Genomic DNA, 225,979 nt, shown 5'->3' with positions numbered 1-225,979 from the left:
TATCTTTTTTTTACGCCTTTTTTAGAGCTCTTCATAACTCCTAATTTATTTTATATATATATGAAATTTAGTACAATTACCTATTACCTACAACCCTCTAACTCCGCTTTTCTCGACTTCACCGATAGAACTTCTGAACATGTCTACTCAGGCATCATACCTAATTCAAACACAAAATTTTGCGTGGTTAATTTTACGACCAAACAAGATCAACCTAATAGTATAAATCAAGTACAAACAGGAAGCTTGCAAATATAATAAATAAAAAAGTTTTCTTGATTTTGAATTAGGTACGTCCCGAGTTAACCCAGCAATTGGCATCCATAAGTCGTCTTTGTCGAGAACGACACATTATTCAATATTAAACTTGTTTCTCATTTCAATATCTGTTTTGGTAACTTCATATTATCTAAATTAGAATAAATAATTTACCGTTATATTACCCGGTTACGGGTTCGATTCACACTTGCGGAAATGAAATATTTACTATTTTAATTTCCTTATTCTCCTAACGAGGCCAAGCGTAGCGTTGAGCTCCGCCATTTAACACGCAATTCCTCTAGAATTCGGCGGAGAATGGGGAACAGGAGTGTTCTAATGGGAACGGAATGTCTTAACAATAAGGTCAACACTTTGTGCGGGATACAGCGTGAAGCAAAAAAATGTGTTTATTAGAAAACCATTTACAAAATTGTAATTTTAATATATTTACATATAAGTTTAAGTCCACAACAATAATGGTAAATACTCTTAAACTACGGTACCAAAAAATACAAAATAATTTCAAAAACAGGATAAGGCATAACGACATATTTACCTTCGCCTTTCCGGTGTTTAAAAACACTATCAATTGTAAACATCGAAACGTCAGTGTCAAAGTAACGCTGGTTCGAGGCACCCGCGTTTACTTTTAATATTCAAAAAAATGAAATTGCCGGTCCGCAAATGCTATCATGCGGCAAAAATAGCTTTCTTTCTAATATTTGTGGTGACTGTATTAAGTTTATTTGAGCATTGGCGTGGTGGTAGACGTTCTACGAGCGCTCAAAGTTTAGATCCTGAAGAGGAATATGAAAGGGAAATTTTAGAGGATGAAGCTCGAATAATTCCTGGTTTGGGGGAAGGTGGTGCTGCAGCTCATCTATTTGGTGAAGCAAAACGCTTGGGTGAAGAATCGGAAAAGAAACTCGCCATAAATGTGTACTTGAGTGACCGCATCGCGTATAATAGAACTTTAAAAGGTAACTAGGAATTAATTAAAGAACAGTTAGTTATACTGCCGGTCTACTTATTTAATGAGTTTTTTGTTTATTGCACGCTTATTGATAAACTTCATTAAGTGGTAATTAAAAATATTAATGAAATCTTTACTGCATTGCATATAGTTACAGAGATTATGCCTTTATAAAACACTAGCAGACTCAGGCGGCTTCGCCCTCTTCAATCATACGAATATTTATTAAATATATTTATGAAATTAGTTTCAGTTTAGAGGATGAATTATAATAAACCACGAAAAACATGTTCAATGGAATATTTTTAAGAATCAGAATTTCTAATTTTATAAAAATTTTCCATACAAACTTTCAATCTCTATTTCGACCCTTAAGGGTTAAAATTTTTTCATAATCACTTCTTAGTGGATGTCCAGATTACGAAAAAAAAAACATCTGTCCAAATTTCATGTTTCTATCATCAGCGGTTACTGGGCTGGGACTGGGCTTGCCTCAGTCAGTAAAATGTCCTTTTATATATATAGATTATATAAATTTCTCCATACACTAATATGTATTATAGAATTTATAAAATGTTTGTTGAATCAGGTAGACTTTTGGTTATCAAAAATTAACTCGTAGTGTAAGCAAAAACATAAAAAAACTAGTTATACTATTTTTATTAACATTTATTTCTTTACATAGAGTAACTTGCGATGCAGAACTGCCATCAGGCTCAATAAATTTTAATCTTATAAGGTAAAAATTAACTCATCTTTCTTTTTTTATACTGTAGATCACAGAAACCCAGCATGTCAAAGAGTAGTTTATGATGCAGAACTGCCGTCAGCCTCTGTAATTCTAATCTTTCACAATGAACCATACTCAGTTGTTGTGCGAACTATCTGGAGTGTCCTGAACAGTGCTCGAAGAGACCAGCCATGGTATAAGAAAGCTAATTTTGTTAATAGAGAAACAGGCAAAACTATGAGACTCGGTAAGTCAATAGAATCTCTTTTTTTGTTTAGAAATGTGTGTATCGCTTTTTTAACATTTTTGAGTTTTTGTAATATTTAAAGTGTTAGTTTCAGAAAAACACTTATTTCGAAAATATATAAAAAGATTAATTTTCAACACTAAATGTATTTCTTTAAGGTTACCGCGGCCAAGACCCAAACTCCCAGTTTGTATATCTGAAGGAAATAATTCTAGTGGATGATAATTCTACTCTACCAGAATTAAAAGAAAAACTAAGTCACTATATTCGTACTAGATTGCCACCAGATCTTATTAAAATATTGAGATTACCTGACCGGTGAGTAAATTAATTATATGATACTATTTATTGATGTTGTTGTGCCGCAGTTTGATAGTGTCTTATTGTATGCAAGACAGTTGTGGGCTTAACTTCCAATTGGAAAACAAACTAGTTTCGTTTCCACCCTCTGGTAATGCAAATGCAATGTTGGGGTCTACCTATTCAACACATAACATATCTCAAATTCGGCCAGTGAGTAGAGATTGCCTATTTTATATTAGTATTTCTATAGAATTTTTTTATGTTGTGGGATTTGCATTGAACCTGCATTTTTTCTTGTTACTTTGCATAATATACTCATAAATATGTAATGGAAATTTTATGTACATTTATTGAATTTTTGTCATCTCTAAGATTTTTAGGTTAATAACAACAGAAAGGCTTATCAAAAATCTGAAAAATATATTCTAGAGGCTTGAGTGTGTCTGTAAATGCTACAGTTGTGGGTTTAATTCTCACGAGAGTTAATTATTTAATATTTAAATTTTCTTGCTCTGGTACTACGACAAAGCGCAGTGTAGAGTTCTGCTACTCAACACGCAGTGTCTCGAAAATTCAGTGGTGCGTGGGGGATATCATCATCTGATACAGTGCGAAATTATAAAAAAAATATACAAACATCCTAGGATAGGCATAACCCAAGCTCGTCACGCTGGTAGTAAGTCAGCTATTGGTGACGTCATCATCTTCCTAGACTCCCACTGCGAAACAAACAGAGACTGGCTCAGACCTCTGTTACAGCATATAAAGGATAATAGAAAAGCAGTTTTAACACCCATTATTGATTTATTGCAACAAGACACTTTTGAATATCAAGCGGGAAATATAATGGAATTTGAGGTGATTTTTAATTTGGGGGGTTTTAGCAACTTTTATATGTAGATTTTATGTTTTAGTAGATATTTTGTATTAGACGTTCCTTCGTTGTATTCGTTTGTATTATTTTTATGTTATTTTGCCTTAAGTTTTATGTGTTTTAGTTTTCGTTAATCTAAATACTTAATTTCGTCTTAGTTGCCTATTTGTTTCTTTACTTTTATTTTTATATTCTTTGTGAATTATTTTTAGAAAGGTACTTGGCATGGCATAGCCATAATCATTGTTTCTATTATCTTACTTAACCAAACTTAATCTTCTAAAAACATGAAATAACATAAGATTGTATTAAAAACAGTGTAGGACTAACGCGAGCACGACTCGCCGGAGCGAGATACTCGACGGGTGACGTATTAGTCTTCCTAGATGCACATTGTGAAGCTCAACAAGACTGGTTAAGGCCACTTTTACAGCAAATAAAGGATGTTAACCATACAATCGTAGTCCCCATAATAGATGTCATCGAAGCTTCAAATTTCTACTACAGCGTCCAAGATCCGGTCACGTTTCAGGTGTAGATCGGCTGTGTGATATTTCGCGCTTATTTTCTTTTTAATGTTATTTTTTTCGATTGTAAATAATATGTATAGTTGTGAACCTAATACACAACCTTGAGGAACACCCTGTTGTATAAGTTAGTAAATACAAAATATTGTAATATTTATTTGAAGATTTTAATAATGCAACAATTGTAAATATTACTTTACAATCGATAAATCAACGTTTTTCAAGAATTTCGATGTATACACTAGATTTTTTCTATCAATTACATCTCCACATTGCAGTCACGTGTTGTCGCTTTGTTATTGGTTTTGCACTTTTTACTTTTTATTGCCCACGATTGTTTGTGGCAATTTTACTATTGTATTTTTTCTTTTTTAGGACGTGACTTGTCTTCCGTTTTTATTTGCACAAGTGGTTTTTCTTTATTTTTACACTGTATTATCACTATTAAGTATATGTGCTTTCAATATGAATATAAGTAACCTTTCGTTACACTGCACGTTGGAAATAATTATACTATAAAAAATATTTATACAGTTACGCATAGGGAGATAGCAATTTCTAAATTACTTAATTCAACCTTCTTAATTTAAACTTCAAATAAAAAAATAAGATATTCTAACATAATATACAATCTTCACAATAGGTTTATAGGCTATCCCCGGCCCAAGGGGTGGTTCAGGGGCTCTGAACCGTGTGCTCTTACGGTAAAGACTTAAGACGGAACTGATTGTAAGATAAGACAAATATACATACAGTACAGTAGACGAGTCGTGGCCGCCATAAAGATAGCTGCACAGATTTGATTTTAGGATTTTCTTTTTTTTATTATCTTCTTTCCGATTGAACAATGCCCAAAATTTTAGAAATACTAACTTCAAGGCGTCCACGAAACATCAACCGTACTGTACTTTATCGAAATTATCTTTTTAAAAGGCAAGGTTTAATGCGCGCACGTATAACCGGTGCTCGCGCAGCTCGCGGCGACGCGCTTATATTCCTCGACGCGCATTGCGAGACCGGCGATGATTGGTTGAGACCTCTACTTCAGAGGTTAAGACACAAAAGAGACTCAGTTCTAACGCCTTTGATAGACGTGGTCGATCAGACCACCTTCCAGCTGGACGCTGCCGAGCAATTTCAGGTTATTTGAGGATTTATGGGTCTTTTGGATCTGTTTAGGTTAGGTGAATGCTTTATTAATATTCTAATGTTGAAGGCTTTGGGTTAGTACTGGATAGGAGGAATATTTTTTTGTAAATGAAAGTATGGACAGAAATCAAATACGTTTATATATGTATTGTATTTATAGTGCATGATACTTTATCGTTACTGATTTTTGGTTGTAAATAAATAAAAAGATTTTTGCTTGAGCAATATAATTTATTATAATTATGGAAAATTAAATATAATTGCAGTTTCTCTAATCTCTCTAAAGTTTCAATTCCGTATCATCTATAATATTTAAATGGAGTTTGTTGTGCTCTAATATATTTTCAATAGCGCGTTATATTATTAAAATCTATTAGATGATGGGTCCATTACTTTAAATTAATATTGAGAAATGTGGCTACATTTCTCTCGAAAACAAAAAGGAAACAGAAAAATCACATTTCACCTTATCGCTTTGTTATAAAATTGTCGTTTAATTCTAAACCGCTCAGAAGTAACGATCGTGGGAAGGCTCTCAGGCGTGACAGTGTTGACACACATACATACATATAATACAAAAATATATAAACATTACTCATCTACCGTGAAATTATTGATATTTTACTTGTAATTGTCATTTATTTACTAAAGAAACGGCTTTTTTTATTTAATTTTTTTTTAGTTTAAAATAATAAGAATTTAGGAAAAAAGGGATTATCCAACTTTACGCGGTGATTGTAGGTTTCATTCGAGTGTTAATAGTTTAAGTAAAATTTTGTAAAATAAAATTATTACTATAGGAACAAAAAGCACGACTGCTTAAGTATAAACTGATGAAATAAACACGGAAAAACAATTATTCCAATATCTACGAGTATTACCTATATATAAAATTCTACTGTGCGTTTAATATTTTATCGATCATAGTTTTGCAATTGCTTTCGACTGTAAAATAACTACATTCACTTATGTATACAAATAAGCTGCACTAAATACTCGACTAAAATATTTTTTATAGATCTTTCCGTACCTGGTCAAAAACCATCCACCAGTTGGTGTTGTAGGTACACACCGAAGAAATAGACATACATACATACGCTCGAATAGCTTTACCTTCTTCGATAGTCGACACAGTCGAATATTAAAAGTAAAGTGGTACCTATATTTACTAAGAGACAAATTTTGCGTTATTATGTCTCAAATAACAATGTTACCATTATTATTTATATTGTACCTTATTTCAAAATTCTTTCCACTTTTCAAAGTTATGCAAGCACTCACATTTTCTCTATTCTCTACAACTTCTTTTTCTCTACGCTGTAAAAGTAACGTTTATTAACATGATATTTCTAACGCTTTGTAGTTCTTATTTCTAGTAATAATTTTTGTATTGATTGTAGTTAGAATTTTAGCATGCCTTAACATTTTTTGTATATATTAACAAATAATATGAAGTTTTCTTGATTATTCAAATTCAAGGCGGCATAATTACGGTGATGAAATTATTTTAATTTCCCCTCCCTTAGGTGGGCACAGAGTTCCGCCACTTACATTTTTTTGTCATTGGAGCTTGGGAATATCTTGACACTAGGTTCCCATTGCCTCACCAGCTATGCAGAGATGTGCGCACCTTATTTAATTGATCATAGCGCACATGTTTGAAAAAAAATGGATTTAAGTGAACATTTCATTTTTACATAGAAAGAATGTTAATATTAATAAACTTAAACTTAACTTAACTTACTTAAACTGAAACTTACAGGTAGGCGGTTTTACTTTCATGGGACACTTTACTTGGATAGATGTACCTGAAAGAGAGAAAAAGAGACGAGGATCTGATATATCACCAACTTGGTATGTTTCGTTACGTATACATTCTAGTACAAAATATGACTTTGACATCTAAACAGCTAAATATTGCCAGACAGACATCCTTACATTTTTTCACGGTTAAATTGAATATAAGAATTTAGTTTAAAAAGATCATATAATAATAAGCTTTCTATCTATACAATTAGTTTTCTTGCAATAAAATATATAACTTAAAAAAAAAACTACTATTCCAACCAAAAAAATAATACTCTTATATTCTCGTCCAAATGTCCGACAGGTCGCCCACAATGGCAGGTGGTCTGTTCGCCATCAGCCGCGCGTACTACTGGGAGCTGGGCGCTTACGACGAGCAGATGGCGGGCTGGGGGGGAGAGAACTTGGAAATGTCCTTCCGGATATGGCAGTGTGAGATTTTAAATTAATAAGGATTTTTAAAATAAACAAAAAGTCTTAATCTTTAAACATTCATTGTATATTAAACTATTCAGTGGTATTTTCTATGGTAATATTTTTGTAATAATTGAGGATTCTAATATTGCATCCCATATTTTTGGTAAAGGTGGAGGCACATTAGAGACGATCCCGTGCTCCCGCGTGGGTCACGTGTTCCGCAGCTTCCATCCTTACGGATTACCAGCTCATACTGACACTCATGGTAAGTTTATGGATATAGAATTGATTGCGGTTCAAGATAAACTGGGTATAAATATATTCGGTGTTATATTAAAATCAGTGACAAATGCAATGGGAACGAGAATCAGAAACAAACTTGTAGTCTTGCAGCGAGCCTGGTTATCGCATTCAAAAAGTAATTAAAACTTTTATGATTTTGCTTATATTTATTAGATTCTGCTATATGTTTCAAATTTAAAGGCTTAATTTGAGATGTCGTTTTGATTGTGATGGTAGTGGATACTACCTATAATATGATATGCCTTAGTTTCTATGGTTTTACGCAATTAGCGTAAATAGTGAGTGAATAAAAAATTCTCATTGTCTCTGCATTCTCTGTCAAATGTGGAGATTGAAATATACATCATTCATTCTTGTATTATAAAAAAACGGCTTTCGTAAAATAAAAAAAAACATTATTTAAATAAATAAATTGTACATACATTTTAATTTAATTAATTGTATATTTCAGGTATTAACACAGCCCGTATGGCAGAGGTTTGGATGGATGACTATGCGGAGTTGTTCTACCTACATCGACCAGACCTTAGGGTTAGAAATATATTATTTTAAATATATATTTGTCTTCTTTTCTCATAATGCCTCTCTAATTTGTGAAGGTTGGTAGTAAAGTTTGTATATTTTGTCTCATCGTTGGCTAGGTGAAGTACAATTCAGGTTCTTTTGTTGACATTTCTCAGTAATGAATTTTCTACCGCCGTTTTGCTTCATTTCATCAACTTTTTCTCTCTTTTTCATTGTATTTAGCTTGTCTAAACACATGTCCCAAATAAGTAACTTTTCGCGGCTGTTTAAGAAAAATTGACTTTTTATCAATCTGGCGTAGTACTGAACTTCGTCGTTCGAAATCTTAATAATATTTTGGAACTTTTAGTACATATAAATAAACTTTCTCGGTTGAAGCTTATTACGACTTGTTTTCTTAAAGAGTCGAGACATTGTATTACATTGAGAAAGCGCAATTTTTTTTTTCAGAAAAATCCAAAAATCGGTGACGTGACACATAGAAAGATACTAAGAGAAAAGCTAAAATGCAAAAGTTTTCAATGGTACCTCGATAATATATATAAAGAAAAATTCGTGCCCGTCAGAGATGTTTACGGATTTGGCAGGTTAGTCAAGATTTTTTTACAATTAACAATAAAATTTACATATACTATTATTAATTTTAAGTTTTAAAATTAAGTGATTTTAACTTTACTATTTCACACTTTTTGAATGTTTGTTGTCCTCGTCGTGTGCAGGTTCTCCAACCCGGCGACCGGCCTCTGCCTGGACACGCTGCAGCGCGAGGGTGAGGCGGCGCCGCTAGGCGCGTACCCGTGCCACGCCCGCCTCGAGCCCACGCAGCACCTCGCACTCTCCCTGCGTGGCGAACTGCGCGACGAGGAGCGCTGCGCCACCGTGCAGTACGCCAGGTGAGTGAGGGACACAGAAGGAAGATATATGTAAATTTTATACTTTTCAATTATAAAGCGAAATATAGTCCCAACTTTCAGTATATTACTTGTGTCACATAAACAAATCCATTTTTATACTAACAAAACATAATAAACTTAGAATAGTCAATAGAGGTGTCACATAAGTATTTTAACCATGAAATGACATGATCAATTTGTTTCCAGAAACGCAGGAGAAGTGGGAGACGATGAGAATAGAAGAGTCCTCATGGTGACATGTCACGGAAAACAACGAGGACAGGTGAACTTTAAAACATTTATGAATAAATTTGTTTGAGTGTTTATTTTAATAAATAACCTTAGCACACTTTTAAGAATGTGAATCTAATGTTTATAGGTTTTTTCCAGAAGTGTAAAATTTTATAAATCATATTTAAGTATGGCCAAAAAAATTGTAAACAAAGTAAAATATAATATGGTTCTTATCATTTTTTGACAGTTTCTCACTTTTTATCACATAGCAGAGTAGTCATAGAGAAGGTAATGTTAAAACACTTAGTTCTTCACTTTTTATCTGAATTCAGTGTTGGGTACTGGAACTCAACGTGCTTTGTTTTACCTAAGAAAATAAAAACAATAAATTTAGGCAAGCGGGGATGGAATCCACAACTGTCGCATTTACAGTTACAAACTGTCCCATTCCGCCGTCGTGCGATAATAATAATCAAATATCCTAATACCCAAATAGGACCGGAGTATTCTATGTCATCATTTAATTATTGTAGTGCATTAATAAAGTTCTATGTCCTATATAGAAATGGCGCTACCTTCCCACTCAACACCTACAGCACGTAGAGTCCCACCTCTGCCTAGTGACCGCGCTCGTCGCGGGCGAAGACGTAACCATGGCCGAGTGTCGGAACACTCCGCGGCAAGTGTGGCTCATTGATTATAGCGAGAGGAACGGGTTTAGACTTACTGGTAAGTTTTTTTGCTGATATTATTACCGTTATTACTGTTTTTACCATTAGCCAATAGAAGCTTTGTGTTCATTCGACTATGAAAAAGTTCATGCAAATGTCTATTTGCATTTGAATTACATTGATTAATATTATGCCCTTATTTCCGTGATTACCATAATTAATAATTAACTAATATTAATGATTGTATTTTCCAGATGATGCAGAACCGAGCGAGCAAGAATTAAAACTACGAAAATTAAGAGGACAACGGTGAGACATTTATTAATTTTATTAGTTACTTTAGGGAATATCTAAATTTTAAATAAATGTAACTACTAGAACTAGTAGTACCTGCGGTTTCGCTCGTGTGATGATCCTAGAAAATAATCATTTTTTAATATTATTTTTACGCATAACAGAGTAGGCAGAGGGAACCTAGTGTAAAATACTTCGTTTCCCACACACTGTCGAACTAAGCTGAGAGGCGAACTTTAATCTTTAATCTCTTCCTATCTCTTTCCAGTCGTATATCCCGCTCACTCCTCTCATACAACGAACTTAACGACACTCGTCGACATTCATCAAAACACAAACACAAGAGAAGCAAAAAACATAAAAAGATTAAAAAAAACAAATTCGTGTTAAAACTGTTAAGAAACATCACAAAAAGCGAGGAACATTTAGAAATGGATGTTTATTGTAAACATAAAAAGTTGTATCCTAATAACACATTTGTAAGAGATCTGGTCACTATTCTCAATGAGAAGAATATTAAGGTAATTGTTTTTATTTTTTTTATATATATTTTTAAAAAACTATATAAAAACTCAAACAATTCTTAAAGTTCCTGAGATTAGAGTGTTCAACCAAACAAACTCTTCAGCCGCATTTTTCACAAAAATCACAAAAAAATATATTGGAACTAATAATAATTTCAAATATTTATTGACTATATCTGAATTACAGGTAATAAACAACGGTAGAGTGTTTGAACATAATAAAGTGGTAGATTTGATCAAACGCGAACACCCATCCACCGTGACGCCCGCCGCCAGCACTGCTGAGCCTGATATTGAGGTAATTTTGAAAATTTTTAATTAATTTGTTAATTTTTTACTCGGTTCTACTGTACTGGTATATATATATATTTTAAAGAATACTTATAATATTTTAATTGTTTTTTTCTAGGTATTTAATATTTTTTATATATTATTATACTTTTAATTATCTTAACTTGGTTAAAGAATATAGAGTCGTAGCGAAAGCTATTGATTTTTTAAATTTAATAGACTCAAACAATTGAATAGAATAAAATATTATTTTTCCCAAAGTAAAAGTCCGAATAAAAATAATACACATACATATTAATTATATAAAAGTTTTAATTAAGACCAAATTTAACATCTATAATTATGTAATTATATTTTTTTTACTTTGATAATTGACGTTTAATATTTTTTTCTACCAAGCCAAAATCACCCAAGAAACACAAACACAAGAAACACAAAACACAACCAATAAATATTGTCAACGAGGTCGAAGACACCAATCTGGCTGACAACGAGGCCGACGTTGATGACAATAACAAAATGGCCGACAAAATTACCGAAGATGACAACATGGCCGACATTGACAAAATGGCCGACCCAACCACATTGATTGACACGCAAAATGTGGTCGAACCTAAGAAGATTATTATTGAAGATTTTGTGGAAATTACTACTAAAGCGTCGAAAGAGGTATGACAAAATTATTTTTGCATAAAATCGCTCTGGTGTCGTAGCAAAGAGCGGCGTCGAGTTCCGCCACTCAACACGCAATGCTTTCAGAAATCGGCGGAAGTGGGGAACGAAGTGTAAGACACACAAGGTTCTCTCTGCCTACACTGCTCTGTGCAGGATACAGCGTGAAGCTGAAAAAAAATAAGTTAGGGAGTTAAATAAAGTTAAAGTTAAATCTACACTTTTTAGCAATAGTATTAATTATACATGTAGATATGTAGTCAATTGGATACTATGTTTAATATATTGGAGGAAATATATAAATAGTAAGTAGTCATGTAATAGACCACAGGTTCAATTCCCGCTATATTAAAGTTTTTTGTATTATAATTTTAACACTATTTTTAATGATATTTTCAGCGTCTATTAAAGAAGAAACGTAAACGTGTCCGCGACCGTCATCGCGTACATACACCAGCTACTACTACTACTACAATGTAAGACAAGTAACTTTGTATATTTATATTAAGTTTTACGCCGTATCCTGCATATAGCAAGGTAGGCAGGAGGGCAGGGGGAATCTGGGAAACTAATATTAAAACACTCCGTTCTTCACGCACTGGCAATTGTAGTGTTGAAAAAAAATCTTGTACAAGCGAAAAAATGTAATAATTTTAATTATTGCAACTAGGTTCTAATTGGAAAAATCTTTTATATTGTCCATTTGTCGAGGAAGGCTATCGTTCACATTTTATGCTACCATTCCATTTAACCAAACAGAGGAAGCCAAAGGCAGAGCTAGTGATTTTTAATAATAATATATATTTTAATTTTTTTCAGTCAAGACACTCAATATATTGATAATTCAATAGAAGAATCGCCAATGTTAGCGAGCGCGGAGAAAAAAGAAAGCGGAGAAACATGGCCTACGGGTAAGTTACTTGTTATACAGTAGAAAACCGATTAGCCGAATTTATAATAAATAAATAAATAGTTGGTAATAAGCATTTGAATTGAGGATATCCCGATATTAGATTGTATGAAGAATAGAGTTTTGTGTGCAACAAAAAAAAACTGAATTTATACATTTATTAAGAAATGGTGTAAATATTTTTTTAAACCAATACTACAACGTACGACGTTGAGTTATGTTCTAATATACGCGCAATATCTAGTATAGTGTCTGAAAGCGGAAAGCGGAGTGTTTTATCACAAGATTGTCTTTGTGAACCCTGGTTTTTTTATGGGAGACAGCATAAAGCTGCTTTTTGACTAATTTGTAATATTTTATATTTAAAAAAAACCGCTGTATGTTGGCATTTGACAAGCTTGCAATGGTTTCGATCCCCATGGGGAATTATCAAGTGCACATCAAGTGCAATGCGCGAGGCGTAATCTGAGCCTTGCATTTGTGTGAGTCATTACCAAAAGTAGAGCCAGAAAAAAAACTTTAAAAATGAACTATATTTTTGGTTATATTTTTCCAATAAAATATTATCCTCTACATGAGTGGTTTGTTTTGTTTTATTCCATTATTGTTCCGTCATATATAACATCAAGAAAACGTGGTAACTAATATTTTTCTTTCACTTTTAATAAATCAAACACCAGAATAAAATAATCTAATGTGAAAATTATTAAAACTTTAGAGTTGCTTTTTTTTGAGTGTACACTCACGTATGTGCAAAACTCATCTTACGTCTCGCAGACGGGATACCTATATACTAGTGTACTGTGTTATTTATTTATTTATTTCTACTATATGTAACTAATTTTTTTTTATTTCATAGTGAGTTCTCTCTCTCGTCGCAACAATTCGGTGAAACAGCGTCATCACAACACTATAGATACTTCCGAAGAGGTCGGTTATTCGTACTTTTAAATATTTTTTTCTATTATTGTATTATAAATATGTCGCGGTGGATCCCCAGGCGAAAGAATAAATTATTTTTGTTACACTGGTCTAGAATACTTTGTGACATCGAGTATTGAATTCAGATAAAAATTGAAGAACAGAATGTTTTGACACTAGAACAAAAGGTCAATTTGACAAATTATCAATTTGATTTTTTTGCATATTATGTTAATTTCCTTAATGTTTATTTATTACAATTCAAATTTGTTTTGTTTTAGCTTCATCCTGTATCCTGCAACGATATACATAATAAATTGCTAATTAATTTATACATAAATAATGTCGGTTTTCCTTTTTCCAGGTAAACGATGCAACATCTAAGCCCCCGGTTAAAGTGGTGATGAGGAGTAACTTGACCTTTAATTTTGGTGATGATTTCTTTAAATTGAAGAAAACGGCCAGTGATGTTGCGTAAGTTCATATTAATATATTATTTTATGTCCGAAGAAGCATTTTTTAATGCATTTTTAGTAACTGAGTTGGAATGCTCGTAGTCAAATACATTTTTCGCCACTAATACAGCTAATGTCACCACTCGGCCAAAATGTAACAATGATGTTTTATGAATTTTTAGTAACTGAGGTGAATTGTTCTTAGTATCTTATAAAATGTAAAGAAATTATATTTTTAAATAAACATATATGAAATTTCTTTTTTTAGAAAACGTATAAAAATTAAACTTAGCGGGATTTGAACTTGCGTCTCTTGGAAACCGTTCACTCCGACCCCGAGCCATAAGACATATTAACAACTATAGTTCTTGAGCCGGTTTCCAAGAGGCGCGGGTTTAAATTCCGCAGCATTAAAATTCTTCTACGTTTTCCTAAAAAGAAAAGCTTTTTAGAAAAGATATAAAAAAAACTTTCCCAAGTGTGGAGTTGACACTTTGTAAATGTTAAAAATAAAATAATATTGTTGTTTCAGTAATCTAATAGAACTAATAATACCAGCTAACATATCACACACAATAACTAACGCGCACACCGACGACACCGACAGACACGCGCACACATACACACAGCGGGAAAGAGACAAGAAAGAGAGAAAGAGACAGAAGACAAACAAAAGTTATTCCATAAATCACAGTAACTTACTGAGTGAGAGCGAGACGCAGGATGTGAAACACGTGAAGGTGGAGAGAGACAGCAACAGTGGTAGTGTGACAGAGCGGGACGATAATGACGACTCGTCGGGGACGTCGGAGATTGACGAAAGCGAATAGAAATATAATAGAATTGTCATATTTTAATTAAGAAAATTGTGCTTAATGTTAAATTGTATATTGTAATGTATATTTTTTATAATATTGAAAGAATTAAATTGTTATTATGTTTTATACTTTATTAACTTGAAATCGAACGTAACAATATTTTTGTGACAAGGAAAAATTTTATATTTTTGTAATGGCAATTTAAATAAAGTGTTTTAAAAATTACAATATAATTAATATAATTAACACCTGTACAGAATAAATAAAATTCTGTGTGTACAGAATAGAAAAAAATCATCAAAGTAAAATGTTGGTGTAGTGATATTTTATGTTATTTTTTTATTGTAATGTAAGGAAATAGAATGAAATAGAATATTTTGTAATGTTTACGTAATATTGAAAAAAAAAGAATTACGAAGAATCTCATCATGGAAACTTCGTGGATTCAAATCTCATAAAGCATAATGCCTGTATATATAAATACAAAAAGTACATAATTCACAATATTAGAATAAAAGTGACATACTTTACTGAAAAATCTGCAAATTGTTGATTATATAAAATAAAATATTATAAAATAATTTCTTTAATAAATATTATGTTTAGCCATTGTTTTTCTTGCGAGTGCAGAGTATTTTTACATTATCTGAAAGGAGTAAAGAAATCAACTAATTGTAATTTATTTTTTTATATATTAAATATAGTTTTTAGGGTATAATAATAATAATAGTTACTAATTTTAAGTTATATTGAAATAATGCCGTCCTTTTCTCTTTGCATTTAGTATCAATATTATTATTAATTTACTTTGTTTAAGTAGTTACATAAGAAGTCGTCGTGGCTTAATGGCACAGCGTGTGACTGTAACCGCGACGTTTATGGATTCGATTCTCACTTAAATGTTATTTCCTCGCTCTGGTAACTAAACAAGGGCAGAATTAAGTTCTACCACTCAACACGCAATGTCCCAGAATCATCCAGAATTAGGTGAAAAATTAGGAGCGAAAGTGTCTTAATGGGAAAAGAGTGCACTAACACTAGATTCCCAGGTTTCTGCCTACCCTGTGTTTAATATGTATATAAATAAAGAAACACTCTTTCAAACATATCATACTTATTTGTAAATTGTTAAAATATGTAATTTATCATTTAAGATTCTATTTTTGTACCACTAATGTTTTTAAAACGCCCCTTAGAGACGATAATTACATTTTAATTGGCATTAAATGAATATAAATGTGTGTTCTTTCGACATGTATATGGTTTTAATGCTAATTAATTATAATTTGTCTGCGGAGTAGTTTTTATATTATTGCTAAGATAAAACTGGGTACTGGGTACTGGTACAGTAAACATAATTATTAAATTAAATGGGACCCGACTGTTGTGGGTACATATTCTAGATATTATAATTTGTTAATAAAAGACTTGGCACCTTCTGCCTTTGTACTAATTTTATATAATAGGTATAGTTTAACATTTCAGTTGCAATAAAATATCTGAGACTGATTGGTTTTCTTTTATTTATTGCTTTCTTTTGTTGGAAAACCTAGCACAGATTATATCTTTTATACAATGAGAGTTTATTATTTTTATTTTTAAGTAACTTGAAAAAATTAACTGGAAGTAACAATATCTTGAGAATTGAATAGATTTCTATAATTTATAAAAATTCTAGGCATTTAAATAATAAAAAAAAGAATATTAAAATCATTAGGAGTTTTGGGTCATTGTCAAAATTAAGTTTTTTTTTTTAAATAATTAAAATAATATTAATTATATATATATAACCAGGCAAAACGCGAGAACAAGAATGCTACGAGCCTTTACGAGTTCCGCCATTCTCTCAGATTAAGACAGAAAGAAGACATTCTCCAGGTTAATACAAAATAAAACTAACAAGTGAGGAATAAAACAACAATTTCAATTTCATATTTTATAACAACATATAAAAAGTTTTAAATCCATATCCACCACCACTTTTAAATATATTATATATTTTTATTTACGTACTAGACATGAAAAATATTTATTTTTTAGCAAAAATAAATCACTTCAATCAGTCTTGACATTCTTTGGATTTATTAACCTTGGTTTTTAGTTAAATAAGAAAACGTGGTTAACAATGACTACTGAACGATTCGTGGGTACAATTCTTTACATCAGTAGTTGTAGCACATTTATCAGTCTAAATATAAATATTATAGAAACAAAAATTTTTCCTTCACAAGAAATTATATAATATATAAATTTTATATAAAAAATAAGTAACAGTTATGCTAAATATCATTTAATACAAAGCTGTTAAACTTCTCTTCGTTAATTTCTTAGACACTCTTTTGAAGTTCATACAAAAAACAAACAATCAAATCCTGTGCATTTTCAGTATTTGAATTTATTAATTATGTAAGTAAGAGAAGTATCTCTCTTACTTACATAATTAATAAATTCAAATACTGAAAATTGGATGAGTATACGTAATATAATACTAAATTTATCACAACAAATTGAAAAAAAAAACGAATAACCATTAATCGTTAAATGTAATATCCTCTTTTATAGCTCTTTTTTTTAATATTATAATCTAAAAAAAGAGCAACCTCTGGTTTTGCTATTTCCTACTGCTTCTGCATCTCTTCTTATGTATGAAAACCAGCTATTATTTTATCAACCTTTTAATTTACCTCCAATTTAAACAATAATAGCAAATTCAAATACGTATTCAATATAAACTGTGACATATATGTATAAGTACAGTTATTTCTTTCTTGTTAATGACAATTTTGGAACAAAAAATTAAATCAATTGAGAAAACATAGTTTAGTAACATTAAATTTTTAATCGAAGAGACAAACAAAATCAAAACTACCTAAAAAATAAAAAAGAACAAGCTTTGTAAACATTATTTAACTATTTATGGTAAAATTGACTTCTATCTTTCTCTAACAGCCTACCTCTGCCCCTTCCTATCTCCCTGTGCCTCTGCATCTCCCCTTGGCTATGAGAGCCAGCTATTATTCTATCTACAAATACATAATTTTGTAAGTTATCCACATCTCTTGTGGGCAGATCTTCACAACTCAGGTGAGAGTAGGAGAGTGAGTTTTTGAGTTTCTGTTTGAAAAAAGAGCAATTAAATTAAAATATAAATTAGATATGAATATATTCAAAATAGATATACTTTTAATAAGCCTATGGCAATTATATATCAGAAATAGAAACACATAACATTTTCAATATAATAATTATAAACGTATTTAGTTCGAATAGACAAAAAAATGTATTGTCTTTTGTTAGGGAAATATCTTACTGCTGCGCCACATGCTAATCTACATATATTCCACTACACTGCTCTACACTATTCTACACTACTCTCACCTCTCTCTCGGCGCTCTCTCTGCGCAACCTCCACAACACGCGCTCGTGTAGTGTCGCGGCACTCGCTAGTTGCTGTGACGAGAGACGTGAGAGACACGTGAATGTCACATCTGATGTTGATACACCTGGTGTAAGTGTCACTTTGTCCGTTAGATGTCAGTATACTATAACAGTATAGTACGGTGGCCCAGTCATGGCCGCCCCAAAATTATGTTTTGTGAATTATTGTAAAAGTAAGAAATTTGCGCAGCCACGAGTCAACGACCGTACTGTAACTGATGATTAAAAGTTAAGTTAGGATTAATGCTCGGAGATTTTCAGTGGTTTAGCAGATATTTACCCTCCACTCCATACTTTCCGCTTAATTCTGGGGGTATTGCGCGTTTCTCAACGCCGGAACACTCAGGCGGAACTCAACGCCGCGCTTTTACCCCGATAGCAGAGTGAAGAAATTAAAATATGAAATATTTCAATTCCTCGAGTTGGAATCGATCACACATCCCGTCGCGTTTACGGACACGCGCCTGGTCTCGGCTTTCGTCGTCTGGAATATAATGTTAGTAGTGTCCAGTGCACATATAATTTAACAATTTATAACAATTTTCTCCAATAATCTTGTTTTTTTCAAAAAAGAACACAAATTATAAAATATCTGCTGAAGCATTGAAAACAATCAATGGGTCAATTGAATTACAACCTGTATATGTACACTGTACATGTATGTTTACACACAAATTCACACATCACAGACACACATCTAAAATACACTTTATAAACTTTATATAAGAAATACTGCTGTAGCAAAGTTGTAAATGCGGTGCTATAAAATCTACAATATACATTTAATATTTATACAATATGTAAGCATAAACAACTCACACGGTGGTAAACTCAGCTCAAACTCAGAGGAGTGCGGCGCGGCGTCGGCCCCTCTAAAGAACTCGCCTATACTGTCCACTGAACAGTCACACCACTCATCGTCCTACATTTATTATTTTAATAAAAATAATTTAATGAAAGAAATATAAATGAAAAAATAAAAAAAAATTAAATAAGCTTTACGCTGTATCCCGCACGCAGCCAGTAAGGCAGAGGGAACCTAGTGTTACACTCCGTTCCCCACTTTTCGCCGAATTCCGGAGGCATTGCATTTTGAGTGGCGGAACTCAACGACCCCGTTGCCTCTGGTGTCGAGCGAAGACATGGAAATATACATTTAAATAAACATTTCATTTCCTCAAGTGGGGATTGAACGCACAACCAGCATGATTTTGTAGTACAATTTGTGCCCCCGCGCCACAACTGGCCTCAAAATAAATATATAGAAAAAATTTCTAACTAATATTTTTGAGGGGAACGGAACGTAACACTAGGTTCCCTCTGTCTACCCAGCTGCGTGCGGGATACAGTGTGAAGCTAAAAAACTAAATCTAATACAAGTTTATTACTAATTCTCACAAAACATAATATTAACAATATAGTTCCAACTTACCATAGACATAGTCCAGGGAGCGTTATCTAATAGCCCAGGGAGAAAGTTGTTGAAGCTGGGCTGGCTATTCACAATGTCTGTATCTTATCAAAAAGGCCCGTTATTTGTTATAATAAATGATATTACCAAATACGTGTGTAAATACTTTGCTTTGCATAACAGCTAGCTATTATCTTGAAGTTTAGAAGAGCCGGAGTAAACAATTTTTATTTTTTGCAAACCACTTATTAAAAGATTTCTTTCCCCATACATAGCAGTATAGGCAGAGGGAACTTAGGAAACTTGTGACATGACACTCCATTCCGATTAAAACACTTTGGTTCTTCAATTTCCGCCGAATTCTGAAGGCATTGGCGTGAGCCGAAATTTTACGTCGAGCTTTGTCTCGTTATTAGAGCGAGGAAATAAAAATATTAAATATTTTATTTCCTCGAGTGGGAATCGAACCAAAAACCTTTGAGTCGCACACTTGTGCCCTGGACCTACGAATGGCCTCTTTGAAACAAATTGAGGATTGTCTTAAATATATGTACCTGTATGTGTGTATTTGTACCTAAATGTTATCTATTAACGTGTTTTTTTTATAAGTGCCTTTAAAATTATATTTTTGGCGTCGCTTATAAATTTTAAAGATATATCGATATGATATATATGTCAGTTACCGATAACATTATTTTCATTAAATATTCTACAATAAAATAGTCATTATTACCTTGATTCCAGTCATTGTTAGCAACACAATCACCTCTCATTAGACCGTCATAGTTCCGCCATTCCACAGCTTGTTCCGACAAGGATTTGAAGTCTGTACTTTCATCGTTATTTTCTTCACTCTCCCTTATACTGGCCGCCATTTGCAATCGCAATAATCTATGTTGTGTCCAATTTTCTTTTGGTTTTTCTATAGAGTCTACGCTTTTTTCATATTTCTGATCAATTTTTTCATATTTTTGGTTTTTCTCTGATTCCGGCCATATGTTAACTGGTTCTAAATTTTGAAGTGATAGTTTTTTTTGATTTGTTGATTGGTTTATAAGTTGTTTATTTCTAATCTTGTCTGAAAACATTATAATTACTATAATTATTTTAATTTCAAACTTTGACCTACATACAGCATGGTAAGCAAAGAGTATGTAGTATCAAGGCATAGTATATTCTGATCCTATATTTGGTTACCTCAAAATTTATGAGACAATCAAGAAATGTTACCTGCGCTAAAACTAAGGTTGTGGGTTTGATACCCACTCAATGGGCAAATGAAAATAAGTAAATCTTATTTAAGACTCATAAATTATTTTAATATATCCAGTAACACATATGCCGTCAACACAAATTCAATGTTGTATAATTAATCAAATCAGTTTACTGTTTTAAGTTACAAGAGAACAAAAATTCAAAGTCAAGTCAGGTAACAAATAATTGATTTATTATTACAAAATAAATATTTAAAAAAATGTACACAAAGAAAACATTTTTTAACATATAATAACTTGTCTTTAATTAATATTAGTACATAAATTATATACCTTATTATATATATCTTAAGGCCACTATGGAATGGACTTTAAATGCCACAGTTGCAGATATGATTATGACTAGGGATAATTAATTATATACTATTAAGTTCCCTCTGCTTCCCCTGATAATTCAGGATATAATGTGCAGTAATATATATAATATATTTCTTACCTTCATTGTCTATAAAAGCAATATTGAGAGGGTTCGACTGTTCTTTATCTTGTTTGTCAATATCATAGGTAATGTTAAGAGTTGATCTAAACATCAATGTGTAAAAGAATTAGAAAATATTATTTATAATATTTTTAGTATAAATCTGGTGATATAACTGTTATGAAGGCATAAAAAAAGTAAAAAAAATATCATAAATTAGATTCAGAATGTGATTATGTTAAAATATATATTTATTAATAGGAGCTTAAATGAATTTGAGATAAAATAAGTATGTATTTGTAATGTTTTCATTCATTATATTAAAATATGTAATACCTTAAGATAATGTACAAATATTCAAATTATAGTTATCTTACACTAGTAACATAAATAAATTAAATCAGCTTCACGCTGTATCCCCACAAACCAGGATAGACAGAGGGAACCTAGTGTTAAGACACTTCATTTCCCACTTTCCGCCGAATTCTGGAGGCATTGCGTCTTGAGTGAATTCAACGCCGCGCTTTGCTACGACACCAGAGCGAAGAAATCGAAATATAAATTTAAATAAATATTTCATCTCCTCTCGTAGGAATCGAACCCACAACCAGTCGCATTTACAGTCACACTTTGTGCCATGATATGTATTATAGCATACTAATATTATAACACAAATATAACCATTTAAATAAATATACTTAGAATACTGTTTAAATAAATAAGAGATGCATATGCAAAAAACCAAACTTACTCTTCAACTTCTTTTTTTTCAATAGAACACTTCTGAGATTTTTTCTTTTCTTTTCGAGATGTAGTTAGTATCCAATTTTTTTGTTTTTTATAAAATTCAAGACGATATATTGCTACTAATTCTGGTTTTAAAGCCATTTTTGCTATGCAAGGAATATTAAACAGTGTTTTTATGTATCATTGCAGAATTCAATCTCAAACGAAAATTTATTTTTGCCGGCATACGCAAATTTTTTATTTTGACATTTTAAAATGTTTTAAAGCAATTTTAAAATTTGAAGGTAGGGACTTGAAAAACCTTAATTTATTTATATATATATTCTTAATAAATTATAATTTACATGTATTTGTATTTATTATTACCATTATTAAAAATATTTTTTTATTAACAGAGATAAATAAAGATTTAATTTAAATGTTATGTGAGTGAAGTAGCATTAGCAAAACGCAATATTGAAGTGTTGTCAGTTGTCAAGTCAATTGATTGACAGTTCAATTTTTTATTTGAGTAGTGGCGAACGCAGTCGACATGTCGTCCGTAGTAGCGTTAAATTTATTATTATGCACAGTGCTATGCGTTCTAGTGAGTTCCAATTCACAGACAGTTCACAGACGTTTCGAATACAAATATTCCTTTAAGCCTCCGTATTTAGCACAAAAAGATGGTTCTGTACCTTTCTGGGAGTATGGAGGAAGTAAGTCATGTTTTCTTTATAAATATCAGCAATACTTCATTATATATGGTGTCTGATGTAAGTAATAACTATGCTTTGTACATCCTACCATTATCATTAAAGATTTTGTGTTATAAAAATGAATATTAAAGTAAAAAAGATTGTTGTTACGGTATTTAGTGTGACATCGACACGTCAGTCATATTTGTCAGGTGCGAGCGAGTTAGAACTATCAGGGGTGTTAATGAGAGAAAGAGATGAGTGTTTGTCAAATTCTCGTTTTTTAGTTCCACGACGGCACTCGTGGTTATTTTAATACACTAGTATTTTAAATAAATACCCGCTTCTTGAATTAAATTATATTCCCTTTCAAGAAATCGATACTGATATATTTTTTTAATAGCATATTGGTTGTATATTCTTATTGGACATGGAATTTTTTCATAAAAAGGAAAAACAAGTGTTGTTAAAATTACTTAAAGAAATAAAATTTCCAGAACCACTATTCCCTTATGAAATATATATTTGGAAAAGCCTTAACATGTTAAGGCTCCTAATTATGAAGTATTCATTTAATTTTCCAACATTTATAATGTAGTATACTGAATTCAATATATAGAATTTATAATTTTGATAATGAATTTCCTTGTTATTTGTTCAAACATGTTCATGTTTAAATAAATTTGTTCAAATAAGTTAGTTATATATATTTAATTATTTCTATATGTATATTATAATAAAAATTAAGGTATCCTAATTTCTTATTGATAACTTACCAAATGAGTATTCTGACAAATATCCTTGGTATGTGTAGAATATAAAGAAGCTAAAAGTCAGAAAAACTTTTTAAAGATAAAAGAAAAAATATTTCAAAGTATGTTTTGACTACAAGGTCATCCTGGCAAGGACATAATGTCCATGGTATTAGAATTTATTATTTTATTCTTACTTTAAACAAGATAGATTGCAAGAATGGCTTAAAATAGATAAATAATTGCAGTTACAAGCAGGTGTACAAGAACATTAAAATTCTTTTAATTTCTTTGTTAAAAGTTGAAAGTAAAAAAAAACCTCCTCTCATACTGCAAGTTACTTATATTTGTAATATAAGATGAAATTAATAAGTATTTTTTAAATTGTCAAAGTGATCAAACTATCTATATACACAGGTGCAAATAAGTCTCATTTTTTATGTGGTTTTTTTTGCGATTTTTTTCTTGTAGGTCAATAATAGGCTTATTTATTTATTTACACAAGTTTGTACTGTCTAAGCTGGTTGTAAAGCCTCTCCAGTTCTTACATTCATGCCTATTTTGTCCTATTATGCACCAGTCAGACTTTTTTCAGATCCAACTGTCCAATTTGTCCAGATTTTCCCTGTAGGCATGGGGCAGCTACCAGAGATCCACAGCATGGGATATTTGTTTATTCACAAATTTGCATTCAACTGAAATTCTTTTAGTGAAGTAAATTTGAATTATATCCTAGACTAATTCAAAAACTAATTGTCTGCAAAATACATGCTTAACAAACTCTGGCAAAAACTGGGATTAATTCTAGGAGGAAGAATAGGACATGTGAAAAGAAAATGTTTTCCTTTTAGCAGATATATTTCATAGACTTTTTTTGTTCAAAAATCACCAAAGTTTCCATGTTCAAATTATGAAAACATCCTTTGTAGTATTATGAATTATAACAAAATTAAAATATCTGCTACATACAAAAGGCAAACTATTTACAGAAAATTGTATTAATAATACAATTATTTTAATTAACTTGTTTGAAATGCATCAAAATGTAATTAAAGTCGGACACATTTTACTACTGATTGAACAAATTAGTTACACAGTATGCAGAATTTTTGATTTATATAATATGAATCTTATTAGGTTTTAATTAAAGTCCATTATTGTCTAAAAAATATGAATAGTGTTTATTATGCCATCTTAGCATTTCCAGTTTATAAAACATAAAAAGAAATGTTTTATTTAATAATTTTAAATTCAATTTTGTAATTTTTTTTAAAGAATTGCAGTGAATGGTTTTTATTGGTGTCATTAGTTTTCAAATAAGATGTTAAAGTTATCAGAGAAAACTTAAATGTAAAGTGTATCCTTTCTTGTGTTTTTAGGGTTCCATATCTCAAAAGATAAAAATGGAACAGTGCTAGTTGAAAACCATTTACATTGTATGGAAAACACACAAAGGAATATTTGTAGTTTATTTCATATAAAATGAATGCATATGCCTGCAAACTTAAGTGTGTTCACTTTTATAAGTTGTGTTTTACATTGATATACAATCCTGAAATTGGTACGGAAGCGTCGGAGGGTGACTCTGACTCATCTTGGTTTTTCATTTCTCAAATATGAAGTTCCTATTTATTGTAATTCTTTTAAAATTGTTTTCTTATTCGAAAAACAGGTTATGTATGTAAATAGTACAAGAGTGGGATGGAAAATTTTACTATATCTATAAATGGTGGGATTACTTCAATGCTAAGCTATATACTAGGTATAATCTATTTAATAATTATTTATCAGGTTTTTTTTGCAAACCAAACAAATAAAAAATAGGCAATTCATTATCTTTTTATGATAATTTACTTATTCCCCAGATATATAGAGTCAAATATGTTCAAGTGATGATTACACCATACTACTTCTAGTGCACTAGGTTAGGTCATTACAGATATGTCCACTGTACATTGTGTCGAATTGCAAGACATGTGTGTTGTTTCTCTATCTTGCCAGGCCATAAATATGTAATATGTTTATTTGTCTTTACATATATTTCTTACATTTCTTGAATATCTTTATTTTTAATAATCTGTAGAAAATTATATTATCAGAAATAGATATATATATATATATATATATATATAAAAAAAGGTAAAAATATCTAATCTTTATTTATTGTGTCATTAAGTAATCTTTATTACTTTAATCAAAGGGATAACACGTTTAGATATATCTTCTACAAAATATAAGATTGATAAATGTTAAACGACTATCATCCTGTTCATTAACCATTATTCAAACGATTATTATATAACACTTAGTCAGCAAGGCCTGGTGTCAGATCCTGTCATCAGGAGACTGCATTTTAGTTGATATTCTAAGGAAATATTTAAATCTCATCTGTCTTAGGGGAGAGAATCGAACGTAAAGTTATCGTCGATACAGACAAAGAATTCAAAAGCACCAAATTATTACCAGTTCGTTTCGTTTCGTTCGGACATTACCTGGTTTTTTGTAAATGTAGGGTAGTAGGCGTAGGGATCTAGTGTAAGACACTTCGTCTTCCACTTTCCGCCGATTCCTCGAGGCATTGCGCGTTGAGTGGAGGAATTTCATGCCGCGCTTGAATTGTTACTAGTGCGAAGAAATGAACATATTTTCCCATTGCGCCATTAAAGTGGTAAATGCCATTGTTGTTGTAATACCTTTCATGATAGATGTAGATTCTATTAAATGTTATATTTAAATTCTATTATAAAATAAATTCTATTAATGTTATATTTAAATTCCATTCTATTAAATGTTATATTTAATAGAATCTAACGTATTAAGTAATAACGCTATCAGAATACTACATGCTATTTAATGAAACTACCTGTTGAATCTAATCTAGTGAAAACATTTAAATGTACCATATCGGCGCTAATATTTTCAATACAACAAAGATAAGCTTCTGATTATTTGGAGTTTATGGTCTTGGAGTTTGGATCTTTCTCCACACGTGACATTGACGAAGTGAAAGTTGCTCAACTGGTATGCTCGGAACGCCTTAATCAAAGAACCATACCATACCTTACCAATACTTTCCTTGTCATTGAAATAAAATGGACGGCTCGGCGATCTTCTTCGCTATCTGGATATTCATTCTCTGGATAGTCCCATCTCGTTCCATAATAAATTTTGAAAAAAAAATCCTCTTTTTATTCCTTTGCTACACTTAAAGGATCTGCAAGCCAGCGTTCTACGCCGCGTAGTAGGCTAGGCTGTGCGTTGTCGGACAATTAGTAACGAAATAATTTTTATTGAAAAGAATATTTGTTGTTCACAGATGCGATAGCGTCAGGCGAGAGTGTAAGACTTGCTCCATCACTCAGAAGCCAAAAGGGTGCTATATGGACAAAGACACCCATCAACTTTGACTGGTGGGAGGTGGACATCATGTTTAAGGTCACGGGACGGGGGAGGATTGGGGCTGATGGTTTGGTGAGTTTTGGGATATCTTTCTTTTTTCCTACTTAAAGTTATAAAAGTTTAATTGGGTTACATTTCAATAACTTTGATTTTATTTTTAAAAACTGTCCAAACCAAAACCTTTATTAAGTGTTATTCCAAAAGATACATAATAAATACTAAAATTCAAATTATAAGTAAAATTTATAATATAAAATAAAATAAATAGATTTGTTTTACCAACATTTTAATTGTCTGAATTTTAGGCTTTCTGGTACACCTCCCAACGTGGAGATTACACAGGCGAAGTGTTCGGCTCCTCTGACAGGTGGAACGGTCTCGGTGTGATCTTTGACTCCTTTGACAATGACAATAAGCACAATAATCCATATATCATGGCCGTGCTCAATGATGGCACCAGGAACTTTGATCATAAGAGGTTGGTATTGATTTATTTGTATGGATAGTGTTTCGCTATCTTTAACGAAATATATATTTTTTATTTTAATAAGGAAATTATTATTGGACAAATATTTCGTACAATTGAAACTTTTATTTTGATCGAAATGTTCGAATATAGGAGATTGAATTTAAAGTATTATTTTCTTCTACATCTAGCGATGGTTCCACCCAACTCCTCTCAGGGTGTCTTCGAGACTTCAGGAACAAGCCATTCCCGACACGAGCTCGCGTGGAATACTACCTTAATACATTGACAGTTTATTTCCATAATGGTAAGTAACTACTGAGTAATAGAGAAGAGAAAATTTCATAATTATTAAATTATTCAGTTGGGTTGTCATGGGTATGACTCCCATAATGAAAGACTAGACTGTATAATTTTAAACTGATGATAAGTGAACAGAAAGTCTCTTGAAAACTGAAACTGCTTACAAAGTATTAAAAAACAGATATTTTTGGTGTGACTCAAAAGTACTTACCTACATAATAAATAGAAAAAATGTATTGATTTTCATATCTTAATATCAGCCAATCTACCAGGATCAAAAAATAAGCAAGAACTTAGAAATTATCGCCGTATAGGGCAGAACACAATACTATTATTACAATACTATCCAAACATAAAACTCACTCTTTCCTGCAACCTCCGAACAGGTTTAACAAACAACGAAGCGGACTACGAACTCTGTTTCCGAGCTGAGAACGTCGTTCTGCCTCGTGGTGGTCACTTTGGACTGTCAGCCGCTACCGGAGGACTTGCCGATGACCACGATGTCATACATCTGTTGACGTCGTCACTTCATAGTACTCAACAGACTGGTAAGCAGAATGTTTTTAATAGAATGTCTAAAATACTTATACTATATCTATTTTTAGCTTCGCGCCGTATCCCTCACATAGCAACAGAACCTAATGTCAAGCCACTCCGTTCCGTGAACTGTCAACCGTACTGTAAAAACACTTCGATTTTTCATATCTTTATTTATAACCTTCAGGTGGTCAACAACAAATAAGCAGCGATGAACAACAAAAATTATCACAAGAATATCAGGAGTATCAGAAAAAGTTGGAACAGCAAAAGGAGGAGTACAGAAAAGAACATCCTGATGAAGTGAGTATTAGAATTATTTATATCACTTCACAACTTCACGGTCTACGGTTCATCCGTATTATAGCAGAGCAGGCAGAAGGAACCTAGTGTTAAGTTCACGCCTCGCCCAATTTTCGAGATATTACTGCATTGTTGAGTCTCTTGGTACCAGAGCAAGGAATTGCAAATTATTAATTCTCGTAATAAGAAATTAATACAAATGACTGCTATGTTGTATAAATTACATTTAAACTATTTATATAGAAAATATCCAAATTTGCTTTAAATCTTAAAGGAATTAAATAATATATTATATATTAGCGGTTTACCCGCGGCTTCGCCCGCGTGTACTAGACTATTATTATTTTTATATTTAACCTGTATCCATTTTTTAACTAATTGCCATCTCTTTCTTTCATCAGGTGCGAGACAAGGAAGGTGAATTCGACGATTGGTTCGAATCAGACGGCCAGAGGGAGCTGAGGCAGATCTTCCAAGGGCTCGGTCAAATACAGGATGTTATGAGAGATTTGCATAAGAAAGTTGATGAGGTAAGTTTAATTTTTTCTATTTGTTGAGGAATTGAGTAATAAATGTAGCAGTGAATGGTGTGTGAGATGGGTGTGCAAAATTTAATTTTGCACACCCATCCGAAATTCGACTCGGGTAAGTGTTGCTTAACGTAATTAATGTGTGTGTGTGTGTGTGTGATATTTAATCTGTAAAGTTGTAAGAGAAATATGCTCTCACATATAATGAATTATGTTTAGAAAAGAGGCTTTAATAGCATTTTTTTTCTTTTATTGGATAGTTTTGAGAGTTCTTCTCAAAATGAAGGAAAATATTTTTCTATCTGAACTAATGTTAAAGTATACATACACTTGATATTTTACTATGTGAACATATTGTTAACGTATTTTTGGAAGCATACATATTTAAACGTAGTAAAATTCGAAACCTCGCTCCTTAGAAACCGTCCAAGCACTGTTTATCTTTAACAACAAAAACACTTTTTAAACATCACGCTGTACTCCGCACGCAGTTAAGAAACTACGTTACTATTAAGACACTTCATTTCCACTTTACGACGAATTTATGTTATGATAGACTTATTCTAACGGAAGAGATCTCATTATAGCAATGATAATAATCATAAAATTTTTCCAGGTGGTAGGCAAACAAATGAACTCACTGTCAATGCTTACCGCGGTCTACAGCCACACCCAGGGACAGCCCTTACAGCAAGTACAGCCGGGACAAGTACCGCAGGTAGGTAGTTCAAATACGTTTGGTTATTTTTTTATATTTGATAGGAACGAACTCAATAGACAGAACACCGACATGTCTATTCTCTTTTTAAAAAACATTTAAAAAAAAATAATGTAACGGGATTTGAGGTCGCATCTCTTGGAAATTGTACAAATATATTTTTCTTTTCTAAAAGTTTGGAATAACGCTAGAGCGTTAATAGATTAAGATTGGTAAAAACGTATATATATTTACAGATGCCTACTCTCCCTGTGACAAGGCAAGACTGGGATGTGCTGGTGTCTAATAATCAAATCATGATTAATACTATAGCGGAGTTGAAGTGAGTTTTTCTATTTTTATTTGTTTCATGTAAATAGGGTAGGGTTAAGATATCCTGTTTTTTTTTGTTTGAGTTCCGCCCCTCGATGAGCAATGCCTCAAGAATTATGCGAAAAGTTGAAAACGGAGTGTCTTAACACTAGATTCCTCGACTTCCTCTATCTATACATAGTACATGTCCCAAGTGTCCTCGTCTTCCTCTATCTATATATAGTACATGTCCCAAGTGACTCCGTTTCGCCACTTTCATACTTATTCATTGATATATTTATTACACGTATTAATATATTGTATTTTTTTTATATCCAGAGCATTCGTAATAGAAGTATCCAGAAAGTCGGATTCCTTATTGGCCGGTGGCGGCGGCGGTGGTGGCGTTCAACCCCAAGTCATTAACGAAATGAGAGACGGCCTACATCAAGTCAAGCAGTCGATTGCTAATGTTGCACAAAGGTATGTTTTTATATTTATATATTTATATATATATATATATATATATATATATATATATATATATATATATACTGGAGGACTCTTTCAAGCGTAAAATTCGCGTTGCCATTGCAACGTGTATATCCATACTTATATTATAAATTCGAAAGTAACTCTGTCTGTCTGTCTGCCTGTCTGTCTGTCTGTCTTTTACGCAATCAGGGCCAAACCGCTAATTTAATTGTGATAAAATACTCATATAGAGATACATGAGGGTCTCGGGATGAACATAGGATACTTTTTTTTCTCATATTTGTAAAATTTTCGATATATATCAATATATTAAAATACTTATTAATTTGACATGCAATTAATTCCGCCATGTTAATAACAACCGTCGTTGCTAAGCAACGATTTGCAAAGTTTGTTGTTAGAAAACGTCACCCGAAATGAGCTTGCTTAATGCATCTCTCTATTGAAAACTGAAAATAATTTCATAAATATTCGTATAGTCCAAGCGGGCGTAGCCGCGTTCGGGTCCACTAGTCACTTTATATAAAAATCTTCACAATTTTTGTAATTTTCGTTCGGATAGTCGTTTCGTTTCGACTCGGATCGGAGTGTCTTAACACTAGATTCCTTTCTTTACATACCCTGTTGTGTGAGGGATGCAGCGTGAAGCTGATTTTTTATTATATTTTCATTTGCAGGTTGCCGTCATCGCCTCCTGTAATGGCGCAACCACTGTGTCCCACGGTATCATGTGTATCTACCACTATGTTACTGATGGTGGTGGCGGCGCAGCTGGTGGTAATGTTCCTGTATGGGCTGTACAAGTGAGTGTACAGGATATTTGGTTATTACTTATTAGTATGGAGCGTGTTAGTAGGTGAATATATGTAGCTATCATCCCCTCCAGCAGTAGCACAACCACTCTGTCAAACAGTTTAATTACTGTAAAGTATCATGCGAATCTGTTCAGCAGTTTTTGCGTGAAAGTGAAAAACTTTCACATTTTTAATATTTATAAGTTACTTATCTATTGATTTTTTTTTAGGGAGAGAAAAGAAGCGCAAGCAAAGAAGTTCTTCTAAACGTGTGTCTGTTCCGAAACATCTAAATACTTACGTACAACATTATTTTGTAAGATTTTATTAGATTTGTTTGTATGACGTGTAATTTCTAATAATTGAAGAGGTTTATGTATGAAGCAAACATTTTTAAAGATTTTAAACGCTTATTGCTGTTTTTCTTTTAAAATAATGATTTAAGTTTTGTTTTAAAAATACTGTATTTTCTTTAAAAAAGTCGCTATATTGTTTTTTAATTAGCATAAAAAAATCAGTTTGGACTAGTAATTCCTAAGATGAGAGCTTTTGATCTAACTCTTTATCTTATATTATTCACTTTACGCGGTTTAACACTGTTTTTGAAATGTTTGTGTGAAACTTTGCACTATTTTACAATGATATGATATGTCATCTTTATCGATTTGTATCTTCAATTATTACATGTTATACTTTAAAAAAAACATATTTTTATTATTTTGTGACATTTTTAGACAGTTAAGCATTTTTTTTTCATTATATGTGTACATATAATATTGTTAGATTAATTGAAATGATTTATTTTTTTATAATATATTAGATTTTTTTATGACCTTTGTGTAAATGACGCCATTTGGAGTGCTTGTTAAATATATTTATGTCTCGAATGTCGGTTGCTATCTTTTTTATTTAAATTTAATAATTAATTTATATTGTATAAAAAAATGTGTATTTTTTTATCTTTGTTAGGTTGTGACTGTTTGGCATTTATATTATAATATTGATTTTTTTATGTGTCTGTTAGTTATTTTATTTGTGACAATATATTGAGATTTTTTTCTTAGTTATATAATATTTAAATTTGTGCCAATTTTTTTAAAGAATTTATTGCAATTTCCCTTTTACCTTAACATAAAATACATATTGGTTGCTTTATATTTTTTTTACTTACAATGCTATGTTTAACACAGAAACTTTATGAAAGACTTAAAGAGATTATTTTGTATACTTGTATGACTGTGTACATAAAACCGTCACAGTCCAACCAGTCTGACTAGAAAAATTAAATGTATTTTTATTATGCATACAGCAGGGTAGACAGAGGGAACTTAATGTAAAAACACTCTGCTCTCCGTTTCTCAAGAATATTTATTCCTTGCCTATAAATTCATGAAGCCTTTTAATTTTTTGTTGTTGAGTTTCACCACTCAATGCGTAATACCTCACACATTAGGTGCACTCTGTCTACCCTGCTACATAACGGAATACAAAGCTAAAAAAATATTCTAGTATTTAGACCAGTTTCCCCTTTCCTTTCGAGTTTGTATATATATAAAAATATTATATGCTTATATGCAAATAAATAATAATTCCTGGTGTCTGTACGTAAGTGCTAGATGTATCACTATTTTTTACTAGAATGTGTGGGAGTATGTTATTTCTGTGTACATATTTTAATATATTTCTGTCTTTTAGTAAAAAAAAATTATGTGTCACTTTTGTGGTGTTCTTTTTATTTTTTTTATTCTCCCCTTTTTGGAAATAAAATTTTTTTTTGGAAAGTTTTATTTAAATTAGCTACGCTCTTTTCCTTGATAATAATTAACACATAAATTATTATTATATAGGCTTAAAATGTAAATATATAAAATATATAAAAAAATAGTTTTCAAATTGACTTGAGAAACCATGTTTCATATACTGTCTGTATGTGTACAACCAGATATTATAAAAAAACAGCATTTTATATTCACAAAGTATGCATTTATTTTATTTAAAAAAATGTAGATAATAAATCCAAAATTAAGATAAACATGATATATCTGCCTAACATTTTGAGCACTGCTTTGAAGTATCCGAAAATAAATTCTAAATCTGCTTTGACAAAACAATTGTATGTGTGAAAATATACATACATATCTATACTAATAAATGTAAATAAAAATAATGTCATTTCATAAAAATCGAATCAACTGTCCTGTCATGATTTACCAACGTACAATATGCCCTCGTGGCTGCCCTGTATTTAGCTATTAGTTGTCTACGAAGATTGGTTTTAGGAATTTTTAACAGTATTGATTGTTTTCTTTCAGAAAGCTTAACTTAAGGGCGACCACAACTCCTCGACCGTACTGTACTACTGTACCATTAACAACTTTATACTATTTTCTTCTCAAAAGGATAATATGGATGATCCAACCATTTATATTGAGGAATGGTTCTATAGCCGGTGTTGAAGGTTTTCAGCTTTGCCTTCTCGAGGTTAGTCAGTTCGAATCCAAACACGTCTAGGTTTTGTTCGATGCGAGATTTTGTAAGCGATTTTGGTAGTGGCACCACACCTAGTTGTATCTGTAATGTTAATTAATAAAATAGGTATTTTATAGTACTTTTTTGTTAGAAATTGTAAAATAAAAACATAAAATTTTAGCAAATACCTACTGTTTAATCGAGAGATCATTTGAGATTTGGGTAAAATAATTATTACACGAAATTTTAGAAGTATTGTATGCGTTTGACTGAAGGTGGTCTTATTCCAAATTAATTTAACTTATCTATCTATACTAATATAATAAAGCGGAAGAGTTTGTTTGTTTGTTTGTTTGTTTGTTTGTTTGTTTGTTTGAACGCTAAGATCTCTGGATCTACTGGATCGATTTACTACTTTGTTTTGGTTTTGTATGAAAGCTGCATTCTTCAGAAGTGCTATAGGCTATATAACATTACATTACACATATATACTAATACATTAAAATACTTTCTAATTTGACATGCAATTTATTCTGCCATGTTAATAACAACCGTCGTCGCTACGCGACCGCTTGCGTTACCGCGTCATTTTGATATTCATCCTTATGAAAATAAATATAATAGTCACTTTTAGCATTTTATCTAGATTGAAATTATATTTCTATAGAAATTATATTCTTATATTTCAAGCAGGCGTAGCCGCGTCCGGGTCCGCTAGTAATTTCATAAAAACTGAATACAATATGATTATTTTAAAATTGGTGATCACCTCGCTTCGCATCCGCTCGTATACATTAAATTAGAAACTGCCCATCTGTGGCGAAACTTAACGCCGCGCTTTATATGTGTGTGTGCTATACGGTAAATACTGACCCTTCAGACTTAATTTTCAAACCGTTTCAGAATGTTTAAATAATGAAAATCAGAATAGAAAGTTTTATTACTTTGAATATTGAGGGTATAAGAGGATCATGAGAAATAAACAAACAATGATGTGTACCTACAGTAATTTATTAATAAACTAAACTAACTTGTTATTAGTGTTTTTTAATAGTAACCTTATACCTGTTTGGTTAAAATCCTAGAACTATTTCACTTCATTTTATTATTTTATTTAAATATGAATTAATAGCTACCCATTGCCTTAAAAATTCGCAATCGAACCAACTCATAGTTGGCCTACTAAATACTATTTTTTTCATGATTATAATTATTATAATATTTATAGATTAAGGCTAACAAAAATACGTTTTTTATTAGATCACATTACATTTTTTTGTTTTAAGCTCAACTTTACTATAACATTCATTTTGAAATTCCGTTTAGTACTTCTATAATTGTGCTAAGGGAAGTAATCTTTATTAATTATACTAGGTACTAGAGCCAAACGAAGACCTGAAGAATCCAGACCTTCGATATATTATAAAAGCTGAAAGTTTCTATGCATATACTATACACTCAACACCGATGAGCACTCAGGGAAAATGAATTTTGGATGGTGGTTGCTTTGGCAGCTATTAAGTAAATAAGCTACATAGAATAGTGCTTGCGTTAAATTATAAAGCTCATTTTTTTGTACTTTCTTCAGAATAATATAAGAAATAACGTTATCTATTGCCAAACACTTAGAAAGATTTTATAGTAGTTAATATTTATGATGTAAATATAATAATCATCTGTTCCCTATTTTAACTTTGCTATATTATATTCATAGGAGCTTCTGACAAGGAGTTAAAATCCTATTAAGTTCTGGGTAATTGATAATGCTATTTGTTATATTATTCCCAAGAAAACATAAATAAATTCAGCTATAAATTTAGCGAGTTAGGTTCTATTTTATAAATTACTGCCAAACTCAAACCACCACCATTCAAATTTCATATTCCTAATAGTACTTCCCGGTCTAGTGTTGAGTAAATATCAACTTTCTAGTTTTATAACATAATGGAGGGCTGACTGGTTTATTAAATATACAAAATTAATATCAATTTGAAACTTTCCCAAAGGGATAATAAGGATGATCGGTGAATCCCCCCATTATAAATATCCTGTATCCTTTATCGAAGTTCTTTAGTATTTCTTTCTCGTTTTCCGTCAATTCGAAGTCAAATATGTCGACGTTTTGTTCTATACGCTTCTTAGTAACTGATTTTGGTAGCGGAACTACTCCTAACTCCACCTGAAATGTATTAAAAAAGTAATAATACTTAGAAATTATATAGACGATACTTGTATATAGGAGAAGAAAATAAGGGAAAAAATAATTCAAATAAGCGAATGGAAGCGAATTTGTCAGTCACTTTCAGAAATGCTACCTACTACTAAAAATATCCCTTGGTTATATGAAATAATGTTTATTGTTTTTAAATATTAAATACATATATTTTTTATGTTCACGTTGGGTCCAGCAGATAGCAGGGTAGTGGGAACCCCATTGTCCGCTTTCCGTCGAATTTTTAATGCATTGTGTCAGCGGAATTCTACGCCGCGCTTACCAGAGCGAGGAAATGAAAATAAATTTCGCTCAATGGGCATCGAACCACAACCGTAGCGTTTATGCTAAATAATAATATTTTATAAAGTTATTTTAACAAATATTTACCAAGCAATTAAGCAAATAAAAGATTATAGTGGAATAGAAATAACACAGAATGAGAACAAAACAACATACATAGATAGTATTTATATTAAATTATATTTACTTACTTTAATATTTAAATGGATCTTACTTGACTGACTCGCCTTACCTAACAGTCGATTCGGGTTATAACAATCAGAGTAATAAACCAAATACACAACAAGATTAAAAGCTTAATTCGTATTGAATATTCTTTTATATGTATGGAACATATAAACTTTGCTATGTTTGGAAATATATAAAATTTTGGACATGTATATTACATACCATAGACATAGAGTTATGACAAATACAAAAATTTGTGACTTACAACTTTTATTATTGTCACCTTAAACCCACAAGATAAATTGGCCCTACTTTATTAACTTAAGTAAAAAAATATTTCGCGATTTATTTTCTGCTCTAAGAGACGAGAATAGCGGTCGATTCGCCTCAATACCAACGTAATGTAAAAAAATAGGCAATGAGTGGTGAACGGAGTGCCTTAATACAAGGTTTTTGCTGCCCTCATGGGAGTAGGAGGGGCGGGGGGCGGAGCTGGGTGTGCCGTGCCCATCCCAGGATAATCTGGTGCTCATTCTTTGAAATTTTACTTACAACAAAATTTGCCAAGAATTAAAAAGACAACATTTACACGAACATATCTGTTCAAAGTCCAGGCTCCAAGAGAACATCTAAAGGAAAGGAAAAAGGAAAATGTGAGGTCTTTCGGACCTCACATAATACTTACCAAATATTTCAAAGCGATCTGCGGCACAGTTTTATTATATTTATTAGCTATTTCCACCAGGTTTGCGTCATCTATCCTTGGTAGGGGAGCGTCAGGCGTGGCCTTGTTGTAGAATAACGAGCCAAAGGGAGTGTAACCTTGCACCACGATATTTTGTGATTTGCAGAAAGCGAGGAGATCTGGCTGTTGCAGGTTCAGATTTATCTGGAGAGAATTTAGTTTTACGTTTATATTGCTATTTATCTGGCATTTTATTATTGCACGGAGGTAGGTGGTGGAAAAATGTATAACTATTCTTTTTCTACCAGAAAGGAAAGAAAATATTTTTTCCTCTAAATCAGTAGGTATCGAATCCTTTTCCGTCGCACTTGTAGTCAGATGCTGTTGACAGAGAGCAGTGGTCGGTTGCGCCGAGTAACAAAGCTGCAAACTCAGATAAACAACGGAAAGTCTCGACACTAGGTTCTGTCTGTACCTACTGTTACCGAGTAATGAAATATAAAGTGTTGGGTACTCCACTATTTTTAGGTATTCAATATTCACTGTATGATTTACAAATAGCTGGCCATCTCAACTTATTATTTTTTTTAAAATATATTTTCATTTTGGGGGACTATAAGATTTTAGGATGATAGTAAAAAAAGGGACGAAAGGGCATTGTTTCTTTTTGTTCACATAATTCTACTCTCTGTTTCTCAACTCACCTCAACTTGTAAAGCAGCAGGTTTCTCCAAACCATGGTCCAAGATCCTCTGTATCTGTCCCTGATTAAAATTGGACAATCCTATAGACTTGGTGAGCCCAAGCTTTTTGGCCTCCATCATGCCTCGCCATGTGTCTAAATGATCTGTTGTGTCGTATGTGCCGTTAAGCTGTAAAAAAAGTTTATTTAATATTTTTTTCTGTCTGTATTATTCATTTTTGGATAATTAAAAAACATACACAGATTACAAAGAATTCTGTCTCTCTGCCTGTCTGTCAAGAACATTTTTGTCGAGATCGCATAGAAGTACCAAATTGAAATTAATGTCAAATATCCAGATCAGTATAGTCTATTATAGCATAGAATTTTTTAATAATAATTTTTAATTATTTTTTTTTAAATTAAGCTTTTTTTTATTTTACTTACGAATTGTCCACAAGGCCAGTGTATAAGATACAAGTCGACGTAATCGAGCTGCAGATTTTTAAGGGATTCTCGTAAAGCAGGCACTACAGCGTCGCGGGCGTGGTGGTCGTTCCAAAGCTTTGGGGGAAAGTATTTAAATATTAGAAATACTGACACTACTACTCTGTCTTAATTCATAATACTGACAAAACCTTTTGTCAACAAATTTGAAAAAATCCCACAAATATATCACATTTTCCATAAATACCTTAGTAGTTATAAAAATATCTTCTCTCTTAACTTCACTGCCCTTCAGTCCCCTCCCGACCTGATCTTCCACTTTGTATATCCAGGCGGTGTCTATGTGCCTGTACCCGGCGTTTAACGCCCATTTCACTGCTTGTTCCACTTCGTCTGATTTCGGTGGTACTCGACCCTGGTGTAGGTATAAGCAACAGGCTTGAAACTTACTTTTTTGATCAGTTGATGAAAATCTATAGGTATCTACTATAGTGTATATACTATACTAGTAACAGAGTTTGTTAGTTGCAAACTCTAATTTCAGGAACAATAGGCTCGAATTAAAAAAAAACTTTTTTATAAGAAGGCATATCTAACGGCGTCATGACGTCAATTGTTTTGACGTAACTCACCGTACCTATCGCTCACTTCAGACTAATTGACGACGCTATTTCGATTTCACTACGGGAGCGTAGCCTTAGGTAAAAGTTAGTATTCTATTCTACATATCTATAAATCACCTAAATATGTGTATGCTATTGCCTACTTCAGGGCAAAATTGGATAATTCTATTTGTGGTGTGTTCATTTTTGTCAGGATACCTAAGGCTTGTGTAATATAAAAAAATATGTGATATTATTTTTGAATTGTCCTTAGGGGGTGTGTCCATATTTAGGCAAAGCCATCTATATTTAGGAACCATATAACGAAGCAAGTGACGCCCTGGGTAAAAGCTAGTATTTTACAAATTGTATATACACTACGTTTGTCTGTCATCAGACTGCATCTGATAAGCCGTGATAGTAAGATAGACACATTTAAGAACAACAAATATTTATATTTTTCGCTGAATTCTCGAGGCATTGCATCGGCGGCGGTCCCACGTCGCGCTTTACCTCGCTACCAGAGCGAGGATATAGAAATATTAAATATTTCATTCCTCCTGAGTGAGAATCGAACTGATAACCATCGAATTTACAATCGTAAAGAGTACGGCTGTGTGTGAGTCCCTGTGCCATTATGACCTCATGCATACACATTATATACATACAAAAGTACTATTCATTCCAAGCCATGTCCCGAGAGCGATAGCCGGCATTTCATTCCCATCGTTCAGCTTTATCTTCGGCACTTGTATTGAGGCATTCTGAAATTAAAATATAGAGATATCATAATATCCTTAAATATGTGGTCTGGTCAAAAGAACCAAATTAATTTGGGTAAAGAATAAATAAGAAATTTCATTTCCCCCCTGTGGTAGATAGAGCGTTTAGCAGAATACCAGATATTCAACACGCATTGCCTCGAAAATTAGGCGTTGCGTTCCTCTGGCTTCTTCTGCCTATCCTGTTATACGGATAAAAGCACAATTTTAACCAGCAAATAAACCCAGCACCGCGTGGGCCTACTACAATGAACTCATAAGAGTAAATTGCATACTTGTTTTTCCACTAATAAATGGACAAAGAGAGTCATAAAGCTAGAGCAGAAAGAGTTAAAACAAATATATATGTATGTATATACAAAGTGGTTGTGGGTTCGACACCTATTTAATAGAGAGGCATTTTTATTTCACCGCCTGATATCTAGTAAAAACCTATTTTATTTTACCCACTCACAAACCAGAGGATCGCTAAGTCATCCAATTTAATATAGGTAAATTTAAAATAACTGAAAAATGGAGAACGGAATTTTTTTGTAGTGATTTTCTCTCTCCATTTAGGTAAAATTGTAAATACTTACAGTAAAAAAGACAAGGAATGTCACAAAAGTTAATAACTTCGTATATATCGACATGGTGCGCGCGCGCAGCTCTAACGAATACTGGGTGGTATATGACAGACAGATTGAGTATTGACCTCGGTTATAAACTTGTTTAAAAGCTTTGTATGGAAATGTGGATTTATACTTTATATACACGTTCAACGTAAGTAGAATTAAAGTTTTATTTTTTGTTTCACGCTGTATCCCGCAGGATAGGTAGGAACTAGTTTTAAGACATTTCGTTCCCCGTTTTCTGCCTACAAACTTTGACTGTAAACGGGACTGGTGGTTGGTTCGATCCCGATCGATCGAATCGAAATGAAATATTTCCATTTCTTCGCTCTGGTGTAGAGGCAAACCGCGGCGTCGAGTCGTGCCACTCAATACGCAATGCCTCCAGAATTCGACGGAAAGTGGGGAACGGAGTGCCCTAACACTGGGTTCAGAGGGGTGGTGTCCTTTTGGATTTTTACTACTGATAAGTGACTTTTTTAAAAAAATTTCGACTATTTACAATTTTCCGTAAATCAATACTAACGCTTTAGACCCATAAAATTTTCTTAGTGAATTTTTTTAACTTCACGCCCTTTTCTACATATAAAAGAGTAGGTAGTGCTAAGTTACTCCGTCCACTAGCTTACTAGCGAAGTCGATACACTCACCATGATGACTTAGTTGTTATGATAAAAAAAATACAGACGAATTGATAACCTCCTTTTCTTACAGAAGTCGGTTAAAAAAAAACATTTGATCGAAGCGGACGGACAAATATATAACGTAATTTATGTGTTAATTAAGTATTATTTATTACACGTATTTACAAATAAAAACACACGAGTCATTAGTTCTAATGATTATATTGTGCTAAACGATTCTCATTTTGCTAAGTAACTATAAACATTTGTGGAATTATTGATAATAAAAAAAAGGCAATTAAAAAAAATTGATACCAAAACACTTTGGTATGTACGAGTATGTACATATTATATCATTCTAGAAATGCTTGGAAACGAATATATCAAAAATTACTAGACTGATATTGATGAACCTTGGACTGTTTCTTGAGTTACAATATACTATATTTAAATTAGAAAAGAAAGAATAATTTCAATATGACTTTTATTTTCTTAGAAATTTGAGGACAAACACACAAACATACATACGCTTACGTCATTCTCAAATATTATCTAATTCCAACAACATCAGGAACATGTCAGCCACATACAAGTAAATGATAGCCTCCTTTTTTCCTCTTAAAATAATATACTTCAAGTATAGCATGGAATTTTAATAGTTTCGTTAGATTAACAGAATATATTGACACTAAGTCTTCACTGCCATTTGCGGGATAAAGCGTGAAATTTTTGTAAATACCACCAATCATATCGTGGAACTGAAATAAAATAAGAAGTTGGTGGGATGCGTGAAAACAAACAATGTATAGATCTCTGCAGTTATCTGCCAACATTTTTTATCAGAGAAATGACCCACGAGTCAGATAAAAACAATAAAATTGTTATATAATATGAACGCGACTATTAAAACTAGCTCATGCTACAGGTTTTTGGTGACTTACACACTACAAATTAACTTAGGTTCGATTCCCGGTGAGAACATATTTTCATTTAATTTCATACCGTTTCTGAGTCATAGCTTTTTGTTATACCAGTCATACACGAGACCATACATTTCTATATATTTTTCTTCAATTTCAGGATGTATCTCACATATACCAGGATAGCCAGATTGAACCAAGTGTTAAGACACTGCGTTCTCTACTCCCGCCCAATTTTCAAGACACTGGGTGTTAAGTGGATGTACACTTCCACTGACAGAGTTTATGTGTAACAGCAAACATAAATAAAACATACATACTAATAACTCTTTCTCCTTCTTTTTTAAAGTCGGTTAAAAATTGCGAAAACATCGATAGACTGTTACAATCACAAAAAATCTTTATAAACAAGAAATCGATAAAGATTAATGACTTATTATGATTTAGAGTGTTGCCAGTAAAACCAAAAAAAGGTTAGTTTCTAGTCTTAAATTAACAAGCAGATGACTTTTTAATGTGAAAATATTTTTAAATGTACATACTTTTAAATTTATATATTTGAGGAGGGTAGGCAGTGGGTAGCTAGTGACAAGACACTACATTCTCCACGTTTCGAGATGTGTTCAGTGGTGGACTTAACGCGACATCTTGAAAAACAAAAATAATGCGGATCTAATTCATTATGTTTTTTTTAAATATTTTCTTTCTTTATTTATTTCGTTCTTTTAAATGGACTTAAGTAATAAATGAGTAGCGTCCTAAACAGTCCTCTATAAAATTACATCATCATCGAAGAATATTTATTATATATTAATATAAAACAAAAAATACAGATACAAAATATATGAACAAAAACATCGAATAAATAACTTTTCAATAACAAAAAATAAATGGATGAGATTAAAATGCACATTCATTTCAGTTAATAGATGTTATAAAATAATCTTTACTTAATGGCATGTCTATTATCAAATGAACATAAAAAAACCAGTCAAGTCGCGAATGGTTCCGAAGTTTTTACAACAGCCAAGTGCGAGTCGGATTCGCTGACCGGGTTCCATATCATGCACGGTATAAATATTTGTTTGAAATTTTTGAGTAGCTACAATCACTAGCGGCGTTAGGGTAGGGCGAGGCTGGGCGACCGCCCGGGGGCGTAGATGCCCGTTTAGGGCGCTTTGCTTTGCGCAAAGATGTCTCCTCGGTGCAGTGAGTTAGGGTATTCGCTGCCCGGTGCGGCTTAGGGGACTTGATGCCCTTTAAAATGGCCTAAGATCTAAAAAAAAAAACGAAGTCATCATCGTCTTTGATATCTAAAAAAACGAAGTCATCGTCGTCTTTGATATCTAAAAAAAAAAACAAAGTGATTTTAACAACTTTGAAAATAAAATTGCAGAAAGAAACTGAAATTGCAGAAGACTTTGAATGCCTAATAAAAGAGTTCGCAGATAGAAAGGCTAGAAAGAAGTGAAATTTTATTACTTTTTGTCATTACTTTTTTTTTAAATAGATGGTTATTTCGTTGTACCCATTCCCTTTTTTGTATATTATTGAAATGTAGTTAGGGGGCGCCGAAAAAATTTCGCCCAGGGCGCCGGTAGTGCTAAAACCGGCACTGGCTACAATACATACATTATAATACAATTGGTCGACTATTGCTCGTAAATTTCTAAAGCCAACTTATGTGTGATAGTTTTTTTAATATCTAAAAAAAAAATCTGCTTCACGCTTTATCCAGCTCACAGTCGGCTGTCGGGGCGCTGCGGCACAAGGGTGTGACTGTAACGCGACGGTCGTGGGATCGATCCCCACTCGAGGAAGGAACGAGGAGGAAGGAAGAAGAAGAGAAGAGAAGAAGAAGAAGGAAGAGGAACAAAATTTAGCACATACGCTTAATAGATCACTATACTCAAAGATTGTCCAATTCCAACTATATAAAGCTGATTCTTTTTTGACATCGATTAAAAATCTATATAAAGAAAATACCTACATTAAAGATAATATAAATTTAATAATGTATAAAATCTGAGTAACGAAGCTATAAAAAAAAAAAACAAGAAAAGAATACGAACTAGTTAGACGTTGATTGTTGAATTGAGTGTAGTATATTTTTTCCCGATTGCTAATTTATTGAATCTTTTTTCAGTCCCATAAGATTAAAAAAAATAGAAGATTTTAAAAAGTTAAGCTGCTTTTTAAATTTTAAGAATGTAAAAAATCTATACTTGGATCGCATGCTGTGGGCAATGGGCACTCGCACGGTAATTCCATGAGATCCTAAGTGTTGGCTATTAGCTTATACTGCAGGGTAAGCAGAGATCTTTACATATATGTAGTAAGATAAAATCAAGAACAATTATCCTTCAAAAGGCCGACCTATTTCCGCCTAATTTTTTAGACTATATATTAAGTAATGAAGCTCACCGCCGCGTCTAGTTTTGTTACGAAAATCGGAAAATTAAAATAATTTAAATATAAATCAATCTCTTAGTTGCGAATCGAAACTGCACCACGATGGCCTCCTTAATTATACGAAAGTAATATAAATATATTTTTTAAATTTTAAAAAAGACAGCAAAACAAGTAACGCCACTTTGTTAGGGTTCTGTACCTTTTAAGGAAAAAACAAAATCTTATAAGATCACTTTGTTGGTGTCTGTCTGTTTAGCGCGTTTATCTCACGAACGTTCGGAGATTATCGATTTGAAATTGAAACCATATAGGTACTCAGACTTGAAAAAAAAACGTATATCTACATTTGCTTAAAAAAAGATACGGCCATTTATATCGCAAAAAAAGGAAACTCCGACCCACTATAAAAGGCAGCCTAGCATTTACAGGTAGTAAGTACTAGTTCAGGAAAAAATCAGAAAACTCCACATACATTTGTGGTTAAGTCCTAAAAAATAAAAGCTTTAAAAGAGGGCAAAATTTGTTATTAAAGCCGCTATTCAAGTGACATATCAGATAACAGCTTTGGCTTTAGAATTTCAGAAAAAAACACGAGGTAACCTAAGGTATGGAACCCTCGGTGGGCGATACCGACTCGCGTTTGTCTAGTTTTTTATTCTAACCCTACCAATTTTTTAACGTATTACCAAATTGTAATATTAAAATTTTATCAGAGACATTCAGTCAGTCGCGTTGTATAGACTTGACAGCATCTCTCATTTTAATTAAAGTCAATTAATATTTAATTCCAATCAAAATTAAATATATTTAGTAATATGTGGAAATTATTATTGTTTATTTATATATCTATAAGTGCTGTAATTTGCTATGTAAGTAATAATTAAATATTATGATATATTATCCAAAGGTCCTACGTTCAAGGTCCAATTAGAGGGGATTTTCATAGGGAATGGGATTTAGTTAGTGTGCTCGTGTTGAGACACTCTTTTCTCCACGCACGACCAAATTTTTCAGAAATTACGTGCTGAGTAGTGGAACTCAACGCCGCGCTTGATGATGTTATGAGGGAGAGAAAATTCAAAATTATTTATTCTCCCTGCATGGAGAGTGAACCCACAACCGCGTTTGTATTCAGATACTGTTCTACTGCATAACTTTTTTTATAATTGATATTCTTGAAAAAGAAAGTTGTTTTATTATTACTTTACCTCTTTTAAGATATTATTAAAAAAATATTTTTGGCATTAATATATTATGCATATTGGAAAGCGATTTTCATGGCGTAGCGCCACTATAAAGTAGGTATATGAGACGTTTGTAGATTCGATTCTAGCTCGGAAAATTATTTGTTTTCGTTTCCTCGCTCTGGTAATTGGGTTTTTAAACGCGGAATTGGGTTTCACCAATCTACAAGCAAAATTACGAAAATTGGGTGGGAAGTGGGGAACACGCTGTGAACACTAGGTTCGTAGTACCCTAGTATATGCGGACTTGAAGCTATAAAAAAGTAATAGCAATTAAGTTCACATAATTATTGACTTTACTTGTCTAAGGTTAAAAGCAGCTAAAACATCATAAGATATATAATTTCTCAACGATAATACTGCAAGTAAATGCAATAATTAATGTTAAGTATATTTATAATTACTTCAAACCTAATTTACGATTACATACATATATCAGAGAAGTTTAAGACTAGTGTTAAAACACTCCGTTTCGCCACTGTCCAATTTCCAATTAAACTCAACGCCACATTTGCCTTACTGGGCTCTAGAATTAACCAAGATTTTCCCCTGCTTCTTTTACTCTTTCCCATTCCCCCGAGTGATGATCGAACCCGCTACCATCTCGGTGACAGTGATACGCTGTTCCATTTCAATATTATTATATAATAACCTTACTTTGTTTGAAGCCTAAACTAAAATTAACTAAAGACTAACATTGAGATGTTATCTTTCAATCTCAATTTGATCCACAGACCCAGAACAAACAATTCAATGTAGGTTATTTAATCTACTTTTTTAAATTGTTGCTTGTTATCTTAGAGATGGCCTTATAGTGCTGACTCGGGTAGGATCGAAGTTATTATTTAAATTATTTTTTTAGCTTCACGCTATATCCTGCAGAGGAAATCTGGGAACCGAGTGTTAAGATACTCTGTTCCCATGAAGGCACTTCCGTTCCTCGTTTTCCGCGTGTTAATTGAGCGGTGCGTAGGGAACGCAATGTCTTTACACTTGACTCCGTCTGCCTATCGTGCTATATGTGGAATACAGCGTAAAACTATATTCATTTCTCCGCTCTGGTAATAATCACCATTCGAAGGAAGTTTCATTTTCAAAATATTTCCATTTCGATAGACAAGTTCATGCAGAGACCGTAGCGTTTGGCGTCCATTTTCTCTGGAAAATGGGGTAGCCGTTAGGGATACAGCATGAAGTTAAGTGAAGTTTGATAGACAATTTGATAACAAAGTAAGAACTAGTAGTCAAACAGATACATTTTCAAAAATAGATAATAAATTAAATTATCAAATGTGGCAGATAATATATATTTTGACATATTTCTATGCCTACAAATTTTTATTTGTTTTCTAGCATGTTCCAGAAAGAAAAAAAAAAGTTACAGTACCCTCAGTGGAGCTCCTGGACGGCAACTCCATGCCGCGACTGGGTTTTGGAACTTGGTTAGGATTGAAAAATCTAAGACCGGTTAGTATTATTTAAAAAAAAAACAGCTTTAAGCACCAGACAACTTTTGAGACATTGTGCGTTAAATGTGGAGAAGCCACGAGAGCCGTTTTGTTTACCAGAGTGGGGAAAAACAAATAAATTCCCTCGAGTGGGCCTCAAAGTCACAATTGTCAGTGCAGTACCACGGCCTCGTCACGGAAGAGATCCCTTGATTCTTTATTAAATGCCAATACTATAGCCAAAACCTGGTACAGAAACCTATTTATCAATTCTAATTTTCAGGGCGCTGATATAGCTCCTGAGCTCATACAACCAACGAGTGACTCGATACAGAAGGCAGTAGAAGCAGCAATAGATGTTGGTTTCAGAAACTTCGACACAGCCTCCATTTACTTAATCGAGGATCAGGTAACATTTCTTTTTTTTTTAAGGACTAAAGATATTGGGGAGATAATTTGGGGCTGTCGTGGTCCAGCGGCGTTGTGGATTCGATTTCCACTCGTGGAAATAACTATATGCATTTTGTCGCTCTGGCAACAAGACAAGCGGGGTGTTAACAACATAAATAAGTTGTATCAAGGGCGTAAGAATTTCGACATAGCTTGATGAGAGCATATGGCTATAGTTGTCAGAGCGCTTGGACGGCTACGCTCTACGTTTAAATTTTTATACGTTATCTAAATAAGTAATTAAACAAAATTAGCATATTTATTTTTTTCATTTTATCATTTACCATTAAATAAAAAAATACGACATTCCAGGTGGGACGAGCAATAAGTAATAAGATAGCTGAGGGTGTTGTGAAGAGAAAAGATCTGTTTATCACTACTAAGGTATTTAGTGTTCTTCATTTTCCATTACAATATATTTTTTTGTAAAGTAGGTACATCGTCAATGGAATATTAAGTAGTTTATTCCTATCGATATCTGTATATAATTACAATAAAAAGTAACTGATCGCTGATGCACCTACAATTATATGTTATATTTATTAATTAAAACAACCATTTTTTTTTATTTTTTGTACGTTTACCCGTTTGTCTGTGCGTTTGAGCACTCTAAGAATCTCAGAAATTCAGTTTAATGCAGTTTTCTCTACTGCATATGAATAAACGTCCTCTAACATTAAATGTTAGTTTTATTTCAATTGGTTAATAAATAAAAATATTATATCAATTTAGCACCGCGAGAGGGTCGATAGTTTAAAATATATATTTTTTTACTTTCAGTTATGGAGCGACAAGCACGCGACAGATGACGTAGTTCCGGCGCTACGAGAATCCCTAGCGAAACTCAACTTGGACTATATTGATCTTTATCTCGTACATTGGCCTTTCTCGTTATCTGTAAATATTTATTAATGTTTATTCTTTTAAAATAATCATTTTATTATGTTCTTTAGCGTGCAGCAGCGTGAAGCTGTAGCGCACATAAAGCAGGATAGACAGAACAATGAGACGTTAGTACTATTAAGACACTTCGTTTCCCATGCACCGCCGAAGTTTTGAGAACTTGTATGTTGAAGTGGCTTGGTAAGAACTGTTACCAGAGCGAGGAATTGAAAAAATAAAATATTTCGAATCGGAATAGGACTTACAACGTGGCTTTTACAGTCGGCCGCTCATGTTCCTGCACCACGACTACAAATAAGTTATTAAAAAAACAAAATAAGAAAAATGAGGAAAAAAATAATCATGATTTACATTTATTTCAGTCAAATTTCAGTTTAACAAACATAGACTATTTGGACACTTGGAAAGGAATGGTAGAGGCGAAGAGACTTGGACTGGCGAAGTCGATCGGAGTGGCCAATTTCAACCAGCCACAGTTGGACCGTCTCATACGACACAATGAAGTCAAACCTTCCGTTTTACAAGTTGAGGTAATTTTTTTGTTGTCTTAAAAAAAGGAAGTATTTTTTAGGGTTCCGTAGCTCAAAAGTGAAACACTTTTTCTGTCTGTCCGTCGGTCATCTGTAAATCGCGTAGAAGTATCAAGCTAAAATTAATATAAAATATTCAAGTCTACAGTCCCTTAGAGCACAGATAAAATTTAAATTAAGTTTTATGTCCATTTTTTGAAAATAGCCAACTCATATTTTTACTCATTTAGCATTTATTAAAGTAATTTTCAATATTTTTCACTAGGTAAACCTGAACATACAGCAAGATTGTCTCCGTGAATACGCTAAAAAACATGGTATCGTAATAATGGGATACAGTCCCTTTGGATCTCTCTTTCCTTCCAAGGCAACATCTCTTTCACCACCGCCCAGGATTGACTCCCCGGAGTTAGTTTCGATGGCCAAGAAATATGGGAAGACTGTACCACAGATTAACCTTAGATATTTGGTATGTACTGAAAAAATACTTAGTTTTTTACTGTTTCGTTTACCATATTGCAGGGTAGAGGGAACCTACGAAATAATAATCTGTCTTTGTCGCATGGTAGGCGGTTTGTTTTATTACACTCCACTTTCTTCCGAATTCTGGAAGCAATGCAAGATATGATAGTAATTTAAATATTTAGAACGCACGGAAGCGCGTACCAAGTTTAGTAAATTAGAAGAATACTGAATTTCAATTTGTAACTTTTGTAATAGATAATTATGTAACTCGGATTTAAAAAACAACTTCGTAATATAACGCCATCTAGTAGGGAATAGCTAAAGAAATTTCTCATATTCTGTTCTTGGCATACAAGTCTAGCCAGAAACGTGCTTTACTTCATCCAGTAATGTAAAGCGCGCCAGCGCGAGCGTCTCATTGCAAACGAGACGATTATGGGTTCGATTCTACTGGGGGGAATGAATTATTTTCGAATACCTCACTCTTAAATAATAAATTTGAATGGCTGAAACTAAAAAAATATATTATATTTATTATCGACAAAAAATAAAAAAGCTTCCTTCCGTCTAATTCCGGAGGCATCGCGTGTTGAGCGGCGAAACTCAACACCGTGAATTATTATTATGAACAAAATATAATATTTACTCTAATTTCAGTACGAACTAGGCGTAGTGCCGATACCTAAATCTGAAGGAAGAAAACATATAGAAGAAAATTTCGACATCCTCGACTTCCACCTGGAGGAGGCAGACAAGGAGTTCCTTAAAGACTACGACAAGAACTACAAGACACTCGATATCGGATTATGGAAGGTGTCCCCCAATTATCCGTTTTAGTTGTAAAATAAGGAAAGAATTATATTGCATGCTGTAAAAAGAAATTGTTTATTTTTGTATGGAAACGAAGTGGGTGAACACCAGTTCCTAGGTTCCGTTTGCCTACAGTACTTAAGAAAACATAGAAATAACCTATTATTAAAGGACAAGTAAAAAAAAACTAAAAAAAACAGCTAAGACTTTTTTGTGAATTACGATTATGCCCAAGCTGCTGCAAAAAATATAATTATTTTAAAATACAAGCATCAATAAATAGACTAAATTAGAATTATCTTTCATTATCATTCCGTCAAGAGACCGTCGTAACGAAGTGGCACAAGCGTGAGTCTGTAAACGCGACGGTTGTGGGTTCACTTCCCACTCGAGATAATGAATTATTATTTATTAATATTTTGGTATCTTTGTTCTGGTAACTAGGTAAACTGCGGCGTTTCTTATTCTACTTTCTCGTAAATTTGGCGGCAAGTGGGGAATGGAAAGCCTTAATTCTAAGTTCCCTCTGCCTATTCTGCTACATGCGGAATACAATATTAAGCTGAAAAAAAAAGAAAAAAAATCCTTACATATCTTCCTTTTTTCAACATGATAATTATCAACTTAGTGAATACGCATACTGTCTTAACTACATATTAAACTAATAGACCTCAAAATTTCAGCTTTGCTAAAATTACGTTGGTGTGGGGGCCCTGGGATCATGGGTTAATAATGTAAACAACGTGATATTTACATAGCTTACAATCAAATTCTTGCGATTCTTACAAGTGAAGGCACATCTGACCCTGACAAAAGTGAATGGGCAAATCTTAAGGATGTTTATCTTATGTAATATATGAGATGACAGACCGACGTAACGAATAATATACTCGTATAATAGACAACTGTATAATATGTCGGTCTGCCTTACATAAACAGGCAAGGTCACTATCTGGACATGGAAGATACATAAATATATTATTCCAATTTTTTGTTTGTTTGTCTGTGTGATTTTGCACACTAATCTCAGAAACGGGTTAACCGATTTAAATCCTTGCACTAAACGTACTGGTAAATTTACTTTACTATTTATGTACCGTATGTTTTATTTCAAACGGATCTTAAATAGAAAGTTATTGAAATTTGCACAGACGAAGTCACAGCCATTACTAGTATATAACATGTCTACTATTCATTAATTTAGTCGATAAGCTTAAAGCTTTTTTATTCTTCAAAATCTCCGTCAAGAATATTATGACCATTAATAATATGAGGCAGTGGCTGACTGCAATATAATTATTTTCACTTTGTCGCTCTGATATACAAAGCACAGCGTTAAGTTCCGCCGATTAACACGAAATATGATCTGTCTTTACTTTCTACACAATTTATCAGACATTGCGTGTTGAATGACGAAACTCAACGCAACGTAATGTCTAGTTACCAGAGCAAAGAAGTAAATAATATATTTTTACCTCCAATGGAAACCAAGCCATGAACGACAACAACAATAGACTCTAAGGTTACTAAATTAACCTCGAGATAGGTAATACGTGTTTGAGACTAATAAAATATTCACAGTAACATATAATTATGTTGTTTTTTTTTTTTATTAAAACAAGAAAAACCTTATTAAGCATCGTTCCTAGCTATCAGTCGCTGGTTGTAGAGCAAAGAGAGAACAACCTGTATACAGATATACAGACAGAATAATGTGGAAAATATTATTTTTAATTGCTTGTATAAGTGCAGGGATATGCTATGTAAGTAAATTTTCTCCATTACTTTAAAAAATTGTTTTTTTGAAACTTTTACTTAGCTTGCCGTGTTACTGCTTGTGTTGCACAACTCACATAATATGGGTATCAAATGAAAGGGCTTGGATTGTAAATATCATACATAAAAAAACTCACGCGCTTTCCCTCCACACCAGAACAGAAAAATTGAAATATAAATCTAAATAAATATTTCACTTCCTCGAGTGGGGATCGAACCCTACACAATGAAAAACAACTGGAATACTTGTTTTTAGAAAGATTTTTTATTTAATCTTTCATTTTAAATATTATTAGATATTTCTTAAAAAACGAGATGATATTTAATAGTTTTTTCGTTCATGTGTATTTTTTTTTTTATATTTACGTTCTTTTTCACATATAGCAAGTTGGGGGAATCAAGTATTTACACTTACTGTAATTTTTTGAGATAATTTTAGCTTTAGTAGCTGTATACCGGAATTTGTTAGCCAGAGTGAAAAATAAAAAAAATATATTTGATAATTCCATCGTGGTACAGTGAAAGTATTTACTAGATCACAACATGTTCGTAGGATCCATTTTGCACTCGAGATTTACTTATATTAAAAAAAATCTAATTTCAGTTACTTAAGAGTGGGTGATATGAAGTTTCACTAACCAAATAGTACATAAATATAAATAACAATTTTGAACACACTTTAGAACAAAAAATATTCCAAAAGGCAGCTTTGCCTTTTCGTTCGCATGGCAGACGTATGACATTTCCTACTTTCAAAACATTGCTGAAGTGTGTGTTGTCTACCAGACCAGAACAAGGAAAATAAAAAAATGTCTCCCGAGCGGGGTCGAAGCTTCGCGTTTACAATGAGATTCTTCCCGATTGACTTGTTTCTTTGATTATATTTTAAATTATTTTTCTTTCTCTCCTCTGGTTGACAGAGCTCGACGTGCAGTTCACCACTCAACACGTAATGTCGCGATTATTGGATGAAAATGTAAAGTGTCTTAACGCTAGGTTCTCAGCCTATGCTGCTATATACTAGAAAAAGCGTGCTGCTGAATAAATAATGGGGAATCGGACATCGGAAATACAATTTTAGATTGTACCATGGTCATACCTTAATTTATACAATAAATATTGTTTTTTTTGCGCATATGATGAATTTACTATGGCAGTCGCCGGTTAAAATCGTGTAATAATTTTATACCTGCCTGAGTTTTTGTTGAGTGTACCAAATGACGTATACAAGGAAAAGGTTATACAAAGTTATAATACTAAGTCTATTTTGAATAAATATTAATTAAGAAATGTTTCTAATTTTGAAGATGATTTTTATTTTTTATTACACGTTTTTAAGTAGCAATTACAGACAGTATCAAGACGCACTCTAGCGTTTCTAGCCGAGATAAAAAGATGGAAACGTGCAACGGGTGTTTTACATGAACCATTTTAAGCTATTTTCATAACTCATAAGCCAATTTGTATAGATACATATGTACATGAAACTAGCAGATTCAGGCGGCTTCACCCGCTTGAATCATACGAATATTTATCAAATATATTTAAGAAATTATTTTCAGTTTAGGGAGTAAATTCTAATTAACCGTGAAATAGTTGTTCAATGAAATATTTTTAAAAGACTGAATTTAAAATTCCATAAAAATCGGTGCTAATTTAACGATACCATTCCATACGAACTTTCAACCACATCATTAGTTCAGATGTGTGGATATCTTATGTGCTGGTGTCATATCACAAATGTTGATGTGAAATCACATGAGTGGATTAGTGCATGGCGAACGGAGTTTCCTCTGCTTCATGCAGGATACAGCATAAAAAAAAAAATTCTACATTTTATGGTGTGTCTTTTTAGAATGTTCCTGGTAGTAACGGCGACAAATCTAAAGCCCCTCTAGTGAAGCTCAACGATGATAACTACATGCCAAATCTGGCATTCGGAACTTGGTTGGGTTCCGAGAAACAGGTGCCGGTAGGTACTTTATTAATTTCTCAATATTTTTTTTTACTTTTTAAAAATAGTGTACACGATGTAACAGCACTCAAATCCTAACATTTTAATGTTGTGAATAATATTAAGTAATATATTGCAAAATTTGTACACAAAAATAGAATTTAGGTTATATCTATCAATAGATAGATGGCAATAGCCATTAAAATATTTTACTTTGTATTTTGTAAAAAAGAAAATTTTAACATTTTAAATGAAACCAAGTTGTCATGAAACTATTTAAACTATGAATAAAATCATAGAAAAAATATGTAAATTTTTTTAAGGGTGATGAAAAGTTACCACGACTAACGCTTGTCACCAGTGATTCGATAGAAAAAGCTGTTGAGGCCGCCATAGATGTGGGGTTCAGACACATTGATACTGCATCAATATATTTTATTGAAGATCAGGTAAGACTTCAAGTGGTTGCGGGTTCATTTTCCATCTGGTTTAATGTGCATCGAAGGAATGATTTATGTAAATTATATCAATTTTATTTATTATTTCATTTAATTAAGGAACGAAAGAGACTGAATGGAAACGGAGTGTCTTGGAAAGTTGTAAAAACAAAAAAATACAATAACATAATAAATTAATAATTAATTATTTCAATTAACATTTTTTATTCAGCCTTAAACCTTAGATTTACTAAAGAATAGTGGGTAGTGGTTAAATAAATCTCTCATTTCAGGTAGGACGAGCGATACAAAAGAAAATAGGTGAAGGTGTTGTGAAGAGAGAAGACCTATTTATTACTACTAAGGTAAATAAATATTTTTAACGTACAAATATTCTAGGTACATCATTTCATATTCGTGCTGTATGGCGATAATCAACGTTCCGCTTGGTCTCGACTGTGTATTCAAAGTAAAAGTCAAAGTCAAAATATCTTTATTCCATAAATATGCTTAACATTTACTTGGACATGTCAAAAAAGTAAAAAAAAAATAAAAACAATATAACCAAAAAAATGTGCAATTTTGACTTGAAAAAAACCCGTTCAAATAGTTGAGCTCATGAGAAGATCCAGGCAAAGAAACTCATGGCCACTCTTTGGTATGGATTTCATTTTCATTTCATTCGTGGATTATTGAACCCTCAACCATCGTTTACAGCCAGACACTGTCACAGAACCACTACCGCCTCATATACTTATTTAAGGCCATAATAAATATTGTTAGTCTATAAAAAAAAACTATATTATCTTTTCTAGCTGTGGAATGACAGGCACGAGCCTCAAGACGTGGTGCCTGCGCTACGTGAGTCGCTCACTAAGCTCAACTTAGACTATGTCGACCTTTATCTCATACATTGGCCCATTTCAATGTTTGTAAGTATTTATTTTATTTTTATAATTTTTTTGCTCTAAGAATCTATTATTTTATCAAGATATAACTTTTTAGATATTTGGAAACTTAAAAGAGTATCTGAGGCTATTTAGACAAAAGGTTGTAGATTCTATCGCTACCGAGGCAAATGTTTATATTTAAATTATTTTATTTTTTTCATACTTTACCGCAGAGTAAAACTCAAGAGTTTTATCACTAAGCACGTAACATTAACGTGCATGTTAAATTCAGGCACAGAGTACCTTGTCACTACATTCTCTCTGTACCCTATTATGCAAGATATAACGTAAGGTTGTACAACAAAAATAATATCATTGTGTATTGTGTGTGATTTATTCAAAACAAATTTTATTACAAATTCACTGGACGTACACTTTTGTCAAAAATCCTTAATAATTTATTGACTTTCAGTCGAACTTGAGTTTATCTGACATTGATTATCTGGAGACATGGAAAGGAATGATTGAGGCACAGAAACTTGGACTGACAAAGTCTATTGGAGTGGCCAATTTCAACCAACCACAGTTGGACCGTCTCATACGACACAGTAAAGTAAAACCTGCTGTGTTACAAGTCGAGGTATGTCTTTTTGAGGATTAGGGGATGGCTGCCCTTTTAAAATACCTCCGAGGGCGATTAGCTTTGGGAAGTGATCGCATAGTTACCTGGCCCTAATAGGCGCACGTAGGTCCCCGCGCTCTACTCTAAGCAGGCTGTCGAAAGTGACACACCACGTTTAAGGATAATATCATTCTAACAATAATGGATGCAATAATTTTTAAATAGTTAATTGATCGATTTTAAAAAGTTTTGAATAGTTAAGCCAATTATAGCTTTTATTAAGTTAGTTAGCGAGACTCACGGTATTCGATATTGAGATTATTTTTTTGACTTATTATACATTTGATTACCTTTTTTAAGACAGTCCTTAGTTTTTAATTTATAGGAAAATTTTCATCTATTCATATTTACTAAGTAAATAAAAGGAACCTTGTGAACAAGCTCCTTTCTGTTGTTCATATCATGGGCTCTCACAATAAAATTTAAATCACCCGACATTAACCAATTTTGTGGTCTTCTATATCCAGGTTAACTTAAACATCCAGCAGGACTGTCTTCGAGAGTATGCCAAAAAACAAGGAATTGTAATTATGGGCTACACTCCTTTTGGATCTCTGTTCCCTTCAAAAGCCACTTCTCTGTCCCCACCACCCAGAGTTACTGATGCTGAACTGGTTGCAATGGCCAAGAAGTATGGGAAGACTGTACCTCAGCTTAATCTTAGATACTTGGTGAATAATATATTATTAATATTACGAGGTGTAAAACATTTAAAAAAACGTACTCAGGATTTATCATTCAATACAGTTTCAGTTTGTATGTATTTAAATAGAATTATTTGTTACTATGAATAGAGAACGTCGTTACTATAATTGTCTTAGGTGTTGTTTCATTGGGCACATAGTAGCATATTGTAACATATTGTTAAAACACTCCGTTCCTCACTTTTACATTTTACATTGGACGTTCATTAGCGGTACTTAACGACGTGCATTGTCTACCAGAATGGCAAACTCCTGAGAATCAATTCATCATGTGTACAATCGACGCCTCATATGACTTCACCTCCACGGCCTCCATATTTACAACTATTTACATTTGGTTAAATTCTTACCCAAAAAATATGTTCTATATCGTTTACTATCCAAGCGGGCCGCGTAGGGTCCCCAATTACTTTTAAAGTATGTTTTTTTCTTATAGTATGAACTTGGTGTCGTCCCCATACCAAAAGCAGAGGATAAATGGCACATAGAGCATAACTTCGACATTTTTGATTTTCAATTGAAAGAAGAAGACAAGCAGTTCCTGAAAGACTTCGACAGAAATTATAGAACCCTTAACATTGCATTTTGGAAAACGTCGCCATATTATCCTTATTGAAAATATTACGCATTGATACATTAAATAACTTTTATTTTAAGAAATTGTGTATATTTTTTCCTTTTTACCGTTTAAGACGCTACGTCTAGCATTCGTGCGGAAGACAGAGAACGAAGTGCCCTATTTCTCTGCCTTACGGTAAAAAAAAATACAATAATATATTTACTATCCCTTTGTTATCATCTATTCGGGTATCGCGGGGCTGCGTGTTAAGCTTATAGACTGAACGTATAATTTTCTGTTTAACTAGTTCCGCTATTTCATACAAGATGGCGATGTACAATACTTTAAAGGAAAATATATCTTGCTTCTTTTATCTAAAAAGAGCCTAAATAAGAGAATAAAACTCAAAAATGTTCTTATTACGCATAAATCAGTCTCGAAAATATTTCTATTTACCAGAGCAAGAAAATTGAATTCCCGAAGAATCGACTGCAAAACTAGCATCGCATTTACAGATGACGTTACGCCACGAAGGCGACGTTTTTTCTATTTTGAACCTATTTTATTTACAAAATAATAAAATATGCATAAGTAAATGATATGCAATCTCGTAGATTATTTGGCAAAGTGGGCTAGTATTTGGTTTATAATTATATTCTGAGAAAGGATGATCTGTTTATCTGTTTTTTCCTGAGGGGTAGTCAGAAAGGCCTTGTTCACACTTCTTTCTCTACTTTCCTCCGACTCCGAGACATTACGTGTTGATTGGTAGACTCAACATCCCGCTCTGTCGTATGAAAATCATCAAGCCATCACGTTAACAGTCAGATGCTGTATTAAATACCCACGATGAATTCAACCACCTTCAAATGTTGATCATACAACCCGTCGTTACACAATAAACGATTAAATTATAAATTGCGGGCTAACATATAACAAAAGGTTAATGTTTTAATTTGGATAAATTAAAGAAGGGGAGAGGACCAATCACCTGACGGTCTCGAATCTAACCTTTGTCTCCACTGCTATGGGAATACGAAATTTATATAAAAAAATTGATAATACAATGGTTGAAGGTGGTTACCAAATGTGAACTTATTACTTTAAATGCCATAACTCATTCAGAGAAATATTAATGTTTATACTATAGATATGGGAAATAGTTAAATTTCGTCATTTAGTATATAAATAATCAAATTGTTTAATTGTTAACATTCATCGACAACAAACGACATTCTAAGACTGTGAACATAAAACAAATTAAAACTCTTTCTAAAGTCAGTCTAAAAGAGGGGACCAACTGACAATTCCCATCTAAAATGCCAAAAACAATTTTCCTTGCAACAATTCATCTCTTCTCTACACAACTTACAAATGAAAATAGATATTTTAAAGGCAGACGACACTTTCTTATATACCAAGTATGTACTGAAGCTTCCATCTTAATATACTAAAATATATACACAAATCTCGACCTTATTATATATAGTTAAGGCAGAAAATCGCTAGAAAATACCTTGTAAGATCCTGGCGCCACCCAGACAAGACTTCGCCTCGAAAAACATTAGTCAATACAAATTTTCTTTTCTTCACTGTACGAAACGAAACCTTATTTATACTTTAATAAAGTAAAAATTCATATAAAATCAACTAAAAGCCACCCAAAACGCAATGAATAAAAGTCAATATTGTGTACAAAATGGCAAAATACATTTAGAAACCATGAAAATAAGATTAAATTCGTTTTAGCAAAATTTTCTACGTTATGTCATTTTGACGTCGCGCGCGGGAAAATTCGGCGCCCGTCGGACCGGCGCCATGTTGTCGCGGATAGAGGGAAAGGCATCACTTTATTCAGCCAGCTTCCGCATTCAGCCTATTATAGCTAATTTAGTGTTATCACCAAACTTTTACTGTGATACGGGGGCATTCCGCAAATGTGTTTATTGTGCAAAGCGGCTCAAATAAATTGTAACTGCAATTTATATTTTTTTCCTTATAAACATGTTATTTTTATAAATAAGGTTTAGTTGAGATATATTGAAATTATCCTTTTATACATTATTAAATTTCGATTGACACACTCCGTAGAAAGCGTAAAAAAAGAAAATTAAAAATGTATACTTATTGTTTTAAAATCTTTATCTCCATTTAAAGATTATTTATCATTTCATAGTTATTAAAATCTAAAAAGGAATTTTACAAAAGAGACTGTCATTTTGCAGCTGTACATTTTTGAATTTTTGAAATTCGTAAACACGACAGTTCTGGGATTAATTCTCACTCGGGGAATGAATTGTTCCCATAAATTAATCTTTTTCCTTTTTTTGCTCTGGCAACAAGACTAAGCAGTTGAGTTCATTTAAAAATGTCTCGATAATTGAACGGAAAGTTGGGAAGGGAGTGTTTTAACACTAGGTTCTATAGGGAGCGTAATATAAAGAGTTAAGATACTCCCTTCCATTCTTCTTCCCCGCCATATACGGGATACAGCGTGAAGGTAAAAAAATAAACGGAATTTAAAATCCCTAAAAAGTTTTTATATTACAGGCAACATGCTCAACAAAATTCTTTTTATTTAATAATTTCTATCAAGAAACGTCACACAAAATTACTGTTGTGGTGCACAGATTTTGATCATGAGAAAAAAATTAATAAGTAATTCCCCGTTTTCTGTAGTCTCCGGGACAAATGTTCTGGATACAAATTCTTAGTGCTGTTCTTGTTTTAAATGAAATTATGGCTTACGATGATTTTGAAGAGCTGGAGGATTTTGATGATGACGACGTCGATTATTATTATACGTACTATGATTATGGTAGGTAAATGTATAAAAATTTAAAACTTAGCGGGAATCACGTCTTTGTGGCGTTCATAAATACCGTTTTTGGAGCTTACTTACGTTGTTAGCATCTCTGTGGCTTTGTTTTACCGAGAAACACGGTTCTCGGTTCAAGTTCAATTCGATAAGGATTATTCTTACGTTTAAACTTTACTCTTAAGCTAATGTGTGATCGTTGGTCCTTGATCCTTGATCTTTGATATTTGATATTTGATCCTTAATACAACAATATCATAAATATAATACTTAATACTATCTGACGTACAGACTTATCTAGCCTTGGCGTTCATCGTCTGGGCTTCAGGCTTAAAGTCTTGGCGTCCAATATCTGAGCTTCAGGCGTAAGGCTTTGTCATTCTATTATCGAACTTCGGGAAAATTGTCCTGGCGTTCGTCGAACGTAGGTCTGTACCTAACATGGTTTTGGCGTTAAAATGGAATCGCGGACGAATAATAAGCAACTATCAGGTTTCACGAGCGTTGATTTTATGGTCGCACGAGGCCGTGCGAATTTTAGAATAGCCGTGTCGGTATTTCATGTAAATTACCTATAGATTCCTTACGCCAAAAGACTAACCCTTAATCCGTGATTTGTGATCCTTAAAATTTATCCGTGATCCTGCCTTAACGTCGCTACTGATAAGAACCTCCTATCTTGTATTAGCGTATCCAGAAAAATCTGTGTATTTGTTACTTATGTTTTATTAAATTCTAATATAAATTATAGGACAAACAACCACAAACGGTAAAATAGGTGAAGCGGAAGGAAATAAAGCGAGAAGATTTCAAGAAAAGATGGTCACTAGAGCCTTAAGTCTGTCCGAAATTAAAGAAGTTAAAGGTATATTATATTTGTCGCACAGGCGTGGGGCTATAAAACGACAGATTGCGGGTTCGATTTCCACTCGAATAAATGAATAAATTTATATTTTCATTTCAACAGCGTGAAGCTAAAAAGTATAAGCATTCACTTATGAATATTTTTTTGTAAAATATTCTGAGGGTTTTTGTAATTGTGTACTCGTATATGTGTATGAACTATGCATGCTTATGAGTGTATTTTTAATTATTATTGAAAATATATTCTAAAAATGTTAATAAAATTTATTTTAAAGTTCAGCAGTTAAGATAACTTTTTAATATATCATTAACAACTTTAATAGGAGCCATAAAAGAATTGTTTTCTCGTATGGGAGCTGAACATCCGTTTACGCCATATACAATCTTAAAAGATGACAACTTTAATATGCCGACATATGATGCCAGAGTTTTTGAAGTATCTTTCCTGAATCAATCACGTTTCACAAAACTCTTACCAGATCTAAACAAATATACAATAAAATCACGAACAAAAAATAAAAAACTTAAAAAAAGTATAAGAACAATACCTAAAAATAAAAGAAGGAGATCAAAATATGACGCACATATAAATGATGAAGAACAAAATGAAGAAGAAGAGGAACCTTCATATCGTAGAGAGATGACATCTACTACTTACACGAGACCAAATCCTACCACACTACCTAATACAAAATCCGAATACAAACTATTATCAAAGGCTACCTTACAGTTTTTTGAGCCTGAAACGTCTCCCGAAATAACCACAATCGAAACAACTACAGAAATTTCGCAACCACCTACAATATCGACATTGCCCGCAGTAATTACAGAAACAACTACTAAAATACCTGACACTGTAACTGTATCTGAAGATTTTGAAATTGATTTGTCCACACTAAAAGGAAATGCGAGAATAGGGAGTTCAACGGAAACAATTATGCTTTATGGCTTAGATGCTACTGAAACAACAATAGAAACAGCAGCACTTACTGCGCAAAAATCTAACAAGTCCGCTGAATTAGATATTCCTAGGCTTTTACAAATTATAGCGGGTCTAGCTGGTGAGTTCGAAACGAATTTAACGAGGAAACTGAATGAGACTCTGCGTAATATGTCAATACCGACCTGCACCACCCCGACCACTATGCCACCGGTAACGTCAGAGTACGATGCTAATTACACAGGTGCTACTATTGCTAAGGTAATTTAAAATTTTCATTAAGATGAAAACGAACAATATGAGCAATCTCATTTTATCGTTTTTGTATTTTTTTATGAATTGAATTAACGAACCCGTAATATTTAAGGTTTTGATTTTAATTTTAAAAATGTGTGTCTAAAGAAACATAAAGATTTACAACATAATATTACAAATATGATATATTAGGATCTTGATAAAAAACATGTCACAATTTTATAGAATTTTATTTATTTTAACGTCTCCTGCGTGGCGATTTAAGCGTATGAGTGTGTTCCTTACGCAACGCCCAAAATTCGAAGCAACAATGTCTCAACACACGTGTGTTGAAGGAGGAACTCCACGTCGCGCTTTGTCTCCCACAGCGGAGGACTGGAAATATTATAAATATTCCCTCGAATGTTGATTGAACCCACAAATATTTGTCGTTGGGAATACAAAAATAGTCAAATAATTTATTGTAATAATTTTTGTGTTGATATTTGAATAGTAGGTTTAATGGTCGTGTCTACCACACCGTCATGTTTACAGTCTAATCACTTTACAAAATGTGACATTGGAATAGTGTGCAGTGAAGCATGTAACTTCCTATTTTGAACAAAATTATTTGCCTTTGACTTTGGTTCTCTCTGCCTGCCTGCCTACCCTGATACGATACTGATACGTGGAACTTCAAAGCGTGGAAAGCTGTAAATTCATTTTCTCAGTGTTTTGTCTGCGGCCTCGAAGTGACCGGTATTCCAGCTCACGCTCAGTGTGCCGACGCGTTTGCGGGCGACTTCCTTCCGCTGGTGCCTGTCGACCCCACTGCTAAGGCCAAGATCTCCACGTATAGGAAATATTGTAAATATTCTAACATGTATGTATTTATTTATTTGTTCCGCCACTCAACACGCACTCACACACAACACTCAATGTAGTCATGGGACACATCTTGGTTTATGAGGATACAAATACAAGATATGGTACCCCCGTCATATAGGTACATGTGGTATCGATAGGAGATGGGGAAATGGGGTGCAGTGGTGTTCTGTAGATATGTCAGAGTAAGTTTTTTACACTTTTAATATAACATATATATCTATATGTTTTCTCAGTGTTTCTATGATTGCATATTTGTTTTAAAAATGTAATATTTCTTAAGAAAACTTTTTTAAAATAGAGGCTTCTAATTTTTTTATGGTATACAATATATTTTATATCAAGCCCTATCATTTGATACCACTGAATACCATGATAGGTGGGTTGTGATTTCTTAGTAGAAAACCCACCACTAAATGATTTCCTGCGGTTTATCCCTCATTCTTCAATGGTAGTAATTTGTTGTGTTTTTGATCGTTGTGCGTACATTGAAACTGTTAACGTGATTTAATATATCCTATAACTATACCTTTATTCAACCAAACAATATTTTCATATTTATAATATTAAAGTACAGAATATTGAGTCACTAAGCTCTCTGTCTCTCTTTCATCTAGACCTGGTTACGAATACAACATAAGTCACCCCCGTCACATATACGGTCGATGGACCGGGGGGTGTGCAGTCAGGTGGATAGACTTAAGCGGTATATACACGCAGAGGACTTGTCGCAACAAACTTCATCCGTCGACAGGGAAGCATTATGCTAGTAAACGTATGGCGAAACTAGAGAAAGCATTGATGGTATGTTCTTCTTATGTAACCTGAGATAATATAGGGTTCAAATACACCAGTCACATGTATCTGCCACAACGTAACACAACGCTGCGATGTATCCCAACATACCAGGGGAACAACGATAATTTAAATAATGTATTTACGTTGCTCGGAATGGTGATCGAACCTACAACCATTTTTCAATCGGTTCAGTCTGATTCTTACTGTCATTTTCTTGCTTATATAAGGTCATTAATCTTATGTTATGTTTTTGTTACGTATCTCATAAATCCGTAAAAGACAGCAACTTCTTTTATTTAAATAACAAAGTGTAGTGGTGAGTTCCGCCACTGAATACATAAAACAACTTTTCAAGATATCTTCACCAAAATGTCCTACCACTATTTTACCCTCATGACTATCCTGTTATATGCGGTATACAGCGTGAAACAAAGAAAATCATAAATTTATTTATCCTTTTCAGAACGTACAAAATGGCTGTATAATAAGTCCAATGGCCACTCTCGTCCCGTTATCCCGCGCCATATCCCTCTACGCGCGATTCCATGCATGCGTCTGTACCGGTAGTTGGTGTAACACTGCCTTTAGAAATACAGTAATACCATATGCAAATATGATTATAATATTTTTAGTTTCGTTGGGAGTTACTTAGGTTTTTGGAAATTGAAGAAAAATATGTAATATTTAAAAAAAAAATACGAAAATACACAAACAAACACACAGATTTTTTTTTCACTTCAGTTTGATACTAAGGTACAGTTTTACGATTAATTTACGATTATTAATAAATGTCTAACTTTGTTATATGATTTTCTTAGTGACTCCCTCTATCAATTTCAGTCAAAAATACTTTTGCTTAATTAATGTACAGACAAAATACTTTTACTGTTTTATTATATATAAAATAAGATAAGATTACATTTTTTTATAAAGCTTTGTTTTTCATTTATTATTATTTTCAAATCAAACTTTTTTTTTCAAATCTTACAAGTCATTTTCACCCATTTCATGATTGAGATGAAATTTTGCATAGATACTCGTATGTAAGGCAGATGACAATACAATATTCTGGTGGAGGTGAGTTGTTCTCATGATGGATACGTGACGTGGTCACAAGAACACTGTGAAGGCAACGTAATCCTATCGAGTTTGGTATTGTTTGTTTTCTCTTGACCAGCACTGAGAATACATTGTAACCAAGATTTGTTGATATGCATGTATTTCTACTATAAAATAAATTCCAAAAATAGGCTAAAAAGTAAAAATAAATAATATTTTCATTCTTTCCCTCTGGCACCAAGACCAAAGCCTGGCGTTGACTTCCGCCACTCAACACGCAATTCCTCGAAACATCCGACGGAAAGTGGGAAACCTACCCCGCTGTATACGGGATACAGCGTGAAGCTGATTTTTTTTTGCTTAAAATTTGATAGTATGTTTGAGTATCCATACTATTGCATATCACAACAGACCCTGACTTTTAATTTATTCTATGACCAAATTAAATCGTGTCAGTATCAGGTAGGTATGTGTGTTAGTGTTTGTGATATCTTAAAAGCTCAATTTGAGCCACTTCCCAGTTTACGACTGAGCTGAAATATAAATTACAATCAGTTCTTATGATAAGGAAGTAACGTGTAATCTGTTCTGTTCTGTTCTGTTCTGTTCTTTCTAATATGGCGTCCCGAGCGTGGCAGTTGAGCATAAAATCACTTCGCCAGAACGTGTAATCAATATTGTTGTTAATCCAAAATGGCCGCCAAAACAACATGGACGATTACAAATTTGTACAATCCACCTGATATGGGTATCAAATGAAAGGGCTTGATTTGTAACCTAAAAAGCAAATATTAAATAAATAAAAATAAAAAATATTTAATATTTGCTTAATTTAAATTTAATATTTACGATTCTCACCCCCTTGAGTTTTACTCTACACGAAATATGTAAATGTGTAAATTTGGACGGTTTTGACGTTTTGGTGGATTAAATGTTGTTATTGAAAGACTCCGTTCCCTTCCTCCCGCCTTACCCCGCCCGCCACACTGTCTTTTTACCAAAGAGAGGAAATGAAAATGTAACATAATCCATTTGCCCAAGTGGAAATCAAACTCACAACCTTTGTGATTATAGCCATACGTTACGCCACTGCGTCACGACAGCCTCAAAAACACATAAATTTTATAAAACAAACGTAACTTACTAGTGCTAAAATAATGCTTCACAAACACTTAAAACTTACTCAAAGTAATTGAACCCATAACTATTTCTACAGTTCTCCCAAGTACGTACTATATCACGCATTCATTTATCAAACAAAGTTGCAGTTTGCAAGTTTGCAGCTGTACCTGTACAGCAGGTAAATTCGTAAACACGAACGTTCTGGATTTAAATCTCACTCGGGAAATGAATTGTCCCCGTAAATTCATCGTTTTCCTTTTATTGCTCTGGCAACAAGACAAGCAGTTGGGTTCATTTCGCAATGTCTCGATAATTGGGAGGAAAGATGGGACGGGAGTGTTTTAACACTAGGGAACCTTGCGTTAAGAGTTAAGAGTTAAGAGTTAAGAGTTAAGAGTTAAGAGTTAAACACTCCCTTCCCATTCTTCCCGCATGCGGGATACAGAGTGAAGCTAAAAAAATTTTGTAGATTTTAAAATCCACAAAAAGTTTTTATATTACAGGCTTAACAATTTTTTTTTATTTAATAATATCTTTCAAGAAACGTCACACAAAGTTACTGTTGTGGTGCACAAATTTTGGTCATGTGAAATAAATTTATAAGTAATTCCCCCTTTTCTGTGGTTTCCGGGACAAATGTTCTGGATACAAATTCTTAGTGCTGTTCTCGTTTTAAGTGAAATTGTGGCTTACGATGATTTTGAAGAGCTGGAGGATTTGGATGATGACGACGTCGATTATTATACGTACCATGATTATGGTAGGTAAATGTATAAAAATTTGAAACTTAGCCATCATTTTTAAGCTAATCTATGATCGTTGGCCCTTGATCCTTGACCTTTGATATTTTGTCGAATGTTTTATTAAATTATTACATAAAATATAGGACAAACAACCACAAACGGTAAAATAGATGAACCGGAAGAAAACAAAACAAGAAGATTTCAAGAGAAGATGATCACTAGAGCCTTAAGCCTGTCCGAAATTAAAGAAGTTAAAGGTATATTATATTTGTCGCATAGACGTGGGGCTGTTAAACAACAGATTGTAGGTTCGATTCCCAATCGAATAAATGAAATATTTTCATTTCAACAGCGTGAAGCTAAAAAAGTATAAGAAATTTAAATATGAATTATATTTTATAATATGTTCTATGAGGGTTTTTGTAATTATGTACTCGTATATGTGTATGAACTAAGCATGCTTATGAGTGTATTTTTAATTATTATTGACATATTTATAATATTCGCTATATACATATAGAAGTCGAAAATATAGTAATTCATAATAAATCACAAGATTCTAAAAACTTTAACAATAAAATTAACTTCAAAAGTTCAACTGTTTAGATAATTTTTTAATATCTCATTAACAACTTTAATAGGCGCCATAAAAGAATTGTTTTCTCGTATGGGAGCTGAACATCCGTTTACGCCATATACAACCTTAAAAGATGACAACTTTAATATGCCAACATATGATACCAATATTTTTGAATTATCTCTCTTGAATCAATCACGTTTTACAAAAATGTTACCAGATCTAAACAAATATAAAATAAAATCACGAACAAAAAATAAAAAACTTAAGAAAAGTGTAAGCACAATACCTAAAAATAAAAGAAGGAGATCAAAATATGATGCACATATAAATGATGAAGAACAAAATGAAGAAGAAGAGCAACCTTTATATCGTAGACAGATAAAATCTACTACTAACACGACACCATATCCAGATACACTACCTAATACAAAATCGGAAGACAATCTATTAACAAATGCTACAGGTAGCGTTAAAGGAGTTGAGCCTGAAACATCCGAAGGACCTAAAATTGAAACAACTACAGAAATTTCGCAACCACCTACAATATCAACATTAACCGCAGAAATTACAGAAACAACTACTAAAATACCTGACACTATAACTGTATCTGAAGATTTTGAAATTGATTTGTCCACACTAACAGGAAGTGAGGAAATAGTGGATACAACGAATACAATTATGATGCATGATTTCCATACTACTGAAACAGCAATAGACACCACTGTACAAGAGACAGCAGCATTTACTGCGCAAAAATCAACAAAAAACAAGTCCGCTGAATTAGATATTCCTAGGCTTTTAGAAATTATAGCGGGTCTAGCTGGTGAGTTCGAAACTAATTTAACGATGAAACTGCATGAGACTCTGCTTAATATGTCAATACCGACGTGCACCACCCCGACCACTATGCCACCGGTAACATCAGAGTACGATGCTAATTACACAGGTGCTACTGTTGCTAAGGTAATTTAAAAACAATTATCTTTTTATCTTAAACATTTTATTGTTTTTGTAATTTATATATTTACGAATTTGATTTCCACTTTTAAAATGTTCGTAAACTGAAGAAGCATGAAGAATTTTATAAATATAATATATTAATATTAGGATCTTGATAACTGTAACTTCATTTTCTCAGTGTTTCGTCTGCGGCCTCGAAGTGACCGGTATTCCGTTTCACGCCCAGTGTGCCGACGCGTTTGCGGGCGACTTCCTTCCGCTGGTGCCTGTCGACCCCACTGCTAAGGCCAAGATCTCCACGTATAGGAAATATTGTAAATATTCTAACATGTATGTATTTATTTATTTGTTCCGCCACTCAATACAACTCACACACAACACTCAATGAAATCATGGGGCACATCTTGGTTTATGAGGATACAAATACAAGATAAGGTATCCCCGTCATATAGGTATACATGGTATCGACAAGAGATGGTGAAATGGGGGTGCAGTGGTGTTCTGTAGATATGTCAGAGTGGATTTTTTACACTTTTATTATAACATATATATCTATATGTTTTCTCAGTGTCTCTATGATTGCAAAATGTAATATTTCTTAAGAAAACTTTTTTAAAATAGAGGCTTCTAGTTTTTTCATGGTATACAATATATTTTATAAATCAAGCCCTATCATTTGATACCACTGAATACCATGTTAGGTGGGTTGTGATTTCTTAATAAAAAACCCATCATTAAATTATTTCCTGCGGTTTATCCCGCATTCTTCAATGGTGGTAATTTGTTGTGTTTCTGCTCGTTGTGCGTACATTGAAACTATTAACGTGATTTAATATATCCTATAACTATACCTTTATTCAACCAAACAACATCTTCACATTTATAATATTAAAATAAAGAATATTGAGTCACTAAGCTCTCTGTCTCTCTTTCGTCTAGACCTGGTTACGAATACAACATAAGTCACCCCCGTCACATATACGGTCGATGGACCGGGGGGTGTGCAGTCAGGTGGATAGACTTAAGCGGTATATACACGCAGAGGACTTGTCGCAACAAACTTCATCCGTCGACAGGGAAACATTATGCTAGTAAACGTATGGCGAAACTAGAGAAAGCATTGATGGTATGTTTTTCTTATGTAACCTGAGATAATATAGGGTTCAAATACACCAGTCACATGTATCTGCCACAACGTAACACAACGCTGCGATGTATCTCAACATTCCATGGAAACAACAATAATTTAAATATGTATTTACGGAACTCGGCACAGTGAACGAACCTACAACAGCCAGATCACATTTTTCAGTCGGTTCTGTCTCATTCATATTGTCATTTTCTTGCTTATATAATGACCACATGTTATGTTTTTGTTACTTATCTCATATATCCATAAAAGAACAGCAACTTCTTTTTTTAAATAACAAAGTGTAGTGGTGAGATCCGCTACTCAACACATAAAAGTTGGACGGTGTGTGCACCGTTCAACTTTTCAAGATATCTTCACAAAATGTCCTATCACTAGTTTACCCTCATGACTATCCTGTTACATGCGGTATACAGCGTGAAGCAAAGACAACCATAAATTTATTTATCCTTTTCAGAACGTACAAAATGGCTGTATAACAAGCCCGATGGCGACTCTCGTCCCGTTATCCCGTGCTATATCCCTTTACGCGCGATTTCATGCATGCGTCTGTACCGGTAGCTGGTGTAACACTGCCTTTAGAAATATAGTAATGCCATATGCAAATATAATTATAATATTTTTAGTTTCGTTGGGAGTTACTTAGGTTTTTGGAAATAGAAAAATATGTTATATATTTTTTTAAAAATATACGAAGATACACAGACAAACACACAAAGAATTCTTTTTTTCTTTTCAATTCATTTTGATACTAAGTTAGAGTCACAGTTTACGGTAAATTTACGATTTTTTTTAAAAAAATGTCTTACTTTGTTTTATTGTTTTCATAGTGATTGTAAATTTTTGTACGAAAAGGGGGAAGTGTTAATTATAATAATGTTTTTTTTGGTTTATTCTGTATTAAATTTTCAGGATAGCTTTGTTTTTTATTTGTTTTTATTTAACGTATCCTCTTCATGTCATGTTCGTATGTAATGTTTTTTTTTTCAAATTTTCAGATCATTCAATTTTTCAATCAAGTCATTTTCACCCACTTTTAAGAAATCTGATTGAGTTGAAATTTTGCATAGATATGTAATTCAGATGACAATACAATATTCTGGGGAAGGAGTTAAAACTTATTTATGGTGTTAGCATGTTAGCTTCTTAACGCTTGTCAGCTGGAACAAGCGTATAAGAATTTCAACGTAGCTTGATGAGAACGTATGGCTTAGTGGTCAAAACGCCTGAACGGTATCCAGGAGACGAAGGTTCGAGCCCCGCTACGTGAAATTTCTATACGTTTTCTAAATAAGTACCTATATATGAAAGTATTTGTGAAATTTTAAAAGTTCAATTTGAGCCACTTCCCAGTTTACGATTGAGCTGAAATTTAGTTTAAATTCAGATCTTATCATGTAATCAATATTGTTGTTAATCCAAAATGGCCGCCAAAACAACATGGCGGATTTCAAATTTGTATAATCTACCAATATGGATAACAAATGAAAGGGCTTGATTTGTAAACTAAAAGGCAAATATTGATTAAAAAACTAATCTTTTAAAGGTTTTTAAGTACCTAGTATTGAGTTTTGCTCTACACGAAATATGTAAAAAATTTGGACGTCTTTAACGTTTTGATGGATTAATGCACAAAAATGTATTTTTTTGATTTCACATTACAAATCTTCATATTGGTTTTACTCTAATTTGTTATCCTTATATGTATAAATTGCAAATAAATAAACTTCGTCTAGAATCATTATTTTAGAATCAGTATTTGTGAAACTGCAAAAAAAATCTGTTGCGTATGAATATGTCAAATGTCATATGTGTGACCACGCGGTCGTAGGCGTTAAATTTAATATAGTATAAAATAAAGCTTTTTTTAGTTTCACACTGTGTCCTGCTTACCTATAGCAGAGTGTCCTGCAAAAAAACCATTTATCGTATCGCCAGTCTTTCAGAACACTCCCCTTTCAGCCGCGCCCAGTATCAGCATATTGGGCCTTAATGTTTCGAGTGACTGCCAGTATCGCGATCATCTGGAAAGCAAGGCTAAGTTGGCCTCGAAGAAACTGGGGGTCATCAATAGAGCGAGACGGTACTTTACGCCAAAACACCGATTGGCCCTATATAGGGCCCAGGTTCGGCCTCATATGGAGCACTGTTCTCATCTCTGGGCTGGTGCACCCCAGTATCAGTTTGACCCATTTGATCGCATACAACGTAGAGCCGTTCGAATCATTAAGGACCCAATGAGCTGTGAATGGCTTGACACTTTGGGTCTGCGTAGAAACGTCTCCTCGCTGTGCGTTCTCTATCGCATTTTTCATGGTGAGTGTTCTGAAGAACTGTTCGACCTGTTACCTGCCGCCGAATTTTCCCACCGCACAGTACGTCACAAACTTAAATACCATCCACACCACCTGGATACGTGGCACTCCACTACTGTGCAGTTTCGTAGAAATTTCCTTCCACGCGCCACCTAACTGTGGAATGGCCTACCCGCGGCAGTGTTTCCAGGTCGGTATGATATACCGACCTGGAAACCTGACCTGTACCTTCAAAAAGCGCGTCTCTCTCCACCTCAAAGGCCGGCAACGCACCTGTAGCTCCTCCGGTGCTGCACGGGGTCGTGGGCGGCGGTGATCATCATCAGGTGACCTGAACGCTCGTTTGCCTTGTCCTTTTTTCCATAAAAAAAAAAGAGTAAGAAGAGCAAACCCAGTGTTGAAAGACTCCGTTCTCTTCCCGCCGAATTTTCGACACATTGCGTGTTTGGTGATAAAACTCAACGCCGCACTGTCTTACCAGAGAGAGGAAATGAAAATGTAAAATATTATATTGTCCAAGTGGAAATCAAATTCACAACCGTCGTGATTTTAGCCATAGATTAGGCTACTGCGCCACAAAAATTACAAAAATTTAATAAAAAAAAGTCTACTAGTGCTAAAATTTACTTCACAAACACTTAAAAATTACTCGAAGTAAATTGAACCCATAACTATCTCTACAGCAATAGCAATATCTCTATATAAGCAAATATCTCTCAAGCACTAAGTCACGCAATCATTTATCAAACAAAATTGCAAGTCATAGTAATATAAAAGAAAAAACCTACATTAAGGATATAGCTTCTTATAATTTAATATTCTCTAGGAAAGCCCCCTGAAATTTCAGTAAAGTACGTATCTACCCACCTGTTGAAGAACGCGGCTATTGGTCCGACCAGCCACTCCCACAAGCTACCCCTACCCTTAAAATGAAAATAGGAATATACTTGTAGGTAGGTAGGTACATATAGAAGATTGAGATAGTATCTAAAATATTATGAAATGAAAATAGTTTTGTAGATATACATATGTATGTATGTATGTATGAGGCTGGGTTCGTCTACCTTGTTATGTTATGTACATCTAGATTTAGCAGTATTTTATATGAATTAAGGTGAAAATTCTATATACCTGCTTACGATAATTGTGAATTCGAATCCCATTTGAGAATATTTAAATGTTTATAATACTTAAACTTAGCGGATCTCTACTATTACACATATTAGAGTGATTTAAAATACAACACGAATTCGGCGGAGGGTGGGGAATGGAACTGTCTTAATGGAAACAAGAGTGTCTTAACACTAGGGTCCCAGGTTCCCTCTGCCTACCCTGTCAAGGCAAAGCTCAGCGGTGAGTTCCGCCACACAACTCGCAATGCCTTCAGAATTCGCAAAAATTCTTAACACTAGGTTTGTCTGTGCGAAATACAAAAACTGCAATGAAGCCAAAAAGCTAAAAAAAGTTATCCAAAAGGAGCTCACTTGATATCAGAGCGAAAATATGAAAATATTTAATTCTTCTGTTTGAATATTACTTTATTTTAATAACTTTCGAAACTTAAAGCTTTCTTGCCATTTGCGTCTCATTTTACACAAGACTATTGTCAATTAGTAAATGAATCCAAATATATAATAAATTATCTAAACCACCCCTCTGGGGGCAATTCCTTGTATAGACTGCTATACTGACCAACAGACGGACAGAACCAATTATACTTTATGGTCATTGAGTAATCTGATACTTTTTATGGTTTTGTTAATTAGTATGTTTATAAAGAAAGTTAAGAAAAATTACGATTCTACAAACATTGAAATTTTGTAAAAATATATTCTATTAATTAAAAGGCCGAGCACAGCGGCACAGTATATAATTGTAAGTGCGACGGTTGTTAGTTCGATTCCCAATCGTATGAATAAATTCCGTCGATTAATTTCAACCAGTAGTTCCCGAGATTAGTGCGTTCAACCAAACAAATTCTTTAGTTTATAAAACATTAATATAGATATAGTTTCGTCTAACAGACGCAAAAGTAATAAAACAGCTAACATTAAGATGCAATACTTAGATAAGATTTCGGTCCAGAACTACATCCCATTTCCAGAGATCGTATAAAGATATCTTAGTTCTCTATTGAATGTGATAACAGTAAAATTGAATGGCTGTTTGGTTTTGTGATTTCTAGTTGTAATAGTATACTATAATATAGAAGTTTTTGTTAGCTTAATCCAGCGTGAAATAGTGTGAAAAAGTATTCTAGTGTTAAGTCACTCCGTTCTCCATGCACCGCCCCAATATTTTTTTTTTGCATTCATTGCTTTAAGTGGCAAAACTCAGTATTATAAAAACGAGGAATTGAAAATAAATCATTGATCGTGGATCGATTTTAATTACGAAAATAACTCTAGAATTATATAATGAAAATTATCAAAAATACGCCTTTAAATAAGATTTTTGTACCGTGCACTTTTTTTCCCAAACGACTTTAATTAAATGTTAAACAATCTTATACATAGAAGTTAATATCAACCCTATATAATCCATAGTACAAAAAGTCCCCATAACAAAAAAATAAAAAAAAAATATATTATGAAAACTTAAAAGTTAGAAAAGATTTATTTCAATACGACGCATTGCGTCTACTCTCTAATAGTAAAGTTTTTACGACGCACTCAGCCGTGTCGAGGGTAGGGAGTTCTAATCAATATTTATTCGCAAATTCATTTGATTATAAACATCTGGACTAATGGCGGCGTAATTTGGTTAAAGTTAAACGTATTTAGTTAAATGTGTTAAATGTTTTGGCGATGACAAGTGTCTTGTTAAATGGGATATGATAATTGTGCTTTCAAAATTAAATTTAAGCTATATTCGTAGTAGTGTTAAGATATTTCATTCTCGGCTTTCGGATAAATTCGAGACAATGCGTGCTGAGAAGCGGAGCTCAGCACCGCGCTTGGTCTACCAAAGTGCAAAATTAAACTTATTCATACATTCTAAAAAAAATCGAACCCACAACCGTCGCATTTAAACTTGGATGCTGTCCCAATGCGCTACAATGACAAGGTGTATAAATTTCAAATTATTATTCAAATATATTTCGAATAAAATTTAAATAAGAATTAATTAAAATTAAAAAGAAAATTGTCGTAGTAAATAGGTACACTCTTTTTAATTCTATATTTTTTCAGTTTATTCTGTCTTTTGTGGAATACAACGTTATAGAACAGCCAAAATATAGAATAATATTTAAAAAATAAAGGGTTAAAGCGTATACAAAAGCAATATATTTCATCCTCTCAGCATCCAGTCGATTATGTAGATGTGTTCAATGACGCGCGAACTAATGAGGGAGGCTGATTTACGGATGGAGCTTCCAAATAAATCTGTTGCTTATTTAGTATTGAAATTAATGTTTATTTTTTTTTTTATATTTTATTCATATATTAGATACCAACAGCGGTCCGTGTGTTTATATGGAAGAAACATACTCGTATGACAACAAACGGTTAAGGTAATATATAGTCTTCCGCGATTAAAATAAACTATCGAACATAAAAACAATTTTTCAATTCTAAAATTTAAATTCAAAATATTCTTTATTCAAATAGATTATTATAAGCACTTTTGCAGTTCTAGGTTATAGTTCTTCTAAGTTATAGTCCCCGAGATTGGCGACAATGTGCGTTTAAGCAAACAAACTCTTTAGCTTTATAATATTAGTGTAGTATTTTGAAATATAATCACTATTGTTATATATGGATTGCCTCTCATCACCATCAAAGTGACAAATATATTAATGCTTCTTTGCAATCGGAACCTACCTATGTTTAAAAAAGGGTAGGGAAGTACTAAGAAAGGATTTACCGAAATTTCTATGGGATCCGGAAAAAATAGCTTTATTTTTATTTTTTTTAATAATACAGTTAAATAAATTTAAAATGGCACATTTGAGGCCGTCATATACGGGATACAGCGTGAAACGAAGAAAATATATAACATTTATTGTGACGTATCATTTTCCCTGGTGTATATATGTATGTATATAACAATTTACGTAATACATAAATAAGGGGGAAGTAAATCAATGGGCGGAAGTAACAAAAGTGCAACATAAAAAAACACATCTCAGAGCAGATCGCAGCTTCCGGCGGCGCTGTTCCGGTGATGCGTGGAGAAAAGTTGTGATGTGACAACACTTCATTTGGATAGAGATACAAAAAAAGATTAAGAAAAGCTTTACACTTTTTCTTAGTATTTCACTTAGTGTTAACTTCGTTCTCGACTTTTCGCCAAATTTTCGAGACAATTAAGAAGCGGACCACAACGCCGCGGTTCATCTATCAGAGGAAATGAAAATGAATTAAATATTAATCACATATCACGTGGATATTTTTCATATCATTGAAATTATAAGAAAATACGTATCATATCTGATAGAACGTATTGCTTATTGACCAAAAGAATAACAAGAAGCACAACAAGTATAAACCAAGAACAAGAAGATACAACCAAAGTTTACAATGAGACACTATCAAGAATCACATAAAGATTTTTTATTTTGCAATATTTTTAATTGTTAATTCCACATTTTTCGTAAAGAAATACGTTCAATTAAAACTCCTTCAGGTTCAAATCCTGAAATTTTCGAATATACAACTTAATACTAACTTTTATACAAGTTTATTAGCTAGTTTTTATGTTAGTCCGAGTATAGTCACCCTACCTAAACATCAATTTGTCTTCGCCACGAGTGATCGTGCGATATCTCGTAAACTTTTATAGTATAATACGTATATATAAATATTAAATGTCTGTCTGCTTATTGCTGACTGTGGAAGTGGAAGTGCAAGTCACGGCCCATTGTTAGTTTGATTGATTCGTTCTTTTGCAACTACCAAAGAAAATATTTGTAATAAAATGTAGACTAAATTATTTTGTATCAGTATATAGCGTGGTATTGTGTTTAACTGTAAAAACGACGGCTGCGGGTTCGATTACCACTCGTGGAAATGAATCATTTTCATGCTCTGGTAAGATTACAAAGGCAAACGATTAGAGTTCAGCCACTCAAAAAGCCATATTTAATACTTTTATTTCTCCGCTCTGGTAATGTGCTATGCCTCCAAATCGGCTTAAAGTGGAGAACAGAATTGTGTTAATGGGAACAAAGCGACTTAACAGTAGGTTCCCAGGTTCCTTCTGTCTCTCCTGCTATATGCGGGATATATTTATAATTAATAACAAACACCATGCTTAGTCAACCTTATACTAAAAAAAATAACAATACCATCTTATTTTTCAACATCTATTAATCATTTTATAAAGAAATTAACCACAGAGGAGAAATAAAGAGATGAGTTAATTCGCGACCCCCCGCGACTCGCGACTTACAGTCGTTAATGTTACAAACATTAACGATAGGGGAGGACTCGTAATGGACAGTCGTGTTAATGTGTAAAGATTGTATACTGTTTTTGGTTTTTTTTAATTATTTGTTTTAAGCTTAATCTTTCTGTCAAATTTTCAAGATTTTAAATGTTGAATGTTGCATCGATTATATTTTTACCAGAGCGAAAAAATGATAATAATTCATTCCACCTGGTGGATATTGAATCCACAACTACTCCATTTATAATTAGACGTTGTTTTCTACTGTACCATGCGAGCATCAATAAATGTTTACATATTTAAAAGAAAACTCCTCACTTTAAATACTTAGACACTTTAAAATTTCAACATACAAGAAAACTGGTCCAGTGTAAGTCTTTGGAGTCTTTCATGACTGTAGGACAATGAAAAGTGAACAAACTTAAGTTTTCGGGCGTAGGCACTCATTTGTTGGGTGAAATTAACTAAATATATTAATAATTTCAGTTTGATATCTCCACACGATCTTGAAAAAAAAACTGTCAAAAAGATGGACAAACGGATTACAAAAAGATCTTACAATAAGTCTTCTGTTTTTTCTTTCCTAAAAAATCGAATCTAACACTCTACCATCAACGAGAACATCAAAATTACACCGCAAAACGATTCAAAGCTACAATTTTTACATATTTACAAGGCGGCGACGATCCGCGTCTCGCTAACAACGCCATTCTAATTAATTTTATGACGCTACAATACAAAAGAAACCCTAATTGTATAATTGCTTAATCTCTTGTCCCTGTTATGTTGAAAACAAGTGTTTTATTCCCTACGCATTTGTATTTTGATGGTTATTGCTAGTAACTTCGTGACGTCATTATTTTTCTTTATTAAAAGTACAAAGAAATTGCTTGTTTAAAATTGTTGGAGCGATTTTTTTAAACAACTTACGTATTTTATTTACATTCCTTCAATTCTGCCGTAGTTAGTGTTATTTCCTCACTTAGGAGACAAAACACATTTAGAAATGTATGACATTTTGAACGCCGCGTTTATATGTAAGTTAATACAAGAGTTTGTTAAGAAAAACCTTTTACAAAACCTTTCGAAAAGACTGTTTAAAAAACATATATATAGAGGCTTTTGTCGCGCAACGGTCCCGTGAAACCTAATGAATTATTTAATAATTTCATTTCCTAGATCTGCTAACAAGACCATATGCGGCGTTGAGTTCCACATTTCAACAAACAATATCTCGAAAATTCAATGAAACGTGGAATGTCTTTACTCTACTCTCTGCCTACCCAGCTATATGCTGGATACAGATTGAATTTCCGTGAATCTGAAAAAAAATACGTAAGGGTAGCTAGCTCTATGTACAAATTAAGTTATCCTTAGAAGTCAAATCTACCATCATAAAAGACAATATATCACTTCGAAGCACTTTATATAAGACATCCCCTAACATACATAAATATCAAAGTTTTCCTCAGCAGATAGTTATCTAATATCCTCCCTTTTCCCTCCTCCCTCTTCCTTCCACCATCGCCCCGTGTCGAGTCGAGTCGAGCGTTGTGAATCGATTTTATAGATATAATTAAATTATTACGATCATCTTATATCGATATTTTATTTAAAATTGATGTGTTTTTTATTTATGTTTTCGTTCAGCTGTGTCTGATACTAATCTATTCTGGTTCAAAAATCTATGCTAATATCATAAAGCCGAAAAGTTTAGTCGGACGTTGACATTTATCAAAGAAAATCTCGAAGATGATGATGAAATGCTCGCTCTAGCAACAGGACAAGGCGCTGCGTTATGATTCACTACTCAACACTTAATATCACGATAATTAGATGGTAAGTGAGTAGCGGAATATTTTAACACTCTGCTATATGCAGGACAAAACGTGAAGCTAAAGACAGAAAAAGAACAATGAATAATGAATTTGAACATTACTTTTACTGTGAAATCATTAAAATATTATTTACAACTTTTTAGTTTTTGCTTAAGATAGAGAGATATTTTTTTTCCATATTTGTATACAAAGATAAGATAAATAAAAATAATATCTCTTTTATTTCCACAAAAGAAAGTAATTACATAAACAAGAAAGCTTTACATGAGAGAGGCTTGTACGAGTTACACAGTATAAAATGGTTCCCTACCCCCTAAGCTAGGAACAAACTTGTATTTTGGGGGGAAATTTAGGCAGAGCTAAGATCTCCTAACGTAATAATTGTGTAAAACACTTAACCAAACAGGCCTAAGTAATTCCTCAAATGAAAAGCTGGAAGCTCCACCAGCTTAGTAATAAATTCACTAAACGTAAAGTATGATCAATGTTAGTTTATTCCTTCGGCCAATCAAACTGAGTGGTTGTTAGGAAGCGGGGACTGGGATTGCGTCACGTTATAGCCTATACTATATTTATTATGAAACAAATAATAACTTTGTTTATTAGAGTGCGAATTCAAATCTCTTTCGTTTATTCGTTTTTGTTAATGCATTTCCTTCTCATTATATTCAGGGGTTTTTTAGGTTCACGCTGTATCCCGCATATAGAAGGGTAGTGCGAGGGAACTCAGTTTTTGCCTACCCTAACAAAATCCATTTTAAAGTCCACACTATCAAAGCTGCTGACGACGACAATTTTTTTATATATTATATTTTCTACTTCTCATCTGCCTCGATTAGCAGAATAGCCTGATTTGAATACTTTTCGTACTTCACTTTTTACCCAATATCAGGACATGTAGTTTAACGGAACTTAACCCCGCTTTTTGTTTTCAAACAGTAAAGATATTCCAAGAATAACGACAATGCACGATGATCAGACTATATTACTTTCTATCCTAAAGTTATTTAACTATCCCTAAAGTTACACTTGAAAATATAATAAAACAGTGCATGTTCCTCCCAATAGAAGCTACATCTATCAATAAACCTATTATAGATATCTCCAAAATCTAATGACACGTGGAAGTATGGCGAATTTCCCCCGCGCGTCCATAAATCACAGACGGACAGATTTTATGGTTTTATTTTATATAGATTCTATTTTATTTCATCTTCACTCTATATCTCGCCTATAGCCTGGTAGGAGGGAACCCACAACCGGTACATTTACAGTCAGACGTTGAGCTGCTGTGCAAGTGCTGTACATGAGTCAGTCTCAAAAAATTTTCTACTCAATTACATTTGAACGAGCAATAATCATTTAACATCTATTTATCTATGTGTAATTAGAGATATCTAAATATATATACTTTTTTAATATAATTTTTTTACAGATTATAGATACTTATTTAATCCCCTTAATCTTATATTAATACGAAAATGAGGCAAAGAAATGCAGGAGCCTGACGTCATGTAGTAAGATGTTATCCGTATGTATCGACATACCTGGAAATCAACGTAGTGTAAACCACTCCTTTGTTTTTCGAGGCAGTGCGTATAGAGTGGCGGAACTCATCACAGGGCTTGGAACCAGGGTGAAGAAATAAAAATAATTAATAAATAATAATTCATTTCCCCCAAGTGGGGATGGAACCCACAACCGTAGCGTTGCGTCACACCCTTGTACTGCGCCACGAGATCGACATCTTATTTAATCTGCTTAATATTGTTTTAATAAGAAAACGAAGAAAAGGAAATGCAGGAAAATGAATAAGTAAAATCAACATCTAAAATATCTTAACTGGCCTGGTGTACTGTTGTAACCAAACACTCCACTAATACGTGAGCAAACAACAAACACCATCGGCCGACATGAGTTACACTTGACAAGTCAAGTTTCAATTAGATAAATAAATATGAGGCCGATATGGCGCAGTGGTATGGTGTTTGTCTGTAAATAAGATGGTAGTGGGTTTGATTCCAACTCGGGGGAATGATGTAGTAAATATTATTATAAGCATATATCCTTGTAGGCAGAGGGAACCTGGAAATCTAATATTAAGATACTCCGTTCCCATTACGACACTGTTCCTCATTTTCACCGAATTTCTGGGGCATTGCGTGATGAGTGGTAGAACTCAACGCTGCGCTTCACCTTATTGCCAGTGAGGAATTGAAAATATTAAATATTTCAGTCTCTCCCTTGCGATTGATTTCTCCAAATACGTTTGTTAGTGCTCAGTTACGCTTTACAAAGAACCCCTCTGAAAAAATTCGAGATTCTAATTTCAACGGTTGAGGGTTTGCGTGGTTCCCTGGATATGTCAGTCACCTTACAGTTTTAAATTTCTTCCTCTGCAAAGGTAGAGCTCACAGTAGTTGTTGGCCCCATTAGAGGAAATGAAATATTTATATATAAAAAAATATTTATTTATTTCTTTGCGGTGTTGAGTTCCGCCACTCAACACGCAATGCCTCCAGAATTCAGCGGAAAATGGGGAACGGAGTGTCTTAACCCTAGACTTATGCATATAGCTACAGCCACTACTGCTATATACATAAACAAATTTGAACTTGCAACCCTCACCATCCACACCAAAACCCAACAAACCCTTTTAACAAAGACATCTTAGCGACAAAGCAGTCATAACTAAAGTTATTTAGACAACTATCATAAATAGAGGGTAGAGCGAGATTTCGTTCAATTCATTAAAGTACAACGATTTTGGGGGAAGCGGAGTTATGAATAATATTTTTATTGCTGGGGTCCTCGCTAATGTACCGAACTTGTTGTTATGTATTCACCACGTAAATACTGTAGGAATTCTCTATATACTAGCTTTTAATTGCGGATTCTCTCGTCATTAAATGAGAATTAGTAATCGTTGTAAATGACACATTCTTAATTCGGGTGGTAACTCTCCTCACAAGTGCAGTCACTTTATTCTTTTATTATTTTAAAATCGTATTGTAGTACGTGATTTTTTTTCGACAATCAAAATTATGAAAATAAATAAACAATTCGTTTTTAATTAAATTTACTGACCCTGTATTTCTATCATTTCGTCACTTCAGCTTGACTGAAAACACAAACTTTCTTAGTAAAAGCTGAAATGGAAATCTTAAGATAAATAAAACATGTAAGTACATTTTATGAGATTTTTAGATTCATTTGAGTTAAATTAATTTTAACACACATATAATTTTATTCTGATTTTTTATTAAACTGAAAATTATAAAAAACATACTTACACATAATATGTGTACCTAGGCTTTCGAAGAGGACTATAATAATACATATTACATTTTATGCAAATGTTGCCTTATATTATAGAGCCTATTTTTTGGTGTTGGTTGTGTGACGACTGGCCGGTTTTTTTTTTACAGAAGTTTCAACGTAGGTCTCTCTTTCAGTAGAGCTGGAGCTAGGTGTACTTTTATAGCTGGAGTGATGGCTGGGTCTTGAATTGAATTGCTATAAAATCTATATGTACCACCTGTGGGATATTACCCTATTTAATGTAAAATAATTCCCAAAATCGATGAATTCACTAAAAAAGTGTAGCTTAAACAAATAAGTTTTCGGTCGGAAATTAAGTTTTCTCTAAAATTTTCTCTAAAAAAACAATTTTTAGAAATACATCCTTAAAAAAGATATTATTTCTATAATATAAGTTTGTATATACATATCTATCAGTCCGCCTGGAGTTAAGGGTAAGACTTCGTCGTGTCGCGTGTCGACGTTTCTTTGGAGCGTGTCGGGAACAAATGTGAACATATAGTAATGTTTCGATTTAGGGGCTGATTTTATTTTATTTACGTATGATTGAATGTGAAAGTTTAGTGATGCGTCACTTTATTCTTTTGAAATGAAATGCCAATCACACATAAACACACATTACCTCCAGAATTAGGCGGAAAGGGGGGAGCACGCAATGGTAACACTCGGTTCCCTCTGCCTACCCTGCTACATGGCATACAGCGTGAAAAGAACACTTTAATTATGTTTAAAATAGTTCTAAAAGTTTTAAAAATAAATAAAACAATAACTCCATTTACAATAATATTTTCCACAACGCATACAAAACGTCTATTAGGAACTGTCATCCGGCATCACCCGGCGTCACCCCGAGAGGGTCCGCGGACGAGAGCTGCAACTCACAAATATTGACAGACGAATTGATCCGCTAAGTGACTTCACTACGGATTACTGGCTTCAGCGTAGATGTAGGGAGCTACAACTAGATACGATATATTTTATAAAAAAAAAACCAATGAAATGCGTTAGTATGAGTTATTACCTATATAATAGATTTGGAGACACAGGATCATCATCATCATCAGCCTGTCCTCGTCCACTGCTGGACATAGGCCTCTCCAATGGCTCGATACAGGATACTTCATACGAATTATATTTTAAAAAACTGCTATAAACTAAAATGCACTGAAAATGAGATATTGAATGGTGAAGCTTAACGCCGCGTTTTTCCGAACAGGATAAATGTACTTACATCATATTAATACCACACAGTTGCCTTTACAGGATGCCGTTGTCTCACAGTGCTTATATTTATTTATTTTTAGTATATTCACATACGAGCATATAAATGTCTCTGTTCCAGAATTTATTGAAATTTTACTATGAAGTCTTATGTACTTAGTGGTGGGAGCGTTAGTGAGGTTTCCAAGAGGCGCAGGTTCAATTCCCGCTACGTTATAATTGATATCGCTTTCTAATTTTTTTTTTCTTAAGTGTGGGATTACAACTTTGATAAAAACTATGAAGATTTTTTTGCCTTAGCTTTTTATAAATAAGATTTTAATATTTTATTTTGCATTTCGAAAGATTATTTATTAATTAAAACGATATAATTTTTATTGTAATTTCATTATATTAAGTAATATGCGGAATTTAAAACCGTACTTTGTCTAAGAGAATATTTGAGGATTTTCAATGCTATGTTCCCCTTAGTGTAGCAGTAAACATGAATCTAGAATTGTCACGTACGGAAAGATATTTCCAAATTGCGCCATCATGGCGTACCTACATTACACGTATTACACATTATTTTATTATTAATATTAGGTCTAATAAGAATCTAAATATGCAAAATATTTCAAGCCTATAATTCAAAATATAATTGTGGGTTCAAGAACCACTCGAGAAAATGAAATTTTTTTTTTCATTTCTTCGCTCTGATGGAGCAAAGTGCGCACCGCCACTCAACACGCAATGGCTCCAGAAAATGGGACACGGTATGTCTTAACATTAGGTTCCTTCTGCCTACCCTGCTGTGTTTGGGATACAGGATGAAGCTTCAATCAAGTATATGTATTTAAAAATTGCTTACATTCAATAAAAATATATATTTTACTACAAAATTATGTATAAACTATACAATAACATTTTATAATATATTATCCATAAAATGTTGTATGCGTTAATTTCAGAATCCATGTAGCATAATACGAAACGTTGGTAAAAACCGCATACTTCACTTCACAGTCCCTGGGTCGCGCCGCCAGGATACCTACCAACTTGTGCCCATTGTAAATTGGGCCAAATTCATGGATAAAACAATCGTCATAATCTGTCAAATCTATACAAATCATACTCTCGTCGACATGTACACCGAAGCTCTCGTAACATTTACCTGGATACGCAATCTTTACATCTAATTTTGTAAAATCATTTATTAAATACACCTTCCTGTCCATTGTAGCGACGGTCTTCCAAACGCTGGCTTCACAGTCTGTTACTAATCTATCATCAAAAGTAGAAGATTGCATGGTAAATTGATATTCTTCTATATTAAATTTGGCAACAGCTATATCATGATAGGGCAAAGTGCTGTTCTGATTGTATTTCTCGTTTATTCTCCAAAACAAAATGGGGAAAGTTCTGCTGATGTTTCTGGCGAAATCGTTCAATAGCAACACTCGGTGTGTTGCGCCTTTTTTTCGACAGTGTGCTGATGTGACCAACCATTTGACGAGAACGACGCTAGCAAAGCAGGCGAAGGTCCAGGACTTTGAGGAGTTTCGGGCGATCGCTGCGACGTACGGAAATCTTTCAGCGATTGGAAGACTTTGGTTGTCATTCAACGCTATGACAGCTATAGATTTTGCCACCTGGTATATGCCCGTTCCTGGAGCGTAATCTCGTTTCCTCTCCTCTACTGTGATGTCGGTTGCGAATTTAACCATCACACACACAGCCATGATGGCCACAAATATTACAATTGCTAAAATAATACACGCTGCTTTCATTTTTGATTTTTTAGGGCTAATTTTGACAGAAGAGTGCTGTCTCGGCTTATGTAAAACTCTGTGAATTCATTACGTTTTAAAACTATAGTTTTGCTATAAATATTTTATTATTTTAATAATAAAATTATTAAAGTATCATTTTTTTATATTTATTTCCTGTTTAATTATTTAGCCTGCAAGACTGACCCAAAGAAACATTGCAAATTAAATAGGGTTTTTAGTAAAAAAAATGGTTGATATGCCCAGCGCGCGATTTCCGCCACTCAACACGCGATGCCTCACAGAGCTCTAGCTCTAACTCTACAATAGGTCTTTAATGATAATTTTTTTTTTTATTCAATGTTATATTACAAGTCCATATTAATTTTTCATATTTTTAAAGTATCATTCCACACTTAGGAAAGGAAAATACGTAACGGAATTTTAACCTGCGCGATAACCCTATACCTCTTGGTAACTATGTTATATTATATAGACGCGGGTGTTCGATTCCGCTAACAAAGTAAAGCTTCAAAATTTGGAAGGTGCATGAGGAACGGAGTGTCTCAACACAAGGTTCCCTTGCCCTGCCTACTTTGCTACATACAACGTGAAGCTAATACAAAAACAATAAAAAATATATTTAAGGACACACCAAATAAAGCAACATAAACAACAGCTCAGATAAACCTAAAACTGTGAAATTATTTCATTCAGTACAAAAATAACCATGATTCAATCCATCTTGTTACAAATTTGCGCGAAAACCACGCCGTGAATCAGCTGCTTCTAAAAAATCAATACTTACACCCTGCATGCAGTCATAACCCTAGTGCGACACGTTCTTGCCTAGAAAAAACTTTAAATAAGGTAAATTTATTAATTATACTGTAGCAGAGACCTTGTTTTAATGTTTTTAGAGTTAATTAACACTGTAATAAGTAATTAGTGTGGCAAAAATTTAATTTAAAACCATTGTGAAGTTAGCCACAGGTCAACGTGATATGAACTCCCACCAGATGTCGCAGTGTACCCGTCATGTTGTTACATACTGTAAGGGCGTGTGAGTGCTTGTGTAAAAAATTAAGTGTTTCGTTATAATACAAGCCACAAATGGACTTATAAACGGTGAGTTATTAATTATTGTAGTCTGAGAGATTAAATAAAGTAATTATATATGTCGCTTCGTAAGAGAAATAGGTAAAAAGTACATATGTCTGTACAGACGTATAACCCGGCTAAATGTGGGTGGTACGATTAGTACAGCGCTGCCTATTACTACCGACCAACGTAATTTGGTCGGGCTATTCCCGCCATCTTGTTAGCTGAGCTTTCAGGATTTAGTATAAATAAATTTATCGATTGACGCTGTAAAATAAATTTTATGTTACACACGTTTTACGTCCAGGAAAACTGTTACAAATAATTTAATAGACAGAATTCATTCATAATTAGCTATATATGAGTCATGGCTTTGTTGACATTACGAAACTTGCAGGCCGATCAATTTTTTCAGATGTTTTCCCATTTAAATAGATCTTTCTCTATTTAATTTTTTTCTTAATTAACATTACATGAAGAAATAATCATATTTTAGTAATTTCTCGTAAAATTACAGTCGCGACCTCGGCTGTAGCACCTATATAGTCATAGGAGTGACATCACAAATTTTAAATAGAATTAGATTATGGTAAATGAGTTTTAAGAGAAGCACTGTTAGCGTAAAATTTATTTGTTTTAAGTAAATATATTGAACTAAAAATATTTACATACTCATTCATAAAAATCTTTTATGTTAAGTAGGTCTAATTAAAACTTCCAATAAGTTTTTTTTTAAATTTATCTCCTATATTTATTGATTGCCGTATGAACTATTTATTCAAATGATCTATGTAAATAATTAAATATAATTATACTATAATAATTATATAAAATTCTAAAGTTATTATGTCATTGCCACCTACTATGCAAATTAAAAAAAGGCCACCAACAATAAACATTGATTTGGACTTGTTTAGTTTATCTGTTTTACAATACTGCTTACAATTATTTATTTGTGTCTTCTATTTAATTTATATAAAAGAGCTGAAGAGTTTAATTTCATGAACTACTTGGTTTGAATTTTAAAAAAAACATTTTGCAGTCCAATTAACGATGATTTTAACCACTGTGCTTGCGGTCAGATTCGCCTCCTGCACTTCAAATGTGTAATTTTATTTCAACATTAAATCCATTTTTTAATAAATTTCAAAGCATAATATGTTATTTAAAAAAACCAAATAACTTCATATTTTATATTATGAGTAAACATTCTGCAGATCCTTTGACAACTTCTTATTAGGTAATGATAACAATGTAAACAGCTTATGACCATATATGGATGTATACACAGAACAAGTATTTAAACAACCTACATACATATGTGAGATTATAAATGTTTTATTATTTAAATATTTTTAGTTAAATAATTTTTTAGGTAATTGTGGCGGTGTGATTGTGTCTGTCCGTCAAGGAATTAGTTGTTGGTCCCCAATGAATGTAATACATTATTTTTATTTCCTTGCTCGTGTTAGACAAAATTGCACCTTTGAGTTATGCACTTATGCCACTGTACTGCATTCTTGACCTTAGGTTCTCTTTACCTATTCTGCTATTGGCCAGATATAGTGTAAAATGAAAATAATTGTAAAAACTTTCGAATCAGCAGAAGGAACCTAGTGTTAATACACTCTATTCCCCAATATCCACTGAATTTTTCAAGGCATTGCATGTTATGTGACAGAACTCAACACTTTGGTGCCAGAGTAAAATATAAATAAATATAATTCATTCCCTTGAGGGAGGATCGAATCCATAGCTGTTGCATTACAGTTGCACCCTTGTGCTCCTGGGCCCAGACTGCCTCATATTTTTCTATTATGAAGATCGTAGAGTATAAATTTGTTTATTCTACTATATTTATAATAGAAAATTATACTGTATAAAAAACTTGAATTCTTATAAGTTGATGTTTTGTAGGCATCTTTTTTATTATGTTATATTATAACAATTTTTTACCTCAATAAAGTCTTTAAATAAAGTAAAAGCTTGCCTGTGAATGTTATGAGCTACAAAATTATTTAATCAGTATCTAGACTGAAAGCTATGCTATATATATATACATAGCTAAGTTATGTATGTGTAGTAAAGTATAGGTTGCATATATCACAATCCAGGTTTTCTTCATTGGAGGTTTCTTATGTTTCTGTCTCATTTAATTAAGTAAACATATTAAAAAATCTATAGAAAACAAACAACAAATGTTTTATATAAATGTTATTTTAATGGCATAATTAAGTAAAACAAACTTTTATAAGATTTCATCCGCTCTATGCCATTAAAATCTTATTAAAATATTTTCAATATCAGCTTCCTGTTAGTACAAAGTAACTGACTAAATTTGCTGACTATTACATGTTGCTCATATAACATTTCAACATAGACTAAACATTACTATAAAGATATCATATAACAAACTCTAAATTACTTTGCAAATATTATTTCTTGGTGTGCCTTGCAGTTTTTATACATTTGATTAAAATTGGAGAATGGAGTGATTTTTCACTGTTTTCTCTGCTTGCCCAACTGATTGGAAATAGGGATGCTATATTTGCTGTGAAAAATATATTTGAGACAAAAATCTTTGCTAATCTAATATAGTAAAGGCCTATTATAAAAAAATCTCGGCGCAGCACCATATACCTGACGTATCGTGATCGTAAAGGCGACGGTTGTTTGTTCGATTCCTACGTGAGATAATGAATTATTATTATTTTAATTTTTATTTAACCTCCGCCACGAGACATGCAATGTCTTAAAAATTGGGCGGTGGGTAACATAACCTAACCTATATAAGCTATATAAGGGCAGCGTAAAACTAGAAATAAAAAAAGTCATTTTTTTTATAATAGAAAGACAGCAATCATTATGTATGTAAATATACATAAACCATCAATATAATGCCCTTTTTAATGTAAATTTTGACAGGTATACATAAAAAGTTAGATTTTTTTCTTATTATTGCTGGATGTAGAGTATAAAGCTGCATGCAGGTACATGATGGAACTGGCGCATTATGCTAAAAATAACCACCGCCTATACATTGTTTTACGTTGTTCTTTATGAATGCCCTGAATATCGTGTTTATTTCTTTTTTAGCTTCACACTGTCCCGAACATAGCAGAGTAGGCAGAGGGATCTAGTGTATAAACACTCAGTTCATTTTCGCCGAATTTCTGGAGCATTGCGTGTTGAGTGGCGGAACTCTACGCCGCGCTATAACTTGTTGTAAGTGAGGAAATGAAAATATTAAATATTTCATTTCCCCGAACGGGCCTCGAGCTCACCACCTTAAAATTTACAGTCACGGGATTGCACCACTGTGCCACGACGTATATTTGATTTTATAATTATTTACCAGTTTTTTTATAATCAGTGAAAAGATTCCCTTATCGGCCCATCTTAAATAGCTTACAATAACACATTTTCTATAAGAATAACAAAGGATTAGGAAGTAGTAACGTGCTGTTGGCATAATATCCGTAAGCATTCCCATTTGGAAAGGTTGCCAAAGAAAACCTGGTAACACACTATTTAGTAGGGCTTGATTGACACTAGGCGGAAAGAATTATTATCATTTTCTCGTCTCTCTGGGAACAAGACAAAGTGCAGAGTAGAGTTCCGCCATTCGACATTATATATCTCGAAAATTGGGCTGTTCTCGGGCACAGAGTATCTTAGGCCTTAGAAGTTAGGTTTAAATTGAAAAGGTAACTTTTTAATTTAAACCTAAGTAACTTTTCAAGTAAAAATAAAATAAGTTTCTTGGTTATTTTTATTTTAGCGATTTAGACATCGATATAAATAACTAAACATACATATTAATATATAAAATTGTGGTCAAAAACATGGACTGTTTTGTTTGGCACTGTTATGTATGAAGTCATTCGCTTTTTTAATCTGCTAATCGCAATTAGGTCAAGACCGAGTCGTGACACTGCCCCTAAATTAAAAGCTGATGTAGTCATAATGTTTGCATAATATACATAAAAGATTTAGATTTTTCAAACTTTTTTACTAAACATCTTGTTGTATTTAAAAATTTAATAAATCTATATTTATTGGTTGTCTTTTATGTATTTCTTTTTCTTCTAGTTATACATACATAGCTTCACGCTTTATCTCTAGCCGGGTAAAGAACGGAGAGAACGGAGCGCCAAAAGCTACGGTCTCTACATACCTCTTTCGCCTCGTCCACTGTCATCAACGTCTTCATACATGCCTTCCGGAAGATTCCCATGCTGTTTACGTGACCTTTCTGCAATATCTTTGTTACTGTGTTTTCGAACGTCAACCAAGGTGTCCCTCTACCTCTCTTACCGCTCACTTTTCCATCATAGTTCTAGTTTTCCATCATCATTCTTCTGGTTATGTTTGCTGTAAAACTTGTTGTTCTTACATATATGATTCAACCTTTCCATACTTATGACCTAATAATAAACTCGCTTGTAGTTTACATCTCGCGCGCTATTCAAAGCGTGCCTAACAAGATTGCAAAACGGCAGCTCGGTTTTTTTTCTTAGCCTTGTTAGACAATTCTTGGAATATAAAAAAACCTATGCATTCCTCGAGACGGCTCCGCTTACAAGTTACAGTATAGTACCGGGTAATGTCTGACAGGTTGCTGCGTCTATGGTAGTGTAGTAATGCCCATCTTTTTATGATTAATTAGATTTTTTGGTGCCTTTATTTGTTTTGGTATATTTTTTGTGTTGCCAGTTTTGGTCATTTTTATTAACATAAAAAACTTAAACGTGTTTTTTTATTTTCAAATTTTATACTTACAATTTTTGTTTTTTATTTCATGGAATGTAAAAAATATATATTTTTTTCTAGTCAACTCTGCTTACAGTAGGATGCCGAGTAATGTCTGACAGGTTGTTGCGTCTATGATCGTGGAATGTCCACCTATTAGCATTGTTGATAATGCCAATATTTTTATGATTAATTAGACTTTTTGGGTATTAGTAGATATTTTTGTTTTTGTGACAGGCTTTGTGTTTTTCGATCAACCAGACTACTACTACAGACAGACTATATATGACTGTATTTATGTTCAAAATTACAACAAACCAAAATATTCTTTGTGTGTTTAATTAGTTACAAGGTTACGTTAAATATCAGTGCTTAGTGTCACTCTTACAGGACTCTACAACCGACTCGGAATTCAATTCTGCTAAGAGCCGTCAAGTAACAATAAAATTATAGGCAAGTGATATTTGGTCCTATAAACATGACGTAAAATTAAAAAATATATCAACTAATCACGAAATCTAATGCTTAACTAATAGATGACAGATCTGTGAAAATATTTGGATCAGGTGTCTTTATTTTATGCCTATCTAACTTTATTTTTGTAAAATTTTGCTTTTCGGAACTTTATTGGTATGAAAATATTAGGATCATCTATAAAACTTTATTGTCCATTTAACTTACAACGATTCGGAAACTTACTTGAAAAAAATATGTATTGAAATGGACAGCACCACATCAACAGGAAACACTAACCGAATCTTGGCCGTAAATCTTCATCCAATGTTGGTATGGTAGGGACATTATGTAATTCAGCCTCTTTTGTCAGTTCAGTCAATAGGCTTTGGGAGTTTCTTTTGCTTAACGGCCTGGCACCGTGCCAAGGTTTTCAGTAATAGATCAAGTGCTAATTGGCCGTGGCGCCAACCATTTTTGCCGAAAGACAGTTGTTTTTTTTTTCTTACGATGTGCATTTTTCGTATATTTGATTGTGTAATTTTTGATTGGGTAATGATTGGTTTTGATTAATTTTAAATAGGTGGTGGTTTCGCAGTAAACGCCGATTTATGACTTAATTGTCAGTCATAGGTAGGTTAGGTACATTTTTATCTTCCTATAAACTATATTTTTAGAAATTAAATGTTTTTTTTACTATAAAATAGTAAACGAAAAGTTAAAATAGTTAAATATAATCGATTTTCAAGCACTCACACAGCTCAGCCTGACTAAATTTCAAGTGGGTACTTCAATATCTGAATGGGTTGTTCTTCAAACAGCTTACACAAGAGTCGACTATGATCTTGGTCTAACTTTTTTTTGTAAGCATAATAACAAACTTGGATTTTTTTGGATATATGGTAAAGCTCGACAAGTAGGTGGAAAATCTAGTGACACTTCGTTCTCCAGTTTTCACTCGAATCGGGACATTTGGGGGAGCAACTTTCCACAGCGGACAAATATAAATAATTCATTCCTTCGAGTAAAAATCGAACTCACAATCATCGTATTTACAGTCTAACGATTATTTTCAATAAGACATTTACTATATTTCTCACATAAAAACGAAAAGAACTCATAAAGATCAACTACTAGAGTTAACGTTTATATATTTTACAACTTATGTAATAATATTATATATTTTTCTATGTTTCCTTGAACGCGGTTTGTAATTGCGTGAATAATTGTATTTTCTATATAAAATTATAATAGGTTTTTTTATAGTAAACGTGTTTTTGTCATCGTATCACGTAGTCAGCGGCCGTGGTTGGCCATTTGTGGGTGTTAAGCGTTGTTCAATGAGATGCACTAGCGCCTAGCTACTTAACTATCGTTTATACATTTAATGGAAATAACTTATTACAATCTTATATTTGACTTCCTGTTTTTGTATGTGTGCCCGATTAAACTGAAATTTGGACGAAGTCCGGGTTGATATTTTAAATATACCCAAAATCCAATTTGAATCTACTATCTCTGAATGTGTATAAAATATAATGAAGGTATTACCTAATTGTACTATAATTACCAATGAATTGAAAAAATCTTAAATTACACATATTTGTTAACAAACAGTGTCAGACTCAGTGGCGGACTAACCCCGTCGGAGGCCCGGGGCGGTGTCGTTGAATGAGGCCCCTTGACAACTCCCCCCGCCCCGGGAATTTTTTTTAAAAAAATTTTTCATGTGCAAATTAGTGTGTATGCTTACTTAGTTTACATCTTTTAATTAATGTTTGACACATAGAAAATTAAAATACTAAATATCAAAAGTACAAGTAGTACAATTTAGCAAAAAAAATTCTCGTGTCCTCGAGATAAAAAGACGAATTGGGATAACAAAAGAAGCTATCATCCGTGTAAATAACGTATGGAAGAAAAGAGGAATTTGTATCAAAACCGAAATAAGAATGTTACGAGCACTGATATTCTCTATTACTACCATTCGATAGACAGGTACAGGTGGAGGCAGATCATCTGCTCTAGATGTAAAACCTGATCATTCTCAAATTCATTGTAAATTTCTACCAGATTATCTAGGACTACAGCCAGAGCGTCATCTGAAGCTTCCATCAAAAGCTTAGTTCCAATATAGATAATAATTTATCATCATAAACTAGTTCACACGCTATAGTACTATTAGTTCCACGTATAAAATAAAATAGACTGAGATCCCAGGACCCTAGTAGACCTACGTCATTTTAGTAAAGCTGAAATTTTATTTTATTTTTATTTAAAGATTACTAGTGAGGCCCTATCAAAGATTTAAGGTACACGCTCACCTACGTTAAAGTAAAAACACTCGTATTTAAATATATTTTTGAGAAAAATGTAAAAAAAAAATATTATAACCCTGGTATAACCCTTTACGTAGGCTTTACTCCTGCCAGACGTCCTAAAGATTGTTTAATATTGGAACAAATTACGTATACTTCTTCTACTTCTTCTTGGCATTAATCTCGTGCTGAGGGTTCTTTTGGAAGAACGTATTCGCGACGGCCAGATCAGACGCAATATAGGTTCTCAGAATATTTTTTCCCTCTGTATTACGAAGTCCGTATCTAAAACCCCCGTGAACATGTTCATACGGCTCAGCAGCCTTACTGACGTGACTGTTCAAGTCTTCCCCAACAACAAACAACCATTTTGGTAGACGGTATAGCAAGTAGAACCTCTTCATTCTGCTTTCAGAATGACTCTTTTTTGGACACGCTACAGCCGGCCTGCGGCGCATAGGCACTAATTTAGTTTGTAGTTACGCCTTCAATCGGCACCCTTATACGCATCAAGCTATTGCAGCGACCATCAGCTTCAAGAAGCCAGTTCTGAAGCTCTTCAGAAAGAACTACTGCCACACAATTTTTACCTGAGGGTGACCCGGTGTATATAAGGCGGTAACCCTGTCCGTTATTGCGAGGCTTATTGCCCTTCCAGCAAGCTTCCTGGAGGAAAGCACACTGGACCCGAAGTCTTATAAGTACATCTGCGAGTTCTCTGCATCGTCCGGTTAGAGAGCCAATATTCCACGTTGCAAAGCGGAGTTTCTGTCTGGGTACTAACGTTTTAAGCAGTGTTCGTACTTGACACGTTGTTGCGTTCCATATTAGCGGCGGATGGCGGTTTTTAAATGGAGCAACTGCCATTTTATTTCCAAAACCACTTTGAAAAATTACGCTATAATTTTACATATATTATTTATGGACTATTTTAAGACCCCTTATAAGCACCCAAACCGATCTGATGGCTCAATCATCCTCCCAGATAGAGATGTACCTTTATTTTGCGCTACTTCTGGAAGGGCCCCACTTTCAGGTTAGTGAGTACGCAAACTTTTATAAAATGACGTCGGTCTGGAGGCCCTAGGAACTTGAAGAAAAAAACTACGAAACTGGAACCACATGCAACCTAAATGGACATTAGAAAGATAAAAGTAATTTTAATTAATATAATGTAAACTACGGGTACAGGCTGCACTAATCCCTGTACTTATTTGTTTATTGGAGGCCCCCTCCAACCTCAAACTTCCTCTTAAGTAGATACTATGCGTTTTTTCAAGGGCTTATTTAGGATTTGATCAAGGGAATTTGCACCATTTGGAGGCCCCCCTGGACCCGAGGCCCGGGGCGGACCGCCCCCACCGCCCCCCCCTTAGTCCGCCACTGGTCAGACTGTACATGTAATGGTTGTGGGTTCGATTTTAATTACGGAGATAGTTTTTAAAATTTTTTTCCTCTCCTCGCTTCGTGTAAATACGCACAATGTCTGGAATTCTGGCGGTGAATGGAGAAAACAATTCTGTAAATTGTTTCACGCATGTGTTATTTTGTTTTTTTATTCGTTTGAGTTGACCGCAAAACTATTTAAGAAAACCGGTTGACAAGGACTTCTTCGATCTTGACCCACTTCGCTTGAATGAATGTTAGATCAATGCTTTAATTATTAATAAATATATTCATTCATTCATCATAATACAAGGAAAAATAATAATAATAATTTGTTTTTGTTAAATTGTTTGTATGTTATTTTGTTTGGTCAGTAGTATGATTTAGTTGCTTTGGTGCACTTGTTATGAAGTTGTTTGTTATGCAAGTTTATTGTTAGTGTAATTTTTTTTGAGGTTAATTTCTCCGTTCTCCGTTATCTTTCTGTTATACAAAAAAAAGTTTGTGCTAGTGATATTTTTATTTGTTGGTAGTGTGGAATAAACGATTTCATGTGTAAGCGCTGTTGTAAGTTTTTAGGCCTTTATTTATAAACCGCTCTCAACTTTGAGATCCATTTTGAGATGCTATATATATGTTATAATTTATGAATGAAAATTTATTTATTATTATTCATTATAACCAGCTAACCCTCGAATAAAATAGAATATTTGTTTATAATTTCACGCTGTATTACACATACGGCAGGTTAGGCATGGGGAACCTAGTGTTAAGACTCTCCGTTCCTCACTTTCCAGCCAATTTTCGAAACTGCGTGACGTGCTTAGTGGCTCCACAAAGTGACGCGATTTGCCTTGTTACCAGAGAGAGAGCATACTCCCCAGTGGAGATCGAACCTGCAATGGTTGTGTTAAAACACTGTGCCGATGTGCCACGTTGGCCTTATCTCTATTTTAATAACTAGTATCTAAATCTCCATATCTAATCTATTATAGAACACTGATGTTTAACGACTTTTCATGCCGTCATTGCATTACGAGAGAATTCCGATTTTGGTGTTGATGGCTAAGAGGCAAAAGGAACCTTGTCTTAAAACACTCAACACACACAGTCAACGCTGCACTTTTCCTCGTTGCCAGGGCGAGACAATGGAAATATTAAATATTTCATTCTTCCGAGTAGTAATCGAACCCATAACACATGCTTGTACTCCTGTGCCATGTCGGCCTCAAAAAAGTTTAATACATCTAAAGCATATTTTATATATTTTAAATAACAAATATATATTTATATAAAGGTATATTATGGTTGTCACATCCGGTGGTGGGCGCGACGCCTACACCACAACTAAAGGGCTTCTTGGGAGAAAGTTGTTGTGGACGCTCGATCAGGGTCAGGCCGTGAGGAATTAAGAAACTGAGTAATTTGGGCGGAGCTTTGATATTATTCTGAAATATACTATTATTGCTAGCCGTTTCGCAAATCACAGGTTATTTGACGAGGTGAAAAATCACGCAGGTCGTCCTTCTAAGCTAATATTTTAAAGTAGAAGAATTGGTTTTAAACACAAAAACAAAGGATCACTTTTTATATTTATGTTTTCTAAAAAGAAAAATACAACGGAACTTAATATTAAATAAATAATGGTGGAGTGGCCGAAGCCGCGAGCGTGATGCTAGTATTACATATACTTATTTAAGGTATTATCTTTTAAAATAAACATTTTAATAGAGACAATATTGTTAAAAATAAACTAAACATCGATTGATTCACAATCATTGGTTAATTGATGCAAGTATGACGTCATACATGTCGTAAGTGACGTAATTTAGTCAATCGGTCTTATGTCACCGTTTGAAATTCATTCATACGCCTACAAATAAATGAGTTTTGCCGCCTTTGTGGTTGCTTAAAACGAATAGTCTATTTATTTTGCCGTGTTTAACGTGTGTTAAGGAGTGTTCCTTTCTCCATTCTCCATTTAGACGCCGTGCTTTCTTTTCGGAACCGTGACTTAAAAGAAAATAATATTAGTTCGTGTTCAGTGACTGGAGTCACTAATCACAAATTACGCGTTCTCCACTTTCCGACATTTTTTTCGATATATTGTGTGATGGGTAGCTGAACTCAACACTAGGCTTTTGTCCTGGTGCCAGAGCGATGAAATGAAAATATTAATAAACAATAATTCATTCCTCCCAATGGTCATCATCAAACGCTTTGGTCTCTGAATACCTCTGTTGCTCCATGAACTGTGTTCCAACTTTTCATGTATGCCTTATTTTTGACTATGTTCTTTCTTCTTCCTCCTGGCATTAATCCCGGCTATTGCCAGGGTCTGCCTTCCTACTCAACCTACTCCACTTTGCACGGTCTTTTGCGTCCTCGTTGGTTAGACCGTTGGCTCCCATGTCCTGCATCACGATATCCAACCAGCGCTTCCTTGGGCGCCCGGGAGGTCTCACTCCAGGAACTGATATAGCTTTAAAATGTTATATTAAAGTACCGACGTGACCTTAATGTGACTTACTCCCTTTATATATGGCTCTATTATAACACTGTTTATTTAAGACTTTGTTATAATCACTTTGATTGGTGTAGTGGTTAGAGGTTGATTGTTGTGCTAAAAGGTCGCGTGTTCCATAACTACCGAGGACAGATTTTTGTAATGATAGCATTACTTACAATTATTACATACTTTTTATCACCTTCATTTTCCGCCGAATTCTGGTACTGACAAACACTCTTTATAAGAAAAATTGCTAATAGTGGCATTTATTAATGTAATAGAACCAAACATTTTTTTGTCTGTTTGTGCGTTTGTTCACGCTAATCTCAGAAACGGCTTAAACGATTTAATTGCAGTTATAACTAGTGTAGTTTGGGAAGCTTCCCTTAACATTTAGTGTTTATTTTATTTCAATCGATTAATCAATAAAAATGTTATACCGTTTTCAAAGAATTATGTATGACAAAAATGCTATAAATAAGTGTTTTATTAAATTGGCTATTTTTTTTATCAAAAAACGAAAGTAATGCAAATTAGTAAATTCATATAATCATTAAGTAATGCATATAATCATTCCCCTGTGTGGGGACCAAACTCACAACCGTTGCATTTTACATCACCGTTCCATTGCACTTCGACGGCCTCAATAGCGTCCATAATTAAATTTGAGTTAAAAATTTAATTTAGGAAGTTGTGAACGGAAACGGGAAAGTCCAGTAATCCGTTGCAACTCCAGAACGAGGGCGAGCCGTAAATATAAGTAACCCACATACAGACCAGGTGTTTTGTAACGTATCTTTATTCTTGTGCGTAATAATATTAGATGAGATTATTTAATGGGTCTCTCGTCAAATATAAAATACTAACTTTTACCCGTGGCTTCCGTCGCGTGGATTGATTTTAATTAGTTTATGAAACTGAAAAATAAACTTAATTTTTGCTATATTTGCCGACAATTATACTTTAATATCGTTTCATCGATATATATTTTAAGAGTTCTATGTTCTTGGCTGTTGACTGTTCGCATTGTATTGGGAATATAGTGTTTTAACTTTTTTCTCTCTCTTTCTCTTTGTGCTTACCTGTTACATGCGGGATATAACGTGACAAAAAATATATTTCACGCTTATCTAGTGAACTTTGCAGTTAAGGTACATTGATACGTCCTCAGCGCTACGACAACGACGATATACCTTAACAATGTATCTTATCTACATTGTAGAAAGAACACTGGGTTCTTGGTTTTTAAAACACTTCGATCACTCCGTACCCTGAGTGGCAAAACTCAAAGCCCTATTTTATCTCATCACAGCCAACATCCGTCCTTCTGCGCTACAGAGGCCCAAAAATATTAAAATAAAATTATGTTTACGCAACTCTGCTTAGTAATTACAATACTAAGCTGAATAAATTAAATACAATAGAACACCATTAGTCATCATCATCATTATCATCATTTTATTAAAATATGAATCACGACCGTTTTAATATTTATAGCGTAACTATTTTAATTCACTTATTTCATCATTTATCTCCCGTTTAAAGGTGAAGAGTAGCTAGAGTAGCTAGAGTATTTTTCTCTTTTATTTTTAGTTTGATGCTGCATCTCGCATATAGCAAGGTAGACATAGGGAACCTAGTGTTAAGACATTTTATTCCCAATTGCTGCCCAATTTTTGAGACAGTGTGTTGAATGGCCGAATGTCATTTGTCATGCCCAAGCCAAATAATTCATTATCCGAATGAGATCGAACCCACAACAGACAGGTTTGCCACTGCGCCATTACGGCCTCTACCTTTTCCTTTTATTTTACCTATATCCAAATTATCTTATATAATAGAAGATAATTGTATGTATCAATTAGTCGTCGTCCGATAATTTATTGGCGTGGACTTTAAGGCGTAAAATATGAAATTTTAAGACATACTTTCTTAGTGCTCCCCTACACTCCCCAATTTACATGGCAACTTTCAATGTTCTAAAGCCCAGTAGTTCCGTCTGTATATTGTCTGTCAGTCATTCAGTAAAGCAAGAGTTTTATATAGTTATATTTAACAAATAGCATTATTATATTATAGCATCAGTTGTGGGGGGGGGTGTTAGGATAGCATCACTAGCTATCAAATATATCAGCTTCACGTTGTATTCCGCACACAGCAGGGTAGGCAGAGGGAACCTAGTGTCAAGACACTCCGTTCCCCATAGATACAAATTATTATATACATGAGGAACTGCTGGCAATGCCGCATACCGTATCCACCGCATTTGATAACGCGTCCGCCATCATAATGGCGATGATTTACATATTGTAATTAGTTTTGTGTAAAGTGGCCTATCTTAATATTTTAAATTTTTATATGAAGATTTAGGTATATCATTTGTTTGTTGGTTAGATTGCTTAACTTAACGCCGCATTTTTTGCATTCAGAAGAGTGAAAATTGAAAACGGATTTATTTATTATGAATAAAATAAGTAAAGAGATGTGATAGATTTTTTTTGTATTCAAAGTAAATATGAAAATATTTAATATGGCAAATAATTTTCATGACAAACTGAAGTTATAGACGAAAAGTTTATTTTTTCTTATAAATGCATTTAAGTAGAAGCTTGTTTTTTAGGTCATGAAATATTTTGTTCTTTCTTTTAAACATTTTTATGGCTGTCGTGGCGCATTGAGAAAGCATCAAGTCTGATGCGAAAGAGACATTTTCCCACTCTGGTAGACATAGTTCGGCGTTGAGTTCTATCACTAAATACGGTTTGCCTCTAATTCAGGTGGAAAGTGGCGAACGGAGTGTTTTAACACTAGTTTGCTCTTTCCACTCCACCACGCGGGAAAAAGCGTAAAGCTGCTTATTTAATATTTTTTTTTTATATAAAAATTTTGTTTGTACCACTTTCGTAATTTATACACGTGGTATACTGCTATGTTCGTAAATGGCGTCTTTAATAAGGATCTACTTAGGAATGTAATTGTGAAAAAAATATTGAATGAACGTCTGTTACGTTGATTGTTAATTGTACTGTTTATATACAAGAATTACTCGTATAATTTTGTATTGTTATACTAGCTGTGCTAACGATTTCGGCTCACCTTATTTATACAAGATATAGCGAAATTGATGGTAATGTAATTATTCTTCATATTGTATACGAATATCTTGAAATGAAATGGATTATTAATCGGATAACTATGAATGGACGTTGTAAGAGGTGGTAAAATTAAAGGAAATAATTTTTTTTAATGTTTAGACTGCAAAATAAACAAGATCTTAGACTTTTGCGATGTTTCATATTTTAAAGGACCAATCAAAGGACTCTTGAAGAGTGTTCGAAGCATCGGCTCTCCAATAATGTTGTAAATAATCTGAATTTCTATTACGATTTACCAAAAAACTAATTGCCTCTACATTATTTAACTTGTAATAATTATTTTATGATAATCTTAAAGTTATCCCTAACCTGACTGTTTAAAGTAGTGCCCTTATAAATGATCGGCTCTCATTTTCCCGGTAGCTGACCTACATGTATCCAGGCCCAGCTCGGTTGTGTAACGCGGCGCCGGGACGCCTGGCGCCGGGGGAGTCTGGCGCCCAGCGCGGGCCCCGTCTGCGGGATTTAACTTTTAGCAAATAGGCTGTTTCTTTTTAATGCATTCTATGGTTATGTGTTTGTTTGTTATGGTTATGTGTGTTATGTCGTTTTGTGGTGGTTTTAGTATGTTGCTGTTATTTTGGAAACATTAGAGAATAGAAAGGAAATTAAAGGAATAACTATTTTTTTGCAATTAAGTTCAATATTTTTTGTAGATTTGAAAGCATTCTTGAAACGTCGAATGACCATATAGAAAACAAGCTAAAACCAGTTGTAAGGCAGTTCTTCTCAACAGTTGCTCTTTTCAATAATTTATAATAATTTCAGTTTCTCGGTTACGAACACTTTACTTACATCAAACTTTTGGCTTTAGCCAAATTGTAGTCATCATGACTCATGTCAGCTTGTTCGCATAAATAATTACTTTAGTTATTTCATAATTATCAGGCACTCTGCTCTATCCTTACTACGTATCCTTATTACATCAGTTTTGTTACGAATGTGAAATTTTTTAGGTTTACGGATTTAGATTATCGGGAAATTTATTTCTTAAAGTATAAATAAAACCTTTAAAAAAAAACTATAACTATATTCGAAATTATCTGGAAATTTTACTTAATTTTACTACTTTTTTTTACGGGTGTTTTATATACGGATGTTCGATACATACGATAATTTCTTCAATATATTATTGTTTCAGGTATAAGAGTTGAAATGTGAAGGATATAGAACAAACACACGCCGCACAGTGCCTTAGTTAGAACAGAGAAAATTATCATATATCTACTAAATATACTTATATAGAAACGAACGAACAAAAAACGAAAACGAATTTTATTTGGTAAGTGTATCTGTATTTTTTTTATTTAAATTGTATATAATATTTTAAATACTTAAGTGGAAGTGGTATAATACTTTAAATACATTAAAAATGGATGTATTTTAGTTAGTAAACCCTCGTAGGGCAAAGGAACAGTGTCCGATTGTGAACACGATGGTAGTTCGGTTCCTAGTTGATGATTTTTTTATAGATAAGAGAACGCACATGTTACCTACCTATATAAAAAGTGATCAACGTGGGTTGCGGGCCTTTAAGACGGAGGTAGATGCGCTTTTTGAAGATATCTAGAAATTATATCGAAAACTTGATGGAAAGTTGGAAATACAGTGTCTTTACTCTCTACCTACCCCTTTATATGCAGCATACAGAGTAAAAGACCGTTGCACCGAACTGTGGAACGGTCTACCCGCGGCAGTATTTCCAGGTTGGTACGATATGGGTACCTTTAAAAAGCGCGTCTATCTCCACCTCAAAGGCCGGCAACGCACCTGTAGCTCCTCTGGTGCTGCACGGGGTCGTGGGCGGCGGTGATCACCATCAGGTGACCCTAACGCTCGTTTGCCTTGTCCTTTTACCATAAAAAAAAAAAAAGTGAAACAAATTTAAAATAAAAATTAAATTAATATTTACCATTTTTTACAATACAAAATTCACTTGATTCATACATATTTCATACACATAAATCAGAATTATGAATTACTAGTAAAACCACTCGAAAGCTGCACAGCGGGATGTGTGTCGCGATAAAAACTCCAATGACGTGTGGCGCAGTGGTTGCATTCAATTATTGTTTTATTTAATTGAGGGTGTAGGTTCTAAGATACTATTTATGTATCGTGGTGTACCATTAGATCTTTATAATGCTAATTGCTGAATTGTTTGTTTGTTTGATCACTCTAATCTCAGGAAGTACTGGCTTGAATTGAAGTTCTTTTTGGGTGTAATAACACTCCGTCAATCAAAATCTTCAAACTTATAATGGTAGTATAGACAGACAAGATTCGAACCCACTACCAAGTTTATAATCCTACATATTTCAGTTTATAATAATATAAATATAATGGCTTGTAAGGATGGGTGTTTGTTCCACTTTTACACAAAAACTACGTAACGGACTTAGATGAAATTGGGTTAAATATAATATTATAACAAAAAGTTTTAGCTGACGAACCCGCGTTTGCATCGCCAGTAATACACACTACAATATAAATAACACATTCAACACTCGTGTTGTTAACAATATATCAAAAGGAGCAAGCACTCAGCTGCACTGCATCACACTCGCAGCGGGACGCGTGGGCGTCACCAAGTTGATAAAAAACGTTACTGCCGATACTGTACAGTACAGCTATTCCTCATCATTTGGCTGGCGGTAGGTGGTGAATGGGACTGCGATGGTTTACATATATTTCAATTTAGTATGTATTATCCAAAATTCTTCGCCTTTTTCAATCTTTTGGTTTTTATTTACTTGTCCTTGTATATTGGAAATAGCAGGATTGACTATAGCAACCTAGAGTTTAGGTACTTCGTTCTATATTTTCCATAGAATTTGCAAGACATGGCTCAAATTTAAAAAACTTAAGGAAGGCGTTCTGCATGAGCCAGGCCAAATCTAATAGGCGAAGGTGTTCTTTACATGTATAAAGTAATTATATAAAATAAGTTATATATGTTAATAACATTAAAAAAAAAAAAAAAAATGTCGGTAGGGGTCTCATCCAACCCCTCTAGTATAAGCTCTAGATATAAGTACAGTTTAAATTGTCCCAAAATTAAGTACGCCACATTAAAATAACTTTCATAAAATAAAAAAAGGCACGGGCAACTATGCGCCCGTGGATGTAGCTGTTAAAATAAAAAAATAATTATAATAAAAAAAGACATGGCTCAAATCAAGGCCCTATTTTGTCTTGTTACAGTTGTGGGAAGTGAACCAATTTATCCCCTGAGTGAAAATCGAACCCACACCCATAGTATTCGCCAGCAGGTGCTGTCCCACTGCCACGATATAACAAAAAAAGCATAACATTTCACTTCAAAACTTTTATACATTACAAGTTTCCATGATAAAATTGAGCTAATAAGAAACAGTTGCGTCGAGTGCTAAATTGACTCGACGAGAACAACTCGAGTAATCGAACTTGTACCTTACCCAATACAAATTAAAGTCCATTACAGCTTCCGTATGCTATGTGGAACAAGTAATTACTCAGGCACTATTGCTTCAGCAAAGTAGCAATATGCAAAGTAAACTCAGAAGCTCACTTGTATATGAAAATATTTTGAATTTGATATTGTATCGTCATGTCTTTGATGATTTTGATGGATATCCTTAAAGTGTTTGCGTAGTATATTGTTGTTACTTAGAAGACTGTTCGATTGTTGAAGGGTTGATTTAGTGAATGGTTACTTCCATCGAACTGGTAGTAATGGATGCGTGTATATGTTAAGTTCAAAGTAACTAAACAAATGTATCGATTTTGATAAAACTCACATTTAAATTTGAAAGGCCGTCGCGGCGCAGCGGCGTAGCGTCTAATTGTAAACACGACGATTGTGCGTTCGATTGAAATTCAGGAGAATAGATTATTTAATCTCTCTCTGCTCTATAAGTGTTTAAGACAGTTTTGTCGTTTTACCACTGCATATAGGATAACCTAATGCGAGAGCATAGAAGTCACATTATAGACTCGATCTCTTTAGCATTCATACACAATGATTGACAATAAAAATTTAAATTAGTGAAGTTCCATATGTTTAACAATTGGTCAATAATTGTGTATTTTGTAAGAGTTCATCAACAGAATAATTTATAATTTTAATTCTCTACATGTGGTTGAATCTCATCTCGGGAAGGGCTCCTATCTGCGAAACATCAAATTGCAGCAATCTAACTGTCAACTGGCAAAACACCCTCCCGTCTACACCCATTACTTCTGAGCCGCCGCACGCTGTGTAAATAACCAAATATGCATAATTGTTGAACCTACGCTGTGTCATCTTATTATTCTACTCCTTTTTTGCACAGAGCAAGTGCTTTCAATAGAGCGTCGTTGCTTTTTTTATTGAGTGTCAATTTGCGGTCTTTTGTACCACGGAAAAGGGGTTAAAAGAACAACATTGTAAGTATCGCTACCCTCTTTTCCTGGAGTTAATGTTAAATAATATGTTTTTATAGCAAATTGTCATATCTGAGAGCAATTTGTACAGATAAGATCATACAAATTTATTGCCCTATACGGGGAACACTACAAAATTAATGATGTTTTTTTTTATTGGTCACCAGCAAAAGTTCGTCGACTGTAAATCTACTCGTGACATGATAAGGGGATTAATAACTCCCGCGGCCCCAAAAAGCCTCGCGTCTTCGCTTCGATACGAATCAATAAACAAAATCACGGGCGCCGGAAATCCGAGCGGAGTCCGAGATGCATTTCCATCTTTCACCGTCTTTTCACCCTCCGAATATCATCCCCATGTAGCTCCCTCTCAGTGCGGGTGCGAGAGGGATGGCGGGCGGGCACGGCGCGTGCGCGAGCCGACCCCTCGTGAGCGTTGGAGAAGGTTGATAGTGGTGAACAAGAGATCCTGGCGTGTTGCCGGGGTCGAGGAACATTCCTCCGTGGATCGTCCGCGGAGGCGGAGGTCCCGCTCTCTCAGACCCGGGATAGCACCTCACACTGCATCCAGACAGTACAACAAGTACTTGGTGTGCTGCAAGGCTATACTCCAGTACCTCTCTCTGTTCGTAACTTCTAACTGTTCATTCCTTCTATTCACTTTGTCGTATTTGGAACGTTTTCCGAATTTACCTCAATATTTGCCAGAAGCTTATCATAAAACAAAGCTGGTTGGAGGGTAACCAGGGTGTGAGAGAGCGAGAAGGGTTGTAGTATTTTTTAAAAGTGGGAACGAGACGGCGCGATGTGTCGCCGCTGCCGCACGAGGTAAGTGCCACTTGTGAGCCACGTGTTCGAACTTTAGTTCTGGCCTCAGATTGTTCACAGTTGTCCCTTTCAATTTTGTTTGTTTCGCCACTGTGCGATGAATTTCGTGTAACAGAAAGTTACTCGTCTGTATAATACTTTGAATATGCTCTTACAGATATCAATATTTTTGTTTATTTTTATCGTTACAATGTTGTAAATTTAATAATGAAACTACAATTTTTTTAATTAGTTTTGTAAATTCTGCTAAAATTTCTGTACGTTTTAGATCAAAGTATTTTAAATCTCGTCTTCCTTTATTTGCACCTGAAGATATTTATTATTTGGACCACTCATGCTTTTATAATACCACTTGTAGGCGATAGTAACTTCGTTTGCGTGAACTATGAAACTAAAATCGTGTTTATTTATCGAACCCGTAGGAAAATCAACTAATCTTGTCAATGCTGCCCTACATTCCCCAAGGATTTTTTTTTATATTTAGCTTCACGCTGTATCCCGCACATAGTAGGAGAGGCAGAGCTACCTTGAGAACCTAGTGCTAAAACACTCCGTTCCCATTAAGATACTGCCGTTCCCCACTTTCCGCCAAATTCTAAGGTCCCCAGTGGCGCAATGAAAAAATTAAATTCTTTGCATTGACCAAGAAACCTACTTCCAAAATTTCCGCGTTTTACCCCGCGTAGTATCGTCCGAGCGTAGTCTGCCAGTCTCTCAGTAATGGAAGCAACCTATTGGTTGTTGACATTATGCTTCCAAGTGTCAGTACTAGAAAAGTAAACACTTTAACGTTAGTGTTTTCCATTCAACGTGACACTGGCGAAGTAATTAGTTGCTGAATTGGCACGCTCGGAACGCCATAAATAAAGAGCAACAACAACACTTTAACGTTCGTTTTTTCAAATATTTTTTCATATATGTTATAATCTTTCGAATGCGAATTCGAATAAATAATTAAATTTCTTTCCAAATTTTAATGAATTTATACTAAATAAACAAATTTACCTTGCCAACTCAAATATTACCCTCATCTGGATGGAGTTCTTTAATTAAATCAATCACGAGTCCTTTATTAGTTGTTCCCTCGTCAGAATTAGTATAATCTGTTGATGCGCAAACTGCATCCTGTCATTATACTTCGTTAGAACTCCTTTAGTGTATTAACGTGGACACCAGGCAGTCAGGGATGGTTTTTTTTTATTAAACGGTATGAAAATAAGTCCTAAATATATATTTAGGTTCACGTTATATTCTACATATAGCAGTGTAAGCACAGGGAACCTAGTGTTAACACATTTCGTTCCTCGCTTTTCACAAAGAAAATTTAGTTAAACATTCCATTCAGTAGTTTTTATATGGGATTATAGTTTGTTTTCCTAAATGCATATTATTATTAGAATTTAGCTAGGACGTCAGAAGCAGATGGTAAAGACCATTTTTCATTTAGCTAGCGTTCATACTCGTACTCAATTATCGTGACCATGGTTTCTTTTATCTATTTTACTATCTAAACAAATATATCATTGATACAATCGATGACAGAAAGCGAAAGAGGTCCTGAATTCAAGATTTAAATTGTTTTTTTTGCTTTGCAGTTGTTACTCTTTCTCTTTTTCTTATTAATACTGTATACCCTAACTAGAGTCTTTAATTATTTGTACTTTTATATAGTTTATTTGTCGCGCCCCCGGAGCGAAGATCGCTTCAAATACTTAGTTGATTAACTATACTCCCTTTTCAGTCAGCACTATAATTATTTACTGTAAATCTACTCTTATTTAATTAGGCGGGCATTGAAGCTGTCGATACGTGGCGGCGCAGCGTATGACTTTAAATGTAACGGTAATGGGTTCGATTACCATTCGGGGTAGTGAATTATTTGTACTTCCTTGCTTGTACGTCTCGATAATTAGACATAGTAAGTACTAAGTTTTTACCCACTCTCGCCATTGTATGCGGGATACAGGGGGTGCAGAAAGAAGAAAATCCAACTCATTCATTAACTCGTATTCTGTTCTATGTAAGGGGACCGTGGGAACCCCCGCGGTGATGATCTCTTTTAATGTTGGTTATTTTGATTGATTATCAGATAGACCCCATGGGATTAATGCAATTTGGCATTATGACTTGTTTGTTTGACAAATAATATGTTTTAATTTGGAAAAGTTGTCAAAAAATTCTTTCAAAGTAGTCATTACATGATGTCCTAATATATTGGAACATCGCCTGACTGTAAAAGCGATATTTGTGAGTGTGATTCCCACTCGGAGTAAAATTAGAGGATATCAATTATATTATTGATACATTGTAGCGTTGAATTACACACAAGAAATGTGGGTTGAAAAATTGGACGTAGAGTGGAGAAGCGAGTGTCTTAACACTAGGTTTAGGAAATTTCTGTCTTATTTCTTTCTCCAGTATCGTAATCGATCGATCGATGTGCACATAGCATGCCATTAAATATATCAATCAGCCTACATCATAATCACCCCAATATTATATTAAAATCAGAGATAATTTCCCTCTGCCCTCCCTATGTCCACATGCGTCCCCTAATTCGCTAATAGAAAACAGGCTAGCCGACTTCCCGCATCGGACAGCGTGACGACTTCCGGCGGCGACCGGATGTACCAATATGGTGGATTATATATTTTTTGGATTTATTTATTTATGGTATACAGTTTAAGATTTTCCTCTTAGTTCAAGGCTCGGCTTTGTTTATCTGAGACTTGTAGGTACATGTTTTTACATATGTGAGACCAATTCCCACTTGAAAGAATTAAATATTTTAATTTCATTTTGTCATTCTGGATAAGAACGGCGGTAATATCCGCCAATCAGCACGCAATGCCCCAAAAAAATATCGGAAAGTGGGGAAACAAGTATGTTAATGGGATGACACTAGGTTCCCTGGTTCCCTTTGACTACCCTGTTAAAAAAGCAACTAAGCTATTATTTAAAAATATTTCATCCCCGTCGTTCACGTCTCAGGCCATCATCCTGGCGCCAGACTCGTCGGCGCCTGAGTGTATCGATTCAGTAAGGCGCATGCGCTGTTACTTGTTTATCTGCCTTAAGTCATTTATCTCCTATCACGTACGTATTATGTGTGGGAATTTATTACTTAATTATAACTTAGGCTGTTAGATTTAATTGCTTTGATATGTTCATAGGAATATTCTTCTGTATTTGATTTTTTTTTTGAGGACGATTAAAGTTTTCATTCACCCCCTTCTTTTTGTTAGCTTTGTTTTTTTTTAATATTTGCACTTACGATTCAATATATAATTCTAATAAAATTTGCATCAATATATGCGTACCGTTTCCGAACCAAAACATTAAACAAATAAACGTATCTTATCTAAAGTTTACTTATCTGATATTTCACACGGATTTCGCTTTTAATACCTTTTAGTACGTGATTGAATTTGTTTTATGTGTAACATTAGCTTTTACTTGCACCGAAATAACTAAAAGTTGACACGTGATCTTCAGCAGCATATAGGATTCCTCGATACTCCGACACAAAATTAATTGTTCTATCCAAATCAGTAGTTTTTTTAAAAGATAAAGGCGTTTTTTCAACAAACAAAATCTTCAGATGTACATTTTTTTTTTTAAAATTATGAACCGATTTAAACATAACGAAGTCTAAATGTTAAGGAAAATTTGCAGTAGCTATTTGAAATTTGAAAGCCGTTTCTGAGGTAAACCTGCATAATCATGCGGACAAACATACATTGTTTAGGGTACTATCAAATTAATGAAACGCCACCAATGATAGATTTTCCTATACATCTTCCATATACGGACAGCGATCAGTTACAATTTTATTATACATATGTATAGATATTGAAACGACAGTCCACATCAAAAATAATCAAGACAATATCCACTTTCATTCTCTATGAGTCTATAAGAAGAATACAAAGGAAAGTGTCACATGTCGAATTAAACAAAAGGGGTTGGGCGAGTGTTACTGAAATGTATTAACGTTATATGTAACTCTTACTGTTTATTCTTATTTGTCACGCTGTCATGTCAGCCGTGTTAATGGAATGTAACGTGATAGTTTTCTATTGAAACTATAAGATTGGTATATTATTTTAATTTTATATTTAATATTTTGCCTAATGGACTATCCAACTTCATAATTATTTAATTGGAACCATTAGTTCCTGAGGTTAGCTCGTTTAACTTTTCAGTTTTACAATATAAACATAGATTATTATAAAGTTAATTTCAATTTTCATAACTAAAATACCATTACGAACAGACAAGCGGTCGCTCTACAAACTCTGTGCCTCATCGACCTATGTCGGTATATGTAGGTGTACCTCTATACAGTACGGTCGTAGAGTTGTGGCTGCCATGAAGTTAGCTGCAGAACTACTGCGCAGATTTGGCTTTTGGATTTTTCTTACTTTTCATTATTTTCCACTCGAGTGCACAATGTGCAAAAGTTCAGATACCTAACTTCAGAGCGTCCACAACTCGTCGACCGTACTTTACTGTACCTCCATAATTGTATATCTACATCCGTGCCCTACTTCCGTCGCCTAGCAACGCCGGCGACGCCGCGCCGCGACTCGGATGCTGGCGGGGTCATTGACTGATAATATTTTAGAATAGGATTAGTGATAAAGTGATAACATGATATAAATGTCTGGTGTTTGTGGTGAGATTTTTGTACGGATGCTGCGTTTTTTGTTTATGGACGATTTTTTTTCTAGTTAATGCTTTGTCTTTCTCTGGAAGAGGGGGGAGTAAAAATAATTTAAATACAATTATCTCCACGAGCCTACGATAAATCGAACCTACGATCATCGTGTTAACTGTTATGGTTTATAAAATAGAAAAAGTAATCACTTATACGATTTCGAAACAAGTTCCAATTTGCATAGAATTTAATATACTATTTCTTGTATGCTATTTGTATGGAGAATGGACAAGCCCATTAACTACTACCGTACTTACTGGATTTGATCTTAATAACTATTTGTCTCTAAATATTAAATGTTGTCAAGATGTAACATTGCATTAGGTATAGTTAATCGCGATCGCTTCGCTTTGCTCGCCTCTTAACGCTCGTTTTGGTCTGAGTAATGGTAAAACGAAACAATTATTATTAAAAAAATCGTGTATCTTTTGTGGACATTTACTGGATTTTGTTATCTTCTGTTCTTTTACGCTTTTTTTAAATTGGAAAGAATGAATCGTTTGAAAATTAAATCACTAACATTGAAGATATTTATCAAAATACTGAAAGCAATTAAATTAATCAAAATCTACACTAACATATTTATAAAATGCTTTATAAAAGTTAAAGAATTTTGTTTGGTTGGACTCATTTATCTCAGTAACTACTGGATAGAATTAAAAGGAAGGCTAAAGCTTTGAGGAAGGGAAGGAGTTACTTTGATCTCATATTTATTTTCATTTCATTATGGGGCAAAGCTGAAAGTAAAAGCTAATAGTTGTAATACATGAGCGACTCGGATCATAAAGCAACGGAGGCGGCACTACGAATCAAACTCCGGCTCATATACCTCGTGCGTGTACGCTCAACTGGAAACAAATGTTTTATATTATACCGCATCTATAATATGCGTAAATGCTACATCCATGTTGTATTAAAGTTTATTTTTTGTACGATACTTTAGTAATAGAATCAGTATTTTAGGTAATCGTAATCGTCGGCGTTAAGTTCCGCATATGCAATATATCGAACTCATGTGGAAAGGAGAGAAATAGATGTCTAGTTATTTAGTTATCTTTGTCTATTTTGTTATGTGGGAAAATTATTACGAAGAACATAAAGAAGATTTTTAATTACCAGAATAGGCAGAGGAAACTTTGGTGTGAAGACATCCTTATGTCCAACTTTTTAAGACATAGCGTGATAAGAGGCGGAATTCAACGTCGCGGTTTAATTTAAATATTCAACTAAGTCAGTATCGAACAATGAGAAAGGAGGATAATAATAAAAAAAACAATTAATAAACGTGATGGTATGCGCTTAGATGTTATTAAAGGTCCTTCATTTTAACCACTACTCATGGGATATAACCGTTTAAAATTTCCCATAGACCTATTAAAATTCTTTCCAAGGGTCGAAACTACCCTTTTATGCAAAATGTGTGCAATATCTTGAGTCGTATCGAGGGTGTGTTAATAGTTGCGCAGTTACGCTCGAAACGATCGTTCGACACGTCTACCGTCTGGGCGTGCTTAATTTTTTTTTTATTGTTATGGTCTTTTTTCTATGATCACGCATCTCTTATTGTAGTGCGGAGTTGGTGGAGAGAATTTGATTGTAGTTTTTTTTTTTGCTTCACACTGTATCCCGCATATAGCAAGATAGGCAAATAGTCTCTCTCTCTAGTCTTACATTAAAATGCTCCAATCCCCACTTTCCGCCCACATTTTTAGTAATCGAATCTACAACTATCGCTTTAGACGCTGTGACGATATACCAAAAGGCCTTTCAATTTTATTGTTAAAATCGATATAAGACATTATTATTTTTTATTTTTAAAACAAAATTCTACTAATAAACTATCTACATAGCTAGAGCGGTTCTTAATAATTAAATAATTGTAAGAGATCCCTCTCAATCTCAATGTTCGTGGCCTCTTGTATTTCATTAGGGCGTTTTTATCAGCCTCTTCCCTTCGAATGCAACAGTTTTATTACTATTTGATGGCGCATCCAGATGGACGATCGTTTCGGGTTTAAATCCGTTTTATTGATTGTAAAATATTCTAAAATATCCCTTGTGGCTTAGTGGTTGAGATGTTGAGATGTATGTAGGTTAATAGTTAGTTAGTATCTAAAAAATAATTTTAAATTTTTATCTAAAGAAGTTTTTTGTATGTCTTTTCTAATTTAGGTTGAGTATATGTATTAAATTAAATATACTTTATAGTATTAGTGTCTATACTTCTTTACTAATATTATAAAGTTGAAGAGTTTGTTTGGTCATATGCACTATTCTTAGGAACTAAATGTGACTATATTACGTACTATATTACCATGACGTTAATAGTTTAGACATAATAACCCATCGTACCTACAATTAGAATTACCTCCCCGGACTTAGAACTTGGGTCCTGTATAGACAAATATTAACTATTTTTAATTTGAAAACGCGGGCGGAATCGCAAGTAAGAACTAGTTCCATATAAAACGTAACCTAAAATTAGCTATAGTTTGGCAATGCTTACAATATTGTTTAAGACGCACATTCCTTCATACTATGGAAATAGAGTGAACACTAAACGGTCCGGTCAATAACCGTGCTTTAACTAATTTGTACAATGGCTTCACCGTGCTGCTCGAATAGGGTAGAATATGTAACGATTGTATGTGAAATACTATAGAACCATTTAAAAATAGATATGTAAATCGATAATTAATTTGTTGGCGGAGAACAGAGTGTCTTGACAATACAGATCTCTCCGATCTGGTCATATTGCCTAAGAAGTGTAGGTTAATATATTTTTTTACATTTATTAATGGTAAATATTAATGTGTTTTAACTTTTTTCCACTCAAGATTCTTGTTGAGTAGCGGACCTCAACGGTTTGACTTGTTATAATGGAAAAAAAAATGGAAATAATTAATTCACCCTAAGTAAGAATTGAACTCACAACCGTTGCGTTTACAGTCATATGCTGTACCTGTGTGCTGCTGCACCATGACGGCCACTATTAGGTACCTACTATATGCGATAATCTCAAATAAGTTTCGTTTGATCCTAAGCTATATAGATAATCTATTTTCTATGTAACTTCACGACGACGTCCATTAAAAAGTAGTAACGGGTGGTTGGTCTAAAAATATATTATTGATTTTGGCAGATGACGCGCCGCCATGTGTTTTACGCCTTGTCTGTCGTTCACGGTATACAAATATTATTATAATAAAGCTTTTTATTGTTATTACTATAAAAACATTGCTTGTGGCCGTCGTGAACGACGACGCGAGGGTTGCGGGCTCGATTCCCATTAGGGAGAGTTAATTCACCCGAGTGGGAAAAATAACATTGTACCTTATATGTTTACTTATTAATAACTATTGTGGAATTTAACGCCGGAAACTTTCCGTAGAAGTACGGATTGACACAAATGCTGTTCATCCAATATTGGAAAAAAATATTTAACTAATTAGTTTTCAACATGTAAAATAGTTCCCACACAATATAAATAGAAATAAATGCACCAGAAGGGGTTACGTATTAAAAATAGCCTAGGGAATATGAATTAAGTTTAGTTCAGTTGTTTTTGTTGTTTAGAGATGAATGAAACATTGATTCTGTTGTTCATTATTCGATGTAAAAGTTTATGTAATATACTTTATGTATTTCGATTTTTTTGCTTCACGCCCTTTAGCAGGGTAACCAGAGGGAACCTGAGAACTTACTGTAAATACACACCGTTTCCATTAGAACTCTTCCGTTTTCTTCTCATCGAATTCAGGCATTCCATATTGAGTGCCTTTTCCTTTCTCTGGCAAGATGTCTCAAAAAATTGGCGAAAATTGGAGAACTGAGTGTCTCAACACTAGGTTATCTTTGTCTACTAATGATGGATATAATAAAACAGTGTATTTAACTATTTTGTTTGTTTTGTCTGCAGCAATCAGACGAGCGCACATCGGAAGCATCGGGGGCGTGACGCCTGCGCGAGCGCATCGAGCTCGCGCTACGGGACGGCTGGAGGCGGGTGACCGCGCGACCTGTAAGTTGTAGATTACTTATAGTACTTTTTTTAATCAACTTCACGCTGTATCCCAGTACACAGCAGGTTAGACAGAGGGTAGTGTTAAAACACTCCGTTCCTCACTTTCCGCCGAAATCTGGTGGCTTTGCGTGTTGAGTGGCGAACCTCAACGCTGCGCTTTGTCTCGGCACCAGAGCGAAGAAATGGAAATTTAATTTAAATTATATCCCCCGAGTGGAAGTCAAACCTACTATCTTCGGGTTTACTCTCAGACGTCCCCAGCGCCACGACTAATTCGATGTTAATCTTTATCATTTTGTGAATCGACTAGCTTGTACATGCCGTTTCGGTCACATGATCAAATGGAAATAATTAAGAGGTGTATCTGACATTGACATACATTTTCACAAGTCCCCAATCTCTGGTCGTAGATACAGTTGATTACATCGACACGGTAAATATCATGTAAGAGACCCTATAACCTTTCTCAATAAATAAATAAGATGAATCCATCACAATAAGATTTTCTTATTTTGATCAAGTAGTTCCTGAGATTACACGCCAAGCCTAACAAACACTTAAGCTTCATGATGTTAGTATAAATATCTCTTATTTCTTACAATCCCTTATATTTTTTATTAAGATTGATATTAACATTTATGTTATTAAACGATGACAAACTCTTTTATATTGTAATTGTATTAAATGTTTCGTGGAAGTCCATTTTCGCGTCCATTCCGAGTCACGGCCGCAAATTTAGGTTACAGAACGTTTTTACCTTATTTAGTAATAGCGTGGGTTTTTAATACTGTTGGCTCTATATGGCTAAGTAGAGAAAGGAAAGATGTGTCACTAAACCTTTCTAGATATTATCTTTAGTCGATTACTACATAGTTTTTCAAGCGCATCTTATTTCTTGCAATAGGAACTGCGACTTCTTTCGATCTGAAAATAGAAATATATAAAAAAATCTAGCATTATTATTATAAAAAGAAAAAACCTAATCGCTTAAAAATATGAACTGAAAAGGGAAATACGAGAAAAACATTATCCTTCTGTTGCAGTTTGGTATTTTTTAGCTTCCCGCTGTATCCCCTATATAGCAAAGTATGCAGAGGGTACCTAAGTGCCTATTGTTAAGACACTCATTTCTCCACTTTCCACCCAGTTACGAGACACTGCTTGTTTAGTGGTGCTCATCGCTATGCCTTACCACTAGTCACCACTGTCCGAAATAAATATTATTCAATTTGTTATTTCCAGGGTTCATTCCAAAGCCGGCCACGACATCGATCATTCAGCCACGAGAGACAAAAATCAAGAAACGATTACACCGAGAAGAGAAGGAGTAGTGCCCATTCACTAGACCTCGACACAAATAACGATCAACATACTGCCACTATACATAAGTGAGTATTAAAACTGAATATACTTTTGTAGAAAATGTTTAAAAAATCTTAGTGTGATATTTAATACTTTAAAAATGTCTAAAATATGTTAAAATGATTTATTTTTATTTTCTTAGCTTGACACTGTATCATCACACGGTAGAGGGTATCTGGGAACCTACTGTCGTGTAGTTTCGTTGAATTTTTGGGACATTGCATTGTGTGTTGAGTGGCGGGACTGATTTGACGCTTTTGCTTCACTACCAAAGCGAGGAAATGAAATAAATATTTAATTTTTCGAGTGAGAATAGAACCCACATTCTGTCACGCTTGTGCCCTGCGCCACGAAGCCTCCTCACTCCAGGTCGTCTAGTCTAGTCATGATTAGGACTTATTTATATAGTGTACATTTTATCCACCAGAGCTCGTTCCCTATCAAAAATGGCGACGCTGTCCCTCAAGATATCCCTCGAGGGCGGTAAGGTCGTGAAGACCATACAGTTCGAGCCCTCCACCGCCGTCTACGACGCGTGCCGCATCATACGCGAGAAGATACTCGAGGCCAGTCATAATGAACGTGAGTGGTGATTTTTTTATTTTTCTTGTTGAAGTCAACAATAGTCTAAGAGTTTCTTTTAAAAAAGAATTTACATGCTTTACTTTTCGAACGTCAAATAACTTTTCATCGTTATAGTAAAAAAATTAAATATGATATTTAAATTACTAATCCATCCATCATTTCGAAATTATAATATAGTGCATTTTAGCAAATAAAAAATAAACATTATAATATCTTTACAATTCTTTACACCAGCAAAAGAATACGGTCTATTCCTCGCATCCGAAGAAGACAACAAAAAGGGCATCTGGCTTGAGGCATCGCGCAGCCTCGACTACTACATGCTGAGGAACGGCGACTTGCTCGAGTACAACAAGAAGACCAGGAACTTGAGAGTTAGAATGTTGGATGGTAGGTTTCTTAAAATTTGGCTTATTATAATTGTAAATATTAAATATGTATGTCTGAGTGTTTGCGGCGAGGATTTTTTAAAATGCTTATAATATTATTAAAGTATGAGTTTGATTTTGAGTTCATCTCGGTGAAATAGTATGTGATGTCTCTCTCTGAAGTTGTGAGATATTATCCCGACTTGGGATAATGTGCTTAAAATGCTAGTTTTAACTAAAGCTCGTAGCTAGTTTTATCAATTATATCAGTGGTAAATGCTAGTCTAGTTTTGACTAGTTACTTCTAGTTTTAACAAAGGCATTTAGTGAAAATTACTTTTAACTAGACAAAAGCTATCTAAAAATGGGTTTTAACTTTAACATATATATTATTAACAGGTACTGTAAAAACCCTCTTAGTAGACGACAGTCAGATCGTAGCGAACCTTATGGTGGTGATATGCACCAAGATTGGCATCACCAACTATGATGAGTATGGTTTGGTAAGTGTTTTTTTAACATTCTTTTAATATAAATTAGTAGTACACCTGTCTTAGTAACATTTGAATCATCAATAATTAATGATAACAAGTCCTACTGTAAACGCGCCCTTTGAAGTTGAAAATTATTTCTTCACACAACATGACGTTGAGTCGACCACGCTGTAATACATTAGTTATGTATTATTATTTTTTACTATTTTTATTTTCCATCAGGTCCGCGAAGAACAGAAAGAAGAAGCTGATCCCTGCGAGAAGCCCAACTACGGAACCCTCACTCTGAAACGACGTCATCAAGAGAAAGAGCGTGATGCTAAAATGGAACAGCTGAGGAAGAAATTGAGGACTGATGATGAAGGTAGCCTATCTAGAATAATTAGTTAAAGAATTTTTCTTGTTTTATGAAAGTCTTGGGATTTGAACCTGTAGCCATTTTGAGCTTTTTTATTTGTTACATCATACATCTTCGTACGAAGATAACATTTATTTTATGAGCGAGAGAATGCTGTTACTTAATTAATAGATAAATTTAAAGACAAATATATTTTATAATGAATAGTCAATATTACTCACTCTTACTCATATGACGGCTAAGTTTTAAAATCTTTCAATATTAAGAAATAGTTAGTTGTTAAATTTAATCCTGAGCTTACTTCTAATACAATATATGACGACGAGTAGTGGCCGCCTTAAATTTAACTAGACAGCAGCATGATATTTCTTACTGTTGATTACTTCCTACCCCAGTGTACAATGAAAGTCTAACTTGCCACAACTCGTCCACTGTATTGTATTTTATTTATATCTATTATAACATTTTTTTATGGTTCACAGTTAACTGGGTGGAAGGCAGTAAAACCCTTCGCGAGCAAGGCGTAGAGAGCGGAGAGACACTCCTCCTCCGTCGAAGATTGTTCTTCTCCGACCGTAACGTGGATTCAAGAGATCCCGTACAATTGACTCTGCTATACGTACAAGCAAGAGATGCCATATTGGATGGAGCTCATCCCATCACTCAAGAGAAGGGTATGTATTATCCCGTTTTGTAGTGATGTGACACTTGACACTGACACTAACAAAAAGTTACGTTTCTTGCATCTTTGTATTCTAAGTAATATTTATTTATATATTTTTTTATTTATTTTTATATTTATTATGTTACAGCTTGCGAATTTGCCGGTATTCAGTGCCAAATACAATTCGGTGACCATAAAGAAGACAAACATACACCTGGCTTTTTAGAGTAAGTAAATACAATCTAGTCGAATAAATAATAAAATGAGTCAAGAGCCTAGTTCTGGCGCGGGGGCACAAAGTGTGACTGTATACGCGGCATGGGTGGGTCCGATTCCTACTCAAGGAAACTACATATTTAATATTTCAATTGGACACAAGGAGTATTTTGACACTATGTTCTTTCTGACTACCCCTGCCGTGAGTGTAATATAGTGTGACCCTAAAAAAAACTAGATACATAATTATAACCCATTTTTCTTTGTTTCAGTCTTAAAGAATTCCTGCCAGCGTCTTACGTGAAAGTGAAAGGTATAGAAAAGAAGATATTTCGAGAACATCGAAAGCACGCCGGCCTCAGTGAGCTCGACGCTAAAGTGCTTTATACTAAAAGTGCTAGGGATTTGAAGACTTATGGTGTGGCATTCTTTTTGGTCAAGGTAAGGGGAAACCAAGAAAATGTATATTCTGTAGTTATAAAAATATAGTTTCTGAAAAATTCTAAAAAACTTACTTGAAGTTTACTTTTTTTCTTATTATTTTGTAAGTCTAAACAGTCAGTCGACAAAAAAATAAAAGAAAGCAGATTTATTTATAGTCATAGGAAAATATAGTTAGTTAATTAAAAACTATCATTTAACACAGGAAAAAATGAAAGGTAAGAACAAGCTAGTGCCGCGTCTACTCGGCGTGACCAAAGATTCCGTTCTCCGCCTCGACGAGAAGACCAAAGAAGTATTGCAGACTTGGCCACTTACTACCGTGCGTAGATGGTGCGCCTCGCCTAATACGTTCACACTGGACTTTGGGGATTATAGCGATCAGTATTACAGCGTGCAGACTACGGAGGCGGAGCATATATTGCAGGTGGGTTTTGCAAATTGTAAAAAAAAATGTTATTATTATTATTATTTTTTCAGTATGGCAGAGTTGGTAAAATATGGGTGTAGAGTATTTTTTCGTCGTATTAAAAGTTGTTTATTCTCCGGTTTTTGATTTTAAGACATTTCAGGTTGTTTGCCAAAAACAATTAAAATATATTCTCTTGAATGGGTATTGAACCACAACCATCATATTTCTTGTTGACACAATCTAAAAAAATACCAATTGGTTTTGTTTCCAATATTATAATTGGTTTTATTTTTATTAACATTTCGTTATTATCTTTCTCCAGGTGATAGCCGGTTATATAGACATCATAGTGAGGCGTCGTCGTGCCAAGGACAGGATCGGTTTGGATGGTGATGAGGGTTCCGCCATGTTGGAAGATTCAGTCTCACCTTCTAAGTAAGTTTTATATAAAAAATATAGAAAATAAAAAAATATGCTTAAAATATGATGTAAATTAGTAAAAAATGACTTTTTATTTGTGTACAAGTACATGTACTATTAGTAATACACAAACAAAAAAAAATGTTTCAGAAAAAATATATTCACATCAAGTAAATGATCATTAACAATAATATTTATAATTTTTATTTCTTTCCATCCAGAGCTAATATAATCCAACACGATACATTCAAATCGGGCAAAGTGAACACCGAGTCTGTAGCGAAGCCCGCGGTGATGAGGCCCGGAGCTGAAGGTAAATTATTAATTATATACGTATATATATGTATGTACGCATGTAGGTGGAGGACGAAGTGTCTTGACACTAGCTACTCTGCGTATCTTGCTGTGTACAGTACGACAGTACGGTCGACCAATTGTCGCCCTGAAGTTAGGTTTTCTACCTTTGTTTGTTCATTCTTTATTTAGAAAGTAAATAATCAAAAGTAAGAAAAATATTCTAAAGTCAAATCTGCGTGATCATCTATAGCTAACTTCAGGGTGGACACGAACGATTTTCTTTAGTTTAGTTATATAAATGGCGGAAAAATACTTTATACCTATATACTACTGTATATACTGTTTTTGTCTCTTGGGAACGAGTGAAGATAAAAATTGTATATTGTATACTTTATTAGTGCCACTATTTAAGTTCAAAATTTGTATGTATCATTACTTTTTTTACTTACTAAAATTTAGTCTTTGTATTGGTCTTAAATGGCTGCTTTAAATTTTAGATATCATTATGTCATAAGGTAGTTGAAAAATAATGTAAATATGTTTATTAATTATTTTGCAAAATATAGTTTTTTTTATTATTTCTAGCAGTAATCTGTATATTGTATAGATGTTATGTATTTTTTACTCCTGTAGACGAGATTTGGTTTACATTTTATTGCAGCTTTAATTTTTTTATTTATTTTGTGTACTCTGTGTCCCATTATTACAATAAGTAATGTGTATAACTTTTTTTACTTACGAAAATTTTGATTCACAGTATACATATGTATTAATTATCACTAGAAATTAGGCACTTTTGTGCTACCACTAAACATTCGGGGAAATCTATAATGTAATATTTATTTTTTCTTGCTTTTGTAACGAGACTAAGCGCTGCGTTAGGTTCCGCCACTCAACATGCAATTTCTCCTAAATTCGGCGGAAAATAGGGGACGGCATATCTTAATACTAGATTCCATCTGCCTATAAGTGGGAGATACAACGTAAAGATAAAAAATTAAAAAACGAAGAGGTGGTAGAGTACATTTGTACTAGCACTAGTAATGAGGGCATATTTATATTATCACTACTTATGGGGCACATATTTGCTACCACATGTTATGGGGTACAGAGTATATATTATAAAGTGGGGCATATATCCCCTATATTGCGTTAGGTGCGAAGTCGTTCGCGGTGGGGCAGGTGGCGGGCGCGCAGCAGACCACGCTCTCGGGGCAGGTCGTTACTGGACACTCGGCGCCGGCTGTTAGTATTTATGTGTTTATTTATATACACGTACATGTACATTGTCATAGAAGCAAAAATAAACAACTCATATTTTTTTTCGAAATAAATAGTAGTTCAAATAATAACCTATAACTTTTTCGGTGTTAATGGGTCATGTATGTGGTAAATTTATTAACTATCTTATAATGAACTTATCATTAATATTTGTTCAAAAGCTACAAATATGTGATCTGAATGGAGGTTGTTTTATTTGCTTTTATATGCCATAATCATCGCACAATGTTTCATATTATAAGTGTATTATGTATGTGTGATTTTTTCTTCTTTTAGAGGGTAGAAGTGGATTTGGGTCATTTAGGATGGGTTCGGATATTATGAATTATATTCGTTTGGTTTAAACTTAATATAACTATGAATACTTTGTTTTTATGTGACTTCGTTGCTAATTTCAAAGAGTGTGATAAATGCTATCAAAATATATTTATCCTTAGTAAAGAAAAGAAATGTTACTTTAATCGTAACTCCACTTGTACTCTCGTATCTTGCTTCTTTTTTGAATGTTTTTTTTTATCTTATTAGTCGTTTTATTAACTGCTTATACTTTTATATTAACTAATAATTTTATACTAATTATAATTTTAAATGCAAAGATGAATGTTGTTTTGTTTCACGCTATCTAACGGATGCAGCCTACGATATTGGTTGTGTAGGTAACTCTAATTATATAACAAAATATAGTCCACATATGTATGTATATATATTTTATATCTGAAAATACTAATATTACTAATATAAAAAAATATATACAGTATGATAACTTGGATAACTATTTTATAGTCTTTGCAGACTATAAAAGAAACAATTATTGATAAAAATCTATATTAAAAATGTTATTCAACTTTTAGCACAGATAATAAATAAAATCTAAACAATAATTACAGACTACACAAGTGCAGCAAACCAAAGTGACGTCCATTTTGACGGAACCGCAACGCGCCTTACTATCAACTATTACAAGTGGAAAGGAAATTATTAAACAAACTGAAGAGGGATTGACTAGAGTGAGTATAATTTTTATGTAGTGCGTGATGAACGGCGGCAGTCTACGTCTTGTCCTTACCTAATATTTCATTGCCCCGACTGGGAATCGAGCCCACTATCGTTATGTTTAGAGTCGCACACATGTTCCCGTGCGCCACAACGACCTCAACGGCCAACTTTCTTTATGTGAATAAAGAATTTTGAAATACAAACTTACTATATCCCGCTTATATCATGGTGTCTGTCCCGATATCTCTCTAACACTCTGTCGTGTTCTCAGGCACATCTACCCGAGGAAGGTGCAGGTTCAGGTCCCAGCGCGGTGCAATGGCGTCGCGTGCGCCTCGAAGGCAGCAAGCAGGTGGTGACGTCACACATCGCAGCGATGAACGCCGCCACCGCGCAGGTTGTTACGTTAACTGCAGGTGAGAAATTATATATTATTTGAATAAGTAATAGATTTTCGATTTTGACGGAAACCAATTTATGAAGAATACAGTTGTGATTACTCTATAAGATTATGTTTTCAATGAAATTTAAAAGATTTATGAAGACATACAAATTATTATATATTTAGTAATATGAAATTAGTATAATTCTATTTATTTTTTAATATCATTGTAAAATAAATACTTTTTAATTTCAATAGTCAAACTAGTAGAAATATTTTTTCTTCATATCAACTCAGGTTCAACAGAAGAAGTAGACCATACAGCAGTGGGAGCCGCCATCACTACCATCACAACCAACTTACCTGAGATGACTAAAGGTGAATACAGACAATTGTGAACTATACTTTAATATATGATGATGATAATGATACAAAATTTCGAAGTATTTGTATAGTGATACCTAAAATATAAACTCAAAACAATTTCCTGCATCCCAGGTGTACAAATGATAGCAGCGTTAATGGAGGACACACCAGGCGGAGATAAATTATTAGACGCGACTCGAGCTCTTTGTTGTGCTTTCTCAGATTTGCTTAAAGCTGCTGAACCTCATACTAAAGAGGTATTTATTTTTATTATTAAAATGTACAGAAAAAAGGTTACACTTAATATCTCAACCCCAGACTGTTCGAATATCGCCCAAATCTTAATAGCGAAGCCATAATAAGTAACTTGACTACAAGCACCTTATTAAAATGATTATATATTTTTTTTTATTATTTTGCTCATTGTCTGTTTAAAATAATAATAGTCTTTGGCAATGGCAATTTTCTATTGTGTTATATATTATAGACAGTGACACTTGATACATGAATACCATTTAATGCATATTTTAAGAAGAACTTTTGTATAGAATAATTTGATAGAATAATTTGTTGTCTAAAAAAAATTGTAGGATTTCAACCAATAAACCAATATTATAAAAATGACAGATGATTCTTTAATGTTTTTTTTATTTTTGATGACATTTTGTTAAATTAAATATTATTAAATGTACAGCCTCGTCAGAACCTCTTGAACGCAGCCTCCAGAGTCGGAGAGGCATCCACATCAGTCCTCCACACGATCGGCGAAGAAACGGAAGAGGACAAGGAGACACAGGTAACACACACACAAACACACAAAAAATCATTCATATACAGAAAACTTAACTTTTGCTATGACAATTTCTATAAGGTTTTCTTCGGTAACAATGAATACGGATCCGACTTCGACCGGAAATACGACGATGAAGGGATTTATGAAGATATTGATACGACCGCGCCGTGGGGCCGATTAGATGTCATAAAAGAAGAAACCGATAGCGAGTATTATAGAGGATTGGAGTATTGTAATGCTATACTCAACCCTAGTCACAAAAATGTAGCCCAAAATGATAATAAAAATGGCGATTATGAAACTATTTTACTTAATTGTGAAGATTATTTAGATAAAAAAGATACTGATAGTATAGATAAAGGTAGTCCCAAATTGTATCCAAAAACAATATCTGATAAAATTTATAATTTTAAAAAAGATTTTTCCAATCATGATTATGTTAATGTTAATTTAAATAAACAAAACAAACCTGACTACTCGAATATTAATTTAGACAGACGGACCAAAAATGAAATTTTGAGACAGCAATTCTTTCTATCCAATGAAAATATTGATAACAATAAAGTTAATGACAAATTCAATCGTTACGCCGACAAAAATGATATTAATGAGAAATTTAATAAGTTCAATGACAAAAAAATTGAATGTCACACAATTAGGAATGATGTAACTAAAATCGGTTCAGACGTTAAGGTTTCGGGTGCGTTAAATATGAAATTGTTTAATTTAGACAAATATAACCGCGTTTTGACCACAACGGAAACATTTGTCGAAAAAGCTGAAGCTAGTTTCACAAAAAAAGATTTAAATATAAAACGTGATGATTTCGAAAGATTCGTGAAACGCAGCGAAAAATATTATACGAGCGAAAACACAGACAGACAGACAACTGTACATCTTAATAACTCCACAACACCGTCCACTAAAGGAAAAACGGAAATTAGAATCGTATACAATCCGACATTTTTGGCCACACAAGAAAATGTCAAAGGGTTTTGCCAATTTTGTAAGAAACGCTGTTGTTCTTCTTTAAAATGTTGTCCGAATTGCATATGTCTGGAATTAGAACTGAAAGACATCTGGAAAGACAATTGGTTAAATATTTTACTTATTTTAGCCCTAATTTTTGTATTACTTGCTATTTTTATTCAATGGTTATTGAAAAAAATAGGTTGCCATGACAATGATGATGGAACATGCTTTGAAATGTCGTCGTGAGGTCTTAATGGTCCAACTTCTTACACTCTGACTTTACAATGTGTATCTAAAAAATATACAAATTCCTTAATTAAGTACGGAGATTTTAAAGCGCTTTTTTAGATCTTAAACTAAAGTAATACTTGTTTTTCATTGATAATAATTTTATATTTTTTATGGTGCATGGGTTACTATAGATCTTATTGAGATTATTGAATACTTTATTTTTATTGAAAATTGTAATTTAAACAGTTCAATCTTACTTAAACTCTACAAAAAATAATTTAAAAATGTTACCATATAATAATAAGAACTCTTGAATGCTGAACGTTTAAATTTAAATAACCTAACTTGACTTGAATTGAAGTCAAACAAAAAATAACTTAATTACGATTTAACAAACACGGGTTTAAGGATTTTCATAAAACATCGTAATATTATAATAATAAAATGATAACTCCTTAAATATTTTGATAAGAGGAACCTTTCGTAAAAACCATAATAATAATTTCGTAACTGACAATCTGTTTAATGGGTCAATCAGTTTAGTCTTAATATTTTCTCTTTATTTTCGAATAGCGTTAGGGATTACAAATATATAACCCACTATAAACGTAAATTCATGTGATAAAATGTCACACTAAATGCACACTATACATACACTTGCCATATATTATTTACTGTCTGCCTAATTTTGTCAATTAAGAAAAACATTTGAACTAAAAATTTACTAAACAAACTAGATTGTGCCAAAATCATTATACCAAATTACCATTTTATGCTAAAATACCCAAAAGTTACTAAAATGAATCTCAATTTTTATTTTTTTAATCTCTTTTTATCTCATTAGACATTAAGGTGTAGGTATTGTTATCAATAAGGGTGCGGGTTTTTTTTATTTTAATATTCTTATATGAACTTTTGTAAGGCTGTTTTTACATTACATCGCTTTATTATAATTAAAAAAATGGCACTTTGTCTATTTTTAAATACTAGATAATAAAATAAATGACAGATGCCATGTTTTGACAATGTTAAATCTTCTTTATTTATGTTGTTTTATTTGTCATTTTCCTTTTTTGTTCAGACTTAAAAAGACTCTTTTGGCTATGACTTAAAATAAATTAAATTCGGGAAAGACGAAAGCATAAGGAAAAAGACTGCACATATTTTTATTTTGTTTAGTCTTTTAACTAACTTAATTTTTTAGCAGTTGTAAGGTTATGAAAAATAAAAAGACTAATTTTGTTTACTAAATTATTATTTATTTTAATAAATTAATTTAATGAATCTCAGAACTGCTCTCTTCTAATATATTTTATTTTATTTTTTTTGTGATCGTCCATATAAATAAAATAAAGTTAATTATCTAGTCCATTATTTTTTTCGTAATTTTAAGATTTTAATTGGCATTTAACCTAAAGTTTGACCAGAGTGTATTGATGTTTAAAAAATGTTGAGTTCTTCGTTTTTGATTTTTATTTTTTTACACTCTGGTCGTATTTTGTTTTTTTTTTACTTTGGTTTATAGGTAGCTATTTCGTCTTGGTTGTGGAATTCCATTATAGTAAATAGTATAATATTGTAATTATGTGTATAAGTGTCATATTAATATTTTTTTTTTGTGCCACTTTTTTACTCTATGTAAATAGTGTTGTTTTTTGTTTTTGAGCTTTTTTGGTGAATATTATAAGATATTTTTTATTTGTTAATTTTTACTATTGTGTTATTTTTATATTTCATAGCAAGACTTTTGGCATATACTTTTGTTTGTTTTTTTTTTTCGGCCAATAATGTACAAAAATAACAAGCCGAGAATAATTTTGACATAATTAAACTATTATATTATTGTAATATATTAAATATCATACTAAATTAAAATTTTACACTGATTCATAAGTTTTTGTTAAACTGTCTGAAATATAAGTTACTAATGTCTGTCAGGTAAGCTAACAGAAACTTATGAAAAGGATGTAAAGCTACTATAATAAATTCGATAGATAATATATAATTATTATGTCGGATTTTATTATACTGTAAACACTAATGGGGGTTAATATACTTACTAATATTTATTAATGACAACATTTCTTTTAACTTATTTTATTACTGATTTTTAATACATAATGTGTATTGGTGTGTGAGCCCTCAGTCTTTATATATCGTATCGTACTTTTATTTCGAAACTAAAAAGCTAAAAGTATTTTTTTAACAATTTCTTTAGATCTCATTTTAATTGTCATCTTAATTTTTTTTATTTTGTTATGTACTTATTTTTTATGACACAAATTTTACAAATAAACGTAACATTTTGGAAAAAATAGTGCGATACTATAAAATATTTATTAAGCAGTATAAAGAATAATTTTAAATAACTTACAGTACAGTCACCTGCAATTTTTATTTGGCATAATTTTTTTAAAGATATACCTAAAAATTCTGTGGATTTTAATATTAATTTATACAAATCTAGTGATAACACTTTTAAAACGGATAAAATACGAATATATTTCATTGCACTTGAGTGTACTGAATTTGAAACAAATATGTATATAGAAATTTGATTGCAGCGGGATATGAACATATATAACTTAAATTGCTTACAAGGGGTGCAAGTTCAAATCCAGCTACAATCAACGTATATGAAATTTCAAGTACATTTTATCGGTTTCGGCTCTTGCCATAATGCGCCATAATATTTATTTTTGTTAATACATTTGCTTTTTTACATAAACATGAGGTTTTATTTATGACTAACTGTCTACCAAAGTGAATGTAGTGACAAAAATAACTAAACTGACTAAACTATACTAATATACCCCTATGTTGATTACAGTATTTTAGGCGATGGAGTTAGCAGATCCAAATTTATTTGTTTGAACTGATTTGTTTTAAAGGATTAGGTGTTAATTCTAACATTTATTAATTATAATATATTAAAATGTTGTTAGGGAGTCTCGTGTGAAAGGAGGTTAGTTGTAAATAAAAAATACTATTCATGATATCATATACAATCTACTCATACTAGTTTATTTTTAAAAAAGGGAACTACTTCTGATTTCTAACAATACTATATATAATGGAGTCTAAGATTTTTAGAGGCAAAATACATTTAAATGACCATAATATGCTATTGAATACAGATGATTACATAAAAATTATATTTGATGTATATTAATATAACCACAGAACTACCAAAACTGTATCGAAAGTATTGTAAATAAAATATGTATATATAATTAATAAATATGCATAAGGCATTCTTAATAATAGATGATGATTGTGGATTCGATCCGAAATTAGGAGGATGAATTATTTTTAAGTTTTCTCTGCCTAGCCTGCTTGTTATATGCAGAATAACGCAGTTGTTAGTTTTTGAGCTTCACGCACATGTCATGGAAGACAGAGAGAACCTAGTGCTAAGACACTCTATTCCCATTAAGACACTTCTGTTCTCCACTTTCCAAGAAAGAAATGATGGAAGTCATAAAGTACAGTAGTAGTACAGGAAAATTTAAATCTGAGAATTGTAATATAGATAGAATATTACTAATAATTTTAAGTATAGTTAAAAATCTTTAAAAATGAATACTAACATTATTGGGCTTGGACTAAAAAAGGATGCTATAGATTCATTGGTTAAGCTACACGACTCAGATTAACTGTCCACAAATTACACTAAAACGATATATTATTCTAATATTTTTCCAAACAGGACATCCTTCTATCTCTGGCCAAGGCGGTGGCCAACACCACAGCGGCCCTCGTCCTCAAGGCGAAGAACGTCGCAGCGATGTGCAAAGAGGAGCAGCCCTTACAGAACACCATTATAGCGGCCGCTACGCACTGCGCGCTCGCTACGAGCCAGCTTGTTGCGTGTGCTAAGGTAAGGGAATGACGTGACTGACATGACTGACATTAAAGAGAGAGGGAGAGCTTAGTGTTAAGATATTGTTAGTTCGCATTTGTTTCCCACGTTGTGAGAAAAGGAAATGTTTTTTTTTTATATATATTTCTTAGCATGAGGTTGAATTTACAACTGTTGAGTGTATAAAATAGGACATTTGAAAAATGTACGGCTTATAATTAATGAGTTATCTATTTTTGAAAATAAATTATCAAAAAAGTGACTATTTAACTTTTTTATATAATAATTATGTAGAAATACTATATTTTACACATTCAGGTGGTAGCCCCTACCCTCCACAACCCTGCCTGCAGGGAACAGTTAACCAGTGCGGCCCGTCAAGTCGCCCAAGCGGTAGAGAAATTGGTGACTGCCTGTCAACAAGCTCCGGAGAGTGCGGCCACCGGCGTTGAACACCTCACTGTGGCTGCGCAGAGAGTGTCCGAGGAACTAGAGAGATTGTTGGCGCATTGTGATTTGGGTGAGAAACGTTTATTTTTTCAAAATCTCAACACATAAATAAGCTAGCTAAATTGGCTAGCCAATGTGATATCAAATAAAATCCATAAAAACTTTTTTATATAAAAGCGATTGTTGCTAGATCGTCGTGTCCAACCAACAGTCATGGAACAATCAGTGGAAAGTGTGATGTCTGCAAGCGAACGAGTGACCGATGCACCAGATGCACCGGAAATGGTCCGGCGAGCTCGTCTCCTAGGACAGGCTACAGCACGGCTCATCTCCGATATTAAGGTTAGTGCAGGTTCACATCGTGTTCCTGGCCTGTAATAAATGGTAGTGGAAGAGAAATTAGGAGTTCAAATAAGAATTGTGGGCAGCTTAGTAGACTGATGGACTGTTGTTTTATTTTAGTAAAAAAAATCTTATAAATTTAATCCCAAAAATTAAAACATCCAACAGACGGAAGCTGAAAAACAACCATCGGATTCCCAACGTAAGCTCCTCGCAGCGGCCAAACTCCTCGCTGATGCCACAGCTCGCATGGTGGAGGCGGCGCGGCTGTGCGCCTCAGAACCTCAAGACAGGTCCAGGCAAGACGCCCTACGACGGGCAGCCGATGACCTGAGACTGATAACTGCTGACTACGCGCATTATACTCATGTGACCCACGCCCGTGACGTCACTAGCTCGTATTTAGTGAGATTAACGGTAAGGGGAGTTTGTGTATATTTAGAGATTAATTTCCGCTATAAATAAGTACAACAAGATTCTTTAGAACGGTCTTGATACTAAATATCAATTTTCGATTAATTTGTGAACAGACATACATACACCTGTAAAATTTAGCACGAATACATGGAATTGAAGGCGTTGAGTTCTTCCACTTCCACTTTCCACAAGATCCCCCAGGTTCACTCTGCCTACCATGCTATGTGCGGTATATAGAGTGAAGCTAAAAAAAACACACACGGATAACAATAATCACATGTATGGAAATGTAATGAATACATGGCAAATTCTTTTTTTAAGTCGGTTTATAACTGGCAGATTCCCATAGCAACTTTATTATCCTAATATGAAAGATTTTCGTAATAGTAAATAAGTTATATTAAAAAGTTGTATCTTCTAATTATGTTTTAATTATTACACAGGAGAGTGCTCGTCAAGCGGCTTCAAGTGCTACACAATTAATAACTTCGGCTCAGAACGCAGCGCAGTACAACAGCAATAAATATTCACAGGTTACTTTTTTTACTTTGTACCTCACTTACTAAGACATTGTTTGCTTAAGTAGCAAAACTCAACGCTGCGTTTTGTCTTTAAAAAATATATATTATTTAACATTCAATTCTATTTAATTCATTCTATTCAATGAATTTTTTGCATTATACATTTATTTTAAGAACTTATTGTTTTTACTCATAAATAATGTATTAGTAAACAAATCAGAATGTTTTGTTCCTGCTCCAGAAAGAAAAATTGCGACATTTAATTCCACTACTCAATACTCAATGCCTGCAAAAGTCGGTGCATAGTGGGGCTCCTATGTGGGGGATACAGCATATTTAAAAAAACTTTCATAACCGTAGGGATAGAGCGTGAAGCCAAAGAAATAAACCTTATTTATTTCCCTCAGGAGACGCTAACATCGGAGTGCGAAGGGCTGCGCGCACGCACCCCGCGCTTGTCCGCGGCGGCTAGTGCGGTAACGGCACGCCCCGCCGACCCCGCCGTGCAGATAGACCTGATCACTGAGGCGGAAGGCTTCTTGCAGGTTTGTCGTACTTACGATATACTTAGGACCCTATTTTTAAATTATAGACTAATTATACAATTTTTTCACATAAACTGTATCCTAAGTGTTGTTCTGATGTATAAGCTATATTACTGGTATAGTTATATCTAAATTAGTTCAATAGTTTTGGGTAGCAATTTGTCACTTCAGCACAACTGCGCGTTTGGCCGTACACAATGCAGTTTTGGTACCGACGCTGTTATACGGCAGCGAAAAACAGCAATTACAGATGAATGAAAGAAAGATGAATGCAGTGGATCGAAGGATATGTGGAATCAGCTTAGCTGATCGAATCCGCAATGAAGAGATACACAGAATGGCAGGTACTAGTGAGGATGTCACTGTGAGAATGAAGAAGAACATGTTCAGTTATGATGGAAAAGTGAGCGGTAAGAGAGGTAACGGGAGACCTCGATTGAGTATCAAAGATATTGGAAGAAGGTCACGTAAAAAGCATGAGGACCCCCGGAGGGCATGTATTCTTCATACATGTTGATGACTGTTGACGAGGCGAAAGAGCCATATAGAGACAGTAGCGTTTGACGCATCGTAGTACCTGATATTATAGTATATAAATTATATAAGAGTATAAATTTAATGTTAAATTAATTTATTTGTAACTTCATGTTTTATCTGCATATAGCGGGATAGGCAGAGGGAACCTAGTGCTATTCCACTCCATTTACATCATTTACATTAGGCGGAGGAGGGGAAATGGAGTGTATCTCCATATACACTCCATTTCCCCTCCGCCGCCTAATTTTCGAAACATTACAGGTTGAGTGATGGAACTCAAAACCGCGTTGTGTTTTATTACCAGACCAAAAATTTAAGAAAAATACCCGAGTCGAACCAATAACGATGGAATTTATAGTCGTGTCATTTAATATTTTAATTTAAATTAATAACATATTTGTTGTATTATAATAGACAAGCGGACATGTAGTTAGTGCGGCGCGTTCGGCGTTGCCTGCAGTTCGAGACGCAACCGCCGCCAAACAACTATCAGACAGCACACATCGTTTAACCACGGACTGCGCGGAGCTTCGCGCTGCCACCGAGCGTGCGCGTGCAGCTGGACGTGGCGCAGAGTTGAACGCTGCGGCTGATATAATTCGAGCGTTGCAGGCGGAGCTCCAGGAGGTGGAAGAGGCGGCCAGAGCGTTCGAGTTGAAACCTATGGGGGAAAGTGTTAGTACATTATAGTACTTTTATTTGATTTTTGTTTTGAATTTCTTTTATTTGTTTAATGTACTTTTTTGGATTGGTTTAATTAGCTTTAGTAAAATTATCTAAAATAGTCAAGAAAAACTAATCAAATATTTACTCAATATATTTTTTGTATATTACATATATAAAATAATTTATACATATTAATATAAAAATTAATATAAATATTCTAAATTTGAATAGTCGGAGTACACGGGACGCCTACACCGCGCGTCGCGCGTGGCGGCGTCCAACGCGGCGCAGCTGGCGGGGAGCGCGCGGCGCGGCGACGCGGCACACTGCGCGCGCGCTGCGCACGACCTGGCGGCCGGCCTGCGCGCCGTCGTGCCGCCCCTATGCGGGGCCGCCGCCGCCGCGCCGCCCCGCTACCAGATCAAGTGAGTGGGGTTTAAATTTGGTTTTTAAATATTTGCTATTTTTCTTTTGATTTTTTGATTTGATGTCAGTATATAATCTCATGTGAAAAGATCTTTTTATTTACCCACGCTTGAAAATAACGGAGTGTAGTTTGTGATAATAACAACGGAGCGTATCCCTATTTTTATAGGAATCCAATACTTCGAAAAATTCAGAGTATCTTAACAGTAGCTTCCTACTGGCTATATGCGGGATACAGCGTGAAGCTGATAAACACAAATTTATTTATTTATTATATACAAACATAAAAAAGCCAGATAATGTACAATACTGGCAGAAAATACAGTAAATATAAAGGCACTTACATCACAGTATAATATTTTTTTGGAATGGTCACAGTTGCAAAATATGCAATTAACAAAATATTTGAAAAAAAAAATTAAGTGGACAGGAAAAGCACTGAATAGTGACCACATTTTTTTTTTCATTCTTACAATTAAAATCTCATTACAAAAAAAAATTTTGTAACCATAGAAATCATGTATATAATCAATAACTTGTGCTGCCTGACAATACTGATAATACTGACTGCAACTGACTTACTGACCCAAATTATTTTATAATTAGAAAGACATTAACAAGTTCCAATTTTTTTAAAAGCACAAACATCAAAATATTTATTAAATATTAAAACTAACAACATAAATATTTCTCCCTCACAGAGTGATATCATCAGGACAGCAATTGCTACATTCATCGTTGCAACTGGTAGAAGCAGTGCGTACACAATTAGACGGACCAGACAATGATCCGACACAAGTGCTCGCTTTGGCTAAAGAAGTTTCACAGGTAAGGAAAATATCATCTTTACCCATGACCACAGTTTCAAAAGGTGTAGTTTCCAAAAATTTATTAAAAGTAAATATGCACAACTCATCTAATCTGGTTTAAAATGTATAAAAAATGACAATAATCAAGTAATTTATTAAGAAGAGAAGAATTTTCTGTTATCTACACATAAACAGTCTATTCAAATAAAAAAAATACTATAACCTTCCAATTTCTACCTTAACAGAGGATCGAACAGACGGTCGAAGCGGTGCCCTCCCACGCCGAGTTGGACGCCGCAATGGACAGTCTCAACCAGACCCTTGATGTACTGGATATGGGCGAGTTCCCGCAAACTGATAAGAATTATGGGTAAGTTATGTATTTGCAATTGTATAAGAGTGTGTATTTCCCCACTCGAGGATATGAAATATTTAATATTTTCATTTCCTCGCTTTGTTAATGAGGCAAAGTGCGGCGTTGAGTTTCACCACTCAATACCTCTAGAATTTAGCGAAAATTGGGGCACGGAAGTGTCTTAACATTGTTATTAAACTAAAAAAAAATTAGTATTAGATTATTTGTACATAAATTGTACAAATAATCTAATACAGTTCATAAAAGTATTTTCAAAAATTAAAAATGGATAATTTTGCAATAGCGAGCTCCAAACGGAGCTTAACTCCGCAGCCGTAGAGCTAAACACAGCAGCATCAGGCGTAGTGACTGGAGTGGTGGGTGAAGACAGTGGAGACACAGCTCACGGAGGAGAACTACCTACCCGAGCTGCGGAGTTCCACGCCGCGTTTGATCGCCTCGCCGGCGTTTGTCTGGAGATGGCTGGATTCACTGAGGTTGGTTATTTTAGTTACAATGACTGATATCACGGCGCTCGTTACCTTGTTTTCACTTATTGGTTAAAGATTACTTTAGATTCTGATATTCTGATAGATCTGATTATCTGATAAGTAATTAATAAGAAACTTTGAAACAATAAAAGATATCTAATCGTTGAGAAAGTGATCCAAGACAGTACAATATGGTCGAAATTTCAGACAACAAGTTTTTCACCAAGTTTCAATTTTTGCGTATTGACACTCGCGCTCAAAAAGAAATTAATCAAAAGTGAAAAAATCCTAAAATCGAATTTTCTCAGTAACTTAAAGGTAGCCACGACTCGTTGACCATGTATTAAATTAAAATTAGAATTTTAGACTAGTTAGTTAAAAATATTTGCTGGAAATATATATATTTATTATTTATATCCTGATTTAAGTAGACTATATAAAAAATATAATAATTTTATAATTTTAAATATAATAATTTTACAGGAAGTTGAGAGTAGAACTCAAATGGTTAACTCTCTGAAGACTGTTACGGTCAACTCATCTAAATTGCTTGGTACCGCAAAATCAGTTAGCCAGGTAAAGTAAAATAAAAGATTTTTGTATTTTTTTAGCATAATATAAAAGACAGAGTGGTGTGTCACCACGTTATTTTTATTTACTGTTTTAATTAATTTCCGGTAAAAAGTATGTAGATATGGAACAAACATATTATTTATAATGAAGTTTAATAATAAAGTATTTATTTTTATTTGTAGGACTTAAGTCAACCAAACGCTAAGAATCAGCTGACAGCAGCTGCGCGCGCCGTCACCGACAGTATCAATGATTTGGTATGTATAATGTATATATATGTTTTCTCTCTAAATTTACTTTTACGTACCAAATTCGCATTTTTACACGAATTCATCTGATTCAGGTTTCAGGTTAAAAAAGGCTTGATTTATTTCTTATTTAAAGAATCACAATGTATAAATTGTTATTATTCAATAAATGTATTCTATAGGTGGATGTATGTACTCTCGCCGCGCCTGGACAGAAAGAGTGCAGCGCCGCCCTCCTCCGCATGAGTGCCGCCCGCCCCCTCCTCACAGCGCCCTCACAGCCTCTCAACGAACTTGGCTACTTCGCCTGCCTCGACGCTGTCATCACGCACAGCAGACTCCTCAGTGAGGGTATGGCTGGACTCGCCGGTGCCGTCAAGCAAGGCCAACCCGCTGGCCTCGCGCGCGCCGTCACCGGCCTCGCCTCCGCCGTCTGTGGCCTCGCCGAAAGCGCCGCTCAGGCAGCTTACCTCGTAGCTGCTTCAGATCCCACTTCTACAACCGCTCGCCCAGGTCTCGCAGACCAGACCGCTCTGGCCCGAGCCGCATCAGCAATAGATGCAGCATGTAGGGAACTCTGCGCGCCACAGGCCACAGAGCCGCGTGTCCTAGCAGCTGCCACGGCTGTGGCGCGCCACACTAGTGCTTTATGCCATGCGTGTCGTGAGGCTTCCGCTCGTGCTGCCGCACCGCAAGCCAAGAGACATTTCGTACAAGCGGCCAAGGACGTGGCAAGCTGTACTTCAGTACTAGTGCGTGCGATTAAGGCCTTAGACCATTCAGATACCGGGCCAGGAGGAGAAGAGGCCAGGGCCAAGTTGATAGAGGCCACAGGGCCCCTTCGCGAGGCTGTGAGAGGTGTGCGCGAGTTCGCAGATAGTCCGGAGTTCGCGGCCGTGCCTGCTCGCCTCTCGCAACAGGCGCGTGATAGTCAAGAGGCCGTGTTATATTGTGGACGGTAAGATTGTCCCTATCACTTAACACTAAAACTATACACTATGATCGGCGAATCGTGGCCGCCCTGAATTTATTTAGATAGATGGCTGCGCAGATTTGATGTTAGGATTTTTTTAATTTTGATTATTTCCTTGCCGAGTTTATGTTACGAGAATTAAGCATTATGCTCATATACCAATAAACTCACTCACACTAGATAAAATTTATTTTATTTTAGGATCGATTCCCATTCAGGGGAATGACTTATTTTCTTTACCTCTCTGTGGTAAGACAAAGTTAAAACTATTTATGTTGCAACTAGTTGTACAAACCATAAAAAATTGTAACTAATTGTACAAATCATGAAAATTGTAACTAGTTGTACAAACCATAAAAATTGTAACTAGTTCTACAAACTATAAAAAGTAACAAACAATAAACTATTTCTTGTTCCCCAGTAATATAATAACGGAATCGTGTTCAATGGTGGAGGCGGCGCAAGTATTGGCGTTAAACAGCGCAGACCGCTCACAGTGGCAGGCCCTAGCGCAGCATAGTAAAGCCGTGTCCGACACTATCAAGAGTCTCGTTACTAATATACGGTATGAAATGTATTCGATGTAAAAATAATATAAAACTTAATAAATTAATAAAAAACAAAATATTTGTCTGTTTAACTAAAAAAATATTATACACATTGTTTTTGAATAAATAAATAATTTTATAATAGAAACAAAATAACACAATAGAGAAAATCCATATAACAATAATCAATTTTCAATATACATTGTTCAGTGAAAAAGCCCCCGGACAACGTGAATGCACGGAATCTCTGGACACACTCAACAAGCAGCTGCGTACTCTCGACCAGGTAGCTCTTCAGGCAGTTAGCCAAGAGTTGGAACCACGTCACGCTAATACATTGCAAGGTGAGGGAATTTTGGACCTCATAACCTCTTTGTAGACTTTTTAGATCTCTTGACTCTAATTTAATTGGTTAACTGTTGTGTTTTTTGAGGGTTCTTCTTAGCAGAACGGTTTATCGAGCCATTGCACGGTGATAGCGACATGATTCGACATTATAAAAGTGCTTACTAAAATCTATTTGAATAAAACGTATTTAAAATTTGAACCCTTATAAATCACAACCATCGTATAATTCTGTTTCTGAATTGACATGATATTTAAATGTAAAACTCTAATAATTATATATTTTTATCAGGCTACTCAGAACAAATAGAGAACAGTGCGGCGGAAATGTCGGAGAGATTGGAGCCATTGCGTGTGGCTGCGCGCAGCGAGGCGGAGAACTTAGGGCATGCTGTTACTCAACTTGTATGTGGTTTTCTTACTTATTTATTTTTGTGAAACTTTTTTTAATATTATGTATTCTTAAGCTGTATATTGAATAAACAAAATAATAAGTACGATGGAAATTAGTATGTTTTTGAGTTGAGTTTGTAAGCGCTATTAGATATTTTTTATTTTAACTGACAATTTGAAGTAAGTGAAGATGACCAATATGAAAAAAATCACCAACATCGTTTTAGTTTATATATATACATATTATTTATACGTATATTTCCTTGCACGCAGGTGTCGTACTCAGAGCCCCTAGTGTCAGCAGCAGCTGGAGCAGCATCACACACAACAGCAGCACCGGTGCAGACGGCGCTACTCCAGCACGCGCGCACCGTGCTCGAGACGCTGGCGCTGCTCGTGCACGCGGCGCGTGACGCTGCCGGCAACCCGAGGGTAGGTTGCGGGGTTGAGTTACACAATGTTAAATGTAGCTTGGGGGATGTCGACGTATGTGCTGTGGTATAATATGAAAATAAGTTGTGAAGTATATAAGTATTTTTCATTAGGCTCGATTAGAACATATTGCTGGATTGCTTAAGGCGTTTGGACAGTGAACAAGAGTCGTGGACTCAAGTCCTGCTATATAAAATTATCATACATTTAACTTAGTGTATGATTAACACATCAAAAAATTTTAATTGTGTCTCTTTATCGCAATTTACAACTGAGATAAAGTGACACACAACAACACAAATCATTGAGATTTGTGTTGTGCACTTGCAAAAAAATAATTATTTGAAACGACTTTATTTTAAATCAATATAAGCTTAAAACATTCCGATCCCACACATAGCAGAGCCGGCAGTGGGACCCTGGGAACAGTACAGATCCATTCACTGTTCCCATTAACACAATTCTGTTCATCGCCGTGTTCTGGACGCAATGCGTGTTGAGTGACGGAACCAAACACCGCACAATCTACTTTTATTCACTATATTGAATTAATAATCATTTCCCACTACCAGGCTACAAACGCGCACGCAGAGGTGGACTCCCAAGCGCAGTTGGCACGTGACGCCCTCCGCGAGCTGAGCGCGCACGTGCGCGAGTTGAGCACCCAGCGCGGCGCCGTCGGCCCCTTGTTGGACAGCGTGGCGCGCGCGGTCGCACGCCTCACCGAGCACAGGTACGTGTGTGTTGGGAGTGTGGGTGTATCTGGTACTTGAATAGCAGCGAGTGCAAGGAGGTGCAATTGTGACAAGATGGTGTACAAGATGTTGTTATGATGTGTGCTGGTACCAGGATAGGAGAATGCACGAGAAATTTACTAAGCAATTAATTGTTAGCCAGTTGGCTGCCCTGCATAATGCTACTAGCGAAAGTGACCATCTCCTCATATGTGCCACTGTGCTAGTGCAGTACGGTATTAGACGGTCTTGAAGTCTTGGTTGTTCTTAAGTTAGCCTTTTGCTTGTTAGTCTACACAGATTTATATTTAGTATTTTTTCTTACTTTTGATTAATCTCTTCGCGAGCGCGAGTAGACAATGCGCATAATTTCATAGAGCAATCAGGGAGGCCACAAGTTGTCGACCGCACTGGACTAGACGGTGATTTGCTGGTACCAGTATAGCACAGGGCGCTAGTGGGTGCAAATTGCTAGTTTTGAAACTTTTTGAAGCTCCCTCTTCATAGGTCTCAGTTATAATACTGTATTTTTTTCTATTGGTTCGAGTGGAGATTTTTTATTTAAATAGCTTACTTAACAAATGAATACTATAGAATATATTACATCACGTTAATTGTTTTGATGTAAACCACCATAACACTTCTACATGACTACAGAGGCGAAACCGTAAGTAAAAGCTAGTATTATGCATAAGATGTACGTTTTTCATAAAAATATGAATATAATGAATCAGTCAATCAAAATACACATAAATAAAGCAGACGCAACAAAACCGTGTTAGCTAACGTTATAGCGCTTAGGTCATCGCCGCGAGTCGAGTATCAGCCCGAGCTGGATGTAAGCCAAACTGTATCTAAACGACTAGTTATGACGCCAGACTCTTCGTGCATATACTACAATGGTGACGATTTGTTGCTTCGATTCCCACTTGGGGTAGTTTACTCGGTCTGGTCACACAAATTCGCTATTTAGTTTTCGTAACTAATATGCAATGTACGTAAAATCATCAAAAAGTGGAGAACGAAGTGTCTTGTAAGTGAAAAATGAGTAAAGCAAAAAAACGCCATAATCTCTATTAAAATCTATTTATAAGAGGATGGTAAACGGACCGACATTCATAACTGCTTGTTATTATTAGTAAACATTTAATCAAAACTAAAAATAAACTAAAGGTTAATAGTACGTAAGAACAGACCAAATACTCACTAAAATTAACTTGTGTAATAATAACTTGATGGTAATTCAATGAAATATATGAATTTGAAGATATAGTCTCGAGTTAAGACGTAAAACATACATAAGTAGATGGACTATTTATTAAAATTAATTTAAACTTGCTATTTTTTGTAAATTATTGATAATTTGGAACCTGTGACCCTCTCAATGTAAAATATAGATCAAAATGATGATGGATCTTTGCCCTTCGAGAAGTGTTGAAAAGATGCTTTTGTTTTTTGTTTGTTTTGATAGATGAATTATTTATGAAATATTTTTTTATTAAATAATTTCTTGAGTATTAAAAATAGAAGGAAATAATAAATTTGAAAGTAATTTATTCGTAGGACATATTCACTTTATTAAAATTACATTAACCGCTTTTTTAAAATAAATCTTTGTATTCTTCTTATTCTTTTTGAATTATTATTTATTAACGTTATTTTTCTAAAATAAAATTATTTTTAAGCTGTAAGAGATCAAAAACTTTATAATACTCAACCATGAACGAATATGTTACAATTAGTAGAAGTGACCTCATTGGCCGCGCATCTCGCGCATCGCGTCATTACACTAACTCATAGTGTTTGTTAAAAATAATACTCTTTAATCAACCATTTACAGATAAAAAATAGGTAAAAATATATAAATTTATAAATATAATAGAAAATACCTAAAAGAAACACCGCGTATAGTATTTTTTTTAGTTATTTATAAATTTAAATGGTAATAGTGGTTATTTGTGTGGAAAGTTGTGTATTTGTGTAATATATTGTTTATTAGATCTGAATTGTGTTTTTTTATGTATAATGTTGTTTGTTTTTGTGTAATTGCAACAATAATTATTTTTGCAAATATGTAAAGTAATGAGTTATTTATAAATTGAAACATGCTGTAAACAGTAGATTGTATGTTGAAGACTTGGTGTTATTAATAATTTTATATGTTATAAGTAGGGTAGTGAGTTCAAATCACAAAGAATTTTTGTCATTTTTTCGATCTCGTCTGTGTCTTTGACTTTGCCATCAAAGAAAAGTGAAAATGTGAACATATATTTTAGTACTTAAGATTACGCTGTATCCCACATAAGCAGATTCAACGCTATATCGCACATAAGCAGATTAGGCAGAGGGAACCTAGTATTAATTATTAAAATAGACATTCTGTTCCGAGGAAATGAAAATATATAACCCAAATATAACCCATAAGTTGGAATCGAACAATCGTTACGTTTACGATCACACGCTTTGCTACAGCCCTACGACGATAATTTAGATACATTTTTTTTTACTGATAAATATAATTTACCTCTATTTGTTATACAGAATGTCGCTAATCGGTTCGTACGATGAGGCGGACTCGTTCGTCGACTACCAGACAAGGATGGTGGGTCTAGCCAAAGATATTGCTAGATTGGCCACAGATATGGTGAGATTTCTTTAATATAACGACCACACAATGACCGTACATGAAATCAAAGTCGTGGACTTCTTAATTATGTTATAATTTTTACATTATACAGAGTGCTTTTGTCAGCACCACTTTGACGCTGACGAAACCACAGTTTTAACTACTCTATAAAAGCCTATATAATTAAAAAAACTATCGCTTCGCTTCCATCCTGTATATCATAATTTTAAGTAAAAACAGGTTGTTTATTCAAAACTTCCATTTTTTTATAGATTATTTGGTATTTTAGCTTATAAATAAAAGTCGATTCAATTATAAAGTGAATACTTCAGTCTTTTAAATTAAAATAAAACCGTTTCTCTGGTCTGTTGAGCGAAATTGCGATGTTAGGTTATAATCTAATTTCTTATATCGGAACTGTGAAATAATCAAATGTCGTAATTTCAACCAAATTTAATGTATGTTTTATTTTTTTCCATATTTTAAGTAGTAATTAGTTACACTCATCTATCTATTGAACAAAATAGTACAATATTTTTTTTGTTTCTAAAATAGACAGCTAAATCTGCCACCGAACCATCCAAGCTAGTGGAAGTGGGCAACGAGATGTGCAACAAGTATGAAAAATTAGCAGCGGATAGTGTAGGCGCGTCCGCCACCACCCCTAACGCTGATATAGCTAACAGGTAATTATTAAAATACTCATAGCCTAAACACGAGTCCGCCTGCTTAAACTTATTGTTATATTATAAAAAATTAAATCAACTTCACGCTGTATTTCGTACACAGCAGGATAGGCAGAGGGAACCTGTGTTAAGACACTCCGTTCCCCACTTTCCGCTGAATTTTGGTGGCATTGCATGATGAATGGCGGAACTCAACGCCGCGCTTTGTTCGACACCGGAGTGAAGAAATGGAAATATTAATTGTAATAAATACTTTAATTCCTCGAGTGGCGATCGAACCCACAACCAGTAGCTTTTACAGGCACACTTTGTGCCCCTGCGTTACGATTGGCCTTATATTATAGATAAATTATAGTTATTCTGATTAACAACCATAGTGAAATTTGAAAATGACAATAAGAAAAACAAATCAATTCTACCATCACCTCTACGTAACTTTGTATCACAGAATCCGCGTAGCAGCCGTAGAACTAGGCGAGGCTGTCTCATCAGCAGTCCGAGCAGCGGGCCATTGTCGTTTATCCTCCATAGCCCAAAACCAAAAGGCCGTAGCAGAAGCTTCACGACGAGTAAACGAGCGCGCCGTGGCTGTACTTGCCGCGTTGCAGGCTGGTTCCAGGGGGACTCAGGCCTGTATAGACGCGGCGGCCACCATTGCCACCATACTGGGCGATTTGGATACGACCATCTTGTTTGCGAGTGCTGGTAAGTAAGCTAGAAATAGTTTTTTTTTCTTTTAGCTTCCTGTACCCCATATATTATTGGATAGCACACACCATCGAATTTTTAGATTTTTTGCGTGATAAATGACGTGGAAACCGAAGCTATAACGGTCGCGTTTACAGTCACACGCTGTGCCGCTGCACCATGATGGCAAAGGAAAAAAATGAGATAAAGATGGAGTCTACTTAAATTAATATATAACGTTGAGTTTTATCAGAGCAGCAGAAGTATGCAGATGAAATGATGAGTCTGCAATATAGATCTCACCTGTTGCTTCGTTAATTTTAAATAAGAAAAATATGCATAAATTTCAATCTAAAACCCCTAAATATTAACAAATGACCTACAAAAACAAGCTGGTTCACCAAAGTTTAAACACCACTCTCATCTATAACCTCCGAATTGTTGTTTTTTTTATTACCTAACTTAAATTTTCTATGACAGGTACCCTACAATCTGACAAAGAAGGTGACACGTTCTCCAACCATCGTGAGAATATCCTAAAAACGGCAAAAACCCTGGTGGAAGACACTAAAACTTTAGTAGGAGGTGCTGCCGGAAGCCAAGATCAGTTGGCTGCTGCTGCTCAAAGTGCAGTGTCTACTATTGGTGAGGGATTTATATAGAAAATTTAATTTACAATTATGATTTTATTGACGAAAAATAATAATACTATAGTTTACAAGTCTTTGTAGTTTTAAATGATTTTATTAAAAAATTGATGATAATACGCCTATTCTAAAATTGATTGGTGACCTGTTACATGTTTTTACTTTTTCGTTCCATTTTTGAGGTTTATTTCAAAAAATTCTACCATAACAAATTTTCTGACAAAGATTAATAAGAAAAAAAAAATTAGCGCCATTTAATCACTATCTCACTATTAGTGAAGGATATTAAATGATCTTAAAAATAATTCTAATGCATTGAGAATGCAGATTTTAAATTCATTTGAGTGACGATGATAAATTCCTATGGGAATTCAATCGATATTTTATTCTATATTTAACACATATCTGTCCCACAGTACAACTATGCGAAGTGGTAAAACAAGGCGCAACATCTCTGTCGTCGGGTGGCGCTGAACCCCAAGTACTGGTGCTGCACGCGGCGCGCGACGCCGCCGCCGCTCTAAGAGACCTCGCCGCTGCTACAGCTGCCGCTAGTGGGAAACATGTTGCTCATCCGGATATGCAGAGATTGAAACATGCTGCTAAGGTAGGTTACGTGCAATGTTCAAACGGGTGACCTGATCAGATCTTATTTGGTCAAGTGAGCTTCTCACCAGAGTATGTGACCATATCCCTATATCTTTATGTGAACTATATTATATCGATACATAAACACACTTGACCTACAAACAGAAGTAATCTGCCCTACTATTTGACCACAACTCATAACTTTGTCAGGTATAATGTAAATACTATACTTGCTCTAAAACATTTATGTAACAATTAAAAATAAACTACTCATGTTTCTTACAAGCGTAAAATTATACAAATTCTAGCGCTATTGAAATACTAGCGCTTTTCACGATTGGTTAGGAACTCCTGTAACAGACAAACTGACTTCACCTGTCTCACCCATGAACCCATCATTTTTTCTATGAAACTACTTATGTTCCCAATTGCCCCAATTTCTGTTTATACTTCCTCCTTTTTTAACATTTTCTTTACTATGTAGTCCTTGTCTCTGGTTATGTATGACTGACTGATTGATGGATATAAACTTTTTATGTATACGTAAAGTACGAATGTATACATAACTATTACTGGTATCCAAATGTAAAGTTTCGTTTCGAGTAAGTAACAATGTGTTTAAAAAAAATCTCTTAATATTTTTTTTCTAAAAAATTAAATTAATGATTTCAAATATATTATTAATATATTTTGTTTTAATTTTAGATTTTTTACCACTATTCATTATATATATACATGTGCTCATTTGTGTCTGTCTGTACATGTCAATATTGGACTTTTTTTTGCTATAGCGTTTGTCCGATCCGAAGCGGTGGAGTCTGCCTATAAAGACTAACACTTTACCGAAAAGCAAGAGACGATCTATAAACGTACGTGATTATAATTCATGCGATTCAGAAACTGATATATTCCAATCTGACCAAGAAGAAGAATTGATAAAACTTCTAGATTATTCTAGTCATGACGATGATGTCTCACCAACTATATTCCATGACAGCTGTGAAGAAATTATTACTTATATAGAAAGTAAAATGGTGAAACCCCCAGCTAGAGTGCAGAATGATGATGTCAATACTAGATATAACTTGGCTTCAAGAAATAGTCTCTTTGATATGGATTGGCGTGTTGTCAAATATGGGGAGACAATATTTTTGGGAGAACTTCGTAAATTGATCGATTTATGTCTCGATAGTTTAGATAAAGCCGATAATAGAAAGAGACGACACGCTGAAGCAAAAGAGAAAGTTAATTGTGAATTAGACAGTGAAATGAAAAGATTATCTCAAGTTATGGATGATTTGGATTGGCAAGATGTCGTCAATGAAAATATTAAAACTACTATCACAACGACAACATGTATACACAGTGTGAATAAAAAGCCAAAGTTAGATAAAGAGAAGTCTAAACTAAAAAGTCCTGTATTCAAAATCAAAAAAGTCAAGCCTATCAATTTGATCGTTAATTTAGAAGTCAAAAGTTCAGAAGCTAGTGAGGTAAAATCACCAAACGATAAAATAGATATAAAAGATGTTGTTCCTGTCAAAAATGATAAAGTCTTAAATAGTGATATAACTGAAGAACATACGATTCAATTCTGGAATTTATTTAAAGATGATACAGAATGGTGGAAAGCTTTAGCTAAGCGTAATTTGGAAAAAATGGAGGAAACTAGACGTGAACTGGAACGGTTTAGCGGTCACGAATTGGTATTAGGGGAAATAAAAACAGAAATGGACAAGTATGACAAAGAAAAGGAGACACTACAAAGTTTTATTGAAGAGGTTGACAGATCACAAGCAATTAAGAAAGATTTGGAATATGACCAAAAATATGAAGATATGGTTTTAAAATTAATAGAATTTGCCAAAAAAGATTTTATTATATATAAAGGTTTTGATCCTCTCATCGAACAACTGAAACTACTATCAAACCTACATTTTGAAGGACGAAAGAAAAAAAATGTTAATATCGAAGATATTCTAAACGTTTATACTAAAATAGATATTTCTAAATATACATACGAAGAGTTGTGTTTATTGGAAAAATATTATAAAGAAATAATCAGGAAGTATAAGAGCGAGACGAGGAGAAAGGAGAATGTTAGAGAGAACGACATACAATCAGCTCCACCTACGTATCATAGAAATGTAATACAGAACTTAAACTCCCTACAGAATTTGTCCAGAAATATTAATCACTACAGGACGTCAACCATTTCAAAAGACAATAAATATAAAAGATTAAAGACAAACGAGCAAAAATCTAGAAATATTACAGAAATATTCGACCTAACCAGAACATATCCGATAGAATACTACGCTAACAATTGGTGGCAGATCTACGAAGATATTCTTAAAAATAGGGAACAGCAGTTCGGCAGTATTGACAACTGGTGGAAGTTCTACGAAGCTGTCCTCAAGAAGGAAGACACTAGCGAAGAAACGATAAGAAGAATTCGATTTATTTTAGAAGACAGATCAAAAAGACGTCCAAATAGCAGAATGGAGGAACAACTAAAGATGTTGGATGAGGTCCAAAATTCGCGTTTCCATGAATCTGAAGAAGCAAGCCAAGGGAACAACGAATCGGTCAGAACCATTTATTAATGAAAACTGATCTAATCCGAAGCACGCGATGGCATGGTGTTCGATAGCTTCCATCGTATCGTATCAATTAACTCGTGGTTAATAAAAAATATTGTTGCCTGTTTAAGTCCCAATTTTGATTTTGTAATTTGTTTTTGTGTGTCTTAATTTACGTATATTTAGCTTTTTTCGTATATTTAACTTGCCAATCTTATATAAAAGACGGTGGCTGACTTATATAATTACAGATAACTTTTTGTACTATACATATTATTGTAATTTACAGATTGAAAATTGCTTAAACACAACTGTCAAAATCATTTTATAAAATAAATAAAGCGGTCAAGTTCGATTTTTCTTCAGTCTATTATAATTGGTACTTAAACAGTATATGTTACATTCAAAATTCACGAGCTTGAACCATTCTCAGCACTTCATTATGAGTTATAAATATATATAAGATCATGCGATGTCAGAAATGTGTTTAGTTGTCTGTCCGTCTGTGTGCGTTTCAGTTTGTTTGTTTCTTCTGCCAACTTGTACATTTTCCTTTAAATATTACCAATATTAATAAACCAGAGATACGAAATATTTTGTACCATTTTGTCATAGAGATTATAAATAAAAAAACTTAACAGTGAAATAGTGTCACCAAATGTTGTACTATTGTTATAATTACAAACTAATATATTGTTCTAAGTTATTTTTGGCTATTTTTAATAATGGCTTGTATTTGCGAATTAAATGTATATATAGACAATTTTAATCCTCCCTAAACACATTTCGCACTTCATTCATATCACATTTGGTTACAACCATCGTGTGTATAACCAAAAACCAAAAGCTTTCTAATAACCGACTTCGAAAGAGGTGGTTCACAGCGGGAGCTTTGAAGTCCAATATTGACATTACATATATATTACGACGAGCTTTTTATCTATATATGTATTTTATGGTTGAAAGCTTATGGGTTTCCCGCTATGGCATGAGCTTTCTCGCACTGGGTGTTGTTTTTTTATTTTTAATGTCTTCTGTTCATCGTTTGCCCTAATTTAGTTGGCAACCCTAAGCTTTTGTTTTTAATTATTTAGTGTTATAACGATAATTATTTCGTTTTGTTTCAATTTAGATTTTGAATTGTGAAATAAAGATTTTTTATAATATTTATAGGTGATGGTGACAAATGTGACGTCATTATTAAAAACAGTGAAGGCAGTAGAGGATGAACATACACGTGGCTACAGAGCGCTGGAGTCTACTATTGAAGCTATTTCTCAAGAGATTGAGGTATAGGATTCTTACTTATTGAATGGTTATTGTCGATATTGTCACTGTTTGTCTGTTTCTCCCTCTATTTCTCAAAATGTGAAAATAGTGTCTTAACTCTAAACATCTACTTTCAGGTGTTAATGTCCCCCGCTCCCCCCAAATCCACTGCCTCCGTTGAGGAACTGATGCGTTGCACGCGCCTTATGACGGCGGCCACCGCACGCGCCGTCGCTGCCTCTGGTCAAGACCAGCTGGTTGCCGCCGCTAACTTGGGTAGAAGAACTGTTCTGGACATGCTTGTTGCGGCTAAGGTATGAGTTTGATAAATTGGCTTAAGTAAATTATAACATGTATCTCTCCATAATATTAGGTGTCCTTTTGGTTGAAGTGTTAACTGAGTATCTAAAATGTAATTGTAATTTAAAAGTAAAACAATTGTATAGTAAACCATATAAGTCACATAAGATACAATGCTGATATTCATAACACAATAATAACAGTACTATGTTATATAATAAAAAAATAAGTGTGACAAATGTTAGACAACATTACGGGCTTCTTGATGTTAATAGTTTATTAAAAGTTTATAACTCTGTTATTTTGAGCATATAGACAAATGTAGAATAGCTAGAACGTTCGTAATAAATAACTTCATATATATCTTTTATTTGGCTATTTATGGCTCTTTGGTTTTTTATGGATCGAAAGACCATATATTACATACCCGATAACATTTTGGTGAATTAACTTAAACATGGTTATATAAACGTTTCCCCTTAAACTTTATAAAAATACTCAATATTTGACTATTACTATCATTTACAATTTTTACACTTGTTTCCCAATGTTTTATACTGATTGGCCGTCTATTTTACTTACCACATCATCTTTCTTCCCCCAGGGTGCTGCCCACACAGCAGAAACAGAAGAACTAAAAACACGCACTCTAGAAACGACACGGTCAACCGCTCTTGCCTACAGTGCTCTACTAACAGCTCTATTGGGTAACGCGAGAGCTCAGTTACCAGAACTTTCTAGAAAAGTGGCTTTGGCCGTGGCTGATATGCTCGCTGTTGCTGATTTACTTAAAGGTAAAAATTATTTGTATAAAATAAGCTAAAAGAAGTGAGAATAAATTTGCTATAGAAGCGATAATTTAATTATTACAATAGCCTTTTCATTATACTTTCAATTATCCAAATATTCCTATCTCCATATGCCATTACTTTAATTAGAATAAAACGTTCAATAATTCGTGTTGCTACTGTAATGTTCAAGTGTAAGACGAAGCTCGATTAAATAATATTAACTTCAATTATATTTCCCGTAGGTTCAGAATGGGTAGACCCAGCGGATCCAACAGTTATTGCGGAACAAGAGTTACTGGGTGCAGCCGCCTCTATAGACGCCGCTGCTCGCAAGTTAGACGCTCTAAGACCACGTGTTACACCGAAAACTGTGAGTTTGTATTATAAATGTTTCTAATATTATCAATATACAATGTAGGAAAGGAAAATATCTGAAACTGTTTTAACAAAAATAAATTAAAATACATATGCTTGGATGGTGAACAAGACCTACGCAGGGTTCGATTACCGCTACGTTTAAAATTTTGTACATTTCTAAATAGTTTATTTAAAATAAAACGACTCCATATTGAAAATTATTTCTTATTGAATCGAAAATCTAATGGAAAAAAGAAAATAAAAGAAGAAAGAAGACCAACGATCAACAATGCCGCGTGTCGGTAAGATATGTTTGATATTCTTGGTTGTTTTCGTATCACCCAGGAATCAAACATATTACCTATCGATCGTGGTCCATTCATCGATGGATAAGGAATTGTACTTTCTAGAACATATTTTGATGAAGAATTTATGTTTTTAGTAGAAAATTCAATGAATAAATAAGAACTTCTTTTGCATTTTAACTTTGTCAATATTTTTTGTGTATTTTGGCTATATGAAAATGAAATTAATTTTTTTGATTATAATATATAATATTTATATTTTCTTTTTGTAGGAGACAGATGATAACTTAAACTTTGATGAGATGATCCTTGAAGCTGCTAAGTCTATAATAGCAGCGACGTCCGCGTTAGTAAGAGCCGCGTCAGCCGCGCAAAGAGAACTTATTGATCAGGTACATATAGTATTTGTGTTTAGATATAATATGCGTGTGGATTAATGCAAATATACAGCCTTGTAGAATATTTTACAACTTATATATGTCTTATATATAAAATTATCATGTGTACAAAAGGCAATTACATTTTTTCTTACAATATATTATTACTCTATGATTTTCGTTAACTAAGATTTGCTTTAAATTTTTTAAAAATCTTGTATATATCCACTACTACACAGCTTAAATAACTGGCAATAATCTTTGATATCACCAGGGTAAAGTAGCCCGTCGACCCACCTCCTCATCAGACGACGGCCAGTGGTCCGAGGGTCTCGTATCAGCAGCACGGCTGGTAGCAGCAGCAGCACACGCACTTGTAGAGGCAGCTAACGCACTCGTACAGGGTGCAGCGTCCGAAGAACGCCTTATATCTAGTGCTAGGCAGGTGGCTTCGTCGACTGCTCAGCTGCTGGTGGCTTGTAAGGTGAATTTTAGGGTTAGGCAACATCTTTGATGCCATCAGCGTCGTTTTATTAAATGTCCCAAATTAATAACAAATTTTATAAATAAAAAGATAGCCTTCTGGATTGTGCCTTTTTTTTACAATAAGTTGTAAGTGTTGTACATATTACAACATTTAATAATAATATTTTGAAATTTCGAAAATCATTGACTATACTATAAGAATATATAAATCTTTTTTAAAGTGTACTGTCTAGTACTTTCCTTTCTATTCTAAATTGAGAATAAATTTGTCCAGGTGAAAGCCGACCCATCATCAGAATCGACTCGTCGTCTCCAATCAGCCGGAGCTGAAGTTATCCGCTCCACTGACAACCTGGTGCGCGCCGCGAGGGACGCCATCACCTGTGATGATGAGCGGAGCTTGGTGCTCAATAGACGTATGGTGGGAGGGATAGCTCAGGAGATAGATGCCAGGTAAGGGGACCTATATATATTTAAGTTGACGGGTCATGTAGTTAGTGAGGAGAGAGGGGAGGGGAGTTGACGTACAAGTACTCAGTAAGTGCTTAGTTTACCGTGCTTTTTTGTTCCTTATCTTCACTTGGGAAAAAATTGAGTTAAATCGATCACACCAAATGTTTAGCTTTTGAAATTCTACAGAATAAAAGAGGTTGTAATTATTAAAACAATAATAATAATACAAAATGTTTTATTCTTATATGTATCTATGTTGAAATATGTACTGTTACGATGTGTAATTGATTTTTTTCTCTTTAAATCACGGAAGTTTTTTAATTAACATTTCATGTGACGTATTATATATATGACAGAAGAAGTGCTCATGATATAAGAAAAAAAAAACCCTATTATTAGTATTTTAGCCAGAAAAAAAGAATACAATATTTTTATATTATCAGTAATGGGATGATGTTTCTTTTTTGTACCCGAAAATTGTTTAAGGAAAACATAACACATGCACGCAAAAACTAAAAGTATTAAACTTAAAAAAAAAACATTCTCCCGACAGATCGGAAGTTCTCCGAATAGAGAAAGAGTTGGAAGAAGCCAGAGGACGTCTAACCGCCATCAGACAGGCCAAGTACAAACTGAGAGACACTTCGGGAGCTTCCGGAGCTTCGGGAGATGAGACAGACACAGATCACATGGGCTATTCTAGTGATGCATCGCATACACAAACGCATACGGTGCACAGGTAAGTGCTATAAACATATTTTTGTTAATTCTCTATATATTTCTTTTTTTTTAATTAATATTGTATGTCAGAATTGCTATATCGTAGCCTTTTTACAAATATGTGATTAAAGGTTACTTAAAACTAAATTCTATGCCAACGAAATGGTCATTAACTTTTAACATAAGTACTATTTTTGGTTTGAGGATAAAATATTTTTGAACTAAAAAAAGCATAACAATTACTTTTAACAACTTTTTTAACACTTTACAAGAATATAGCATGACAAGTAAAGTAATAAACGTCATTTTCAGATTCAAAACACCAAACAGCAGTTTCGCAAACACAACATACAGTCCAAACAGTACATACACAACACAACATACAACACAAAATACCACCAACATAAGCCAACACGTCTCCAATCTCAGCCAATCTGTACACGGAACACCAACATCGCCAACTACGCCAACATTTGTCCAAAATAACCAACGTACGCCAACATATGGACAAAATAACCCCCAAACCCCGACATATGTGCAAAATAACCAACATACTCCAACATATGGACAAAATGGATACCAACGTGAGGAAAAAGAACCACAAAGTCCTTCTTTCTCCAGTTTTAGACCTCTGGAGGATCAAAAGCAGAATTATGAAGGATTTACTACACGGTAATATTTTTTTTATTAATCATTAATTTATGATTAAGTTTCATTTTATCCTTTAATGATTAACATTTGCCATTATAAAAAAAATACGATTCATATTTTTTAAAATAAAGCATGATTTAATAATTGAAAATGACTTAATAAACGATTTTCATTTCGAATATAATAATAACATTTAATCTATGCTTTTCTTCCACGCTGCGGGACCAGACGATAACATCGCCTGTAAAACGTGCCTTCAACTCATACGTGCCTTAGTTTTAAGTTAATTAAGATATATAAACTATGTTTATTAAAAAATGTATAACCAATAAAAAAAATACTAAATTCAAAATTTCTAAGACTATGCTCGAATTGGATTGTTCTTTGTTTGTTTATTTAAAAAGAAAATGAGATGCCATATTTAAAAAAGGTATTTTTTTTCTATATATGGTGTTTTTTATTCTAGTTCTAAGCGCATGCGCTTTTATTTCAAATCTGTACAGACCAGACAGAAGTAAGAACTAAATTTAGACTGAAAATGATTATATATATTACATTTGTATTACAGATTTTTAGTAAGGATATACATACATAAGAAGGCTTTATATAAGGTCTTTGTCTATTTAAATTTGTAATAATGGAAATTTTACTAAGAATCTGTGAAAATTCTTCTGTGAAATCTTTTATAATAGTTTCTTCTATACAATGCTTTATTAACATCTTTGCTTATGCTCGTTGAGCCAATATAAAAAATACACCAAATTCAAACATTAGCAGGTTTAAAAGAAATTTATTTTCTTTTTAATCCAGCATTGCTTTCAATTAAAATGAAAAAAAGCTTCTTTATTTGTTGATATTTTACTTTATGACAATCTGTACAGAAATATGAACCATTTATTACACATAGTAACAAACGTATAAGAAAAGTCAACGTGACGCCATTAACATACAACCTTATTACTTATTTGGTAATAGAGAACGGATTAAAATCTGGCGTTATAAATTTATTGTTATTTTTTTATTGAAAATTGGCCCAACGCGTAAACTTAAGCATTTATGTTGATACCAAAATTTCATTTCCAGAGATAAAACCGTCAATGACAGAACGATGACAGATAAGTAAGTGCTTTATTTTAAATAAAGCTTCCCATTCACGAATGAATGAATGTTTTGACTTTCGTGTTTTATATAATTTGTATTATATACTCGCTTGTCGCGTTCTCTATATCGTTTTTTTATATAAAGCACATCGTTCTGTACATATATAATTTAAACTGTATTTTTTGTATTTTTTTATCTATGTATTTTCCACGCTATTGTTTATGTCCCTTTTTAATGACATAGTGTGATACTTAACTGAGTGTTTCAAAGTGTAGCTTTTTTTGAGTAATTATTAATATTAATAATAAGTAATAAGCATGTACTTAGACGAGTCTACGTATATAATTTATAATAATAACATTTTAGCCTTTTAATTAACAGGGTAATAGATTTGACTTCCGCTTTTATATTTTAGTTTAAAACTAAAACAGATTAAAAATTTCCCTGATAACTAAATTAGCTTTGTTTTTAATGAATAATTAGTCTATTTACATGCCAGAAATTAGCTAATAGTTTTTCTTTAACTGCATGCGGTAATAACAATAGGGCAAGCATGAGCGAGGAGACGGTTGTCGTCAAATCATTACAACTACCGCAAGTGAGGACCGCGTATTTGGTAGAAAGCGAAGCGGAGAGAATATACTACAAGCGGGAAAGAACGGAGAAGCCTCCGCCGCCGCCGAGACGCGCCTCCCTACTTAGAAACGAGAAGATGTAACTGGTTCGTCTATTTATTTAACACTGAGGGGTAGTTTTAAAAGTTATATTTGTCAAAAAAACACGTGGGAATTAATAAAATAATGGTAAATTCTATGTATTTTTTTTGGGATTTTTATGTTCATTTATTAAACTTTGTTTCTTAAATGTGGCAGCACTGTTTCATTATTTGTCGGTTTATATGTATATAGTTCATTTGTGAAGACGTTCCAAACAAATTTTATGTGTTGTCTTGAGGGTTCAAATTTTTACAGATCACCTAGGTACTTTTTAATAATTGTCTGTTAAAATCGCGGTAATTTTTAATGAGAGCACTTTATTTTAAATACACAGAACATTTGTCGAAAAACTTGTATTCAAATTATTGTTTTTCAAAAGTCGGCTCAATTATTTACAAATTATAAGTAATTTGATTGTTAGTATGACGACAATCAGGGTTTTTCTTTTTGTGCTAATAATCAATAATCATTTGTGTTAACGTCGCGCATGGCATGGGTGGTGGCTAACAGTGGGTGGGTGGGTAATTTGCTAACAACAATAATCAACAGCTCTGGTATTTCAGTTACGAGACCCGCTTATACGACACGCCGCGTCCCATCAACGAATATTACACCAAAACCGACGAGCAAAGACATTTCGAGTCATCCTCCGACCAACATTACTCTAAAGAACAAAAATATGGCTACGATTCCCCAAAAGTGCCGCCGTTGAGTCCCAAATTCAATGCGCGAGAACTCAAATTCGATGAGAAGGTGGAACCCATTTACTCAACGTTGAAGAAACCCACTTCCTCGTTGGACGGAGTTGGACAAAGCTTTTCGGAACACCAAAAGTCCACGGAAGCCATTCCTGGTGGAACCAAACATTCGGAGTACACCATCAAGAGCGAATCTTATCAGAATTACCCTAAAACAGAGTTCTTTAAAACTGAAACTCGACAAGAAGTAAAGTCACCGTTCGCGACATCCACTCCGTCTAAATTTGAAAAGACAGATTACGCAGATTTAAAAAGCATGGATATGGTAAAAGCCCCCACTCCTGATTATGATAGAATTTCATCACCTTATGGCAAAGATGTCCACAGCTATGGCGGACCGAATTTTTTTGAAGAAACTACAACAGAAGTAAAAGAAATACCCAACGGAACTCAAAAGATTACTACAACTAAAGTCTACTCTTCTTCTCCTGTCAACCTGACGAGTACTAACACGAAATACGAACCGATCAAACTCGAAGGAATAGATGAACTATCGAAATTTGATAATGATTCTCGCTACAGTACTCTCGATTCTCGATTTAATACGTTAGAATCGAAATTGAGTTCGGATACGAGTCGCTCTTTCATGAGACCTTCAGAATTTCAAGATTACCAAGCGACTACAAGCGTTACCAAAGTGAAAAAACCCTCAGACTTGATGAAAGAAATGGATAGTTTGGACAAGAAGTTCTCCAAACAGACAATAACCTCTGAAACTATTGAGAGAAAGTCAGTGATGACCAGCTCCCACAAGTCGGAGACCAGCTCCACAGTCACCAAGAAATTTGGGAACTTCTAAAGGTTTGACAAGTCTTAGATTTTAGTGTTATCGGCTTGTTGAGTGTGATTGTCGTTTTAGATATTGAATGCACGTTAAATGATTTTGTTTTAACTGGTTTTTTTAGATAATATGCATGATCTGACAGTTTTGTTTTTTCTTACATTGACAATGTATTTTTTTGTGTTAGGTATTACTTTTTATATCCGTAATCAAACTTTTAACCAACCTTGTTTACTATAGTTTTGTAATTTTTTTTATAGATATGAAAATTGATTTTAAAGTTAGACTTAAGATTAACTTCGGTGCTCTTAGTATAGCAGATGCTGTGCCTCATCTGGCCTTATTGTATTTATTATGGTGTATTTGGAAATTATTGAATACCGGGAGCTAAATTAAATAAATAAAAAAAAAAATAACGCTATGTTGACTTCTGAATACTGTATATAATATGCTGTATTTGATGAGACTTTAATTATTTATGATAAATAGTAGCTCTCGGTTAAATCGAATTCACAAAGTGCTAGCCCTTGGGCACCTTACATTATGATGCCTTTTTAAAATTATAATACTAAAAATTGTTTAAATTAAACTGTATTTCAAGATTTTTAATAATATTATTTATATGTGACTACTGGTGCTGAAAAACTGTTTGTATTTTCTAAATTATATATAAAATGTATCTAACGCCGTTTATAGACGACCGACCGACGTGCAGTGCCTTTGTCAACGGAGTTTTTGGAAATTAAAAAGATAAAATTAAAAAAAAACAAATATTTGGGCATTTACTCTACCTCAAACAATAAAAAATATAAAATTATTGAAAAACGCAGAAAAATAATGAATTATAATATAATTTAATAAATGAATGAAGTAGCAAAGACCCGAAATGTAAGTGCCATAGAAATATACAAAATGTATATATCATTATAAATATACTTAGCGTAATGTTTTGTGCGATGTGTCCCATTAATGTACTAACTAAGATAGTCGTTTTTAACTAATTATAATTAATATTGTTAGTGAAGAGATTTCATAAGCGACTAAATTGGTTCAGTTCACGAACTAATTTTGATTATCGAACTAATTTAGCTATTTATGTATAAAATTTGATAATAAATCTAGTAATGTATTATTATTATTAAAATAGGGTTTGTATTAACGCAGCTAAGTTAAAGAAAAAATTTAAAAAATCTTATGAAATCGCTTAAATTTACTAAACAGCACGTTTAATTGGCATTATTTATGAATGTAACGATATTTTATATTTTTATAGCATTGTAGCGACAATGAAGTCAACGTGAACGAGGGTTATGACGAGAAAAGGTGCCTTACACACATCTTCTTATTAATTTTATATTAGTATCTTATTTTTTTATATATATAACTTTAGTATAGCGATGCCCGCGAAAGCGACACGTCCACTGAAGGTAAAAAACACCAATTCTGATAGATCTATTAAATTATACTACATTATACTGTAGATTAATAATAATATTATATACATTATACATAGCCTTTCTATTCTTATTGGTTTTCGTATCAAGAAATAATCTTTAAAAAATGCAGCTATATTTGGACTATATTCGAGTTTGTCACAGTCCAGTTGTTGTATAAATATTATGAAGATGTATACAGATACAAAATAAAATATTATAGCTCTGAGAGTGTGAGAATATTTTTATTTTGTACACAAATGTATCTTAACAGTACGCGGACAAGTTGTGTTTAACTGACATTTGAACATATTTATTTGTCAAATTAATATTTATAACAGCTGGATTGTTCACATAACAGCGAATCGGCTGCTTCTTTAATTTTTTTTTTGATGCAAAAAAACACGTATATTTAAGGATATATTTAATAGGTTACACTTAGTTTTAATGTTTAATACTAACATAAGCATTTATAACAATTTGTTTAAAATTTATTTTTTTACATATATCCAATAATAAACCGATTTAGATAAGATTCTCTTAAATAACTATTTTATTTAAATCATTTTTGGCAACTAATCAAAAGAAACCTAAAATATACTAAATTTAACTAATTGAGTTCTATATATTTGTAATTAAGCATATATAAAATAGTCGCGTATTACTCATTTACTCTCAATAGATGTATTTAGATGTAGTATGTGTAACTTTTATATGTAATACGTTGATTTTATAATGTATTCAAAAAAATAACAAATTGAAAATTATCTTTGGAAGTTATCAAAGGACATACAATTAATTGATTGTTTATTGATTTTATAATTTTCTTAAAAAAAACATTAGTTTCTTTTTGTTTTTACAAACTTATTTAACTACAGTATGAGAAAGCCAAATGATTTTTTTTAATTTTCATTTTTTAGTATTAATCGGATTGATTTTTTGGACTAAAATATATTATTCTTTGTTAATATTTGTGTTGAGATTTTATTATATTCGATATATGGAGATTAGTGGCTGGGGCATTGTAACACTTACACTGTGTAATAAACATTCACTAATTATATTTTTTGTTTTTCTTCTATAAACCCTTTTTACCATTTATTACAAATCATGACTTGAAACACACTTGACTTGAAAATTAAGCGAATAGTGGAGAACGGAATGTCTTGACACTAGGTTCCTTATCTCTGGGATGAAAAAAAATATACCATACATGATCCTTTTTAGAAATCATAAAAATAATATTTTATGTACAATAATGTCTATGATTTTAAATAAAATTAAAAACATAAACAATAAAAAAAGCATACATTTTTAAGACTTCTATTTGGAAATATTTTCAATTACCAATTAAGTACAATGGACCACTTGACCCTGCCTGTGGCAGCTAGACCTTTTTTTTATAAAACCTGAAAATTTCTCTCGGCTTACATCCAACACTAGTAAGTACGAGAAGGATCCGAGAAATGAGAATATAAAAAGTTGGGAGATGATTACTTTAACAGTTACAGACAAGTAATACAGTGTACAGATAATAAATGTGTTATTTTATGCATATTTTTAATCTAATTATCGTTAAAGCTCATTTTTAGGAATAGAATTAGAAAAAAAAGTAACCGATTGCCAGACGCTTGGCAATGGTTCACCCCTCTACCAGACACTCCATAAACCTAAGTTAATATACAAAGTTTCCTTGAAATAAGTACATACTTGCAATTGTAAATTATTTTTTATTTTTAAGAAACCCTTTATTCTAAAAAAAGAAACATATACTGGACGCAACATCCCTAGTATCTATTCGAGGCATGCAATTAACGCGAGAACGCCAAAACTTGCGTGTTGACCTAATCATTTAGAACCTCAAAAACGCGCGACTTGCGTCCCAAACAGCTCAACTCAACTCAACTGACCTTAAGCGAAATAACCGTGGGTTTGATACACACTCGACGAAATTATTTCTCCTGAACAAAAGAAAAAAAACTAAAAACAGGTTCAATAGTTGACAACAATATTCCTTTTTTTGAATCTGACAAACGCTTTCAACCTTCCCTATCCTTTTTCTCATTTTTTTTTCAAATATAAGCCAATTAGGCCAGTCGTGTTCGTAATAAATAAAATAAAAGAAATCAATTACATTATAATATCGGTTTATTCCTATTTTTCACACATAATTTTAATCATTTATTTGGTCTTCTCTTTTTGTACGGATAAAGTGACAATTCTTAATAGGTACAATGGAATGTATTTTATAGACAAATTACAAAATAAAAAATTCTTGTAATAAAAAAAATATTTTTAGAAAAAAAATGGTTAACCGAATTAATATTATTTTTTTGTACAGTACGATCGGCGAATCGTGGCTACTCTACAGTTAGGCTTCCTCAATTTTGGACATTATTCAGTCGCGCCTGACAGAAGAATCATCAAAAGTATTAAAAAAAATAAGATCTTTGATTTTCGTGATTAGACGTGTGGGCAACGGGTATCGTGGTAAATGTTAATGAGACGAGACTTAATATTGAACTCATTTATTGTATATTTAATTTGGTTATTTATACGCTACAAAACAATAGTGCAACATAATGTCACAATTGCATTAGTAGCGAATAAATTCAGGGCGCTGATTTAGCGTGTTTATAAAGAATATAATAAGATTTGTGCAATACCCCTACACTCGTTACAGGCACGGACTGCAGCAGTGTTTGAAAGGGGTTTCGGGTTTTAAAAATACTAAATAATATACTAGATTAATCTGTTTAAATAGTTTCATTTAAAACCATCGCGGCCACGACTTCTAAGATCGTACTGTACTATTTACAAATCGGTAAGGGAGTGTGTGTGGGGACCTAGCGTGAAGATTAATAAAAAAGAAACATTTTTTATATATAGATACAAGATTACTATATGAAAATCGATTAACCATATTTTTTTCATAAAATAAGCAACCATATGTTATTATTATTATTACTTTCATTCAAACATTCCTACACATGTGACGTCTATATTTTTATTACATATTATTTAATCTAATTAAATTATGTGAAATACCTATAAAAAAAAAAAAAAAAAAATATAATATGTATGAACTTTTTTTCAACTTTGAAACGTTATTTTCTCGGCTTTTACTACAATTCAGTTGACAAGATAGGCAATGCCCAATATTTTTTTTAATCGATTATGGAATATTTTTTTACTTACTTCAATCAGAAAAAAAAATACAGTCGAATTGATAACCTCCTTTTCTTACAGAAGTCGGTTAAAAATATATACATTTTTATCTTTTTTTAAATGTTTACACAAAATTTTAAACCGATTTAGCAACCACTAATGTTTTCAATTACAATAATTAATGACGTCACTTCCTCGCAAAAATATTCAACACACATCTGTACAATATATATAATATGTATATATTGATAAATATATGCATTAAAAATAATAGAATTTAATCAATTGCATTAAATTAAAATGTATGTGTTACAAAGTCAATGGAACCTGACTATTCTGTATAACTCGATTCAAAAGTGCTTGTTATGACCTAATTAAATAAAGAATATTTTTAATTTTTAAAGAATTCATTCAAACTATGATTTTTTTATTTTAATTTAGTATTTAACCATACATTTAACAATATACACTTAATATTTTTACAGATGCAGTATGACTTACTTTTAAATAAAATAAAACAAAGAAAAGAAATAATGGAAAATATTTCTTCTATATAAACAAATAAACGAATACAAATTATAAAAAAAACATCTATTTGTGTTATGTTGTGTATAATTTTAATAAAATATACACATATTTATTAAAATATTGAAATTTGACACAACAACATTTCAATATAGAACATTTATTTATATTTAAATCACAAAAAAAATGCCAAAAGCTCCCTAAAAAGGGTATGAATTGAAAAATATTATAAAAAACATTATTAATACCAAGCAATTATATTATTATTGTGCTGTTTTCTTTAATGTGAGAGTATTTTTTTTAATAGACAGAGATAGCTTACAGTTAAGACACCCCATTTCTCCTCCAAACTTCGAGACTTTATAAGTTGAATAGCGGAACTCAACGCCGCTTTTCGCCTTACTAGAACGGGGAACTGTTAAATATTATATATAATCATTATATTATTATATTATAATCATTCACTAAAAAAATAATCCCACACATTTGTTTATAAACATACATACAAATCTACTAAAAACATTCAACTAACTATTCAGTTATTTATTTATATTCTATATAAAGCCTGTGCATTATTTTTAACATATTTAATCCATTTAGAATCTTCTCATATAAATATGTAAAAAAAACAAGTATTTAATTTTTTTACTTATTAACTTAAATTAAATATTATTATGACAAGATTTTAAATGGAACAATCATATGATTTATTATTCAAAATCACGTTTAGGTACAAAGTAGATATGAATTTTAAAATATAGCAGAAAAAACTTGTCTTCATTATTAGAAAAGAAAACAAAATTTTAGTAATAAAATGAGAATAAAAAGATAATACTGTATTCCAGATCTATTTAAATTAAGCAAAAAACAATAGGCACAATGAAGACGAAACTAAACGAAAGAAAAAATAAAGAAAAGACTATTGTTTTAAATTTAATCTTATTCTAAAACACTTATAAGTAAGAGATTCACATGTATAACATATATTTATTATTTTTTTATTGCTATCAATTTTTTTTTCTATTCTAAAACAATCTAAATACACTTTCGTTGCTCTAAATTAAAAAATAATACCAAAAAATAAATTATTTACATTTTTTTCATGATATGGCAACACTGGGATGAGAGAAAATGTCATGCCACAGAAGAAAATAACTTTTTTAAAAAAGAAAAACTTACCATATAGTAGTCAATTCCTTTAATTTGTTCAAAATTACAAGATTTGATAATTATGAAAAAAATCTGATGACATGACAAATACAATATATTTTTTCTTTTTTTTTTCAATTAAGAATTAAATATTTTAAAGATATTTAGGAAAAATAGAGATTCTGGACGTTATCTATATCGAGAGTTTTTTTTCTTAAAATGGCTTTATTGATATAATTTTCATTATTAAGAGATAATAATAGAGAAAAAAACAATACAATACAATCCACCAAAATGAGTATAAGGTGGACAAAAAAATTTTTTTTTTTAAACGAACAACTTAAATGTAAATTTTGTCTATGCTTCACTTTTTTAAAATTCCTTTTATGAACATTAATAATACAGAATAATAATAGAAAAAAGAATGTTCTTCTAATTTTAGTGGAATTGAGAATCAAACTGACAACTCTTTTACATTTAAATCAATTCATTATAAAATATGTAATAAATCATACAAGATTACTTGTAAGAAATTTTTAAAAAAGTTTTCAAAATGTGCATCACTTCTCTTTTATCCGTTATAAAAATTGTACTTTATACTGTATTTTATCTAATTCTAGTTTAAACTATTGAAAAATTGTGCAAAATACTATAAAAAAGCTATTGTATAAGTTTTTTTTATATATATAAACTAACGCCATCTATCAAACGTTACTAGTCGTTGTTTTCGTTTGACAATTACAAAAAAAAAGAAAAACTTAAACTTAAAAGAAATTCTACTTATTGATTCTATAATTATTAAAAAATAAGACAAACAAACGTTTTTTGTTTATTTTTCTTACCATTTAAATGCCCAAATTTATCTACAATATCACACAAAATGTTCGAAATACCTTCAAAAATATTAAAAAAGTACACAAAAAACTAAATTAAACTAATTATTTTAATTTTGTGTATCATTAAAGCTCTATTTAATATAATGTGCGTTGACTTAACGCCATCTAGCGGTGATTTTTTTCTAGTTACATAGATTATTGATATATATAGAAAAAAAAAATAAAAAAAAAATGGGATTTTTTCTAAAAAAACATACTAAATACCAAATGCTATTTTCAATTTAGTAAAAAAAAATGTTTTTGAATATGCCGTTATGTAGAGTTTACACAGTATATACAAAAAATTCTAATAATATATATTTTTTTTCTATACATATTAATAATGTACATATAAATAAATAAAATTAAAATATCTGTTTATCATTATCGTCTATGCTCATCGTATTGTTTCACTATTTCTGGTATAGCATTCAGTTCCACCGGCACTTTCTCTAGTAGTTCCTTTAAACTTTTAACGTATGTTAATTTTCTGAAGAATTTTGAACTGTAATAAAAAATAAAATTATTTTTTTTCTTGCTTCACGCTGTATCCCGCATATAGCAGGGTAAGTAGAGGGAACCTGGAAATCTAGTGTTAAAACACTCAGTTTCCCATTATACTAAAATGCTTACCTCACAAATGGCTTAGTGACAATGACGAACGACTTCAACCAAAACGTAGGATGTACCAGATACAAGTGTTTCAGACTTTTTCTTAATCTGTAATTAACACATATCTATATATATAAAATCGAAAGGTCACTCAATCATCACGAAATCGCAGAAACTACATGTACTAGGAATCTCAAATTTTGCATAGGAGTTATTTATAGGACGTAGGTGCTCGCTAAGACGGGAATTTGCAATATTCGACTTCTAAGGGGTTGTTTTTGGGGTCGAAAGTTTGTATGAAACTTCGTTACTACAAATGCTACGAGTCTCAAATTTTGCATAGACGTCACTAGGACGTATGACTACGTCTGACGTCCAGACGTAGAAGAGAGACAGAGACAGAAATTAATAATAACATAGCTCACGCGGGTGTAACCGCGAGCGGGCCGCTAGTATATATATATAATACAAATATTAAATTATTATTTCATATAAATTTGAGGGCGTAGCGGTACTGGAGCACAAGGGTGTGACTGAAACGCGACGGTTTATTAATAAAGTCCGGTGTTAAGTCCCGCCATTGAACACACAATGCGAAAATCGGCGCACAGTGGGGAACGGAGTTTTTTTTTAGTATCTTTCTTCTCACTTATCCTCCTTTCGTCTACTTTCACCTCACCCCATTCCTGCCTCTCCATTGATCCATTGGACCAAAAGATGGTATTGCATGATGGTAATGGCCTATCATGTTTCTCTCTCATTCTAGTCTCTACATTCCCTCCCTCTCACCTTTTCTCTACTCTCTGATTCCTTTTCTCTTCGCTCTTCGACGACTTATCCCGCCACTATAGTTCCTCCTTTTTTTCTGACGTGCGCCCAGCTAGTTCCTTCCCCCTTCCTCCTTCTCTAGACACCTCATCTTTCTGTTACTCTATCTCCTCCTGTCTCTCCTCCTTGTCTCACCCTACACTCCTCCTTCCCACTAACACTCATTCTCTCTCACCTTCTGTCCAGCAACTTGTAGCACTCGTGAAGCCACGACATGCTGGGCATTCGCCTCCTGCCCGCGCTGCCGTGCAGGTATATCAGGATGTAGTCATCAGTCACCAGACGCTCCAGGCTCCACATCACGTATCTGTTAAGTATAGGGGAGAAAACAATTATAGACATGTTGTGGGTTCGATTCCCACTCGAGGAAATTAAATATTTATGATTTTCATTTTCTTGCTTTGGTGACGAGGCAAAACACGCAAAACATAGCATTGTGTTCCGCCACTTAACGCGCAATTCCTTCAGAATTTGGCGAAGTCTTAATGGGAACAAAGTATCTTAACACTAGGTTTCATCTGCTGACCCTGCTATGAGCAGAATACCGCGTGGAGCTAAAAAATATGATATAAAGCAGTAACTTTTAACTGCGACTTTGTCTGTGTGGTCAAATGAATACTAAGAATTGTGTATAACATACAATACGTACTGACAGTGGGTTACGTCTACACAATTAACATAATATAACACATAGCCTTCTTTGACTATCCAACACAAAGAAATTAATTTTGAAACATTTGAATTCGAACCAGTAGTTCCTGAGATTAGCGCATCCAACCAAAGAAAATATCAGCTTTATTATATTAGTATAGATATATAGGTATAGGGAAAGACAATTCTTAAATTGGATATAATATAGCATCACCCGAGAGAAGGAAAGAGAACCTAATCATACATCATTTCTTGCCTGTGAAATACCTAAACCAAAAGTTAAACTTTCTATAATAGTGAATGTAAGCGGTGAGTGGATGCAGTCTGTAGTCACGAAGTTTTAAGATGAGTTAGTGGATCCGTTGAGTTTTGCGATGAGCTAGTGAGTGCGTTGAGTTTTGGGGCAAGTGGATGGAAGCAATGAGTTTTACTTTGAGTTAGTGAGTGCTTTGAGTGTTCCGATAACTGCGGTGAACGTTCTATTTTAAGGGAAGTGAATACGTGTGTTGACTTTTGCGGTATGTGGGTAGATGCAGAGTTATGCGGTTGTGGATACGTTGAAGTAAGTGAGTGGGTGAATTTTAATATGAGTACGTAAATACAAAGACTTTGTGGTGGTTGCGATGAATAGGTTTATGCAGTGAGTGTGTGGTGTGCGGTGGGTACTCACTTACAGGAACAAGTTGTCCATAACGTATCTGTAGTCGGCGCGCGCGTTGTCTGGCAAGTGGCACGCGCTGAATACTATGAGGGCGGCCCCGCTGGCGCCCCCCGCGCCTGATTCGTATCCGCCATGTGACACTACCCGCTTGAATGGCTCTATTACCTGTACAAATATTTACTTTTTTAGCTTCACTTCTATCCTGCATATACACTGATAGGCAAAGGCACCTTAAATAAAAATAACAAATAATGAATCAAACCCAATGGCTGTTGCAACATTGTTTACAGTCAAATGTTGTACTGCTACGCCTTCCAACCGTACCTTCATATCGCACACAGCTTTCCCGCCACTATGTTGAATGGTCAACCAAGACCTTTCATCCTTGAACTCTTCAGCTGCTGAATACTCTGGAATAGGGTCGCTGCATTCACTAACTGTATTTGTTGATTTTGATCTGGAATTAATATTAAAAAAGTTAATATAATAATCAAGTTAGTCGTGGCACAGGGTCACAAGGGTGCGACTGTAAACGCAACAGATTATGGGTTTGCTTCTCATTCAAGGAAATCAAATAATTAATATTTTTATTTCCTCGCTTTGTAATTGAGCTAAAGCGCGGTGTTGAGTTCAGCAACTCAACAGGCAACTTCCTATGCTACTTTTTGTTTTAATGGGAAAGTAGTCTTGGGATGGGATGAATTATTTTCATTGTCATTGTCATTTCAACCGAATGTCTTTCCTGTCACTGGGTTCCCTCTGCCTAACCAGGTTATATATGGGATACAGCCATGAACTAAACAAAAAATACATATTCATAATATCAAATGCATAAAGATCCATAATCAATACAAATTCACTACCTCTTGGTATTATCTTCCTCGCTGTTCTCTTGAGCTGGTGGTAGTGGTGGGGGAGGTTCATCCTCGGACTCCATGGAACAGCCACTGACGCTGTCCAAGCTGCATCTATCATCTTCTTCTGGAGGCTGAATAACAAAAATAAAGGATACTCGTGTATGACCTAGAGATTTGACGGTTTAAAGTACAAGTTAGATTAGATCTTTTTTTTGTTTCACACTGTATTATTCATCAGAAGAAATCTAGTTTTAAGAGTTCCCTACTGAGCGTTATTTTATCTTGTTACTAGAGAGTTTCCTCGAGAAGGAAGCTAAAATATTAAGCACTCGTTTCCTCAAGTGAAGCCGAACCCACAACGGTCGAGTAGACAGCCACACGCTGCGCCACTACGCCGCCACGAGGGCCTCTCAAGCCCTTCGTAGTTTACGAAACTAACTTAAAATGCACTTAAAAACTGCAAATCTGTAGCTGCATTTACACAGAAGTCCAAAACGAAGTCAAAGAGGATATCGAAGATAAACGAGAAGGTAAACGAGATAATTTTGGGTTCTACAACCAACCAATATTAAATAATTATTAAAAACAAAAACCTGACTGCATAAAAATAAAGAGAAAAAAACAAACCTAATAGTTCATTAGGATTTAGGAGGACATTCTGGATCCATTTAAATTTTACGAGGATCCTTGAGACGATTTTATTGAAAAATGATAGGACCCAACTGTTAGTACTTCCTGTTCGTCTCGTTAATTTTTTTTTTTTTTTAAATATCGAATTTTAATATTAGCATGTAACTTGTACTTAAAACATACAAAATTTCGTAAAACGTGTTTCATTATAACAATCACCATATTACACACAATGCTATCAGAAATTTTATGGGAAAGTGTCTTTATTATGTTTGCACTTTTATATTGCACGATTTATTTTTTACTTTCACGCTTTATCCTGTATAACAGAGTATACTAAGAAAATCTAGTGTCAAGACACTTCATACTTCAAAAGTAGAGTATTAAGTGGACAAATGCATATTGAGTAGCAGATCTCAACTAACTAACAACTAGAAGAAATAAATCTTAGTATGATAATGCCAATTTCAATACAATGGATGCTTATGTGAAAGGAAAAAAATAAAAAGTTAAAGTTGTGAGTTTGATTCTTGCTTCACAAAAAAATTACACAAAATGTACAATTTTTTCTTTCAATATAATAAAATCAATATTTAACAAACTTTATCGAATATTAGCCTTGCGCTATATAAAAATGTCAGGTGTTAAATAAACCTGTTCTACACATGTAACATCCATGCATGTACGTAATTACAATTTGGCCGTAAATGTCGAATATAGCATATAAACTGAACTTATCGGGGTGACGTAATTTATAGGTCCTTGGAACGACTTTAACAAAATATATATACGTTTTTCTCAGCATCACGCTGCATCCCGCCGCGTATACATCCTATTCTTCAAGCAAGGTCAAATGAAAGTAATTTATTATATATTCCTTTGAAATTTAAAAATATAGTGTTTTATAATTGCGTAACCAAACGCTGTATTTAACATAACAATTTTAAACAGTTATAACAATATATATTTATTTATTCTTCGATGCAGACAATTTAAAAATATGCAAAAAAATGCTTGTTTAACGATAAAACGCAATTTCTACCAGCCAGCCTCAGTTCAACCTTCAGTCTAAAGTTAAAAAAAAAACATAAACACTAAAAAACATAATGTCAAAACACTCACCAATACAACTTTCCGTCTCGGCGGGTTACATTTCGGGGTAGTGTGTCTCAACGCCACTGAACCAGTGTATGGGTCCACTAGCGCCTGGTACTGAGATCTGTCGTCTTGTGTCGACGAGGATATAACGTCTGGAGTGTCGAGGTCCTGTATCCATATAGTGAAAGATCATTATTTTTTTTAGCTGCACGCAGTATCCCGCATATAACATGGTAAGCAAAGGGAACCTAGGAACCTAGTATTAAGACACCATCCATGAAAATACTTCCGTACCCCGCTTTCTGCCGAATTTTGAAGTCATTGCGTGTTGAGTGGCAGAACTCAACCCTGTGATTTAAACGTCACCACAGCGAGAAAATGAAAATTAATTTTTTCAAGAATATTATCAACAAAAATCATCTATACAACTTTTTCTACTTATATTTTACTCAAAGTAAAAAAAAAACATTAGTAAGTGAAACTAATTTAAATAGTTTTTTTGGGTTAAACTTGATAATGTAAATAAAGTCGTAAACTCAACTTGGTAAATTATACATAATATTAAAATCGTAAAAATAAATTTAATATGTAGATAAGTATGTCTCTATAAAAAAAACAAGAAAATAAAAAAATATTAATAATAAATAGACTATAAAACTTACGTCATGCATACCGATGCTACTGGACATTTCGATGGGCAGATCAAAATTAGGCATGGCGCGGAGATGTGAGGGAGACTCGCACCAGTCCGCCACCTGTGGGATTTTTTAATTATAAGTTATTTTCTTAGCTGCACGCAGGTATCCCGCGGCAGAGAGAGATCACTATTTTCGAAATAATATGTGTTGAATAGCAAAACTCAACGATGTGATTTATCTCGTTTTTAACTGAGCGAGAAAATAAAAATTATTCATTTCCCTGAGGTGAATCGAACCCATAACCGTCGCGTTTACAGCCTGCTGCTGTGTCACTGCGTCACGACGGCCTATGGGATTTACTTTGACAATGCGTACGTGGTAGACAAGTGGAGGAATTTAACGCCGCAACTTATCTTAACAGGACGGGGGAAAGAAAATATTTTTAAATATAATTATTATTATTATTATTATTTGGAACTCAACACTTAATTTTGACTAACCAGACCGGAAAGGCAGTTATTTATTAAAATAAATATTCCCCTAAATGCAATTTGAACCGGAAACTATCACGTCGCTACTATAATTAACTTTTAGTAATGATGATTTTCTTGCTTCCTACATTACATAATTTGCACACCCATCTCAAAACTAATAAAGTAAACGTTGCATAACCAAAATCAATTATTATTATGTAAAAACAAAAAAAAATATCCGAGCAAAGAAATTAAAATAATTTAAATATAATTAGGGACAAGACAAATCGCCACTCACCACGCAATGTCTCCAAAATACAGTAAAATGGAATATCTTTACACTACGTTCCCTTTCACCTATCGTACTAGGTAGGGCCCCCTCTACAGTGTGAAGTTAAACATTTTTTTTCTCCCAAATTTGGATTGAACCTACAATAATCGCGTGTACAGTCTAACTTACTTTCTAACTGCGCCACGAGCGTGTCAATATGAAATGTAATTAAATAGAAAGTGCAAATTATTACTTTCTATTACAACATTCAATAAATAATACTAAAGAGTAACATAAAATCATATTTTATATAGACAAGATGGTTTAAGGCCGATAGTTAGAAGCCGGCAAGTTTGTGGGTTTGATTATATTTATAAAATCTTTTACATTTTCATGAATAAAACCTCAAGAATTTGTCGGAAAGTGGAGAACGAAAGTGTCTAGTTGAGGATCGGAGTGTATTAACACTCCTGGTTCCTCTGCCTACCCTGCTATGTTCGGGATATAGCAGGAAACTAAAAAAAGATGGTTTAATATTCCGCTTCAAAATTCCGCTTAAATATCTTGAATTCGTGCGGAAAGCGGAGAACAAAGTTTTTTGACTTTAGGCCTTCAACGTCAACGTGAAAAAAAAAAACTGCTTTTACACATTAGACATCTCACACATGGTAATTGTTATAAAATATACGACCTCTTATTATTTCGTTTCGTTTAAATGGTCTTATTAAGAATCCTGCCAAGTGTGAGTCGTACTCTCGCACGAAGGGTTCCATACAATGTATAAAAACGAGACAAAAATCACGTATTTTGTAAGCCACCTTAAATATTTATATTATTCAAATTGTTTAGTATTTTATATTTTTTTGTTATAGCGGTAACAGAAATACATCACCACCTATTTATCACCTATTTATTTATATTATATAGGCCTATATTATGGTATAAAAAATATTCACGTCGCGTACACCTTTCTTTTTCTATGTAGGACATTCCTATTTAATAGAAAATTCTATTCCATACATTATAGAATATTAAAATTGATGATTTCGCACAATATACATGCATATATTTAATCAATTATTTAGTTTATATAGCTTCAAATCTACAAGGATCACGCGTATTCAAACATTTGCTAACTTACTGTATACCATGGAGTCATCTAAACAAAAAATATATACAGGGTGTCCCAGGAGTCAACGATAAAACGAAAACAGGTGATAGACCAAGTTGTGACAGTTATGAGAAAAATATAAAAAAAAATCTGTGTCATGTATTTTTCATATTATATTGATTTTAAAAAATATCGGAAAAACCGACACCCTGTGATGATTTTTCAAGTCCTAAGACTACAAATATTGCTCTTTTTTTATTTTTTTTTCTGTAATGTAATCATGAGTAACCCTTCTGTGAATTACAGTTTAAGATTTAAACATACCTGCACCAGTTTTCAATAAAATGTGGTGTTTTTGCCAAACATTAAATTCAAAATATTTACTACACCAAACTTTAACCGACTGTACTATAAAAAAAATGTACTACACTGTTTTTGAAAGTAACTTTAAAAGTTGGCGCATTTAATCTGGATTCCGAAATGCTACAATACTTGCTGGATTACTTCTTCGTTGAAGAGAGAAAAATCGAAATACACGATAATCGGGATAACATTCAGACTTTTAGTATCTTTTCCGATACATTCTAGCTGCAGCATTAGCGTTACATAACCATTCTCTATGAATGAAATGCGTATTGACTATGTGTCAAAGACCGGGTTTATGGCCTGCGAGGTATCTTAGATCCGTCATGGACGAGTCTGGAGGCATCGATCACGATCTCCACGGTCGGATAAGCGTTGCCTGGATTAAGTGGTGGAAGGTCTCTGGTGTGGTCTGTGATGGCAGGGTACCGTCCAAACCTGAACTTTTCTGTCTTAGGGGCTGACCCAGGACCTATAAGGATAGTGCTCAAGTCCGGGCTCTCGCAGGCTATAAACCCGGTCTTTGACACATAGTCAATACGCATTTCATTCATGGAGAATGGTTATGTAACGCTAATGCTGCAGCTAGAATGTATCGGAAAAGATACTAAAAGTCTGAATGTTATCCCGATTATCGTGTATTTCGATTTTTCTCTCTTCAACGAAGAAGTAATCCAGCAAGTATTGTAGCATTTCGGAATCCAGATTAAATGCGCCAACTTTTAAAGTTACTTTCAAAAACAGTGTAGTACATTTTTTTTATAGTACAGTCGGTTAAAGTTTGGTGTAGTAAATATTTTGAATTTAATGTTTGGCAAAAACACCACATTTTATTGAAAACTGGTGCAGGTATGTTTAAATCTTAAACTGTAATTCACAGAAGGGTTACTCATGATTACATTACAGAAAAAAAAATAAAAAAAGAGCAATATTTGTAGTCTTAGGACTTGAAAAATCATCACAGGGTGTCGGTTTTTCCGATATTTTTTAAAATCAATATAATATGAAAAATACATGACACAGATTTTTTTTTATATTTTTCTCATAACTGTCACGACTTGGTCTATCACCTGTTTTCGTTTTATCGTTGACTCCTGGGACACCCTGTATATCTAAAATAAAAAATCAAACAATAAAAAAATGCTTACTCCAGTATGAAACTCTTCAATCTCAGGTATATCAATTCCAAGTGTTTTAGGAGTACTTTGACTAGATACTTTATTCTCACGCTTTTTTATGGCACTATCGGGAAAACCTAAATAGTCTTTTGGGGGTGTAGAAATATCCGTCTGGGGGCTTTCTACGAAACACGGAATAATTTTCCTTCTTTCTTTCTGCTCCACTCTGGCCACATCCGGTGTAAAATTCAAGGAATCATTTAAAATTTGGCTATCTGCCGTCACAAAACTCTCCCAAAAATATAAGTTATTTTTCGATGTGTTTCTTAAGGGGGTGTATAATTCGTATCCGTTTGTAGTTCCCCTCTCATCCTCTATACTGGATAGACTTGAATCCTTATTGTCCTCATCACTTCGGGTGACTTTTTTCGGAATAACATCAGGGAAATTCTCGTCCGGACTGCCTAAACCCATCAAGGGATGATTAGTCGTCAAAGTCAACGTCGAACTCAACTTAGGCGGACTAATTCCCAAATTTCTGGGTCTCTTTTCCGCGGAATCTATCTTTAAATTAGCCATCCTCGATATTAAACTGTCATTTAATTCTGATTTGATTAAATTTTTATTATCTAACTTTTCAGGTACGGACAGTCTTAGGACATTAGGAGTTTGGAGCCTCAGGACTTCTGTTTCTCTTTCTTCTGAATCGGACAAGATGGAGTTGGGCGTGTCTTGGGTAGATCTTAGAGATTCGGACGCGGTGTCCATTTTTTCATCTGAGGACGGGGAACTGAGTAGGTCGTCCTCGCTTAGCCTTGACCTCTGGAGACTACTGTAACAATTAAAATGTGCTTTATATATCCCGCGGTTATATACTGGCTGACTACAAACGCAACGCTTATAGCTTCGATTTTATTAAATGAGTTATTTTTATTTCCTCTTCTCCTTAGGTAACAAGACAAAACGTTATTATTTACCAAGTTCCACCTACACAATGTTTCGGAAATTCGACGGAGAGCTGATACCCTCTGTCTGCCCTGCGATGGGATACACGTTTCAGAACTCTACTTCATAATTGATCCCGCTAGCTTAGCAATAGATTCTCAAATCAAACATTCTCTAAGCGAGAAAAGAAATCAAACTAATCAACACAATTCTTTGTAGCGTGATGGAAAAATACTTAACGAATTAATGCTTATTAACGAGTTAATTAGATAGTAATTATAAAGTTAGCTTTGCTATCGACTAATTATTATTACGGATCAGTGAGTCCAACATTAGATTTATAAATATAATAGATTTATATATATTTAGGTTTTAAGACTCAAAAAAATTACAAAAATACTTGTTTTCCACTATAAGAGATATTATTACTCTGAGTGTAAATTTGGACCTAGAACAAATGTCTCAGTTCAGCCATGAATACATGACGGCTTATTATTTTATTTTCATGTATTAAAAGAATTTTAGTTTTTAAGTATAAGAAAGATAAAGTTATAATTGCATAAGTTTTAATTACTTTTTTTTTATAAAACACATCGTTAGAAATATTTATTAAACTAAATTACCAAAGTAACCCTTAATTGTAATTTAGCATGAGAGAATAAGGAAATACCGTTTTTGCTGATAATTCGATATTTTTCCAAAAATCCTATCCTACTAATATTGAAAATGTAATTTAAGTTTATGAGCAAAGACGGATGTGTGTTCCATTTTCACGCAAAAAATACTGAACGAATTCAGATGAAATTTTACATTCATATAGCTAGAATTTTAGCTTTAAACTTTGTCTTGATATCTGTTAACTTTCGCGATGACGTAGAATTAAATTATTTTCCCAAATGAATATGTAACTCGCAGCAAAAAAAAAGTTAAATAAAGAAACCAATACTAAAGAAACTATTAAAGAGTTAAAGTTTCATATATGGCATTAGGATTCACCTTGACTTTTTACATTAAATTTAGTTTTCATTAAATGCTTACCTGCGATCAAAGGTCAAAGGTTGGTACATTATAGCTTATAAATTATATGGAACGTAATTGTGTAAAGCCATGGTGGCGCATTGGAACAGACTGACTGTAAAAGCGATGGTTGCTGGTTCGATCTTCACTCGGTATAATATATATAATATCGAATAATCGATATAAGCGAATATCGTAACACTCACATGGTGCTTGCTATTCCACTTTCGTTGATCGTGTCTATGGACGCGATGGTTGCGGATTCAATCTCCATTAAAAGGATTGAAGAATTATTATATTTAAATAGTTTGCATTTTCACACTCTGATAAAACAAAGCATGGCATTGGTAATTGACGTAAACATGCAATATCTCGAAATTTAACTGAAAATGAAGAATGTAGTGTCTTAACACAAAATTTTTATATCATTCAAAAGTTTGAGATCAAAATATCTTCTTAAACATTATTGTAAATAAGTTAAATTAAGTCATCCATCAACTTTTTGTTTTAACTTAACTGTGTCTAACTTTACTTTCCACCACTATTCAAAGAGAAGGCACTTAATTATTTGTCTAGCCTGATCTGTCTGAATTCTACCAATATTGTTGTTGCTATTGCTTATTTTCAAATAGTTTTTTTTACATTTTCCCATATATGTATATAAAAGCAGCAACAGAATTGTATTTGATAAACTAAAACTGTGAGTCATTTAATACATGTTATGTGCTTTATCTGCAAATGTGACAAATTATAATCTGAAACTTTACACTGTATACTCATATTATTGTAATTGTAATATTTATTATTTTACGTTCACACTGTATTCCGCATATAGTAGGTTAGAAAAGACCCAGTGTTAAGATACTGCATTTCACATCTGACTTTCATACAAAAATGAGAAAAATCGTAATTAACTATAAAATAATGATGTAAGGTGCGAAATGCAGTCCGCATTTCGCTGTGATTGTGATGGTCCACTCCTCACTCTTTGATCAATGAATTATATTCATTGATGAAAGAGTTAAGACATGGCGCAGAATTGAGATTCACAACTCAACATACAATGTATCAAGTTCAGGCAGAAAGAGGAAAGTGGAGTGGACTGGACTCCAACATTGCGTTTGGCCCGTTTTTAGCCATACACATATCTTGCATATAATTGGGTAGACAGAGAAAACTATGTAAGGAATTGAAAACTCAATCATTGTTTACATTCGTCCTGTTCAGTTTACATTTATTTAGCATAAAAAAATTAACATTGTTTAAATAAAATACCACAGGTATTTTTATAGTTTTCCACAAATTAAATGTCCTTAAAAGTTCCACTTTGAACTATAAAATATTTGTAAATATTATTATAGTTTCAATAAATGGATGCAGGTTCATTGAAAAAAATTATACTATATATTTTTAAGTATAATTTTAATTAAAAAATCTATAATTAAATTTATTTACCCCTACCTTAACATTTTTCTGTTAAACAAACAACTTAATGTGAAATTAAATTTCTTTTATAAAATTATTGATAATCAATTTAAGTAAATTTAAATAGCAACAGATTTTAAAATAATATTGCTTACTAGTCACGCCCATTTTCTTAATATACAAATGTTTTTAATATTTGCTTATGTTGCATTATTATAAATAAAATGAGGGTGGGAACCAAATTACTAAATGCTTTACCATTTATAGAAAACATTAATCTAACGTTTAATATAATCTTCTACATCATATGTTGTTTCTTGAAATAATCAGTTCATCAAATCAAAAGTGCAATAAAAACAAATAAAAAGACACTAAAATTAAGAATAATATATTAATAAAACATACTTACTTCATTTGTATTATATCTAAACTAAACACTTATTAATACTTAATAACACTTAATTTATTAAACTTAATTATTAAAGAATTTTGTTTTTAAATTTTTTTATTTTATTTTTTTCATTAAAATTTTTAAAGTGGCAAAAGTTAAGCGTTTGACTGACGCATTCTGTTTCTGTCGTATAGGTATAGGTATATCAAACATTGTGTAAACGATCTGGCATTCGCCATTTTTTGTAGCTGCGTTCTGGTTAGAGTACAACAAAATTGTTCTTTGTTTAATAAATATTATAATTTATATAATAAGCTGGAGATTGTTTTTTATTTAATATTACTACTTAAGTATGAATCAAAACGGAATAGATTTTATCTATTTTAACTTCAATAATTTGGGTTCCATATTTTTTTTCTTGTGTCAATATTCCCAAGCATATATAATTAAATTTAAATGTTTTAAATAAGTGATCATACAAAATATTATCTAGAATTTAAATACCCACTTTTTTGTACTTTATTGCCATTTAATATATTAAACACTAGTTCTTGCCCGCGACTTCATTGTCATGGACCTTATGGCCATTGCCATATATATATATGCTAATTCCTTTTATTTTATTCACACCATCCACTGTTCTATAGCAGGAAGATAAAGAGAACCTTGTGTTAAAATACTTCAGTTTCCACCCAAATTCCAGATATCGTAATTGTTTATTTAGACGTAGAACACAATGCCACGTTTTTACATGAACGTTATGATGTTGATGGTATGATGTCCTGAATGCTAATAAAAAGAAACCAACTTTTTATATTTTGGAATGATTAGTTGGTAACGAAAACTGCCCATTATTCCACTACACAACTACAACTACACACACAACTACAACTAGAGGTCACATTCTATTAGTATTTTAACATATTCTTTCATTGTTTTTTCTTATATTGTTGATGTACCTACACGTTTTTTTACGTTTTATTAAAGTATAGAATATAATATTTTACAACGTAGGTACCTACTATATGAATTTTTTTTTCTATATACTCGTATGATCTTATATACTGATGTTAAATATTATGAAAGAATAGATGTTCTAATAAGAATGAACCTTAAACAATACCGTCTACTGCCATGGAACTGTATAATTTCTTAGAACTTACATTCAAGGAAAATAATCTACAAACATCATTTTTTAAGCTCTTTGTTCAGTTCTTTTATTGATTCCAACTGAATTTACTGTGGTGCTACTAGTAAGTAATTAGTTAGAAAATTGTGAGTACAAGAAAACTTTTTGGAACGAAGTTCCTTACGGCAGGCTTGGAAGGGATAGGGATTTCGCTGCGTGACCGAACTGAAAAAAATGAGACGTGCGCAGGCGCGACAGTCGCATACACAGACGAGTAGTGTATAATACCTTTCTCTTTCTCCCTCTTTCTTTTGGGGTGGAGTGGTAATAGAAAGAGAAGGGATGAGAGTTAAAATTATTTTTATTTCTATTTTTCTATTCTATTTCTATGTAATTTTATGTTGTCAAACAAAAATAAAGAGACATATTTTGTTATTTTAGTTGATAATTTGAATTACGATGTTTTTTTATTTTAAGTAATTTATTATTTCCTAAAATACTGAATTTCCTAAATACTTTCTTGTACTTAAATAAAAACTAATCAGCAAAATTTAAGAGAAAAATCAAGAAAACCTACATAAAATTGAGCACGACTTTTTTTGCAATTTGTGTCGATTCTACATTAGCCGAAGGAACTTCGTTCCTACCTGGTTTTTTTATTTTTCAGTCGTGTTGTAATATTTCCAATTTGAATATTGGTAAATAAATATCAAATATTTTATTCAGATCTAATTCTTGCAACTCAGAAAGATCTATGCGGCTAAAATATAGTAAGTATCATAAGGGAGGAAATAAGTAAACAGAGAAAAAAAAACGACAAGATTTTCACACTATCAATTAATTAGCATTGTGATTATATTTAAAATTATTCGTGGTTGATTTTCAATAAGGCATTTTAAGTTCTCAATAATTATGTTGAAGTTTCCATTTTTGGTAAATTCTTGCGTATTTTCTCAGGATATAACGTTACTCAAATATTTAATGGGAAATCCTCAACTATAGCAAAATATTTAACAATATTTTTTAAACTGTCGCTTCATTGTATAAGAATGTTTTCAAAATAAACCGTCTTCGAAAAGTGTATTTCTTGGTTGAAAAATATATCACTATTTCAAATGACTTTAGGAAGTGAGCTAAACAGTTTCGGTTTTATTTCAGTTGTTTGAAATTAAAATGAATTTTGTCGTGAGTTTGCTGTTACTTTCATTATATATTTCAATATCCTCAACAGTGGGTGAGGATGTTAGCTGTAAGTATTGCATACCCTTATTATTGTGCTTCGTTCTTGTCAAACAAATATGCGTGACTATAAAATAAAAGATAAATAGATAATTAACTACAATTTTTGTAGATCAAGCTTGTGTCGACAAATATTCCAGAAAAGGCTACCAACCTTGGCAAGAGTGGTCGGACCACTACACTTGCCATCGATACCGATGTGAAATACGAGATGGAAAGTATTTCATAGCTGCTGTAGGGTAAATATTATATCATTAGTAAATTATCTTTCATGGTAGATTACCTTTGATGTTATATACATAGAAAAATAAATTAGATTTACGCTATTCTGTCTTAAAATTACAGGTGTCGTAAACCTAAAATACCAGAAAATGCATTAGAATGCCATGAATATATAGAGGATGAAAATGTTGGTATGTGAAATACTGAATAGTTTTAAACAATGTATCTTAATGAAAAACTCATTATAAGTTAAATATCAACAATATATTTTGTAGAATTAATATTATTTCAGAATTTCCAACGTGTTGTGCTCGACTGCGATGCGTTGTAGAAGTAAATGGTGAACGAATAGTTCAAACTAGAGGTCAACCCGGTGAATTGTTTCCTGATAAGTATGTGTTATTATTTTATAAGATACTTGTCTGAATTTTTAATTTCATCTTCTTTTCATATACATTTAACATATTATATTGTTCATTAGACCATGGAAAGGACAGCAAAGTGAACCAAACCCTGTAGTTGGAATGCCTAATATCCAACAGAACACGGTGAGCAGTGAACCTCAATCGCAACCGGCTGGCATATTCTCCGGCAGGGGAGCGGGCAAGCCAGGTAATTATTAATTTTTAAAAAGCTCCTGAAAAAGCTATATGAAGCTATATGAAATACAATGCAGATAATATGCATTATATAAACAATTAAATAACGAAAATATTGTCAGAATTCACATTTTCACGGCCATGATTTCGTAATTTTTAATAAAACAAAAGTCCATAACATTTTATCTAGCCAACAATATTCCCGACAGCGGATGGCAACGATATTAACTCGAGGAGATTTGTCGACCCGTACCCGAACCAGCAGTTACAGGACAGCCCAAGAAAAAGAAGATCAGCAACACATTCCTCATTTAATAAAAAAAACCCAAAACAAGGCAAAATCCACGGTTATTCGCCAGAAAAATACACTTCATATTTTCCTAGCGTGAAGAATAACAGTCTTAAATTAATTAATACGTCCTAAAAACAATATCTTGTATGTTGATAGAATTAGTAATATAAATTATATTAATATATTAATTATATCAATGCAATTTTTAAACAATTTCAAGTAATTTAATTAATTTATATTATTTATATCTTTTATAACAATGTAAGTATGATTTAATTAAAGTTAATTTTATTTATGAAGCGCAATTAACTATTTTATACTATAGCCACTATTATGAAAGGCTACTAAAAAGATAAATATTAAATTTTACTCAACTGTTTATCGTAAAAATAAAGAATATATTAAACGAAAATATTTGTGTTTTAGTTATAGTGAAATTATTTTAATGAGAATTATTATAATACATTACGATAAGCAATACATCAAGCGTTTGGAAATCAACAGGTGGAGAAGGTAAAAGATTCTTTTTTTCTCAGTCATTTCTGTAAAAAACTCAAGTAACATCCACACCATCTGGATTCGTGGATCTTCACTACTGTGCGGTTCCGTACCGGTTGCCATGTCTTTTTTAATATTAAAAAAAAGTATTGAACTTTCTTTTATATACTTCATTTCACTTCACACTTCAAATTACGACAATTCAAGCGTGCCAATTTAGTATAAAATCTTTTTACCAATGGAACATGTTAAAAAGTGATCCAGTAACAAATCACCTCTTTATGACAAGGAAAGAAGAGAATGAAATTTCGAACGCATTCATATTAATAGCTGTCAAAATCAATTATTCATTATTGACAATGACAATGACATTGACAATATATGATAATAGTATTTATGCGATAACAGAAATTAATGTTTTTATGAAAAAATATATATGTATAAAAAGTCAAGTATTATGTGTAAATATTTACAATTATTTACTTTCTGTAAAATCTTTACTGTTGTTTAAATAATTACTATTGATTTAACTAGTATCGTAGTATACTGTCACAACTTGTTTATTATTATTGAATTAAAGTGGAAATCAAGATTAGGACATGCCCAGATATTTAACAGTTATAAATGATAAACGAGTCCAATTATCATTTATAAATACGTTATGTGTTACGTGGAATGGCTAACTATGTAAATATATATGAAAATAATACTTAAAAAAAAAATCATTAATATTATAGAAAAGTTGTGATTTTTGTTAGAATTAATCGAGAATTTTAAAGAAATTCAATATGGAGCCAGAAAAACCTTTTGCCTGTACTTTGCCTGATTGTGGAATGACTTTTACTAATGAAGATCACTTGCATGTGCATACTAAGAAACATGACATGGTACTTCAACTAGGAATGGAACAGAAAGCTGCCTTTGTAGGTAGGTCAAAAAATACTTATTAGATAACTGTAAATTTGATATACATGTCTTGTCTTAATGAATGGCATGTCTTAGTCCAGCTCAGGTGGAATGAGCTGAAAACATAGTTAAAACTAAGTAGGCAATAATACCCATAATAAATACAATTTTAATAAGATTCTATTTTTGTGATAGACCTAATTTTGGATTTTGTTTGTGAAAACGAAAGTAATTTGACAAAAACTCGACACACATAGGTATATAGCAATCAATTGCACTGTAAAGTTTTTAGATGCATATTATATTATAATACTTAATTTATTGTTATACTGTAGCTGATCAAACACCAACACCAACTCGGTTTATTAGAAATTGTGAAGAGGTTGGCTTATTCCAAGACTTACAAAGTGTGAATCCCTTTGATGAAGGCTTCAAGAGGGCTATGGAAACTAAGTGAGTAAATAAATTAGTACCTGTACTAATATTATAAAACTGAAGAAATTGTTGGGTTGAAACCTTTAATCGTTTTTTTAGAAATTGTATAAATATGTGAACCCACACCTTTGGAAAGTCATCTGCAATCTGACCATTAAGCAATATTTTTTTTGTATAATAAAGTTACTTGAAAACCAATCCAATAGAATTATTAGAATAGTGAATACACTTCAACATTTACATGTAGATTTTATAAATTTTATCAAACTTTATCATTAGTGTAGATTTTATTAATTTTATCAAGGCTTAGCATCCTGCCCCTAGAAGGTATGTCTACAGAAGATGCATTACACACACCGCACTTAGTGTTCCCAGAGAGTGGTGATTGTACATTATATACAAATAATCAAAGGAATATTACTATTAGCAGGTGAGAGGTTTGGTTTAATATTTGTCAATGAGTGTAGGTAGAATTTTAATTTTAAATGTTGTTATGAGAGATGTTCTTTTCTAAAAACGCACGCACCGCGGACTTTACAAGATATTGCTTGTTGAGCGGCGTAACTCTATGTGAGGCTCAACGCCGCCGTCATGCCAGAATGGTAAATTGAAAAAAAATCAAAGCCACAACTTTTCCGTTAATAGTCAGTCACTATCTCTAATAATATAGTTGTTATGTATGAAAGAATAACTTTGAAAATATTTATAAGGCCGTCACGTTGCAGGGGCGCTAGCGTTCAACTGTAAAAGCAACGGTTGTAGGTTCGATACCCACTTGGGGCAATGAAATATTTAATATCTTAATTTCCTCGCTTTGGTATCGAGGCAAAGCGTGGAGTTGAGTTCCGCCACTCAACACGCACCACAGAAGTGTCTATCTTTTGTATAATGAAATATACATTTTTTTCCATGTCACAATCAAACTTTTAGATCATCCAGTGATGAATCAGGCGCTGTAAAAGAATACGAAACTACAACAATATCTAAGCTAACAAACGAAGTCACAATTAGTAGAATAGTTAAAGACATTCCAGATCGACATGACGATGAAAAATCTAGACACAAAGATAGGGTGAACGAAACAGTTTCATACAAGAATAATGTTATAAAAATACATAGTAACGTTGAAAGAAGGAAAGAAAATAACTTAATTAGCACTGATAATATAAAAATACCGCCTATAATGAGTCAACAATCATTAGACTTTGTAGTCGATAGTTTAACTTGCGACGCCCACGACGACAAAGATAGCAAAAACGCCAAAACTAAAGACGAATCATCTGTTTTGATTGAAATTAAAACAGAAGATTTGAAAGATAAATCAAAAATTGATGATTATGAAGTAACAATTAAATTACCGAATGGTAAACGTGTTAAAATGAAAGCCATGGAGGATGACAAAGTCCAAGCAAATACTAAGGAAAAATTGAAAAAAGTGATCAAAACTAAAACTGAGAAGGTCAATAATGCGACAGTAGTACAAAATATATTACCGGTAACTACCGGAACGTTAATACCGGTAACTTTAGTACGTCCTTCTGTCCCTATACAGAATTTAATGAAAATACCTATAGCGGCGTTGCCGACTGTTAAAAACGATTTAAAAATTGATAAAAGAAAGAAAATAGTTGATGATAATAATAAGAATAACTTAAGACAAAATTTAGATAGTCGAAGTGCAGCAAGTAAGAGATATAGGTGAGTTAGTGAAGTAACATTTTGTTCTCATTGGCGGAACTCAACACGCCTTGTTTGAGCAGATTTTTTTACGTATATATATATTTTTAACTGCACGCTCTATCCTGCACACATTGCAGGATACGGAACATAGGAACCTAGTGATAAGACACTCTGTTCCCATTAAGACACCTCTGTTCCCCACTTTCCTCGGGATTTTATTTGTATATTGAGTGGCGGAATTCAACGACGCACTTTGCCTCGATACCAGAGCGAGGAAATGAAAATATTTATTTTTCTCGAGTGGGACAACTGTTCTTTGTGTACCACTACCTACCCGCTGCGTTTACAGTAGTATTTTATTTTCACAGAGAAAAATTAAAAGAACTCATGAGAATACAGAACGAAGATAACAAAAGACTTCGTGAACTGAACGAAAATTTAAACGCAGAAATAGCAATACTAAAACTAATAATTACTAAGCATTTAAAGAAATGTCCCATTGGAAACGATCTAAGTAAGTATTTTTCACTTTCACGCTGTATCTCGTAGGATAAACAGAGGGTGTGTAATGTTAAGATATTCCGTTTCCCACTTTTTTGCACAGCCTCCTTTACCTAATCAGACAGGGGAAAATAATTTGAGGATAAAAAAATCCCTTGAATAGAAATCAAATCCACAACGGAGTGTCTAGCTTAGCTTAGCAAAAACGCAATTTGTAACTGTAAGAGTAGATTAAAATCCAATCAAAATTTTTAATGAGATTTTAATATTCTTTTGTTTGTTTTAGGAGACATTCAACAAAAACTTCTCCACGCAAGTCAATGTTTAGAAGAAGAAAGAGATGATACGTGAAAAAAAAAGCATTTTAATAAATAAATTTGTGAGAAAATATTTATTAAAGGATTCTATATTATTAAAATTATTTATTTAAAAAATAAATATTAGATACAAATGTGCAATATTTTGGTAAAATTTTAATAAAATATATTATATTCGGTGAAAATTTTAGTTGATATTGATTTTTTTTTCTACACGCAGTATGCCAATTTTTACATGAGCAGGCTGGCCAGAGAGAAGCCTAGTGTTAAGACAGTTCCGTTTCTCGAGGCATTGAGTTTTAGTGGCGGAACCCAATGTCGTGCTGAAATTAAAGTATTAAATATTTCATTCCCCCGAGTGTCGAATCGAATATAAACCACACGATACGACACTTGTGTCACTGCGCTACGATGGCCTCTAATATTAATATTCAAATAATAAATGTATAAATAGTATATTTGTGACATATTCTTTAAAATTCTCTCATTTAAACCTTAAGCAGTGGCGCCAAAACGCGACGATTTTAAGTCCGATTCCCTCTTGGGGGAATAAAATTTGTTTCGTAATACAATTTTGAATTAATTTTATGCGATTATTTTTTTTCCCCTGGAAAATTTATTATGTTGATTGATAATACGTTTTTAATATACATATATTTTTGGTGAATTTTATAAAGACATTTCTTTATAGGTAGGTACACCTAATGATAAAAAAATATAAAATAACAAGGTTTAAAATTATATTTTAATTTATTGTTAAAGTTTAATTGAATTCTGTATATTTGTAAATCTAAATAAAATTAATATAATATATAAATATATCTACTTTTTTTTATAAGACTACAGCGCCTATTCGTTTCGCTCACCAAACCTTTCGATTCACTTACTGTAATAATGAAAAAGCTTGGGTGTTCTATGAAAATGGCACTTGTAAACATCTCATATGTGCCTGATTCCACTCGAGACAATGAATTATTTTTATTTCAATAAACAGACGAATACCATCCACAGACGTCTACCAACACGTGTGACCACGAAAGTGATAAAAAAGGTCACTTTCCAAAGATCTTACTTAATGTAAAAATATTTTCACAGGCAAATTAAAATATACAACTATCGCGTAGAATGAAACTTCTTTCCAACGTATACAAGGTGGCGGGCGTCTTAAGAGATTTATATTCGTCAGTCATTTAAATTACACAATGAATTATATACCACAGTTAACGTAAGAGCGTGTAATAAAAATGATTTTAAACAAACTGTCTAATGCAATAAAATTTATTATATTTTTATTGTCAATTCAGTTGGTAATACATAAAAAATAAATTCGGAAAGCGAAGAGTGTCTTAACACTAGGCTACCCTGCTTACCCTGCTGTGTGCGGGATACAGCGTGAAGATGATAAAATAGATAGAGCCGTTAGGTGAGTAAAGAGACTTTTGAAAAAATCTAACTATTTAGTCAAAAACCAGATTCGAAAGATACGAAATCCTTCACTACAATTATAACCAAAAACTATCCCAACGAACGTTAAAATTGTGATAGAAAAATAGGTTAGTGAAAAAAATATTGAACTATTAAGAGAGAAAAATATTAAAATTCAGCAAATAAAGCTATGAACAATAATAGTAAAATAGTACGCAATGCGTCCAGAATTCGGCGGAAAATGGAGAACGGAGTGTCTGTGTGTTAATACTAGGTTCCCTCTGCCTGCGCTCTGTTGTGTGCGGGATACGAGTGGGAATCGAACCCACAACCTGTCACACGCTTTACAGTTTACAGTCGCGTGCTTATGTCCCTGCGCCACGACTGGCCTTATACATATATTTGAATTATTTTTAATTTCTCTGCTAAGCATGGCAAAATTCTGCCACATACATACATGATACAACCCTTCTGCCATTTGGTTGGAAAACGAAGAACAGAGTGTTCTGTTATCTACCCTATCATACGGGAGAAATATATTTTTTCTATAATTCTCTGTATTCAAACAATACTTTAAAATATAATAGCAACTATCTTAATGTATTCGAACTGGTATCCTTTTATTCTCTGGAGGTTTTATCCTCTCGTACTTCTTATGTCTAAAAAGTAACTTAAGTACTTAGACGACGTGAATGAATTTCATTCCATAATTTACTCTAGTATTCCGCATAGCGGCAAGGCGCACACTGCCGGCGTTTGTGTGCTGCCAGCTTACGAAATATGCTTTAATTTTGGGGAATTTGTAGGATTTTTATTAATTATTTATACTATTTATTTATATAAAACTCTTCCATTACCAAACGACTTCCAGAGAACACACAGATGAAACTATGCAACGTATAAACCTGAACATCAGAGCACCAGAGCAAGGAAAATGAAAATAGAAAATATTTCATTTCCTCGAGTGGGAATCAAACCCACAACCTGTCGCGTTTACAGTCACACGCTTGTGCCCACGACTGGCCTCATTGGTGGCTATATGTAGTTTAATTTCCATATAATGGCCGTATACAGTTTGTATAGTACTTGGCTAGAGTGTTGTACCTACCGATCGATAGATATCATATTAACAACAAGATCAAATGCTCAAATTTACCTTGTTTAATGATGTTAGAGGAGAAAAGTACTAGAAACTTACATAGGCGGGTGAAATATCGATAAATTTCTGTCGCAGGCCTCATCATTTGCCATTAATGATATACATAATCATTATCAATCCGAGTCGAGTTTATTAGATAGAGTTTATTATTCTTCTTTATTATAATATTACATAATATGTTATGAACAGGAATGACGTATAATAGAATTTATATATGTGATAAAAAATATTTTGATACAGACATATTTCTATAACATTTAAAAAGATCGTTTATAAGCCACAAATCTTGGCAAAATATGTAATAAAAGTGTCACTAAAACAAAAAAGTTTCATAATCAAACGAAATATTATTTTTAAATGACATAAGATCAAAAATAAATATATGTATTTACGCAATATGCGGGTAAATTTAGACGGTGTGTATAGCAACACTAGCCCAGTGTGATACTATCGCGGCTGCGAGTAGGTTCGTCCCAAAAAAATGGGCATCGAAAGAAATAATAACGAAAAAATATTATGAAACAATAAAATAAACTATAAATCTATAATTAAATTAGTATGTTAGTGGCATTATAACAGTCGGTGCGTACTTAGATAATGTAGATAGTGATTATTCGACGCTGTAGTATGATAGTTTGCGGTAAGGTTTTAAACCTTTATTTTGTATTAAATTAAAAAAAAGACCATAGGCTGTGGAATTACAAATCATAGCATATTATGTGTTCATTATTTAAAAAAATATATAATCTTTAGATAAAATATTGAAATCGCGTTAGTAATTTAACTATGTTAAAATATATATTCAAATATAAAGTGAATAAATTTAAAATGTGTGTTTGTTCATAATCATTATGTCGTAAACAAAACTCGGTTGACTGGTACGGGCCTTTCTTAAAATCAATAAAGCCTTGCGCAGCTTTGGTACGTCGTTTACGCTATACACGTTACGGCAATAGAAAATTTCGCATTGTCCCCCTTTAATTTATATCATCTTTTTATATATTTAAATTTATATATTAGTTTTTAAAATATTTTATTTATTATACTATAGTAATCTATGGTATTTGAGGTTAGGTAGAAATACGCATGTGACGCAAGACAGTTAATAGAAAATATAAAAAACAAACTCACTTGAAAAAAAACCTCATGTAAACTTTTAAAATCACAATATATAACTGAATTTATTAGAGTGATTCTAAATAAATGCCGCAGTGAAAAAATTATGACGCTTCCCGCCATTTCATCTGTCAAGTGTAAACTGTAAAGTTGTGTTTTGATAAAAATTAGGCATGCGTTGTTATCGATAATACCTTTTTACTTTATTGTATTAAATTTAATATTATTTATAAATTATTTTTACTTATATAAATTTAGAATTAAATAAAAAAAATCATTGCGTATAACTACGTGTACACAAAATATTTAATAAGTGCTTATTACCAATGCAATGTAATATTATATATTTTTCTTCTAGTACAAATGCTATAACCGATAATTAAATAGACACCTACAGTCTTAACTGTTATGTAATTTCGTCATGCCTTGTCCAGGCTTCAGTACGTAACTATTCAACGTATCATATATATTCGTTATATATATATATATAAATTTAAAAATAAGTAAACATATTGGTTTGGATTTCAAGATAAATTAATTCACAGCCGGCAATACATAATAACAGGATGTGTTAATGAAGTCGAACGATGGATCAGCAGTCGAGCTGAAGCCACTGGACGGTTGACATCGGTGAGAACTGAAAAGACAAAAATGCGCTGGATATTTCCCGTTCCAGGTATTTATTTGTATTTTTTCTTTATTTACAAAAAATTGTTATTCGTCAAAATTAGAGAAAAAAATACATAAAAAATATTTGAATATTTTTTCAAATCAAAAAGTAGAATGTGACTATGATAACTGAGCAAGAGCTAAGAGCTAGCTATTAAAAGTTTAAAAATTAAAGTTTTTTTTTTATTTGAAAAAGTAAAAATAAATGCGTCCTAAATAGATAAATAAACATTGAATCTGTTTTATATTAATATCCAAGTTTATGCAAAAAATGACTTGATAATCTCTATAATGTTAATAAAATGCACAATGTAATTTCTTACAATTGTTCCATTTGCTCTAAAATCAAAATGGATTGTGAATTGGATGGAGTGTAGTTTTCCTTTCATATACATCACATTATGATTATATAAGGATTTTATAGCGGGTGAAATGGTACAAGCTGCACTTTTTTTTTGTGTAAAATTATTTATTTTTAAAAGTAAAATTGTGTTCGTCGACAATTGTGTGATTTACATTGTGCGGACATGCCGAGAGAACATAGTGTTTAATCAGTAAATCACTTTCTGACCATTTATTATTTTAGTTGAAAAGCGTAAAGAGCGCAGCGCTGCAATCTGTTGTGTGTGTGCAAAAAAGAACTATTATTTTAATATATTTTCCGAGATTTAGCAAGCTTAAATAGCATTACTCAAGATCCCAAAGACGAACTACCAATATCGGTTTTAGCCAAAGTTAGATTATAGTTTTATTAATGTAAATAACATATAGAGAGGTAAGGATAAATAAAATCGTCGAGTACCGCCTTACATACACCTGCAATGTCTCGTATTGAGAAGAAAAGCGAAGAACAGTGTCCAGAAACTAGGTTCCCACTTCTCATATAGCTTGCTATATGCAAGATAAATCATTGTTCTAACGTATACAAAGTATATGATTTTCTTCATCTTTTTGTTGCGGAGTCTGTCAGTTAGGCGTACATCGTATTTCCTACCCTCCTCAGCGATTTTCCATCATTTATCTTTTGTTCATTCTTCTCCCGTGTCCACATTTACCGTAAAACAATGCCGGTATAAGCAATGCATTAATAATATTTTATATATCAAATATTTGAAATTAATAACCCTGTGTTATATAACGCTTATGTCGCTTAAGCATTCTAATTGTAGTTGTATTGCAGCATTGCACCAAGATAGTGTAATGTAGTTTGAAGGACTTATAAGTTATAATTAGATTAATTATCAAGCATATGAGAATGCGTTGTCCTTAGGTGATAAGCCGAGTGTGGGGTAAATTACAAATGAAGGTAGACGGAGATGTAAGAGGGAGTGACTTTAATGCACTACTACAATAATTAAAATCATAACTCTCCTTTTTGCTTCGTCATAGTTGGATAATAATTAAAAGAACATCTAGCTCAATTTACCACTCAAGTGAATTTTAAGTCTTTACGCATCTCTCGTACATTGCAGATCGCGCCGACAGTACCTACACTGTTTTCTACTTTATGATTATTCAGAGACAGAGTCTTTCGATTTTTTTAGGTATGAGTTTGATTTTGTTGTCCCTATATGCTGCTTGGGGCGCAGGCGCTTCCACACTGTATATTAATATATTGTTATTATTTAGCAGATAAAATCTAATATCTAACTTCACAATAGAAAATATTCATCGACCTTAATATAAAATATATCACACACCACTCAACCCTATTAAAATCTTCATGTATGTCGCAGTTATCAAATGAATTGGAGGCGCCTATAAAAATTTGGAAAGAAGCCAAGCTCGTTCTATATGTAAAATGTCGATCCAGGACTGTGTAAATGGTAAAATGCTCAACATTCTCTTATATTAAGAGTCAGATAACGCCTAGAGTGCATAATTAAAATATTTAACGTCTTTCATTCGTGTTTTTTTGATATTCGAATTTGTGGTAGATAGAGATAATGAAGTGCTACATCTCTCATTTAATTATTTTTGGCCCATTTTTGGACATTCTGTGAATATATCAGTACTCTTTGCCGTAATATATCAGCACTCTTTCTCATAAATTAGGAAAAAAGTTTGATTATATATAAGCATTCTTTCGATTGTAATTTGAACCTTTTTTATTAAAAGTAAATTAACAATTGAATATTATTAACAACAAATAATACTTAGAAAGTTTTATATTTAATATCCAAATTAAAAGACCAAAAAATATTGTGTCTTTTGTACATTTGTTGATACGGCTCATACGGTATGCCATGTATTTGACTTCTTTAGTATTGTTTGCTGGTCTCATTTCTTTGGTTTGTTTAAACATGTTCATATATACTTCATGTTTCAATCAGTACAAAAATGAAAGACCTTTAGTTCACAAGTAAAATATTGTAAGAAATGTTAAGGTAAACTCAGCAGCCAGAAAATATCAATGTCTTCAAAAGTAATGGAAGTTTTCCTTTTATGTGCAGAAGCCATATTTGGACCGAGGAAGTATTGTCTTTGCTTTTGCATTGTATAGAATTATTTTCTATACTACGCTTATCATCAAGATTTTTTTGGTATAAAATTTTCGTGGGTACTTGATTTAATATGGATATGAGTAATACGTCTCTACTCCCATCGGGGCCCTAGATTAACTAAATAGAAATTTAGATTAGAATCCTGATTATATTAAAAATATATTCAACATAGATGGTTTCTGGTGAAGTTGACCAAATAAAGTGCATCATTGAATATCCATGTCATTTAAAAAGGAAAACAAGAACATTTTCCTCACCCACTATTAATAGTATCTATTTATGAGTAAATTAACCCACATAGCTTTAGTTTTAGAGTAAATGTTAATTTATATATGAATATAAATAATATAAATACATAGAGAAAAATATTTGGATCGATTGTTTGTACAGTAAAATAAAAAAAAACGACTATTAATGTAAAAGCAAAAATAAAATTGTTACATTAAATCATCAAACAGTAACTGTTTAATAAATGTCATAACAGTCTTTTGATGAAATTGTGTGAAAATCTAAATATTTCAATATAATCGTGTTTCTATTAATAATCTTGTTTTGTATTACTATAAATGCAATATGGCGCTGCTACAATATTATATAATTAGCATGCACGCAATAAACATGTTCGAAGATGATGATGATAGTGGAAGAGGAGAAAGAGGCAAACGAACGAACGAATCATACCAATTTGCAATTCATTATCTCTGGCTACCTCCTACCACACTAAGGATAACGCGTGAGGCTAAAATAAAGAATAATTATATAATAATTCGCGTTGTTATGCTTATTTAATATTTTAAGGTGGAACTTAAACTCGTAGCGATCACCATAAATTAGACGTGAGCCAACCTTGCTACAATAGCGTCGTACTCGTATACATTTCTGTAATGTATTGTTGTTATAATAATGACTTTTTATTATGAATGGCACTACATTTGTTTTGGGGCAAGCGTGGCTCTGAGTTGCGGTTCCTGTGTGCTGATGCCTGACATACTTACCATAAACTCTCACATACGTGCCTATATAAAAATTTATAATATTATACGTATTTCCACACGTATAATATACATACGTAATGTATTCTATTTATCTAGATAAGTGTACGTCCAAAAGTGGTATGGTTTTTTTTTATTTTCTTTTTGTAACTTACAACTTAGAAACTATAATACTCCCGTGCTCAAATAAAAGTTAGTAATATTTATTCGGCTTTGACGGAACCGTTTGACGATCCGACTAACGTGACTAACTATATAAACCTATAGCCTTCATCAATAAATAGACTGTCCAGTACCAAAATATTTTTTAAAATTTAAACCAGTAGTTCCTGAGAGTAGCACTTTCAACCAAACAAATTCTTCAGCTATATATAATAAGTATAGAACAAATATTATAAACACATAAATAACGTGACATATTATAATTGACCTTTACGTTTCCAGTACAAATAATCATGCTGACATTATCTGTTTGTCACTTTATGTGATTTATTTATAACTTGATTATAATTATAAGCTTAGACGTAGTTATAATATGCATATTAATTTATTTAATTAGGGAGTTTTTTTTTTTTAAATAATTGCTTGAAATTTATGATTCTTGCCATTCTAACGCTATTTACCTACCACCTACTGCTATTGCAACTTGCACCAAGTAATTTTGTCAAGGAGTTCTGAAGATATGTGTGTACAAACCGACAAAAAATCTTAGTCTGAGTTCAGCACTGGTTTCCTTTACAGTAAGTGCAATTTGTTAAGACAAAGAAAAAATGACATTTTATGATATGATTAAAAAAATGTATACTTCCTATGAAAATTTGAAACAGATGCTTTATTATAATTATATTATTTATGTTTTAAAAAGCTTCGTTGTTTAAATAAAAATATCATATATTTGTAATTTTTTTATACATAAACAAAGATTTTTAGAATCACGTTAAACAGAAGCTAACGGTTGAAGTAAGCAAAAAAAAGCCCTACGTAAAATAAATCTATTTTATGGCAGTTATTATGTCTATCTGCAACTATGCCAAGTAATATTACTGGCTATTAACACGCGTGTTTACTATTACTATTAACCTGCGGCTTTGTCCGCGTTACATCAAAGAGAAAAACGTGATATAATATAGCCTAATATACTGTATTCGTCGATAAATGGACCATCAAATTCAATTTGTTTTTCCTAGTAGTTCCCGAGATAGGCGCGTCAACGAAACTCTCCAGCTTTATAATATTAGTATAGATTCGCTGTTTCTCACTAATTTCCATTATATATCTAATGGTAGAGTTGATTTTTAACCGACTTTTGTTTGTTACCAGTCGCATTTACAGTCACATTTTGTGCCCATGCGCTACGACTGACTTAAATTGTAAATTTTTATATAATAAATTGTATTAATTTTATGTAATTATTTGTAGTATAAAAACTACATCCAAAAAATATTACTAAATAAATTAACGATATATTATTATATTAATAATTTATCGATACTGATTTTTGTCAACACTATGGTCCAATTTGCCGCCATTCGTTAACCGTCAAATACCTAATAGCTTGATGTTTTTAAAAAACTGTGGCGGAATTATTTTTTAACATACATCTATTTTTGTGAAACGTTTGATTTTGTTGGCGATTGGAAAAAACGTTATAAAATATATGAATTCGTTTTTTTATTGTGGTGGTTCTTTAAATCTGGCGTTCCGAGCGTGCCAGTTGAGCACATATCACTTCGCCAATGTCATGTTGTATGACAGCATGCCCGCAGCTCGAAACAAATATCTCAAAAATTGGGAGGAGCGTGGAGAACGAAGTTTCTTATCACTAGGTTCCCTTTGCCCATACTACCCATATGGGGGAAACAGCGTGTAGCTGCACATTTGTACGCACGAACACCGCATGTAAAATTTTGAAAAATCTCAACTACATTGTAATAATATTAAAAATATAATATTTAATTAAAATAAATGCATATTAATTTTACAAAGTTTCACCAACAAAGGGTTTTTAAGTGACCTTTAATATTAAATGCCTTGACGTGTTAAACTATAGTTATGATATGTAAAGCTTTGAAAAGTTAACAGTTTAATATTTAATTAGGTAACAAAACTAGAGTGCTCATACAAATCTATTTACATGACAATTTAGAATTAATTTTAGCTTCCCGCTGTATCTCGTTCGTACATAGCAGGGTAGGCAGAGGGAACCTGGGAACCTGGTGTTAAGACACTCCGTTCGGATTCGCGTTTACGGTTGCGCGCTTGCGCCCCTGCGCCACAACTGGCGCCGTAGAATTTATTATTGTTTAAAAAAACAGCTTCATAGTTTTTCTCATACTGCACTTCGTAATCCTCACACCACTCAATTTTTGAGACAGGTTGTTGTGTGATGGAATTCAACGCCGCGCATTGTCTTGTCAGTAGAGCGGAGATAATTAATTTAAACGCTTAAATTGTTCCGTGTGGGTTTCGAACTCATAACCGTCACGTGTATAGTAGGCCCCTATGCCGCTGCGTCACAACGGCCTCAATTTGTGGTATAAGGTAATTTAGCGCCAAAATTAATTGCCGTTAAATCAGCAATTAGTTCACAGAAATTCATAGTTATGAAAGGCTTGTTTTTAAACACTTACTAGTTTCAAATTGCGGTTAATATTTTGTTTACCTGTAGTAAAGTATATTATAGGTTGGAGTTCGATTTTTTTAGTAGCAACGCGTTCATAACGCGGTGGTTGTGAGTTCGATCCCCATACGGGGGAATCATTATATTTAAATTAAACTTTAATTTCTCCGCTCAGGTAGAAAGCGCGGCGTTAAGTGTCCCCATTCAACACGTAATGTCTTAAAAAATTGGCAGGAAGTGAGAATCGGACCGTCTTAACACTATTTTCCCTCTACATTGTAATGGGGGAAAAAGTGTAAACCTGCTTTCCTTTTTACCGCATATATATACATATATGTATGTTTTTGCGGTTTCGTCCTCGTGATTTCCTCGATAAATAGACACAAAAAGGAACTATTATATATTTTCTGAGATTAGAGCATTTAACCAAACAAACTGTTCAGCTTCACAATATTAGTATATTGATATTTATTTATTTATCATCTCTATGCTTCTCCAGACAAATTATAAATTCCTAGAAGTTAGAGGTCGTGTTCTTGCATAATCTGTGGATATTTCAGTAGGGGTCAAGTATGACTTAATAATTTAAATATTCAAATATGTAAATTGGATAATGCAGGTGGGGATACCAGTTCAAATCCCGTGTTGGATAACTTTCGTAAGTGTATGTCAGAAACGACTGATTCGAATGGGAAATTATTAATTGGTAATATTAATTGGTTTCATAGTTCATTTATCGAGGTTATGGGCTTCGAGGAAGTTTATATTAAACTAGCGGACGCGCGCAGCTTCGCTTGCGTAATTAGGGGTGAATTCTAATAAACCACGAAACATGTGTTCAATGAAATATTTTTAAGAGTCTAAATTTCAAATTTTATAAAAATCGGTGGCGATTTAAGAATTTTCCCATACAAACTTTCAACCCCTTATTTGCACCCTTAGGGGGAGAATTCTAGAAAACGATGAAACACGTGTTCAATTAAATACTTTTAAAAATCAAAATTTCAAATTTTATAAATATCGGTACCGATTTCAATTTTTTCCCGTACAAACTTTGAACCCCTATTTCACCCCTTTAGGGTTAAAATTTTTCAAAATCCCTTCTTAGTGGATGTCCAGATTACGAAAGTAAACATCTGTCCAAATTTCACGTTTCTACGCACAGCGGTTACAGCTGTGCGTGCGTCTTACCTCAGTCAGTGAGGACAAGTCCTTTTATATATATAGATAACGTTAATAAAATTGTGTTAATGTGACCCATTGCACTTGCGTTTAGTGTAGTGTCTTATAGTTAACCACGCGTAGTTGACCACGGCGGCGTTCTAAGGCGGTAACGGTAACATGGTAGCTAGCGTTCCCACTCCACCCCCACTCTCCGCCGAATTTTGGAGCCATTGCGTGTTGAGTGGTGGAACTCAGAACCGCGCGTTACCAGAGCGAACGCACGCTTGTGTCCCTGCGCTAAGACGGACTCAGTCTCGACTCTCGTATATTATATTCGTCAATTTCACAAAACGACTTGTTGATACCTATTGTAGATCGATATGAATTAGTATTTTTTTAATGAAGTCAGCAGATAAAAAAAGGTTTTTGTTTTTGATTGTAGCCACATTGTTCAATTAATTGGTCTTGCTTCAATTGTTCCTGTGTTATTGTAAAGAGAATTGTTTGTACTGTTTCAATGATTACCTCTCCCTTGACTTTTTATGGAATACTTACTACGTATAAACAATTAAAAATTAAGTTAAATTTAATCAGCTTTAAAGGTAAGCAGAGGGAACCTGATGGAACTCCGTTGCCCACTTTTCGCCTTATTTTTCGAGACATTGTGTGTTGGATAGTGGAACTCAACACCGCGCTTTGTTTGCTAGAGCCAAGACCACACTAACATATAAATATAACAAAAAAATATACTTTTTAATATTATTTTTCCAATTTTTCCAGTTCTCCTCATGTCCTGGTTCGGAGTGGAGCAAGTGAAGGCCAACTCGTGCATCAGGACTGGTAATGCATCAGACCACATACCACGTGGACGTTAGATGTCGATATGTTTTAGTGGTGCGCGTTAAACATCGATATCGATGAATTATTCTTTATTTTTGATCATTTTTGATTAAATTTAGAAGTATTTGTTTGTTCTTTTGTAATCTTTGTGTTGAGTTCCTTTTCAGGTTTTAGAACAATGTTATGTGATTTTGTGTAGAAATCGATTGATAGTGTAACTTTGTCAGTAATTATTTCATTATGAATCATATTATAAAGTATAAACTAGGATTAAGATTAATTTTCTAAGTATATGATCGTAGAAGAGATTTATTTGTCCCATACATACATCATACATACGCAAATAGAAAGACCTAAAAAAATTTTTTTTTTCTCGTTACGCAAAACAGGATATTTATCGATATCGATGTTCACCTAAGCGCTGTTCGTTTTTGTGTTTGAGTGTCCGTAGGAATGTGTGTTTATTGTTAAATATTAGTTGTGTTTAAAATTTTGTGTGCATGACGTATTTACTCTTCCAAATTTACGAACACTTCCACGAGAGTATTGTGAAACACTCAAACATATTTCCTGTGAATAACTGATGTAACAAAAATAAAAAAGAAAAGAAAACTTTTTACATTTTATTTAGATTTATGATATAAAAAAAAACTAACTTTTTATTTTAATTTTAGATCTTTTTCTTATCTATCTTTTATTTTACCCAGTCTACGGTTACAATATCAGTTATTTACAGGACTATCTATTGCCCTTCTAACTTTCTGTTAGAATAACTGTGTAGAAAGTGTTTTCTTTTTTTTGTTTTTTTTTTCTTTTTTACTAATTACAGCATGGATTTTCAGCATTGTGGACACTAAGTCTGAGTCCCCTTGTTCAGGCGGAATGCCAGAGTAAGTATTTTTTTTTTAAATACAAAAAAAAACGACAAAAGCCTACGCTAAAATCACTGGAGCTATAAAGAATTTGCTTAAAAAAAATCGCTTAGCGGAATATTAAATGAAATGTCACATATCATGCCGTAGACTGGGGACAAGGTGTTGTTTCTATATAATTATTTATTCTTCACAGCTTTTTTTTATTTTCTTCTATTAAAACTTAATTATTTTGTAAACCCAAATTGTTATTATCTTTTTTTATATATTGAACGTAAGTGTCAATCAAATGAATATCATCGAAAATTGTTTAAATCATAACTCATTAAATATATTTTTATAATTATTACTATAAATAGAAATAAAAAACAAATGGTTAAGTGCGAGTGCGGGAGATTGGAAGTACCTATTGGAACTCATTGCCGGCGTCTGTATTTCCTATGTCATACATTGAGGAGGTCTTCAAAAGTAGAGGGAATAGGTATTTACTAGGTAAGCGTGTACCATCGTAGACCGTATTAACGCTCATCAGGCCTGATGCGGTCAAACGCAAGCCTACTCGTATATCAATATAAAAAAAGTTACACTCGTCCACCGAGGCTTCCGTACCAATTTCAGATTAAAGTATTACTTATAAAGGTTTACAAACTTAAGTTGGCGGACATTTTGTATGAAATGAACTACAAATATAAGTTTGTAAAGTTTTTTTTTTGTAAAATATCTATAAATTTTCACATCACGTGTTTATATTTAAAAAATAAAAATTAAAGTAGTCAAAATAATGTTTTGCCAGTTACAAATATAATAAATTTCAGTTTTCAAATAACTTTGAATCATTGTTGTAGCCTGTGTTTGAGGGTAGATTGCAGATAGATTCTTTGGTCACTATAAACTTTTACAAATACCTTTACTTTTGTCAAGTTTACTCCAAAGATTATACAAAAGTCTTCAGTCAGCTCTTCGAATAGCATCCATCAAGTCCACCGTTTAAGTATCCATCGCATGCGTAGTGTAGCAATTCCAACTTGTGTTCAATAACAGAATTATTCTCTAATAGTGTTATGATACTAATCCAATTATCGACCAAGATTATTATATTTCACACTATCGCTTGTGCTAAAAATATGGAAATGGTTTAAATCGAATCGTACGATAGAAAAATTATTTAAGGTTGCATGGTAGGCAGGGGGATGCTAATGATAGGACAATCCGTTCCCCACTTAGGTACTAAATGCTTGCTAAATACCTAAAAACAGAATATCTTCACGCTGTATTCCTCTTATAGTATAGGAGGCAGAAGGAACCTGGAAACCTAGTTTTGAGACACTTCCGTTCTCCACTTTCGAATTAAAAATTGGGTCGAAAGTGGGGAGCGGACTATCTTAACACTAGGTTTCCTCTACCTACCGTGCTGCGTGTGGGATGCAGTGTGAAGATGATTTAATTTAATTATAAGCCATAACTTAAAGAAAAAGCAACATCAGTTTTACGGTTTTTCAGAGAGAGGACCTAGTGTTAGTTCACTACACTAAGAAATAATTTGCAACACAAATGTAACCTTAAATATAACCTTAACCTTGCTACAAAACTACCCTCACATTTATTAATAATTTCCATACAAATTTCACCCATTTAAAGTATAAATCACAAAAAAATATTTAATACCTAGATTGTAAAGAAGGCGTCGCGTGACTAGGTCACCTAGGTTTTGCATGACGGTCATAATAAACGTTCTAAGAATGTTACACAAAAGGGGTCGTGTAATGCATGATTACATACATATTTTTTATATGTAGGCCTTAAATTAATCTAAAAGTTTAAAATTATGTTGAATTCAACATATTTGGAAACGTTTATAAATTGGATGTAGCGGGATTAGAACCCGCTAACCGATGCTCTTGGAAAGAACAAGATTTTTCCACATATCAGGATAGGCGAAAGGAGTTAAGACAGTATGGCAGAACACAACGCCGCGCCGAATAAAGATTTAAAACTTCAAGAATTATGTTAAAAAATTATATACATTCACCATATGATCACATTCGCATCATATTCAAATTTTGTACAAGCACATTAAGCATTTTATGGGTTAAGCAGGGAGAACAATTTCTTATTACTAGTTTTAAAATTATTGAATTTTTCGCGGAATCCAACGCCGGGCGTTGGCGTTGTCCTAAAGTTCTAGCTTACAGATACAGAACTTGGACTGGAAGTCATATTTAAATTTTCCTTTTGAAATTATTTTAAAGTATTTATTTTGAATATTTATTCATATTAATAGTTATTGAAAAACAGAATATAAGGAAATAAAAAGTTAATAAATATTATGATCGTTTGAAATTTCGGATCTTAAATAAATATGTATAGCAAAGTAAAAATGATAGCTTATTGAAGCCGTCGTAGTGAATTATTTTCAGTTCCTCACTCTGATAACAAGATGAAGCGCGTGCGTTGGTAACGGAGACTTACTCCTATCCTGCTAAATGCGGGATACAGCGTGAACCAAAACTAAATAGATAAATTATAACTTGTAAAAAATAGGCGGAAATTTACAGAAGATGGAACTTGCGTTGTGAAAAACCTTAGAACAATGGTACAAAGCGTGCCCCAAATAACGAGGTCTGGTTCTTGGCTTTTCCTTTCTTGACATTTTTTCATAGAAGACGCTAAGACCTTCAAATATTCATAGATATATATAGTTATTTATAGCATTTTAGACGTTCGTTACAGTGTTTCTTGAAATCTGCTTTTGCTAGGCTTTTGTAAATTTAGTGTACCTTTAAATAATAGCTTGCTTTATACGCCTGTATTGACTTGACTATTGAGGCTTCCAAGAGGTAATTATAATTTTTTTAAACAATTCCTTCCACTTAAAAACTATTGAATCGATTAGTTTTCCTAAATAAATTCTAAAGTTGTGTATTCAAAGACTTTGCGAGGAAGATGGGGTAGAATGGCCTAATTCAGACATTATTATTTATCTAGTCACAAAATATTTGTAAAATACTTTTTAAGAAAACGTATAAAGATATGAACGTAGTGCGATTAGAACCCGCACCTCTTGGACGGATTCCAATCCCGCTACGTAAAAATTTTGATATGTTTTCTTTAAAAGTATTTTTCTTTCCCAAGTTTGAAATAACACTCTAAAAATGTTGAAAAATATATGATATTCTTAACAGCTCGCACTATATACTGTTACGAGTGTGACAGTTGGACGGACGCGCGGTGCAAGGACCCGTTCAACTACACCGCATTGCCGCGAGACCAACCTCCCCTGCAGACGTGCAACGGATGCTGCGTCAAGATGGTGCGCTATTCTAAGAGCCGTAAGTTTTTGAATACTTTTAGATTGTTAAAAGTCAAATAATGTTATTCCAAATAAGAAGTCACATGTTTAATTTTTTTGAGCACCATACAGGGTGGAAGAGGCAGCGCTTCTTTTATTGAAACTGCATATAGTGTAATATATTTCAAACCCACACCTAAGAAATTAATCAAGGTACCTCAACAGTTTGGACGTATGATTTTTTTTTAATTCACGATTTTTATCCATACCTGCATTTCGTGTGACGCACACATACGTGTACGACGTTTCCGATTTGACATGTAAATGTGTGCGTGCTTATGTTATACTTTACAAATGGCGTTTTATTTTAAAACGATAATTTTATTATTTATTTTGTTTGAAAAAAATACTTTTTCATTTTTGGGAATTATTTTTTTTCCGAATTTTATTAGACTTTTATAGAGTAGTTAAAACTGTGGTTTCATTTAAGGTGGTGCTAACAATTCCACCCTGTATATACTCGTAATTTCCCAAGAGTATAGAGATACAATATAGAGATATATTTAATGAAGAACTGGCGCAGGAAACTCAATGGGACAACTATTTTTTCAAATCAATAATTTACATATTGGTTATAAATTTTATTATAAATTTGATTAGTTATAATAAGATAACTTTGATACTTTTTAGAGTAGACGTATATGGAATATATTTCTTTAAAATGCTTTGTACATCTTTACTTTAATATTGTAAATCTGAATGAGTTAATCTCAGGAACTAGATAAAAGCTTGTTTTGTTATATATAAAAAGAAATTTATTTAAGTTGTGCATGGTGTTAGGAATACTAATTATAATACCAATCTTTTATTTCATAGTGTGAAAAAAAATGACACAAAATTGATATTTTGAAATTAAGAAGATATGAAATATTTTAAAAACGCTAGCGAAACAAAACTCCACTCGTTTTGATTATGCATTCAAAAGAGGTATTTAAAAAGCTCTTGACCTCCTTACCCACAAGGGAGGTTTTTAGAGATTTCCCACACCAACCAAGAACAGCTTGTTTCTTTATGGAGTTCTATTATAATAGTCCGTAGCTTGCATTTAATAAAAAAAAACATTAAATGAAATCTTAAGTCTCAGAGTATAATTGGATTACGTATGCAATATTATAATGCTACTAGGGAAGTAGGAGTAGGCGTACCTTATACAAGAGATTACATATATTGTTAATGTTTTAATCTAATACAAAAGAATTATAATTTTCAACGATAAAAAAAATATTATTTAACATGCCATCCATAATCTGCCTGCACTTTTGAACAACATAATTGGAACGACAACATTTCCATAACTATCGCGTTTGGTCTAAGATATTCTAAATGTACTACGTATATATTAAAAGCATGGCTTCATTAGTATGAAGGTATATTTTTATAATAACCAATGTAATCCTAATTGTACGCCGTTTTGGCGCAGCGACACATTGTCACATAGCAGATTCAACGATTGTGGGTTCGATTAATATTCAGGTGAATAAATCATTTCGTCGATAAACAACGCGTGGCGTTGAGTTCCACCCATTGGTCAACACGCGATTTCTCGTGAATTGGTCGCTGCATTGGTACTTGAGCCGGCGTGTATTATATTAGGTTCCTTTTTATGTGCAAGATACAACGTAAAGCTAAAAAAACTACATATATACTAAAGTTATCTATATCTTCTTTTCCAGCATACGAGGTCGTCCGCCGAACTTGCACCTCCCAATTACAAATTAATTTGTTCATGGTGGACCACGTTTGCATGATGGAAAGTACAGGCACAGGTCACATGTGTTTCTGCGAAGAGGACATGTGCAACGGCGCATCGACACTCGATAGAGTCTATCGACTCGCGTTGACGGCACTAGTGTTGCTAGCATGTGCATGTTGCAGGTGAAGTAGAACTAGCTGCCTCGGTCTATCGATAGGTCATTTTGGTGATGTCCGTCGGTCTGTTGGTAGATCGTTTTGGTTGTATCGATTGGTTTATCGATAAATCGTTGAAGCGTTTCGGTTATATAGATTAATCTATCGATAGATTGTTTCTTATAACTGAAACATTTGTATAATTGATCGATATGACCAAAATGATTTATCGATAGACAACAGATTGAACGATGGAAGCATTGATCAATCCGTGTATAGATTGTTTTTATTCTACCAATTGATCTATCGATAGAAAATTTTGGTTTTATCAATCGATCTATCTATTATTACGATTATATCGATCGATTGATGGCGTAGCTTAATTACATTTTTCGTCCAATTGTAGTAAAGTAGCTAAGAGGTGATTAGTTTTCACAGCGTCGTTATTTTATTAATAACAGTCTTACCCAGTCTGATCACAGCCATTGGCATAAAAGCATGTGTAGTTAAAAATTAAGTAAATATTAAAAATATATTCATTTCATCCCCTTTCTCCTCAAAAATTTGCAGCTTACTAAAAACGCGCATGGAAACTAAACGCTTAATAAAACCAAATTTTGATTTCAAATTCATACACATAAGTTCTTACATTTTCTTAAAAATAATTTACTATATAATAAATAGTTAGTTTATCAAAATCGAATGATTTCTAGCATGTACATTGCGTGGAATAGGGAGTGGTGGGTGACGTATTTAAAACGGTATCGCTCGAACGTCGCGTCGCTTCTAAATAAAATTACTGGCCCAATTTTGACCAAATTTGAATTTGCTCATAGACTTGCACTTAAAAAATAGATGTGAAGCACTTTAGGTAGAAAAAAAAATGACAGACTAGCGTGAACTGCCGCATAATAGATGGAATAAGATTAAGTAGTCGATAGTGGGGGGTCGTTGTAAACGTGATATTTGTAGAAATTATAAATTTCTAATATAAGGATTTTTGATAAAAAAAATACTGAGAATGTGTTGATGAAGATGTGTTCAGTTGGCAGGCAGAGCTAATATAGAAATAGATAGACGGATTTTTCCTCTTCCTCAGAAAGAGATACTTATATCAATTTGGGCTGAAATATTTAACTTACTAAATCGGAGAAACTATGTCATGGAATGTCAACATTACCTTGAAGTTAAATATCGTTTAGAAACCAATAGTTTCCCAAAATCAACAAGGTGGCATCTTAACATTAAAAAATCTAAAATATCTTTATTCTATTAAAATGTTTAAAGGTTATATTTAAAACGGTTGTAAAGACGACGGTTATAAAACTAAACTGTAGAGTTTTTGATGTGCATATCATGTTTTATGATCCATAAAATATTATCACACTCTCAATAGTTAAATCGTAAAAGTATAACATATATAAAATAATAGTTTTACTAATTTTTTTGGTCAATTCTTCTATTTTACGCATTTGCCCGCAATCCTGATGGACAGAATCCTGACAAGCATACTAACCAAATCTACCAACAATACTTATTCATGTCTGGCTCTCCCACAGACTCTTGATAACTCCATTTCAAATATCTTTGAAATAAAGTGCTGAGCACATCTCATCGACATACAAAAACGAGTGAGATGCAGAGATTTTTGATGAGTTTCGCCGCATTTTGTACCTAATAAAGTACAAAATATAAAATATTGAATAAGTGTTACGACTAAGACAATCGAAATCTGTTCGTGATAACGTGATGTTGTATTTAAATTTCAAAAAAAATGTTTCCTAGACGCAATAACGCATGTTTTTGTATTAAAAATTTAGGGCCCACTTCGGCGATCAGTTGACAAATAAAAAAAATTACAGCCCAGAAATCTCAATTAGCGCCTAACTCGCATTAAATCTGTAAATATCAGGATATATATAGTGATTAATGTGATTTAGGCGCTGATTAGTGTCCCTGGGTGCCAAAACTTCGAATCTTCAATATTTAAGCAGAAATTTATATGGGATATGTTTTATCCTTATAAAATTTAGTATATCGCTAGAATAATTACAAAACCGCCGTGGCTTCGGCGTGCTGAACGTCAGCTGGTCGCCAGTTCGTTACGGGCCTTAGCTGTGACAAGTGTGAAATAGCTCTAGATATTAAAAAAAAGCTAGACATAGTCGAGTCGCATCGCTCGTTTAGACTTAACTAAGTTAGGAACATTAACACCAAATAAATATAACGCGTTAATATCGTATGTAGATAATTTAAATGTAAGTTTTCATTTGATTTTCATTTTATATATGAAGTATATTGTAATATAATATAAGTATATTTAAAATAATCTTATTATAAATATATTTTCGTTTAAAACTAAGCTGAATTTTCGCGTACTTTCAAATTTAAAGACATTTTTTATCGAACTCTAAAATGCCTTACGCTTTGTACTATAAGATGCAATGTGCGTTTTATTTAATTTACCTCTAATTATAAATATAGAAAAATGTATATATTAACAGTTCATTATTAGGAAATTTACTAAATTTACATGCTCAACGAAATGAAGTTATTGTGTGAACTGCTTTCATTAACACAATCAAATTATATTCAATAACTTTATCCTTCGCTCATTTTATTTTTAATAGTTAGCTATTATTAGCAACTTATAGTGTAAAACTTTGGAGGTCATTCAAAGGTTCAATTTGAGCAAAAAGTTCACAAATTCTAAATCAAAATCGTTATTTCATGTCATTTGCTAGTTCATTACATTTTTAGTACCTGCTATGTTTTCCATAACTATTTACAAAAAAAAAACACATTCAGATTTAAAATTTACCAAATTACTTCAAAATATCTAGCCCAACTAAATCACTAAATAACAAAAGCAGTTGATTCTATAACGTCTCAATAGGTTATTAAAAAAACAATTGCATTGTATTTACATATCGTTAAATTTTACCATAACAAAAAAATAATTATTTTTTTACCATTTATAAACATCGCATGGTCAATAACTTGTATGTAAAGGTCCTAGCATGAACACTGCACTGTAGTTGGGCCTCCAGCACTTATAATGTAAGTAGGACTGCCATTTGGAAGTTACCAAAAAACGGTAAAACAAAAAACATCTTTAACTTTATTAAAAAATGGTAAAAGCATTTATTTACAATTTTACTTACGTTTTTGACATTGGCAGCCCTACATTTATTACAACTAATTTTCTTTAATAGTTATTCACTGTAAAGTATTTTTAAGAACATAAATGTTTCTTATTATGTGTTTTAGATATAGAAAAATATTATACACTTTTTTAAAAATAATTAATTAAAAAAGAACACCATTTACATATATATAATAAAACACATAATATGAAACGTTCATGTTTAAAATTTATTTTATATATAATAGTAATTCTAATATTGTTAACAATAATTAAAGTTAATTCGCTTTAATTTTTAACTAAATAGTGTAAGAATTGTATGCAGTATTGTTGAAATATATTTTTCAAAAGATAAAGAAACATTAAAAAAAAAACAACTTATAATTTTTTTTTTAATTGGTATTCCACACATAGGAAAGAAAAATATTTCCTTTTTTTCATATCTGTAGAATAACAATAAAATATTTTACTCCACAAGACAAAAGAAAAAATCCAGTTGTCACCAATTTTTTTTCAAGATACTTTTTAAAAATATATTTCAACATATGTATATACAAAAACAATATTTTAATATATCCTCCTCACGTTGCGATTGCATATCACGCATAGTAAAATTAGCTATTCTTGTATAGGCTATTAGAATTTTCTTACATATCGCGTTCCTTGCGAATGACCTAAGATTTTAGAGAACTAAGCATGTATTTTGACGATTCAATAACTATCAAAGCCATAAATATAAATAGTCCGATTTATTATTTATTTCTTCCCAATTTTCCAATACATTATCTGTGGGAAGGCACGCGTTTTTAAAAAAATATTACCAATTAGTAATTCCTTATTTTTCGTATACATTAGGTATGAAAAGATACGCGGTTATACAAAAAAAATTCCAGCTAATTCTTTCTCTGGAAAGGCGGTCATAAAATAAAATTCTATTAATAATTTCCTTTCAATTGTTTAATATATTATCTGTGACACGCGGTTATAAAAGAATAACTTCTAATTAATTATTTCACCCAATTTCTTTAATACATCTGTGGAAAGGCACTTGATCCTTTTCTAACGCTAAGATCGTCATAAGTTAGAAAGAGACAAATATATTTGTAACTAGATTATTTACTACCAAAGTAATATTTATACAATTTAGTTTTTATTCAATAAATTCGTATATAGAATTTTAAGGATAACAAATATGGCTTCCGTTACTGTTTAACCAATTTTAAAGTATTTAAAAAATAACATATAAACAGTTGTTATTGAATTGTTTTTAACAGAATGAAAATGCACTTTTAATATCGCTTGAATAACCACCAGTTGTGTCGACGTTGTGGTTGATACTTCGGAATGTACGTTAGTGTCCATTTAATTTAGTGGCAAATCACTCTCTTCTTCCACTCATAAAAGCGTGTTGGGTGATATAACCAAACGCTATATTCATTCATAATTCATTTCTAAGACGTATATTCCGAAGCTGAAAATAAAACACAGTGTGACCTGTCTGTTTATTTTTCACATGTTCATTCGTTGGTTCAATGTAATTTATGACCAAATGTTTGGAAGTGTTATGAAAAAAGCCGTTTAAAAAATGGCGCCCAATGTGGGACTATCTAATTAGGTAAATATGGGCTTTCTAAATTATTATCTTCTAATCTTGTTCTTTACTATGTAGAAAAATATTAAGAAATAGACAATTTTGGAGCAAAATCCTAAATGCTTATGAAGTTTAATCCTTCATGCTTATACAAATTCATCACATCTTCTAAATATTTGGTACATTTCTGTTTGAAAAGTTATAATATTTTACCTTAAAAGAAGTCTTTATACAATGAATAATTGTGTAAAAATTTCTTAATATTTGTTTAATTTATTTGTCGTAAAATCTTATAGCATTTTAAACTAATAAGTGTTTTTTTTATAAATGTTATTGTGAAATACGTATATGATGATTTCTGTCAATAGAAACCAATCCTCATGAAAGAGACTATTACTTAAATGGTAAAAAGGAAAAGTACATTTTCTTTCACTTTTGGACTATTCAGGAAATAGTCTAAATTTAAGAAAAAATGCTCAGATTTTTCAACAGTGAAAAGTTTTTAATGTGAGAAGTTTAAGAACACATCCAACGAACAATGTGTTCCGGTACTCTATTTGCTTTAATATGAATAAAATGAAAATGTGGATTAGTTATTATTTGCAAAAGTGTTATTATGTGTTTTAAAATAACAAATATATGTATATGTTTATTTATTCTATTAATTATATAATTGTTATAAAATAGATGTGTTTATCATATATTAATGTGTATAATTTGACAAAAACGTCTGTACGACCCAGATTAGTTTCAGTGTAACTCATGTCTCTTACGAAAGCTACTTTATTTAATATAACTTACAAAAAAAATTAAAAATACATAAAATAGAAAATATCTGGGACTAAATTGTAATATTTAGTTATTTTTACATTGTATCCGACAAATATAGACATAAAAAAGAATACTTTCGCTTAATACAAATTCCAAAAAAAAAACCATCTTGGATTTAATTCATTGTGATATAGACTACACTTTCATAGAAACACTTGAAAAAAATCGGTACAAAGTGTTAAAGTGTTCTTAGGTCCCGCGTATATAAGTGTATATACATACATAAATATTTATGGCAGAGCGTCGCTGACAATAAAACGAGGCAGTATTATTTGAAACGCATATCACCTTAGCAATAAAAATGAAAAAAAAAATGTGAATTTCCATTTTAGCTTATCGATATATTTATTTTAATTAAGCTTCACGCTGTATCCCGCACATAGCAGGTTAAGCAGAGGGGACCTAGTGTTAAGTCACTATTCTCGACCACATATAAAATATGAAAGTAATAGAATTGTTATGAGGAATTTTAGACCTTTTTTGTGTATCTAGTGTATTTTTAGTAATTTTTTTGTCGCATCGTAGAATGGTGTCGTATCTGATGTTTGTCAAACAATTACCATAGAACTATTATTTTAAAAAATTGTCTTCTATTAAATTGCTTAATTTATTTATTATGACTATATGTAAATTAAGCTGAATATGTGAATTATGATTATAGAAAAAATATACGTTTGTATATACAAAGCTCACGTTCGGCGTTTGAATCAAACATTTCACGACAAAATTAACCTAAAAAATGTTACATTAGATTATTATAACAAACTTTGTGAAATACCATAATAAAAATTTAGTGAAGCAGGATAGCGCTTAGTAGACTAGAACGATTGGATATCCAAGAGTTTCTAGTTCAAATACGCTACATATCATTGAAATTCTTATATATACTGTAACTTGACACAAAATCAAAATTCATTTTATTTATAATCTTATGAAAATTGTATGTATGTTACTGTATAATTATTGTAATTTCCATTATATATGGTGTATAAAATAAGTGAAATATAATTTTAGTTAATATATTGCGAATCGACCTCATACTTGCTAAGGTGATGCATAATAAAAGCGATTTTCGATTATTAAAAGTGCCATATTTATAGATATTGTTATTGATATTTGTTTTATTTCTTTCCCCTCATATTTTAACGAAAAAAAAATCTTTCATTAGCTAATTCTTACATACCTTATTTATAGAAAAAAATAAAAATTATATATGAGTTTAACTTTAATCGAAAAATATATGTGTTTCTACAGAAATCTACAGATCCACTCCGTACTCCACATAATATTTGACTTGGACATTGCGGTGAAACAACGCCGGTTTGTGTAATAGTAGGAGGATATGAAAATAATTTAAACATAATTCCCCTGAGTTTGGATCTAACCCACTAACGTCGCGGTAGCTGTTCTACTGCACCACGAAGACTTCATAACCTAACCCAACTAACTAGACTAACTAACCTGACTTCACTAATTATATAAAGGCAAAATTAACCAACAATGAATTGTGTTCATTACTTCAAAAGGATTCAAACCCATAATCTTTATAAAATAAGCCTATATACAGGATGTAAAAAAAGAAGTTTCTCATACAAGTGTTTTAATGATACATGAAAATATTTATCTATTTTTTTTCATTAACATTAGTGACTACACTCACAGTACATATTTATTTAAGAGGATAGAGAGAACACTACTAAAAGGGACTTGGAAGGAAATTCTATTTAATTCGTTTACTATTGAACAAATTTTGCTATTAAATGCGTATATTTGAAATGAAAATAATATATAAGATTAGAGTTTTTTCTAATGTTCAACTAAAAATATATATTATTCACTTTAAAGTTAATTTCAAGTGTGACTATAAAACATTAAGCCAGAGGTCGTTAGTTTTAAAAATACACGCATTTAATGGTTAATTTTAGATTAGATCAAAATATTAGTCTATTTTTACATCTAGACATAAGATATATGGTTTTAGGCAATGTTACAACTTTATAAGTTTACATTATTGCTGCTAAAAAATCACTGAAAATATAAAATGTATAGGAATGAAAACGCATTAGACTGTGCATAATGAATGTTAGTTAATTAGTTTTAAATACTTCCAGTGATTTTTAGCTAGTATATACCAATTTTATTGGTTACATATAATATTTATTCAGTACTATTACAATTCGAACATCTAGTGAACAATGAACACGCAGTGTGGTTGCTTAAATCTAAATTGGACTTGAACAAAATTTTAATATAGGACTATGGATTTAAAAAAGATATAATTACTACAAAGTAAAAAAAATACCGACATTTTTTTTACTTTCTTCTTTGTGTAAAAATTAGCTCATTAGCGAACTCGGTGAATACACTCATCAAGTCATGTCAAGTGAAACACTCAAAAATATTACATACATACCAAAGGTTATTTCTTGTAAAAGAAAGGGTAATTTGTAAAGCTTTAACTTGACGTCAAAAATACAATTATTTTTGACGTGAAAATTGAAGCTGTATACTCCGTGACATTATCAAAATGATCATAACAATTAAAAAATACATAATGGTTAAGATATATAAAAGGAAATTGCCTCAAAAAGAAAAAAAATAACGAAAAGGAAAAAAAAAGAAAAACAAAATAAAAATGATAATGTACATTTATTTAATACAAGTTGTTATTTCTATTTCAGATACATAAAATTACACAAAAATATGCATATATAAGCGACATTGAAAAGTTAGGAGCTGAGTGTCTTAACACTAGGTTCTCTTTGTCTACCCCGCTATACGCGGGATACAACGTGAAGCTGTTATTTTTGTGTCTTAAAAATAGGTAACCAAAAAGAAAACATACAGAACATCGCTTATATAAGTACATATGAAATATTTATATACGAAAAATATATTATATTTTAAACATAATATGGCGTAACATATTACTATCACAATTAAAAAATATTAGTAACTAACAGAAAATCTTACAATGAAGTTAAAAAAATACATTTTTTTATTATTATTTAATGTTAACCCTTTATTTATATTAAAAAATTAACACTTATTAATATATCTATTGAAAAGAATGGACGAATGTTAGAGAAACAAATATTATACAGTTCAATTGGAGTTATTTCAATATATTTTATTTACATTTAGTTGTTAGAACACACTGTATATATTTCTTAAAATATTTTACTACAATGCATAGGTTAAATAAAATATTCAATTTAAAAAAGAAAAATATGTAAAATGGTTAAGAAAATAAAATTCAAAATCAAAATTATTCATGGTTTCATCAAAATAAAAAATTAAAGTTAATTAAGAAGAAATCTCTACTATTACATAAAAGGAAATAATACTAACTAAACGCGATGGTAGTGATTTCAAATTTCATATTCAGAAATTATCATCTTCTAAATATTGTCACAGAAAGTGGAGAATGGAGTATCTTAAAACTATCCCCTTTGCTTGTCTTCAATATGAGCTATTTAAAAAAATAAAGCTGTACCTACGTATCTCCCTCAAAATCATATAAACATATGTATATTCCTAAATATTAGGTGTTTGGTGAAGTTTGAATATGACGATTCTTTTTTAAATATTGATAATTGGAGAACGAAGTGTCTCAACACTACATTTCTTCCGCCTTTCCTGCTTTTTGCATGATTCGACTTGGAGCAGCTATAAAATTAAGAATTTTCGCTCTAAAACATTTGACTCCCCGGATATAAAACGTATAACATTTATGCTCAAAAATCATTGATTTAATTTAATATAAAACGAAATCTTTGTGCACTTATAGTAATAAAATAAAAGTAAGACTGCTACCGTTTTGTTTTTACCCTTTTCGCTGAATTAAAAAACATGTTAAGCTTTAAGAAAAAAGTAAATATAAGCATTACTAATATAGGATTTGAGCCTACTGACACTAATATACATAGTTATTTATATATTTTAGCCCAGTCGTCGCGCATTCACAGTTTGATTCCTATTCGAGCAAATGAAATATTTAATATTTTCATTTCCTCGCTTTGGTACTGAGATAAAGCGCGGCATAATGGCTCGAGAATTCAGCGAAAATTGGAGAATGTGTCTTAAATTTTTTTAAACAAGGGACAAAAAAAAAAAAAAAACTAAAAAAAAGTTTTTTATTAAAAATCACATTCAATCTTCACCATAAATAATATGTATCATATCATATTGTCTTATAAACCCTATAATTATTACTAAATTTAAAGCATTGTTACAATTACAAAAAATATTTAATAATTATTAATAATATTTTTATATCTCTATTGTTAGTAACGATCTAACATTTTCTTTGTATGCAAATTTTATACAGAGGGATGTTTCTGTTCGTGAAAAGATAAACTGTTAGTATGACTGTCAATATGTTTATAAATAATTATAAATTATTTAGTAATTTTAAGATTTGTTAACTTCTTTAGGTATTAAGCCGGTTACATTTAACTACTCATTATTTAATTTAGAACTGGATGGATAAATTGTGAATTTTTGTTTTTTTTAAGTAAATAATAAAAAACAGAAACATAATAACATTAAAGACACAAAAAAATCCAAGATCAAAAAATATTCAGCCTCATGAAACAAAATTGCGATAATTTTTTTGCCCAGAATACATAAAAGATAATACAGATTAAATATTTATTTATACTTATTATAATAATAAAAAAAAAATACTCTACATTAGTACAACATCTGCACTAATTAGATCAAATTACATTGCTTGAAACAAAAAAAAAAACAATTTACAATACATATTGAGACCAAAAATCACTTAGAAAAAAAAGGTAAAGATAAAAAAATATTTTACCTCATGAATTATTTTTTCCCCTATTTTTTTAAACAATATTACAGATAATAAATATACAATATAAATATAATAATATAGTACTATTCATATAATATTACAACATCTACAGTACCTAGGTCGGGCGCCGCTACTTGTAACTGGAGGAGTTACTGGGGCAAAATAGGCATGTACTCGAATATTTGGAAGGTGATTCTGGAAAGAAAAAAATATTGTTAGAAACCAAATGGCCAAAAAAATATAAGCAATAATTGAAAATTGAAGGAAGAACTTAAAAAGATATTTAGAAGCTAATTGTTAACATTGTAACTGTCAAAAATCGAATCTAGACCTGTCTTTATTCTTCTGTCTTTGCCATCCAGGCCATAAAGGATGCTTCGAAGAATAAAGATACACATATCCACAACCAACGAATATCATAAGAGAAAAACTTTTTTTTTCAGACCTATACAGAGCGTTTTTTTTCTTATATTCAAATTATCTAAGAAAAGAAGGGCAAAAAAGAATTCTTCATAAAATCGACACTCATCCTAAGCTTTTGTATGCTGTTATACATACATTGTCTATGATGAAAAAAACAAAGAAAAAAATCAAAATCGACTCCAATCAAACTACTATTCAGGTTGTTTTCGTTCAAATATAGTAGATACATGATGTATTTTATCTTTTCACTTATACAGCATGTTCAATTTTTTAAAAACTTATATGAACATTTTTTTAACATAACTAGATGTTTCTTTACATAATCGAACTCCCACTCACCCTCAGCTTACGTATAGCGTTCCTGGTTACCATCTGACAGTCGTACAGCTCTATCAGCTGCAGGTTGTGACATGAGATTAAGTGTTCTAGTGCACCATCTGTTACTAATGGACAGTTATCTAAACCTGTAAAATAAAAATAATAAATACTAATAAAACGAATGAGGGAAAATATAAAATTAGCTTCACGCCATATCCCGCATAAGGCCATTTAGGCACAGAGAACATAATGTTACGATACTTTGCCTCCTACTGGTCATCCACGCTCGCCCTATTCCGCCACTCGATAGACGTCGTTTATAGAGTGGCGGATGTCAACGCAGCGCTTTGTCTACCAGGATGAACAAATGAAAACAAATATAAAAATGACTAGCAGATTTTTATTTATTCCATTAATTATAATGTTTTTTCTTACCCATAGGAATGTCGCGTTCAGTCGCACTCTTGTGCCCCTGCGCTATAACTGGCTTCGACACACAGAAATTATGCGTGAAGATTGGAGTGCCTTAACATTAGGTTCCCCCTGCCTACTTTGCTATGCGTCCTACACGGTGAATCTAAGAAATATATATAAATAATAATTTTTAAAAAATGTCTCACCAAGCACAGTGAGGTGTTCAGCGGCACACGGCGACATGGACAGCTGTTTGATACCGTAGTCCGTTATCAGTTCACAGTGCGAGAGGGTCTAAAAACAGATAACATGAAGTTATAATACATAATTATGTCGATTTTTGCCCATAATCTGAACTAAAATATCACTTACTATCTATAACTTGACGGTTGAGGTAAAATAAATATATGATAGCATTTGAACCCTGAGAGCTTTTAGTTTTTTCTTTAACTTATAAAATATTCGGAATTTAGTTTGAAATGTGTTTGAAATTATATGTCATATAATAACTTTTTTAAAAAAAAACAGTAAAAGTCCTCGTTTTCCACTTGAGGAAATTAACTATTTTCATTTCTTTACTCTGGTAACAAGACAAAGCACGGCGTTGATATCCGCCACTCAACACGCAATGTCTCGAAGTCCTTAACTAAGTTCCCTCTGACTTCCATGCTATATGCGAGATACAGCGTGAAGCTAAAAAAATTACTCTCATGGCAGTAAACTCAGTAGGACGTGAAGATTATATCACTAAAAAAATATTTAATTTTTACCAGTTTCTCAAGCCGCGGGCACCCCATGGCCAAATGAACGAGAGTAGTATCCGTTATAAGAACACACTCTTCTAAATCCATTCGTTCTAACATTCTGCAACTCTGGAAACAAAAGTACCTATATTATTAATAACCTATATTATTTAGAAATTTGAAGTTGCGGGTTGAAATTTGAATCTGGAGGGAAATGTTGTTTAAGTATAGGTGATATACAATTAAAGTGTTCGGTTGACTGAATTTGGTTATGATTTTTTTTTATTGTAGATAGGCAAGCATTTGTCTGCTATATCACCTGGTGGTCAGTGAAGTCCAAATCGACAATTTTTAAGTTATCAAAACGAAAAATGTAGGTTCGTAAATTGAAAAATCCGAAAGTTCCCACACACTCACCCTAGCCAAAGCCTGGAATCCAGCATCAGTGAGATGAGCGCACTGAGCCAACTCGAGGGTCACCAGTTCAGGGCAGTGCGCCGCAATTGCGCTCAACGCCGCATCTGTGAGGCGCGAACATCCCGATACGCATAGGCGGCGCATGGAGGGGCCGAGTTTTGATATTGATTCGTCTGTTAAGTTCTGAAAGGGCAGTGAGTTAGGAAGAAATTGTAAGTGGTGGTTGTGGGTTGGATTTCTACAACGGGCAAATTAATTTTAAAAAATAATTTTCATTCCTCTCCTGTGGTAAAGGACTAAGGGCAGAGGGCTACGGGCAGAGGAATCCACGACTGGCCTCACGGTCAGCGTTACCTAGGACTATTATATAATAAAACTATTTGAAGCCAGTTGTGATGCAGAGGTAACCACAGGTTGTGGGTTCAATATATACTCGAGGAACGAAATATTTAATATTTTAATTTCATCGATCCGTTTTGTTACGCCCTTAAAAATATACACTTACGTCACATCCCTGTACATTAAGGACTTCTAAGTCGGGGCAATATGTCGCTAAGCAGGATACTGCCTTGTCGTTTACGTTTTTACATCCTAGAAAAAAACATACATTATTATTATTAATTAAGTATAGTGGTTGCGGGTTCTAACAATAAAAATAATAAGTGGTTCGAGTTAAGTAAATAACAAGGAAAGTTATTGATACTAATACTCAAAAAATTTTTTAAACCTGCCCTCCATAATAAAAAAATACCTTATAATTTTTTCCCTTATTCATATTTGAACCCACTGCCCTCAAGTAACAAAGCCACATACATACCTCTACATATAAAACTCTTCAGTTTAGGACATCCGCGGGCTAACGCTTCGACGCCATTTTCCGTTATAGATTGACACCAAGATACGTTCACGTGCGTAAGAAGCTGAAATAGAATAAAAAAACTTTATTAATATAAAAAATGTTATAAGTGTCTTGGTGTGTGAAGATGTGAAGATTCTTTTAATGGATTTAAAAGACCCAATAGTTATGATATACTAGAAAAAACTTGTAATTTAATTATTCACGTGTCGGTAAAGTTACTTCCAATTCGGCGTAGGATATCGCCACTTTAAATCTCAATATATTCGACAGGCCGGCCTTGAATCCACTGTCGTCTTAAATGATTAAAAGTTTTTTTATGCTACCAGCAATTTTAAATAAGCTTTATTTTTAAATTATTAAAAAAATATACAAGTACTTACTGGGCACCCATCTGATAAGGCTTTTAACGATATATCCGTTATACTTGGACATGAGTCGAGGTTTATTCTGTAAATAAGAATAAGTTAATATAATATAAATAAGTAATTATAAGAATACAAGCAACACGCCTAAATTTATAGTTATAATCTTATAATCAAACTAGCGGACCCGGACGCGGCTACGCCTGCTTGAAATATAAGAATATAATTTCTATAGAAAAATAATTTCAATCTAGATGAAATGCTAAAAGTGACTATTATTTATTTATTTTCATAAGGATGAATATCAAAATGACGCGGTAACGAACGCGGTCGCGTAGCGACGACGGTTGTTATTAACATGGCAGAATAAATTGCATGTCGAATTAGAAAGTATTTTAATTTATTAGTATATATGTGTAATGTAATATTATATAGCCTATAGCACTTCTGAAGAATGCAGCTTTCATACAAAACAAAAACATAGTAAATCGGACCAGTAGATCCAGAGATCTTAGCGTTCAAACAAACAAACAAACTCTTCCGCTTTATTATATTAGTATAGATTTTTTACATAAATTGGTGTCATGTTTTATTCCGATGTGTAAACTATAATACTGTAAAGTTTTATCTCTATCCGTTCAGTAGTTATTGCGTCAAAGTGAAACAAACATTCATCCTCAAACAAAACCGAATAAGAAAGATTTAAAAAATAAAGAATAATCTATCATAACTCTAACCATATCATAACTCTAGACAAAAATATATGGTATAGGTTTAATAAAGCAAAGGTTGTGCGTTCGATCCTTGTCTGGGAAATCAATTATTTTCACTTCCCCACTGTGGTAAGACAAAGCGGCGGCGTTAAGTAAGAATGGAGTTCCCTTTGCCTATCTTATTTGCACTCGAGCGCACAAAGCGCAAAAGATCAAAAAATCTATCTTCAGGGCGGCCACGACTCGTGGATCGTACTGTAAAGTATATATTAATAAATTATACATACTTTTGTAATTTCCCACACTTCCTACCGAGCGCTTGACAAGCTTGGTCTGTCAGCTTCTTACATTTGTTCAGGTTCAAATCCTCTATGTTCGGACATGACTGTAAAGGAAATATTTAAAAAAATGTATAAAAAATATTAGTAGTTTTTTATTATTTTTACACTGTATCCTGAATATGACAGAACAGAGGGGCCTGAGACGCTTCGTACTTCGCTTCGCTTTTCACCCAAATTAGAGACACTGATAACTGAGAACGCTCAGTGCAACCTAGTGTTAACACACTTCGCTCCCATTATGACATTTCCGTGCCTCACACCATGGAGTTGTGGAAGCACTGCGGGTTAATTGGCGAAACTCAATGCCGCTCTGTGCTTCGTTACCAGAGCATGGAAATGAAAATTTCATTTCCTTGAGTGGGAATCTAACCCCTGTTATATTTACAGTTGAATGCTTGTACCTATGCGCCACAATTGGCCTAAAACAGCTTAATTAAAAAAATATATTATAACTACATATATGTGGGAGAATAATGTAAATAAATCTAAATAAAAAAAAAATGCAAAACAGAGGGAAAACAGAGAAATTGAACCGGTTACCTGCGCCAAAGACTTTATGGAACCATCAGCGATACTTTCACATCCTCTCAATGATAGCTGTCTGAGGAAACCACCGCAACGTTGCGATATATTTTCTATTACAGGACCCTGAAAATGAAAAAAAATTTTTTGAGCTTCACGTCATATAGCGCAAATAGCAGAATAGGCAGAGAGCTCTCTGTAATGTCTATCTGACTGTCAATATTTTTTACCTCTACATCTCTTTGGAAGTCAAACAAATCTATTCTTTGCCAATTGGAGCCGTCAAGAGCTAGGATATTCCATAGTTTCGATACCTGCAAATTAAATAAAAGACATTCAAATATATAAAAAAGAATTAAATATTAAACTATTTTAAAAAAATTGATTCACATTTAATAATTGTAGCAGATTAGCCAGAAAGGAACCTAATATAAAATATTCCGTTCCCCACATCTTTCGCCTTGTCCACTGTCGACAATGAAAATATTAATAAATAATAATTTATTTCCCCGAGTAGGGATCGAACCCACAACCGTCGCGTTACAGTTACATGATTGTGCCCTTGCACCACACCACAGCCACAACTTTTACTACATACTTAGTTATTTAGTGATAAACATAAGTACATTGATTACATGTAGATAAAAATAATTAAGTACAAAAAATGAGGCCATTGATCCAAAACAAACAAATACTCTCTATAATTCAATTTACTAGAATAAACAGAGAAAACAAAGAGATTTATTACTATTCATTTTTTTTCTATAAAAAGATTTTTCTTAATAGCTTCAGCTTTTTAACCACAAGGCTGACAGTGACTAATGTAAACAGACTTTTGCCTGTATTAGAGACATTGTATGTTGTGTATTATATAGTAGGTTAATGGAATTAATTCATTTCCCAAAGTGAGGATTGAACATACACTACATACCTAGTTAAACCCTGTTCCACTTCATCACAACAGCATCTATTTTTAGCTTGTGTGTTAACATGTATAAGAAAATGTGGTATTATGCATGAAGCTAGAAGAAAAATACTAATATTTTATACCTGAGCACATCTGCATAGTGAAACCACATCCAAATAGGATAATATGCGTAGCAATAACTCTTTGGGGAGCTTTTTGTTTATGTGATTCTCATCCTCGTGGGAGAACCGAGATATCTGAAATTATAACAAAAAATCATATTATTAAATATATGTTTTAAATTATCAACGACAATTTGATGTGAAAAGATGTTAATTAACTTGCAATACAAGAATATAATTAGGTGTTTTTTGTAACTTTTAGGAAGAGCCTAATGAGCTAAAATTCTGCTAATATTATATATGTGAAACTTTTTGAGGATGAATGTGTGATCCACTTTCAAGCAAAAACTACTGAACAGATTTAGATAAAACTTTACAGTAACATAGCTTAAATGTCAGAATAAAACATATGCTACAATTTGTGTAGATATTGTATATTTTTAAGTGTTTAAGTCACTAGTGTTTTTAGATGAAACAATATGGGCAAAAGTATGATTATCATAATGTTTAATACACTTAAAAAAATCTTTCATAATAAAAATTCAATATTCCTTGACACTAGCATTTGTTACTTTTTTATAGAAAAAAAAAATGTACTATGTTTCTAATAAAAACTGTTATCCTAAATGAAAATGTATGTACCTATTGTACTGAATATTAATTATTAACTAATCACTTACAACCATAATATAATTTATAATAAAAAAGAAAACAATGTAAACTAATTGTTATAGCATAAACTAATTATAAAACCGCAATTACTAGATACATTACAAATAGCAATAAAACATAAATCACAAACCAATTAATATAAATAAACACAAAATCAATATAAAATAATCATACTAACAGTATGTTTAGATAAAAACATTGTATTATATATATTTTAATAATTTCTAAGTCTAAATGAGCCAAGTCTTCATATAACGGTAATAAGTTTAGCGAACTTACAGGGTGACTGAACTTCATGATTATATTAAATATCCAATTTAAATTTATCATCGCATGTGATAAACAAAAGAATAAATAAATGTGTTTTATAAATAGATTGTCTGTTACGTTATTTGAAGTAAATATTAAACGGTTTAGAAGTAAATAAGGATTGTAATTAGCGTTTGTGAACAAAGAAAATTGTTATAGATATATAATATATGTATAATATAATGTCAGCTGTTATACAAAACGAAAACACAAACAAAAACGCAAATAGATGTCTCACCTCAAATTTGTTCCTACCGGAGTAAGTCATAATCGGGAACGGCGTCACCTTAGCCACAGTGTCTAATTTCTATTATCGTCGCTTTATACTTAAAATTATAAATAATTATTATAAAATAGCAAATATGGTGGATATTTGATTTTTGTAGCCGATGCGCTTTACTCCGTTGTTCGACTAATGTGTCGTTCTTTAATTTTATTTGACAGACATTTAAAATTTTAATGATTATCTTTTTAGTATTGATAAGATTGACAAGTAATTTGTATGTTTATTTATATTATTATTAGTTTATTGACTTAGAGATAATGTTTTGTTTATATATAGCTATTATAGGCACATAAATTGAGTAATTTCATAATTTCTGAACTTATCAATTTTGACGTTTTAGTTTTAACAACAGATTATTTATATTAATGTCAAACTTGGCGGGTGAATAAGGCGATTCCACATGAGTTAATATTACTAACGCATTTTATTTAAACTGTAGGGTGTACGTTTTTTTCAAGTCTCAAAATTAATGTTATTCTTGTTTTGTGAGTTGTATATTATTTTCTTAATCGTTGTTTTTAAGTTAAGTTGTCGTTATTTTATTGTCTTAAGGGAATTAAAAAAAATAGTATCATCTTAGGTGCAAAATTTTTGATACCGTATATATTTGCTTAACAATATTTTATAACATATCAGTCTTGATTTCAATAAAAACAATAATTGAGTAACTAAGTATGTATGTAATCTAGAATTCATAATAATACATTAACTTCTCAATTTTCTTGATGGACTTATATTAGTATATTAATTACTACTCTAGCAGCTAAAGACTCCGAAACTGTAATCATTAACAAAATATTAAAATAGGACTCTTAACTGCTAAACAAATAAAATAAAACATATATTTTTAATCATTTAGGAGGTTTCACGAATGGATCCGCTATAGGAATTTCAACTTTTTCAAATGGATAATATGGGTGTGTTTGCCAAAACGATGGGAACGTATATCTTTTATGCGTTTCAAATTTGTTTATAGTCTGGATCTCTTCCGGAGTAAGCTCGAAGTCAAAAATATCGATGTTTTCTTTCAGCCGCGAGTATTTGACCGTTTTGGGTATAGGTACTATATTTCTATCCACCTGTGAAATTAGGTAAATATATAAATTAAGCATTAGATGTATCTTTAGTCAGCGATAGTTGGGAATTGAAAGCCTAGTCGACAAATTTGAAATATAGGTACAGGTATTTAAATACAAATTCAAATTCAAAATATTCTTTATTCAAATAGGCAATTATTATAAGAACTTTAGAATCGTCGAATGAACATATGAACAAAAAGCTACCACCGGTTCTGAAGGCAGTTCTGCTGAGAAGAGCCGGCAAGAAACTCAACAGTTGCTCTTTATCATTCAAGAATATGTTTATAAATTAGTATACAGAATATGTTTATATATTAGTTGATAAAGTAGCTAGCACAAACAAGGTTTAATTTAAGTTCCTTTTGTTTATGCCGAAGAGCAAGGCGTTTAGAAAAAGGTCCTTAACATATGTCCCAAAAGGCTGTGAAATTATAACTTATTTATTTAGTTTTATGCTATTCACACTTACCAGCCATCTCAGAACCGCTTGGGGCGTAGTTTTTTTATATTTTCTAGCAATTTCAGTAAGCATTGGATTATCGATCCTGGGTCCAGGGAACAATATACCAAATCTCATTACCAAAGAACCAAATGGACTATAGCCCATTACTACAACGCCTTGAGATTGAGCGTAACTTACTAGCTCTAATTGAATCATTTGTGGATGAACCTGAAAGTAATAAAAAATAAATAAATATATATATACTATATATATATATACTTAAATAATATAAAAGAGCGGACATCATGGCGTAGCCAACAAAACAAATTAGATGGAAAGTAGAATATTAATCATTGAATCAATCATTATTAATCGTTACATTCCCTCTATTCGCTCGGTGCGTACCCAATGCACGAAACTGCTACTTATGTATATATATTCACTCGCACATATTACAGTTTTTTTAGTCATCTATACCTCAATTTGTAAAGCTGCAGGCTTTATATAACTCTCCTTGATAACACGCTCCAGTTGATCCTTATTAAAATTGGAAACTCCAATAGATTTGGCGAGACCTAATTGCACAGCGTCTTCCATGCCCCGCCACGTTTCCATATAATCAGTTTGACAATGAGTGTAGTCATCCTGATTAAAGTGGAAAAAAATGTTAACGTGTTACTTAACTATATTTTTATATAAATTATATTAAATCGATTTAATTATAAAATACAATAATAATTGGATATATTGATAATTGACTGCTGCTGCTTGCAAATTAACTGCTGCTGCTTGCAACTGCTTTTTTAAAGTTGATTAATAAACTATTCTGTACTAAATACACTCAAACATTAAAACATACCAGCTGTAAATAAAAAGGAAAATAATTTATTTAAATGCTTACATTTAGACCCATAGGCCAGTGCATAAGAAATAAATCGACATGGTTTAGTCCCATTTTATGAAGTGAGTCTCTGATTGATTGCACAACTTGCTCTCGTTTATGTGAAGTGTTCCATAGCTAAAAACATATTAAAAGAGTACGTTATTTAATTCACTCAACAACTGTATATAGAAAGAAAAAAAGATTAACTAATCGTATTAATTATTACACTAACTCAAAGAACGATGTAGCTCTCAATTTTGTAACATACATATTACATTTGCAATAAGCTCATAAAAAATGTTATCTACAACAATATTATTACCTTAGTTGTTATAAACACATCCTCTCGTTTCACGACGCCTTGATCGATTTTAATTCTCACGGCCTCACCTATTTCTTCCTCAGTGCCATATATAAAGGCTGTATCAAAATGTCTATAGCCTACATCTATACCTTTCATGATTACATCTCTAAGTTGTTTATTGTGTGACTTTACCATGCCATTCTGTAATTGTAATAAAATATATACGTATAATAAAAATATAAATAATACAAAAGAAAAAATTATAATGTACGTAAAAATATTTATTGTTAGATTAAACAATTTTAAAGAAATTACCTAAAAGTACTGGAAAATAAAAAATTAAAAATAAGGCTTCGTCCGCACTTCGCACTTTTGGCGCGAATTCTATATGTCAAAATGCCAAATGTCAAAACAAATGATTTTTATTTTTTTTGTATATTCGTAATTAATAAATTATTTACATAATAAAAAAGGAATTAAACTTACGTCTCTTTACTTTTTTTTAACACAGAAAGAAGAGAATATAGATACCACAGCAAGTAACTGATACGATAATCAATTAGATACACAAATTATATTCAGTAATAATAAAGTAACTTTTTCTAATTGAAATTTTGCGTACGTAATGCACAATATGAAAACATGTTTTTATTATTTAAAACTTATATGTTAAATTTGCTTCTTAAGTTTTGTTATTAAAATGCAAGGATTACAGAGGAAAATATTTCAAAGGACTGTTCAATTTGAAACGGACGAATTACTTTCGTTTTTTTGTTTCCTTTGCCTATCCCGTTATATGTAGGATACAGCTAAAGAATGTTTACAAACAGACGAAAATACGAAGTAATATATCAATAGAATGATTTTTACTTACCTGATCAAATCCAAGATATGTTCCAAGAGCGATAGCAGGCATTTCTTTTCCATTATTCAATTTATATTTAGGCACATTTGCCCAAACTGTAGACATCTAAAAGTAAGTGCCAACAATAGTGAATTAACTATAAACGAAAACTTATTCTTATTAGAATAGAAGAAACTTCTTGTCATTCTACAGATGTCCGTGTCCGTGTGTGTATGAGGAGCTCAGCCACAAACCAAAAAAATACTTAAAAGCGCCAGAGCCAGTGCACAAATCAAAAAATACTTAAAAACTTGTTTATTTATTTATATACAAACTGTGCTAAAATGAGAGTTAAAATGAAAGAATAACTATAAGAAAATAATGTCAAAGCGTATAATTTTAAATTAAATTACCCTCTGTTTAAAAATAATTGACAATTGAGGAGGTAGCAAATTGAATGTCGATTGTGATTATTGGTTGTCGTTCATTCAATAATGTATAATGATTACGAATGTCTCTCTGTAAAAGCGACGGTTGTAGGTTCAATTTCTATTTGGATGTATGAATTATTTTCATTTCCGCCCTCTGCCAATATCCAAAATTAGGCAGTGAGTGGGGACCGGTGCGTGGTAAACATTGGGTTCCCTTAGCCTATTCTGCCACACTGAAAACGCCAAAAACTGTTTTATTTTTTATAATAAGTGATACCTACTCGTTTCCTAATATACTTGATTTTTGTGATACAATGATTTCATTAAAGGCGGAAATTTTGCCTAGTAAGTAAAAATTTAAAAAAAAATGTTTCTTATTTTATCCTGCATTAAGCAGGGTAGGCAGAGGGATCCTAATGTTAAGACACTCAGTTCCCCAGTTTCGGTCCATTTCTGGAAACATGTTGAGGCGTAACTCAATGCTACAATGGTAACAGATTACCAGAAGAAGGACCAGGAACAGAAAATAGCTATAGGTAGTCATTCCTAAGACTTGGGTTCAAATAATTAATATGATGAATATTTAACAAAACAACTTACCAAAAACAAGAAAACAATATTTCGTAGCTTCCATTTTGTACAAACGTCCATGTTGTATACCAAAAGCTGTCTAACTGGGGTCCCGAACCACCCACGGTATTTATTCACGCGTTATCTCTGGTACAAAATATTATAATGAACTTTATATTTCAAAAATTGCTCCTTATCAATTCACTGTCTAGTTGCGCGGACACGATGATGGTGGATTCGATTCCAAAGTGAAGAAACTGGCCTAAGTTACCGCCAATCTGTATAATTTCAGTATTCGATACAATACCTTGGTTGTGTAGAGAGTACCAGGATATGGATATAGAGAAATTATCCATATATGGATAAAGGGTCAGACTGAATGGAGGAGAGAGTGGAGGTAAGGTGTCGTTTATTCGTTGATTCAAACCTAGGATAGGGGAAAACCTAGGCCTATATTGAAGAGTGTATTGACACTAGGTTTTTTAACCCTGAAGTATGTGCTGTATTCGGGAAGGGTATTAAAGGTTGATTTAAAAAAAAGCCTTTATAATTGTTATTCAATTATCTAAAAATATATTTATTTTTTTAAAAAGGTCAGTTATATCATTTGAACTTGACATAATATAACAACTTGGACACATCCTCAATATGAAATTTAATGGTCGAATATTATAATTGATAAGAGAGTCAATGTTATCAATTATCATGATCCCTTCCAGGCTATACTACAGTAAAATAAGAAAAACAATCTGTCTATCATGCTGTATAGCTCGATTTTTTCAAAAATATTTTTACGTATACTTCTATAGGCTATATTATATTTACTTTCAGTTTGTACGGTATGGTCAATAAGCCGTGGTTTCCTTGAAGTTGACTATAGATTGCTGCGCAGACTTGATTTTAGGATAAATGTAAGTTTTGATTATTTTGTCCTGGATTTGTACCTACTCATTTATTAGATTGATATTTAATGGAAATATTCCTTTCTAGCCCTGATCTGGATCGCTTCCATTTAGAATATAGTGAAATTTGAGGAAAGGAGTGGCAAATTACCTCATTATATTAAACATTA

At 32.9% G+C, this 225,979-nt stretch overlaps 15 protein-coding genes across 35 annotated transcripts; 9 read left to right on the top strand and 6 right to left on the bottom strand.

Moving 5' to 3' along the window:
- Positions 1–862: 862 nt before the first annotated feature.
- Positions 863–16,307, top strand: LOC146537417 (uncharacterized). 3 transcript variants are annotated; one of them, XM_085187869.1, is made up of 21 exons: positions 863–1,241; positions 2,011–2,211; positions 2,370–2,529; positions 4,849–5,056; positions 6,827–6,918; positions 7,175–7,302; positions 7,457–7,552; positions 8,042–8,121; positions 8,566–8,702; positions 8,835–9,008; positions 9,216–9,291; positions 9,806–9,971; positions 10,168–10,222; positions 10,476–10,728; positions 10,919–11,029; positions 11,422–11,691; positions 12,094–12,170; positions 12,514–12,605; positions 13,464–13,534; positions 13,890–13,999; positions 14,513–16,307. In XM_085187869.1, exons 1-21 carry the CDS (start codon positions 926–928, stop codon positions 14,808–14,810), a joined length of 3,171 nt encoding a protein of 1,056 aa, XP_085043995.1. In that variant the 5' UTR covers positions 863–925; the 3' UTR covers positions 14,811–16,307. The 3 variants fall into 3 exon arrangements, with proteins under 3 accessions (XP_085043995.1, XP_085043993.1, XP_085043994.1); XM_085187867.1 differs by lacking the exon at positions 4,849–5,056 and adding an exon at positions 3,707–3,920; XM_085187868.1 differs by lacking the exon at positions 4,849–5,056 and adding an exon at positions 3,159–3,372.
- Positions 16,308–16,719: 412 nt separating this feature from the next.
- LOC146537416 (uncharacterized) lies at positions 16,720–22,330 on the bottom strand. 2 transcript variants are annotated; one of them, XM_085188219.1, is made up of 7 exons: positions 22,091–22,330; positions 21,358–21,443; positions 20,381–20,725; positions 19,669–19,751; positions 19,056–19,158; positions 18,177–18,301; positions 16,720–17,912 (listed from the first exon to the last, which is right to left on the bottom strand). In XM_085188219.1, the coding sequence occupies exons 1-7, from the start codon at positions 22,225–22,227 to the stop codon at positions 17,709–17,711; spliced, it is 1,083 nt and encodes a 360-aa protein (XP_085044345.1). In that variant the 5' UTR covers positions 22,228–22,330; the 3' UTR covers positions 16,720–17,708. The 2 variants fall into 2 exon arrangements, with proteins under 2 accessions (XP_085044345.1, XP_085044346.1); XM_085188220.1 differs by having other exon boundaries at positions 19,669–19,745.
- Positions 22,331–22,576: 246 nt separating this feature from the next.
- ergic53 (lectin, mannose binding protein ergic53) lies at positions 22,577–33,073 on the top strand. Its single transcript, XM_085187575.1, has 12 exons — positions 22,577–22,784; positions 26,832–26,986; positions 27,220–27,392; positions 27,572–27,687; positions 28,070–28,234; positions 28,411–28,526; positions 28,928–29,056; positions 29,673–29,774; positions 30,011–30,096; positions 30,405–30,548; positions 31,238–31,363; positions 31,585–33,073. Exons 1-12 carry the CDS (start codon positions 22,619–22,621, stop codon positions 31,619–31,621), a joined length of 1,515 nt encoding a protein of 504 aa, XP_085043701.1. The 5' UTR covers positions 22,577–22,618; the 3' UTR covers positions 31,622–33,073.
- Positions 32,061–40,429, bottom strand: LOC146537414 (aldo-keto reductase AKR2E4-like). 2 transcript variants are annotated; one of them, XM_085187576.1, is made up of 7 exons: positions 40,283–40,429; positions 39,591–39,686; positions 38,568–38,735; positions 38,321–38,437; positions 37,896–38,063; positions 37,192–37,395; positions 32,061–33,925 (listed from the first exon to the last, which is right to left on the bottom strand). In XM_085187576.1, exons 1-7 carry the CDS (start codon positions 40,334–40,336, stop codon positions 33,731–33,733), a joined length of 1,002 nt encoding a protein of 333 aa, XP_085043702.1. In that variant the 5' UTR covers positions 40,337–40,429; the 3' UTR covers positions 32,061–33,730. The 2 variants fall into 2 exon arrangements, with proteins under 2 accessions (XP_085043702.1, XP_085043704.1); XM_085187578.1 differs by lacking the exon at positions 32,061–33,925 and adding an exon at positions 34,031–36,002.
- A 4,557-nt stretch (positions 40,430–44,986) lies between these two features.
- Positions 44,987–50,176, top strand: LOC146537413 (aldo-keto reductase AKR2E4-like). Its single transcript, XM_085187841.1, has 8 exons — positions 44,987–45,139; positions 46,868–46,981; positions 47,246–47,371; positions 47,725–47,796; positions 48,193–48,309; positions 48,678–48,845; positions 49,111–49,314; positions 49,968–50,176. Exons 1-8 carry the CDS (start codon positions 45,086–45,088, stop codon positions 50,145–50,147), a joined length of 1,035 nt encoding a protein of 344 aa, XP_085043967.1. The 5' UTR covers positions 44,987–45,085; the 3' UTR covers positions 50,148–50,176.
- Positions 50,177–51,748: 1,572 nt separating this feature from the next.
- Positions 51,749–57,223, top strand: LOC146537412 (aldo-keto reductase AKR2E4-like). The gene is made up of 8 exons (XM_085188106.1): positions 51,749–51,883; positions 53,752–53,868; positions 54,174–54,299; positions 54,581–54,652; positions 55,103–55,219; positions 55,650–55,817; positions 56,327–56,530; positions 57,000–57,223. Exons 1-8 carry the CDS (start codon positions 51,833–51,835, stop codon positions 57,177–57,179), a joined length of 1,035 nt encoding a protein of 344 aa, XP_085044232.1. The 5' UTR covers positions 51,749–51,832; the 3' UTR covers positions 57,180–57,223.
- Positions 57,224–59,861: 2,638 nt separating this feature from the next.
- Positions 59,862–64,313, top strand: LOC146537411 (uncharacterized). Its single transcript, XM_085188200.1, has 7 exons — positions 59,862–59,940; positions 60,692–60,805; positions 61,128–61,240; positions 61,535–62,005; positions 62,710–62,861; positions 63,481–63,667; positions 64,125–64,313. Exons 1-7 carry the CDS (start codon positions 59,862–59,864, stop codon positions 64,311–64,313), a joined length of 1,305 nt encoding a protein of 434 aa, XP_085044326.1.
- A 19,965-nt stretch (positions 64,314–84,278) lies between these two features.
- On the bottom strand, positions 84,279–85,324 carry LOC146537410 (kallikrein-11-like). Its single transcript, XM_085188269.1, has one exon. The coding sequence runs from the start codon at positions 85,128–85,130 to the stop codon at positions 84,279–84,281; it is 852 nt and encodes a 283-aa protein (XP_085044395.1). The 5' UTR covers positions 85,131–85,324.
- A 789-nt stretch (positions 85,325–86,113) lies between these two features.
- Positions 86,114–158,441, top strand: rhea (Talin_middle and talin-RS domain-containing protein rhea). Of its 10 annotated transcripts, none has more exons than XM_085188505.1 (57): positions 86,114–86,237; positions 101,925–102,065; positions 114,655–114,756; positions 116,002–116,147; positions 116,549–116,703; positions 116,941–117,096; positions 117,474–117,577; positions 117,791–117,932; positions 118,409–118,600; positions 118,739–118,817; positions 119,079–119,247; positions 119,453–119,674; positions 119,982–120,094; positions 120,301–120,392; positions 121,533–121,621; positions 122,545–122,664; positions 122,925–123,069; positions 123,333–123,413; positions 123,534–123,658; positions 124,096–124,197; positions 129,107–129,277; positions 129,578–129,779; positions 129,900–130,051; positions 130,220–130,468; positions 130,912–131,001; positions 131,397–131,534; positions 132,486–132,746; positions 132,969–133,162; positions 133,865–133,991; positions 134,218–134,342; positions 134,632–134,824; positions 135,302–135,394; positions 135,574–135,648; positions 135,822–136,597; positions 137,034–137,177; positions 137,371–137,504; positions 137,798–137,910; positions 138,172–138,330; positions 138,903–139,063; positions 141,606–141,708; positions 142,246–142,376; positions 142,825–143,081; positions 143,544–143,708; positions 144,127–144,317; positions 145,090–146,886; positions 148,054–148,170; positions 148,287–148,463; positions 149,054–149,243; positions 149,483–149,610; positions 150,175–150,294; positions 150,554–150,763; positions 151,040–151,218; positions 151,772–151,957; positions 152,251–152,610; positions 153,673–153,708; positions 154,237–154,411; positions 157,219–158,441. In XM_085188505.1, exons 5-56 carry the CDS (start codon positions 116,568–116,570, stop codon positions 154,406–154,408), a joined length of 10,143 nt encoding a protein of 3,380 aa, XP_085044631.1. In that variant the 5' UTR covers positions 86,114–86,237; positions 101,925–102,065; positions 114,655–114,756; positions 116,002–116,147; positions 116,549–116,567; the 3' UTR covers positions 154,409–154,411; positions 157,219–158,441. The 10 variants fall into 10 exon arrangements, with proteins under 10 accessions (XP_085044631.1, XP_085044630.1, XP_085044632.1 ...); XM_085188504.1 differs by having other exon boundaries at positions 154,970–158,441; XM_085188502.1 differs by lacking the exon at positions 154,237–154,411 and adding an exon at positions 154,970–155,965 and having other exon boundaries at positions 86,115–86,237.
- Positions 158,442–162,254: 3,813 nt separating this feature from the next.
- LOC146537408 (uncharacterized) lies at positions 162,255–176,402 on the bottom strand. 2 transcript variants are annotated; one of them, XM_085188512.1, is made up of 10 exons: positions 176,203–176,402; positions 172,437–173,238; positions 169,095–169,187; positions 168,457–168,600; positions 166,711–166,835; positions 166,172–166,304; positions 165,861–166,012; positions 164,711–164,842; positions 163,729–163,815; positions 162,255–163,600 (listed from the first exon to the last, which is right to left on the bottom strand). In XM_085188512.1, the coding sequence occupies exons 1-10, from the start codon at positions 176,205–176,207 to the stop codon at positions 163,480–163,482; spliced, it is 1,794 nt and encodes a 597-aa protein (XP_085044638.1). In that variant the 5' UTR covers positions 176,208–176,402; the 3' UTR covers positions 162,255–163,479. The 2 variants fall into 2 exon arrangements, with proteins under 2 accessions (XP_085044638.1, XP_085044640.1); XM_085188514.1 differs by having other exon boundaries at positions 172,437–173,235.
- Positions 176,403–178,428: 2,026 nt separating this feature from the next.
- On the top strand, positions 178,429–179,859 carry LOC146537407 (uncharacterized). The gene is made up of 6 exons (XM_085188187.1): positions 178,429–178,441; positions 178,665–178,791; positions 178,898–178,965; positions 179,067–179,166; positions 179,256–179,386; positions 179,583–179,859. The coding sequence occupies exons 1-6, from the start codon at positions 178,429–178,431 to the stop codon at positions 179,795–179,797; spliced, it is 654 nt and encodes a 217-aa protein (XP_085044313.1). The 3' UTR covers positions 179,798–179,859.
- Positions 179,860–180,546: 687 nt separating this feature from the next.
- Positions 180,547–184,197, top strand: Atf-2 (Activating transcription factor-2). The gene is made up of 6 exons (XM_085188241.1): positions 180,547–181,090; positions 181,405–181,522; positions 181,809–181,934; positions 182,435–183,202; positions 183,553–183,698; positions 183,972–184,197. Exons 1-6 carry the CDS (start codon positions 180,952–180,954, stop codon positions 184,034–184,036), a joined length of 1,362 nt encoding a protein of 453 aa, XP_085044367.1. The 5' UTR covers positions 180,547–180,951; the 3' UTR covers positions 184,037–184,197.
- A 2,824-nt stretch (positions 184,198–187,021) lies between these two features.
- On the top strand, positions 187,022–209,236 carry qvr (glycosylphosphatidylinositol-anchored protein quiver). Of its 5 annotated transcripts, XM_085188130.1 has the most exons (7): positions 187,025–187,226; positions 188,061–188,142; positions 188,248–188,378; positions 196,432–196,491; positions 197,334–197,381; positions 200,546–200,692; positions 202,386–209,236. In XM_085188130.1, exons 3-7 carry the CDS (start codon positions 188,354–188,356, stop codon positions 202,589–202,591), a joined length of 486 nt encoding a protein of 161 aa, XP_085044256.1. In that variant the 5' UTR covers positions 187,025–187,226; positions 188,061–188,142; positions 188,248–188,353; the 3' UTR covers positions 202,592–209,236. The 5 variants fall into 5 exon arrangements, with proteins under 5 accessions (XP_085044257.1, XP_085044254.1, XP_085044256.1 ...); XM_085188131.1 differs by lacking the exon at positions 188,061–188,142 and having other exon boundaries at positions 187,022–187,168; XM_085188127.1 differs by lacking the exon at positions 188,061–188,142 and having other exon boundaries at positions 188,268–188,378.
- A 1,521-nt stretch (positions 209,237–210,757) lies between these two features.
- LOC146537404 (uncharacterized) lies at positions 210,758–220,515 on the bottom strand. Of its 2 annotated transcripts, none has more exons than XM_085188124.1 (13): positions 220,307–220,515; positions 219,109–219,222; positions 218,289–218,372; positions 218,077–218,184; positions 217,483–217,580; positions 216,501–216,567; positions 216,079–216,181; positions 215,767–215,852; positions 215,262–215,444; positions 214,872–214,973; positions 214,308–214,395; positions 213,709–213,833; positions 210,758–213,141 (listed from the first exon to the last, which is right to left on the bottom strand). In XM_085188124.1, exons 1-13 carry the CDS (start codon positions 220,334–220,336, stop codon positions 213,034–213,036), a joined length of 1,296 nt encoding a protein of 431 aa, XP_085044250.1. In that variant the 5' UTR covers positions 220,337–220,515; the 3' UTR covers positions 210,758–213,033. The 2 variants fall into 2 exon arrangements, with proteins under 2 accessions (XP_085044250.1, XP_085044248.1); XM_085188122.1 differs by lacking the exon at positions 220,307–220,515 and adding an exon at positions 220,039–220,193.
- A 415-nt stretch (positions 220,516–220,930) lies between these two features.
- On the bottom strand, positions 220,931–225,065 carry LOC146537403 (aldo-keto reductase AKR2E4-like). 2 transcript variants are annotated; one of them, XM_085188125.1, is made up of 7 exons: positions 224,938–225,065; positions 223,937–224,032; positions 223,081–223,263; positions 222,777–222,893; positions 222,353–222,520; positions 221,903–222,103; positions 220,931–221,433 (listed from the first exon to the last, which is right to left on the bottom strand). In XM_085188125.1, exons 1-7 carry the CDS (start codon positions 224,986–224,988, stop codon positions 221,206–221,208), a joined length of 1,044 nt encoding a protein of 347 aa, XP_085044251.1. In that variant the 5' UTR covers positions 224,989–225,065; the 3' UTR covers positions 220,931–221,205. The 2 variants fall into 2 exon arrangements, with proteins under 2 accessions (XP_085044251.1, XP_085044252.1); XM_085188126.1 differs by lacking the exon at positions 224,938–225,065 and adding an exon at positions 224,161–224,299.
- Positions 225,066–225,979: the final 914 nt, after the last annotated feature.

The sequence above is a fragment of the Heliconius melpomene genome, chromosome 7, assembly GCF_056956725.1.
Source record: "Heliconius melpomene rosina isolate 202511_hmr_F chromosome 7, ASM5695672v1, whole genome shotgun sequence".
NCBI lineage: Eukaryota > Metazoa > Arthropoda > Insecta > Lepidoptera > Nymphalidae > Heliconius > Heliconius melpomene.
The sequence above is the reverse complement of the archived record's forward strand: the minus strand, read 5'-3'. Positions and strand labels throughout refer to the sequence as shown.

What these genes read in the sequence shown, in the direction of transcription:
- LOC146537417 (XM_085187867.1), top strand. Translation starts at nt 926, where the DNA reads ATGAAATTGCCGGTCCGCAAATGCTATCATGCGGCAAAAATAGCTTTC. An exon ending in GCCACCGTGCAGTACGCCAG is followed by an intron (nt 9,009 to 9,215) that starts GTGAGTGAGGGA and finishes ATTTGTTTCCAG; the next exon opens with AAACGCAGGAGAAGTGGGAG. An exon ending in AAAACGGCCAGTGATGTTGC is followed by an intron (nt 14,000 to 14,512) that starts GTAAGTTCATAT and finishes TTGTTGTTTCAG; the next exon opens with TAATCTAATAGAACTAATAA.
- LOC146537416 (XM_085188219.1), bottom strand. Translation starts at nt 22,227, where the DNA reads ATGGCTTTAAAACCAGAATTAGTAGCAATATATCGTCTTGAATTTTAT. An exon ending in CTCCCTGGACTATGTCTATG is followed by an intron (nt 19,159 to 19,668) that starts GTAAGTTGGAAC and finishes TAATAAATGTAG; the next exon opens with GACGATGAGTGGTGTGACTG. An exon ending in TGAGCTGAGTTTACCACCGT is followed by an intron (nt 18,302 to 19,055) that starts GTGAGTTGTTTA and finishes CACTTACACCAG; the next exon opens with GTGTATCAACATCAGATGTG.
- ergic53 (XM_085187575.1), top strand. Translation starts at nt 22,619, where the DNA reads ATGTCGTCCGTAGTAGCGTTAAATTTATTATTATGCACAGTGCTATGC. An exon ending in TTTCTGGGAGTATGGAGGAA is followed by an intron (nt 22,785 to 26,831) that starts GTAAGTCATGTT and finishes TGTTGTTCACAG; the next exon opens with ATGCGATAGCGTCAGGCGAG. An exon ending in TCATAGTACTCAACAGACTG is followed by an intron (nt 28,235 to 28,410) that starts GTAAGCAGAATG and finishes TATAACCTTCAG; the next exon opens with GTGGTCAACAACAAATAAGC.
- LOC146537414 (XM_085187576.1), bottom strand. Translation starts at nt 40,336, where the DNA reads ATGTCGATATATACGAAGTTATTAACTTTTGTGACATTCCTTGTCTTT. An exon ending in ACTGGCCTTGTGGACAATTC is followed by an intron (nt 38,064 to 38,320) that starts GTAAGTAAAATA and finishes CTTTTTTTACAG; the next exon opens with CTTAACGGCACATACGACAC. An exon ending in CTGCTGCTTTACAAGTTGAG is followed by an intron (nt 37,396 to 37,895) that starts GTGAGTTGAGAA and finishes AATTCTCTCCAG; the next exon opens with ATAAATCTGAACCTGCAACA.
- LOC146537413 (XM_085187841.1), top strand. Translation starts at nt 45,086, where the DNA reads ATGTGGAAATTATTATTGTTTATTTATATATCTATAAGTGCTGTAATT. An exon ending in TTTACTTAATCGAGGATCAG is followed by an intron (nt 47,372 to 47,724) that starts GTAACATTTCTT and finishes ACGACATTCCAG; the next exon opens with GTGGGACGAGCAATAAGTAA. An exon ending in ATCTGTTTATCACTACTAAG is followed by an intron (nt 47,797 to 48,192) that starts GTATTTAGTGTT and finishes TTTTACTTTCAG; the next exon opens with TTATGGAGCGACAAGCACGC.
- LOC146537412 (XM_085188106.1), top strand. Translation starts at nt 51,833, where the DNA reads ATGTGGAAAATATTATTTTTAATTGCTTGTATAAGTGCAGGGATATGC. An exon ending in TAAGTGCAGGGATATGCTAT is followed by an intron (nt 51,884 to 53,751) that starts GTAAGTAAATTT and finishes GTGTCTTTTTAG; the next exon opens with AATGTTCCTGGTAGTAACGG. An exon ending in CTGCTGTGTTACAAGTCGAG is followed by an intron (nt 55,818 to 56,326) that starts GTATGTCTTTTT and finishes TTCTATATCCAG; the next exon opens with GTTAACTTAAACATCCAGCA.
- LOC146537411 (XM_085188200.1), top strand. Translation starts at nt 59,862, where the DNA reads ATGGCTTACGATGATTTTGAAGAGCTGGAGGATTTTGATGATGACGAC. An exon ending in TTATACGTACTATGATTATG is followed by an intron (nt 59,941 to 60,691) that starts GTAGGTAAATGT and finishes TATAAATTATAG; the next exon opens with GACAAACAACCACAAACGGT. An exon ending in CGAAATTAAAGAAGTTAAAG is followed by an intron (nt 60,806 to 61,127) that starts GTATATTATATT and finishes CAACTTTAATAG; the next exon opens with GAGCCATAAAAGAATTGTTT.
- LOC146537410 (XM_085188269.1), bottom strand. Translation starts at nt 85,130, where the DNA reads ATGAAAGCAGCGTGTATTATTTTAGCAATTGTAATATTTGTGGCCATC.
- rhea (XM_085188511.1), top strand. Translation starts at nt 116,568, where the DNA reads ATGGCGACGCTGTCCCTCAAGATATCCCTCGAGGGCGGTAAGGTCGTG. An exon ending in CTTACCTGAGATGACTAAAG is followed by an intron (nt 123,414 to 123,533) that starts GTGAATACAGAC and finishes CCTGCATCCCAG; the next exon opens with GTGTACAAATGATAGCAGCG. An exon ending in ACGCTGCCGGCAACCCGAGG is followed by an intron (nt 138,331 to 138,902) that starts GTAGGTTGCGGG and finishes TCCCACTACCAG; the next exon opens with GCTACAAACGCGCACGCAGA.
- LOC146537408 (XM_085188512.1), bottom strand. An exon ending in GTAGCATCGGTATGCATGAC is followed by an intron (nt 168,601 to 169,094) that starts GTAAGTTTTATA and finishes ATATGGATACAG; the next exon opens with GACCTCGACACTCCAGACGT. An exon ending in GAGGAAGATAATACCAAGAG is followed by an intron (nt 166,305 to 166,710) that starts GTAGTGAATTTG and finishes TATTAATTCCAG; the next exon opens with ATCAAAATCAACAAATACAG.
- LOC146537407 (XM_085188187.1), top strand. An exon ending in TATTTCATAGCTGCTGTAGG is followed by an intron (nt 178,792 to 178,897) that starts GTAAATATTATA and finishes TTAAAATTACAG; the next exon opens with GTGTCGTAAACCTAAAATAC. An exon ending in TATAGAGGATGAAAATGTTG is followed by an intron (nt 178,966 to 179,066) that starts GTATGTGAAATA and finishes ATATTATTTCAG; the next exon opens with AATTTCCAACGTGTTGTGCT.
- Atf-2 (XM_085188241.1), top strand. Translation starts at nt 180,952, where the DNA reads ATGGAGCCAGAAAAACCTTTTGCCTGTACTTTGCCTGATTGTGGAATG. An exon ending in ACAGAAAGCTGCCTTTGTAG is followed by an intron (nt 181,091 to 181,404) that starts GTAGGTCAAAAA and finishes GTTATACTGTAG; the next exon opens with CTGATCAAACACCAACACCA. An exon ending in GCAGCAAGTAAGAGATATAG is followed by an intron (nt 183,203 to 183,552) that starts GTGAGTTAGTGA and finishes TTATTTTCACAG; the next exon opens with AGAAAAATTAAAAGAACTCA.
- qvr (XM_085188127.1), top strand. An exon ending in CTGGATATTTCCCGTTCCAG is followed by an intron (nt 188,379 to 196,431) that starts GTATTTATTTGT and finishes CAATTTTTCCAG; the next exon opens with TTCTCCTCATGTCCTGGTTC. An exon ending in GGTGCGCTATTCTAAGAGCC is followed by an intron (nt 200,693 to 202,385) that starts GTAAGTTTTTGA and finishes CTTCTTTTCCAG; the next exon opens with CATACGAGGTCGTCCGCCGA.
- LOC146537404 (XM_085188122.1), bottom strand. Translation starts at nt 220,089, where the DNA reads ATGATAAATTTAAATTGGATATTTAATATAATCATGAAGTTCAGTCAC. An exon ending in ACTTCCAAAGAGATGTAGAG is followed by an intron (nt 218,185 to 218,288) that starts GTAAAAAATATT and finishes TTTCATTTTCAG; the next exon opens with GGTCCTGTAATAGAAAATAT. An exon ending in GCCCGCGGCTTGAGAAACTG is followed by an intron (nt 214,396 to 214,871) that starts GTAAAAATTAAA and finishes ATCTGTTTTTAG; the next exon opens with ACCCTCTCGCACTGTGAACT.
- LOC146537403 (XM_085188125.1), bottom strand. Translation starts at nt 224,988, where the DNA reads ATGGACGTTTGTACAAAATGGAAGCTACGAAATATTGTTTTCTTGTTT. An exon ending in ATGTGTTTATAACAACTAAG is followed by an intron (nt 222,894 to 223,080) that starts GTAATAATATTG and finishes ATATGTTTTTAG; the next exon opens with CTATGGAACACTTCACATAA. An exon ending in CTGCAGCTTTACAAATTGAG is followed by an intron (nt 222,104 to 222,352) that starts GTATAGATGACT and finishes TATTACTTTCAG; the next exon opens with GTTCATCCACAAATGATTCA.